At 40.1% G+C, this 288,358-nt stretch overlaps 2 protein-coding genes across 4 annotated transcripts; both read left to right on the top strand.

The window, feature by feature from the left end:
• Positions 1–73,908: 73,908 nt before the first annotated feature.
• Positions 73,909–164,997, top strand: LRP12 (LDL receptor related protein 12). 3 transcript variants are annotated; one of them, XM_006053901.4, is made up of 7 exons: positions 73,909–74,151; positions 114,764–114,820; positions 143,985–144,120; positions 153,562–153,764; positions 155,062–156,166; positions 157,663–157,795; positions 162,710–164,997. In XM_006053901.4, exons 1-7 carry the CDS (start codon positions 74,073–74,075, stop codon positions 163,574–163,576), a joined length of 2,580 nt encoding a protein of 859 aa, XP_006053963.1. In that variant the 5' UTR covers positions 73,909–74,072; the 3' UTR covers positions 163,577–164,997. The 3 variants fall into 3 exon arrangements, with proteins under 3 accessions (XP_006053963.1, XP_006053964.1, XP_025120946.1); XM_025265161.3 differs by lacking the exon at positions 73,909–74,151 and adding an exon at positions 116,884–117,009 and having other exon boundaries at positions 114,804–114,820; XM_006053902.4 differs by lacking the exon at positions 114,764–114,820.
• Positions 164,998–185,628: 20,631 nt separating this feature from the next.
• On the top strand, positions 185,629–286,459 carry DPYS (dihydropyrimidinase). Its single transcript, XM_006053903.4, has 10 exons — positions 185,629–185,944; positions 216,131–216,289; positions 221,821–222,000; positions 223,535–223,724; positions 236,769–236,925; positions 237,737–237,878; positions 240,842–240,984; positions 273,012–273,219; positions 284,247–284,368; positions 286,028–286,459. The coding sequence occupies exons 1-9, from the start codon at positions 185,681–185,683 to the stop codon at positions 284,352–284,354; spliced, it is 1,551 nt and encodes a 516-aa protein (XP_006053965.1). The 5' UTR covers positions 185,629–185,680; the 3' UTR covers positions 284,355–284,368; positions 286,028–286,459.
• Positions 286,460–288,358: the final 1,899 nt, after the last annotated feature.

The raw sequence follows: 288,358 nt of genomic DNA, 5'->3' as shown, positions 1-288,358 counted from the left end.
CTCCAATCCCTCCCAGCATCAGAGTCTTTTCCAATGAGTCAACTCTTCGCATGAGGTGGCCAAAGTACTGGAGTTTCAGCTTTAGCATCATTCCTTCCAAAGAAATCCCAGGGCTGATCTCCTCCAGAATGGACTGGTTGGATCTCCTTGCAGTCCAAGGGACCCTCAAGAGTCTTCTCCAACACCACAGTTCAAAAGCATGAATTCTTTGGCACTCAGCCTTCTTCACAGTCCAACTCTCACATCCATACATGACCACTGGAAAAACCATAGCCTTGACTAGACAGACCTTTGTTGGTAAAGTAATGTCTCTGCTTTTCAATATGCTATCTAGGTTGGTCATAACTTTTCTTCCAAGGAGTAAGCATCTTTTAATTTCATGGCTGCAATCACCATCTGCAGTGATTTTGGAGCCCCCAAAAAATAAAATCTGACACTGTTTCCCCATCTATTTCCCATGAAGTGATGGGACCAGATCCCATGATCTTCATTTTCTGAATGTTGAAATTTAGCCCTAAACTCAACAAAAACAGCTGATTCATAGCCTTTGTAGGCAACATAAAAGATTTCTGATCCATATACAAAAAACAATAAAAGAACACAATCATCTTGTGACTTTGCTTACTCATGGATTTGGTGTTTCTCTAGCATTCACCAGTGATCATGACTATTTCCTGGACAGAACAAAATGCCAATAACTTGGATGCAGCAACTTCACAGGAATGTATGAAAGACATGCAACATGGAAAACTTGTGGAAGAGCCAAGGCCCAGTGAGAACACGTGCTAAAATATGGTAAATATGGAATATGATAAAAACTGAAATCTGTGAATAGTAATAAATCTAGTATTTTTTGACAGCTTACCATTTTCTATCTTCTCAACAATCCTTTAAGTCTTATTATCCTTATTTTATAGACAAGGTAACTGAAAAATAGAGTTTGTGTAACTTTCTTAATATTTTATAGCTAGAAGGAGATGCAGGGCTTCCCAGGTGGCAGAGGTAAAGAATCTGCCCATCGATGCAGGAGATGCAAGAGATGTTAGTTTGGATCCCTGGGTCAAGAAGAGCTCTCGGAGAAGGAAATGACAACCTACTCCAGTATTCTTGCCTGGAAAATTCCATGGACAAGGGGGCTTGTGGGCTGCAGTCCACGGGGTCACAGAGTTGGACACGACTGAGCACATGTGCACACACACTCCCACATTAGTGGATGAAGCTGGGACTTATACCTGCAGCCTGCCTCCAGAAGCCAGGCTCTTAACCATTGTGTTACACTGATGAAGTGAAAGTGAAGTGAAAGTGAAGTCACTCAGTCGTGTCCGACCTTCAGCAACCCCATGGACTGCAGTCTTCCAGGCTCCTCCGTCCATGGGATTTTCCAGGCAGGAGTACAGGAGTAGGGTGCCAAGAGTCTACCCCAAAATGAAGCTGTACGCATGTTGCTTTCCACAGAATTTGATGTTCTCTAATCCAGCTGCCTCAGGTGACCCCCAAAATTCCCTACAAGACTTGAAAATGATTATACTGGTATGACTGGGCTATGTGCGGAAATAATATAATCTTTTAAAAATTCTTTGTTTGTGATATTTCTTGTTGCTTGCCTTTCACCTCTTGCTTTTATCTGGCTTTATTTTTATGAAATACCTGTGCTGGTGGCCTATTTAATTAGTGAAAGAGTGACATGCTTTCATGATTATTGCAGTAGTCATAGTCTCTTTTATGCTGTACAGGTGTGTAATCGATGCACCTTTTAAATTCTGTGGAATGTGGTCCTCCTTCTAATTGCAGTAAATTGGTTGCACTAATCACTTTGAGTTGTTGGCCAACATAGTTATAGATTTCTACCAGGTGTTCTACCGGAAGATAATTGCTTAACAGTACAGAATATTTCAACAGTGCTGAATGTAAAACAAATGCAAGGGTAATCCCAAAAGCTGGCTTCCTAATTCATTCATTCATTTATTCATTCACTCACTTTAGAAAAATGCATTATTGTGCCTTCTGTGTGTGCCAGCCATTGAATTAAAGATCAGGAAAACAAAAGGCATAATATTCACTCCCTTCCCTGCCTTCAAGAATCTCAGAATTTAATGGAAAGTATAATGAAATAAAGTATTGTATGACCCATGAGAAAACAGGGATATGTGAAAATTTCCACAAGAGCCCAAAGGAGTGAATGACGGACTCTGCTTTGGAATTATAAACTCAGAATCAAAAAGGAGACAATGACACTTGAGCTAAGTCTTGAATAACACGCAGGAATTTGCCAGTTGTTTCCGTTGCAGCTCCCGGAAACATCAGTACATTTTATGTGGTTGACACACACAGCGCAGAGCAGGGGAAGGCCTGGAGAGGAGGCTGTGTGGTAGAGTGGATTTATATTGTGAAGGATCTTCTGTCTTAGGAGAAGGAAAACTCTTGTTCTTAGGAACAATGAAGAAACACAAAAAAGTTTTAATGAGATAAAATATGTAGTGCATGGCTTCATAATTTTCTGAGTACAAGTCTGTCTCCCTCAGTAGACTTGTCACAAGAGCCTTCCCATCATAGGTGCTCCATATAGTCAAGTGAATCCTGAATGGTTGGATTAATAAATTGATGGGGATTTTTTAAAAGATAACTTGGTCAGCCATGCAAGACATAGATTTGATTAGGGTCAGAGATAAGCCAAGGAGATCTTTCAGAAAACTCGTGTTTCCGCAGCTGTGACATAATGAGAGACTGAACAAAGCCATGATGATAAGAAACATGCCAAGCCACCATTGTAGTGAAACGGGCCACCAGCCATTCTGATGAATGACCTTGTGATAGCCTATGAACAGGCGTGAGGACACATTTCAGGCCTGGAAAAATATCATGCCAATCACCAAGCTTGGAGGCACTCACTTGTTCTGCCACCACCTCCTTAATATCCCATAGTCTTGTTTGGGGCCAATGCTGGCAAACTCTTCATAAGTAAGTGATGCTAACAGGTCTTCCATGAACTTAAAACTATTTCCCTGGTAACCCACATTTTCAGCAAACACTTTAGGTTATAATCACATTGCTTTAATATGAAGTCTATCTGAGCAGTCAAAATTCAAAGTATGTCTTTTCCTGGTCTAACAACAGCGACTTCCAGCATCAGCAAGATTCTGCAGCATCAGTTGAAACAGTAATACTAAGGCAAAAGGCTTATAAATGAGAGAGGGACTGAGATTTGACAACACATGGAGAATGTGGAGAGAAAATATAGTGAGGGCTTGGTGCACATTTAAGTACTATGCTTTATAGCCAGAGCAGGAACCTTGATGGCCCAAAGAGCTAAGGGATAAACAAAACTATTGCAAAGAAAGTGCTTTGAGAATGTAATAGACCAATATTAAAAACCATTACAGAAGGGAAACTACCCTTTTACTACAATACTATTAGCACTATCTATTTATACAGATGGATAGAAATTGTTCTTCACCTGATTCTTGGAGACACCTTTTGAAACAAAAGCGGTAGAAACATATTTTTAAGCTATGCTACTTTCACTCGATAAAGTTCTTCCTATGGACTCAAATTGTTCTTTTCCTTTCTAAACTCAAGCCAGGAGTACAGGCAACTCCTTTTCCTCATTCCCTGTGTCGCCCACCATCTTCAGAAGCTCGAAGGGCCTCTCAGTTATACCATTACCAGCTAGCTTGCCAGTGACAAGTGAAAATTATGAGTGGAAGAAATCAAATGCTAAGAAGTGAATGTCTTTCCATTTTAGGCACAAACATGATTAATTCTCACATCACATACTCATAAACAAAAGCGCGATCAATATTAGACTGCTATGCTGAGACAGAGGCAAATGACATTTGAAAAACCATCAAACTTTGACTAGAAAGAAGAAACCAAGAGCTTGTCTTAGAGGGATAGGATGAGTTTGGCCTCGGGCAATGCTGCTTTTGAAGGAAGGAAAATACCCACATCTTGGTAAACTGTCTTTCCTCATCCTCTATTTCATTTTAGATAAGAGTTTAACAAAATACAGAATAAAAATTAAAATGCCTTTCTGTTTTCAGTCTGCATTTTAAGAACTTAAATAAGCAAGAGTACTAAAAAATAATTTCATACAAAATGGAGATTTTTATAGAGGACTCTCCTGACAAAAGTTTCCATTTCATCACTTGTTCTTAAGGTCTCTACAGCTTGATATTTCCCTCATCAGAGCCACACTCTTGAAGATTCACAGGAAACAAGACATTTTCATGTTTAAAACCTAAAACTCACCAACCAAAATATACACACCATGACAATTACGACGGCTCCTTAAGTTGATGAATAAAAACAGGACTGTACATCTGTTCTAACTGGCATTTCCATCTCAGCTGACTCATTTCTGGGACCTGACACAGTGTGGTCTGTAGCAGGTTCACATGCCAGGGCTTGAGCCAAGGTGACACCAAGTAACCTTTCTCTCCATGGAATCAGCAGCCCGTTCATTTGAATAGATGTCCAGAAATAGGTTAACAGATTTTCTTGTGAACACCCAGCAGGAAAGCATATTGTTTCCATTTGCTTGTTAGCATCAAACCATAATGATGCCTTTAATTATTTGGGAGAAAAGGGTCACATTCGTGGACTCACATGTTAGCTTATTAGTTTTTTGTTTTACCAATGAATCAGTTGATATGGAGATATTGCTTCATTTGAGCACCTATATGTCAATAAAGTACTTTTAAAAATACCAAATATTCACACAAATCATCTCTCTCTTTGACAAACGCATACAACACACACTTAAATGTTCTGAGTATCTGTTTATTCGTGTGTTTTTTAAAAAAAGATTTATTTTTGACTGAGATGAAGGAGCTATATTCTGATAAAGATGTCAAACAGGTGGTGGGATGTTGGCTCTGCAGTTAAGGAGGGAGGTACAGTATGGGATAGAAAGAAGGCATGGCATTAACAATTGAAGATTGTCAGAGAATAAAATCACAGATGGAAGAAAAAAGTGCCTTTGTGAGTGTCTCTAAATTTTACATTTATTTCATAGAAACAAACTGAGTTACTAATGTAGTGAGCATTCTTTTTTGGTTCTTGGTTCTTTTGGGGAGGGGCGGTTGTTTGTTTTAGTCTTTGCCTGGTCAGCATCCAACCTCACTTAGGGTTCAGTTCAGTTCAGTTCAGTTCATTCGCTCAGTCGTGTCCAACTCTTTGCAACCCCATGAATTGCAGCACGCCAGGCCTCCCTGTCCATCACCATCTCCCGGAGTTCACCCAAACTCACGTCCATCGAGTTGGTGAGGCCATCCAGCCATCTCATCCTCTGTCGTCCCCTTCTCCTCCTGCCCCCAATCCCTCCCAGCATCAGAGTCTTTTCCAATGAGTCAACTCTTCTCATGAAGTGGCCAAAGTACTGGAGTTTCAGCTTTAGCATCATTCCTTCCAAAGAACACCCAGGGCTGATCTCCTTTAGGATGGACCGGTTGGATCTCCTTGCAGTCCAAAGGACTCGCAAGAGTCTTCTCCAACACCACAGTTTCCGGTTAGGTGAGATAATACCTCACTTTTCTGGGTGATCAGATCAGATCAGTCTGGGTGAGGACACCTACAATTAATTGGTGCCAAGAAAAATCAGTCTAAAGACTTCTGTTATCAGGAGAGATGATCCACTTCCAGTTGCTAAGCTAGAAGACCGTGAGCCTGAAGCTGTTATTCAGTCTTATCTTCTCCACCTTCTGGGGAGAGCTAGCCTTGAGATGATGTTAACACAGAAGAAAAACACACGGAGGCAGAGGGATGGCTTCCTGCTATCATCTTTTGGTCTATACGATCAAGGTGTGCCTGAAGCTGAACTGCTGCTGCTGCTGCTGCTAGGTCGCTTCAGTCGTGTCCGACTCTGTGCGATCCCATAGAAGGCAGCCCACCAGGCTCCGCCGTCCCTGGGATTCTCCAGGCAAGAACACTGGAGTGGGTTGCCATTTCCTTCTCCAGTGCATGAAAGTGAAAAGTGAAAGTGAAGTTGCTCAGTCATGTCCGACTCTTCGCGAACCCATGGACTGCAGGCTACCAGGCTCCTCCGTCCTTGGGATTTGCCAGGCAGGAGTATTGGACTGGGGTGCCATTGCCTTCTCCAAAGCTGAACTACTCTGAAGCTATTCATTCTATATATGAAAAAGAAGAATGAAGAATTTGTAACTACTACTGGTTTATGTTACTAAGCCAGAAATAGTCCTAGTTAATATTTTGGTGTTTTTCCTTATCATTTATATATATGCATACATACACCTTGGTGGCTAAGCAGTAAAGAATCTGCTTGTGATACAGGAGACACAGATTCCATCCCTGAGTCAGGAAGATCCCCTGGAGAAAGGGAATGGCTACCCACTCCAGTATTCTTGCCTGGAGAATCCCATGGACAGAGGAGCCTGGCGGGCTACAGTCCATGGAAGTTAGACACAACTTAGTGACTAAACTGCTCTACATACAACTGTATATTTGCTTATATAACATATGGTCTCAAAATTTTATTATGAACATTTTCCATACATTTACAAAATTATTGGAAATATGGTTTTAATAATTACATTAAACTCTATCATGTGAATGCTTCATACTGGATTTAATCTCTTAGCAACAATAACAATCAAAAATATTTATTGAACACATACTATGTACAGGGCACCAGTGCTAAACTCTGGAGGGATAGAGCAGAAGATGTTGTAGATATAGCAGGCATGGAGCTTATAATCTGTTCTTGTTGAACATTTGGACCATTTGCAATGTCTTACTATTTTAAGAAACAATGTGATGGACATCTTTCTACAAAAATCTTTCTAGAAGTTTTATAAATAATTGTTAAATAAGTCAGTAAGAAATATAGGTTTATCACAAATTTACTATCATATGAGTGGCATACACAAATATATATATGCAAAGTAATGAAATAAAAATCTTTAAAAATAATACTGCTTCCCTGGTGGCTCAGATGGTAAAGAATAGGCATGCAGTGCAGGAGACCCAGGTTTGATCCCTGGGTTGGGAAGATCCCCTGGAGAAGGGAACAGCTACCCACTTCAGTATTCTTGCCTGGAGAATTCCATGGACAGGGGAGCCTTGTTGGCTACAGTCTATGGGGCTATAAAGAGTCAGACATGATTGAGTGACTAAGACTTTCACTTTCTTTCACAATCCTAACTATATACAACATATTCTTATTTTTCTATTACAGTCTACTATTTTTAAATTTCTTTCTCCAAATGACTAGTTTTGATCTACCACATTGAGTTATTACCCACTAATGAGTAAAGACTCACAATGAAAACCACTGCCTTAGAGCATGGTAGAGCGCCATGGCTTTCACTAAAGGATCTAATACGAACTCTAGTACTTACTAAGCATCAAATGCAGTTATTGGCTATAGAGGAAGCACAATGTTTTCTAAAAAAGAAAAAGAATCCAGCAAAATCTAAGAAAAGTTGCTGTTAGGGGGATGGTTACAGTCAGACAAAGAAGCCAGGCACCAGAACCAAATGCCATCTCCCAAAGCTGTTATGCAGCTTCCCAGGTGGCTCTAGTGGTAAAGAACCTGCCTGCCAAAGCAGGAGACACAAAAGACATGGGTTCGATCCCTGAGTCAGGAAGATCCCCTGGAGGAGGAAATGGCAACCCACTCCAGTATTCTTGCCCGGAGAATCCCATGGATGGAAGAGCCTGGAGGGCTACAGTCCACAGGGTCGCAAAGAGTTGAACACGACTGAGTGACTGAGCAAAGCTGTTACAGATAATAGGATCTATTAAAGAGAGGAGCCTTAAGGGAGGAGTCCTTGCTAAGATGAGCTTCTTCAGTGAGAGTAGGTGCCAGGAGCTTTCACTAGCAGGATTCTCATTTGCCAAAAGCAGCTGAGGCAACCCTGGCATGATTTGAGGTTAATGGAAATCATCCTTAAAACATGAGACAGGGTGTCTGGATGGAGGAATTTAAATTCCCAGAGATCTTTAGATTCCTTTCTCTTCACAGACCTTGTCATCTTTGAAGTCAGGGCAATTGTTGAGTTTCTCAACACAGTTGTCACCAAGCGGGAAGAATAACAATTTTCTGCCTGGAAATCCAATAGGGTTAGATGCCCAGAAAAACCACAGAGACAAAAGTTGTCTGCCTTTCGATTTCCTGTGGCCCAGGAAGGAGGGCCAATGGGATGCAATTTGTAGTGAGAGCTTCACAGTGAATGCAGTGGTGAGCACAGTTTACTCTTTCAACGAGTAGACGAAGGTAGGGTAGTGATGGGTGAGGATACAGGAGTATATTGAGAGTTAAATATTTTAGGGAGAGCTAAATATTTAAGAATTGAAAGCAGAAAGATAAAGAGTATAGGATTTCTACAGTCAGGCATCTAGAATGACCGGGTTTGCTTGGACTGTCTTGGCTTTAGCACTGAAAGTCCTGCATTCCAGAAGCTCCTTCAGATCAGATCAGTCACTCAGTCGTGTCTGACTCTTTGCGACCCCATGAACTGCAGCATGCCAGGCCTCCCTGTCCATCACCAACTCCCGGAGTTCACCCAGACTCACGTCCATCGAGTCAGTGATGCCATCCAGCCATCTCATCCTCTGTCGTCCCCTCCTCCTCCTGCCCCCAATCCCTCCCAGCATCAGAGTCTTTTCCAACGAGTCAACTCTTCGCATGAGGTGGCCAAAGTACTGGAGTTTCAGCTTTAGCATCATTTCTTCCAAAGAAATCCCAGGGCTGATCTCCTTCAGAATGGACTGGTTGGATCTCCTTGCAGTCCAAGGGACTCTCGAGAGTCTTCTCCAACACCACAGTTCAAAAGCATCAATTCTTCGGTGCTCAGCCTTCTTCACAGTCCAACTCTCACATCCATACATGACCACAGGAAAAACCATAGCCTTGACTAGACGAACCTTTGTTGGCAAAGTAATGTCTCTGCTTTTGAATATGCTATCTAGGTTGGTCATAACTTTCCTTCCAAGGAGTAAGCGTCTTTTAATTTCATGGCTGCAGTCACCATCTGCAGTGATTTTGGAGCCCAGAAAAAGGCCTGAGAAAACTGGGGCAGTTGGTCACCCTGAGTTTGGGTACATTTAGTTTGCAGCTAGCAAGAGGTGTGACCTATTTACTCATTCTCTCTGGGTAATTTACTCAACATCTCTGGGTTTCCGTTTCCTCAGCTGTAAAGGGGATGGTAGTGCTTACCCATCACCAATAAAAGAGTCAAAGTATTTTTTTAGTAGTTCTGTTCCTGCACAGATGCAGGGGCTTGCCTCTTATAATAGCAGTCAAGATAAGAATGCAGACTTCTGATTGAGTGTCTTCAGGTGATGTAGGGTTAGAATTATACTACTTGGTTTCCAGCACCCATGGCAGCTTCTCACACTCCTGAGAGGTTGGAATTAATCTGGGCAGTATGTAAATGTCCTGGAACCCAAGGTTTCCTGAACAAGGGAAAGATCTGTTCAGTTCAGTCACTCAGTCATGTCCAACTCTTTGCGACCCCATGGACTGTAGCACGCCAGGCCTCCCTGTCCATTACCAACTCTCGGAGCCTACTCAAACTCATGTCCATTGAGTCAGTGATGCCATCCAACCATCTCATCCTCTGTCGTCCCCTTCTTCTCCCACATTCAATCTTTTCCAGCATCAGGGTCTTTTCAGATGAGTCAGCTCTTCGCATGAGGTGGCCAAAGTATTGGAGTTCAGCTTCAGCATCAGTCCTTCCAATGAATATTCAGGACTGATTTCCTTTAGGATGGACTGGTCAGATCTCCTTGCAGTCCAAGGGATAGAAGCTTGAAAAAGAAAAGCAAGTTTATTATAATTTTGTACCTGCATCCTGAAATATCTGTGACAAATATGAAAGCTATATAGTTTGTTTTTCCTTATAAAAGAACAAAAATTGAGGATAATTCCATTAGATGTAGCCTGTCAGGTGTAAAGAATATGATCTTACTCCAAGAGAGATTTTACACAAAATTCATATTTTATTGCCTTTACTGTGTCTCTCTCATAATGAAGGTAGCTTCTTGCTTTACTTGGTCTCATGGAGTCAGCCTTTTTTAAAAATCTGAATTCACTCTGAGATTCATATGTTCCAAACAAGTGAATGGCCCTGTTTCTGTTACTGATACAGGTCATGGTTAAGCCACTGCATGTTTGTATTTTTATTTCTTACTGCAAATGTTCCTACACTATGACTATAAAAATGATTCAAAAACAATCCAAACTTCCTAAGGTAATGAGAACATTCTCTCAAGGTTAGCAGAGTGAAATGTAAGCCATTGAACAAAATCTTTGCTTGGGGATGAGGTGTGGAAAGATTCAATGAAGAGAAAAAGTGGATCTTATCAGCTACTATGATGACTAACAGATTTTCCAGAGAAGTGATGCATAAACCTTAGGAAATTAACGAAGGTCTTAAATTGTACCTGAGGCAAGAAATGAATAGGAATAAAATTTTAACATAAATACTGTAAGTAAATGTTAGTTGCTCAGTCACGCCTGAGTCTTTGCGACCCCATGGACTGCAGCCCACCAGGCTCCTCTGTCCATGAGACTTTCCAGGCAAGGATACTGGAGTGGGTTGCCATTTCCTTCTCCAGGGGATCTTCCCAACCCAGGGATTGAACCCGGGTCTCCTGCACTGCAGGCAAAGTCTTTACTGAGCTATAAGGGAAATACTGGGAGAAGATCAAATTTAGGGAGAAACAAAATGTCACAATTAAAAAAAAACTCAATTATAATATAATACTTATAGAAAAGGAACTCAAAGATAAATATAATATGATTTCACTTATATATGGAGTGTAATCAATGAAACAAATGAACAAAGAAAATAAAACTTGTAGCTACAGAAAACAAATTGGTAGTCATCAGAGAGGAACTGGCAGAAATGGGTGAAGGAGATCAATTGTACCATGATCGATGGTTACTAGACTTATTGTGATGATCATTTTGTAGTGTATACAAATACTGAATTATTGTATTATATATATTAAACAAGTATAATGGTGCATACCAGTTTTACCTCAATAAAAGCAGCTTTATTAAAAAAAAAAAATCATGATTTGCACCTCGTCCTATGTGCCAGGCTCTGAATTAGCTCCTCTCTTCGCAAAAAAATTGTGAGGTAGGTATTGGAATCCACACTAAATCTTAAAAGGATAAAAGAAAAAACTACTGAAGATTACAAAGCTACTCAATGGCCGGTAAGCTTAGAACCCAAGTCCATCTGTCTCCAAAGTACATACATAACTCACATTAGTAAAGATGAACTCTTTTCAAAAATTGATTTGCATACGACTTTCATTTTTTTAGGACTTAAATATGGTGATTTAAAATTTGACTTCTTTCTTAACTTCTAAATCACTAATGTTTAGGCGCATCCTCAGACTGAGGATTCATTCCTAGAACATAAGCATACAGCTTTGCTAGAGGTTAGAGGTCACATCAAAATGGAGCCTCAGATTTTTGATAATTAGTATCAACATTGGGAAGAGTCAACCTGGGTTTGCATCCAGTTTCTAATAGTTGTGAAGCCAGAGTAAGTCATGTATTCTCTCCAAGCTAAAAGTGAAGATAATAATAGTATCTTCATCTGAAAAATGAGGATAATAATAGTATCTATTTCTAGTTGTGTCTAAAGATGAAATTAAATGGTATTAAACAATTATTCTAGTGCCTGGTGCCTGGACCAATATATGTAGTCATCTATGGGGATCTAGGCATTAGATCCTTTTTTAAAGCAAGCTACAAATATCCTACACTGAGACAGAAATCCCCAGGATTAGTTCAGGTTGATTTAATGTCCCAGGAGTTATGAGTAACAACTGAGGCTCCTTTGGCGTCATACAAACCAGCAATGCCTGGAGAGACTTAGATAAAGATCATTTCATGTTGGGACTTGGGCACTTGTTTAGACAGACACTAAACACTAATTACACCCACCTTAGCAGGCTTAGCTGTAAGAACAACACAGCAGCTGGCAAAAGAGAATGCTGCTACGAATCTTCCACAATCTGTGACTGGGGCTGCTGGGGCCTTACCCTTGTTAATCCCTCAGTATTTAAGGATCAGAGTCATGCTATTTGGGCTTCCCAGGTAGCTCAGTGGTAAAGAGTTCACCTGCAATGCAGGTGATGCAGATTCATTCCTTTGGTAGGGAAGATCCATTGGAGGAAGGTATGCAACCCACTCCCATTCTTCCCAAGAAAATCCCATGGACAGAGAAGCCGGGTGGGTTTGCAAAGAGTCAGACATGACTGAAGCGACTGAGCATGCATGCAACCATGACATGCTGTTTACCTAAAAGTCTGCATCTTAAAGAATATGCAATAATTCATCCAGGCACTGTTCCAGGGACAAAGGTGAGTAAGACAAATATTCTAAGCAGTTCCTGTTTCAGTTAGAGACATAAATGACTAAAAAATATGATTTTGAATACCAATCAAAGTTATGATGGAAATGAGACAGGACACTGGAATAGAGAATGGTTGGGGGTAGGTCTAGAGTCATCTTAGAAGGCAGATCTGAGGAATAACATCTGAAATGAGACCTTAATACTTTAGAAAGTAAATGGTGATATAGGAAGAAAGGGAAGTGAACATTAGAAGACCGAATTACATAAAAACCACTATAAAAGCCCATGGAATGTCTCAGAAGCATTTATAGGATTGCAAAATTAGTGCATAATGAAGCATCTTCTATCACAGTTGGAAAGTTAACTATAACGATGTGTCCAGTCCTAATGTGTTTTGTCTGGACATGGCATTCTGTCTATCTGCTTCTATTTCCTTCCATCTTTTATAAAAATCAAAATACTGTCCTTAAGTGAAAAAGACTTTTACAGCAACAGGCCTCTGTATTCTCATCCATAAATGGAAATAATAATGCCTTAGAGTTTTTCCATGGACTTGTGGTTAGGACTAAAAGAGAAAACGTGCACGAAATACCTAGGCCAAAATTGATCAACAGTGGTGGCCACCTACAGAGCATATGCTTCCCATCTGCCTGAGAAAAATGACAAATTTGTGTGGCTTTGGATAACATGGGAGAAACTCAGACCCTTGTGATGTTTTTTTAATGTATCCATGTGGGACTTTTTCCATGAAATTTTAAATCTCTAAGATCTTTATAATAACAGAAATATAAGAACCACAAGGCCAAATAAGAAAGAGAAAAACAGATGAGCATGAGTGGGTCAGAAAAGAATGGGGAGAATAAAAAATAGTGACATCAAGGATCCAAAGAAAAAGGGGTGTAGGTCCCAGAAGCATCTTGAGGCTACCTTGCCATCCAGGGAGAGCGCCATGTTCCTGAGTCATAGAATCTCACAAGACTTGTTCCTAAAAGATGTATCCAGGAACCTTACTAGAAAAACGAATAGTCCTGGACTCACGTTTTCCTATACACAACATTACTCTCCATCTCCTTTGAATCAAATTAATGTGTATGTTTTGTGAGCAGAAGCATCACAGCAAAGCATTATGGGGGATAGTTTTCATTGATTCCACAAACCCATTGAGACAGGCGTCATTATCAGTTATCATTACCATTACTATTCTTATTCTGTGTTAGGTCTGATGAAGGGCTCTGAAGCTGGGAGGTTTGGAAGCTTCTCTTCACTCACTCTCACCATGTCAGGGCAATGCCTCCGGGTGTGAGTTCCTGATGGGATAAAATCAGTTTACACAGGGGCTTGTGCACAAGTTCCCAAGTGAATCGTGCATTAAAAGAAATGGAGTACTAAGCCCTTGCTGTTAATAGTGAATTAGCATATTCTCTTTGGAGTGTGAAAAGGAAAGTGAGAAGCCTGGTTAATTCTCAGTGTCCCAAAGGAGCTTCAACAAAACTAGTCAGTTATCTAATGCCTTAACATTTCTCAATGCTGCTTAACATTCAAAAACTGTAAAAGGAAGCCAGCCCTGGCTACTACCTAGTAAAACTAACAAGAGCACTATCAAGAAAGATTTATAGCTTTAGCATCGTCAAAACATGCATTTCCAGCAAAAATAAAAATAAAAATGGAACAAAAGAAATGCTATTTGGAGCTTAGCAAATACTTTGGTATCATCTATAATTCACATTACAAAACCTTTCAAAACACAGAACTTATCAAAAAGCAAAACATCCATTCAGTAGTGAAATCGATATAGTATACACCATTTCAACATGATGCATTACAAATACCTCCGCTTTCTTTCCAATGGTCTTAGAATCTGCATTTTAAATGGTTGTGTTTTCAACCTGAGCTAGCCTTATGCAATTTTTTTTTCAAATTAGTCTTTGGTAAACCTCAGTTTCCCATCATTGCCAGTTGTTTGGTTCAAATAAGTCTAAACTCAGGTAATTACTTAAAAATATACCTTTTGAGGTACAGCAGAGAGACTCTTACATGCACAACATGTTAACAGGAAGTTTCATTCTAGGTTTTAATGAGGGAGTCATATACACAAAAACATAGCAGGTTTATTCATAAGTCACATTCATAGGACTTTAAAACCTTAAAAAAATAAAATTCTATTCATCAAGCACAACAGGAGATTTAAGCATATGGTATTTTACTTAGTCTTTAACAGTGGAGTAGGTACTGTGATTCCCACTTTACAAACTGACAAAACTGACAAGCTGAGTGCTTTAGAAAATTTCCCAGGTCACTTATCTGGAATTCAAATCCATGTCTGCCTGGCTCCAAAAATCTATCTATACTATACAATTTCATGTGGTTTACTCGCTAAGTTGTGTCCGACTCTTTGCGACCCATGGACTGCAACCTGTCAGGTTCCTCTGTCAATGGGATTTTCCAGACAAGAATACTGAAGTGGGTTGCCATTTCCTTCTCCTACTCATATTATCATGACTCCCTTTCAACCTCCCCCACTCAATGACACTATGGAATAAACCAAACCATACCCTATTGTCTACAGAATTTCTCTAGAACTAGGGAGACGCAAGAGATGCAGGTTCGATCCCTGGGTTGAAAGATACCCTGGAAAAGGAAATAGCAACCCACTCCAGTATACTTCCCTGGGGAAATCCCATGGACAGAGGAGCCTCGCAGGCTAGAGTCCATGGGGTCACAAGAGTCAGCCACCACCCCAAGACTGAGTACACACACACAAAGAATTGGGATATTCTCTAGAAATAATCTAATTAGGCATTTGATCTCAGATGAATTTACAGCATTTACCTTCAATGCTCAAAGGTGAGAGTAATACTACCTGCATTTTCAATTACATAGATTTTTTTCTGAAATGTAGAAACCTGTTTATTTCAAAAGCTAAGTTGTTGTTGTTCAGTCGTGTCTGACTTTTTGCGACCCCATGGACTGCAGCTCACCAGGCCTCCCTGTCCTTCACCATTTTCCGGAGTTTGTTAAACTCATGTCCATCAAGTCGGTAATGCCATCCAACCATCTGATCCTGTCGTCCCCTTCTCCTCCTGCCTTCAATCTTTCCCAGCATCAGGGTCTTTCCTAATGAGTCAGCTCTTTGCATCATGTGGCCAAAGTATTGGAGTTTCAGCTTCAGCATCAGTCCTTCCAATAAATATTCAGGACTGATTTCCTTTAGGATTGACTGGTTTGCTATCCTTGCAATCCAAGGGACTCTCAAGAGTCTTTTCCAACAGTACAGTTCAATAGCATCAATTCTTCAGTGCTCAGCCTTCTTTATGGTCCAACTCTCATATCCATACATGACTACTGGAAAAATCATAGCTTTGACTAGATGTTGGCAAAGTAATATCTCTGCTTTTTAATACGCTGTCTAGGTTGGTCATAGCTTTTCTTCCAAGTAGCAAGCTTCTTTTAATTTCATTGCAGTCACCATCTGCAGTGATTTTGGAGCCCAAGAAAATAAAGCCTGTCACTCTTTCCACTGTTTCCCCATCTATTTGCCATGAAGTGATGGGACTGGATGCGATGATCTTCATTTTTTGAATGTTGAGTTTTAAGCCAGCTTTTTCAGTCTCCTCTTTCACTTTCAAGAGGCTCTTTAGATCTTCTTTGCCTTGTGCCATAAGGGTGGTGTCATTTGCATATCTGAGGTTATTGATATTTCTCCCGGCAATCTTGATTCCAGCTTGTGCTTCATCCAGCCTGGCATTTCACATGATGAACTTTGCATATAAATTAAATAAGCAGGGTGACAATATAGAGCCTTGATGTACTTCTTTTCCAGTTTGAAACCATTCTGTTGTTCCATCTCCAGTTCTAACTGTTGCTGCTTGACCTGCATAAAGGTTTCTCAGGAGGCAGATAAGGTGGTCTGGTATTCCCATCTCTTTAAGAATTTTCCAGTTTGTTGTAATCCATGCAGATTCCTTTTCTAAAATGTAGAAATGTATCTATTTCAAAAGCTAAGTGATCACATATAATTAATATGATAATTTTGGAAGAGGATTTTAATAACACATTTTAAAGGAAATATATATGTATACATATGTATATAGACAGACCTATGAGAGAAAGGAAGTATAATAAAAAATACTCTTGAATACAACTTCAGAAACAGTGTTCATTTGTGTGACCATCCCTCCACCACTTCCCAAAGGATAACTCAAGAATACAACGGAAATGGTGCTCTCTAGAGTCAGACAATACAACAGCCCAGGCTTAGCCACTCCAGGCAAAAGGAAAAGAAAGTGAAAGCATGGAGAGGTGATGTAGAGGGGAGGGAAAAATGAAGCTGTACTAGACAGCAAAAATGAACAAGCTTAGATTTTGCTAGCAGATCTCAGTGTGTTTTTCTCCAAAAGAGACGTGACAGATTCACGACACACTCCTATGGGCATACCATAGTTTGATGAAGTCCAACACTATAATAATTCACAATCACCTTTTGGTAATAACTATCAGCTTCCTAGGTGGTTCAGTGGTAAAGAATCCACGTGCCAGTGCAGGAGACTTGGGTTTGATCTTTGAGTCAGGAAGATTTCCTGGAGAAGGAAATGGCAAATGGCCACTGCAGTATTCTTGCCTAGAAAATTCCATGGACAGAGGAGCCTGGCAGGCTACAGTCCATGGGGTCACAAAAGAGTTGGACACAACTTAACAACTAAACAACAAAATAAGCAACAACAACCAGCAGATTAGTAAAGGTAGTTGCTTGCAAAAGACTACAGCCTACCTAAGATTGCCCTCGGATTATAGGTAATTCTGCCAGACTTACTGGTAACACTCAAGAAACCACCTCAGATGCAAGAGAGATTGACAAACTGTGGAGAATCAATCTGCTGATGATTCATATTGAAAACAATGTTTCATAAACTCCTGCACTTTATTATAAGCAACCAATTATATGAGACACACCTAAATGTGACTGCACAGACCTAGTTGATTGCAACACGCCAGGGTGTTGCAACTCCACATTGGACAGCCTTACAGCAAGTAGTAGGGTTCCCAGCAGAGTTGTAAGTGTGTTTGTTAGAAAGGTAATTACATGATGCAATTCATGTTTTAGAAAGTCCTCTTTAACAGTAGTGAAGAGGATAATGTATATCCTGTCTCAGTCCCAGCCTAACACTCTAACCACCATGCACACAGCCATTGACTAATAGACATGAATCATAGATCATCCTAGTCTATTCCTCAAATGATCACTCCCTGACCTACCTCTTCCCAACTCTAAATTCTTCACTCCTCCCCTACTTTGAACCCTATCTTTGGCACTTTGGCCTTGGCACTTTGGCACTTTTGGACCCTCTAACATTTAACTCTCCACATTCCCCAGTGGACTCATATTTCAATGAGCCTATTTACTTCCCGCATTTCTAGGACACCTTTGGCAGGAGAGTTTGTGCTGGTATTGTTTTCTCATACTCAATTCCCACCATTGTCCCTTTGATGGAAATCCCATCTGGGCCAGTACCAGGCCCTTTACAAAGAAGTGGCTAGAAATGATGAGATAAAGAAAGTAGAAACTGGAGGCAAAACAAACAAAAAGCTAATGAGAGCAAAATTACAAGAATTCACATCAGAGACAATGGGGGAATAGGCTGAACTTAGAAATGTAACACTACACAGAAAAGGACTGAGCTGACAATGACTAATTCCTTGCTGAGAAATGAATTGTGAAAAGTGTACTGAAGCGCTAACTTAGGCAAATGTATACTACATACACACAGAGAATAAAAAACATAAAATGAACTTTTGGTATTAACTCTAATCCCCTCACATTTGGGAGCTAACGGAAAAACAACAAAACAAAGAAACCCTTAGCCACACATGCCTTTAAAATATAACATGATTCAGAAATATCCTTATTTTATTTTGCTTTCCTCCTTAAGAAAGAACAATTTCTAATTTCAGGGCTTTCTAGTCATTGTTGAAAATTCTCACTGCATACAATTGCTCAAGTTCAAATTCTAAACACAGAATCTTAGAGGTCACAAATCGACCTCCGTGTGTTATATAGGGTCATTTTTTTCTTTTAGCTCAAATTTTATCTTAAAAGGCATCATAACTTGATGGGTGTTGTGCTTGGTGGCAATAAAGACGCCAATATCTTACTTGCAGCCTGCTTCACGCTTTATAGGATCCTCTTAGTCTCTGTCTACATTTATATTATCTGCTTGGCTCTTGCACACATTTTGGTTTACTATCTCTGATATTATTTTCAGAGCTTTACCTATATATCTTTCCATTTGCTCCTACTGAGATCTAGACATTATGGGGTTTAAAATGGCTTCACGTTCCTTCAATATTTACTCTCCAAAGCTGTCTGCTTCTGCAGCCTTTTATCTAGGCACTCTCTTCCCCTGCCTCCTCTGTCCCTCTCCCTTCATGTGTCCCTCCTTCGTTCATTCCCACACGTTACTCAAGGATTATAAAGAATTTAGACTGAGTACTACCTGAAAAGTACAACAGAGGATGAGATGGTTGGATGGCACTGACGATTCAATGGACGTGAGTTTGAGCAAACTCTGGGAGACAGTGAAAGACAAGGAAGCCTTGCGTGCTGCACTCCATGGGGTCGCAAAGAGTCAGAAAGGACTTAGCAACTGAGCAACAACTACCTGAAAAGTAACCCTCACGGTACCAATCCAAGGGCCCCACCTCTCTTGCTGGGTTACATTATTAGGTACCAGACCTCCAAGAGGGTCCTGGCCAACCCAACCCACCGAGAGACACAATTCAGTAGTTTCATGGCCTTCCATCTATCTACATAGCTTGAATAAAGCTATTTTTCAAAGAGGCAAATTCACTACAGCATTTGAAAAATCTTTCACCCAACTCAGTTCATGTGTAAACCATGGGATTATGCAGTATTAGCCATGTTCGTAATCAAGCATCTAATCTCATCATATCCCACACACACCATCAGCATCACAAATTCTTTATATTATTTATCTTCAGACATAACCTATTTTTTTTAATGTATCTCTCTACTTGGGGGAAAGAAAATGTAGCAGCACTAATAACATTTTTAGTTTGGGTGAGGGTGGAAATGGACACTGCTCACTCTGGCAATTACTCTACTCTCCTGGTAATAAATGCAATCATCATAAAAATCAAAATTAATAAACTGTGGTTGCAAACCTAATAACTAGTCATCAACACATTAATTTCCCTATATGCTAAGCTAACCGTATTGTTTATTTGTCGGTAACTCTGAATGAAATGGGTTGCATTAAGGCGACCATCTGCTCTGTTTGATTTGATAAGTGGAATTAAGACAAGAAGCAGCCAGTTTATAGTCAGTGTGACTTAAACTTACATAACAGAAGGTAAATGGTCTTTCATTTGGAGGGACAGAATAGAATATACTCCAAGGATATAACTTAATGCTTTTTCCACAGCAGTTCAAGCTAGATTTTTTTATGTGTCTCCAGTGGACATAATGAAAGCTGAACACTCACACTTTGAGGACTTGAACATTGGATTGTTGCATTTCATCACTCTTCCATGCTTCATCTGTGATAAGAAGAAGTAAATATTATATAAAGCTTTCTAGTCCAATTAGGTTATTCAATAATTATGTTTATTCTCTGTTCTGTAAAGACTCTTAAAAAAAAAACTTTTTATTTTGTATTAGGGTATAGCCAATCAACAACAATATTGTGATAGTTTCAAGCAATCAGCAAAGGGTCTCAGCCATACATATACATCAATCCATTCTCCCCCAAACACATCTCCCAACCAGGCTGCCACATAACATTGAGCAGAGTTCCCTGTGCTACACAGTAGGTCTTTGTTGGTGATGCATTTTAAATAGAGCAGTGTGTACATGTCCATCCCAAACTCCCTAACTGTCCCTTCCTCTGCTCCCCTGTCCCTGCAACCATAAATTGGCGATCTAAGTCCATGAATCTCTTTGTTTTGTAAATAAATTCATCTGCATTATTTCCTTTTAGATTCCACATATAAGGGGTGTCATACAATGTTTCTCCTTCTCTGTCCGACTTACTTCACTCAGTACGACAATCTCTAGATCCATCCATGCTGCCCTGTGCAGACTCTGGATGGCATCTTGTTTATAGAGCTTCTTGTTGACTATGGATACCATAGGGGATTCTTTTGATTCTTTCATGGCAGGAGTGAGGCTGTTCTCAATTTTGACTACCCTCCTGCAGGATCTTGCTATAGATCATCAGAGTCATTCTGGCAGAGGTAGAACTTAAAAGCAGAAGGAACTTGCTAGAAACAGCTGCTTTGATCAACCAAAGAGAGAGCCATCAGAATCAACAACACTGGACAAGCTGTGCTGTTGTTCACAAGGCATTTTTCCACAAGATCCAAAGAATTCTTAGATGCTTAATGTATGTGCACCCCAATTTTCAGGATTAATAGGGTTTGTTTCTTAACTAGTTATAGTTTTTCTAGAGCTTTAAAAATTATGTCTTTTTCCACTTTTATGGGTAATTCCTTCTTACTGCCTGCAAGAGTAATCAAATTATTTTTATCACTTCTTCCAGGTCATTAAAAAGGACATCCAGTGTAAGTGGCTTCATAATAATAATCCCACTAGCGTTTCCCTAGGCAACCTTTTGCTCTCTCAATTCACAACAGCACCATCTTTCATTATGTTTTATGTGCCTTGCCCCCCCATCCATTCTCCACATGCCAGTTCCCAGCAATCTTTTAAAACATGTCACTCCTCAGCTTAAAATTCTTTATGAGCCTCCCATTATACTTAGGAAAAAGTCCAAAGTCTTTAACCTCTTCTCAAGGGCCCTCCGTGACTTTGCTCCCACCTAACTCTCCAACCTCATTTTATACCAGTTTCTTTCTCATGTAATAGTGTAGGCCCCTTGGCTTCCTTTTATTTTATTAAAACATGCTAAAGTCTACCTCTCCGACTGGTCTTTACATATACATGGGGAATGCCAACCATGTCCTGAAGCTTGAGCTTTATTAGCTTTACATTTATTTCCTCCTTTTCCCTCTGGATTTCTTCATAACATGTGATACAATTTAGTTAGTTATTTGTTGACTGTATCCCCAGTTTTACTGTGAATTCCACAAGCACAGACCTGTGTTCATCCTATTTATGACTATAGCCTTTTGTACACATCACAGGTGGGGCTTCCCAGGTGGCTCGGTGGTAAAGAATCTGCCTGCCAAGCAGAAGAGTGAGTTTCATCCCAGGGTGGGGAAGATCCCTTGAAGAAGGAAATGGCAACCCACTCTGGTATTCTTGCCTGAGAAATTCCATGGACAGAGGAGCTTGGCGGACTCCAGTCCACCGGGTCACAAGGAGTCAGACTGGACTTAGTGACTAAACAGCAACAGCAGCAGCACACATTGTAGGCACTCGATGAATATTTATGTAGCATAAATATTTATGAATTTGCATGGATATTTATGAATATTTATGTGAAAGTCTCTCAGTTGTGTCCTACTCTTTGTGACCCCATGGATTATACAGTCCATGGAGTTCTCCAGGCCAAAATACTGAAGTGGGTAGCCTTTCCCTCTTCCTGAGGATCTTCCCAACCCAGGGATAGAACCCAGGTCTCCTGCATTGCAGGCAGATTCTTTACCAACTGAGCTATTAAGAAAGCCTGAATATTTATGGAATGTATACATTTTTCAAGAATAAGTTTACATCTGAATTATTTAGCATTTTATTGTAATTTTTTTTAAAGATAGAGAAGACATTGTTTGGATTGTTGTAGTACCAAAAGTTTCACTTCAGAAAAACATAGCTCTTTCTCTTTCAGTCATCCCAGGAGAATATACGCAACCCCACAAACTGACGCTATATAGAGAATACATTTGTGACACCAAACCAGGGTGATATTTCCATTATGCTTGAACGTTTTAAGTTTTGATCATATGCTAAGAGGACAGCCTCATTCTCCCTGTCATCTGCCCACACACACAATAGGTTTCATTAGGTCATCTTTCATCTCTCATAGGGTTGCAAAAGATATAATAACTTGTGCAGTCTTTGAGCATAGAAATACTGAGTTAAACAGAACTGCATCTAGTGATAAACTAGTCAGTGTTTAACAGCCAGCTGGGTAGAGAGGGAGAAAAGCTATGACCCAAAGCACTTGCTAGCTTCTGGGATGTAAATACTTCTATCCTGGCTAATTTCAAGCTGTGTTTAATAACCGACTTGCAAGACTCCTGAAAATTTAACAACTGGCTCTTATAAGCCCATACAAGGATCTCTAGCAGAGCACCAGCTTTATCTCTGCAAAATTACCCTTATTTTTTTTCACATACACACACAATTGCATAGGACCCAAAATAAATTTAATTCACTTGCGAAAGATATGCTGTGTGTGATATAACTTGGAAGGTGAAAAAAGAAAAATAACCTGTAGGTACAAAGAATGTATTCTGTCAGTTTACTGTGATAAAGTTTATTTGTAATCATTTGATTTCCCCATCCTATTCCCATCTAGAGTCCACCTCAAAGCAATTTCATAGCTGAGACCTCATGTGTTTCACTTTATTCTGAACTTTTAAGTAGTCAAATTTCAAATGTTAAATATCATCATAACACTCTCCTAGTTACTAGAAACAACAGCTGATTCTTCTCTATTGTGCCCCCACTCACTGTTCACTCTAGTACATTCATCATGGCATAAATGTGTTTGCCATGAGCCATTTGGTGGACTGATGGACTCTGGAGGTTCTGATAGACAAATCCCCAAGGTTCAAGGAGCTCTCAGCCAGATAAGGAGATAGGCAAGAACATTTCCATGCAGGAAGCCCTAGGATAGAGGTAACCACAGGGGCCCAGAGAATACACAGAATGTGTATGTAATGCCACTCAGATTAAAGAAGACAACACTGAAGCGGAACTTCAAGGATGACTAGGAATTGACTATGGAAAAAAGGAGGAGAAAGGCATTCAAAAGAGAAGGAAGAGCAAGGACAAACATATATGCGAGGAGGATGCAGTCATAATGAACATAACTGAAGCGCAGAGTGTAGGAGGAGGGAGGGAAGGATCCTGAGGCTACAGAGACAAGCACAGGTACGGGCTGGGCTTCATGAGGATCCTCGTGTGCCATGCACAGGAGCTTGGCTTTTGTCCTGAAGCCAATGCATCGGGGAGAATTTAAGAATTTTAATAGCTTAGTGGTGGGATTCATGATTTAGAAAGAATATTTGGACAACAATGAGAACACTGGGTGAAGTGAAGTGAGGAGGTGGAGACCGCCTGCTAGAGTCACGCCCTCGCCCAGCAATCAACTCTCCTTCCATCATCGTTTTCCCCTGAGTTCTCTGTTCACCTGAATTCTCTGCAGCTTCCAAGTCACTTCTTTATATGTTGAAAAACGGTGCCATTCTGTTGTCTCCTTTGGTCCCTAACTCTCTTTCAGGCTGACTTCCCCTGAAAACATTACTCAACATGAGTTACCATTTTGCATCGTAAATGTCAGAAAGTAAAAAGGCACAGGCTGCACAAAGTAAAAGATGCCCAGTGCAAATTTAAGTTTTGCCAAGGGAATGTCATGGCTGCCCCAGTTATCTATTGCTAGATCAGATAATAAGCCAAATTTAGTGGTATCAGACTACAACAATCATCAACATCTGTCATAGTTCTGAGGACAGACTGGAAAGTGAAAGTCACTCAGTCATGTAAGACTCTTTGTGACCCCAAGGACTACACAGTCCATGAAATTCTCCAGGCCACAATACTGGAGTGGGTAGCCTTTCCCTCTCCAGGGGATCTTCCCAACCCAGGGATTGAACCCAGGTCTCCTGCATTGTGGACTGATTCTTTACCAGCTGAGCCACAAGGGAAGCCCAAGAATACTGGAGTGGGTAGCCTATCCCTTCTCCAGCGGATCTTGCTGACCCAGGAATCAAACCAGGGTTTCCTGCATTGCAGGTGAATTCTTTACCAGCTGAGCTTCAGTCTTCAAAAGGTGGCTGGAGGCAGAGGCATCTCCAGGGCCTCTTCATTCACATGTCTGGTGGTTGTTGCTGACTTATTGGTTGGGATCTTGATAAACACTGTCAACTAGGCCTATCTACATGATCCAGACTTCCTCAGAGTATGGTGCTGGATTCCTAAGCGAGTGTCTCAAGAGAGAAAATCAGGCCTTTTGCTAGAAACCTGGCTTAGATTTCACATAGAGTCACTTCTGCCACATTCTATTCTTTAGAGGTGAGTCACTATGGCCACTTCATAGGGCAAGAGAATAAGAGTTCACTGCTTGATAGGAAAAGTGTCAATTTACAGACATGTTTTAAAACCATCACAACCATTTTCATGTGTTTGACCAATGAAAGGGATGTCCATTTTCATTTTGGTGCACCAAGTAGAAAGTGGAAAAGTATAAACATAACCAACAATTTCTAGAATACATTGAAATGGATTGAAACTTCCCATATATGCCCTCTGGTAGAGGTTCAAGTCTTAAGAGTCTTGACTAAAAGATAAAGACACAAGCAAAAGATGAGACCAGGTCTTAAGTGTCCCTCTCAAGAAGCAAACATATAAGGGGCAGAAGGAAGACAATCCAAGACTGATCCCTCAGCATGGCAGAAGGGCTATTTCAATTTCCAAAGTGAGAAGATGCTAAAGACTGACAATAGCATCTTTTTACTTTGAGATATATACCTATGTATTTGTTGTTTACTCATTAAGTCATGTCTGACTCTTCTGCAACCCCATAGATTGTAGCCTGCCAGGCTCCTCTGTTGATGGGATTTTCCAGACAAGAATACTGAAGTGGGTTTCCATTTCCCTCTCAAGAGGATTGTCCCAACCCAGGGATCAAACCCCTCATTTCCTGCATTGGAGGCAGATTCTTTACCTCCGAACCACTGGGGAAGCCCATACCTATATATAGCAAGTTGTAAATACTTGTCATTATAGACTATGAGTTGAATAATCCTCCAAAAATTCCCCATATCACCTTCACAAAGGTGATAAATAACATCTCTACTTGTTACATATATAGATACTTGGATCCCAAAGTGAACAAAATGAGGTAAGAAGCTTTCCTAACAGAATTTTCTCTTAACAAGATTTATTTATGCCCAGGTGTGATATACTTTACACATCTAACTTAGGAAATGAAGAATATTTGAAATTCACACAGCTTACAAGTAGGTTAGACTCATGTAATTTACAATACCTATATACCCAACAGTTGTGGTTTAAAAAAAAAAAAAGCTGAATAGAAGAGGAGAAAAGTGATCACACTAATTATAAGTGTAAAAAGAAAGGCTGAAGGTAACTTCCTTCCATTTGGGAGAGAAGAAACACTTCTATTCTTACCCTTTTATAGATTGTCCAGTTTCTCAATCTGTTCTTCAAATAAGGCTGCTGCTGCTGCTGCTGCTAAGTCACTTCAGTCGTGTCCGACTCTGTGCGACCCCATAGGCGGCAGCCCACCAGGCTCCCCCATCCCTGGGATTCTCCAGGCAAGAACACTGGAGTGGGTTGCCATTTCCTTCTCCAATGCATGAAAGTGAAAAGTGAAAGTGAAGTTGCTCAGTCGTGTCCTACTCTTTGTGACCCCATGGACTGCAGCCTACCAGGCTCCTCTGTCCATGGGATTTTCCAGGCAAGAGTACTGGAGTGGGGTGCCATTGCCTTCTCCGTCAAATAAGGCAATTTGGTTTAAAATAATAGAATCAGAGACCATTATCTAAATTCAGCATATCTGGTAGCCCTATATGTACTGATCTAGTAATGATTATTTTGATAAATGATTTTCAAATTTTAAATCTCTTAAGAATCATCTATGGAACTGACTTAATTGACAGATAAATGGATAAAGAAGCTGTGGAGGTATACACAATGGAATATTACTCAGCCATAAAAAGTCACACATTTGAGTCAGTTCTTAGGAGGTGGATGAACCTAGAGCCTATTATACAGCATAAAGTAAGTCAGAAACAGAAATATAAATATCATATACTAATGCATATATATGGAATCTAGAAAGATGGTACTTATGAATTTATTTGCAGGGCAACAGTGGAGAAACAGTCATCGAGAATGGACTTATGGACACAGCCAGTGGGGTGGGGGTGGGGGAGGAGAGGGTGAGATGTATGGAGAGAGTAACATGTAAACTTACATTACCATATATAAAATAGAAAGCCAATGGGAATTGTCTGTATGACTCAGGGAACTCAAACAGGGGCTCTGTAACAACCTAGAGGGGTGGGATGTGGAGGGAGGTGGGAGGGAAGTTCAAGAGGGAGGTGACATATATATATATACCTGTGGCTGATTCATGTCGATATTTGGCAGAAAAGAACAAAATTCGGTAAAGTGATTATCCTTCAATTAAAAAGTAAATTAATTTAAAAAACAAAATTAAAAAATCATCTATCGAATTGACTTAAAATGTAAATATTGGTATTATCACAAAGATTCTGATTCAGCAGTGGGTTTGAGATGAGAATTAAAATTTATTTAAGTACCTTCTATGTGTCAATCAATGTTCTAGGCAGACGGGATATAGCCATGAACTAGAGAAAGTCTCTGCTCTTCTGGAGCTGACATTCAAGACAGGGAGATGATAAATTAATAAATGTATTACATAATTTTAGAAAATGATGTGCTATCATGGAAAAATGAGCATTCTAAGTAGACGAAGAGTAGTGAGTCATACCTTCTTATTCATTTTAAATGGAAGTGTCTTTATTGTTCATTATAAACATTAACACACCTAAAGAAAGAAAGTAAAACACTGTATGTATAAAATAGCAAGTCCTTAAGCAATGATAATTATTAAGTTATGCTCATTTCTCTATCCTGTTTCACGTGAAACATTTGAACATAATTGTGCTGTGATCCTAAGACACATTTGTTCATTTAACAATTATTTATTGGACACCTATTATGTGCCAGCTGCTGTTCTAAGAGCTGAAGACAGGGCAGTGAGGAGGCAAAGACTCTTAGACTGACAGTTTTTCTAGTGGGAGATTGTGATAAGTGTTATAAGAAAAAAATGAAGTCAGGATGGTATTGAAGAAGTGGTAGGGAATAAATGGAACCAAAAATGAAAAGATTTCTTGGCAAATAAAAGCAAGAAATGTTATACCAAAAATAGGATAGAAACAACAAAGAAAGAGTAAGATTAGAGGCATCTTAAAGTGAAGAGAGGGAACCAAGTGCATGCATGTCAGTCAACCTTGGCTTTCTCACTCCAGGAGAAGGTCTTGTCCCAGAGAGCTGATGGAAACTGGAGAGAGACCTGAGGAACCTGGGGTGAAGGTCAGCTTTCAAAAGACTGTGGTGGAAAAGCTGATTAAGAATCAACAAGTTAGGAATCAAGAGATCACTCAAGAGCAGAAAAGCTCTAAAAAGCACCTCCAACCTGAAAAGCTTGGCCCAAGCTCCTGCCATCTTTGCCTGAACCACACCCATCTCATTACCCCACATCCCTTGAAATCTTCAACGTCAGCTCCCGCAGACACTCCATTCCCTTCTCCACCCTGCAACCCGGACCATGTGTCTTAGTTCATGTCTTTTTTTCTCCCATCAGGTTGATTTCTCACTGAGTTCTTCCACGAGTCTAGAAACTCATGGCCTTCAGGCTACAATCCCTGGGGTTGCAAAGAGTCAGACACATTACTGAAGTGACTTAGCACATGTGCACACACAGTGGGAACAAAAGCCTGATTGAATCTGATTGGGGAAAAATGACAAGAGAAAGTACTGAGAGATTTTCAAGGGGAGTTGCTAAAAGGGAAGCAGAGGTGTGGGGAAGTAGCTATGTGGAAACAGCAGTCTAAAGAACAGTTTAGGACTAGAGTTAATAGAACATTTTTCTATATCAAAGGGAATGATCCACTTGACAGAATTTGATGATAGAGAAGATTCAGGGGGATAACTGTGATGACAGTTCTTGGGAAGGTTAAAAGGGATAAAACCGAAACACAAGTGGAAGAGTTACCTTACAGAGAAACAGGCACAGCTCATCCATTGTAACAGCAGGAAAAGCATAAGAATATAGACTTTTCATGACCCTAGGTGATTCTGATGTGGGTGGGCCCCTAGCCACACTTTGAGAAATACTGATGTAGAGAAACACTTCTTATACAAGGAAGAAAATTAGAACCATGTGCCAATGGAAAATAAGGATGGGGCAGGAGATGTGAAAAGAAAAAGTGACTGACATACATCACAGCAGGATCCTCTATGACCCACCTCCCAGAATATTAGAAATAAAAGCAAAAATAAACAAATGGGACCTAATTAACCTTAAAAGCTTCTGCACATCAAAGGAAACTATTAGCAAGGTGAAAAGACAGCCTTCAGAATGGGAGAAGATAATAGCAAATGAAGCAACTGACAAACAACTAATCTCGAGAATATACAAGCAACTCCTACAGCTCAACTCCAGAAAAATAAATGACCCAATCAAAAAATGGGCCAAAGAACTAAATAGACATTTCTCCAAAGAAGACATACAGATGGCTAACAAACACATGAAAAGATGCTCAACATCACTCATTATCAGAGAAATGCAAATCAAAACCACTATGAGGTACCATTTCACACCAGTCAGAATGGTTGCGATCCAAAAGTCTACAAGCAATAAATGCTGGAGATGGTGTGGAGAAAAGGGAACCCTCTTACACTGTTGGTGGGAATGCAAACTAGTACAGCCACTATGGAGAACAGTGTGGAGATTCCTTAAAAAACTGGAAATAGAACTGCCTTATGATCCAGCAATCCCACTGCTGGGCATACACACTGAGGAAACCAGAGGGAAAGAGACACATGTACCCCAATGTTCATTGCAGCACTGTTTATAATAGCCAGGACATGGAAGCAACCTAGATGTCCATCAGCAGATGAATGGGTAAGAAAGCAGTGGTACATATACACAATGGAGTATTACTCAGCCATTAAAAAGAATACATTTGAATCAGTTCTAATGAGGTGGATGAAACTGGAGCCTATTATACAGAGTGAAGTAAGCCAGAAAGAAAAACACCAATACAGTATACTAATGCATATAGATGGAATTTAGAAAGATGGTAACAATAACCCTGTGTACGAGACAGCAAAAGAGACACTGATGTATAGAACAGTCTTATGGACTCTGTGGGAGAGGGAGAGGGTGGGAAGATTTGGGAGAATGGCATTGAAACATGTAAAATATCATGTATGAAACGAGTTGCCAGTCCAGGTTCGATGCACGATATTGGATGCTTGGGGCTGGTGCACTGGGACGACCCAGAGGGATGGTATGGGGAGGGAGGAGGGAGGAGGGTTCAGGATGGGGAACACATGTATACCTGTGGCGGATTCATTTTGATGTTTGGCAAAACTAATACAATTATGTAAAGTTTAAAAATAAAATAAAATTTAAAAAAAAAAAAAGAAAAAAAAGAAAAAGTGACTCTGCAAAGAGCTGTTTCACTTAAGTGCCACCAGGGCTGTCAGCGTCAATCCATAAATGAAGAAGAAGAACCCACCTCAGAAGAAGACGTGGTACCATGAGATTTTGCTCCCACAGCTCAAATTCTATATGGAGTCCACTCCAGCCCTCTGCCCACCACCACCTCCTAGAATGGGGCCATATCCTTTCCCAGTTGCTCCAGACCAGCAATACCTAGCTTTCTTGAGGTCACTGACTGAAATGAAGTTGTAATGAAAGTTTTGAAATTTCTCCCCAGTTAAAAAAAAAAAAAGTTATACACTCACTAGAGTTCCTAAGTTGCACATCCCAGAACCACTTTTGACACAAACAAAAATAATTTATAGAAGCATGTGGGGAATTCAGAGATACAAAGGGGAGGCTGACAAATTGACTAAAAATTAGGAATTACTCAGGCATCTCTGCTAAATCACTCCAAGAGATTTCAGCTTTGTGTTACCTGGTTCACTATTCAAATTAGAAAATGTGATTGTTTAACAAGTTTCATATGCCTAGACCTGGCTGGTAGTGTGGGGCACCTTCATTAATAGTCTACCAGAGTGCTTCCAACAAAGAAGAAGTTATACACCAAAAGAATATAACTCATCAATGAGGTGATGCCGTTACTAAAAGAATGTGGAATGCAGAAGACTGGAATACCCAAAAAATCTGTTTCAATTACACAGAAATAAAAAATTTTACATATAACTCTGAAAAGTTCACAGATCTTCTGAAACCCACACAGTAATCTTCTGGGATTCTGGTACCGACCAGATCAAGAATCCCTAATATAAACATAACGATTGAATATTCTTGGTTATCACTTTGTTGAATGCATGGTTATTCTGAAAAAAAGAAAGTGGTGGCTTTTCTTCCCTATCTTCTCCCACCTCTTCTAGTTGCAAGATCTTAGATTATCCACACTCTCCTGAAGGAGAAAGATGGCATTGAACTCCTGGCAAATCTTTATTGTAGCCCTACAGAGTACAAGAAAAAGACTCAAATTCTGGAACAAGAAGATATGAGTTTGACGCTCATTCCTGCAACCTCAAACCAAGAGAATCTCTTTGAGCTTCAGATTTTTGCCCTTAAATTTCCCTACTTTCCTCAACTTTTATTTTTTGGTTCATGTAATTACCTCAGAATATGTTTTGTATACTGTAAAGTTATGAACAAGTTTTAGATATAATCTCTACACCTATATAAATCAACAGATGATACAGAGCGAGAGAGGGATATAAATAGACAGATAGAGTACTTCAGTGGTTGTCAAGTCTGGTTACTAATAGAAACATCTGAGAGCTGTAGCTCTAGGGTTGGGGATACATGTGAAGACATATATGAAAGCACTTCACATTACTCTGCAATTAGCTAGATTTGAAATCCCACCACATTTCAAATCAGAATTATCCATTGTGACCTGCTGTTTGTTGATGATTCTAAAAAATGCAGTATTACTAGTTGTGAGACTATCTAGATTTTTACTATATAAAGAAATATGCTATTAACTTATTCTACTCCATGAGATATAGCCAACCACACAAAGTAAGGGAATCCAACAGCCCCACTGAGTATGGTGCAGTATAGCAATAACTTGCTCAGAACAAATTCTGCTCTCATTTATATGCTAAGAACCATTAAAGTAAGATTTTACAGCTCATGATCATTTTAAGCACCATCAATTTATGAGCATGACTGTTTCCACCATTTCAAAAACTCTGCAGAGAAGTCTATAGCTTCCTGCAGTCCTTGCATATGGAGATGATGTAATGTATTCTTCAGTTGCGGGAAAATGAGAGAAATTAATAAGAATGTAAAATACAAAATAATGGTGCCAGGCTAAGCCATAACAGCTTTTTTTTTAACATCAGAGGTAGCTTTATAGTTAAGGTATGAGAATTCATTTTTTCCTTTAGTCTTCCTTAGAGGAGAAAGAAATTGCATGAAGTCTTTAGAAATCAAGTCAGAGGAGACCGTCCATAAATACCTTCAGTTTCCTCAAATTTCTCTAGTCCCAGCTTGGCAGTGTTTTATAGTAGATCTTAATAATGTTCCATTCTGTTTTGCATTTTTTAAATGTTAACTCTTATAAGCCATAGATAAGCATGACACAGGCCCTGTCATCTTTCTTGTAGTGGGTATTAAGTTTTCTTCCTGAAGACGAAGCTGAATTCAGTTCTATTTTCCTGAGAGACTAAAGGCAGCATGTTTCCCCTGAGCGTTTGCCTAGGTGGTTGCTTCCAGAGACGAGCACCAATTTCTTCCTTGCTAACAGCTACTAGACAGAGGCCATCTTAGAGATGCCAACATGGAGTCAGAAGTACCATAAATCAGGATCTCAAGTCAATCAATAAAAATGTTTCAAGATTTAACATTTTAAACAAAACAGACTGCAAATGTAAATTGAGAAATGAAAATACTCCCTTGCACACATTAGCTATCTCCCCTTGCACACATTAGATATCTCCCCTTGAAGGTTTAGGTACAAAAGACAGCCCCCAGTGCTGCAACTCTGAGACAACCTCATCACAGATCAGAAAGAGTTCAGTCTCTTCTCCTCCCAGATCCCCCTCTCCAGAATGTTCAAAAAGACCCCCAGACTGCCTTCTGGAATCCAGAGTTCTATCTGATCTAATCTCAAGTCACATTTAGGCCAAACTCCCTTCAGACTGATGGCAGCTCAGCACTCATGAAGGCTGGGTTTCTTTCTCCAGAAGGTAACGCAGTGCTGTTTTGTCATGATCAGATTCACATTGGCCCCTGACATCATCACTAATCGCTGGCGCTGTCACCACTACTGAGAGCGCATAGGCACCCCCTGTAGAGACTGAAAAGGCCATTCCTGGTGGTTCTGACCCTTTTGTTAGATCCTTGAAACTAGAGGATTCTACCACCTCTACTGGAAGCTGTTTGCTCTAGCCGAGTGGTTCTCAACATTTACCAGTGATGAGAGTGATCCAGGATGTGTGCTAAGTCACTTCGGTCATGTCTGACTGTGCGACCCTATGGACTGCAGCCTGCCAGGCTTGTCTGTCCATGGGATTTTCCAGACAAGAATACTGGAAATACCATGGAATACTGGAATACCATGCCCTCCTCCAGGGGATCTTCCCCACCCAGGGATCAAACCTACATATCTTGTGTATCCTGCATTGGCAAGCAGGTGCTTTACCACTAGCACCACCTGGGAAGCCTCCAGGGTGACCTAGAGGACTTGCTAGAACACAAAATGCTGATCCCCACCCTTAGAGATGTTGATGCAGCAGGTCTGGAAAGGAATCTTAAAAATGCATTTCTAACAATTTCCCAGAGTGTGGTTAATGCTGCCACTCCAGGGAACACACTTCCCCAGAATAGCAGCCTCCAAGAAGCCCTTTCCCAAGACTGTTTGAAGCAATTCTCCCTTTGTTTCTGCTGTTGCTTTTCTAAGGGCATAAATTTGGCTGGTCCACCTCTACTCTGGCGGAGATTCCTGGCTAGACCACACCAAGCCTTCTCTGGCCTGGGGTCTTTGCCTTGCAGTTTTAGCAGCTGCTACTCAAGTCTGCCATCTGGACGCAGGTGGCTCAGTGGTAAAGAATCCATCATCCAATGCAGGAGATGTGAGTTCAATCCCTGGCTGGGAAAGATCACCTGGGGTAGGAAATGGCAACCCACTACAATATTCTTGCCTGGAAAATTCCATGGACAGAGCAGCCTGGTGGGCTACAGTCCACAGGGTTGCAAAGAGTCAGACACAACTGAGCAACTAAAACACACACACACACATAGGTTCTAGTGTCTACTGCCTCACTGACTCCAGAAAAAAATCTTTATTCCTTAACCATCTAACTTGTTACGCAAGCCAATTCTGTAGTGAGAATTGGACTGTGAAAAAGGCTGAGCACTGAAGAATTGATGCTTTTGAACTGTGGTGCTAGAGAAGACTCTTGAGAGTCCCTTGGACTGCAAGGAGATCCAACCGGTCCATTCTGAAGGAGATCAGCCCTGGGATTCCTTTGGAAGGAATGATGCTAAAGCTGAAACTCCAGTACTTTGGCCACCTCATGCGAAGAGTTGACTCATTGGAAAAGACTCTGATGCTGGGAGGGATTGGGGGCAGGAGGAGAAGGGGACGACAGAGGATGAGATGGCTGGATGGCATCACTGACTCGATAGATGTGAGTCTGGGTGAACTCCGGGAGCTGGTGATGGACAGGGAGGCCTGGCGTGCTGCGATTCATGGGGTCGCAGAGAGTCGGACACGACTGAGCGACTGATCTGATCTGATCTGACCTTCTGTAGTAATTTTTTCTCATAATTTTGGCAGTGAAGTTTCTACACCTACACCAGCATTGGTCCTTACTCAGGACCAACAAGTCTGCCTCCATAGGTTTTTACAATATAACACTAATTTTTGTGACATCTCAATCCTTTGTGTCCTGGAGGGAACCTGGGTTTCTAATACGATTTAGTTCACCCCTGTCTTAGCAAACTTTGAGCTTGATGTTTGAGATGCTGGAAACAGACTAAGTGTGGCTAAGGGCTGCTGATAGATTTCATCACTTTAGGTGATAATCTGTAATTAACACAGTACATTTTTTGTGGAAACATGTATGCATGTGCCCATACACACACACAGGAAAAAAGAAATTACAGAACAAAGAAAAAACAAGCAAGGTTTATGAGATCGCTATACACCCTGGGAGTCCCATGTGTCACAGTGGGTTAAGCATTAAGTTATTCAGGAACAAATAGTTTTCAGCAACATTATATAACACAATCCAACCCCTAGCACTTAGTAATAACCATTGTGATGTGAGCACAAATATGAGCATCATTACCAAGTAGATAAGTAGACAGTAAATCTTTCTTCTTGATTATTGACTTTTGTTATTTCAGCATGGTGTTTTATTATATACACACCCCTAGTAGGCTTGGATATGAATATTAATAGTAACAAAAACCTTGCATTCTGGCCAACATTTACTTATTTGATATGTATAGAGTTTTAAAAGCTTTATAATGGCAAAATTTGTTCAAGGTTATTCACTACCAATGTTTACGCTGTCAAGTGCCTTAAGGCACTCTCAGCATAAAGGGTACTATATAAAATATTACTTTCTGTTCCTGTCACTAACCTAATAGTTAGAATACCTTCTGGTGTGGTTTAAGGTAAGAATAAATCACTGATCAGCATCTTTCACAGGTAAACAGCAAAGAGGTAGCAAATTTAAAATTAATAAAATATAAGATTTTTTGATAGCATCACTGACTCAATGAACATGAATTTGAGCAAACTCTGGGGATAGTGAAGGACAGGGGAGACTAGCGTGCTGCAGTAAACGGGGTCACAAAGAGTCAGACGTGACTTAGTGCCTGACAACAGATTTTTTCTATTATAGATAAAATCATATTTGTATTTCATAGTTTAAGCATCTTTACTGAAACCTTAAAGTCTTAATATTTTTTAATCTCATATACTTTTAAAAAATATTTTGAATAATTTATGCTTTGATTTCATTTTCATGCTATTGTACAAGTAGTACTCAATTATGCATAGGTTGTGCTTTTTGAATTTTTTCTTCTGCGAAATATAACAAACAGCTATATGCACAAAATAATAATGTGCAGTTCAATGAAACTTATATAACTATAAGCCAAGTCAATGGAGAGTCAGGATAGGGGGATTATTATGCAAGCCAACAGACACTGCCAGCACCCCAAAACCTCCCACCTCTCCACTGCTGAGTACTAACCTCCCTCCTTCAGAGATAACTACTATCCTGACTTACACAGTGATTCAACCACCTGAGCTTGCATTCCCTAAACCCTAGTGTTTAGCTTCGCCTCCTTTTTGAACTTTATATAAATGGGATTACACACCATGTGTTCTTTTGTGTCTGGCATCCTTCATTTATCACTGTGCTTGTGCAATGCATCCATGATGCATATGTAGATGCTATTCATTCGTTTTCATTGATTGAAAGTATTCCATCATATGAAGAAACACAATTCATGTGTGCATTCTAGCATGGGTGGACATTAGAACTGTTCACAGTTTGAGATTGTGAAACACTGTAGGTGTTTGGAGCAATACGTTTTTCAGTAAATCAATAGCAGTCAGAAAAGTTGCACATCTCAATGGCAAACCCTCAGTGCTGAGCTCTAAAGAGGCTAGCATAAATGTGAGCGTCGTTACCAAGTATATAAGTATATATAGACAGGTAGTCCTTGTACATAATTATACAAGACACAAACTTTCTGACATTTCTGTTGAGTATATACCTGAGCAAGGATTTTCTAAGTCATAGGGCATATGTGTGCCTACAACATCCCATAGTTTATACCGAGGTGTTGTATTAATAATACACTTTCCCCAGCATTAAATAAATGTGCCTGTTGCTCTTCATCCAGGTCTCAGCTCAGATTTTATCTCCTTTGAGCATCCTTTCCTGGCCTTTTCTAGTTAGAGTAGCTGTCTGTTAAAGCATCCCACCCCTACCCATTCCCCTTACTCTTTTGTCCGTTACTCTAATTTATTTTCCTCTTGCCTCTTTCTGCTATCTGAAATCATCTTATTTTTTCCCACTCTCCTCCACTGGGTAAGCTCCATGAAAGAGGGACTTTATCTTGCTAGTGTCTGTCACATAATGTCTGGAACATAATCGATTCTTGATAAATATTTGTTGAGTGAATAGTTGAGGGCTTTCTGTATTTAGTAAATATTCTCAATAATGCCAAAAGAAAAAATTTTACAGAATATAAAGTTTGTGATTCTTTTTGAATAAAAGTTTCATGCTTCATGTAATATGTTTAATAGCCAGGGTTCAGGAAAATAATTATTCATTCAAATTTTCCCATAATATGGCCATCACGACATGTGTTGAATAATTTTTCTTTTCTTGTGAACACAGTGACACCAGCATTGCATATCCACTGTGAGAAAACAGATGCCTATAAATCAAGGCTTCTTATTTTTTTGAAGCACAGTCCATAATAATCAATTGACAAGCCTGCTATAAATAATAATGCATGGTTTCTCAAGGAACCTAGCATGTAATTGATTCCCTGGTCTGAAGAAGCTATAGGCCTGTGGATTTTTCTGATATCTATGGAATCCTTCAACCAAGTTTATTGTCTTGTTTTTAGCTAGCTCTTGAAATAAAGGTTCATGAATCTTTATTGTGCATCCAGCCTCTATGGAATAGAGAAGTAGTAGTGTGTGACTCTTGGAATATGTGCAGCCTTATCTTCACATTTCTACTATAAAGCCATGGTGACAAATAATACCCAGTGAGGTAGCCAACCGTGAGCTTCTTTTGTGTCCAGAGCCATCCTCTGCTGCTACTGCTGCTGCTAAGTCGCTTCAGTCATGTCCAACTCTGTGCGACCCCATAGATGGCAGCCCACCAGGCTTCCCCATCCCTGGAATTCTCCAGGCAAGAACACTGGAGTGGGTTGCCATTTCCTTCACCAATGCATGAAAGTGAAAAAAGTGAAAGTCGCTTTAAAGTGAAGTCGCTCAGTCGTGTCCAACTCTTAGCAACCCCATGGACTGCAGCCCACCAGACCCCTCCGTCCATGGGATTTTTCCAGGCAAGAGTACTGGAGTGGGTTGCCACTGCCTTCCTCAGGTAGACCCAAATGCTTGAGGCAAGCAATGATGTATCAGCAAAATGATGTATTTTGGGTATATTTTCTCTCTCTCTCTCTCTCTCTCTCACACACACACACTAAATAGGCTATCCCTAAATCACCAAATACTCAGCTAATGCAGCTATGGATCAGAGAGGGATTTTATGTTCTATGTTCTTGACTGTCCATAGTTTCTATTTTTAAGGAAAGCTGACCCTGTGACCTAACTACTCTGGCTGCAGTGAATTGGAACGAGGATGGGTAATCAAAGGCAAGGCTGGAAAGGGATATGTGAAATGACATGAGATCTCTTCTAACAGAGCTGTTCTTTGTAGGAAAGTCACCAACAAAATAAATCAGGTTATCTCTGTTATAGAATTTAAATGCAGGGCATCTGCAGCCTTAGAGAGAGGTGGGAAAACATGATAGACTATGTGATTTTAATTACATAACTTGGGAAATATAAATCACAGTTGAATCTCCTCTATAATCCTGCAAATATTAAAATTATTCATGAGGATAGAAAATAAAAGCAAATAAAAACTATGAGCATTATCTAGTGCACAGATCTCCTAATCTCTGACTTAAGACTTTGTGCAACTTTCTCCTGGACAATGATAAAATCATCAGTTGAGAAGAAAAGCAGAGCAGACCAAAATTCAGAGAAAAGGCAGGAAGCACAAGCATGAGGCAGTACCAGCTTTAAGGTAGTAGAAACCGTAAGTGAGCAAAAATCAGTAGGTAAAAGTAAGAGAATAGAGAATACCAGCAATAAAGGCTAAAGAGATTAAAAAAAAAAATCAGAGTCACAGTGGTGAGATACCAAGTAACAATACTTCTAATGAAACAAAATCTATCATTAGAATCACACTGACTCACAAAAACTGTAACTGTTTTCTGTAAAGTCTGAAAATGTGGTTACCAATGCACTTATTGGTCTTCCTTTAATTAAAAATTTGGTGCACTCAACAATCCTTTAGGGTGAGAAGTCAAAGTCTACTATCACCAGAAAGAGAAAAACATATATCATATATTAACACTGCTACTGCTACTGCTACTGCTAAGTCACTTCAGTCGTGTCCGACTCTGTGCGACCCCATAGACGGCAGCCCACCAGGCTCCCCTGTCCCTGGGATTCTCCAGGCAAGAACACTGGACTGGGTTGCCATTTCCTTCTCCAATGCATGAAAGTGAAAAGTGAAAGTGAAGTCGCTCAGTTGTGTCCGACTCTTAGCGACCCCATGGACTGTAGCCCACCAGGCTCCTCCATCCATGGGATTTTCCAGGCAAGAGTACTGGAGTGGGGTGCCATTGCCTTCTCTGATATTAACACGTATATATAGAATCTAGAAAAATGGTATAGATGATCTTATTTGCAAAATGGATATAAGAGTTGGACTATAAAGAAAGCTGAGCAACGAAGAATTGATGCTTTTAAACTGTAGTGCTAGAGAAGACTCTTGGGAGTCCCTTGGACTGCAAGGAGATCCAACTAGTCCATCCTAAAGGAGATCAGTCCTGAGTGTTCATTGGAAGGACTGATGTTCAAGCCGAAACTCCAATACTTTGGCAACCTGATGTGAAGAGGTGACTCATTTGAAAAGACCCTGATGCTCGGAAAGATTGAAGGCAGGAGGAGAAGGGGACGAGAGAGGATGGGATGGTTGGATGGCATCACTGACTCAAAGGACATGAGTTTGGGTAAACTCCGGGAGTTGGTGATGGACAGGGAGGCCTGGCATGCTGTGGTCCAAAGGGTCGCAAAGAGTCAGACACAACTGAGAGACTGAACTGAACTGATTTGCAAAGCAGAAATAGAGACACAGACGTAGAGAATAAATTTATGGATACCAAGGGAGGAAGGAAAGTGGGATGGGAAGAATTAGGAGATTGGAATTGGCACATATACATGTAAAAAACTGATAACTAATGAGAACCCGAGAGCCTTTGACTGTGTGGATCACAATAAAATGTGGAAAATTCTTAAAGAGATGGGAATACCAGACCATCTCACTTGCCTCCTGAGAAATATGTATGCGGGTCAAGAAGCAACAGTTAGAACTGGACATGGAACAATGGACTGGTTCCAAATTGGGAAAGGAGTATGTCAAGGCTGTATATTGTCACCCTGCTTATTTAACTTATATGCAGAGGACACCATGAAAAATGCTGGGCTGAATGAAGCACAAGTTGGAATCAAGATTGCCGGAAGAAATATCAATAACCTCAGATATGCAGATGACACCATCCTTATGGCACAAAGCAAAGAGAAACTAAAAAGCCTCTTGATGAAGGTGAAAGAGGAGAGTGAAAAAGCTGGCTTAAAACTCAACATTCAAAAAACAGGCATCCGGTCCCATCACTTCATGGCAAATAGATGGGGAAACAATGAAAACAGTGACAGACTTTTTTTTCTTGGGCTCCAAAATCACTGCAGATGGTGACTGTAGCCATGAAATTAAAAGAAGCTTGCTCCTTGGCGGAAAAGCTATGACCAACCTAGACAGCATATTAAAAAGCAGGGACATTACTTTCCTAACAAAGGTCCATATAGTCAAAGCTGTGGTTTTTCTAGTAGTCATGTATGGATGTGAGAGTTGGACTATACAGAAGGCTGAGCACCAAAGAATTGATGCTTTTAAACTGCAGTGTTGGAGAAGACTCTTGAGAGTCCCTTGGACTGCAAGGAGATCCAACAAGTCAATCCTAAAGGAAATCAATCCTTAATATTCATTGGAAGGACTGATGCTGAAGCTGAAACTCCAATACTTTGGCCTCCTGATGTGAAGAAATTACTCATTGAAAAAGACCCTGATGCTGGGAAAGATTGAAGGCAGGAGGAGAAGGGGATGACAGAGGATGAGATGGTTGGATGGCATCACTGACTTGATAGACATGAGTTTGAGCAAGTTCCAGGAGATGGTGAAGGACAAAGAAGCCTGGCATGTTGCAGTCCATGGGGTTGCAGAGTCTGACACAATTGAGCGACTGAACAACAAAAATGAGAACCAACAACAGTGAAAACAGCAACACAGCAAACTCTACTCAGTGCTCTGTAGTGACTAAATGAGAAGGAAATCCTAAAAAAAGGGATATATGTATAACTGATTCACTGTGCTGTACAGTAAAAACTAACACAATATTGTAAAGCAACTATACTCCAAAAAAATCAATTTTAAAAAGGTGAAATCTACTACCTCCAACCCCTAAAAGCTTCTGATCTAGTACTTCAGGGGCATGACCTAGGAATTGTCATTTTATTTATCTGAGCCTGATATTCCAGTGAATCCTCTCTTAAGAAACATTAATTTAAGATATTCTGAAGTGGTGTATATTCCTTGAAACTGGAAAGAAAAATCTGCCTGAAATAGATCCCATGTATGACTCAAATTTTGCAAACATAACACAGAGTTGAAGCATTTAAAGTATATTGCTGTTTTAATTTTATGATTATTTTCACATTAAATCTTATTGCTAAAAATGGCTACATTTCAAGTGTTTCAAAATAGGGCCCTTCCCATCTCAGTCTCCATGGACAAATCAGACTTGTCTCCCTCTGTCCCCTGAAAGACCTCTGCTTTAGGCAAAGTCATTGATTCCCAATACAGATCAATTTTTTTCATGTCTGAACCCATGCATATTCCCACCTACCCTATCCCCACTTAGAGAACAGTGAGGAAGAAGTTATAGGATTGGCCTGTATGAAATATAGGATAAGGAGAGTGTTGGATCCCATAAGACTGATTATGGGTTGGAATGGAAACCAGAACTTCCTACTAGAGACAGTCCAACAGACCAACAATCAAGACAGTAATCAAGTCAATGTCCATTGGTAAATATTGAGTTTTAAGACTGGAGAGATTAAGTCCAAAACCAACACAGAAGCAGAAATCAAAGCAGGGTCTCGGGGTAGAAGGTAGAACAGGCAGAAAAAGAGCCTGAGTGAAACAGTACTGAGAAATCTAGCCAAATGGCACAGACAGGACTGGTGGTTGCAACTTAAATTTATGGGCTGATGAACACACAGTGAATGGATGATTCAGGCCAGAGTAAAGATCCTTGAATTAATATATTAAGCCATCTCCTAACAACTTACTTAAAATTCTCAGGTCCTTAGGGCATTAAGTTTGCCAAGACAGTCTTTGCTCAGGTAGCAGTACTAATTGTGAGCAGAATTTCTTTGCCATTTGACTGGCAAGTATCATTTGATGTCTTGATATCTTCATTTGTAAAATGGGAATTATATTAGCATCTGATCTATAAATTAGTGAGGATTGAAGGAATTAATACATGAGATTAGACCATTTATCTGTGCCTGTGCCTTGGCAAACACCTAAAAACTGTTGTTCACTGCTGCTACTATTGCTGTTGTTTAATTGTCTTTGCTATAATTAACTCTTCAGAGAAGGCAACGGCACCCCACTCCAGTACTCTTGCCTGGAAAATCCCATGGATGGGGGAGCCTGGTAGGCTGCAGTCCATGGGGCTGCTAAGTCGGACACGACTGAGCGACTTCACTTTCACTTTTCACTTTCATGCATTGGAGAAGGAAATGGCAACCCACTCCAGTGTTCTTGCCTGGAGAATCCCAGGGATGGGGCAGCCTGGTGGGCTGCTGTCTATGGGGTCACACAGAGTCGGATATGACTGAGGTGACTTAGCAGCAGCATAATTAACTCTTACCTATGTGCGGTCAATTATCTTGACATTTTTCTCCTTTCCACTAGATCTCTTGATACTGACTTCTTGCCAAGACTAGGTCACATGTTGTTGGCTCTTTTCCTCCAGATGCTATATTACAGACTGAACTCTTTCCCAGAAATTTCCTGGTGCTTGACCTATACTATGATCTGAATGTCTGTGTTGCCACCAAATTCATATGGTAAAATCCTAAAGACCAATGTGATGGTATTGGAGCTGGGGCCTTTGGGAGGTGTTTAGGTCATGAAGGGGTAGCTCTCATGAATGAGATGAGAACCTTATAAAACAGGCTCGAGAGAGCTTCCTCACCTCCTCCACCAGGTGCAGATATAATGAGAAGTCTGCAACCAGAAGTCTCCAACCATGCTGGCACCCCAATCTCAGAATTTCCAGCCTCTCCAACTGTAAGAAATAAATTTCTCTTGTTATAAGCTATGTAGTAGATGGCATTTTGCGATAACAGCAAAATCTAAGACAATTCACCACCTACTACTTCCTGAGAGTGTTACTTCTCCTACCAGGTAGGAGGTAGCAGGGCATTCCTACTCACGTTCCCAGATAATACAAATTCATTCTCCCTTCCCAGGCATTTTTGAAGGTTTAACTGAACTACTTCCTTTTTCAGAAAGCCTTACATAACCCAAGGTTCTCCCACTCTCTGGAATGCTTACTATATGTAGTCTGAATAATTAATCTGCCAATTAATCACTTACTGCCTTGTGGAATCTTTTCAACAAGTCTCTCAAATTGTTATTTAAATCATGTATTATTAATTAATTTATCACACATTTGTCTTGTGTACCCAAAAAGATAGTACTTTCCTTAATGATAGCAACTATATCTTAATCATCTTTGTATGCCCCACAGCTAAGCACCATGCTTTGCACAGAGCTCAATAAATATATGTGATTTGATTTGAAATGCTTAAGTTAGAATACCATAAAAGACTACTGCTCTTCCACACTCCGAGGAAGTCATTAAGATTTAAAGAGGCCATTAAGGACTAATCCCATAACTGAAAAGGGAGTAAATTGCTTACTTTTAGGCACATGTGCTAACTTTCTAGGCCACTGAGGTTCTATTTAAGCAATTTATTAAAAGTAAATTACTAAATGGATCCAGGTAGCTCAGAAAGGTTACCTGTAACTTCCTCCTAAGAGGAACCTCAGCCAAATCCATCTACTGCTGATAAGATATGGAGAACTATATCTACACAAAGTGACCATTTGGACTGAATGTACGTGGCTGAGCAGAGCAGTTGTGTAAGCTGCCTGATGGCAGCACACGGCTGCCACCCAGTCTCTGCTGGCTGGCTATGATTTGAACATCACTCTTCCTTTCTTACCTCATTTGCTAAAAAGCTCATATGTAACATGGGAGAAAAGGAAAAAGAATTAAATCAATCGCATTCACTGTTAATTGGAACTGCACTCAGGAGTAAGGAAAGACTGAAAACATCATACCTGCTTTGTGGAGCTGGAATGAGGCAACAAAGGATGGGATGGTTGGATGGGATCACCGACTCAATGGACATGAGTTTGAGCAATCTCCGGGAGTTGGTGGTGGACAGGAAAGCCTGGCGTGCTGCAGTCCATGGAGTTGCAAAGAAAGGGATGTGACTGAGTGACTGAACAATAACAACAAAATCCTATTTGAGGGTGAAGAACTGGGAAAAGAGTCAAATAGGAAACATGTAAGCATTTATGTACAGTGTGGCATATCCTATGAGTGACACTTGCAAAGTATTTGGAGAAGCAGAGTGAGGAGTCCTGCCAGCTTTAGGGGAGAAATAGGAGTTGCAGGTACCTGAGCTCTGCCTTAGGGGTTATCAGGAGGTCTCCAAGGGAGTCCAGGGGAGAAAAAACTTTTCAAACAGAGAGAGGTGAACAAAGAAATGGCTTGACTAGGAAATGGCAAGAATCATGGAAATGTCGCCTTAGATATACTTTAATCCAAGCTCTGAATTTTATAGACGGAAAGACAAAAACGAGGTCAAGGCATGTTAGGTGTTGCTAAGTTGCATCAGACTTTTCTCGATCCCATGAACTGCAGCATGCTAGGTTACACATTTAAATAGCAGAAAACCTAATCTTGAACCTGCATCTGCCTGACCTATGTCAAATTTAATGCTTAGTCTACCTTAATAAGCTGCATATTTAATAAAAGTTCAATGCAAAAAGAAGAATTGGTGGGGACTTCCCAGGTGGTCCAGTGGTTAGCAAATCCAAGCTATCATTGCAGGAGGCCCAGATTTGATCCCTGGTCAGGGAACTAGATCCCTCTTGAAGCAACTAAGAGCCTGAATGCCTTAACTAAAGAACCTGCATGCCACCACAAAGACCCGGTGTAGCCAAATAAACAAAATGAAAAACAAAAAGGAGGATTGGTAAATGAATGCTAATCAGTTGGCCATTCCCCACCAGCTGTGTTCATTCATTCATTCGTTCACTCACTTACTTACTTATTCATTGAATACTTCGTGGCATCAGCTAGGTGCCAGATACTGCACTAGGTGACAGGAAGCTAGCACTGTCATAGCGACCAGGACAGGCACAAACTAGCATCTCTCAGAAGTAACAAACCCATAGAGGATTTATACAAGTAACAAATGGGCAGTTAGAATTGGGTTAAGGGTCATGGCAGGGTAGGTAGAGTGTGCTATGAGAGAACAAAGCACTCAGGCTAAAACCAGAAGGTTGAGGAGTAGGCAAGGTGCTCCTGGAAGAGGTAACAGCATGTGTCAAGGCTCAAAGATGAACAAATATTCGAACATGAGAGAGCACAGTGCACTTAAGGAGAACTTGTACTTTATTTTTTTTTAACTTTTTTAAAATGTAGATCATTTTAAAGTCTTTATTGAATTTGTTACCATATTGCGTCTGTCTCATGTTTTGGTTTTTTGGCCACAAGGCATGTGGGATCTTAGTCCCCCACCAGGGACCAGGGATTGAATTTGAACCTGTCGCATTGGAAGGCGAAGTCTTAACCGCTGGCCCACCAGGGAAGTCTGCTGTACTCTAAAGGACATATGAAGTATGGAAGTCTGATTGGCTTCCTTTCTCCCGGCACTGCCCCTCAGCCAACTCTCATTTATCCTTCAAGTTGCAAATAACTTGTTACTGCCTCCCTTCCCTGACACCCTCAAACTCTGGTCCCCTTAGTGCCAGGGGCTTCTCTTCATTGTAGACTTCAGTTGCTGGTTTACTACCTGGTTTTCCCACCCAACCATAAGTTCTTTGAGGGCAGGTACCATATCCTGGGTCTTTGCAGCTGCTCCCATACCTCACACAGGGTCTTGTGTGAATGCATGTGGAGTTAAGGCATGCACATTGTGATAGACAGGAAAGTGTCCCCTAAAGAGATCCTAGTCCATCCCTGGAAGCTTTATATGTTACCTTATAGGGAAAATCTTAGCAGATGTGAATAAGTAAAAATCCGGAAGGGATTATTCTGGGTTATCCAGGTGACAAAGGATGAGATGGTCGGATGGCATCACCAGCTCAATGGACTTGAGTTTGAGCAAGCTCCTGGCAATGGTGAAGGACAGGGAAGCTTGGCGTGCTGCAGTCCATGGTGTCCCAAAGAGTCGGACACGACCGAGTGGCTCAACAACAACAATAATCCAGGTGAGCCCTAACTGCAACGAAGTCTCCTTCTGAGAGAGAGACAGAGGGAGTTTTGACTGCAGACAGAAGAGAAGGAAACCATGTGACCACAGAGGTAGAGATTGCAGTGATGCAGCCACAAGCCAAGGAATCCCAGGGGCCACCAGAAGCTGGAAGAGGCCAGGAATGAGTTTTCCCCTAGAGATTTTGAAGGCAGCACCGCCTTGCTCGCACCTTGATTCCAGCCAAGTGATAAAGATTTGGAACTTCCGGGCTCCAAAACTGTGAGAGAATACATTTCTGTTGTTTAAGCCACCGGGTTTGCTGTAATTTGTTAAAGCAGTCACAAATGCTAATACAAACACTGATACACATCTTTCCGCATAAGGACTGTTTTGATTTTCCTTCTGGCAATGAATTCCTTTGGACAGATCCCAGAAATGAAATTCTGGGTCAAAATATATGACCATTTTTTAGGCTCAGTGAAGATCACTAAATTGATTTTTAAAAACAGCCTATATAGACACCAATGCTGTAAGAGAATGTCTATTCGCCATAGCACCTCTGTCACTCTTTTCATTCATTCTCATGTATGCTATCTATTGATTTGCAGAAATAGCATGCCAATCTTTTAATTTCTATTAATTTGGTTGCTAATGAAGACAAACATTTTGCCATATTTGTTTATCATTTTTATGTTCTGTGTGAATGAAGTTAGTATTTTAGAGAGATTCGTATATATCGTTCCTTTAGTAAAGATATTAAACTTTGTCTCTTAAATTAGATAAAAAATACTTTATTTTACTCTATTGTTTGCCAGCATATTTAGGAATTTGCTTTTAAGAGGCTGTGCACTTAACACGAATAAGACAAAGCTGTTGATCTTTTCCTTGGTGCTTTCTTCTTTTGTTTCTAAGCTTATGTAAGTCCTCCCCCTTCTAGAAACCCAGTAACAAGTAAATTCTATCTTCTTTTAGATTATCCATGAATTGACTTTATATTTAACACTTCTGCCTGAAATTTACTGTTGCGTATGGTGCAGAGTGAGTAACTAAATTGATTGTTTCTTCACAGTATAACAATGCCAATTGTCGCATCATTTATTGACTAATCATTTTGTTCTCTACTTCTTTGTAGAGCCTCTTTTGTTATGCATTAAATGCTTATATATATAATGGCATCTGTTTCTGGTCTACAAGCTATGTTTCTCTGATCTGACTGTCTTATTATTGTATCGGTATCATACATTGTTAAGCATTTTGAAATTTGTTCTCAGACATGGTAGTCTCATCCCTATCCATATTATTAATACTTCTGTTTTCAAAGTATTTCTCTGCATTTTTAATCTTGCACTAACTTTTCAAAGAGCATTCTAAAATAATTTTTTTATTCCTTTGAAACAGATTTACTCTCTAGCTTTATCCACAACAAAAAATAGTCACAGATCCATAATAAGTGCTTAAGAAATACTAGGTGTTATTATTACTGCCAAAAAACAACTGTCATAAACACTCACTTTTGCCTATTTGGTTTCTGAGCTATGTCGAGTAGTTTTTCACCATGTCAGTTAAAAAACAACCAAGGCTAAAAATTATAGCCAATCTTCTTTTAGTGAATGAAACTATTGCTAGCAGCCCTCACACAAACACTCATACACACATATACATACTTGCTAAGTGGTATCTGTTTTAAAAGACTTTAAAACATATGGTTAAGAGAGCAGTTCTTCTCACAGTAGGCTGAACAGACTCAGAATCTTTTATAGGACTCTTACTCTTTCCAAAATTGCTGAACTGTGCTTGCCCTGTGAGCCCTGAAACCACATGTGAAAAAGTGAAAGTGAAAGTCACACAGTTGTGTCTGACTCTTTGTGATCCCATGGACTGTAGCCCACCAGGATCCTCCGTCCATAGAATTCTCCAGGCAAGAGTATGGAGTGGGTTGCCATTTCCTTCTCCAGGGGATCTTCCTGACCCAGGGATCAAACCCGGGTCTCCTGCATTGCAGGCGGATTCTTTACCATCTGAGCTACTAGGGAAGCCCCACATGTGCTCTTTACTAAAAATTAGGTCAATGGTGAAGTTTGACTAGCGTGAGAAACCACTCACTTCTCCATATTACTCAACATCTTGCAATAACTTTAAAACTTTAAGGGCATGCTATTGCTTATTAGAGATAGCTGATCTAGACTCGTCCTTATCATCTCTTGCCATCCAAGAGCAAAGCTAATCCTTAGGGATCACCTGTTTGTGCAGTTAAATGTTAGTCCTTCTACATTTGTTTTTGTTTCCTATGAGCTAAGTGCTGGAATACAAAAATTAATTAGCAAGAGAAGTAGACAAGTCAACAAAGACAATGATACCCTGAGATAAGAGCTCACTTCCTTCAAATGGAGTCAGCCGATGTTTTTATCTTGAGAATAAGACAAGGCGGAAACCACAAGGATCCCTCTCCTAACCATATTTAGTTTTCTTTGAAATAACTACTGCCACATCCCATGATGACAACATGTGTGCTTGCTCAGTCACTTCAGTCATGTCCGACTCTTTGCGACCCCATGGACTATAGCCCGCCAGGCTCCTCTGTCCATGGAATTCTCCAGGCAAGAACAGTCATGTAGTTAACCATTTCCAACATAATAGGATGCAAATTATGACAATGGACTAAGATGATAAGATAATATTTAAACTGGGCCTCAAAGAATAAGCAGGAATTTTTTATTTGATTCTTAAATGTAGAAAAGGATGGGAGGCATTTCAGAAAAATGGAACATGAGAGTGAGAAAGAACATGGAATATTCTGGGAAAAGAAACTACTGCGCTGCTGCTGCTAAGTCACTTCAGTCGTGTCCAACTCTGTGCAACCCCATAGACTGCAGGACAGCAAACGTGTAGAATGTCAGTCATACACACATATGGAAAAGATACGATAATCTAAGGGGGTCAAGTCTTAAAAAGTAAGTTGGAGCTAGGGATTATAAAAATCCTTCAGTGAAAATTTGGTCTTCATACTGTTGTCAATAGAAGTCATATTAGGCTCTGGAGTAAGACAAGTCATCAACCCAGTCCTTCTGGCTTTCGCTGTCTCCATTTTACTCAACTACGACTGTCAAGGACACAAGCAGTTTCCATGCGGCAGACAAGAGCTTTTAAAAGTGTTTTTTAAAAAATAAAGATGGTGGACACATGGAAGGTTGATTAGAGAGGATTAAGACTTGTGGCAGCAGTACCAGTTGGGAGATTTTTGCCACAATGAAAGCAAGAAATGCTGAAGGTCTGAAAGAAGGAATTGGCAATGGTTTACTTATTGTAGAATTATTTATAACATGTAAAACAGAGAGAAATCAGTGACTTGTAAAGGAATAAAGAAAAGAAGGAAGGGAAAAGAAGGACCGGGAGGTAGGAAAGGAGGGGAGGGAGGGGATGAGAGAGGAGGGGAGAGAGGGAGAAAGGGAGAGAGGGAGGGAGGTAAGGAGAGAGACAGACAAGTACAGGCAACCAGAAACTAAGGGTTTGGTTTTCAGGAAAGCATCACAGAAAATTACATAAGGGGAGTAGCTTTAGTTTTTATATTAATAGCTCTTAAGACTATAACGGAAGAACTTCTCTGAGCAGACATTTGGGATTTGCCTTATGACACCAACACTCACACAACAGAGAGAATTCAGGCTGATAATTAAGGCTGGCAATCAGGGTTTTTCAGCTCTTGTGAATTTAACAGCACTTAATTTGCAAACGCTTGTGCCAGAAAGACTGCATCTTCACAAAAATCAAAAACATGAAAACATGACTAATAAACAAGCACCAATATTTGACTAAATATCTGAAGAATAATGAAAACCTCAAGAAACATTCCAATCACTCTATCCTCAGAAAACAGGAAAAGGCAGACTAGAATGCTTTGCAGGATGCTTTAAAGGTTACTTGGAAGAATGGTGGTTGTGCCAAATCTCACCTTCTCTCCCAAATTCTCAAAGAAACAAGTATCCTTCTTCCTTGGTCTGGGCTGACCTCTCCCCCTGGGTTCCTGAATCCATGTCTTCCCATCCCCTCTGGTGGCTAGCTGTGAAAGTATTTCCTCTTTCTCCCGTATTTCAACATTTTGTTCCCTCCTATATTCCTTTCAGAAGGCTAAACCAGCTCAAGTTCCTGTTCGAAAACACTCCATGGCTTTTAATTCCCCATCAATAGTCTCCATCCCCTCTCAGCAAGCTTTGCCAAATAATAGTTTTTCTTTTCTTATTGATTGTGCAGTGAACTGTAGTTAAGACTGTGCCCTTCCTGGCCCCCATGACTCTGTTCTGGCATAGGTCATCTTTGACATCCTAACACACTGATCTCTTTTTATTGGAAGTCTTGACCTCTGTGCATCACTTGACATCTTCCTATCACTTGACATCCTCCTGCATGGAGTAACTCTTCCTTTGCTGCTGCTGCTGCTAAGTCACTTCAGTTGTGTCCGACTCTGTGCGACCCCATAGACGGAAGCCCACCAGGCTCCCCCGTCCCTGGGATTCTCCAGGCAAGAACACTGGAGTGGGTTGCCATTTCCTTCTCCAATGCGTGAAAGTGAACAGTGAAAGGGAAGTCGCTCAGTTGTGTCTGACTCTTCGCGACCCCATGGACTGCAGCCCACCAGGCTCCTCCATCCATGGGATTCTCCAGGCAAGAGTACTGGAGTGGGGTGCCATTGCCTTCTCCGAATTCTTCTTTTGGTCAACTGGAAATAGCTTTCTTGAGTTGCATGCTACTAATCTTACTACCCTTCTTGGTTTATATGACAGATCTGTTTCCTCTCCAGTCTGCTAATGGTAGTAACTGCCAGATACGACTTCTCTGTGGTTTTCCAGTATTAACTTCCTTCCTAGTGATCTTATCAATTCCTGGAGCTACAACAACTTGACACATACACGCTAGTAACACCCAAATCCATGCCTTTAAATCAGACCTCTCTCCTGTGGTCCAGAAATACCTATTTTACTGCCTAGATTACTCACAGACATCTCAAAATCATGTCTAATCTATAGTCTATGTTTGGTCCTCTTCTGAACTTTTCCCCAGGTTAGCGAATGGCTGGTACTTTATCTGGTCATTCAAACCAGGAAACCAGGAATCAGTTTAGATGCCCCCTTGTCCTTTATTCCAGCCCATAGCCAAGTCCTGTTGACTCTATATTTTTAAAATCATTTTTCCAATCTGTCTCCTTCTTTCCATCCTTGTGGATACTGCCTTCTTCAGTCCCACAGGAACAGTACTCTAAGGTTCTCTCTGTCTCCAATATAACACCTTGTTTATTCATCTACCATGTTATGGTCAGAAAGTTTTTTCTCAAAGCGCAGTTCCTCTAAGCCCTATGTCTTTATACTTCTGTGTCTGCTCACCTACATGCCTTGGCCTGGAGTGTCTCAGTCCTTTACCCACAAAGCATTTACTCATTTTTCAGGCATGTTTTGAAGATAACCTTTTCCAGGGGGATTTCTAGCAACCCCATAAAAACTGATGACTCATCTTTATGCTCCCATCATATTCTATGCAGACATCTACCGTGCCACTCCAAACACTTTATTGAAACGTAAAGTGATTCTACAGGATTCTAAGTTTCCCTAACTTTAAGTTCTTTGATGTCAGGATCAGAACTTATTCATCTTTCTGCTCCCAGCACAAACACGCTGACAACAACAGGATAAGCTTGCTGAATGAGTGAATAGCCCTTACATTGTCAGGAGAATAAAACTCTCTCCAAAGACAGCCCTTCTTGTCTAAAAATGGCAATAATACAGCACATTAAAAATTCACTACATCAACACCCATCCCTACTCAAAATTCAGTTCTGCCTTTAAACTATAATCCTAACTATAACCATAATGAAATATTAAATTTTCATTGAATAATATTTTCCAAGGCAGATGGAAAGCGTGGGTTTTTGATGATTGCCTGGAGATTTGCTGAACAATTCAGGAAGGCCCTTCTATTAACTTCAGCCCTCTGCTGCTCCCCCATGTAGGAATACCATGCTGACCTATGAGTGCTCCCTCCAGCCTCAGAGTGCTCCCTCCAGCCTCAGAGTGCTCACTCCAGCCTCTGAGTGCTCCCTCCAGCCACAGTTACACACCTGTGGGCCCTGAGTCACCAAAGCAATGCTGGTGCATAAGAGTGCAGACAGCAAAGAGCAGGAGCAACATGATTTCACATGGGCACTTTCTGCTTTTCAAGGGGTCCTTGGTCTGGAATCAAGTTCACGCTAGGATTCTGCAGAAATGTTACCCAACACTCATGACCTTGCCTCACTTAGCTTTTTCTTCCTCCCTCAGTCTAGTCTGAGGCTCTCACTCATTTCTTGCCCGGACTTTTAATTCATCCTCAGAGTAATTCCAGGAGGACATGCACCACATCCTATATACAAAGGGAGAGAGCAGCTAAGCGAGGAAGAATTCACTGAAATTTGCCAAGAATAACAAACCAGAGCCAGAAATGGGGGTCCCAAGATTAACAAGGAGCTACTTGCAGTAGGGATCATTTTTCAAAGAATAGAAATATCTAATCACAATGCTGGGCACCAGGAACTAACATAGTGTAGGCCAATTACACTTTAACAAACAAGCGAACGAAGTCATAGAAAAAGAGATCAGGATCATGGGTATCAGAAGCAGGGGATATGGGAATTAGATGAAGTTGCTCAAAAGTAGATATAAATTTAGTTACTGGGTGAATAAGTACTAAGGATATAAAGTACAAATGATTAATATAATTAACACTGCTGTATGTTATACATAAAAGTTAAGAGAGTAAACCCTGAGTTCTCATCATAAGGAAAAATTCTTTTGCTTTTCTTTCATATCTACTTGAGAAGATGGATATTCACCATACATACTGTGATAATCATTTCATGATGCATGTAAGTCAAATCATTCTGTTTGTACACCTCAAACTCACATGGTGCTGTATGTCAGTCATATCTCAATAAAACTGGAAGGAAAAAAAAAAGGAGCTACTTGCAGATGCAGTTCACTGTCAGCTACAGTTCCTTGAGAAATAAAAGATTATATGATCCAAGGAGGAATGTTTCAAAAGTAGAAAAAGGGAGAGTAGCTCTATCAGAACCAGCAGAACATTCCAGGAATTGGTCAAACCCCCAGGCTAAGTGTGGAGTCATTACAAGAGCCCTATTGTCAGACTCCCAAGCCTTTGCCTATGGCGCGAGCTCCTGGAAACGGCAAGGATGTTGGGAAAACCAAAGCCAAGGTATCAGACAGTTTGCTCAGCGTCTGGCACATACTAGGTGGTTACTGTTCATACTCCCATTATTATCTCACCCCTGACCCCACTAGGTCATCAGCCACTTTTTTCCTCAGGGATTTGTCTTAACTGGTTCAACAGTTCACCACCTGAAGAAATGTTTCATATGTTTCAAACCCTAAAACTTCATCACGTTCACTTTTCTCACAAATTTTTTAAAGGCGTTAGTACATTACTGTCACTACTTTTTCCTTGGGAATTCCACCGTGAATTTTGCTCTGTGCAGAGAATTTTCTGATATACTCGGTCATTCTTTGGTATATTTAAATAATCTCATTGTGATTTTAAAATATGGTCCTCATTCTTTGGTGACTTCATTTTGTTTTGTTTTAATGATAAGCTCCTGGACTGTTTCCGGATCCACTTTCTTGGTGTCAATGGGCCTCTGTTCCTCCACTTTGACATTTAACCCTTAAAATTCCAACACTGATCCTCCTCACACTCTGAAGAAGTAGGCTATAACATCTTGTCAGAAGCTCAGTAAACTTTTAAAATACCTTTAAATGGCTAAATATGCCAGTTAGTATGCTTTGTTTCCTATACACATACACTAAAGATCACACATAAAACGTGTCTTATTAGCATGTTTGATAAAATGAAGAGATGAATTTACAAGATGAATAATCTTACTAAAAATAAATTGTCCTATCATAAGAACAACATTAAGAACCAAAACAGCCTTTAAATTTTTGTTATACTACCACAAAAACACATATACACATTTTGAAAAAGCTTAGAAGACATCAACAAGACAAACTTTGTTCAGCTTTCTTATGTTTATATTTTTAATTTTGCATAATTGATTCTACAAAGAAGTAAAAAGATCAGTAACATTAAAATACACTCTGTGTCATATACGTTGTCACTCGGTAATACACAATTATAAATTCAGCAACACAGAATCCTTCAGATGAGTAACTGTATTAATATTTTACCAAACTGATAGTCCTTTTAAAAAGAAAATTGATTATGCTATTTGGCAATTTTGAAGACTGAAATCTGAACTCCTGAAAGAGTATTCACTTTTTGTTGTTTGTTTTGTCTGTCTCAACTTTTGCTGTTGTTCCATGTGACATGTGCATGAGTGAGGGTAGAGTTTCTAGCAGCCTGGACCACAGCTATAGGAAATAACACATTACCCAGGTAACCAGGACTCAGATCAAGTGCCTACAGAATAATTCTTTTATTGCTAAAACATACTGTTGATAGTAAATAGTTATACTCCTTCTTAAAAAGAAAAGAGCTAGGAAGAATTTGGAGTCCATAAATGGACACTTTTTTCAGGTTCTTCCAAACTTATAACTTTGGGTCACAAACTTCCTAGCATTGTGTCAATGAAGTCATGATGGCTTACATTTCAAATGTTGAAAAAACTGACCAAAATGATTTATCTATTGAACATGGGGAAAAGGGAATAAGAACAATACAGACTTAAAAGATTATACTTATTTCACAGATTAAAACATGCCTTTGCAATTGCTAGTGACATTTGTTTCCAGAGAGCAACACAATTGATGATTTCGGCACGCTTGGTTGGACTGCCTTTTATTACTGTTTCTCAGCAGTCCGCAGTTACCCTTCATGGTATGAAATGGGTTTTCAGTGTTCTTAATGGGCTTCTTCTGCAGCCCTCACTTGCATTCACTTCCTTTAACTTTTATAGACAGTAGAGTTCTTACCACACAGCTCTCATATCTTTCAAAAACCATTAAGAACTCTACTTTTGAAGAAATAATTTTTCTACTACTGTTAAAACCATGAAACTTGAACCTACAACACCCAATTTTGCCGCTTAACTGGCTTTATAAATATGAACAAATCTTGGTCCAGTCTGAATCTGCTTCTTCATCCATGAAATGGGAATTGTAAAGACATCTCCCTTACTTATCCAACTTCTACCAGGTTGTTTGATTTTGGAGCAATATTTAACCTTGCTGTGTTTCCATTTCCTCTTTTACAAAAAACTAAAGGTAGTATTATAATATTACCTATCTTGTAAAGCTGTTTAAGGATTTAATGAGATACTACATGCGAAATATATGAAAGAGATACATGGTAATTGTTTTTAAAAATGTTAGTTCTTGCCAGTATTGAAAAGATAAAATGAATTAGTGCATGTAGCATGACAGAGTTGAAAGAGAAAGGGGTTCAGAGTTCAACACCATGCCTTCCTATCTCTTGGCTGTGACATCTGACATAAGTGACCCCACCTCTCTGAGCTTTAGTTACCCTAATTGCAAAATTCAAAATTATAAATATTAACAATAGCAGGCATAAAGAGCAGCATGAGTATTTAAGAAAAGATGGTTATTATGAGTAATTATGAAAAACTAACGTGCAAAAACAAATTGTTATTCAAATAGTACTTATAAAAGAGTAGTATTCAGAGATATGTGAAGAGCCTATCTCAAGCCTTAGCAGGAAGAGTAATAAGAAAGCATATCCTAAAGAAACAGGAAAAAAAAACAACAATGACATGGAACAAAATTCTTATCATCACAAAATAATGACTATGCCAGTAAAATTTACAAAATGAAGAGAATGTTCATTGGTCTTATAAGCAAAATCTTCTGCTTGGTAGGTCTGACAAATAATACCTGGTAAGTTATGCATATATTTCTTTCTAAGAAAATCAGACTTAATGAATGACTCTCACTGTAATCCTAACAAACATATTTACTATCCAAAGCTAAAAAGGGAAATATGTATGTAGCATAATGCAATTGAATAAAAGTCAGGGTGGTACCTTCTTTGGGCCTGATCTGACACGCTAGGCTAGAGTGAAGGTTATACAGTGATATACTAGTACTATTTGCTATACTAAAGGTGATAGAAGTAGGATCTCACTTTAGAAATGACACATCTCTCTGTCCGTGATGACATTTATCGTGACATAGGAAAATTGCTCATAATCATTTCCATTGTTGCTATTGTTAAATTCAAAAACCCAGTGTTCATTGCCACAAGACAGCTTCCTAAAGTTATTTTTATATTTTAGAAACAAGAAGTAGGGAAAATACAAAAAATATGCATCTTCGGTGAGAAGAAGCATAGAGGATGCATTTGTTCTATAACATGTGATATACATCTTGTTTAATGTATTATATGTATTATAAGGAAAAATGAGGCAAAGTGTTATAATTATTAGACAAATATATTCAATAAACATGGCTAGAACGTCAATGACCACAGCTATCATGCCCCCTGTGCTCTAACAATTAAAGGCCATGTTATAATTATCTGCTGGGCTAATTTTGCTCCTGATTCTAAACCCAATCTTCATTCCTATATATCAGGACAATAAAATTATGTAGTATTAAGTCAAACTGAATATAGGATGGGTGTTCCTCCTGGCTCCCCACTCAGGCTTCCACAACATTCTTCCTTTCTCCTCCATTTCATTTTCTTCTAACTTTGATTCTCATTTGGTGGCTCAGATGGTAAAGAGTTTGACTGCAATAAAGGAGACCTATGTTCAGTCCCTTAGGGTGTGGATCACAATAAACTGTGGAAAATTCTGAAAGAGATGGAAATACCAGACCACCTGACCTGCCTCTTGAGAAATCTGTATGCAGGTCAGGAAGCAACAGTTAGAACTGGACATGAAACAACAGACTGGTTCCAAATAGGAAAAGGAGTACGTCAAGGCTGTATATTGTCACCCTGCTTATTTAACTTCTATGCAGAGCACATCATGAGAAACGCTGGGCTGGAAGAAGCACAAGCTGGAATCAAGATTGCCAGGAGAAATATCAATAACCTCAGATATGCAGATGACACTACCCTTATGGCAGAAAGTGAAGAGGAACTAAAAAGCCTCTTGATGAAAGTGAAAGAGGAGAGTGAAAAAGTTGGCTTAAAGCTCAACATTCAGAAAACGAAGATCATGGCATCTGGTCCCATCACTTCATGGGAAATAGATGGGGAAACAGTGGAAACAGTGTCAAGACTTTCTTTTTCTGGACTCCAAAATCACTGCAGATTGTGATTGCAGCCATGAAATTAAAAGACACTTACTCCTTGGAAGGAAAGTTATGACCAACCTAGATAGCATATTCAAAAGCAAAGACATTACTTTGCCAACAAAGGTCTGTCTAGTCAAGGCTATGGTTTTTCCAGTAGTCACGTATGGATGTGAGAGTTGGACTGTGAAGAAAGCTGAGCGCCGAAGAATTGATGCTTTTGAACTGTGGTGTTGGAGAAGACTCTTGAGAGTCCCTTGGACGGCAAGGAGATCCAACCAGTCCATTCTGAAGGAGATCAGCCCTGGGATTTCTTTGGAAGGAATGATACTAAAGCTGAAACTCCAATACTTTGGCCACATCATGCAAAGAGTTGACTCATTGGAAAAGACTCTGATGCTGGGAGGGATAGGGGGCAGGAGGAGAAGGGGACGACAGAGGATGAGATGGTTGGATGGCATCACCGACTCGATGGACGTGAGTTTGAGTGAATTCCAGGAGTTGGTGATGGACAGGTAGGCCTGGCGTGCTGCAATTCATGGGGTCACAAAGAGTCCAACACGACTGAGTGACTGAACTAAACTGAACTTATGTTCAGTCCCTGGGTTGGGAAGATCCCTTGGAGAAGGAAATGGCTATCCACTCTAGTATTCTTCCCTTGAGAATTCCAAGGACAGAGGAATCTGGTAGGCTACAGTCCATGGGGTCACAAGAGTTGGACAGGACTGGGTGACTAACACTTTCACTTTCTTCAGGCTGTACCACTGTGATGGTTAATTTAGTAAATATGGTTAATCCATGATGGTCAGTTTGGCTTATCTAGCCTATACCACTGTGATGTGTCAACTTGCCTAGGCTCTGGCACCCAGATAGTTGCTCAACCAGTCTAAATGTTGCTGTGAAGGTATTTTTGAGGTGAGACTAATATTAATATTTAAGGCAGTAGACTTTGAGTAAAGCAGATTACCCTCCATAATGTGGGTGGGTCTCAACCAATCAGTTGAAAGTCTTAAGAGCAATGATAAAGTTTCTCCAGGAAGAAGGAATTCTGCCTCTGGACTACCTTTGAAACTGAAGGTGCTTTCCCAACTCTTCCTGGGTCTCCAACCTGCCAGCCTACCCTGCAGATCTCAGACTTTCAAACATGTCAGGCCCACAGTCACATAAGCATTAGCCAATTTCTTAAAATATAATCTCTCTCTGCCACCCTCTCTCTCTCTTCCTATTGGTAAAATCTCATAAATATTATCTGTTGCCATGGAGAACTTGTGCCCAGCTTGGGGTACCTGATTAGATCACATTTAATGCTGGGAGGGATTGGGGGCAGGAGGAAAAAGGGATGACAGAGGATGAGATGGCTGGATGGCATTACCGACTCGATGGACGTGAGTTTGAGTGAACTCTGGGAGATGGTGATGGACAGGGAGGCCTGGCGTGCTGTGATTCATGGAGTCGCAAAGAGTCGGACACGACTGAGCGACTGAACTTAACTGAACTGAACTGAATTTTGTTTAAGACCAACCACTTCAGATAACCATTTCCATGTATCCCAATAATGCATTTCTTTCAACAGACAGCCTCTTTCCCACTCCCTAGTCACAAGATAAGTTAGAAACTCACCCCACCACTCCACTGAATCTAATCCTTTCAAGGTCACTGAAGTCCTCCATGTTGTAAATCTAACGTTCAAGACTCAGCCCTCATTTTAATTGACTTAGCTAGCAGCTTTTGTAACAGTTAATTGTTCTCTCCAACTTGAAACACTTCCTCTTAGTTTCCAGGATACGGGCATTCTCCTGGTTTTCTTGAGAAGGCGCCTCTTTCTCAATTTTCTTTTGCTGCTTCCTCATCTTCTCTAAAATGAGAAGAATCCCTCTCTTCCTTATCTATTCTCACTCCATTGGTGATGTCGCTCAGTCTCCTGACCCACAAGTTTACAACCCCATCCCTTTCACTCTGGCCTCGTGTATCCACATGGCTCACTCTCTTACCTCTTTTTATTTCCCTACCTTCTCTGTAGGGCTTTCGTTATATGAAACCAAACATTCCCCTCCCCACCCTTCCCTGACTCTGACAGTGTTTATCCCACCCTTCCTTCCTACTTTATTATATTCATTACATCTATCATGATCTCACATACCATGTTTACTTATTTGTTTGTTGTGTGTCCTCCTCCACTAAAATCTACGTTCCATAAGAACAGGGATGAGGTCCTCTTGGTCCACTGTTTTATGTCCAGAACTTAAAGTATTTGACACGTTGCAAGTGCTCAGTATGTTTGTTGACCCGTCTTGTTTAGCTTTGTTTCCTATCATCCCCAAAACTTCCTACAGTCTTCCTACAAATTAGGGTTTTCAAAATCTGTTGATAGACTTCTTTGATTCTGATGCTCCTGCCACCTCCGCTACTTAGTGGCCTGCCATCTGGAGTGCATCAATTATGTATACCTTTTATGCATGACTGGGCTCTTCTGATCATTTTGTTAATGGTACTCATTTCTGTCCTGAAGTCAGAGAGTTACTGGCTTGTTCAAGGAACATCAAGGAGGCCAGTGGAACAGGCTGGAGCAGACTGAGCCAGGAAGACAGTGGAAGGAGATGATGTCAATGTGGTAACCAAAGGGGAAGATGCAGATCAAGTAGCAAGCTGCATAACTCGAAAGGACTTTAGCTTTTTCTTAGGAAGTCTTTGGACATTTTGGATGTAGATGCAACATGTCCAACTTGTTTTTAAAATTTCGCTCTGGCTGCTGGTTGAAAATAAATCACTGTTCAAATTCATTTAATTTTTCTGTACTACATTCGTAAGACCAATAAGTTAGATCATTTTAGGTTACATCAACTTTTAAGAAATCATAAACATATGAGTAAAAAAGGATTTTGTTAAATCCCTAGTTGAATTAAACATTTTGTGCTTGACAACAAACAATAAATCAATTGCTTAACTTGACACTGTTTTTTAATAAATACTTGGCAACAATTAATTCATGATGATCTAGGCTGCTCATCAAAGTGCCCTTCACATCCTTAGACTCTGCTATTTGCCAGGGCCTTACAGATATTTTCACATGTCCCCACTGAAACTTGGCTTGAAGAGCTTCTGAAAGGAAAAATGGCAGAGATTCAGCAAATGCAAAATTTATTGTGACTCAAATTTGGATGAAATTAATCAAATCTTGGCATGAGAAATTGAAAGTACAATGTTTTGAGATGTATTGTTTTCCTGATAACACTTTCCAAAAAATCCAAATGCTATCAGCCTAACCAGACCAAGCTATCAAATTTTGAGATACTGAAGATTTTTCTGAATTTGACTTAGTGTGATAACAGGCTATGTCACGGTTCTCCAGAGAAACAGAACCAGTAGGATGATAGACAGATTGTTGTTATTGTTCAGCTGCTCAGTCATGTCTGACTCTTTGCAACCCAATGGACTGCAGCACACCAGGCCTCCTTGCCCTTCACTATCTCCCAGAGTTTGCTCAAATTCATGTCCATCAAGTTGATGACGCCATCCAACCATCTCATCCTCTGTCAACCCCTTCTCCTGCCTTCCATCCTTCCCAGCATCAGGGTCTTTTCTAATGAGTCGGTTCTTCACATCAGGTAGCCAAATTCCTGGAGCTTCAGCTTCAGCATCAGTTCTTCCAATGAATATTCAAGGCTGATTTCCTTTAGGATTGACTGGTTTGATCTTGCTATCCAAGGGACTTGAAAGAGTCTTCTCCAGCACCACAGTTTGAAAGCATCAATTTTGATAGATAGATAGATACATAAATATTTTAAAGAATTGTCTCAGGTGATTCTGGGAGCCTGATACATTCAAAATTTGTAGAGTTGGCCTGTGGGCTGGAAATTCAGGCAACAGTTGATGTTACAGTCCAAATTCCACAGGGTAGCAAGATTAAAGCTCGGGTAGAATTTCTATGTTGCAGTCTTAAAGAGAATTCCTTCTTCAGGAAATCTCAGTTTCTGCTCCTAAGACCTTTAACTAATGGGACACCGCCCATTCATATTATGGAAGATAATCTGCTTTATGCAAAGTCTACTGATGTAAATACTAATTACATACCAAACATTTCTTCACAGAAGAATCTGGTCTGGCAGACACCAAATTTGGCCCCATAACCTAGACAAGTTGACATATCACGTAAACCATTGTACCATGTTAACCTCCAGTTCAATGATCCTTCACATGGTGGCTAAATGCTGACCTGAATAATATTAATTTTCAACAACATGGATTATCCCACTCTTCTGAAATTTTGCAAGATGTTCTAATTACATTGTTCTTTACTTTTCTCTTTTTGCTAGAAACAAAACAAGAGCCACAATTCAAAGTTCTATTATTAGATGCATGCATGAGAATAATCAGTATTATTAATGAGGAAGGAAAGGACAAATTCTTACAATACAGATGTAAGTTCTACTGAGAATTGCTGGGACTTTGCCAGTAGTCCAGTGATTAAGTCTCCACCTTCCAATGCAGGGGATGAGGGTTCAATCCCTGGTTGGGGGCTAAGGTCCTGCATGACATGGGGTGTGGACAAAAATTAAAATAAACAGAAAACATTCAACTTATTTATAAAAGAAAAAAGAAAACAAGCTGCTCAAGTTAAATCTCTAAATTAGATTCAGTTACTAAATGTGAAAAGTTACGAGATAAAGCAGAAAAGTGTTCTACGTGACATTGGGTCTGCAATGTTAAAAGTTACTAAGTATATTTTCATGGGACTTGAAGCTCTCTTTCCCTCACAGCTGGAACCCCTAGATTCCCACAAACTAGTGGGGTTTTTTTTAGAAAAATCCTTCCTTAAAAGGAATGTAGGGAGTCATACCCTAGCATCCTGTTACACACCATTTGCCTCTTTAGCCTCTATTAGCTCTCACCCTGTGCCCTCTACTAACAACCTCTCTTGCTCTAAAGCTACAAATACACATCTTGAACATTCTGTTAATTCAATGCTGATTATATATTTTTAGCCTAATTGGCATCCCAGTTAGGTATCTTTCTGGGATTGATTGAAGCCCTGTTCTTGCTCTTGTGAAGCTTCTTTCCTTTTTTTTTTTTTTTTTTTGGTTAATTGGAATAGAATTGCTTTAGAATGTTGTGTTGTGTTAGTTTCTGTTGTACAATGAAGTGAATCAGCTACCTGTATACATATATCTGGGGCTTCCCAGGTGGCTCATTGGTAAAGATATCAATGCAGGAGATGCAGGAGACACGGGTTTGATCCCTGAGTCAGGAAGATCCGCTGGAGGAGGAAATGGCAACCCACTCCAGTATTCTTGCAGGGAAAATCCATGGAGAAAGGACCCTGGCAGGCTACGGTCCTTGGGGTTGCAAAGAGCTGGACGTGACAGGGCATGCACACATGCATACATATATCCCATCCCTCCTGGACCTCCCTCCTACCCCACCTTCATCCCATCCCTCTAGGTCATCACAGAGCACCCAGCTGAGCTCCCTGCACCATCCAGCCGGTTACCACTAGCTATCTATTTTACACATGGAAGTTTGAGCCTTCTTTTCTTTCCAGAGATGGGATGCCTGCCTCTGGGTTGAAGATGACTAACTAAGGTGAGAGTTATCTGCTCAGGATTCACTATCTCCTCGGATTTTCCAGTCCCGACTGCTGGCCTCCCAGTACCAGCTATGTGTTCTCCATCTGTTGAAATATTCCTGCTGCCTCAGCCCTTCCAGCTGATGCTACTTTTCCAAGATACGACATTGTTTCTGTTGCTATACCCTTCATATCCCACATCTTTCCCATGAGATTGCACTTCCTTTCTGGAAGCCAATTCCTCTTTTCTCCCCCATCTCCACCGAAGTTTCTCAGTCTAGCTCTGGGTCTCATTACTCCCAGGTTGCCTGTCTTCTAGCAGAATCAGAATTCACAGTGTACTATCACCCTTAAATAAATGAGCCTGGGTTTCTCACCTGTAAAATTAGGAGATTGGACTAGAGATGACCCTTTCAGCTCTGACAGTCTTATGATCCTATAAATGCCTCTTCTATTTAATGGTCCTTGACAGCACCTCAGAGAAAATAAAATCACACCAGGTCCTGAGTGGATTATTTCTATTCCTACATATCCTAACCTAGTTCTTTCTTTTCCTCATGATCAGTTTCTCACCATTCCTTTGAGGTAATGCTTCTATTACTTAGAGAGTCTTCTTCCTTAAATACTCTAGTTACTATCACAACTAAGGAATGTGTTGACGATCTTCCATCTGCTTTTCTTAAGAACAAATGTTGAACTTAAATGGAAAGCATTGTTAATCTACTGTTTCCTGTCCCTCAAGAGGCTTGTGTAAGCTTTCTGGCCTCTGATACTGGGCCTTTGCTGGTGAGATGTATGAACTTGTCCACTTCCTCTTCTTTCTTGGTAAGAGAATACATTTACACAATGCATTTGTTAGAAACCTTGTTACCTGAGGCTTAAATATAAATAGGGGATTAAGAGCACTTAATTAATTGACATGAGATACAAACATACTCATGAAAGCATAACACATTTTAAATGATATACTGAGCAAAAGTTAACATAGTTTTCAGTTATATATCAGAACAAGCAAATTCTCTCATCATATATCTTTACTTTTAGAAACGAAGTTCATAACAATTAAATTTTTCACTCACTCACTCTTTTTTTTTTTTCCTAATCAAACGACTTCAGCAAAAACACTTTCAGGAAACATGGTATCCATATCATATGCACAAACTGAATCTTAAAAATGATTAATGCAGTTGTTTTCCTTTCCTAAACAACTGATTTAAATTAAAAGCATGATCAAGCTACTTGGCTCTACAGAAGTCAGTCATTAATATTGTTGTAAAAAAATTCAGTAGGAAACAGCTGATTCAGTGGACATGGAAATATGGCCCCTGTGGACTTGAACTTGTCTGTCCCAAACCACATTTGACGTTATTCCAATAGCTCGGAGCAAAATAGTGACAGAGTAATTGGCATTAAACAAGACAAAGGATATGTGTGCCTTGGCTATAATGTTAGCAACTAAGTACATTGAAATACTATCAGCCAAAAATATAATTTCCAAAAAGAACATCACTGATATAATAAATGTTTGTGACCTTTCAGTCTTTAAAGGTTTAGTATGGTTCTAGGAGGAAAAAATCAGTCATGCTAGAGCTGCGTATCTTCTACCTTAGGCAGCGGTTGCTTCGAGGTAAGAGGTCACCTTAGAGGGGCATCTGGAAATCCTCCTTGGCCCCAATTCTCTCCACCATCCACTGACATTTCACCCTCAAACATCCACCAAGGATGTTTAACATTTTATCTCCCATCCTTCTGGAAGAGAAACCATGTCTGGCTTCAAAACAGATTTACTTCAAAGGTTCTTACTTGAGAATCATTTCTGATGCCTGCTGCTGCTGCTAAGTCGCTTCAGTCGTGTGCGACTCTGTGCGACCCAATGGACGGCAGCCCACCAGGCTCCCCCGTCCCTGGGATTCTCCAGGCAAGAACACTGGACTGGGTTGCCATTTCCTTCTCCAATGCATGAAAGTGAAAAGGGAAAGTGAAGTCGCTCAGTCATGTCTGATTCTTTGCGACCCCATGGGCTGCAGCCTACCAGGCTCCTCTGTCCATGGGATTTTCCAGGCAAGAGTACTGGAGTGGGGTGCCATTGCCTTCTCCCTCCTTTTTTATTGTCAGTCTCCTACTTATATTTTGCTTCTCAAATCAAATTTTTTTCCATTGTGAGGCCCTGTCTGACTTTCCCTGTGGTTCTGGTATATCTTATGTACATGTACCCCTGCCATGGGAGTCACCATGTTCACTCACTGAGCAGCTCCAACATCTGAAAAAAATTACTGACACATAGTAGGTGCTCAATAAATATTTGTTGAATGAACAAGTGTTGCTTATATTTATTGATGTGTGTTTCTTCACTAGATTACAAATTCCCTTGTATCTGTAATAACTGGTCTGCCAGAGTAAGATCTCTACCTTTAAGTGACTGATTAGGTTATATGAGCTACATTTTACAGTCTTTACATATCTCAAGTATTCAAAAATATAAAGTGAATTCTTACTACAATTTCAACAATATTCTTGTTCATTTTGATAGAATTGATTTTATTTTTCCAAACAATCAACTTAAACAAATATATATAAATGGAGGGAAGGCCATATTGATGATAACAAATGAGAATATTTCAGAATTTGGAAGTTGGAAAGTACTCTTTGTACTTACATTTTAATATGGGAATGACTGATAACCCAGAAATTCAAAATACATTAAACAAATCTTGAATTCATACTGGCTACCTGGGTTTCCTTCTCTGCCCTCTGATCCTGACTTCACATTGGACATTGGTTTCATCACCTCTTAGACTGATGTTAAGGAAAAGTTTAACTTCATAGACAATGGAATTGGAATTTCTCTACACACCCGAAGCAAGGCATTAATTCACAGTCCTCTGAAGGAGAATGCTTTAAAAAGTCTTCTTTTCTAAGGGTTTCTGTTGGTTTAGAGAACAAAGGTCCTGTTTATTTTAATAATCAATAAAATAAATAGTACCCAGCTGAGGCCATAAAAGTCCATTTAACCTATAGTATAATGGAAATATTAAACACTGGAAATAAAATTATAGGAAACTGGCTTCAACACCAGAATATGGTTTTTTACCTCCTCATTAAGGTTTTTAAATTAATAATAAATTTTAATCAATTAATTTATTTATTTTTTTTTGGCTGCGCTGGGTGTTCATTGCCGCAGGCAGGGGCAGGCTTTCTCTAGTTGTGGGGAGTGGGGGCTACTCTTTAGTTTTGGTGGGCAGGCTTCTCATTGCGGTGGCTTCTTTTATTGCAGAACATGGGCTCTAGGGAGCGTGGGCTTCAGTAGTTGTGACACGTGGGCTTAGTTGCCCTGCAGCACGTGGAATCTTCCCGGACGAGGGATCGAACCCGTGTCCCCTTAACCACTGGACCACCAGGGAAGTCCCTCTCACTTCATGAGATTTTTTTTTAAGCCTCATAAAGTAACATCTTGTCTCAGCACACAAGGTGAAATGGGCCTCATCTTCCAAACAAGGTTTATCGGCTTTTCCTAAAAGACCAAGACTTGATGTTTCACTCCATTTTTGCCTGAGCTCCAAAGCAAGCTGCCTTATCCACAGACCACCTAGGCAGCAATGACAGGAAAAGCATGGGCCTTTCTCCTCGATGTTACACTGCCCAACAGTTTTGCCTCTCCTTACCTGCCAGGGATCTGCTTCATTTCTGAACTCCCTATTCTTTCACTCTACGAATGTGTCCTGAGCATCTACTGGGAGACAGGTCCTCTTTGAGATGCTGAAGATGCAGTGAACAAAACTTATAAAAGACCCCATCTCACTGCAGCTTTCTCTTCTTTCCTTTGTCCATCACCCTCGGTGAAGATGGGAGAATCTGAAGATGCTGGTTCTACTCTTTAGATTAGCAAATGCACCAGTCCAGGCGTCACTGATGGGATTAGTGAATTCTCCCATCTTCATAGACTGACCCAGGTCTCCTTTCTGAGTGAATGAGGGGTACACATTAAGTGGTTTGCCAGAAGAGGTCTGAAACCTGTACCAGGAGTCTCCTGAGGGGCTCGGTCAACTGTCCTGATGAGGATGAACAACACAGAGAACAGACTTGTTGGACGACAGCATCCTCCCACATGCCTTGGTCCCTGGAGTCTGATGCTGGGAGTCTGATCCAGAGCAAGCACCGTCAGCACAGCTGCTCTGGGACTGTGTCCTTTTTCACATTCATGGGTCAGCTGAAGTGGCTGCCATGTAACTAGGTCTCTACCTGCCAACTGCCAGTAATTGCCCTTAAATCATACATTGAAAGAGCTAAAGTATTTTATATGATTTTGTACATATGAGTATTTGTAAATTGGAGTTTCCATCTCAGGAGTATCTACACTTAAGCAGAGCTAGCCACAACATGGAAAAAGGTTGTGGTGACTAGAACCAACTGACATAATATTCTGAAGCATTTAACTTTTTTTTTTGTTTCAGTTAATTTGTTTTCTTGAGTATGAGAATAAAACTTTTATATTGAAATGCTTTTTGACACCGTTTCTTTCACATCCCCTGGTGTGCAAGTGAAGCAGTAGACTACAGAAATCGAAAGGATTAGACTGTTCTTTTCCATCACAGCTGGTACATACTCAAAATGCAGACCCGTCTGGGTATTTCCAAGGAGAATATTCTTTTCATGATGAAGCTGGAGTAATCTATTCTTTAGTAGAAATGACCTCTGTTTTCATGGCCCGATAACTGAGCAGTTTCATGTGATTTGATGTATTCTTTGGGATCAGAAAAGTCTGTCATAGATCGTCTCTGAAGATTAGGGCAATAAGCAACCTAAGGTTCTCTGATCTTCAAAGGAAACTATAAATAGTGACTACAAGGTCACCAAAAAAAAAATTTCTTAGTACAAGCAGCAAAAAGCCAGACTTATGTTTCATCTAACTGATGCTTGCTTCATGTTTTCCAAAAACTCAAGGAAATAAAACTTTGAAGGCTTATGTCTAATTTAAACCAAACTCAGAGTAGTATCAGCTACTTCTAGGAAATAAAAGGAAGACAGAAAACTACTATGTATACTGCATTTTAAACAGTAAGAGATTAAAGAATAAAAATTGTTTTGCTTATGTCATTTATGTGTTTAATAACAGTGGTGCCATTTATTGAGCACCTACTAAGTTCCTGGCATTGTCTTAAGTACTTTACATAAAATGTGGTAGAATGATTAAAGTATGTGTTTGAAGTCAGACTGCCTGAGTCTGAACACTGAACAGTTATTATCTGTGTTCTTGAGAAAACTACTGAACCTCTCTCTGCCTGTTTGTTCAGCTGACAAGTGGAGATAATAATAGTATGGACATCACAGGATTGTTTGAGGACTGAATGTGTAGCATGCTGTAAGTACTCAACGTGTGTGTGTGTGCCAAGTTGCTTCAGCCATGTCTGACTTCGTGTGACCCTATGGACTGTAGCCTGCCAGGCTCCTCTATCCATGGGATTCTCCAGGCAAGAATCCTGGAGTGGGTTGCCATGCCCTCCTCCAGGGAAAGTAATTAATACATGTTAGCAATTATTCTTACCTTATTTTAGGCATGCAAATAATCTAATGAGGCCCCCATATGTTCCCATTTCTTGGTAGTAATACGAAGTACAAAAGGTTAGGTTACTTGACCACAGTTAATCGCCTAGGTCAAACTCACCTCTGTTAAACTCTAAAGGCCTATACTTTTAATAACTACAATGTATTAATTCTATATTGCCAAATACATTGGGAACCTCAAATCCTTTTTCCACTTGGGCAGAGTACAGTTAAGTTATATGTGCCTGAAATTAGCAATATAAAATTCCTTGGGTTGTCATCACTATTGCTAAATTCACTTCTGATGGACGCATATAAAGAAGATTCCATCCTACCAGCACTTCTGGTTCATGTTCTCAATCAATAATGGGAAAAACTTTAAAAATACAGTGATGTACAGTTGAAACCTCAGAGTTAAACAGCAAAAACACTCAGAGTATCTGTCTATAAATACCAATGTCTGCAGTCAATTTTCCTTTCCCTCCTTTTTTCTTGGTAGGCGCAACTCTTTCATATGGCTACAAGAGATAGAAGTTATTAGCCCTGTAAATTCATGCATGCTTTGCAATCAGGTTTTACAATTAAGAAGTTGGGCTTCTGAAGGTAAAACTAAATCTGTGTGGACTGGAGATATTTAATTTAGAGCCAGGATTATGTCTTTGACTACTTGGTACAATGCTGGGTCTGCTGTCAGAGCATAGAACACAATAAATAATAAACACAATAAATGTGCTAGGGAACTGGTATAGAAGTTGCCTAGATTGATGGATCTCATTTGCTACCCTCTATTATTCAATTCCAATGGAAATTACAATTTGCTTGTAAAGATCTCTCATTTAACTTCAATCTTTAAAATTCTTTTCTTTCCCTTTTAGTTATTTGTATGTGTTTATCAAGTTTGTTTTTCTTTTGTAAAGATAATATTCCTTTGAGGGGGAGTTAAGAGATTCAGCATTGCCTGGCAGCATGCCAAGTAGAAAAACTACTACCATCAATTTTCTTTCCAATAAAAGATGATGTGCACAGTGGTAGACTTAATTTCCCAGTCTAACCTCACTGGGTGTTGATGAGGTTCTTAAAGGCTACTAAATGAAGCAAGGTCTACACCAAGAAGGAAACAGTTTTTTATTAGGGACAAGAGTAAAAATTAAACCATCATATACGGTGATAGCTAGAAAAGGAGGAAAGAGAAGTACAAAATCAAAACAAAAGGATTATTTACGGGCACATCTCCACAAAGTGGAAAAGCATGGCTCTTTTCAGAATAGTCAAGGGGAAAAGTACATAAGTCCATGTACTTCTCCACTCCCAAATGCATGTCCTCGAGGAGCTTGAGAACCATTTGGAAAAGGATTAAGAAGCAACTCAAGTAGCTGCTTCATTCAATTTTTCTTAAACATTTTTAAAAATGATTGACACAGTCCTTCAAGAAACTGCTGAAAATAACAAATCTTCTGCCTATAAAAATATATGAGCACAAAATTTCATACAATTTCAGGATCCTTGAAACACATCTACGGACTCACGGACCAAGACTAAGAACCACTAAGAGTCTCAGGAGCATGCTTTATGCTTTATAGGGTGTAGATTAGAATGCTGGCCAAGTTAAATCAGTACTCCAACTGCAACAGAACTGTTACCAGTACTGACCAGTTTGTATAGTTTTTATAGATTTCTAAGTGCTTTCTCATATATGGGTTATTTGATGTATTGGTGTGGTCCAAAATTTGTTTGGGTTTTTCCATATTAGCTTAGAAGTAGAAACATCTAGTTTCTCAGCTCAATAGACATGGTGAGAAAAAGGTAATACTGAATACTAGGCCCAGGCCCTGGAGAAGGCAATGGCTCCCCACTCCAGTACTCTTGCCTGGAAAATCCCACGGACGGAGGAGCCTGGTAGGCTGCAGTCCATAGGGTCGCAAAGAGTTGGATACGACTAAGCAACTTCACTTTCACTTTTCACTTTCATGCACTGGAGAAGGAAATGGCAACCCACTCCAGTGTTCTTGCCTGGAGAATCCCAGGGACGGGGGGCCTGTTGGCCTGCCGTCTATGGGGTCGCAGAGAGTCGGACACGACTGAAGTGACTTAGCAGCAGCAGCAGCAGCAGGCCTGGGCCCAGGCTTCCCAAGTGGCTTGGTGGTAAAGAATCCATCAGCTAAGCAGGAGACACAGGTTCAATCCCTGAGTTAAATCAAACCCACTCCAGTATTCTTGCCTGGAGAATGCCAGGGACAGAGGAGCCTGGCGGGCTACAGTCCACGGGGTCACAAAAACTCAGACAAGAGAGCATGAGCCTGAGGCGTGGGCTGGCTGAGAAACACAGGTCTGATGATCAATTGGGATTAGATATGGTAGAAATAAAATGTTCCCTCTTGAAACATAAATACGCTTAGTTGATGAACAGTTAAGTGCTCAGCTGCTAATACCCTTAGAATGAATATTTATTGTATTTTTTCCAATCAGAACCAAAATACTTAGATTTTCGAATGTAGTAAGTTAGATACCTAGATCAACAGTTTTCAAATGGTCCTCTCTTCGCCAATCACATATCTGTGTGAATCTGGATTTTCCTCATACACTTTAACCAAAGGAACATCTTGCAACAGACTGGATTCAGAAACAGATATGAAAATGAGATTTATAAAGATGGAAACAATGACACACTTTTTACTAAAGATTTTGTTCTGGAAAAGAGTTAACCTGTAACATACTTTTTAAGTGAATTTATACATATTTTAAAATGGTTTTAATTTTGAAATGGTAAATATCATATTTAACTTATATGCAAAGGACATCATGAAAACGCTGGGCTGGATGAAGCACAAGCTGGAATCAAGACTGCCGGGAGAAATACCAGTAACCTGAGATATGCAGATGACACCACCCTTATGGCACAAAGCGAAGAACTAAAGAGCCTCTTGATGAAAGTGAAAGAGGAGAGTGAAAAAGTTGGCTTAAAACTCAACATTCAGAAAACTAAGATCATGGCATCTGGTCCCATCACTTCACAGCAAATAGATGGTGAAACAGTGGAAACAGTGGCTGACTTTATTTTTTGGGGCTCCAAAATCACTGCACATGGTGATTGCAGCCATGAAATTAAAAGACACTTACTCCTTGGAAGAAAAGTTATGACCAACCTAGACAACATATTAAAAAGCAGAGACATTACTTTGCCAACAAAGGTTTATCTAGTCAAAGCTATGGTTTTTCCAGTAATCATGTATGAATGTGAAAGTTGGACTTATATAAAGAAAGCTGAGTGCCAAAGAATTGATGTTTTTGAACTGTGGTGTTCGAGAAGACTCTTGAGAGTCCCTTGGACTGCAAGGAAATCCAACCAGTCCATCCTAAAGGAAATCAGTCCTGAATATTCACTGGAAGGACTGATACTGAAGCTGAAACTCCCAACACTTTGGCCACCTGATGCGAAGAACTGACTCACTGGAAAAGACCCTGATGCTGGGAAAGATTGAAGGCAGGAGAAGAAGGGGACTACAGAGGATGAGATGGCATCACCAACTCAATGGACATGAGTTTGAGTAAGCTCTGGGAGTTGGCGATGGACAGGGAGGCTTGGCGTGCTGCCGTCCATGAGGTTGCCAAAGAGTCAGACACAACTGAGCGACTGAACTGAACTGAAATATCAGTAGATGTGACCCACCTAAACAAAAGCTCTTTGGAGTTTTCAGCAAATTTGAAGTGTTTTTAAAGGGGCCCTGGGGCTTCCCTGGTGGATCAGATGGTAAAGAATCCACCTGCAGTGCAGGAGACACAGGTTCAATCCCTGGATCAGGATGATCCCCTTGAGAAAAAAAATGGCAACCCACTCCAGTATTCCTGTCTGGAGAATTCTATAGGCAGAGTAGCCTGGCAGAATACAGTCCATGGGGTTGCAAAGAATGGGACATGACTGAGCAACTCACACATACACACACAAAAGGGGCCCTGAGACCAAAAGGTTTGAGAACTTAGTACCTGTCAGAAGACAGGTCTGGGGGGTGGGGGGTGGGGGGCTGAGAAAGTGCAAAGGTGAGAAGGGGTGAAGGAAGAGTTAAGGAGGAGAGCATTGTGAGTCTTGTCTGGGAGATAGGATTCCTTGACTGGGAGGAAAAGGGCAGAGAGGCAGTACCATGCAGTCTCTTCATTTTGTTTGTGACCTGTTCTAAACACAGCGGTCTGCATCACAATTTCTGGAAGGAGATCTCAAGAATCAAGCCAGTAGAGTCTCCACTCCTAAAACTAGGAAAGACAATCGCTGGTTGTTAAATGAGGAACACTGAAGCTGCTCCTTTTTTCTCCAACAAGAGTGCGAGAAACATTTTTTGAGATCTAGATTGTGTTTGCTTTGCCAGATAATACAAGATTTGTTATTACTGGGTTTTGCATTGTTAATAAATTTTCTCACCGTTTGGAATACCATTTCCAGGAAAAAAAATCTAAAAGGGGTCAAAACGGTAGGGGATAGAAAGACTAAATATCCCTTCAAAGAAATTCATCTTAAATCTTAATATTTACCTGCTATGCACTAAGCATTGTGCTACAGAGTACGTTGCAGCAGAGAGGAAGCAGCCTTGAATTAGGGATGAGAAATACTGTTTCAAACCATTCGTTTGTTACACTCTTTTGGATAATTTAACCTGAGTCGCGTTTTCTTATCTATAAAATATGTATAATAAAACTTATCTTACAAGGTTGTTAGGGATTAAAAAGAGATAATCAATGTCAATTGGACAGCACGGAGCATGGTAGGTCTTCCTTCAACAGCCCGGAGAGTGCGTGTAAAGGCCAGTGATAATCTACTAAGGGAGATAAGACGTGTAGATAAACACTTGAAAAATACAAGGCGGGAGGTCTGACGTGCCAGAGTCACAACAAATGTATGTGGAAAGTGCTACGGTGATGCAGTCACACTTGTTGGGATGGGGGAAGATGCTCAGGGAAATGACAGATTGCCTAGTGAACCCCTCTCCCACTTGCCGGCCCCCAAGGTCGGCTCAGGCTGAGCATCCCAGGCCCAGCTCCAACTCCCCCGCGGGATGGTCACACCGCTTCCACACCAGTCTGGAAGTGCTCGGTACTCCAGCCTTGCCCAGCTCATTCCCAGGCACCTTGAGCGTGGGCGTCCGGCCCCAAGTCCCCGGCAGCATCCACAACGACCCGGCGGCCCGGGTCCCCGCACTAACCTTCACCCACCTACTCCGGGCTCCGCGCCGGTATTAAGTGGAGGTAGGGAGGGGTAGGGAAGAGCAACTCGCAAGTTCTCAGCTTCTGGGACACCCACTCTCCTCGCTCAGGCGGCTACCCCCCGCCTCCCAGCTCGCCCTCACACCACCCCGCGTGAAGCTGCCCGGAGGCCTCAGGCGGCGGCGGAGCTCCGAAGCCGGCCCCCCCGCAACCCCACCACCTCAGCCCCACTCCTTCCCCCCAGCCGGGGGAACCCGGCGGCCGGCGTTCTCGCGCTCACTCATCGATTGGCGCTGCCTTGCTCCTCCGGCTCCCGTCGCGGGGAACGCGGCCCTGGAGACGGAGAAAGTCCGGCGGGGGGAGAGGGGCGGGGACCAAGGCAGGCGGGCCAGGGGATCGCCGATCGCACGGATGGGCGCGGGTGCCGGCTCGCGCTGTCTGGCGGGTGGCGGCGGGCGCGGGCCAGCCTGTGCGGCGTGAGGCGAGGCCGGAGTCGCGCGTCTGCCGCCCGCTCGCCTCGCCTCGCCTCGCCTCGCTCCGGTGCCGGCTACCCCTGCCCCCGGGAGGGCTGTCCCGCGGAGGCGGAGGGCTCTCGCGCGGACCCCGGGAAGGTGGGGCGGGGGGAGCCGGCGAGCTGCTGAGGAGGGGGCCGGAGGGAGGGAGCGAGCGCGGGCGGCGGCGGCCCGGCCCCTCCCCCTCCCGCCGCCGCGGAGAGCGCAGGGAGCCGCCGGGGGCTCGGCGGCGGTGGCGGCGGCGGCGGCTTCTGGCCCCGGCTCCTCCTCCTCCTCCTCCTCCTCCTCGCTCCCTCCATCTGCCGTGGTTATGGCCCGTCGCTGGAACACAAAAGAGTCTCCGCGGTGGAGGTCTGCGCTGGTCTTGCTTTTCCTCGCCGGGGTGTACGGTAAGTGTCCGCGTTTCCGCTCCCCCCTCAACCCCTCTGACAAAAAAAAAGCTAGGGCGACCCGGAGCCCCGAGGCCTCCAGGACAGGGGCTCTCCGAGGAGCCGGCTAGAGAACCCGGCTGCCGACGGGACAAAAGACCCGGCGAGGGGTGGATGCAGCGGGAGAGGTGTCCCCCCCCCCGACACGGAGATGCTGTGGGTCGGCTCGTCCGCCTCCAGACCCTCGGGGGTGTTGCAGAGCGGCTTGCGCGTCCCCGGAGCTGGGGGGAGCCCCCCAACCCCCCGAGAAGCTCGAGGGTGGCGGGCAGACTTCCCGATCCGGGCTGGAGGGCCCCGGCGGCCGGCTCCTTGGGAACTCGTCGCCCCTTGCACACTCTACACACGACAAAGATGTACGGTGTGGGGTAGAGAGAAAGGGAGGTCGCCCCCCGCCGCCGGCCGGGACGGTCCAGCCCCCCTCGACCCTCCCGGGGCCAGGAAGTTCTGTCCGCAGTGCAATTCCCACCGCACCGACTCCCCGCCTTCCCTAACTCGCTGGTGAAGCAGCCCGCTATTTTCTTCCCATCCCTGCACCTCGGGGGCCGAGGCTCTGCTGATCCCCGGGCATGCAAGATCCTGCCCCTTACTCTGGAGCAACGCGCGGGAGAAGGCCAGAAAATAGTTTCCATCCAGCTCTTCCTCAGTCTCTCCTTCTTGGGGCGTACATGTCTGTGCTGACTCCCGGTTCGTTTGTCGTCTCATCTATCGTTGTCCGCTAATGTTGTCACTGTTGCTTTATTCCAGTCGGTGGGTTATTATTACGTATATATGCCTTTGAGGTTAAGAGAAGGCTGAGGCTATGAGCGAGGACCAAGCTTTATGTATTACACAAGGGTCAGAACTAGAGCTACATGGAATTCACTGGAAAGAACATTCATTGCTTAATAGACTTTGAGTTCCACTTCTGACTTGACTGTTCTTAGTTCCTTCAGTTAAAAAACACCGAATCGTTGTTTCAGAGAACACCGTTAACCTTTACTTTGGGCAGTTGTGGTTTGATTTCTTCAGAGGGAAATAATTGAAAGTTGCCATTCTTAGATAAATTTTACTTCTAAAAATTGCCACAAACGTTTAATTCCACCCATGTAATTTACAAGGGAGCATTATCTCTTTTGAAAGCACTTATCTATAGGATTGAATGTGACCGTAACTTTTAAAAACCTGAGAAATTACAGGAAATGAAGAATTTAGTGAACTGAAATGGACCTTTACTAACAACCAAGAAATTGTAGTTTTCCTGTACGGTTCACAATGCATTGCTGCTCCCTGAGCTGATTAATATATTATTATTTTTGTTTGGGGGGAATTGGTCCACATTTGATGTGGTCATTGCCAATGGTGTGCTTATTTGTGACCAGAAAACCCAGTGCAAAACTTTTGATTGTTAGTTGCATCAAGTGGCTGTGATCCCTACTTGCCTGGTGACTTGTGGGTTTGGGTCTACACCAGAGATCAATAAGCTATTATGTGTTTCTTCTAGCCTGAAGGTGGGTGTAGTTCTGCACTAGGTTTGGTGTAATGGTCCAGGAGAGAGAAGAAAGAGAGAGGCATCGTTAATGTGATTAAGAGTGTCCAGCTTTGTCCTCTACTGTAATCAGAATTGAGGCAGTGTTGTCTGATCAAAATGGATAAACAAACAGGTTCTCTTAGCTCTGCTTTCATTAAAAGCTATGCCATTAGTATTTGAACTAAAAGTCTTTTGGCCTCTAGGGATAAGAGGCTGTGAACCCCATAATTTTGTCTTGGTGCACAAGAATGACTTTATAGTAGGTGCTTATCAGATATTTATGTTTGGGGAATTTGTGTTTAGTGAGAAATTGTTAGTAGGCAAAGACTGAAGCTCCTTTTTCCAACAATGTGGCATCAGATTATAAAACTAGCGAGTGATTATGCGAAGGGTTGATATACCAAGCTACACAGCAAGTTTCAAAGTATAAAGAAAAAGGAGGTAGTGAGCCAGGCGGAACATTAAACTATGAGCAGAGATTAAAGGAGCCCTTCACTCCTTCATTGCAGTTGGGGAAAATCTCTTTATTGCTACACTTTTTGTCCTCTTCTGTCTCTTCAGTCCCCTGTGGATTTGTATTAGAGGAAAAAAGCTGAAACAGTAGCGTGGGAGGGGGTGTGCGTTCATATAGTAGTGAGGTTTTATTTGTGTGTCCAGTCATTGTGACGAGTAGTGGATGCATCCTGAGAAGTACCTGTTCTGAGCCTATGGAACAAATACACCCTGTAGTTTATGGAGCTGTCCCTTGTCTACATCAAAACATGTGTTTTCCAAAAAGTGGCTTCAAAAATAATGAGAAATCTCTGTTAATGCAACTGAATATTTGGAGTAACGCTTAACTTAGACCCAGTGTGTTGGGAGGGGCGGGGGTGGAATACAGGTGGATTGGCTATTGGGGCAGTTCCAATACTAGCTCTTCACAGAGTGACTCTTTCTTGTCTATTAAAATGTAGTCGTAAATGGCTCCAGGTTGTGCCATGAATCTTTGAAACATTTCAAATGCCTTAAAAAATTATCTGTATTTTGGTGTTTAGTCTCTTCACATGACCAATTTCATGGACCCTGTAACTATTAAATGTGACTGTTTTAGTGGAATAGTATATGACTGTCTCCCTTCCAAGTTACTTTTCTGAATGCCCACACCTCATTTGAAACTCTTGATTATGATATGGAATACAGTTAATGTTTTATAGGAGTAGTTGTTCAAAGACCGATAATTATCTTCACGAGCTGCTATATCTTAACTGCACTGAATGTTCCTGGCAGGAGAAGGTAAAGGTTGACCTCTGCCGTTGGAAGTTTGTAGGAATAAGAACAGTTAATGAGGGCAGCTGTGAGCTTTGCTGGGCACTGTGTTGTTCAGTCGCTCAGTCGTGTCCAACTCTTTGCAGCCCCACGGACTGCAGCATCCCAGGCTTCCCTGTCCTTTACTATCTCCCAGATTTGCTCAAACTCATGTGCATTGAATTGGTATGCCATCCAACCGTCTAATCCTCTGTCTCCCTCTTCTTCTGCTTTCTATCTTTCCCAGCTTCAGTCTTTTCCAGTGAGTCGGCTTTTTACTCTGTTAGGCTGCCTGTAAGGGGAGAAGGTGTTTTCTCCATATCTCACATGGGGACATCTGACTGTTAGAATGCATGGAGGTTTCTCTGACTGTCTCCTGGTCAATACAATCTAGCCATAATTTGGTAACTGTGGCAGTTCCATTACTTTCCTTTTCCACTTCTCTTTGTCTCCCAGATCAATTTTTTCTAATCTTTTTTTCCCCCTACTCAAACCTAAAATAAAAATAAAACCATAAAATACCTAAAATATTGCATTTTTTTATTACTCCCAGAACAAAACAAAGTGCGTGAAATAATACTTGTTGGTACCACCTGAGATTCTCGCTGATGTTTTCTAGTCTATTCCACCTCCCTTCTGTCCTGCTTCCTTTCCTCATTTACTGGCTTGGACCCACTTATAGAATACAATTCTTAGTTTGTAAAATTCTGCCCTATGAGAAGCCTTAAAATGTAACTTAAAGTGTTTGTTGTATTTGTATATCATTTTACGGTAGCCTTGAAGAGTTGTAGGTGGTTAAGTCTTCAGTTACTTGCTCCTAGAACCTTTGAGAGCAGTGAGAACTCTTCCTGACGTATACTGACTGACTTGTGACAAAACGTTATCTTTAAACTGATTTTCAGCTCATTGTAGTCAAAAGTTCTTTCTGTACGCACTGCTGTTCTAGATGTTGTGGGAACATAACATATCTTGCAGTTTATGTCCAATGGGTGAGTCTTTCCCAGTGAATTTTATGAAACTTTCTGCAGCATTTTATAAATTTCCAGTTTAAGGATAGATGAGAAGTTCCAATTTTAGAAAGATTGTAGAAATAACTAGAATATAATAAAAAAAATCTAAACTGGATTCCAGTTACTTCTAAGAAAGTCAAGCTTGATTACATAAAATGTTGACTAAAACTAAATTAATTGCTTAATACTGTTTTTGTTTCTCTGAAGCATTTTTATATTTGGGGTTTCTTTGTTGTTTATTCTTTTGTCATATCAGTGAAATTACAGTTAAAAGAATGAAAGGTAAAAAGGAAATGAAAGGTAAAGATACATTTAATATAGACAAGATTTATGTAGATTTAGATAGAAAATGTTTTATTTTAGAATGAGTTCTAATCCTGTTCCAGCTGCAGGTCTTTATAGGTAATTGAAGGTTGTTCTAAGCTTAGGAGTTGAGGTTGAATCAATAATTTCCAATTTCTCAGATTACTTTTCCTTCCAGTTTCTTAATTTCTCTTCATTTTCTCCTCACCCCACCCTGCCCTTTGTGACAGGGGTGAGTAAGATGTATCCCACTTAATCCTCATTTTCTAAGGCGCAAGACTAGATCCTACAAATACAAGTTACCGGTCTGTCTGTTCAAATGCATGTCATTAGTCTTTTTAAGTAGGTGCAACGGTAGATGTATATGTAGATCGATTGTCTGTCTGTCTGTCTCTTTAGTTTCAATACAGAATTAGCTTAGGGAGTTCTTATTCTCTAAACTATAGAAGGAAGGGAAGGAAACTAACATCTACTAAATTAAGTTCAGATACTGTGCTTGGTCTTCATTCAATGCCCGTTAATCTTCCTTAGGTCTCATTTAGAAATCCTACAAGGTATTATTTCTTTTTTTTTTAGTAGAATCTCAGAGAAGTTGTGCCTTGTCTAAGCTCATACGACTAGGAAACAATAGGTCCGAGACTGAAGCTTAATCCTGTCTGTCTCTTCACTCATTCATTTAGCAAATATTCGTGGAGTACTTACTTGCAGTAGGTAAGACATGACAACCTGGTGAACGTCGTTTCTGCCCTCGTGGAGCTTATAGTCTAGTGAATAACTTGTGTGCTCTTCAACAAAAGCAAACAGGGGTCAGAGACAGTGAATAACAGACACAGAGCAGTTAGAGGAAGGCTTCATTGTAGAGAACAGGAGACATGAAGGATAGCTAACCATGTTATGATTGGGATAGGAGAGCTTTGCACAGGGAAACAACCCATGAAAGATCCAGACCTGGAAAAGAGCTGATGTGGAAGAGCTGTGCAAGAGCTGGTGTGTTTCAGGTAAAGAAACAAAATCAGTAGCTGGAACACGGTGGTCGTAAGAGTGATGAGGTGAGTCTAGATTCTCAGGCCAGAGCTCAGGGTGTTGGAAACCAACATAGAGAGTTTGGGCTTGTTTTAAGTGTAACTTATTGACACAGTTTAAGTGACATAATGTGATTTATGTTTTGAAGCAGTTGCTTTTGCCACTGTGTGAATTGTTGAGAAGTAGGCAAGGGCAGAGGAAGGATGATAGGTTTTGGCTGAGAGACACAGGAGCTTGGACTGAGGTGGTAGCGGTGGATAGAAGGAAGAGTATGGATTGCCTTTTGATAGGGAAGAAAGGGGTACTTTCTCTCTTGCCGAAAGAGGGAAGAGGTCCATAGGTTTGGAGGTAGGATGATGGAGAATTAACAGAATATGAAATCATCCGGTGAGAGTGAAAAAAAGAGCTGAGAGGTTGAGGGTCATTTCTGTTTCCATAATTCAGTAAATCAGTGTAGACCGTAGGAAGTTAAGTTTCTGTTTTTTAATCTAGAAAAGAGAAGGCTAAAAACATCCACTGCAAGAAGGTATATTGTGAATAGTTGTGCAACACAGACCCTGGGAGTGGGCTTAGATTAAAGTTAAGGGGAGAGGCTTAAGAAGTCTTCTCTGGAGAACTCAGTTCTAAGGAGTGTCACTTTTGTTGATGAAGTAAGTACAGAACAAAACTTCCTACAGTGTTTTAAAAGTGTTTCAGGCAGAAAATAAAGGGCAGAACAAATGTTAGATTTCAAGGTCTTTTTGCCCAAGTTTAACGCTTTCTACTAAGTGATCAATTAAAGATTGTTGTTCATCTTAGGAGAGTCAAGAATACATTGGTGGATCAGATAACTTAAGAGTTTTTGGAAAAATAAAATTACCTTTTACCTTCCCCTCCCTAGACTGAATAGTTTATTTACAGAAGATATAACTTTAGAAGGTTCCACAGCTTCAAAATAAATGAAACCTACTGAATAGTTTGTTAGTTCTTGAATATTTGATAACTGAGACCAAATAGTTTTCTTCTTCTTGAATATTTGATAACTCATTTCCCTGCTAGTATTACTTTGGTAAAGACATGATATTGTTGTGCATTCATGTTTTCACCACTGCGTAAAAGTAACTTGATACTTACCTTGAATACACTTCCATTTCAGTTTTTAGAGCTGGGAAGTGGTGCTAATCTTTTCATGTTAAATGGAGCACAGTGGGATGTGTCATAGTTGGAATGTACCATTCAAATGTAATTAGCTGACTTAATTCATTGATTGTTAAGCTATCTTTTAGGTTTTAGTAAGTTGGAGAAGACATGAATCTTTTTGTCTGGCATATTCTGAAATAGAATTCAGGTTCTTGGATTTATTGCCTGTTCCAATGACACCAAAACCTTTTACAGAGAGTTAGAATACAGAAGTCCTTTGCAAAAAGATGCCTCGTTTAAATACTCAAAATAACTCTGAGGTGGGTATGATTAGAAGAAACTGAAGCTTTGAGAACAGTGATTTTGCCTAAGGTTCACATCTCTTTACTGCTGTTCTCTTCACATAGAGACCCGTTATCCTTTAATCTCCGTTATTGTAACAGTCCCAGCTAGTCTTGAGTCTTATCCTGATTCACTCATATCACACAGAGCAGCCACTGCAAGAAGGTATATTGTGAATAGTTGTGCTATTCACAAAAAGAGGGACTCTTCTAAAGTGAGGATATGATTACATAACTTTCTTGCTTAAAACCTACTAGTAGTTCCCTTTTCTTAAAATAGGAGCATCACTAGGCCCTTCAGAACCCAGCAGATTCTCCCTTTGTTGTCTCCTGTCGCTTCCTCCACCATGCCCCTCCCCACCACGGTGTTGCTGCTGCGCTATACTAAGCACTCACTGAACGCAGGTCTCTGTCTCCTGGCCTTTGCACACACTGCTCTTTGCCTGGTTTTATCCGCCTTCCTCCACCACTTTCTTCTCTACACGGACTACTGCTATCCTTCGGCTTGCTTTTTGGTGTTATCTCCTTTGGGAGATCTCTCCTGGTTGCTCCAAACTAGGTGCCCGTTACCTAAGCTTCTCAGATTGTTCTTAATATATGCAAATTTGGTATTTTCCTGTTTTACTTCTCTGTATTTCCCCCTGGAGCAGCACTGCCTAACAGATGTATCATGTGAGCTTCAAGTGTAAGTCATACACATGGTTTTAAACTTTCTAGTATCAACATTAAAAAAAAAAAAGGAGATCAATGTTAATAATTTATTTAATAGATCTAAAATATTTTGATGTGTAATTGATATAAAATTATTAATGAGATATTCTGCATTATGTTTTTCATACTAAGTCTTTACAATCTAGTGTAAATTTTATTCTTATAGTTCATCTCAATTAGATTAACCACATTCAAATGCTTAATAGCCACTTTGAAAACAGTATCTATTATAAACAAGCCCTGTGATCCAGCAGTTCTGCTCCTGATATAAACTCAGATTCAAGGATGTCACGTGCATCAGAAGACATGTTCGAGGATATTCATAGCATCCTTACTTGTTTTAATTCCAGACTAGAAACAGCCCATATGTCCATCAGCAATAGAATGGATGAATAAATTATGGTATGCAGAATATTCACATAAGGGAAAACTGTACACCAGCAGTTTCAACTTTTCGGACTTGGGGCTCCACAATTATTTTATTTTTTAACATGGGGTGGGCAGGGGAGATGTCCCTGCTGCTGCTGCTCTTGGCTCCCACTCCCACCTGTAAGTAAAGTCGCTCAGTCGTGTCCGACTCTTTGCGACCCAACGGACTATAGCTTACCAGGCTCCCATCCGTGGGATTTTCCAGGCAAGAATACTGGAGTAGATTGCCATTTCCTTCTCCAGAGTATCTTCCCAACCCAGGGATCGAACCCAGATCTCCCACATTGTAGGCAGACATTTTACCGTCTGCGCCACCAGGGAAGTTCTCCATCCCACCTGAGGGCTCCACAATTACTGAGGACTCAAAGAATATTTTTATATGACAGAAATAGATGTTTTTAAATAATATGATAAAGTTGAAAAAGAAACCCCATTACGTGTGACCTTAAGTGGCATACAATTTAAAAATATGTAAAATGACAACTAAAATTTCCCCTAAAAAAGTTAAATAAGAAGAATGGCGTTGCTATACATTTTTGCAAATCACTGTAATGTCTGGCTTAATAGAAGACAGCTGATTTCTCATGTCTGCCTCTGCAGTCAGTCTGTTGTGACATGTTTTGCTTGAGGTATAGAAAGAATAGCTGGCTTCACATAGATAACTGTGTGAGAAGAATTTTAGTAGCTTTTTCAGATAAATGTGAATATTCTTTGATGCTGCACCAAGACTTGAGAAGTAGTAGCTTTTTAAAGTTTAGTTGCAATGTGGAATCTGAAATCAAATTAGTGAACTCTCTGTGTTCTGTTAAACTCTGAAAGGGTCTTGAAAATTTCCAAGAGTCCACTGACTGCACTTTGAGAACAGCTTGCTCTCATTACAAGAACAAGTAGAAAAAAACAAAGTTTTAAAAAGAAGGAAAAGAACCAAATCACTGCTGCAGGTAGGGTGGGTTAATTTCACATGTTGATTAAAAGAAGGTAAACACACGATTATGGCTCCTGTATGATTGCAATGTTAGAAGTTAGACTAATGTAGGAGAGTAGTTGCCTCTTGGAGTTGGGCAGAGGTGGGTAGTGATTGAGATGGGTACCAAGGAAGCTTCTGGGGTGCTGCCTAAATTTATTTCTTGACCTATATGGTGGTTTACACAGATGCAGGTTTTTTAGATCATAACTCATGGAACTATAAACTTGCAGTTAGTACATTTTTGTATGTATATTTCAAATAAAAGTTATTAATATCTTAAAAAATAGAGTAATGCTATATAATAATATCCATAGAAGATTTTCTGGTAAGGTAGATTCTCTTTAGTGTTTGCATTTAGTTTTTGTTTGATTTTTCCCCCATTGTGTTTGATAATTAAAAACAATTTTGAAACTCTGAAAAATTTCATATGTATTCAAAAGTAGAGCACTAGTATAATTAACCTGATATACCCAACATCCAGCTTCAACAAATGATCATTATATGGCCAGTCTTGTTTTATGCCCTCCTCCACCTACTCCCTAAACCCAAATGATTTCGAAGCAGATCCCAAATATCTAGTCTTAATAATATTTCAGTATGTATCTAAGATGTGGAGGCTCCCAAAAACAAAATTCAGTGAAAATCTTAGGCCCAATACTACTAACTAATTAAAAAGTTCACAGTTCCTGTCAGTACATGTCTAGCGATATGGTCTTCCCAGGTGGTGCTAGTGGTAAAGAACCTGCCTGACAGTTTAGGAGTCATAAGAGACTTGGTTTGATCCCTGGGTTGGGAGGATCCCCTGGAGGAGGTAATAGCAACCCACTCCAGTATTCTTGCCTGGAGAATCTTCATGGACAGAGGAGCCTAGCAGGATATAGTCCATAGTGTCACAAAGAGTCAGACATGACTGAAGCAATTGAGCATGCACACACATGTCTAGCCATATATGTAGATTGCTCTAGTTATAATATAAACATAAAGTTTCAGAAACCGTTTGAATCAGGATGCAAAGAAGATCCTTACTCTGTGGTTGAGATCTGTTCAGTCTTTAGTGTTAATGGTTCCCATCCCCCACCTTTTTTCCAAAACGTTAAGTGTGATGTTTGCTATAGGTTTTTGATAAACTCTTAATCAACTTGGAGCTACTACATGAGTTCCTATATAAAATAAGTTTCTGGGAATAGACATTTAATTTTGGCACTTAAGAGTTGTTATTTCTGAAATGATCTTAAGTTATTTATAAGGACCAGAAATTATACCTAACAATACAGGACAGTACTTGTTGAATAAATGAATTTGTTTATCCATGAATGGAGTAAATTACATTCATGTGAACTACTGAGGTTCAAGTAGTTCAATGTTGAACTCCTTTTGCATTTATGAGATAGACCAGGACAAGTTGGTAATGGTATATTATCTTTTAATCTGCTGGAATACATTTACTAATTTTTTAAGGCTTTGTGTTTTTATCTATGAACTCAGTTTATAGTTACTGCCAACTTTCTAACTCCCTCCACCCCTTTTCTTTCTCCTGTAAGCTGACTTTCTCTCTCCTCTGGCCATTTTTCATTTTTTCACATCTGTTAATCTATTCTTTTAGACCCACTTATAACAGAGTACACCTTTTAAAATTGATTTCAGCTGTCAGGAACAGTGTGGTGTTTCAGTTGCAATTAGGAAGGAAGAGTAAGAGTTTACGACCTGTATAGCTACAGTTACAATAAGAAAGCAAAAATGAACAACCGTGTTCTGCTGACAGGAGAAATGTTTTCATTCCTAGTGCAGATAGACTTTTGTTTCACTAAGCGAGATAATAGAGATGAGCCTGTGAGAGGTCAGCCCCTTCTTATGAATGAGCCTTATGACCAAAGAAGCAAGTAAGATACTTCGGTGGAGATGGACTGGTTCCACAAAAAGAAGAATTCCACCTGAAGGTGGGGGTCTGTGGAGTAAAATGGAGATGCTGAATGAAGACTGAGCTCAAATCCAGGGATAGGACCACTGTGTTCTGCCAGAGGGGCACTTCTAGTCTGTTGGGGATGATTATACTTTAAGACCAGACTTATTTGCTCAAAAGGTAATAGCCAAAGAACTGTGTAAGCCATGACCTTGTGTCCCTCACATGTTTATAAGAGTATCCACGCTGGTACCGAGGGTGGAAGATGGAATGAGAGCCTACTGTTTGTGCTGCTCTAGTAGAATCACCGCACAAACTTTAGGTTCTAATGTCAGTGAGTAAGTCTAAAGTGCAGGTCTTTTAAAACTCCCTGAAATCATCTTCAGGTATACTATACATGTTTTACAATATTCGGTGCTGAATAGCATACTTTCCTTAAGTGCAAAACATCCAGTTTTCTCTCTGGCACTGGTAAAGAAGTTTTTTGAGCACCAGATGAAATGGTTGTATTTAGAGGCCATGTGAAAAATGTGAGTGAGTGTAGGTAAAATTGCATAAATTCAGTCTGAAGTGGATTCAGCTCCACATTACTTTTCCCACTGCGTTACAACAAGGAACCGAGTGCTTGATTTGATTGAAGTATGTGGGTATGTTACAGAGAATTCAAAATAAGATACATAATTTATTCCCACTTTTTATTTATTTTGTTTACTTTTTAAAAAAATTAGTCTTTTGTTTCCCTGACCTAAGTAGGGGGCTAGCTACAACAGAATTTTAAATAATAGAAGTTATTTTTTTTTTATAAGTTCTTTTTAGAACTGTACTCTGCAACTATAAGGGCATGGTACTTCTGGAGAATATATTTTTTCAGTTTCTACCTCTTTAAGTCAATTTTGTTAAAAATACTAGGTCATATTTTCCTAGAATATTATAATTTCAACTCTATTTCCATATTTGCCTTAAAGTTATAAGTAATGTGCTCTCAAAAATATTTTCTGTGTGTGTCCTGGCTTTCTTTTTTGTCCTTTAGTTTTTTATCTTTGTCTTTTTATTCTAGAATTTAAAGATTCTTCAATTTAGTCTTCTCACTTGTAACTTTCTACAGTATAGTTGTTTATAATATAGAAATGTCTAATTCCTCAGCTTAGTCTTAAAAGTTATAATTGTCTGGTCATACGTATGTAAAATAGTTGCCTTTACAAATCATCTTTCCTGTTTATAATATGATGGGTTTTTTTTCAGTTAGCTGTGAAACTGATTTTTGTCTTTTCCACTCTCCCACAAAAGGTAGAGACTTTCTACTGTCTACCTTTCCCCTTCTCCTGCTTGCACCCCTGCTCCTGAGAAGATGGTAAGAACTGTACGTAGGTCCTTTTCTTAGAAACTAATCCACATATGCATATTCATAGAAAATGTCGTATGTGATATTATGTGATTCCAGAACTCCTTAAAGCTTGTTCATGACCCCCAATAGCATTGTTCTTGAACCAGCTGCATTGGTACCATCTAAGAGGCTTATTATAAATGCAGAATCTCAGGCCCTGCCCTAGATACTGAATTAGACTCTCCATTTTAACAAGATCCCCAGGTAATTTCTTTCATATTCAGGTTTGAGAAGCACTGTTGCAGGAGATTAGATTCTTCTGTAGTGTTGTGATGTGATCTATACTGATGGTTTTATTCTTGATATCTGTGAGCTTGGAAATACACACATGCACACACACACATATGTATCTAGATTCCACTTACGAGAGATATCATATGGTATTTGTCTTTGTCTGACCTCTTTCACTTAACATGATGCCGCCCATGTTTCATTAAAGGCAATATTTCATTTTTTCTTGCTGAATAATATTCTGTCATATATATCACAATTTCTTTATCCATTTATTTATTGATAGATATTTAGATGTTTCCATAGCTTGAATATTGTAGATACTGCAGTGAACATAGTAAGTAGTTCATATATATTTTAGAGTTAGTGTTTTCACTTTTTTCAGATAAATGCCCAGAAATGGAATTGAATAGATCATATGGTAGTTCTAATTTTAACTTTTTGAGGAACCTCCATACTGTTTTCCATAGTGTGCACTAAATTACATTTCTACCAACACCACACTAGAGATTCCTTTCTCCACTTTCTCACCTACATGTGTTATTTCTAGTCTTTTTGATAATAATAATGCTGATGGGTATGCAGTATATCTCAATGTTTTTTATTTGCATTTCTCTGATGATTAATGAGGTTAAGTATCTTGTCATGTACCTCTTGGCCATCTGTATAAAATAGCTACTCAAATTCTTTGCCCATTTTGTAATCTGAGTGTTTGGAGTTGTTGTTGTTGTTGTTGAGTTGTTTGAGCTTTTTATATATTTTGGATATTGGCACCTTATCAAATATGTCGGAGAAGGCAATGGCACCCCACTCCAGAACTCTTGCTTGGAAAATCCCATGGATGGAGGAGCCTGTTAGGCTGCAATCCATGGGGTCGCTAAGAGTCGGACACGACTGAGTGACTTCACTTTCACTTTTCACTTTCATGCATTGGAGAAGGAAATGGCAGCCCACTCCAGTGTTCTTGCCTGGAGAATCCCAGGGACGGGGGAGCCTGGTGGGCTGCCGTCTATGGGGTCGCACAGAGTCGGAAACGACTGAAGTGACTTAGCATATCAAATATGTATTTGCAAATATTTTCTCCCATTCAGTAGGTTCCTTTTTCATTTTATTGATGATTTCTTTTGCTGTGCAGAAGCTTTTTATTTGATATAGTCCTACTTCTTTATTTTTGCTTTTGTTACTTTTCCTTTTGGTGCCAGATTAAAAAAATTGTCACCAAGATGTGTCAAGGAGCTTAGTGCCTGTATTTTCTTCTAGGAGTTTTATGGTTTCAGGTCTTATCTTCAAATCTTTAATTCATTTTGAATTAATTTTTGCATATAGTGTAAGGATAGAGGTCCATTTTCATTTTTTTGCATGTGACTGTTCAGTTTTCCCAACACCTTGATTGAAGAGACTGTCCTTTTCCCATTGTATATTCTTGGCTCTTTTGTTGCAAATTAATTGATTGTACATGCATGGGTTTATTTCTGGGCTCTATTTCATTCCATTGATCCATGTGTCTGTTTTAATTAATATATCTTTGTAATATAGTTTGAAATCAGGGAATGTGATGCCTCCAGCTTTGTTCTTTCTGAAAATTAGAGTTTTCTTTTAGATATTGTGTCTGGCATGTCATCAGAAGTATTTTAAAAAGAATTGTATCTTGATTAACTAAATTGTACATAGCTAGTTAAAGTAGGAGTATGTTGAAAAAGTCACAAAACAATACAATATTTGAATAGCAAGCTCTGCTATATGAACTAGTAGGAGACAAGGAGGGAAAGATTTATAAACTCGGTATATATTTGTAACAATAGCAAACATATAGCAGTTACTGCATACCAGGCAATATTCTAAACACTGTGTTTGTATATGTATTCACATACACTCACTCACTTCTCATAACAACCCTGTCAGCTTAGATGCTATTATTTTTTGCATTTCACATATAAGGAACCAGAGACACAGAGAAGTATTTCAGCAAGATCACATAATTAATAAGTAGAAGAGCTTGGATTTGAACCCAGGTAGTATGGCTCAAGAGTTGGTGCTCTTAACCTTTACACTGTGCTGCTGCTTTGGAGTTCTACTCTGAGACTTCCCTAAATTCAATGCAGTTTGTATACAAACTGATTAATTCCTGATATATTTCCTTTTTTAAATTTATTACTAGAACTCATCTGTTTATGATGCTTATAGATGAGCCACAGATGCCAGATCGTTAGTGTTTTCTGAATTAATTTAAGTTTGCTATTAATTGAGATCTCTAAATGGCAAGATGTTGGATTATTGGATTTTATGCTGTATACCCTCAAGGTTTGTTGTGAGCATATTAAATAACTTATGCAAATACTTTCTATATACAATATTAATTTTATTTCTTCCTCAGTAGATGGACAAGAGATAATTTATAGAAATAGTAATTGGATGGCTATTAAAATTAGAAACAAAAATTAACTTCACAGAGAAGTACAAATAAATACCACATGCTAATTTAGTAAATATGTAAAATTCAGAGTGTTCTGTTAAGTGTTCAAAATGTTCAATCATAAGTGTTTAAATGTTCAAGACATAAAAATCAAAATGTGTTTAGGGTGCAAGGAAATCAGCATTCATACTTGACTAGCAGAAATGGTATCTTTGGCTGATGAGTTTATTGGTATTACTTGACATATATCATGGGCTTTTCCATATCACTTTTTCTTCATAGACTATTTCCCTAATGTTGAATGTTAGATTGTTTACAGTTTTGTTCACATTTATAAATACTGTAATTGACATGCTTTAAATTATTTTCTTAATGGTTAAGCCATAAAACTAGAATTATTGGGTCAAAGGTTGTAGTATTTTCAAAGTTCTCATTAAAAATAGTACCTGATTGTTACTGAGTTTTTACCATATGCTAACCATGGCTGAACCATGGCTGAGCACTGAAGAATTGATGCTTTTGAACTGTGCTGTTGGAGAAGACTCTTGAGAGACCCTTGGACTGCAAGGAGATCCAACCAGTCTATCCTAAAGGAAATCAGTCCTGAATATTCATTGGAAGGACTGATGTTGAAGCTGAAACTCCAATACTTTGGCCGCCTGATGCGAAGAGCTGACTCATTGAAAAGACCCTGATGCTGGGAAAGATTGAAGGCAGGAGGAGAAGGGGATGACAGAGGATGAGATGGTTGGATGGCATCACTGACTCTATGGGCATGAGTTTGAGTAAACTCTGGGAGTTGGTGATGGACAGGGAGGCCTGGCATGCTGCAGTCCACGGGGTCGCAAAGAATTGGACACGACTGAGCAACTGAACTGACTGACTGACTGAACCATGGCTTTTAATGCCATAGATGTAAAATTATTTAATCTTTATACTAATACTATAAGATGGACCCTATTTTAACTCCATTTTATAGAAAACTCAGCCATAGAGGAATTAAATAATTTCTTAAAGTCAACCAATTAGAGATAGGGTTTGTTTTCCCAGAAAGAGTATACTACTTTAAGCTTCTGCCCATGAATTCAAGATTGTATTTTTTTATTATCAGTGAAACATTGTAATAACAGCAGAGTAGCATTGACCACGACTAGAACTCTATCATGGTAAATAATTCCTAACTGAAAGGATCCAGGGATTATGGAAGAGTGGCTGATTTCATTCTGGGGCAGAAAATGCCAAGAGATGAGCCTGGGACGTTCTGTATATCAAAAAAGCAAGAAAACTCTCAAAGACTAGTTAGTGGTTCATGCCAAAAGGACACAGGGACCAATGTAAAGATACTCCACTGACCAAAGATGAGAGAACTTAAGTATCAAAAAGAGTAATAAAGACAGCTGATTGAATATAGAAAACTCCTTGGTTCATAACAACAGACTCGTAATAAGACACACACCAGTACAAGTTACCAGATACCAGAGGTAACAAATAGGGCATTAACTCCATACTCTGAAAATAAGCAATTATAAGCAAAGAATTAAGCGTTCGTCCTCCCTTTTTTTCTGTATGAACTGTGTTTCAGGGTAAGCAAATAACATTCGTTGAGGGAAAGTTCTTTATAAAAATTGAGCCAATGAATGTGTGAAGAATGGCAGGATTAGAAAATCATTTTTTCACCCTAATGAAATAATATATTCAGGCTGTGACCATCAGTAAATGCAACTATTAGACAAACATCATGTGGGAACGTTACAGTGGAAGCATCAGGCTGCCCTACCTGGACCTGTTGATTAATCTCAGACTGATGAGAAGTCTGTAGGCAGACAGTGTGCTGCAGGGGTACATATAAAACAAACAGCACACTCTCTGAAGGAGAATTCCAGCCAAAAATGTTGAACCTGCGTGAAATCAGGTTTCTGCAGCAGGGGTTAGCAAATTATGGCCTTTGAGCCAAATCCAGGCCACTGCATGTTTTTTGTTTTTGTTTTTTTCATAATGTTTTATTGAAATACAGCCACTCTGATGCGTTTAAGTCTTGTCTTCGGCTCCTTTCCTGCTGTAGTGACAGAGTTGAGTAGTTGTGACAGAAACTGTATGGCCACAGAGCCTAAAAATATTCATCTCGCCTTCCTTACAGAAAAAGTTGTCTGGCGCTTGAGGTAGATGAACAAAGTTAAGTGACACCAAAAGGAAGTGACACCACAGAATATGAGCCTGTAGCAGGACAACTGATCCGGTTTCTGTAACAAGTCAGTGGCATGGAAAGTAAGGGAGTATCACTGTGGGTTAAGAGACTGAAACACACTCACAAATGAAATGTGGAGATGTTTGGATCCTGCTCGAAATAAGCCAGCATTAAGAATACATTTATGAGACAGCCAGGGAAACCGGATTATGACCTGGCTGTATTCAGTGATACCAAGAATTATTATTAATTTTGTTAAAATAAGAGCATGGTAGTTGGTAAGAGACTGTTTATATTTTTAGAAATGCATATTGATGTATCAGATCAGATCAGTTGCTCAGTCGTATCCGACTCTTTGCGACCCCATGAATCGCAGCACGCCAGGCCTCCCTGTCCATCACCAACTCCCGGAGTTCACTGAGACTCACGTCCATCGAGTCAGTGATGCCATCCAGCCATCTCATCCTCTGTCGTCCCCTTCTCCTCCTGCCCCCAATCCCTCCCAGCATCAGAGTCTTTTCCAATGAGTCAACTCTTCGCACGAGGTGGCCAAAGTACTGGAGTTTCAGCTTTAGCATCATTCCTTCCAAAGAAATCCTAGGGCTGATCTCCTTCAGAATGGACTGGTTGGATCTCCTTGCAGTCCAAGGGACTCTCAAGAGTCTTCTCCAACACCACAGTTCAAAAGCATCAATTCTTCGGCACTCAGCCTTCTTCACAGTAGAAGTGAAATGATATATGGAATATATTTCAACATACTTCCCAAAAAGAAGAAAGGAAGTACCAAAAGCAAATTCAAACTCAAGACTCTTTCATATCAAGACTCATATACTTTTCTACCATATCATCATGCTATAATATACTTTCTATAATAGATTTTAGTATATGGTCTTCTGGGTTGCTTTTAACGACTACTGACCTGTCTTTTTCTAAATTCCCTCATCTCTTGGAATCCTTATCAATATTAGTGCAACTTGATTTTCTCCTATTCCATTATATCTATAGACATCAGTAACCAAGGAACAAGAATAGATATATTTACATTGCATAATTGTTTAAAGATACGTTAAAAAGAATAATCTTCCAATTCATATAGGATACGTCTATGGGAAAATGCCTAGTTGACAGGATAAACTGCAAGTTACTATTTTAAGATTCTGTGAAAGAATAGATAAGTTATGAGATGAGCTCTGGTAGATGTGGGTGAGAAGCTAGCCACTTGCTCAGAGGAAAAAAGAGAATTCTTTAAATATATCTATTAGATTGATGGTCTCTAAGCTGTTAAGAACTCAGGAGTCATTGGAGATCAAAAATGGTAAAAGCATCATGCTTTTGACTTGATGTCCTCTCTTGCCGACCTGCAAGTTGCTAATGCTAATAGAGTCCCTTACAATCTGAAGACAGAAGCTGCTCAAGAGCTTTGAGTAGTCATTTGCTAATATTTTCCATTTTGAAGTACAGTTATAAGAAAAAGCTTTCTAAAGCCTGTTGTCCAAGTGGACAGTTACATCCAAAATCTCTCTTTCCTTTCATCTCTTTTTAACTTCATTCACAATGAAAAAAAAAAATGCCTGTCTTCTGCTATATTTCTTCGTCCTTTTCCTTCTTTACTCTTACTCTCTGAGCAAACTACAACATGAAAACCAAATGGCTATTTGTACAAGGGGTGTTCCATGCTTAATTTCAAAATCTGGAATTTTGATTCTTTAAATGAATAGCTACTGAAATTTCACTCTGTCAGAAACTAAGAGATAGGTTTTGGGGAATAGAAAGGCAGGGAGAAAAGAGAGTGAAAAAGAAAGAAAAAGAAGAAAGAAAGGAGGGATAAGACTTTCTTCGCCTCAGGACACTCAAAATTTTGGGTGTAAGATGTGCTCATAGTTCAATATCAAGATGATGTCCTGTGAAAACATCAAGAAGGACTCCTAACTCACCTGAGATGGATTGAGTTCTGTTTGCAGAATGGAGTTGAAGGAGTCTATAATACTTTTGGAAAAGGCATATCTGATATGAATCTTCAGTGAAACTGTTGATGTGTGCTGGTGGTAGTGTGCTGGACTGTTGGGCAGAGACTGCATCATGTTCAAAAACATCAGTTTGCGAAACTGTATATATTTAACCTGTGTTGAAACCAGAATTTATATGTATGAAGTAAAAGCAGACCAAGAGTATTAAAAGTTAAGGGTGAAGAGATACAGAAAAGCCAGATGATAGTGGGCCTCAGAGGCTGCTTAATACATACAAGGAGTTGAACCAGTTACAGATTTATAAGCTGAAGATTCATGTTAGATATGCCTTTTCCAAAGATCTCTAGTAGCACTATGAAGAATGGATCAGAGGCTGCAAGACTGGAAGTACAAAGCTTGCAAACTAATTCATTTATTCATACATTCAGCAAATATTTATCAAATGTCTGCTGTGAGCCAGGCATTATCCTGCACTTCTGTCCTTGTGGAGCTTAGGTTTAATGCAGTGAAACTAGAAAGAAGTATCAGTGACAGAAAGGAAGGAATCATGAGAACTGACTATATAGGGCAAAGGGAAAGACAGATTTGGTGAAGAAGAAATCTGGACTGACTTCCAGGTTTCTCTGGACAAGTGGAAGATGTTGTCATTCACCCAGGTAAGGAATACCAGAGAAGAAGATTGAAGGCAGATAAAAAAGAGTTCCATCTCAGACATAGTGAGTTTGAGATAGCTAGGTAATATTAAGGTAGTACTGAATTCCTGTTTAGTGGGAAGTTAAAAGACAACTTTTAGGATGGAAATAATAATAGCCGCTCCTTCATAGGGTGGTTATGAAGATTAAATGTGCTGAAGCGTGGAAATTGCTTAGACCATCATCTGGCACATATTCCAAACTCATTAGTTGCTGCTGTTTTTATTTTAAGAGTAAGGCCTTTGAGCTAGACAAATCTGCCTAAATCCTGGCAGTGCTACTAACCAGTTGTGTGGCTTTGAGCAAGTCTTTTAACCTCTTTTGAATCCAGATTTCTCTGCATGTAACATGGCATAGTATCTATTTTACATTGATGCTGTAAAGATCAGTAATAATACATGAAAAGCAACAACTGCAGTGACTGGCAGTAAGTGTCCAGTGAATGTTGGGGGAGGTTGGTGTCAAGAATTTGCACCTCAAGAAAATGATTCTTATTATGGGTAAAATTTTGAGAGAGAGCAGTGTGGAGGACTCAAACCTTTAAACGTACATGCTGAAGAGTTTCTAGAAAAGGAAAGGATACTATGTCAAAAGATCTCTGAGGGATTAGGGAGATAATTTACTAAGAGTATTTATTGGTCAAGGAAGTTGTTTGAAGGCTCAGAAAGAATAAAGGACTAATGTAGTTTTTGAGCGAATTAGAGATAGAGCTCAATGAAGCTTTTTTATAAAGTTATACTCCAGTAATAAATATCCAGTTAAGATGAAACCATGACTATATTGTGACATAATTCCTTGTGATTACATGATTTTCTCCAGTATCAGGAAACTGGGTCCAGTGCTGATGTTTTTGAGGATTGTGTTTAATTATGAAAGGTAGATCTTTCGTAATCTTTGCCACATGAGTTTCAGACATGCACTGAGGGTAAAAACTAGCAGGTTCAGGAGCAAATGATGGGTATGGAAGCTCCATTAAAGTAGACTGTTTCAAAGAGTTTTTGACTGAGAAAGTAAAGACCAGGATAGGAAAGAAGAAACAAGAAGATGTACTGGCAAAAAAAGTTTTTCTTTTATGGATGAGAATAAATCAAGAGGAAACAAATGAACCAGCGAGCAGGATCTTAAGGGGAAGGAAAGAAATGGGGCTAATGAGATTGCAGGATCCACTATCTGCTTTTAGACTAACTGTTCCTTTGGGTTCTTTGGATCCCATGATAGAGCCTCTGATAAACTTGAGAACAATCTTCCCTCCCAGTGAAATGTTCTCTGGCTTTAGACATTGCTAGGAGAAACAAATCACATGCCATCTCATCCTTCATAGATAATTGTTCTTTAGTCGCCAAATCATGTCCAACTCTGCGACCCTATGGTTGTAGCTGTCCGCGAGATTTCCCAGACAGGAATACTGGAGTAGGTTGCCATTTCCTTCTCCAGGGGATCTTCCTGACCCAGGGATTGAACCCATGTCTCCTGCATTGGCAGGCGGATTCTTTACCACTGAGCCACTAGGGAGGTCCCTCATAAATAATAAAGATAGGAAAAAGAACAGTGTGGTCATTTGATGTGGAAAAACAAAAAACAAAAAAACAGCTGGTGAATGTCAAGAAAAACCTAAGTCTACAAATAGTATCCCCAATGATTTTAACAATTTAGTGATTTAAATGTTGTTAAAAGTATACTTTAAAAATTTAGATGGTTACTGGTTTTAAAATTCTGCTTCCTGTATAATTTTCCTTTAAAAGGCTCTTTTCCTACAGTCTGATACAAATACATTAAGAATCATTTATCTTTGTTATTATTGCAGAAGCAACGCTGTTTCTATTTGTGTGCTTTAGTCTGTGCTTAAATGCCATAGTGCTGTTAGTGACATCAGCAAGAATAAGAAAAGTTGCAGCCACATATCCATCTTCTCATTACTGAATCTCATATATAAGAACATTTTTCAAAGTGACCTGTTGCTATGGAAGAGAACAATGAATATGTTTCAGGTAGTTCTTGTACTGTTTTGTCAATAATATTAAGAAAAAAGATACCATCTGTAATTGTTTTTAATTATTTTTATGAAGAAAAAACTTGAAACCATAGCTGTAGAATTTTATGTTGTAATTTTTTTCAGAAGGTAACATTTTAGTTCATAGTATCAATACACATGAGTTAAAATACAAAAGTAATATATGCTTTAATAAGTCAAACATTGTAGAAATGTATCAAGAATGAAAGCCAATTATCTCTGTCCCCCCTTCTTTCTACTTTGGGGCTACAGTTAAGGGAGTAAAGTAATCATTGTTAGTAGGTTTTCTTTGTATCTTAACATACATTTTTCTAGGCATATAACTTGGACTCACAAAATGCACCAGAGGTCACAATTTCAAGTGTTGACAAAGACCAAGAAAGTAACACAAGTTAACTTAGATGGTGTAGGATCAATGCCAGATGGCAATAGAAAGTAATGGGGCTGTTGGGTATCTTAAAAAAAAAAAATGCATACTTCTACTGAAGGAAACAAGCTCAGTAGATTTGTATGCATGAATATTTGTAGACGGTTACAACTTTTTTTTCAAGGGAAGTCAAGAAATTCAGTATTTTTTAATTAAAACTCTATTTTTAACATTGGAATTAGGTAGTCCTGGCTGTGAGTCTCTTTCTACCATCTACTGGTTTAAAGAAACTTGCACAGTTTACCTGAGCTGAGTCAGTTTCCTCATCCTTAATATGGGGATAACAGTATCCTTAAAGTTTTAGGAGGAAGGTTACATAGTGTATTGGGTTCAGTGCAATGCCTAATACTTACAAATGATGACCTTATAAATGCCTGTGACCATACATTGTCTGGGTGTAGAGTGTAGAAAAGGGATTCACCAGAGAGCCTATTGGGGTAATGGAGATGTGTGTCTTGATCGTGGTAGTGATTGCAGTACCATATATGCTTGTTAGAACTCATCAAACTATATACTTTGTAATTAGTGAATCTTTTGTGTGTAAATTATGCTCAACAAAGTTGCTTTTAAAAATATAACTGCCTTTCCCTTCTGTCTATACTTCAACTTCATCAACTATTAAAATAGAGTTGACATCAAAAATCCAACATTTTTATCAATATTTTATTTTATATTTGTCCCTTCCCAACTCCATTCATAGGCCATCCCCACATTGCAAAAGATTTTTCCTGTTGGAAAATCAGGAAGAAAGAAAAAAAAAACACCTTTATTTGTTGCACTTTACTCCTGTACTAAGGTGACCATGTACTGGATTTATCTGTCTGGGTACTGTGCCTGATACATCATTTGAGTAAAACAAACCACTAGGCACTTTGCAGAAGCATTATAATGTAATCAACAAACTACATAGTTCAGTAATAAAATATGAAGTTTAGTAAAGCAAGAAGAAAAATTAGAAGCAAAAGCAATATACTTGTTTCCTTAAATGCAAGTAAAATACATAAGTAGGAGCACACAGTGTGTATGTGAATGTATATATATCCTTTAAAAACTCATCCCAAGTCATTCTTTGAGGCCAGTACTTCCTTGATACCAGAAAAAGGAAACTACAGACCAACTTGCCTTACTTATGTAGATGCAAAAGTCTTCTTAACAAAGTGCTCGTGAACCAAATCCAGTAATGTATAAATAGAATTGTAAACTGTTACCAAATGAATTCTTCCCAGGAATGTGAGGTTCAACATAGGACGATCCATGTAATATACCATGTTGATAGAATAAAGGACAAAAATCACAGAGTCATCTCAGTAGACACAAGCAATTGACACTAACCATATCATTTTATAATAAAAATACTAAGAAAAATTAGAAATGAAAAGGAACTTCCTCAGCCTGAAAAACAGCGTTTATGAAAAACCCACAGCTAACATCATACTTAACAGTAAAAGACTGAAATATTCTCTCTAAGACCAGGAGCAAGACAAAGATGTTCATCTTCTCTCACTACTTCTGTTCATCGTCGTATTGGAGGTTCTAGGCAGGAGAAATAGGCAAGGGAAAAAGGCATCTTAATTAGAAGGGAAGAAGTAAAGCTATCTCTGTCTATAGATATGACATACTTGTGTATAAAAATCCTAAGGAATTCATAAATGCCCATGAGAGCTAATAAATTCAGCAAGATTGCAGAATATAAGAAAATGATTCTTACACACTAGCAATGAACAACTGAAAATCAACTTAAGAAAATTTGATTAGCAATAGCATGAACAAGAATAAAATACTTCAGAATAAATGTAACAAAATGTAAAACTAATACCCAGAAACTACCAAATATTGTGGGAAAAATAAAAGAATATCTAGTAAATGGAGAAGATCACTTTTCATTCCAGTCCCAAGGAAGGGGAATGCCAGAGAATGTTCAAACTACTGCATAATTGGACTCATTTCACATGCTAGCAAACTAATGCTCAAAATTCTCTAAGCTAGGCTTCAAGAGTACGTGAACCAAGAACAGCCAGATGTTCAAGCTGAATTTAGAAAAGGCAGAGGAGCCAGAGATCAAAGTGCCAACATACTTTGGATCATAGAAAAAGCAAGAGAATTCCAGAAGAATATCTACTTCTGCTCCACTGACAGTGTAAAGCCTTTGACTGTGTGGATCACAGCAAACTGGAAAATTCTTAAAGAGGTGGGAATGCCACACCACCTTACCTGCCTCCTGAGAAATCTGTATGCAGATCAAGAAGCAACAGTTAGAAGTGGACATGGAACAATGGACGGGTTCAAAATGGGGAAAACAGTATGTAAAGGCTGTATATTGTCACCCTGCTTATTTAACTTATATACAGAGTTCATCATGTGAAATGCTGGGCTGGATAAAGCACAAGCTGGAACCAAAATTACCGGGAAAAATATCAATAACCTCAGATATGCAGATGACACCACCCTTATGGCAGAAAGCAAAGAGGAACTAAAGAGCCTTTTGATGAAAATGAAAGAGGAGAGTGAAAAAGCTGGCTTCCAATTCAACATTCAAAAGATGAAGATCATGGGATCTGGTCCCATCACTTCATGGCAAATAGATGGGGAAACAATGGGAACACTGACAGACTTTATTTTCTTGGGCTCCAAAATCATGTGGACAGTGACTGTAGCTGTGAAATTAAAAGGTGCTTGCTCCTTGGATGAAATGACAAACCTAGACAGCATATTAAAAAGCAGAAACATCAGTTTGCTGACCAAGGTCCGTATAGTCAAAGGTATGGTTTTTCCAGTAGTCATGTATGGATGTGAGAGTTGAACCATAAAGAAGGCTGAATGCCCAAGAATTGATGCTTTTGAACTATGGTATTAAAGAAGACTCTTGAGAGCCCCTTGGACTGCAAGGAGATCCAACCAGTCCATCCTAAAGGAAATCAATCCTGAGTATTCACTGGAAGGACTGATGCTGAAGCTGAAGCTCCAAAACCACCTGATGTGAAGAGCCAACTCATTGGAAATGACCCTTTTGCTGAGAAAGATTGAAGACAGGAGGAGAAGGGGATGACAGAGGATGAGATAGTTGCCTGGCATCCCCGACTCAATGACTTGAGTTTGAGCAAACTCCAGGGGATGGTGAAGGACTGGGAAGCCTGGCGTGTTGCAGTCCATGGGGTCACAAAGAATTGGATGCGACTGAGTGATTGAACAACAAGTGCATGGAAAGATGTCCATCATATTTATGTATCTGAAGAATTAATATTGTTAGGAATTAGTATTCTTTATCCTCCCCAAGTTGATCTACAGATTCAACACAATCTATATTAAAATTTCAACTGTCTTTACAGAATTGACAAGCTGATTTTAAAATTCATTTAGAGGAAATTGTCTGTTGGTCCATTGGTCGGGACTCTGTACTTTCATTGCTGAGGGCTGGGTTCAATCCCTGGTTGGGGAACTAAGATTCTACAAACTGTATGTCATGGCCAAATAAATTAATTAAATTATTGATAAATTGATTTAGATATTCAAGTGATTCAGAATAGCCAAAATAATCTCAAAAAAGAACAAAATTGGAATACTCATACTTCCCAATTTCAGAAGCTACAGTATCAATACAGTAATGAAGCTACAGTAATGAAAAGTGTGTGGTACTAGCATAAGGATATATATTTTAGATATTTTAGATCAATGGTACAGAATTGAAAATCCAGCAGTAAATAATTTATAGCCAACTGACGTTTAACACAAGTGCCAGGATAATTCACTGGGGAAAAATAATATTTTCATCCAGTTGTGAGACAGCTGGTTATCCACATGCAAAAGAACGAATGTGACCCTTTTTTTACACTGTACACAACAGTTAACTCAAAATATACCAGAGACCAAATATAAGTGCTAAAACTGTGACATGCTTAGAAATAAACAGAATTAAATCTATGTGATCTTGAATTACAAAATGGATCCTTGGATAGGACTCCAGAACACTAGCAACAACAACAAAAATAGACTAATTGGATTGTCTCAAAATCAGAAAATACCTATACTTCAAACACTTATTTCAACATCAAAAAACATCTTTACATCAGGAAAGTGGAAAATTAAACTACAGAATGGGAGAAAATATTTGTGAATCACATATCTGATCAGGGATTAATATGCACAATATGTAAAAACTCTCACAACTCAACAAAAACAAAAAGACAATTCAGCTAATTGAGAAATGGGCAAAGGATTTGAATAGATGTTTTTCCAAAGAATATATTCACATCCCCAATAAACACATGAAAAGAACCTCAACATCATTACTCATTAGGGAAATGTAAGTGAAACCACAGTGAGATACCACTTCACACCCACCAGAATTAACTGTAATAAAAAGACAATAAAAAAGTATTGTTGAGGATATGGGGAAATTGGGACCGTTACACATGGCTGTTGGGAATGTAAAATTGAACAGCTATTTGGAAAAAAGTTCAGCATTTGCTCAGAAAGATAAGCATAGAGTTTTCCAAAAGACCCAGCAATTCCACTCGATGAATATACTCAGGAGAATTGAAAACATTTCTGCACACAAGCTTGTATATATATCCATAGCAAAATTCACAAAAAGTAGATGTCTACCAGCTGATGAATGGATTAGCCCAATGTGATTTATCCATATAATGGAATACTATTGGGCCACAAAAAAGAATGAACTACTGATTTGTGGCACAACATGGATTACCCATGAAAACGTTATGCATGATGAAAGGAACCAGACACATAAGATGACATATTATACGGTTCCATTTATATGAAATGTTTGGAATAGGAAAACCCCATAGAGACAAAAACTAGATTAGTTGATGTAGCGGCTAGAAGAAAACAAAAAGAGAAATAACTGTTAATAGGTACACATTTTCTTTGAGGTTGATGGAAACATTCAGGTATGAGATAGTGATGGTTGCACAACTTTTTGAATATAATTTTAAAAACCATGGATGGTACACTTTAAACGATAAATTACATGTTGTGTGAACTATATGTCAGTAAATCTCATTGGAAATACAGGTTCTTGTTTTTCCTGGATTTCTGAGTCCATTCAAACCTTCATATTTACTCTTGTGAAACACCGAAGTCACAGGTAGAAGTCACAGGTAGGAACCTTTGAACCCATATAATCTTTAACTGAGTCCCTTTCTAGTTTGTTTTGTGAGTTCTTACATCAATGCTTCAAGCTGTTTTACAATAAAGATTATTTCCATCTGCATGAACATGGTCACTGAGGTACTCAGCAGTGGGATTCATAACTGTCTTGCATGTTCTTTCAGGGATATGAGTCATCCTCTGAATATAGGTAACTTGTTGTTCTTTGACTAATAGTTCATCATGCCCTTATTTGAAGATATTTCCAGCGTAAAATCTTACTAACATAATATAGGAAGCCTAAACAGTGAATTCCCAAATGTCTTTTAATGTGCTTTGAAAATTAGAATGTTTATTTCCATAAAAAATAATGTTGTAAATGATCATTATTATTATTTTAAGTAGCAGGTAGGTTCAGGCCAGTTCATAAAAGTCTATTAAATCCATAATGAATGCCTACAATTAAAAAGCTATAGAAATAATAGTTTTAGAATACCAGTAATTAAATAAAGCAGGAAAATAAGCTCTGTCTCCAAGGGATTTCTTAACCTTTTTTTGCACAAAACATCTCATTATAGATATTCGTTACACACTATGGAGCCTGTTTTCAAAAGAATGTTCTGAATTTTTTATACACTTCTAAGGCATTCACAAACATCTTTGTTTAGCCATGACCTGGGAAAAGTGTGTTTATTAGTCTGCTTGGACTGCCTTATCAAAATACCAGAGACTGGGTAGCTTAAACAACACAAATTTATTTTCTTACAGTTCTGGACACTAGAAATCCAAGGTCAAGGTGCTGTCAGGGTTGGTTTCTGATGAGGTTCCTGTTCCTGGCTTGCAGTGTCCATCTCACTGTGTCCTCACATGGTCTGTTCTCTTTGCACAAATAAAGAGATATCTGATATCTCTTCTTAAAGAAACAGTCTTATCAGATTAGGTCCCCACCCTTGTGACTTCCTTTAACCTTAATTATCCCCCTCAAGGCCATATCTCCAAATATAGTCACATTGGGCATTTGGGCTTCAACATACTAATTTTGAGGGGCACATTTCAGTCTGTAACAGTGTACTTTCTCTATACCTTATTTGACCAGGTAGAAATGACTATTAAAATCACTTTAAAAAAAAAAAAAATGAGATTGGGAGACTTCCCTGGTGGTCCAATGGTTGTGAATCCACCTGCCAGTGCAGGGGACATGGATTTAACCCCTGGTCTGGGAAGCTCTCACATGCCATGAGGCAGCTAAGCCCATGTACCACCACTGCTGAGCCTGCGCCCTAGAGCCCACACATCCTGGAGCCCACGCTCTGCAGTAAGAGAAGCCACCGCAGTGAGAAGCCCACACACCAGAACAAAGAGTAGCCCCCCACTCACCACTAGAGAAAGCCCACATGCAGCAATGAAGGCCCAGGGCAGCCATAAATAAATAATATTTTAAAAAAATTAGATTAGGCAGAATCAGAGCTTAAGACCTAAATACTCTAAAGTAATTTAGACCAAAAAAAGTGCCTCCACAACATGAAAATCTGGAAAGAAAGTCTGGGGAGATTATTAAGATCTCAAAAATTTCTGGTTATTGAAATCACAAACTCCCAAAAAGGAATGAATGGTAGAAAAAACTGAGGAAATTAAGTGATTCCTCAATGACTTGACTAATTAAGAACATGTTCCCAAGATAAAAAGGATATTTAATAACCAAAAGTAAAAGCATTATTATTAGTAATATAGAGAAAACACAGATTGAGTTCAGCAAAAATACCAAGGACAACAAAGCAGCCTTTTAAACATTTCTTTGTAGAATAAAGAATAACAGAATATAAGTCTGTTACTTTGACAGATGGTGTAATACTGGTGATGTTTATGTCCTCTCTGTCAAATATACTACTCTTCACACTGAAAGGGTAAGAGTAATTGTATCTGAGAGTCTTCTTGAAGGACACAGGTACAAAGATTATAGGAGTTCATCCAGAGACTCTAAATGACTTAACGAGTTCTGACTTAGGTGGTAAAATACTTACAGGGAATGAGAGAAGGAAAGAAAGATCTGATGATTGGAAAACAGAACTGCAGTTCTGATTTTCCAAAATGGGGTAAGAAGGATGAGAGTTCCGTAAACCAGCAGTTACTGATAATGGCTTTAGGGAAGATCATAGAAAATATAAGAATACCTGGGAAAAGAAATCTACAAGCCATATGAATTTGGTTAGAACAGTGTTACCAGTACCTTATTTTCTTTACAGATTGGTAGTAGAAATGTCAGAGGCAAGTTTATTCACGTCTACAAGGGCATAACAAATTCTCTTATACCCTTTGCACAATTTAGGAAAATTTCATCTGGGTACGAGAACAACATCTAATACAATAATCATCCTATCTAGAAACAACTACTTCTTTTAAATTCTTCATGGTTGGCTTTTTGCATCTTTTATGAATAACACACACAAAAAAGGAATTTGAAAAGGAGTGAAGATAGTTTAAGAGACTTATGGACAGCATCAAGCAGACTGATATATACATTATTAAATTGTGAAAAGAGAAAGAGAGAATCTTAAAAGCAGCAAGACAAAACTTGTTACATGCAAGCAAATCCTCATAAGACTATTAGCAGAAACTTTGCAGGCCAAAAGGGAGTAGCATGCTATATTCAGAGTGCTGAAAGAAAAAAAAAAAGCAACTGCCAACCACGAATAGTTTACCTTGCAAAGTTGTTCTTCAGAATTAAAGGAGGGATAAAGAGTTTTCCAGAGAAACAAAAGCTGAAGGACTTCACCACTCTACCACCTCACAAGAAATGTTAAAAGGAACTTCTCCAAGTTGAACTGAAAGGATGCTAATTAGAAACAAGAAAAGATAATAGTATAAATCTCACTGGTAAAGGTAAATATATAGTTAAATTCAGAATACTCAAATGTTGTATTGGTGATTAGTAAATCACTTATAACTCTAGTATGAAGGTTTAAAAGCAAAAGTATTAAAAGTAACTGTGACTAAAATAATTTATCATGAATACTCAGGGTGAATAGATATAAATTGTGACATCAAAAATATAAAATGGGGGGAGTAAAAATGTAGAGCTTTGGTGTGCATTGAAAGTTAACGGCTTAAAATAGACTGTTATAAGATAGTTAAGCCTCATAAGAACCACAAAGCAAAAACCTATGGTAGCTACACAAAAGAGAGAAAGCTTATCAGACCACCACGGAAGATCATCAGATCACAAAGAAGAAAGTAAGAGAAGAAAAAAGGAAAAAAGGAATTATTGAAAAAACTAGAAAACAGTTAACAAAATGGTATTAGTAAGTCCACTTTGGATTTCTTGCTCTTTTTGTTGGTTAGAACTGCCTATTGTCTCATGTCTGAACTTTTGTTATTTTTTTTCCAACTTTTTCAGACATGGGACAGCAGGCAATATAAAACTGATCTCTGAGAAATAAAGATCTCTGGGAAACAAAAAGAGTTCTTGTATTGCATTAGCTTTCTACCTGGAGAAAGCTGGTCCATTATCCGTTGCTTCATCAGGACCAGCAGCAGGAGTTGCTGTGTTTGAGGTTTTAAAAATCTTTCTTTGTTGCTATTAAAAATTGTATCTTCTCTATCTTCTGACTGGCTGTTGCTTGTTTCTATAAAGATGTTTTATTTTTGTATGCTTATTTTATATCTTCCTACTTTGCTAATTTATCATATTTTTTATAATTTTGCTCTTGACTGTCTTGGGTTTTTCAAGTACATATACAATCATATCAGATACAGATAGATGTCATTTTACTTCTTCTTTTCCAGTCCTTATGCCTATAATTGTCTTTTTGTGTGTAATTGCACTGGGTTAATATCATGGCTAATATTGTGGGTACTCCTATCTTCCATTCCCATTTTTAGTAGAAAAGCCTCCAGAGCTTCCTACCTGAGTAGGAAGCTTGCTAATTTTATTTTGGTTTTATATTGTTTGCTTCTGTTTCATATATTTTAAATTATTTTCTCAATAGATAATTAACTCTGGTGGTAAAGACTATGCCTTTTACTTACATATCATCAACCTACTGTTCATTCGTTTATTTGATCAGATTTGGACCAAGTATCTCCTATTGTGTGTTGGGTTCTGTGCTAGTCACTGGGTTACAAAACAGAACAAACCCAGCTATGTCCCAGCACCCACCCACCTTCCCCCACCTAGATTAAGGTCACACATTAGACACTGCACAGATAATACAAGTGTGATAAGTTTTCAGAAAGTGACAGTACTATGCTGCTGCTGCTAAGTCGCTTCAGTCGTGTCCGACTGTGCAACCCCATAGACGCCAGCTCCCCTGTCCCTGGGATTCTCCAGGCAAGAACACTGGAGTGGGTTGCCATTTCCTTCTCCAGTGCATGAAAGTGAAAAGTGAAAGTAAAGTCGCTCAGTCGTGTCTGACTCTTCGAGACCCCATGGACTGCAGCCTACCAGGCTCCTCCGTCCATGGGATTTTCCAGGCAACAGTACTGGAGTGGGGTGCCATTGCCTCTCCAGACAGTACTATGGGAGCCTGTTAACAGAATGACCTACCTAGTATGAGGGAATCAGGAGATACCTTCCTAAAAAAATAATATGTTAAAGTCCAAAGGCAAAAGACACAACTGACTCTTTTCTAAGTGAAATCTAATATTTCTGGAAAGAAGAGATAGAGTGGAAAAGTGAATCATAAGAGAGGAAACTTTTGGAGTAGTTGGGAAGGCTCATACTTTGGAGAGTTTGGTAAGCCCTATTTACAATTTTGAAATTTTTCTTTAAGTAGAATAGAAATGATGTTTGCTTTGGATGTATATATAAATATGTATGTACATATTTTCATGTTTCATACTTCTTCTCACTGCACAGTGAAAACAAGATTGTAGGATGCTGATCATATAAGTGACTTGTAACTGCTACTCATTAACTTTTAAACCAGTGATCTTCCATACAAATTGGAGTAGCTGTGGCAGGTGGGTTTTAATTCTGAAAGTTAAGAAATTAAGTACTGTTTCTTTTGCAAGTAGGTATATTCACGCCCGCATTCTTTTTGTTTTTTAAGTAAGGAGCACAAACTTTTTAATGACTTTGAATTTGAATTTTTAATCCATCTAATTACTTGCTATAAGCTGGTTTTCTTGCCTTAAAGTGAACTGCTTTTTTTAAGGATAAGTTGAGGGAAGCCTTGTGAGGCCCTTAAGGTGTCTGACATGTATCTATCACATCTTAGCAGTATTTATTAGCTATTTTTTTTTTAAGAACTTTAGTTCCTAATAGAATAAGAATAAACAGGAAGAAAGATACAAAGCAACAAGGATGGAAAGACCATAAATTAAGACATTCTCTAAATGATAATATTCTGTTTATGCAGGTGAGTAAATCTTAGGAGAAATTGTGTAATTAAGGTTCATGAATAAAATAAATAGTAAAGCTAAGGTTTGATTCCACAGAGTCTGATTCCAGAGCTCAAATTCATCACCCTGTGGTCTCTTTTCATAAAACAGTACATATCTCTTTTAGAAGATTCTCTCTCGTATTTCAGAAATTACAGAACCATATTTTACCTTGGTAAGAAGAATTATAAGTGGGACCAATTGTCTTTGGAATTTGGTCAATCAGATCAGATCAGTCGCTCAGTTGTGTCCGACTCTTTGCTACCCCATGAATCGCAGCACGCCAGGCCTCCCTGTCCATCACCAACTCCCGGAGTTCACTCAGACTCACGTCCATTGAGTCAGTGATGCCATCCAGCCATCTCATCCTCTGTCGTCCCCTTCTCCTCTTGCCCCCAATCCCTCCCAGCATCAGAATCTTTTCCAATGAATCAGCTCTTCGCATGAGGTGGCCAAAGTAATGAAGTTTCAGCTTTAGCATCATTCCTTCCAAAGAAATCCCAGGGCTGATCTCCTTCAGAATGGACTGGTTGGATCTCCTTGCAGTCCAAGGGACTCTCAAGAGTCTTCTCCAACACCACAGTTCAAAAGCATCAGTTCTTCGGCACTCAGCCTTCTTCACAGTCCAACTCTCACAATCCATACATGACCACTGGAAAAACCATAGCCTTGACTAGATGAAGCTTTGTTGGCAAAGTACTGTCTCTGCTTTTGAATATGCTATCTAGGTTGGTCATAACTTTCCTTCCAAGGAGTGAGCGCCTTTTAATTTCATGGCTGCAGTCACCATCTGTAATGATTTTGGAGCCCAGAAAAATAAAGTCTGACACTGTTTCCACTGTTTCCCCATCTATTTCCCAGGAAGTGATGGGACCGTATGCAGTGATCTTCGTTTTCTGAATGTTGAGCTTTAAGCCAACTTTTTCACTCTCCACTTTCATTTTCATCAAGAGGGTTTTGAGTTCCTCTTCCCTTTCTGCCATAAGGGTGGTGTCATCTGCATATCTGAGGTTATTGATATTTCTCCCGGCAGTCTTGATTCCAGCTTGTGTTTCTTCCAGTCCAGTGTTTCTCATGATGTACTCTGCATATAAGTTAAATAAACAGGGTGACAATATACAGCCTTGATGAACTCCTTTTCCTATTTGGAACCAGTCTGTTGTTCCATGTCCAGTTCTAACTGTTGCTTCCTGACCTGCATACAAATTTCTCAAGAGGCAGATTGGGTGGTCTGGTATTCCCTTGTCTTTCAGAATTTTCCACAGTTTATTGTGATCCACACAGTCAAAGGCTTGGCATAGTCAATAAAGCAGAAATAGATGCCTTTCTGGAACTCTCTTGCTTTTTCCATGATCCATCGGATGTTGGCAATTTGATCTCTGGTTCCTCTGCCTTTTCTAAAACCAGCTTGAATATCAGGAAGTTCACGGTTCACATAGGAATGAAAAAAAAATTAAGTCTTAAAAATTATTTCCTTAAGTGATAATAAAACTTTTTCTTGTTTTCTAGAAGTTCTAGCTAATTAGCTGGTCCACTAACTAATTAGTCAGTTGCTAGGTGGCCCAGTAATAAAGAATCCACCTGCCAATGCAGGAGGTGCAAGAGACACCAGTTCAATCAGTGGGTCAGGAATAGCCCCTGGAGGAGGAAATGGCAACCCACTCCAGTATTCTTCTCTGGAAAATTCCATGGACAGAGGAGCCTGGCGGGCTACAGTCCATGGGATGGCACAGAGTTGGACATGACAGAGCATGTGCACACATACGCATACAATGTATGGCTATAGAAGTAATGGTTTACCAGACTGTGTATTATTGCAGTATATAGCAACTTTAAAGGGTGACTTATGTGAGAATATCTTGCATGGTTGCACTGTAGTTGCAATGAGGAGGTAGTGTGTGTTCAACCTCATACGTATGGGGTTTTCTTCTCTTGGGTGTTGGGGGCTGGGCATTAGGGGAAATATAATGAACTTTGTACTAACAAAGCAATTTGGGTCAGTGCTCTCAGCTTATAACGTGTGTTTTGTAAGTGGCATTTTTGTAAAAATGGCAAGTATACCTCAATTAAGCAGCCCACTTATTTCATGTGATACTTAGAGTAGGAAATATCTAGTATAATGTAATCCTCAAAAAAGGGACAGTTATTTGATGTTACCAGAAATTATCATCTTTTTTTAGCTTTTAAATAGGATTGTTTTTAAAATTAGAGTAAATTTATAGGAAGTTGGTAGTATCATATTTTATGACTTAAAAGTATTGTTATGTTGGTTTTGAAAATCAATAATACTTCTGAAATTATAATATTTCATACAATATTTATAAGATTTGTTTATTTAGAATGGTGGGAAATGAACTATATGTATTCTCTTCTATTTTTTTGATAATATGAATAAGTTTTTTTAAAAGGAATCTGTGCCTGTTGTAGTAAATTCGGTCAATGCTGAAGTACACAAAGCAGGTCTTCCTCTTTAATTTCAGTTTGTGTACCCTTAGACACACACACATACATATGTATGTGTGTATATATATATACACACACACATGCATTCATATATCTTATGCTTATATAAACATATGCATTAACTATATAAAAATTAAAATTAGATCATATTCTAATGTTATTCTGAAGCATATTTAACTTAGTGGGTGTATCGTTTCATGTGAGTACATAGAATTAGGCTTCCCTTGTAGCTCAGTTGGTTAAGAATCTGCCTGCAATGCAGGAGACCCAGGTTTGATTTCTGGTTTTGAAGATCCCCTGGAGAAGGAAATGGCAACCCGCTTCAATATTCTTGCCTGGAGAATCCCATGGACAGAGGAGCCTGGCAGGCTACTGTCCATGGAGTCGCAAGAGTTGGACATGACTTAGCGACTAAACCACCACCACATATAGAGTTAATTTGGTTTATTGAATATTTTATTGTAAGGCTGTTTTTAATTTGTTCATTTACATGCTAATGGGGGTATAGATTAAATTCTGTTTTTTTCTACTAAAAGAATTCTCCTAAACCCTGTAAGATAGGTATTATCTAGTCTGTTTTAAAGATGAAATTAAGACACAAAGAGGTTACATAACTTGCCCTAAATTGCACAGCAAGTAAATATTGGAACTGGTGTTAGAATCCTGGCAATCTAGTCCAGAACCCACAGTCTTGAATACTACATTGTTACTGTTTTCTTTCTGCTTGTCTTTATTCTGTTTACTGAATTAGAATAAAAATTTAATGTATAAAATATATCTAATATTAAAACTCTTCTGAAGATAATGTAATATGTTACTTTAAGGGTATTTGAATCTTAGGGTCATAGATTACACAGCTTTAATTTGGAGTTGTAGCTACTTTAGAAGTAGAAGGTTTAAACCCTACCTCTCAAATGTTAATGTGCGTTCAAATCAATGGAGCAGGGGAATGATCTTGTTAAAATGTAAATTCTCATTCAGTAATCTGGGGTAGGGCCTGAGACTCTGCCTTTCTAATAAGTTCCCTGTAATGGGAGTACTGCTGATCTTCTTGTAAATAGCAAAGATTTAGGCAATTTATACTGACCTTTAGCAAATGTAGTTAGTTGTTTATTGAATCTATTTCTTATTTACTGTTTTGTTTATGCTACCAATTTTCGTAAGTTGTACACATTAAAGAAATAATGTAGGAGCTTTCTAGTAGTTTCATTTCTGTGTCTGTATCATTTAATATTGCTGGGAAAAATGTGGCTTCTGTGGTACTAATGTTCAATACTTATATAAATAACTGATCCGATTTATTTGTGTACTAAATACAACTTACACACCTATGCCACCATTTCTACTGGATCATTTTTAATGGAGGGAAATATAATATCTCTTTTCATTTTGGAGGCTGTAGTTGAACTAAGGTTGTTTTATCACTATTATTCTTCAGTAATAATTAAAATATATTATACATAGCTATAAAAATGAATTTCTGTTCAGTGCTATGTGTCTGGCACTGTTATTGTTCATTTGCTAAATCACGTCTCACTCTTTGCAACCCCGTGGAGTGTAGCATAACAGGCTCCTCTGTCCTCACTATCTCCTGGAGTTTGCTCAAGCTCACATCCGTTGAGTTGGTGATGCCATTTAACCATCTAATTATCTGCTCCCCCTTCTCTTTTTGCCTTCAGTCTTTCCCAGCATCAGGGTCTTTTCCATTGAGTCAGCTCTTGGCATCAAATGGCCAAAGTATTGGGCCTTTAGCATCAGTCCTTCCAGTGAATATTCAGGGTTGATTTCCTTTAGAATTGACTGGTTTGATCTCCTTGCAGTCCACGGGACTCTCAAGAGTCTTCTCCAGCACCACAGTTCAAAGGCATCAGTTCTTCGGCACTCAGCCTTCTTTATGGTCCAGTTCTCATATCCATACATGACTACTGAAAAACCATAGCTTTGACTATTTGGACCTTTGTTAGCAAAATGATGTCTGTGCTTTTTAATATGCTGTCTAGGTTTGTCATGCCTTTCCTTCCAAGGAGAAAACATCTTTTAATTTCATGATTATAGTCACCATCTGCAGTGAGGGAGCCCAAGAAAAATCTGTCACTGCTTCCACTTTTTCCCCTTCTATTTGCCATGAAATGATAGAATTGGATGCCATGATCTTAGTTTTTTGAGTGTTGAGTGTTAAGCCAGCTTTTTCAGTCTCACCTTCATTAAGAGACTTTATTTTGTCTGCACTTTCTGTCATTAGAGTAGTGTCATCTGCATATCTGAGATTGTTGATATTTCTCCCAACAGTCTTGATTCCAGCTTGTGATTTGTCTAGCCCAGCAAATCATATGATATACTCTGCATATAAATTAAATAACAGGGTGACAATATACAGCCTCGATGTACTCCTTTCCCAATTTGGAACCAGTCCGTTGTTCCATGTCTGGTTCTAACTTGCTTCTTGACCTGCATACAGATTTCTCAGGAGGCAGGTAAGGTGGTCTGTTACTCCCAACTCTTTAAGAATTCTCCACAGTTTGTTGTGATCCACACAGTCAAAGGATTTAGTGTAGTCAATGAAGAAGAAGTGATGTTTTTCTGGAAACTCCGTTGCTTTCTCCATGATCCAACAAATGTTGGCAATTTGATCTCTGGTTCTTCTGCCTCTTTGAAACCTAGCTTGTACATCTGAAAGTTCTCAGTTCATGTACTGCTGAGGCCTAGCTTGAAGATTTTTAGTTTAACCTTACTAGCATGTGAAATGAGTGCAGTGGTAGTGTGAACATTCTTTGGCATTGCCCTTCTTTGGGCTTGGAATGAAAACTGACCTTTTCCAGTCCTGTGTATCAGGTGCTTAATTAGCATGATTTCATCTCATTGTCTTGGCCCTCCCATGGCCTCCCTTCATTCATTAGCTCTTTGAGCACCTGCTCTGTTCTGGCAACTGTGCATACAGTGGTGAGGCAGGCAAACACAGGTTCTGTCATCCTTAGTGCCTTCAGTTCAGTCCCTCAGTCATGTCCGACTCTGCGACCCCATGAACCGCAGCACGCCGGGCCTCCCTGTCCATCACCAACTTCCAGAATCCACCCAAACCCATGTCCATTGAGTCAGTGATGCCATCCAACCATCTCATCCTGTCTCGTCCCCTTCTCCTCCTGCCCCCAGTCTTTCCCAGTATCAGGGTCTTTTCAAATGAGTCAGCTCTTCTCATCAGGTAGTCAAAGTATTGGAGTTTCACCTTCAAAATCAGTCCTACCAGTGAACACCCAGGACTGATCTCCTTTAGGATGGACTGGTTAGATTTCCTTGCAGTCCAAGGGACTCTCAAGAGTCTTCTCCAACGCCACAGTTCAAAAGTATCAATTCTTCGGTGCTCAGCTTTCTTTATAGTCCAACTCTCACATCCATACATGACCACTGGAAAAACCATAGCCTTGACTAGACAGACCTTCGTTGACAAAGTAATGTCTCTGCTCTTGAATATGCCATCTAGGTTGGTCATAACTTTCCTTCCAAGGAGTAAGCGTCTTTTAATTTCATAGCTGCAATCACCATCTGCCGTGATTTTGGAGCCCAAAAAAATAAAGTCTCTCACTGTTTCCCCGTCTATTTGCCATGAAGTGATGGGACCGGATGCCATGATCTTGGTTTTCTGAATGCTGAGTTCTAAGCCAACTTTTTCACTTTCCTCTTTCACATTCATCAAGAGGCTCTTTAGTTCTTCTTCACTTTCTGCCATAAGGGTGGTGTCATCTGCATATCTGAGGTTATTGATATTTCTCCCAGAAATCTTGATTCCAGCTTGTGCTGCCTCCAGCCCAGCATTTCTCATGATGTACTCTGCATATAAGTTAAATAAGCAGGGTGACAATATACAGCCTTGACATACTCCTATTACTATTTGGAGCCAGTCTGTTGTTCCATGTCCAGTTCGAACTGTTGCTTCCTGACCTGCATACAGGTTTCTCAAGAGGCAGGTCAGGTGGTCTGGTATTCCCATCTCTTTCAGAATTTTCCACAGTTTGTTGTCATTCACACAGTCAAAGGCTTTGGCATAGTCAGTAAAGCAGAAGTAGATGTTTTTCTGAAACTGTCTTGCTTTTTCAATGATCCAGTGGTTGTTGGCAATTTGATCTCTGGTTCCTCTGCCTTTTCTAAAACTAGCTTGAATATCTGGAAGTTCACAGTTCATGTATAGTTGAAGCCTGGTTTGGAGAATTTTGAGCATAACTTGTGCAGTAGTTTAAGCATTCTTTGGCATTGCCTTTCCTTGGGATTGGAATGAAAACTGACCTTTTCCAGTCCTGTGGCCGTTGCTGAGTTTTCTAAATTTGCTGGCATATTGAGTTTAGCACTTTCACAGCATCATCTTCCAGGATTTGAAATAACTCAACTGGAATTCTATCACCTCCACTAGCTTTGTTTATAGTGATGCTTTCTAAGGCCCACTTGACTTCACATTCCAGGATGTCTGGCCCTAGGTGAGTGATCACAACATCGTGATTATCTGGGTCGTGAAGATCCCTCTTAGTGCCTTGGGGGATGCTAAACAGTAATCAAGCAACCACAGAAATGTGGTGGTTTAAAAGATAAACTATTAATTATAATATTTGCTATTATCTTCACTCTTTGAACCCGCAAAGAGAATTCTGCTTTTGCCATTGAAGTTTCTCCCACCTAGCTTCCTCTGAACGTGCTCTGCATTAGGGAGAATGCTTTATCAGCTGGAAATTGACCTAATGCATAGACAAAGACAAAACTTTGGAACTAAACATGAGCAACTTGTACAAGAAAAGTAGAGGTTGATGGAAATCTTTCATAATACAGCTAATTAAATTTTTAAGAATAATACCTGAGGGACACTGTTTACTCATTTAAAGTAGTAAATAGTTTCTACTTTAAAAGGAGTCTTTTTTAAACACTATTTTTCTAGCTGACACTTGGTAACTAATTTCAGTTATTTGAATGCTTCCATGTGCCCACTTTGTGGTAGGAGGTATAGAAAATCAGGGGCTACCAAAATAGGATAATATTATGTCTCTACTCTAAAGACGATTGATTGATTGAAAGTTGCTCAGTCTTGTCCAACTCTTTGTGACCCCATGGATTATACAGTCCATGGAATTCTCCAGGCCAGAATATTGGAGTGGGTACCCTTTCCCTTGTCCAGGGGATCTTCCCAACCCAGGGATAGAACCCAGGTCTCCTGCATTGCAGGCGGATTCTTTACCATTTGAGCCACAGGGGAAGCCCCTAAAGACAGTTAGAGTTGTTGATAAGAAAATGTTGACAGATTTAGAAGACAGTGCAATGCAAGACCTTTTTTTTTAAGTACCAACATGTATGACTGTAGCAATGAGCACATTGTGAACTGATTAAGCATGCTTTTAGAGAAATGCTGTTCTAAAAACTTTATGATTGTCCCTTTTCTAGTAATAGTACTAAGTTTTCTTTCGACTGTTCACTTGATAGAAAATTCTTTCTGGTATTAATCACATCTATATATTTGGCCTTTATATTACACTACCTTGTGATTTCCAAAACATTTTGTTGTTCTTACTAAGATTATGATTTGGGGCTTTATAGTATTGTTTTGAAGATTATTATGAGACTTTAATTTAGTTTCTGAATATTATAAGTAGCTCTAAGTAGCTGTTTTTCTGTTAGAGGGAGAATCTGAAAAATTTTTTTTAATTTTATCTTGGAAATTAGTTTATTCATTATGTTTAATTTTAGGAAATGGTGCTCTTGCAGAACATTCTGAAAATGTGCATATTTCAGGAGTGTCAACTGGTAAGTCATTTTTTGTAATGTTTAAATTTCATGCATGACTTATATGGTAAATATTGAAGGCCACCTGGTATCTTATGAAGTGATATTTGGCTATAAAAATTATTACTGCTTTTTGCAGCATGTAATAAGGAAAGAACTGGAACATGGAGAAATTCTCACAGATAAAATTGATACTTGCATGCCTGTGGATTGATTATACTTTTCCAGACGGACTGCATAATTATTTTTCTGTACAAACATTGAACCAAGAGAAAAGTTAGCTCAAGTTGAATTTGTGTTTTCTTTCCATACAAAGTTATATGAAATGAAATTTATTAAAATGTAATTTTGAATGCTGTTCATAGCATTGGAGCCTTAGAAATTAGCATTTTTGCCTGATGTTTTAGATGAAATGCTACTATACATGAAACTGTAGTACTTGAATGCACAATTTATATGTTACTAAAAAGCACCCCAACAACATTTTTGCATCTATGAGATTCAGAAACTTGCTAAGGTAAATGCATTTTCCCACTCATTTAAATGCTTTTATTAATAATTACTTAAGGGTCCATAACTATTAAAATGTTCATTCTTAATATACAAATAAATAATAAGGGCAAAGAACTATATTCAATATCTTTTAATAAACTAATAGAAAATAATCTATCACCTAAAATTAACACAGCATTGTAAATCAACTGTAATTCAATTAATTTTTTTTTTTCATTCTTAGGTGAGTTCTACAACTTTGATACCATTTTTACCTTATCAAGTACAGTTACTTGGAGAGCAAAATCTTTGATTTTCACATAAACTGAAATAGAGTTTACTATTATTCCCTATATTCTTAATGAGTTTTGTGTAGTTAAAAAAATTGCACTTGGTGTGTTTGTCAGTTTACTTCTTGATTTCTTCATGTTTTCTTACAATTTTGTGGTTTTCTCATTAAGCAAAACTGAAGGTTTCCTCTTTTGTTTTAGATCTGATTTTATATTTAAAAAGTTAATAGACTTAAGAAGTCGTCAAGGAGTTAGCCTGTGACAGGCCAAACAGATCGACAGGTCTGGTTTCCTGAAAGTGAAAAACAGGTGCCTTTGCAGCCTATGTTAATTATTTTACAGTGTGTTTCCCCATTTTCATATGCTTTCAAATATTATACAGTTGTGTATATCAAGTTAAAAAAGATTTATTTAGGGTTGACCTTAATTTTCTCCCTTTTTCTACTTTGGATATCTACTGAGAATTGTGATGACTTTTCCAAGTTGTCACTATGAAGTAAGAAATTGTTTACAAATGTTTAATTTACACAGCCAAATGATTATTACCTAATTCAGTGATTTTCAAATTTTTTGGTCTCAGGACCCCTTGTAAACTTTTAACAATATCAGGGATTGTATGTATTAGTCTACTCAGGCAGCTACCATAACAAAATACCATAGGCTGAGTGGCTTAAATAATAGATACTTAGTTTCTCACAGTCTAGAGGCTAGAAGTCCAAGGTCAGGGGCTGGTGGTGTAGTTTTCTGATAAGACCTTTCTTCCTGACTTGCCGGTGGTGCCTTCTCACTGTGTCCTCACATGACATTTCCTGTGTGTGCTCTCGGAGCAAGTGAGGTGGTACTCTGGTGTCTCTTCCTCTTCTTTATAAGGACCCTAGTCCTATGGGATTAGGGTCCCATCCTTATGAGTTACAGCCTGGCTTCCAAATACAGTCACATTTGAGGGTTAGGACTTCAGCAAATGAGTTTGGAAAGGATGCAATTCATCCCGTAACAAGGACTTCAAAGAGCTTATGTTTATATAGGCTATAGCTACTGATATTTACTGTATTGGAAATTAAAACTGAGAAATTGTTTAAAAACTTCTTCATTTACTTGCATATGAAAGTAGTAAATCCATGGCATCTTTACATCAATAACATTTTACTAAAAATGCATTTTCCAAAACAAGAACATCAGAAGAATGGTATTGCTTTACAGTTTTGCAAACTTTTTAAAGATTGGCTTATAAAGGAGTACCTGGATTCTGACATCTGTGCACTCAGCCTTTTGTAACGTTTTGCTTTGTTTGACAATATGAAGACAATCCAGCAGTACACCAATGTGTAATTTGAAAAGAGAGGAGTATTTCCAGAACTTTTTTCGGATAATTGTGAAGATTCTTCTTTGATATAATGCCAGAACTCAACAAGTGGTGGTTTCTTAAAGGTTAGTTGCAAATGGGATCTGAAACTGCATCAGTGAACTTCTGTTCCCTGTTTTACAAAAATCCAGTGACCATTCTTTCCCTTTAAAGGGGTTTTTTTCCACCATGCATGATTTTGTAATATGAATTAGATATTTGAAAATATTGGTTGGCTGAGTTATGTGGATTTATAACATAGGTTTATTTTCTCTAAAAATCTAAAATTAAGGTGTTAGCAGAGTTGGTTTCTTCTGAGGCCCCTTTCTTTGGTTTGTAGATGGCTGTCTTCTATCTGTATCTTCTCATGGTCCTCACTCTGTGTATCTGTGTCCTGATCTCTCCTTATTGGAACACCCATCACATTAGATAGGGCCCACCCATGAGACTTCATTTTAATTTAGTTGCCTCTTTAAAGATCTTGTCTCGAAATTCAGCCACATTCTGAGGTACTGGCAGTTCAGACTTTAACATAGGAGTCTTAGGGGTAACACAGTTCAGTCTGTAACAAAATGAGTGTTTGAATTAAATGTATTTATATATCAATAAATTAATTTCAGAGTCCAGTGAAACCTTATTAATGGCTTATTGTTTTTCCTGAAAGTTTGTCTTATAAAGTCTTTCTTTTGTGGAAAGAGAAGATTAAGATGAAGTGTATCCCAATCATATCATTAAAAATATAAATGGATGCTCTCTCAAAACGTGATTTTGGATGTACAGATTTATTGCAGTTTTTCTTTAGTCAGTATGGAGCTATAGAAGGTGTAATGCTTGGTATAGTATAAGCCTTCTGAATTCCTTGTATACCTAGTTGAAATGAGAGCCCTTTCATTGCTCTTATAAATGGGAAATTAGCTTTTGGAAGAATCTCTAAATGTAGGATTTGCTCTTTCTTGGGACCAGCAAGCAGCAAAAGTGATGAGGTGGCTCAGTGTTCTATGGAGCTGCGTGCCTCTGCTCTTCACCTGCTCTTTTCACCTCTGCTGCTTTATTCGACAGTGCTTAGCACCTTAGCTCGTTCATTCTTTACTTTCCGGAAATTTTAATGACATTTTTTAAGAATTTTAACTTATGTGCTATAGTATTTTAAGGTAATTTATTACCCAGATCAGGACACTTTGAAAGCAAAAGGGTACACTGTTTTCAATATGCTGATACCACAAGCAAACCAGAACTATCCTAGACAATTTGGAATATACAGTCACCCTAACTGTAATGAATTAAATTCATTCAGCTTGTATTAAACACCTGATATGTACCTTGTGCCAAGAAGGATAGGAGTAAGTAAAAATATTCCTTCCCAACTGAGCAGGCTCATGTGCTGCTCAAGCCAAGGCCTCCTCTGCCCACTCTTGCAGGTTCCAGGGTCCTGAGCGCCACCACCACCAAAGTCTCCTTTGACCACACTTGGGGCCCATGTGGCCCGTCCATGCCAAAGCCTCCTCCAGAATCTACCCTGGGCACCCCAGCATGAGAGCAGAAGCTGCCAATGCTGGTGCGGCCAAATGCTAAAACATGGGGTTAGGAAAGTGACTCTAGGGAGAGGACTGCTGTTGGCTCTGCAGAGACAACATGAAGCGATGGGAAAATCTGAACAGACGAATCACAAGTAGGGGCTTCCCAGGTGATGATACTGGTAAAGAATCCGCCTGCCAATTCAAGAGACATAAGAGACCCGGATTCGATCCCTGGGTCAGGAAGATTCCCCTGGAGGAGAAAATGGCAACCTGGTCCTGTATTCTTGCCTGAAAAATCCCATGGACAGAAGAGCCCTGTGGGCTACAGTCCATGGGGTCACAAAGGCTCTACATAACAGAGCACACACATAGGCATAAGCAGTCACAAGTAATGGAATTGAAACTGTGATTAAAAATCTTCCAGGAAACAAAAGTTCAGAACCAGATGGCTTTATAGGTGAAATCTGTCAAACATGTAGAGACGAGCTAACACCTATCCTTCTCAAACAATTCCAAAAAATTGCAGAGGGATAAATACTCCCAACCTCATTGTACGAGGCCACCATCACCCTGATACCAAAACCAGACAAAGATACCACAAAAAAAGAAAATTACAGGGCAATATCACTGATAAACATAGATGCAAAAATCCTTAACAAAATACTAGCAAACCAAACCTAACAACATGTTAAAAGGATCATAATAATGATCAAGTGGGATTTATCCCAGGAGTACAAGGATTATTCAGTGTATGCAAACGAATCAGTGTGATACACCATATTAACAAATTGAATAAAAAACATATATTCTTCTCAGTAGATGCAGAAAAAGCTTTTGACAGAATTCATCATCCATTTATGATAAAAAAAAAAAAAAAACTCTCCAGAAAGTGAGCATATAGGGAACCTACTTCAGTATAATAAAGGGCATATATGACAAAACCACAGCAGACATTCTCAGTGGTTAAAAACTGAAAGCATTTCCTCTAAGATCAGGAACAAGACAAGTATATCCAGTCTCACTACTTTCATTCAACATAGTTGTGGAATTTGTAGCAACAGCAATCAGAGAAGAAAAATAAAAGGAATCCAGGTTGGAAAAGAAGAAGTAAAACTCTCACTTTTTGCAGATGGCCTGATACTATACATAAAAAGTCCTAAGGATGCCAATAGAAGACTGAGCGACTTCACTTTCACTTTTCACTTTCATGCATTGTAGAAGGAAATGGCAACCCAATCCAGTGTTCTTGCCTGGAGAATCCCAGGGACAGAGGAGCCTGGTCGGCTGCCATCTATGGGGTCGCACAGAGTCGGACACGACTGAAGCGACTTAGCAGCAGCAGCAGAGCTCATCAATGAATTTGGTAAAGTTGTAGGATACAAAATTAATACTCAGAAATCTCTTACATCCTTATACACTAACAATGAAAGATCAGAAAGAGAAATTAAGGAAACTATACCATTTACCATGCAACAAAAAAAAAGAATAAAATACCTAGGAGTAAACCTACCTAAGGAGGCAAAAGAGCTATCTTCAAAGAGTTGGACATGACTGAACAACTTTCACTTTCAAGACTAAGTTACTCATGAAAGAAATCAAAGATGACACAAGCAGATGGAGAAAAATACCATGTTCTTGGATTGGAAGAATTGGATTGTGAAATTGACTATACTACCCAAAGCAATCTGCAGATTGAGTGTTATGCCTGTCAAATTACCAAGGACGTTTTTCACAGAATTAGGACCAAAAATTTTACAATTTGTATAGAAACACAAAAGACCTCAAATAGCCAATGCAGTCCTTTTTTTAAAAAAGATTTATTTTATATTTTGGCTGTGGTGGGTCCTTGTTGCTGCACTCGGACTTTCTCTAGTTGCTTCCAGCGGGAACTGTTTGTGGCAGTGCTTGGGCTTCTCACTGTGGTGGCCTTGCTTGTTGTGGAGCGCAGGCTCTAGGCACACAGGTTCAGTAGTTGCAGTACACAGGTTCAGTAGTTGTGGCAGATGGGCTCAGTTGCACAGCAGCATGTGGGATCTTCCTGGATCAGGGACCAAACTGGTGGTATTCGTTTCATTGCAAGGTGGATTCTTAACCACTGGACCATCAGGGAAGCCCGGCCGAAGCACTCTTGAGAAAGTAAAACAGAGCTGGAGCAATCAGGCTCCCTGACGTTACACTATACTACAAAGCTACAGTAATCAAGGCTGCATGATACTAGCACAAAAACAGAAATATAGATGAGTGGAACAAGATAGAAAGCTCAGAAATAACCCACGCATCTATGGTCACCTAATCTGTGACAAAGGAGGCAAGAATATGCAATGGAGAAAAGACAGTCTCTTCAATAAGTGGTGCTGGGAAACTGGACAGGTACATATAAAAGAATGCAATTAGAACATTCTCTAACACCATACACAAAAATAAGTTCAAAAATGGATTAAAGATCTATATGTAAGGCTAGATAACTAAAAATTTCTTTGAAGAAAACATAGGCAGAACACGCTATGAGATAAATCACAGCAAGATCTTTTTTGACCCACCTCCTAGAGTAATAAAACAAAGAGAAACAATTCGGATTTAATGAAACTTAGAAGCCTTTGCACAGCAAGATAAACCATAAACAAAATGAAAAGACAACCCTCAGAACTGGAGAAAATATTTGCAGATGAAGCAACAAACAAAGGATTACTCTAACAGCTCATGCAGCTTGATATCAAAAACACAACCCAATCAAAAATGAGAAGACCTAAATAGATACTTCTTCAAAGAAGACATACAGATGGCCAACAAACACATGAAAAGGTGTTCAGCATCACCAATTATTAGAGAAATGTAAATCAAAACTACAGTGAGGTGTCACCTCACACCATTTGGAATGACCACCATCAAAAAATTCACAAACGGTAAATGCTGGAGATGATGTAGAGGAAAGGGAACCCTCTTACACTGTTGGTGGGAATGTAAATTGATACAGCCACTATGGAGAGAAGTATGGAGGGTCCTTAAACTATTTTAGTAGTTTAGTTTAGTAGAACTACCATGTGACCCAGCAATCCCACTCCTAGGCATATACCTGGAGAAAACCATAATTCCAAAAGATGCATGCACCTTAGTGTTCATGGCAGCACTGTTTACAATAGCCAAGACATGGAAACCACCTAAATGTCCATCCACAGAAGAATGTATAAAGATGTGGCACATATATACTACTGAATATTACTCAGCCATAAAAGGAATGAAATGATGCAATTTACAGAGATGTGGAGAGACTTAGAGACTGTCATATAGAGTGAAGTAAATCAGAACAGGAACAACAATTATCGTATAATACTGTTTATATGTGGAATATAGAAAAATGATACAGGTGAACTTATTTGTAAAGCAGAAATAGAGATGCAGAAGTAGAAAATGGATATATGGATACATATGGACATATGGACAGGAAAGGAGGGGTAGGGTGAATTAGGAAAATGGGATTGACATATACACTAAATATGTATAAATCAGATAACTAATGGGAACCTACTGTATAGCACATGGAACTCTACTCAATGCTCTGTGGTAAATAGGAAGGAAATCCAAAAAAGAGGGGAGATACATATATATATCAGCTATACATTTATATATAGCTGATTCACTTTGCTATACAGCAGAAAGTAACACAACACTGTACAACTATACTCTAATAAAATTAATTTTAAAAATATTCCTGTCTCAAAGAACTGAGAAGATAGACATGCGATAAGTGCACCTGTAGTATGTTCTTAATGTAGTAAGTCCTGTGGTAAATAATGACCACGTTAAGGTTGATCATGAATTTATAAAAAGCCTAGTTACAATGTCTGGTGAGAGGTAAATGATTTAATATTTTTCTTTACTTAGTTGTGAGTAGTACTAAGTACTTAGTTTTGTTTATTCATATGAATTTTTATGGGAATTAGTAATTTATGATTAATAATATAGCTTGGGTTCTTAGGCCTCAGATAATTTATTTCTATTTCTAGCATTCTGGTCATTTTCATCTTCCTTTTCCTCAAATCTTTGCTAAGAGATATGTTTTTATCCTTTTGCTGGTTCTTATGCTATAGGAATTGTCACGAGAAAATGGGAGTTAGCAAAAAGTATACATCTAACGGTTGTATAATGGAAAAGAATGATTGGATAAAGTGTTATTTTTTGTATGCTTGCTTTCTTTAGAATTTTTTACATAATTTCATACATAAATCATGAAATTTTATCATAGAAATTGTAAGTAATTTAATTGTATATAAGAAAGTAGGAAGGCTGTTTTAATATTCTTTTTTTAAAATGCCTAAGTTAAATGCCTCCTGTTCTCTTTTAAATGTCTAAGTTTGTAAAATGGCTAATTTATTGTTCATCTCCTACATAGAATGAAACATTTTTTAGATCAGATTGATTTATACATATTAAATATATTTGATTTTTAATATGTATCTGCTTTGAATTTTACTATATAATCTATATGTATTTGAATCAGAATAATTCTAGGTGCACTCACCTATAATGGAAAAGAATTTAGAAAAGAATATATATATATATATTTATATATACACACACACATATATACATATATAACTGAATCATTTTGCTGGACACCTGAAACTTAACATCATAAATCAACTGTACTTCAATTTTTTAAAAAAAGAATATTTCTAGATGTAATTTGATTATGTCCTCATTGCTTTTAATTACTTCCAAATCATTTTTTTGTTTTCACAAATTCTGTTAATACATTATATAAATTACATTAAATATTTATAAAAATTGGAAAAAGAGCAAAAAGATTACAAAAATCACCCACTAACCTTGTATTCTTAGTAACTAATAATATTATAATTTATTTCATTTGTACTCTGTGTATACCTTTAAAAATAATTGTATTTGCATTTGGATTATAAGTAATTGTGTGTCCTGCCTTTTCTATTTAACATTGTATAGAATACATTTTTTTCATAGTTATTATTTTAATACCTATATAGTAAAGTTTCCATCCTCTGGCTATATTGTAATGTTCTTAAACATATCATTGGGCTTTTTCCCAGTGGGTTCTCCCTAGTCTGGATTATGTTGCAAGGAACAATTTAATATATATTTAGCCCTTTTTTAAATTTCTGAGATTATTTCTTTGGCATAGATTTCTAGAATTGGAATTACTCTATCAAAGGTCATAAAGAATTTAATGACTCTGAAAACCTTTTGACAGATTGCTTTCAGAAAGGATTGTACTAATTTACAGAGCTACCCCCAAGAAACGAGAGCACTTAAACCGCATATAATCATGCCTTTCCTGTTTAACTTGTTTCCTACCTTGTTTCTATTAAAGTCCCAACCTTTTATTTTCCCCAGACTGTTCAGAAATGTAACTGTTTACTTCTTTTCAGATTCATGGCTCAGAGTTTTGACATTGCAAAGAATAAAAGAATGAGATTGGCTTTCTTTAATGGTTAAGCAGAAACTACCCTGAAATTTAAGACTTTCTGGTTGCTAATAGGTGCAGATGTTGAACAAGTGCTTTCTGAGCTAGAAAGTTTTTATTTATGAAATTTAATAAGTTATTCCCAGTTCACCAATGATACAGCTGCTGAATGTTCCTACCTTATAACATCTGTAGCTAAAAGCTCTCAGGTTAGCCCAGTCTTGAATCTTCTTTATATTTGACTTCAAATCTTTTTCAGGCAAGGCTGACGTTTCAGAAAGCAGAGAAAGAGAGTTATCTACTTAGGAAGTTTCTTTCCTAATACGTATTCATATTAATTGAATTACCAGAGTATAGAAAATAGTAGCTGTTACCTGTTATTCTTCCTATATTCTGTCAGAATTTTTATTTTATTAAAATCATCACCCTTTCTTGTTTTTGTGTTTTTCATTTTATAGTTCCTATTCTTGTCCTCAATGGCCTAGCATGCTACTGATCCTATAAGTCTTTTAAAACTAATAATTTAGTTGTGGGCCTTTTAAAGTAGGAGATATTTTCCTTTTTTTTTTAAATTTTTTTAAAAAATTAAAATGTGGACCATTTTTAAAGTCTATTGAATCTGTTACATATTGCTTATGTTTTGATTTTTTGGTTGCGAGGCATTTGGAATCTTAGCTCTCTGACCAGGGATTGATGCCCCCTGTCTTGGAAGGGGAAATCTTAATCACTGGACTGCCAGGAAAGTCCCTAGGAGATATTATTTCTAAGTTGCAATCATTTGCTTACAAATTATTGAGCAACATTTTACACTAGCATGAAGCACTGTAGTAAAATAGCTTTAGTTTTATCCAGTTTTAGGTTGAATACTACAATATGGTATATTGAAGTTACCCTGGAAGAACATCTTGGTTTAGTAATACTTTTATTGTCCTAGAATTTTCAGATCTTACCCAAAAAAAGTCTGAAAGGAAATGAAGCTTAAACTATAGTTATTTGATAGCAGTTCACAGTTGTTTTTTAAATATAGAAAAGTTGCATGAATAAAACAACAGGTACAAGTGGTTCTTTGTACCTTTCTTGTTATTTTAATGTTATTTTTAATTATTCAGTTAAATACCTGGACCTCTTGCTAAACTTATGAAAAAGAATTTCACCAGTTCTTTTGAGTAATACAGTATCTTTTATTCATGTTGCAAATGTCAGGGGGAAGGAAAGTTTATGAATTTTATAGTTTTTAGGATTTCAAAATATAAAAACACAACTTTGTGTGAACCCAAGGAACTGTCCTTCGAAGAAAGTGAGTGGAGAATACAAGACAGTACATTAAACAAAAAAAAAATTAGTTCAGGAAACAACACCACATTAGTTTTTAGGATTTCAGAATATAAAAACAGAACTTAGTATGAACACAAGGAACTGTGCTTCACATGAAGAAAGTGAGTGGAGAATACAAAACAGAGTACATTTCAAAAACAAAAAAATACCACTTTAGTTTATAAACAATGACTATACAAACATTGCCTGCCTTCAGAGAGTTTATTTTTGAAACACTTGAGCTTTTGGAGTAGAGCATTCCCTGTTAATTTTAGCAAAGATATAATGGTAGTATTATAATGTTTATATAATATACTTTTATATGTAATATTATATGCTGCATAATTAAATCTACTATAACTTTTTATACAATAATATATTTTATGTGAAGCGTTTACCTAATCATAACATTTCATGTGTTATAAATATCAGATGTTTACTGAACAATTATGTTTATAGCAAGATTATTATATCTTATAATTGTATGTTCTTAATAAATAAAGTCAACAGCAGAACATTAAATGTAGCAGTACCATAGACAGAACAGGGTGTAATGTGACAGAGTATGCAGTGTGTAGATGGCAGACATGATCATCTGCTCAAGTAAGCAGGCAGGCCAGCTCTGCTGAAGGTAAAAAACAAGTTGCATTCAAACATTTGACATTTTCTTTTCTACTCCGTTAACTTTGAGAATAATTTTTTTAAACTTTGACAGTAATTATTCAGTGTGTTGTTCATTAAGTCATGTCTGATTCTTTGTGACCTCTTGGACTGCTGCACTCCAGGCTTCCCTGTCCACTACTCTCTCCCAGAGTTTGCTCAGATTCATGTCCATTGAGTTAGTGTTGCTGTCTAACCATCACATCATTTGGCTCCTTCTCCTTTTGCCTTCAATCTTTCCCAGTATCAGGGTCTTTTCCAGTGAGTCAGCTCTTTGTATCAGGTGGCCAGAGTATTGGAGCTTCAGCATCAGTCCTTCCAATGAATATTCAGGGTTGATTTCCTATAAGATTGACTGATTTGATCTCCTGTGGTCTGAGGAACTCTCAAGAGTCTTCTTCAGCACCACAATTTGAAAGCATCAGTTCTTTGGCTCTCAGCCTTCTTTATTGTCCAACTCTTGCATCCTTACTTGAATACTGGAAAAGCCATAGCTTTGACTATACAAACCTTTGTCAGCAAAGTGATGTCTCTACTTTTTAATAAGCTCTCTAGGTTTGTCATGGCTTTCCTTCCAAAGAGCAAGCCTCTTTTAATTTTATGGGTGCAGTCACCATCCTCAGGGATTTTGGAGACCTGAAATCATGTTAATTATTTGTACTTTTGCTAAGGCATGGATTTGAAGATACTGTGCATCTGTTGTGCAAAAGCCAGTCACTTAGCAGATGAGCAGCGTTAATTAACAGACCCATATGGGACTTCCCTGATAGCACAGTGGTAAAGAATCCACTGCCAATAAAAGAGACACAGTTTTGATCCCTGGGTCGGGAAGAGAAAAAAATGGCAACCCACTCCAGTATTCTTGCCTGGGAAATCCCATGGACAAAGGAGCCTGGCTGGCTGCAGTTCATGGGGTCGCAAGAGTCGGATATGATTTAGCAACTAAACAACAACAAACAGATTGAAACAAGTTGGGTGATTTAATTTTAAGCTGCAGTGATAGAAATATAATACCCAGAACATATAATATCGTCAAACTCTTTATTCCTCCCTTAAACATAATCTGAATATTAGGTTTATTTCAGGATGTCACCCTTGACAGAGGACACCAAGACTGGAATACTCTCAGAAGATGTGTTATACTAAAAACTGTATCAAGGCTGATAGCAATGACTTATAAAATGGTGAACTTCAGGGCCAGTTTATCTTTTCTCTGGTGCTAATTCCTGCATTTCTTCTATGTTTCCAGCAAGAATCACAGTAAACTTCAAAAATTAGTAGTTTTTCCCATTCTGGAAATACAAGTAGTAGCTTGCTTAGCATTTTATTCATCTAGAGTGCTTAAATTTAGAAAATGTGAGTAACGTATCAATCGTTTTTATACCCTTCCAGGAAAAAATTGCCCTTTTACGGCCTTTTTAAAAAGGTATAAAAGGTTGAATCTTCTGTATTCATTTTATCTTATGCTTTGCCAGCAAAATTCAAAATTATTCTTGCCCTTAGAAATTTTAGGATAAAAATAGTTAGGTAGTTCCATTAAGAGTACTCTGCTGATCTTATATTCATATTGTGCTGTAACCCTCTTAGAACTAAGAAGACTGTATTTTCTTTTTAATTTTCCTTCTATATTTTCCCACATTTTGTACCTATTTTAACTCTTTAAAATGTATTTTACTGCCATGTAACCCCTGATTATTATTTGTTTGTTCTGGACATTGTTGTCACTATTGTTTAGTCGCTAAGTCTTTTGCGATGCCATGGACTATAGTCTGCCAGGCTCCTCTGTCCATGAGATTTCCCAGGCAAGAAGACTGGAGTGGGTTGCCATTCCCTTCAGGGGATCTTCCCAACCCAGGGATCAAACCTGGGTCTCCCATATTGCAGGCAGATTCTTTATCACTGAGTCACCTGGGAAGCCCTGGACAGTAGTGACCTTTAAGAAGCCAAGAAGTTAATGCCTTGAATAGAGCTAAAGACCAAGTGAATATTTTGGTCCTTGAAAAAATCATTAAGAATTATAGGAATAAGTTTATTGCTGTATCCATTCTTAAGTATCTGCTCTAATGTAGAGGAATGAATATCCAGTTATTATTCATTCTGGATATAGGATATCCTGGGTATAGGAGTTCCTGCTTTCAAAGGTATGTGTGATTCCCAAGTCTAAGAGTAATGAGAGAGTATCCTAAGTGTGAGTGATAGATTAATATAAAGGTTTCTGCTTATACTGATTCTTACATTTTAAATAATTAAAAAGCTTTCCCATGTTAGACTAGTAAACATTGCTATTAGAGTGCTAGTAATTATTTCCCTAAAGGGAAAAGGTTAGTTTGCTGACCTCTCGAAAAAATTAGAATGAAATGCAAAGTAATTCTAAGGGGTACTACTTATATCCAACCTGTCTCCTTCCAGCTCAGTCCATCCTCAGAATGTTGACTCTTCTGAGTTTCATCATGACAGAGCTCAGGTATTAAAGGAGTCTGGACAACAAAGGTCAAAAAATCAAGATGCTAAGTGTGAGCAACAAACCCTGTCAAGTTGCAGAAGTGGACTTTCAAACTGAGTTTCTTCCTGACCAGGGCTTCTGTGTTCCCTATTGAGTTGCAAAGCTGAGCTGTGTCCTTCCAGGGGGCATCCTGCCAAAGGGCCATCTTGTACTTACATGTCATTCATCTTGCAGATTCTGACACTCAACGGGTTACTTGCCCTGTGTTCTCAGCAATCCATGGTCTTCATGCTCGACATGCTTGCTTTCTAAACTCTGCCTATTTGTCCAATATGAAGAATCTATAAGAACACAACCACTTTCCATTAGTTGTCCAGCCTTCTCTGGTTTCCTCTTCTCTACTTCTCTTTCCTTTGAAATACCTCCCTCAGCATTCACTGCCTACCCTTACTGCTTCTATTCTGCCCCATATCCTAATCAGCTTACCTGGAGTTAATGTATATATGTACGTACTATTATTAAAAGAACTTCTAGAATCCTGTTTAATTCCAAAGAGACTGGAGTTTTGTTCTGCCTGCAGTCCCTGTATAGATTTGTAGCTGATAGGAATCAGTCTTTAGAAACTTTAAGTATACCCTCTTTATCTGTGCTATCATAGATTCTGTACCTTTTTCTCCATGTAAATATAGGACCAAGACATATTTTTTTACCAAATGAGACCACTTTTATCTTTATTGAAATTCTATTGAGGCCTCTTCCCCCCCATCCCCTGGTAATATTTCCAGGTGGCAGAGGGAGCTCCCTAGTGGGCAGTAGTATGTCCTGGCAACCAAAAATTCCACATGCTGCTACTAATGTAATACCTGGTGCAGCAAAATAAATAAATATTTAAAAAGTAAAGAGTGCCACTCTATAGCCTACTGCCTGGACATTTAATTTTTTGTGACTTTAGGAAAATTACTTAATTTCTCTGTACCTCCATTTTATAGTCATTGGTTAAATAGAGCTAATAATAGTAAAAATTAAATGTGAAAAGACATGAGAAGAAGAAGTACCTGATGGGCAGTAACATTATCATTAGCCAGGGGACCTACAGACCTGACCACACACTCCGCACTTTGAGTATATTCACAGATCTTGAATTTATGAACCATAAGCTTCTGATGAGTGACAAAAATCTCATCTTTAGCACTTTTCACCATACTGTAATTTTTCAAATTGGTGCCCTTCTTTTAAATTAACAGTGGACCACTTGGCATTTGGTTTCCAGGCTAATCATCTAACTATACACTTTAATTTTCCATGTCTGCCATGTTTTGCATGATTCACTTATTAACCTCAGGATCATTCATAGGTTCATCACACATGACCATTCAACAGTCACCATTTGCTTGTGAATTTTTTTACTTTGGAGATGGTATTTTTTTAAGTTCATTTGTTTCCATTGGAATCAAACCCTTTTTATTTGTATTTTCAACATGTGGAATTGCTTTTGTATTCAACAGCCATAATGAAGTTAATATTTATGGAGCACTCTATGCACTGAAAAAATGAGATGGCCAAATGATAGTGAGCACCGTTGACTATAAATACTTTGAAATAGAGTGAGCGTGCTTTTGTTTTATACTGAAACTTGATCAAGTAAAATTTTACAAGAGTTTCTGTACTTGCTTTTTAGCTGATCTCTTTGCTGTACCAGTTTGCCTTCCCACAGGTTGTATACAGCAAGGTAATGTTACACAGTATTTGTATCATATCACTTCTTGTAGCAGTAGCATACCTTGCCTTAGCTAGTATCTATAGAATTCACTGAATTCTTTTAATTTGGAATGTGCTCTTTATTCTGATTGTTCTCACTTCTATTCAGTGAAACCCTTTGTTAACAGACAAACTTGACTTATACATAAGGCCCAAAAGTGGGCCTTTGTTTCTGTTTAATAATACCCTATGCCTTATGACACATTGTTTATAAATACACACTATGTCATGTGGGACTATATTGTCTTGTATGCAAGGTCTTCCCAGGTGGCTCAGTGGTAAAGAATCCGCCTGCCAATGCAGGAAAAGTGGGTTCGATCCCTGGGTTGAGAAGATCCCCTGGAGAAGGAAATGGCAATGTACTCCAGTGTTCTTGCCTGGGAAATCCCATGGACAGAGGAGCCTGGCAGGCTACAGTTCATGGGGTCTCAAAGAGTTGAACAGGCTGAGCAACTGAATAGAAATACGTCTTGTATGCTCTCATAACTATTTATGTGTTTCTTGAGTTCAGTTAATAATCATAATTCATTTTTACAAAGCTTCAGTGTTCATGAGAACATTAATTTTCATTTTCTTTTGTGTTTTTCATATGTATCTCATGTACTTAAGGTGGCAGTAAGCACAGCTGATTTTTACTTGAATTTCAGCTTTGTAATTTGTTAAAACAAAAGGCACAAAGATTTCATATCACCTTTAGTCACAAAGCGCCAAAAACCCTTGTCAGTTTTGAAAAGAAACCCCATTCTTCATCTGTGGAACAGGAAATTGTACTTTTTCCCTTACAAGTAGAACTGTAAATTTCTTTCCGTGTCTCTCTTTTTCGGGTCTTAAAAACCATAAAATGTTTTGAAATCGTCCTCTTCTCTCCCATGTGGCCTCTAAAATAGTGGTTGTTTGCACAGTTTCTATTCTATAAATGGTTACTTTAAAGATAATAGGTATGGTATACAAATCTAATTTTAAAATCATAGTTACCTGCTTTTTCTGTGGGATTATTGAACTAGTATCAGAATAAGCATGAAGAAGTCTTGAGTGTTTCTCAGTTAGTTTTGCCCTGTTTTCTCAATTCTACAGTGAGATCTTTGTATTTTAAACCTAGAAATTATCAAAATTTTATTAAGAATGCCATCAAAGAATCTCTACCTATTCACTTTTCAGTTAATTCTCCTTCTCTTAATTGAAAACATATGCCATCAATTAAAAAGTGTATTCTTTAATTTAGCCTTTAATGCCTTTTAACCACTAGCATTGTGATAATGCTGTTTTCTTTTTTCATTCCAAATGTCCAAATGAAATAGGCTTTAGGGGAACTAATCAGATAACCAGAGGCTTCCCTGGCGGCTCGGATGATAAGAGTCTACCTGTGGTGCAGGACCTGGGTTCAATCCCTGGAGAAGAAAATGGCAACTCACTCCAGTATTCTTGCCTGGAAAATCCCATGAACAGGGGACCCTGGCGGGCTACATACAGTCCATGGGATCACAAAGAGTTGGACACGAATGAGTGACTAACACTTACTCTAATCACTGCATTCTATGAAGAAGATGCTCTGGGAGTTGAAAGTTGCTAACTTTTTTGAATGAACATTTGGAACTCTTAATTTGGGAGCTTCTATTTTGAGTTATGGGAAATCTGTCAAAACAAGAGATATATATTATCATCACCCAAAATACTTGAATACTTGTTTATATCTGAAGATACTGACTAAAGTAAATTAAACAAATTTTTTTTAAGGTATTTCTCTTCTGAGAACAAAAACTTGACACTGATTATTCAGTTCAGTTCAGTTGCTCAGTCGCGTCTGACTCTTTGCGACCCCATGAATCGCAGCAGGCCAGGCCTCCCTGTCCATCACCAACTCCCGGAGTTCATTCAGACTCATGTCTGTCGAGTCGGTGATGCCATCCAGCCATCTCATCCTCTGTCGTCCCCTTCTCCTCCTGCCCCCAATCCCTCCCAGCATCAGGGTCTTTTCAAATGAGTCAGTTTTACACATCAGGTGGCCAAAGTACTGGAGTTTCAGCTTCAGCATAAGTCCTTCCAATGAACACCCAGGACTGATTTCCTTTAGGATGGACAGGTTGGATCTCCTTACAGTCCAAGGGACTCTCAAGAGTCTTCTCCAACACCCCAGTTCACAAGCATCAATTCTTTGGCTCTCAGCTTTCTTCACATCCAATCTCACATCCATACATGACCACTGGAAAAACCATAGCCTTGACTAGACGGACTTTTGTTGGCAAAGTAATGTCTCTGCTTTTCAATATTCTAGGTTGAATATTCAATATTCTACGTTGGTCATAACTTTCCTTCCAAGGAGCAAGCGTCTTTTAATTTCATAGCTGCAGTCACCATCTGCAGTGATTTTGGAGCCCCCAAAAATAAAGTCTCTCACTGTTTCCACTGTTTCCCCATCTATTTGCCATGAAGTGATGGGACCAGATGCCATGATCTTAGCTTTCTGAATGTTGAACTTTAAGCCAACTTTTTCACTCTCCTCTTTCACTTTCATCAAGAGGCTTTTTAGTTCCTCTTCACTTTCTGCCATAAGGGTGGTATCATCTGCATATCTGAGGTTATTGATATTTCTCCTGGCAATATTAATTCCAGCTTGTGTTTCTTCCAGCCCAGCGTTTCTCATAATGTACTCTGGATATAAGTTAAATAAGCAGGGTGACAATATGCAGCCTTGACGTACTCCTTTTCCTATTTGGAACCAGTCTGTTGTTCCATGTCCAGTTCTAACTGTTGCTTCCTGACCTGCATACAGATTTCTCAAGAGGCAGGTCAGGTGGTCTAGTATTCCCATCTCTTTCAGAATTTCCCACAGTTTATTGTGATCTGCACAGTCAAAGGCTTTGGCATAGTCAATAAAGCAGAAATAGATGTTTTTCTGGAATTCTCTTGCTTTTTCTATGATCCAGCGGATGTTGGCAGTTTGATCTCTGGTTCCTCTGCCTTTTCTAAAACCAGCTTGAACATCTGGAAGTTCACGGTTCACGTATTGCTAAAGCCTGGCTTGGAGAATTTTCAGCATTACTTTCCTAGCATGTGAGATGAGTGCAATTGTGCGGTAGTTTGAGCATTCTCTGGCATTACCTTTCTTTGGGATTGGAATGAAAACTGACCTTTTTCACTCCTGTGGCCACTGCTGAGTTTTCCAAATTTGCTGGCATATTGAGTGCAGCACTTTCACAGCATCATCTTTCAGGATTTGAAACAGCTCAACTGGAATACCATCACCTCCACTAGCTTTGTACATAGTGATACTTTCTAAGGCCCACTTGACTTCACATTGCAGGCTGTCTGGCTCTAGGTGAGTGATCACACCATCGTGATTATCTGGGTCATGAAGATCTCTTTTGTACAGTTCTTCTGTGTATTCTTGCCACCTCTTCTTAATATCTTCTGCTTCTGTTAGGTCCATACCATTTCTGTCCTTTATTGTGCCCATCTTTGCATGAAATGTTCCCTTGGTATCTCTGATTTTCTTGAAGAGATCTCTAATCTTTCCCATTCTGTTGTTTGCCTCTACTTCTTGGCATTGATCTCTGAGTAAGGCTTTCTTATCTCTCCTTGCTATTCTTTGGAACTCTGCATTCAGATGCTTATATCTTTCCTTTCCTCCTTTGCTTTTCGCTTCTCTTCTTTTCACAGCTATTTGTAAGGCCTCCTCAGACAGACATATCGCTTTTTTGCATTTCTTTTCCATGGGGATGGTCTTAATCCCTGTCTCCTGTACAATGTCACGAACCTCAGTCCATAGTTCATCAGCACTCTGTCTATCAGGTCTAGTCTCTTAAATCTATTTCTCACTTCCACTGTATAATCATAAGGGATTTGATTTAGGTCATACCTGAATGGTCTAGCGGTTTTCCCTACTTTCTTCAATTTAAGTCTGAATTTGGCAATAAGGAGTTCATGATCTGAGCCACAGTCAGCTCCTGGTCTTGTTTTTGCTGACTGTATAGAGCTTCTCCATCTTTGGCTGCAAAGAATATAATCAGTCTGATATCGGTGTTGACCATCTGGTGATGTCCATGCGTAGTCTTCTTTTGTGTTGTTGGAAGAGGGTGTTTGCTATGACCAGTGCGTTCTCTTGGCAAAACTCTATTAGCCTTTGCTCTTCTTCATTCTGTACTCCAAGGCCAAATTTGCCTGTTACTCCAGGTGTTTCTTGACTTCCTATTTTTGCATTCCAGTCCCCTCTAATGAAAAGGACATCTTTTGGGGGTGTTAGTTCTAAAACATCTTGTAGGTCTTCATAGAACCGTTCGACTTCAGCTTCTTCAGCGTTACTGGTTGGGGCATAGGCTTGGAGTACCGTGATGTTGAATGGTTTGCCTTGGAACAAACAGAGATCATTGTGTCGTTTTTGAGATTGCATCCAGGTACTGCATTTTGGACTCTTCTGTTGTATTAAGAGATATATTAAGAAAGCAAAATGAACAAAGGCTAAAATATAGTCATTCTTGGCCCAAATGCCATGTGTCTGCTGCTGGAAAATCTCATATTCTGCAAAACTGAACACTAACAGGGCTTATGAGAAACATAGTTTTGGTACAGATTGCTTACAACTACATAACTCTGTAAGTACAGCCCTAACAAATAAAATGTTGCTCCAAATGCCAGGACAAATATCTCCTGACAGTTACACCTAGACTCAGTCCATACTTTGCAGCCACATACTCTGAAGTTCAGACTTCCTCCTTGAAGATACATGCTTCTTCTAATGGACACCAGTTTAATCAAAACTAAAAACATAATTCAGAGATACCCTTCATCAATTAAGGTGTTCTGTTTTATTTTGATAGTGGGGAAAGGTGTTCACATCTCCATCTATACTTGCTGCCTCCCAAGATGTCTTAATACAGAGGAAAGTCTAGCAGTTCTTTTTTTTTTTTTATTTTAATTGGAGGCTAATTACTTTACAATATTGTATTGGTTTTTCCATACATCAACATGACTCCGCCACGGGTGTACACGTGTTCCTCATCCTGAACCCCCCTCACACCTCCCTCCCCATACCATCCCTCTGGGTCATCCCAGTGCACCAGCCCCAAGCATCCTGTATCCTGCATCGAACCTGGACTGGTGATTCGTTTCTTACATGATATTATACATGTTTCAATGCCATTCTCCCAAATCATCCCACCTTTCCCTCTCCCATAGAGTCTAAAAGACTGTTCTATACATTTGTGTCTTTTTTGCTGTCTCGCATACAGGGTTATCGTTTCCATCTTTCTAAATTCCATATATATGCTTTAGTATACTGTATTGGTGTTTCTTTCTGGCTTACTTCACTCTGTATAGTTCTTTAAAACAGTAAAAGTAAGCACTTCTTGCAATAAAAGAAGTTACTTGCTAGGGGTTTTCTCCTGCTCCTGGTTACTTGACATCATTCACATGCTGGGAATAAGATCTTTCACAACTTTGCATTATACTGATGAGATTTCTCTGTTTGCCAGTTATATATATACTAACTCTATTGAAGAAATAATCAGATATTAGCTAAAATAACTGTGTAAGCAATAGAGATGATATGGGTAGAAAAAATGGAAGTAAAAGAAGATTAGGTTGGGTACATTGTAGATTGGAGTATAGTCAAAAATCTAGAAAGACGTTTAAACTAGCAGAACTATATGCAAATTTTGTTTAAAACAAACAAACAAAAATTCATTCCCTAAAGCAACATTTTGTGAGTCTATATCCCAACTCATGTCAGATATCCAGTCAGTTATGGCATAATTTTACATTCTTTCCAGAACATGATAGTGCCCAGCATACATTAAATGAACAATCACTGCCCTCTTTCACATTTAGCCTGGCCACTGCCTTAATAATCATCTCAGTATGACATTCCAGGCATCACTGCCAACCAGTCTGCTTTGGTCTATCATGTGATGTTATGTATCAGCAGGTTGCTGTAATCCAAACAGTGGGCTAATCTCCTTACCAAAATAGTTGTATTTATTTCTTGCAGCACTGTTATGTGGTAGGTAGTGTTTTAATCCCCATTTACAAGTGAGGAAGTAGATGCTAAAGTACTGTCAAATTCATTGCGATAGTAAGTCACCTCAAATCTTTTATGTAAAAGGGTAAAATATAAAATGAACAATAGTATAAATATAGCAAAATAAGAAAACAATGAGATTACAGTTGATGGTAGATACTTAAACTGACGTGTTAATGATAAGTTGGGAATGAGAAGTCATTATAAGATACTGAAAAATAATGGAAAAGTAGAAGACTCTGAAAGCCGGTTGGAAGATTGGGACAGACATATAGGAGACAGAGCAGGCCTTTTAAGAGGTGAAGAAGGCAGCCTCAGGTTGTGACTTTGAGATTTCTAGTTTTAGTTGCTGTGAGTTTTATTTCCTACACTTAAGAAGTCAGTGAGATTGCCTGTGATATTCTTAAAGTAAGTCTACTTTTTACTTGAATTAGGTGAAATGACTATTGTTTTTCCCAAATATCTACGATATCTATGATAATAACAATTCAGAATTTAAAATAAAGAGAAGGATTTGAGAAACGCACAGTTCTGATGATATTGAATTTGTGATGTCCAGTGGACCTTTGATTATGCAGAGTCTCTGGGTTAGAGATTTTTTAACTTGTCAACTGTAGATCGTAAGTGGAGATGTAGGCATGAATGAGATCTCCCATAGAGAGAGAGAAGAGCATAAAACTTTGGAATGAACCATGACATCAGTATATCAGGAGCTGGCTGAGTCAGAAGGATCCAGTCTGAGAACAGTCCCAGAAGAGTCTGAATTAGGAGAACTAAAAGAGTGATGTCAGCAAAGTCAAGGTAGTACGGGACCAAGAAGAAAAAGATCACTGTCAGGTGGCCTAAAGAGATCAAGTACCATGGAGAGTGAGGGGACGTTTGATTTGGTGGTGGCCTTTGCTTGCTAACACAGTTTTGATGGGGTTAAGGTAAGAATATGAAAATGTGATCTCAGTGGGTCAAAGAGACAATGCAAAGTGATGCAACAAAAAAATTTACCAATGCATCCTGATAAGTATCAGAAATATAGTAGAAATATATTATGATGATGAAAGAGGGGCATGATTTAGGGCTGAAATAGGCCTTAGAGATTATTCAAACAGCAACTGCTTATTTTAACACATGAGGAAACCAAGTCTTTAAAAGGTTTAGTCATTTATACCATGGCAAAGCCCATAGTGGCAGATAGAACGGAGGGCACCTTAGTCTTCTGATTCCAAACCTACTGGTATATATAGGCAAACTCTAAGCTCAAAAGGGAGGGGAATTTTCTTTTGATTTCTAATGTTTGTCGTATTCTTTGAGCATTTAAATGTGTTCTTCCTCATATATAGAAAGGGATAAATTGTGGTTGTGCTAGAGTATATTAATCTGCATGTCCAGTGTATTATATGTATAAAGATGTTGGTAAAAAGCCACTGGCTGAATCTAAAACAAAATGCCAGACTCAGTCATGTTGCAAAATTTAATCAAAATATATATTCATAGCCAATTAAGAGAGAAAATTTAATTTGTGATCAGGTAGAAATATTAAATAATGTTATAGAAGTATTAAGTGAATTAGAATGTTAAATACTTAATATTAAAATAACTGCTCTTATTTATGAATGTTGTGTCTATCCTTTGTCAGTTGTATGAAAATAAAATATTCACAACAGTATTTTTGAGCATCCATGCCAGATCATAATTTCTTTAGTTTTTGGTATAAGAGCACCACCTATGGGTTTCTCAGGTATTTGAGGGAAAACTTTTTAAGCGTAATCTAATAAAACAAAAATGTAATAAAATTCTTTCCTGTTTTGCTCTACAACTAGTCTCTCCAGCTCAGTTTATTTAAAGGTTAGGAGTTATTTGCTTTATCATAGGTTATTCCCACCTGGTTTTTGGATGTGTCCCAGAACTGTTAGATCAGCTGAAAAGTATTTGAGTACTTACATGCCATTACAGTGTTAGTTTAACATAAAATTGTATTATTCTCTTTAATGTAAATGAATCTTTTCATGAAAATGAACAGTTTACAATATCCTGGGGGAGACATGATAATAGTTTTTGCTAGTTTATTTGTATGTTTGTATCTTCATGAACTTAAGAATTTCTTCAATATACTGCTACAAAATGCTTTGGCAAGAGAGTGAAGAAAGGAAAAAGGGCTTATAAATGACTTAGAGCATCTTTTCATTAATTGCTGAGATGATAACTCATTAGAACAAGGATGGAAACAAAATTCTGGCACTTCAGTATTCAGTCAGTTCAGTTCAGTTGCTCAGTCGTGTCCAACTCTTTGTGACCCCATGGACTGCAGCACGCCAGACTTTGCTGTCCATCACTAACTCCCAGAACTTGCTCACACTCAACGTCCATTGAATCGGTGATGCATTCCAGCCATATCTCATTCTCTGTCGTCCCCTTCTCCTACCGCCTTCAATCTTACCCAGCATCAGGGTCTTTTCCAAGGAGTCACTTCTTCACATCAAGTAGCCAAACTATTGGAGTTTCAGAATCAGTCTTTCCAATGAATATTTTGGACTGATTTCCTTTAGGATGGACTGGTTGGATCTCCTTGCAATCCAAGGGACTCTCAAGAGTCCTGTCCAACACCACAGTTAAAAAGCATCAATTCTTGGGTGCTCAGCTTTCTTTATAGTCCAACTCTCACAATCCATTCATGACTACTGGAAAAACCATAACTTTGACTAGACGGACCTTTGTTGGCAAAGTAATATCTCTGCTTTTTAATGTGCCGTCTAGGTTGGTCATAACTTTCCTTTCAAGGAGTAAGCATCTTTTAATTTCATGGCTGCAGTCATCATCTGTGGTGATTTGGGAGCCTCCAAAAATAAAGTCTGTCACTGTTTCCATTTTTTCCCCATCTGTTTGCCATGAAGTGATTGGACCAGATGCCATGATCTTAGTTTTCTGAATGTTGAGTTTAAAGCCTGCTTTTTCACTCTCTTCTTTCACTTTCATCAAGAGGCTCTTTAGTTCGTCTTCACTTTCTGTCATTAGGGTGATGTCATCTGCACGTCTGAGGTTATTGATATTTCTCCAGGCAAACTTGATTCCAGCTTGTGCTTCCTCCAGCCCAGCATTTCTCATGATGTGCTCTGCATATAAGTTAAATAAGTAGGGTGACAATACACAGCCTTGATGTACTCCTTTTCCTATTTGGAACCAGTCTGTTGTTCCATGTCCAGTTCTAACTGTTGCTTCTTGACCTGCACACAGATTTCTCAGGAGATAGGCAGGTGGTCTGGTATTGCCATCTCTTTCAGAATTTTCCACAGTTTATTGTGATCCACACAGTCAAAGGCTTTGGCATAGTCAATAAAGCAGAAGTAGATGTTTTTCTGGAACTCTCTTGCTTTTTTGATGATCCAGTGGATGTTGGCAATTTGATCTCTGGTTCCTCTGGCTTTTCTAAAACCAACTTGAACATCTGGAAGTTCACGGTTCCCATACTGTTGAAGCCTGGCTTGGAGAATTTTGAGCATTACTTTGCTCGCATGTGAGATGAGTGCAGTTGTGCAATAGTTTGAGCATTCTTTGGCATTGCCTTCTTTGGATTGGAATGAAAACTGACCTTTTCCAGTCCTGTGGCCACTGCTGAGTTTTCCAAATTTGCTGGCATATTGAGTGCAGCACTTTCACAGCATCATCTTTGAGGATTTGAAATAGCTCAACTGGAATTCCATCACCTCCACTAGCTTTGTTCTCAGTGATGCTTCCTAAAGCCCACTTGACTTCACATTCAAGGATGTCTGGCTCTAGATGAGTGATCACACGATCATGATTATCTAGGTCATGAAGATCTTTTCTGTATAGTTCTGACTATTCTTACCACCTTTTAATATCTTCTGCTTCTGTTAGGTCCATACCATTTCTGTCGTTTATTGTGTCCATCTTTGCATAAAATGTTCCCTTCAGTTCAGTTCAGTTCAGTTGCTCAGTCGTGTCCGACTCTTTGCAACCCCATGAATTGCAGCACACCAGGTCTCCCTGTCCATCACCAACTCTTGGAGTTCACTCAAACTCACATCCATCGAGTTGGTGATGCCATCCAGCCATCTCATGCTCTGTTGTCCCCTTCTCCTCCTGCCCCCAATCCCTCCCAGCATCAGAGTCTTTTCCAATGAGTCAACTCTTCGCATGAGGTGACCAAAGTACTGGAGTTTCAGCTTTAGCATCATTCCTTCCAAAGAAATCCCAGGGCTGATCTCCTTCAGAATGGACTGGTTGGATCTGCTTGCAGTCCAAGGGACTCTCAAGAGTCTTCTCTAGCACCACAGTTCAAAAGCATCAATTCTTTGGCACTCAGCTTTCTTCACAGTCCAACTCTCATATCCATACATGACTACTGGAAAAACCATAGCCTTGACTAGACGAACCTTTGTTGGCAAAGTAATGTCTCTGCTTGGTATCTTTAATTTTCTTGAAGAGATCAGTAGTCTTTTCCATTCTGTTGTTTTCCTCTGTTTCATTGCACTGATCACTGAGGAAGACTTTCTTATCTTTCCTCGCTCTTCTTTGGAACTCTGCATTCAAATGGGTATACCTTTCCTTTTTGCCTTTGCCTTTCACTTCTCTTCTTTTCTCAGCTGTTTGTAAGGCCTCCTCAGACAACTATTTTGCCTTTTTGCGTTTCTTTTTCTTGGGGATGATCTTGATCATTGCCTCTTATACAGTGTCACAAACCTCCATCCATAGTTCTTCAGGCACTCTATCAAATCTAATCCTTTAAATCTATTTCTCACTTCCAGTGTATAATCATAAGGGATTTGATTTAGGTCATACCTGAATGGTCTAGTGGTTTTCCCTGCTGCTGCTGCTAAGTCACTTCAGTCGTGTCCAACTGTGACCCCATAGGCGACAGCCCACCAGGCTCCTCCATCCCTGGGATTCTCCAGGCAAGAATACTGGAGTGGGTTGCCATTTCTTCCTCCAATGCATGAAAGTGAAAAGTGAAAGTGAAGTCACTCAGTCGTGTCCGATTCGGAGCGACCCCATGGACCTGCAGCCTACCAGGCTCCTCCGTCCATGGGATTTTCCAGGCAAGAGTACTGGAATGGGGTGGGTGCCATTCAATTTAGTCTGAATTTGGGCAATAAAGAGTTCATGATCTGAGCCAGAATCAGCTCCCAGTTTTGTTTTTGCCGACTGTGTAGAGCTTCTCCATCTTTGGCTGCAAAGAATATAATCAGTCTGATTTTGGTATTGACTATCTTGTGATGTCCATGTTTAGAATCTTCTCTTGTTGTTGGAAGGTGTTTGCTATGACCAGTGCGTTCTCTTGGCAAAACTCTGTTATAGCCTTTGCCCCGCTTCATTTTGTACTCCAAGGCCAAATTTGCCTGTTACTCCAGATATCTCTTGACTTCTTGATTTTGCATTCTAGTCCCCTGTAATGAAAAGGACATCTTTTTTGGGTGTTAGTTCTAGAAGGTCTTGTAGGTCTTCATAGAACCATTCAGCTTCTTCAGCATTACTAGTTGGGGAATAGACTTGGATTACTGTGATATTGAATGGTTTGCCTTGCTTTATTAATACTTCAGTTTTAATAAGCCCCAAATATAATCGCATTTGGATAAATACAGTCTATTTGTAAAATACCAAAGTATTTTTTTGGTAAGGGGAAAGCAAAAACAAGTGGAAACTTTGTGTGTGGGCAATAAGATGTATGCTAGATTATTATATATATTATTATATATATATTAATTAATATATATATATCAATGTATTGTATACCTGTATTTTCATGCCATGAATCTCTGTGTTCGAAAAGTGATTAAAAACAAGATCCCTTTGGCAGTATACCCTAATTTCAAACTAGATGCATATTAGGCATGAACCTGCAGAGGTTTAAAACCTTGATTGCATGTTTTCTGCAGGGAATGGCTAATTCTATTGAAATAAGTATTGACTCTCTGAGCAATATAGTTTGCCATATGTTGACCATTATGGATAAAAACTTTGTAAAATTACTCCTTAGCAAGCATACTTAACCTAAATTGAACAGACCATAACCTCTATTACATAGACACACCAAAAAAATGGTCATTTTGGCAGCTACTTTCCCCACTTGTAATTTGCTCCTTTTTGTCTGGTCTTACTTTAAAAATTAGATAGTCTGGTCTGTCAGAGTTGTATCAAATAAGAGATTCCAAGATTTTAAATTTTATTGAAGGTTTAAACTTCATTGCATTTTTCTTTTTTTTAGCCTGTGACTCTTGAGGGAGACTAAATTCTGGGATTATTAGCTGAATTCTGGATTGTTAAAATGTGAACTGTGAGCATTGAAGATAATGAAGGGAGAATCAGTTCAGTTCAGTTGCTCAGTCGTGTCCAGTACTTTGTGATCCCATAGACTGCAGCACGTCAGGCTTCCCTTGTCCATCATCAACTCCTGGAGCTTGCTCAAACTCATGTCCTTCACGTCAGTGATGCCATCCAACCATCTCATCCCCTGTCGTCCCCTTCTCTCCTGCCTTCAATCTTTCCCAGCATCAGGGTCTTTTCCAGGGAGTCAGTTCTTCACATCATGTGGCCAAAGTATTGGAGTTTCAACTTCAGCATCAGTCCTTCCAATGAATATTTGGCTGATTTCCTTTAGGATAGACTGGTTGGATATCCTTGCAGTCCAAGGGACTCTCAAGAGTCTTCTCCAACACCATAGTTCAAAAGCATCAATTCTTCGGCCTTCAGCTTTCTTCACGGTCCAACTCTCACAATCCATACATGGCTACTGGAAAAACCATAGCTTTGACTAGACGGACCTTTGTTGTCAAAGTAATGTCTCTGCTTTTTAATATGCTATCTAGGTTGGTCAAAACTTTTCTTCCCAGGAGGAAGCATCTTTCAATTTCACGGCTGCAGTCACCATCTGCAGTGATTTTGGAGCCCCCCAAAATAAAATCTATCACTGTTTCCATTGTTTCCCCATCTATTTGTCATGAAGTGATGAGACTTTATGCCATGATCTTCGTTTTCCGAATGTTGAGTTTTAAGCCAACTTTTTCACTCTCCTCTTTCACTTTGATCAAGAGGCTCTCTAGTTCTTCTTCGTTTTCTTCCGTAAGTGTGGTGTTATCTGCCTATCTGTGGTTATTGATATTTCTCCAGGCAATCTTGATTCCAGCTTGTTTTTCATCCAGCCCGGCATTTTGTATGATGTACTCTGTATATAAGTTAAATAAGCAGGGTGACAATATCATGCAGGCAAAGTGCTGGTAGTAGTTTGAATTTATTCTCCGTTTCTTCTAAGATATTTAGATACCTAACCACATAATGATAACTTTAATCACTGACTGTTTCAAGCCTTTATTTTTAAAATAATTTAGGAATCATTTATGACTTTGTAATAAAGTTTGGAAGTATTCCTGGAATGAATTAAAGAACTACTTTGAAGTAATGTTTTGCTGCTTCTTTTCTAATCATCTACCCACTTTAACAACTCAGCATCTTACTGTTGTGTTTATATGTGCTTTCCTTTAATTATTTTGTTCAGAAGACTATATTTATATGATTTTTTTAAGTATCCAAAAAGTAGTTCAGTAAAGCTGATTTTTAGGTAGTTATAATAAATAAATTTAAAAGGTGAATCTTGGGAAAAAGATAGATGGATGGATGTACCAGTTGATCTCCATGGCTAAAGCTAGCAGTCTTGACTCTTAAATTGTGTGCAGAGATCCAAATTGAAAAGTTCCACACCTCCACAAGACTTTATACTTAATTAGGATAAGATAATTTGACTAAAAGGAAAGAAAACAATCTAATTAGAATAATGAAAGTTTTTAAGGTTGGCCATACCGTATTTATTGTATATGATTTGACATCTGATATGTTTCTTTTTAATAAATGCTGATTTACTTAATGCTTTATTTAAAATACAACAGTTTTCTAAGATTGCTTTGATTATCTTCCAGCCTGTGGAGAAACTCCAGAACAGATTCGAGCACCGAGTGGGATAATCACGAGCCCAGGCTGGCCTTCCGAATATCCTGCCAGAATCAACTGTAGCTGGTTCATAAGGGCAAACCCAGGGGAAATCATTACTATAAGGTAATTTTGATACCTCCTTGTATTATTGTTTGATGTTTTATTACAGAATATAAATTCACTTTCCAAGTATCATCATTCAACATGCAGTAGTATAAAAAGATGATTTTTAGAAAATAAATTGTATTTATCATTACCGTCTTGAGGGGAAGAATAACGGCCCGTTCTTCCCCTTCTATTAGGGCATGTGTTTAGAATATTTTCTAATGGTGATAATGAATTTGTGCTGAGCCATCCATATTCTTCTAGGCAATTTTTTAACAAAAGCTACATATCTGCAGAATAGTTAATTAGAATAAAGAATGTAATCTTTGGCAATGAGACAAATAAACAGACTTACTAATTCACTTGGATATCTAGCCCATAATCTTGGTCTTGAAAGTAGAGTCCTCTACCTTAATGAATTAAAACATAGTTGTAGACTATGCCTCTGTATATGTTATGTGTGTATAAAACTTGACGTAAGCTAATGATGGATAAATACTGTGTCTAGAAAAAGCTCATTTTTCATAGCAGTGAGACAATAGATCATTTGTTAAGAATACAAAATGAAATATAATCCTAGGGAAAATAACCGTAAATTTAAAATCCTAAGAATAAATAACATATAAATAAGGAAGATTAAGAGTATTTTAAAGACATTTAAAATTGTAGAGAAAAACTGTGGGAATAAGATACTAAGGAGGAAATACCCAGTAGAAGCAGTTATTGCTTGCTTAAGGAAATTATATTGGGGTTATTAGAGGAAAAAATTTGCCTGAAAGGGAGAAAAAAAGTGTACCTAAACAGACAACTATAACACAATTAAGAATGCCATTTCTATCACAGAAGTACTACAAAGGCATCTTGGACAGTCTTTCATTATTTACATTTTTATGGATGAGAATCATGGAACGTTAGATTTAAAAGAGACCTCATAGATCATAGACACATATCCCTTCATTTTTACATTTTCAAAAAAGTGGGATTCTAAATTAAGCCTATGTTTGACCGTTTCTGTCTTCCTTTTTTATATTTATTAACTAATGAGGACCAGTCACTTGAGGAACACAGTTGTTGTCTGTCCCCTTTTTTCTGTGGAAGCCATAAAACAGCAACATATGGTATGTTTTCCTTTGGTTCCTCTCTGCCCTGAGCCATATCTTCTGGAACACTGAAGCTGAGCATCGGTGGAAGCAGTAACACTCCTCTGTGAGAAGTACGATTCCCTTGCCTGATGCATGGGTGGAATGTGCCATGAAAGTTACCCTTCTGCAACTGTACCAACACTGGAATCGGAACAATATGTCTGTTTTCTGCTACTTACAGTATGACTTAAGTACAAATGTGTTTCCAAAGTAACATTTTACCATAGGGGTTCCAAATATTTTTTAAACATGAAACTAGCATTTTTAGAGATTTTTCTTCTTTTAACCTAAAATTTCAACTGCAGATTAAATATGCAGCCTACCAGCTCAGTTATGTAAAACTTGGCAATTCTTGCCAGCACAGAGGAGATGACATGGAGTACTGCCGTCTGGTTCTGATCATGTGTTGGATCCTTGAGATGTCACAAAGCTACACTAAAAATCAAGCACAATATTGAAATGCAGAGTATTAGAGGTGAGCCCAACACACCTAAAGGAAGATTTCCTAAATTCTGAACTGAGTTCACAAATTTGCATTTACACAGCCAGTCTCATAAAATAAGAAAGTAATTTTAGTAATTGTCCTAGTTCTTACTGAAACCATTATCATGGTAATAACAAACTTTTAAAAGATAACATATTGACATAATATGCAAAGAAAGTCAAGTTTCACTTGTGAATATTGGTGTAATATCTTAAAAAACAGTTCAAAAGAAATTTATACCATGATCAAATGAAGTTCATTTAAACACACAATTTAGTCAATATTAGGAAACATTAAATTCATTTACCATATTAAGTCAGAGAAAAGGTGTATGATTATCTAGACACAGGTTTTAAAACTTTTTGGTAAAATGAAAATCAACATGCATACCTGAGTTTAAATAACTAAAATATAGATAAAAGAAACTAAAATTACATGCTATAAACAAATAATACTTAGAGCTCTCCTTGTAAAACTGGTTAAACTATTTAACCAGTTTATAAGCATTTTTATCCTTTCCCCGGAAGTTTGCTAGAATTCACAAAGGCCACCTTATCCTCTGTCTACCTTATCTACAGAGGATTGGATTCTGGTTCCCTGCTTGAAGCCAAGGACTAGGGTCAGGATATTTTGCTTAAGAAAGGAGGCTGAAGAAGACTTCTACTAACCACTGCTTGAACTCTCATGGAGCTGAGAGCTTAGAAAGATAGGATGACATACCATAATAAATGGGAATTTTACTAAGTCCCTTACTGATTCTGTGACACGATTGTAATACTGCTCTGAACTGCCACGTTAGGGCTGGTTTTAGAAAGGAGACCTAAACAGGAAGTTACAGAGCAGATGCTGTGGGGGAATATAGGGGGAAAAAAATTAAAAACAGCACCAAAAATCATCCTCAGAAGTTTGCAACCCCAAAATTTCTAGAATGTATGAAAAAATTTAATATTAATCAAAACAGCCAACAAAATCAAACTGTTAGTCACTCAATTGTGTCCGACTCTTTGTGACCCTATGGACTATAGCCCACCAGGCTCCTCTGTCCATGGAATTCTCCAGGCAAGAATACTGGAGTGGGTAGCCATTCCCTTCTCACAGGGATTGAACCTGCATCTCCCGCATTGCCGGCAGATTCTTTGCCATCTCAGCCACCAGGGAAGCAACTTGGAACACAGATTTACTATAGACGTTTTACACTTTAATATACTGGAGTTTTTTTTCCTTAACCTTCTTTATGCTATGAGCACTTTGGTAGTTTGGTGAAACCTATAAATCCATTCCCAGAATATTTTTAAATGTATAGAATAAAACACATAGCATTACAAAAGAAACCAGTTATTCCTGAAACACAGCTATCAGATATTTTTGCAAATACATATATGTTTATTAACAATTAGTGAGCAAGCCATGCTTTTAACAGTTACTATAATTTCAAAGTGGTTTTGAGTGTAAGTAGTTACTCTAGATATCTACTAAAACTGAAATGTAATATGAAATTTTCTATGATTTCTACTGGTGACAGTGTGAGAAGCATTATAAAAACTATTCGTAGTATGTTTATTTTCATAAGTGAAGCAATGTTAATGAAATGTTAAATTTCAGTTACAAATGGGTGAAAATAAAATTGTCGATTTTTCTACAGAATTTGAGAATTTGAAAGGGGATTAGAAACACTGAATACTTGTAGTTGGACTTAATTAGACCAAAGCGTCCCTGGTGGCTCAGTGGTAAAGAATCCACCTACCAATGCAGGAGACGTGGGTTTCATCCCTGGATCGGAAAGATCCTCTGGAGAAGGGACTAGCAACCTGTTCCAGTATTCTTGCCTGGGAAATCCCATGGACAGAGAAGCCTGGCAGACTATAGTCCATGGAGTTGTAAAAGAATGGGACATGACATAGCAGCTAAACAACAACAACAAAGACCAAAGCAGAGGGAAAGAAACTTTTTTTAAAAACCTATTAATATAGGAGAATATAGGAAAAGGAAAATGAGAAAACCCTATCCCCACCCCAAATAGAATTAAAAAAAACAAATCTCGCTTAACATTTAGAAGATAGACTATCCAGTCAGGTTTATTGGTCGGTTAACTGGTATGATCCTTCTCTAATGGGCTTTAGGAACATACCTAAAAGAGTACCAATACAGAAAATCTAAGTAATGAAGACAGGAAAAGATAAGCTACGAAATACTGATCAGAAGAGAGCTAGTGTAGGAGGGTTAATCAGTTGTAATTGACTTCAAAACAAAATATTAATAACAAGTGGAAGATAGAACCATGGTTAGATGTTCTGTACCTAATAATGCAGCCTGAAACCAAGCAAAAGCAAACTATAGGGAATTACCAAGCAAATCTGACCAAGTTTTCCTAGTCCACAATTACAGTGGAAGTTTGTAAACATATTTATCTGAATTTAAACAGGAAAACTGTAAGTAAAAATAGAGAAAATTTGATACTGATCCAGTAGACACATATATCATGTATGTGTGTGATTTTTATATCTATCTCAGTGGATAGAGAATGCACATTCCTTTTAATGACATGTGCAACATTTATTTAAAAATTGATTATACATTAAATAACAAAGGAATTCTCAATGTATTTCCAGACTACATCATTCAGATTGTGTTCTCTGACCATAACACAATTATATTGGAAAACAACAATTAAAAAGCCCATATGTTCAGAAACATATTCCTAAATAACAACTGCACCAAAGATGGAAGGCACAGTGGAACTCAAAATATTTTTAAATAGCCGTAATGAAAATATTAGATATTAAAACTGTTGAACTACAATGAAACAGCAGTTAGTGAAAAATTTACAACTTTAATGCATTGAATTAAAAATAAATGCATGGAGAGTAAAGTGGAAAATATATTAGCTCAGCATTTTCTCAAGAGTTCAGAATAAAAACTACAGGGTAATCTTTATTGACCAGAAAATAATTAAACAGAAAAAAATGAATTAAAATTAAACAGAAAAAAAATCTGTATTTATCAGAAGATAATTAAACAGAAAAAACAAAAACTGGTTTTCTGAAAAACTCAGTAAAATAAACAAAGACAGATCTCAAGGCAAGACTGAAGGAAAAAAAAAGATACAAAAACAACAAAAATGCCTATAGTTATAAATACAATAATAGAGATTTTAAGTCACAAAGGAATATCGTGAATGGTTTATATTGATACTTTTATAAATTAGATGAAATGAATCATTTTCTGAAAGTGTGTTACCAAATTGATTCAAGAAGAATTAGAAAACTAACTAATGTAATAGTCATTAAAGAAATTAAATCAACAGTCAAAATAAGATTCCACACCCAGATAATTTTACAATACCAAATAAACAGAGAAAGAAATTTTCTTAACTTGCTAAAAGGTATCTGTTCAAAAATTTTAAAAATCAAACTTTTAATGTTGAAGTTAATTTAACACAAAGGACCAAAACAAGGTTACATACTTTCACTGCTTGTACTTGAACCCTCAATCAATACAACACTCCAACAAATAGAGATTAGTGATATAAAAAAAATGAAAAGGAAGACGTAAAACTCTTATTTGCCAGTATTACACTTACCTACAAAGAAAACCCAAACAAATTTAAAGACCATAGATAGGAAAATTTAAACAGTTGTTTGAAAGTACTATGTGAAGCTTTGCCGTGAAAAATTTTACTTTCAAGGGCAAATGACTTCTAAGAAAATTTAAATTATCAAAATTGACTAATTCAAAGTTTAGGAAAAGCTGATTAAACCAAAAAGCATGAAGAAATTGAAAATCTCTACCCTAAGTCGTCTGTACTGTGAAGAAGCACAAGGCACAGATTTGTAAACAATCTGTTATATAAACTATTACAAAGCATAAAAAAAGAAAAACTGAAAACTGTTTCTCCTTATAAATGTATTTTAAGCACCCTAAATGAATACTGGAAAACCAAATCCTCATAGTGTATACGTGAAGAGACAACTACTGATTATTTCTTTTGTTCTAGGTCAGGTCCCTGATTTCATGAATCTTAAACATTTTAGTTGATTAAAAGTTGGGAGTTCCCTGGTGGCTTAGTGGTTAGAATTCCAGGCTTTCCCTGCCATGACCCAGGTTCAATCCCTGGTCAAGGAACTGAGATTCCACAAGCCACCATAAACATTAGGGGTATATATATCTTTTCTAATTAATGTTTTGTTTTCTTCCATAAATATCTAGGAGTGAAATTGCTAGATTGTATGGTAGGTCTATTTTTAGTTTTTTGAGGAACCTCCATAATGTTTTCCATGTGGTTCCACCAACAGTGCACAAAGGTGGTTCCCTTTTTTCCACATCTTGAACAACACGGCTTTGACAATAACCACTTTGACAGATGTGAGGTGGTATTTCATTGTGGTTTTGTGTTGCATTTCCCTGATGATTAGAAATGTTGAGCATCTTTTCATAATGCCTGTTGGCCATCTGTATGTCTCCTTTGGAAAAATGTCTGTTCAAATCCTCTGCCCATACTTTAATTGGGTTGTTTTTTTGATATTGAGTTGTATGAGTTCTTTGTGTAGTTTGGATAATTAACCCCTTATTGGACATGTCATTTGCAAATATCTTCTCCCATTCAGCACAGCCACTGTGGAAAACAGCACGTAAGTTCTTCAAAAAATGAAAAACAGAACTACCACACAACCCTGCAGTTCCACTCTTCTTACCCAAAGAAAATGAAAAAAATAATTTGAAAAGATAAATGCATCCCAGTGTTCATAGCAACATTATTTATAGTAGCCAAGACATGAAATACAGATAAATAGATAAAAATGATGTGGGGGTGTGTGTATGGTGGTGGAATATTTCTCAGCCATAAAAAAGAATGAAATTTTGCTATTTCCAACAGTGTGGATAGACCTACAGGATATTATGCTTAGTGAAATAAGTCAGACAGAGAAAGACACATACTGTATATTTTTAGTTTATGTGGAATCTGAAAAATAAAACACATTAGTGAATATAACAAAACAGAAACATTCTCACAAATACAGAGAACAAACTAGTGGTTACCAGTGGAGAGGGATAAGATAAGTGGAGGACTATTGAGGTACAAACTACTATATATAAAATTAAAAAGTTACAAGGATGTAATGTACAGCACAGAAGAATATAGCCAATATGTAATAATAATTTTATATGGAGTATAGGGCTAGTCAAGGCTATGGTTTTTCCTGTGGTCATATATGGATGTGAGAGTTGGACTGTGAAGAAGTCTGAGCGCCAAAGAATAGATGCTTTTGAACTGTGGTGTTGGAGAAGACTCTTGTGAGTCCCTCGGACTGCAAGGAGATCCAACCAGTCCATTCTGAAGGAGATCAGCCCTGGGATTTCTTTAGAAGGAATGATGCTAAAGCTGAAACTCCAATACTTTGGCCACCTCATGTGAAGAGTTGACTCATTGGAAAAGACTCTGATGCTGGGAGGGATTGGGGGCAAGAGAAGAAGGGGAGGACAGAGGATGAGATGTCTGGATGGCATCACTGACTCGATGGACGTGAGTCTCAGTGAACTCCGGGAGTTGGTGATGGACAGGGAGGCCTGGTGTGCTGCGATTCATGGGGTCGCAAAGAGTCGGACACAACTGAGCGACTGATCTGATCTGATCTGATCTGATCTGATAAGCTATAAAAATATCAAGTTACTGTGTTGTATCCCTGAAACTAATATAATGTTGTAAGTCAACCATACTTCAAAAAAAACCTGTCTAAGTAACAGATACCATTAAGAAAGTGAAAGCAATCCATGGATAGAGAAAATATTAGCAATATACATATCTAATAAAGTACTTGGATCCAGAATGTACAAAGAATTTTTATAGCTCAAATTTTTTTAAAAGGACAAGAGACTTGAACAGACACTTCAAAGAAGATATAAGAATGTCCAATAAGCACATGAAAAGATGTTCAACATCATTGGTCTTTCAGGAAATGCACATAAAACAACCATGAGAGATGCCATTTCATGCCCAGTAATGGCTGAAATTCAAAATACTTTTAGCACCAACTAAATTTAGCATCAAATTCAGCACCACAGGTAGCACCGACTACTGGGGAGAATGTGGGTGTGAGTGGTTGTACATATATATCTTGTGTAACCTACATGCCTCAAAAAGATACATTTAAAAGTGAAAGTGATAGTTGATCAGTTATGTCCAATTCTTCATGACGCCATGGACTGTAGCCCACCAGGCTCCTCCATCCATGGAATTCTCCAGGTAAGAATACTAGAGTGAGTAGCCATTACCTTCTCTAGGGAATCTTCCCAACCCAAGGATCGAAACTGAGTCTCCTGCATTGCAGGCAGATTGTTTACCGTCCAAGCCACCAGGGAAGCCCCACATGTTTATAAAGAGTTCTTGAATAAGAATACATTTCACTGTACAAAGGGTATAACAGTGTGATTCACAGGAAAAGAAATAGAAATATCTAATAAACATAGGAAAAGTGTTTCAATCTCAGTAAATAAGGAAATGGAGACTAGAACAATGCTAAATTTATTTTATGCACCTAATTGGAAACAAATCTTTGGAAATAAAATGTTTCCTTTTGCCAGAGTTGTAGGGTATAAGGTATTTTTTCACACACATTCAGTGGAATTGTGAGTTGGTATAAACATTTTCTCAATGCCACCATCAACTTTAAAGTGGAATTGTATGCTTGGCTCTAACAATTCTACTTCTAGAAAAAGCTATCCTACAGAAATACTTGCTTATGTGTGTATGGAGAGAACATGTATGAGAATTCCTTAAAACATTGTTCATAATAGTGAAAAACTGGAAGCAGTCAAAGTGTCAGCCTTTGTTCTAGTTACACAGAATATTTAAAGAGGAAATAGCCTGGTGTAATAATCCTCGGATAATTAACTTTATCATCACTTGGCTTAAGGCAGAGGCAAGGAATCTCACTTTTTGGCTAATTTTTTATGTGCTTCTTATTTGTTCTGTCCTTTGCGTACATGCTCGGTTCCTCAGCCATGTCTGACTTTTTGTGACCACGTGGACTACAGCCCATCAGGCTCCTCTGTCCGTTCTTCCCAGCCAAGCATAGTGGAGTGGGTTGCCATTTCCTCCTCCAGGGGATCTTCTCAACCCAGGAGTCAAACCCACGTCTCTAGCATCTCCAGCATTGGCAGGTGGATTCTTTACCACAGAGCCACTTGGGAAGCCCCTTTCTGTCCTTTATTTGTGCCCGTGTTTTACAAACTATAAGATAACATTTGGCTATAAATCATTTATGTAGAAAAGTATTCCCAAACTCAGGGACTTGTCACTGAAGTTTTTTCTTTGTTCATTTTTAACTTCTTTACTTGGCTCAGGTTGGTGCTATTTGCTCTCCTGAAAATGTGACCTATAAACTTTTCATTATGCAAGCAGATTAACCAGTCTTAAGGGAAGGCTGACTTCCTCTGTGTCCTTCAGTTCATTGAATTATGGAGTGGTGTTCCTGGTCCAAACAGAGAACAATTTAGAGTATTAGAAATTAGAAGTGGTCCTTCTTAAAGACATACAGGGAGAAGAAAAAGGTGCCGTGCCAACTATCTCCTGTTTTTTTAGCATTATTTTGGAACTTTGTGTTACTTATGAAGAAGTATTATTCTGGAATCTGGGAAAGAGATATAAATATTAGGAACACAGAAGTATTATTGTTATTATTTTTTGATGATACAGTTGTGTACTAAGAAGAGCCAGGAGAATCAGTGGATATTTAGAGGCTTATAATAAAGTTCTCGGTTATTTTGATTTTTTTTTTAATGAAATTTTTTTCCAAAATTTCCTTTCAACAGCCTTTTCTGACTTTTTATTTGTAGTTTTCAGGATTTTGATATTCAAGGCTCCAGAAGATGCAGTTTGGACTGGTTGACAATAGAAACATACAAGAATATTGAAAGCTACAGAGCCTGTGGTTCCACAATCCCACCGCCGTACATTTCTTCCCAAGACCACGTCTGGATCAGGTTCCATTCCGATGACAGTATCTCTAGGAAGGGTTTCAGGCTGGCATACTTTTCAGGTGTGTTTTTATATAAGAAGAAAGGTTTGGAACAGAATTCTATCAAATTAACTCCTCAATCACTTCAGGACTTGCCTTCGCCTTCTAAACAACGTCCATTTTATTGTGACTAAATACCAAGACAGCTGAGATTGCAGAATTCGAGGCAAATTCTAGGTGCCCTAGAGTTAGGTCTCCAAAAGGCATTTTGTATAATCCTAATAGAATGGTTAATTTTATACACTAAAGTCAGTCTTTTTAAATATTTTGAATATATTTATTTTAAAAGGAACTTTTTTCCCCTCAAGTGTTCACCCGTATCCTGCATGTTATTTCAGAATGTATTTTTGTGTGTTACCATTATCTTTACACCTTCAAAGAAAAGACACAATCAATTTTACTTTCATAGTTTGTAGTATCAGAAGTCTTCTTTTGCTAGTTCTTAAACTTTATCTGAATAGTGTGACCAGATCATAAAAATACGAAGAACTCAGAGCATTAGAGTCCCGTAGATTTTTGCTGTAAATAACTTTATATTTTTCTGAAATTAACATGGTCACCTTTAGCAACATATGCTACTTTTTCTCTTTTTTATTAAAAGCACATCTTTGTAATAATTACTTTGTTCTGAAGCATTTTCTGTCACCTATTTGCCAGTAAATAAGTTGTTGATGGAGAGGAAAGCCTTGGGCTGACATCATCAGTGTGGACTGTAGGATGCTAATGTTTAGTTTTCTTTCCCTATCTCATTCTTGATATATATTTAGGATAGTCTACTAAACAATTAGAATTCTATGAACATTTCAGTTCTTTTCTCTCTCCTTTCCCATACTCTTGAGTCTAGATTAATGGACTTGCAAGATATTGCGTATATGTACATAAATATATATAAATAAATAGAAAAGAATATTAAAATGGATTTGAAAAGGTGATTATTATGGAGGAGTTTTTCTTAATTTCAAAATGTTTATTCAGTAGGGTATTTAAAATTCTTAGGCAATATATACTACTGGCGCATATATCTTACATCACTTTACTAAATGTTCTGTAGCAAAGCAGCTTCTGCAAAAACAGAATCAGTCCTTTATCTTTAGGTCAGCTGCAGAGATCTTCATGGAACAAATCATAAGTATTATTTAATTAAAATTTTGAGTAATCAGTAAGCCAGTATTAATTAAATTTTTTGCTTAAGCCCAGCTATCACCTGAGCTAATTAACATTTACGATAAAAATACCACTTGCTGTTACATATCCTTTAAAGAATATGTTTTTTTTCCCTCCTTACCTCTCCATCTCCCTCCTCTCACTGACCTCCCAGGGAAATCTGAAGAACCAAACTGTGCTTGTGACCAGTTTCGCTGTGGAAATGGAAAGTGTATACCAGCAGCCTGGAAATGCAACAACATGGATGAATGTGGAGACAGTTCTGATGAAGAGATCTGTGCCAGAGAAGCGAATCCTCCAACATCTGCCTCCTTCCAGCCCTGTGCTTACAACCAGTTCCAGTGTCTGTCTCGGTTTACCAAAGTCTACACCTGCCTTCCCGAGTCTTTAAAATGCGATGGCAACATTGACTGCCTTGACCTCGGAGATGAGATCGACTGTGATGTGCCCACTTGTGGGCAGTGGTTAAAATATTTTTATGGTACTTTTAATTCTCCCAATTATCCAGACTTTTATCCTCCCGGAAGCAATTGCACCTGGTTAATAGACACTGGTGATCACCGCAAAGTCATCTTACGCTTCACAGACTTTAAACTTGATGGTACTGGTTATGGTGATTATGTCAAAATATACGATGGATTAGAGGAGAATCCGCACAAGCTTCTGCGTGTGTTGACCGCTTTTGATTCTCACGCGCCTCTCACTGTAGTGTCTTCTTCTGGACAGATAAGGGTCCATTTCTGCGCCGATAAAGTCAACGCGGCCAGGGGCTTTAATGCTACTTACCAGGTAGATGGCTTCTGTCTGCCGTGGGAGATCCCCTGCGGAGGGAACTGGGGCTGCTACACCGAGCAGCAGCGCTGTGATGGCTACTGGCATTGCCCAAACGGGCGGGACGAGATCAACTGTACCGTGTGCCAGAAGGAGGAGTTCCCGTGTTCCCGGAATGGCGTCTGCTACCCTCGCTCCGATCGCTGCAACTACCAGAACCACTGCCCAAATGGCTCCGATGAAAAAAACTGCTTCTTTTGCCAGCCAGGAAATTTTCATTGTAAAAACAACCGGTGTGTGTTTGAAAGCTGGGTGTGTGACTCTCAGGACGACTGCGGCGACGGCAGCGACGAGGAGAACTGCCCGGTGATCGTGCCAACCCGGGTCATCACCGCCGCCGTCATCGGGAGCCTCATCTGCGGCCTGCTGCTGGTCATTGCCTTGGGGTGCACCTGTAAGCTTTATTCTCTGAGAATGTTTGAACGAAGGTCAGTATCAAGACAGAGCTATGGTGTTGCGTGCTCTGTACAGTAAAAACATGGCCCAGATATTTACAACACATTTTTTAAGGAGATGAGCAATATATTTTTGTTACACTATTGGAGACAGAGCTACCTATTGTCTGTGATTTATAAAATTACTATGAAAAGCATATGACTCAAAAGGTTAATAAGCACATTAAAAAAACAAACACTTAAGAGTTAATGAGGTGAGAAAAGGCAGACTGTAGTGTTTTCAGATTAACGTGTTTTATAGGAATTTTGCAAGCTGTAATTCTTGGTCGTGGTGCTTTAACCTGAGTTTTTATAAATATTAATTCAACAATTCCAGACATTTGAGAGCCTTCTATGTTCAAAGCAGTATATGGGTGAATAGAGCAATGAGTAGGAGTAATCTCACAGGCAGTTTACAGTTAGAAGGAAGGAACTGGTGGGTAGAATTAAATGACAAAACATATAAATGCTGTAAGAGCTATAAAATAAAGTGGTATAAAAGTCAGAGGACCTCAGTTAAGTAAGAAGTGGTTCAGCGTGAAAGGGTGGCCCTCAGGGAGAGCCGTCTTCCACGTGGCAGAGGAGAGACCTGGAGAAGTTGATGGCAGAGAGGTCTTCTAGAAAGCTCCTGTGGAGACCATGACCATCAGCCCCAGAAGAGTTGCAAGTAATACATACAACAAAGAAGTCACATACCAGACAGCCAAGAACAGATGCACAGTATCAAAACAACCATATGCTTCTTACTTGGCATAAGTGGCCAGAAATGTTTTACTACATTGCAACATAAAACCAAGTAAGCAACATAAAGAGTGGTAAAGAACCCACCTGCAGTGCAGGACATGTCAGAGACCTGGGTTTGATCCCTGGGTAGGGAAGATCCCCTGGAGGAGGGCATGGCAGCCCACTCCAGTATTCTTGCCTGGAGAAGCCCCATGGACTGAGGAGTGTGGAGGATTACAGTCCATAGAGTCGCAAAGAGTCGGACACGACTGAAAGGACTTAGCGCGCGCACACACACACACAAGAGCACAGTGAAGACCGGAGGTCTTGAGTTTAAGAACAGGTTATTCCAGAATGGGTTTTGGCAACTCATTTCACTGTTTTCCTTACCTGAAAAGTAAATGTGTTGGACTTGACGAATAAAGTATCTTCTAAGAATATTCAAATACTTTCACCTCAAGCCCCTCTGATCTCAGAAGGGTAAAGATCTAGTAGTTTTATCTTTTACAGGGATATTTAATTTATTAAAACTTAGTGATCCAGACCCCTAGTGTAAAACCACATGAGGCTGGACTGTCCGCTTCATCTCTGTGTTCTCAGTGTAGGGTAGTATAGATACTCACCAAATGTTGACTGATTCTGCTTTACAAATGAACAAATATATTAAAATTCAGATTGTTTTAATTGTTGATAATTAAAGAATTACTGTTTTGGCGTGCCCTTTTTTTTTTTTTTAAACTCCTTTCATCCGTCTATTTCTCTCAAAGATCATTTGAAACACAGTTGTCCAGAGTGGAAGCAGAATTGTTAAGAAGAGAAGCTCCTCCCTCTTATGGACAATTGATTGCTCAGGGTTTAATTCCACCAGTTGAAGATTTTCCTGTTTGTTCACCTAATCAGGTATGTTACACTTTGTGATTTCTGTTTCAGTACCTCTTAAAATGAAGTCTATACTTACATGTAATGGTGAAGGACCCTCGATTGTGTCAGAATTTTTGCAGTTGAGTCAAGAATTAAATAAATGGAAGATTTGAAATTATACGGTTGACTCCTGAACAGTGTGAGGGTTAGGGGCGTCAGTGCTCCATGCAGGTGAAAATTCACATGTAACTTTATAGTTGAGCTTCCCAGGTGGCCCAATGGTAAAGAATCCACCTGCCAATGCAGGAGATGCAGATTCGATCCCTGGGTTGGGAAGATCCCCTGGAGAAGGAAATGGCAACCCACTCCAGTATTCTTGCCTGAGAAATCCCATGGACAGAGGAGCCTGGTGGGCTACAATCCATGGGGTCACAAAAGAACTGGACATAACTGAGCAACTAAACAACTCTATAGTCAGCCTTCTGTCTAGAGTTCAGTGTCCACAAATTCAACCAACCATAGATGGTGTGGTGCTGTAGTATTTGCCATTGACAAAAAATCCGTAAATAAGTGCAGCTGGGTAAGCCCATGTTTTTCATGGGTTTACTCTAGTTGTTTCCTTATATTTTAACAAATTCAAAAGTAAAGTTTTCATTCTTTACTTCTTATTTGGTTACGTGATTCTTAAGCATTTTAATGTTTGCTGCTGCTGCTAAGTCACTTCAGTTGTGTCCGACTCTGTGCGACCCCATAGACGGCAGCCCACCAGGCTCCCCTGTCCCTGGGATTCTCCAGGCAAGAACACTGGAGTGGGTTGCCATTTCTTTCTCCAATGCATGAAAGTGAAAAGTGAAAGTGAAGTCGCTCAGTCGTGCCTGACCCTCAGCGACCCCATGGACTGCAGCCTTCCAGGCTCCTCTGTCAGTGGGATTTTCCAGGCAAGAGTACTGGAGTGGGGTGCCATTGCCTTCTCCGATTTTAATGTTTAGGATGTGCTTAGTCACTCAGTCTTGTCTGACTCTTTGCGACCCCATAGTCTGTAACCCACCAGGCTTCTCTGTCCATGGGGTTCTCCATGCAAGAATATTGGAGAGGGTTGCCATACCCTTCTCCAGGAGATCTTCCCCACCCAGGAATCGAACCCATGTCTCTCATATTTCCTGTATTGCCAAGTGGGTTCTTTACCACTAGCGCCACCTGGGAAGCCCTAATGTTTAAAATAATTTAGTACACTGAAATTCAAAAGTAAAGTCTGACAACTTATTTTTTACTTGAACTATTTCAAAGATTTAAGAATAAATACTAAAGTTGATATGCTTAGAAATACGTTAGTAACGTGCAAGATTAAAATAAGTCATTGAAATGAAGTTAATATCTCTACCTGCCTTGAGAGAAAACCTCTTCACAGCTGAATTTTACAGTGCTTAAAAATCCATATCATTTTCTTTAAATAGTGACTCATTCTTTTTTAAATTTTTTTAGTTTATTTGGAGTATACCCAGTTAACAATGTTATGAAAGTTTCAGGTGGACGGCAGAGGGATTCAACCATATATATTTATGTATCCATTCTCCCCCAAACTCCCCTCCCATATAGTCATTCTTTATTAATGTTGCTGAATTCTTTAAATTTTTGTTAGCAATTTTTTATTGAAGTGTAGTTTATTTACAGTGTTGTCTTAGTTTCCAGTATACAGCAAAGTGATTCAGTTATATACATAGTTATATACATTCTTTTTCATATTTTTTTCCGTAATAGGTTATTACAAGATGTTGAATGTAGTTCCTGGCAATTGCTTTTTAAATTTCTTTTTCAATTCTTAAAGTTGTGCCAGGGTTCATAAGGCCATAAAGGTTTATACATTTAAAATGTAAATTCATCATGAAATAATTCTAAAAATTGTTCCCAGTATCAGAATTAAGAAAAATTGTTAGACATTGTTTTCCCAGTGATTGAAAGTGAAAGTCGCTCAGTCGTGTCTGACTCTTCGCAGCTCCATGGATAATCCATGGAATTCTCCAGGCCAGAATACTTGAGTGGGTAGCTGTTTCCTTCTCCAGGGGATCTTCCCAACCTAGGGATTGAACCCAGATCTCCTGCTTTGCAGGTGGCTTCTTTCCCAGCTGAGCCACCAGGAAAGCCCAGTGATTAATTCCATTCAAAATGAAAGCCCATTTCCTTTTTGATAAATGAGATTTCTGATTGCAATCTGTCACCTTATTTGAGTCTTTTTAGGAAATCTTTGTGAGAATTTATAGTTTTAAAACATTTCTCTGGATATAATTTGCTAAGTAAATAATTCAGAATTTCCACTGGTTAAAATTCTGTGTGCAACATAGGAAGAACCTACATTGTGGCTTTTTCATAATATATTGTTGGTTCTGCCATGGGGAAGGGTTCTTTTTAGGTAGGAATTCAGAGAATGGTTAATTCCACGCATGCCCCTCTACCATCTGTCACCCACCACCAGTATACCTTGAGGGTACCTTCAAGAGTTTAGTCAACTGTGAGTTACAAGGAGCATAGTCCACATATGATAGCCCTCACTTCTAACACCAATTATAATAATTGTAAGTTCAGGGGCCCCGAAAACCATCCTCAGGTTGATAATTCACTAGAAAGCCTCAGAGCTCATTGAAAGCTGTTACATACCATGGTGTAACTTTTATTGCTGGGAAAGGACCCAGATTAAATCAGCCTCAGGAGAATACCAAGCATAACCCTTCCAATCATCTTTTCCCCGTAATGTCGGGACAGTGTAAGTCTCTCAACACCAGTGAATGGCAGTATGCATGAAACATTGCCATCCAGGGAAGCTCACCCAAACCTGGTGTCCAAGGATTTTATAGGAGCTCCATCACATAGGCACAGTTCATCGCACACGTGACTGATCCTGGTCTCTAGCCCTTCAGAGATTGACTGATTCTGCTGATTGAAAGCCCTCACCTGCATCACGTTTGTGTGGCTCAGAGCCTCCACCTGAAACACACTGTTACTCTCTGGCTGGCCCAAGGCTCCACACAATGACACTTCCATCAAAGATGACATTGCAGGGATTGAGATCTCTTCCCAGAAGTAAAGGGCAAAGGTCAGACTTCACTTTGGGTAAAGTTTCATTAACTCCCTATAACAGCTTTCCTCTTGGGTTATAATTTACCCTGAGAACTTTGATTCAAAAAAGTTTTAAAATAAAACATGTTTGTAAACTAGATTTTATTTAGTTAATGAAATTAAATTCTCAAGTTTAAAACTTTTGTTAATAAAATATCAAGTATCTATATTAGTTCTTAAAAAGAATTATTTTCTGAATTACCATCTCATTCAAAATAGCAATCCTTTCTGAGGCATGCTTTCTTTTCTTCTTCTTCATAAACTGAAGAAGTATATGAAATTATTCCTAAAACAATCATGAGATCCCCTTGTAGAACTGAATGGGCAGTCATTTAATTAAACAGACTTTGAAATGAGTAGAGAACTTCATCTCACTGTGGCAGACTGTACTGTTAAAGTCGGCTTTGAAGTGTGCTGAAGGCGTTGTGGATCTCAGCTGCCTAAGAGGGGAGGATAGCTGAAGAGCCTGTATTCCTTGCTGGATTTAATGACAGTGCTCACACAAAGCCTTAGAACTTGAGCCAGATGAGGAGAACCAGATCTGTGGAGTTCATAGGGATGTGAACCACTTTTGGTTTATATTCATAATTGGTGAAAAATCTTACTGGCATACTAAATTTATATATGCTGATATTCAGATTTCTTATTGACAATCTGTTCTTTATTAAGGCCAGACTATGAGATATTCCTATGATAGTAGCTTCTTAGCTTTCTGTGAATTATATTTCAGGAATTATGTTCAAAAAGTCTATATGGAAATCACAAATAAATGCAGTACCAGTCACAGAGAGAGATGGAGAACATTCTATCACATTTTCTTATTCTCTTCCCTTCTTTTCTTCTGTGAGGAGGAGGGGCAAGAGTCATTCATTTTGGCAGATAGAAGCTGTATCTTCATTTGAAAGGGAGTATATCAACTTACCATTGTTTCTTGGATATACTGTGTTTTAAAAATACTAAATGCCAGATTGATGAAAGCTGTGTTTGTTCCAAGTTTGATTACTCCTTTTTATAACCACTAGATGGAGCTTAAAGACTATTTTTATAACAGTAGCTTGTTGGGTTTTTGTGTTTTTTTTAATAATTCTGATAGTCATTCATCTACAAAAAAAGTTTTTCTTTCAGTTGAGCAATATGGTCACCTCCCAAATGCACTAGTTAAAAATCATCAGTTTTCAAAGAATAGTTTATAATTTATGTTTAACATGACAATAAGACTTAAATCTTTTAAGACTGAGAAGAAACCTAAATGTCTCAGATACCATTGACTAGTGCTATAAACAAATTATTTTCTTTGACTTTCTGTTTTCTGTGCTGCATTACAAATATAATAATTCCTCTGTTTATGGTAATATAAATAAACTCTCAGTATCTATCTACTCATCCAACAAATCCTTGGTTTTGACCTTGTAAATCAAGTCTGATTTGTTCTCTTCTAAACAAACAGATAAACAGCCTGGTTTTCACACTCCTGTAAGTCATTTAAAGAATTATGGTAGAGATTATTCTATGCTTCTAGCTAAAGAAGTATCAAATAATTTCATTTTCATCTTTGGTACATTTCTAGGATTGGATTACTGTGTGAAGTTTTAAAACAAAATTGCTGTTGTGATTGACATTATCATTTTAAAGTTCATATATAAAGTATCAAGAAAATCTTAAACACAGTGAACAGTGGTTCCAGTTATAGGTTAGTTTCTGGAGTGGGATGAACCTGTATTAATGAGAGAATTTAATTTATCTTTCATAGACCCTAACAATGAGTAATAGAATTTTTACCCACAACACAGTTTTAATACCTTGTTTTCAGCTGTCTTAAGATTTTTTTTTTTTTTTTGGCAGGCATCTGTTTTGGAAAACCTGAGGCTGGCTGTACGGTCTCAGCTTGGATTTACTTCCATCAGACTCCCTATGGCAGGCAGATCCAGCAACATCTGGAATCGTATTTTTAATTTTGCAAGGTCACGCCATTCAGGGTCATTGGCTCTGGTCTCAGCAGATGGAGATGAGGTTGTCCCTAGCCAGAGTACCAGCAGAGAACCTGAAAGAAATCATACTCACAGAAGTCTGTTTTCCGTGGAGTCTGACGACACAGACACAGAAAATGAGAGAAGAGATATGGCAGGAGCATCGGGTGGGGTTGCAGCTCCTTTGCCCCAAAAAGTCCCTCCCACGACAGCTGTAGAAGCAACGGTGGGAGCAAGTGGAAGTTCCTCCACTCAGAGCACCAGAGGGGGTCACACAGAGACCGGACGGGATGTGACCAGCGTGGAACCCCCCAGTGTGAGTCCAGCACGGCACCAGCTCACAAGTGCGCTAAGTCGAATGACTCAGGGGCTACGCTGGGTACGTTTTACATTAGGGCGATCAAGCTCTGCGAATCAGAACCAGAGCCCTTTGAGACAGCTTGATAATGGGGTAAATGGAAGAGAAGAAGATGATGATGTCGAAATGCTAATTCCAGTTTCTGAAGGAGCTTCAGACTTTGATGTGAATGACTGCTCCAGACCGCTTCTTGATCTTGCCTCCGATCAAGGGCAAGGGTTCAGACAACCATATAGTGGAACAAATCCTGGAGTGAGGCCAAGTAGTCGTGATGGCCCTTGTGAGCGCTGTGGTATCGTCCACACTGCCCAGATCCCGGACTCTTGCTTAGAAGCAACGCTGAAAACTGAAACGAGTGATGATGAAGCTTTGTTACTTTGTTAGGTACGGATCCCATCAGGGAGCTTGGGTACAAGTTGGAGCAATATCCATTCATTGTTTTGTAACTTTACAATTAAACTAGTTTTCATTTAAAAAGAAAAAAAAAGATGCAGGGTGATTTCTTATTATCATATGTTAGCCTGCATGGTTAAATTAAACAACTGTAACTCTATGAACTTTAGAGTTTACTATTTTAGCAGCTAAAAATGCATTATGTATTCAGATTGTTCAGTAATGTTTTTCCATTTGTTTCTAATTGTTTTCATTCTGGTACTGTGGTTAGCAGTAGAGATATGGCTGCTGAAACTCATTTGACTGTCAGTTTATCTATCCTATGTTAAAATATTTCTTTGTTCAGAATAATACCTTCTTTTAATTAAACCCTTTATGCTTTTGCCAACACATCTTGTAAGTTAATATACTAGATGTTAAGATTGTTGATATAAAAAGTAAAAATTCCTTATACTCATCTATTTTTATTTATATAACGTTTGTCTAAGCATTATTGTACTTCATCATAACATGAGCTTGTCAAAGGGAAAAAAAAACTTTGTCTAAAATTTTTTCTCATGTTTGACATGCAATGATGTGAAATTTAGATAGTTAGATAAATTAATGGCAAAAAACAAAACTCTTTTATAGGTTTTCTAATGTTGACTTTAATATTCTAATATGGTACAGACCAAATGGTAAAAATCCCAAGTCATTTTTTTTTCATCTCTATTTAAGGACAAATTAAGCAGATGAAGATATTCTACTATGCATTAAATCTTGAACTTTATGTGTACAAAAACTGTACAAGATAAGTTCCAACTGGTAATGTCTTTCCCTGATACAGGGTTATGCTTGTATTGGACCCTAGGGATTTGCACTAAAAATCATATTAAGGTCTCAGATGAGTTTAGTGCAGAAGCACTATCACTTTAAATACTATTATTTGCTATCATGATGACTATATTTCCATAGCTTTTTGGGGGGTTGAGGGGGCATTTTTATTACAACTTGAGGTTGCTTTGCTGGTTTCATATTTATTTGTTGTATTTAAAGACTGCATTCTTGTAAGACAGTGATTCTTTTCAATATATTTTATTCATGAGGGGAGGATCATGCTACATGAAAAGCAAATTAAGAAGTCATTCAGATCACCTCCCTTTTTAAAGTAAAGTGAATTGCAAAACCCCGCATATTTTTTTATTGTCAGTTCCCATTTATTTATTTTTTAGCTGTCTGTTTTAGTAGCTTAATGATTGAGTATGAAAAATGTATTTGTGTGTGATTATTGCTATTTATTAAATTTTAAATACTTTGCTGAATGTCATTTTAAAGCATGTTTGCGGTCTTGTGTATTTGTCGTGTTATGCTGTCAGGAAGAACTGACTGAAATGTTTTAATATGTATCAAAAATTAAAATTACTTTTTTTGTATTGCCTTGAGGTACTTTTTAACTTGAAGTTGCTGTTTATTTTTATTTGGTGTGTATACAAATTCAGGCCATGAAATATGCAGTATGTCTAGAAGAAAAATTAAAGGGAGATAGTCTTTCTTAACTCCCTTATCATAAAGTAGTAGCTTATACCAGTTCCCAAGGGTAAAAATCCCTAAGGATCTGAATATTATTTTGCCTTTGAAAAAATTGACGTATCTTAGAAGATTCAGTAACTCTAGCAGTTCTCTTTTTATATTATTTTCAGACATTTAAAATTCCTATGCAGTATTTTACTGTCAGAATTTGGGTTACCAAATTAACCTTGTTTGGGTCCTACTAATTATATACTATTATGTATAGGTTTTTTGTTTTTGTTTTCTGGCATGTGTTTTTAATTTCTTTGTTTAAATTAACTAATACATCTTCTTGGTTTAAATATTAAAGAAATCAAGTCTGTCTCCTACTCCTGACACTCATCTTTTAGTTCCCTTTCAAAGAAAAAGGTACAAACACTACATTCTTGTATACCCCCCAGAAATACCATATACATACATAAATGTATCCATGTTTATAAATGCTATATGATATAATACAAATTGTAACATACTATGCATTCTCTTCTGCACTTATTTTCAAAGGCAAGGTATATCTACTACTGTTTGAAGGTTAAAAGTAAAGTTGGGTATTTCTGTTTTTTGACTTTTCACGTTTAAACACTTGATCTGTCCTGAATTTAAGGCTCCACTTTTTTTTTCCTAGGTAACTACCTAATTACTGCAAGACTGTTTATTAAATCTATCCTTTCCTCACTTTTGCAAATGACCCTTTTATCATATTACAGATTTTCATATTGTGTGGATATGTTTCTAGACTCCCATTCCATTCTCTTCAACTGACCTGCCTTTCTTTTTTTGTACCAGTCTTCCACTGTTTTAATAACTGTAATTTTTAAGTATTCCAATATTCTTGCTTATTCTTCCAGTTGAACTTTAGAACCAACCCTTGTGTTCCACCAAACAAACCCATAGGACTTTTTTTTTTTTGACAGTTTTATAGATCAGCTTGGGGAAATTTGACATCATTATCATGTTAAAAATTCTGTCTAAACCATCCAAAAATGGCTCCCATTTGTTCAAGTCTTTTTGTTGTTTCCTTTGAAGATGCTTCACGTTTTACTTTACTGAGATCTTGAAATGTTCAAGAGGTCTAAGAAATTTTATTATTTTTGTTACCATTATTAAGGAAGTCCTTTTGATTTATAATTTAGTCTTATTTTAGTATTAAAAAAGGTAAAATGTTTTCTACTCAGCTACCAGACTCTGATTTTCTTATGGTTTCTAATAGTACTTCACTTAATATTTTTGTGTTTTCCAGTTATACAGTCATGTCTTCCAGTTTGTATACCTCTTTTTATGTCTTGCTTGCATTGTCTAGTATTTCTAGAATAATGTTAAAATATATTGGCTACAATGAACTGGGTTGAGATATATACATTTAGTTAATCATATTAAGGAGTATCTGTTGACCCCTGTTTTTTAAAAAAATTAGTCAAGGTTGCATGTTGAATTTTATCACATGCCTTTTCATTTTCTGTGGAGATGATCATATGATTTTTCTCCTTTGACCTTTTAATATGAATTTTATTAATATATTTTGTACCATCCTTAAATTCCTGAAATAAACTCTACTTGACCATATGTATTACTCTTTCAATGTATTTCCAGATTATTCCATATTTTATTTAGATTTGCATCTGTATTCATCAGTGCAATTAGTCATGTGTGTGTGTGTATGCACCTTTGAGCACAACCTTTAAGAAGCTTTGTTATTGATTTTATGCTGGTAAATTGGAAATATTTTTCTTTCTCCTGAGTTCTGGAACAGTTTGCATAACATTGGAATTTTCCTTAAGATTTCAGTGAAATTACCTGGTGCTGGTCAATGTTTGGCAAATAGCTCTTTAACAGCTCTTTTGGTATTTATGGTAACTGGTGTGTGTAGTTTCTGTGTCTTAGCTAGGACCATCAACCATCCATACTGTCCAGGTTTTCAAGTTCATTTCCCAGTGGTGAGCAGAGTTACCCCTTCCTCTTTTGTGTGTGTGGCTCTTTCCCCTGAGTATGTATTATGCTTGCTCCCTTATTTTCTTAATTAAGATAGCTAGTAGTTGGCCTAATTTGCTGTTTTTGTTTGCTTGTTTCACCCCAAGTGGCATGCTTTGAGTGTCTCTTTTATTATTTTTCTGTTTTCCAATTAATTGATTTCCTTAAATAAATGTCCTACTTTTTGCTTTCCTTATTTTGTTGCTGTTTTTTTAACTCCTTGTTAGCATTCAATTTAATCATTTTTATATTTTCTTAATTATTAATATGAGATTTAATTCTGTTCAATTCAGTCACTCAGTCGTGTCCAACTCTTTGCGACCCCATGAACTGCAGCACGCCAGGCCTCCCTGTCCATCACGAACTACCAGAGTTTACCCAAACTCATGTCCATTAAGTCGATGATGCCATCCAGCCATCTCATCCTCTGTTGTCCCCTTTTCCTCCTGCCCTCAATCTTTCCCAGCATCAGGGTCTTTTCAGATGATTCAGCTCTTCGCATGAGGTGGCCAAAGTATTGGAGTTTCAGCTTCAGCATCAGTCCTTCCAGTGAACACCCAGGACTGATCTCCTTTAGGATGATGGATTGGTTGGATCTCCTTGCAGTCCAAGGGACTCTCAAGAGTCTTCTCCAACACCACAGTTCAAAAGCATCAATTCTTCTGCACTCAGCCTTCTTTATAGTCCAATTCTCACATCCATACATGACTACTGGAAAATCCATAGCCCTGACTAGATGGACCTTTGTTGACAAAGTAATGTCTGCTTTTTAATATGCTGTCTAGGTTGGTCATAACTTAATTCTGAGCACTGCTTAAACAGGCCAAAACACTTAGGTGTATTAGTGTTGTCATTACTTTTATATTCCAGGTGTTCTGTTTTTATTTCCTCCTTAATATAAAAGGAGGAAATATATAAAGGAAGCCTTTTTTCCTTTTTTTGCTATGTATTGTTTTTTGTTTCACCAAATAATAGCAGATTCGGTGTGGGTATTGGTACTGTTTTCTGATTGCTTTATTCTCTTTTTTTTTTTTTTTTTTGGCATCAGAATCAGAGAATGTTATGTGTATTATATTTACTGTGGGGAGTTTATTATCTTTCCTTAACTTTCAATATCCAGGATCATTTTTTTTGATGTATATTCCCTGTTTACAGGATGTAGATTTTATTAGATATTACTCAGTATATCATGTACCATTTAGATCTTCTCCCCTGTACTCTGTCTTATCAGTCTGTCCATCAGAGCTCCAGTGTTGTTGGTATGAAGGAAGAGGGGCAACCACAGGGCTGTGTCACACAGGCTCAGAGGTCGCAGCCCCGCCTGAGCTCATGTCACTCACTAGGACTGAGAACATAAGCGCGTGATGAGGGGAGTCTTCCAGCAAGACGTTGGGGTTTCAGCTGCTACTACTGCTTACCACTGTCATCCACTGTTAAGCTGGAAATAAGTGCATACGACATTTAGAATAAAGGGAAAAAGAGCAGAGTGAATTCACTAGGTGTTCATTGAGTCTCTACCACAGACCCAGCAATACTGTGGTGACCTGCCTGCTGCTCGCCACTCAAGTTGCTTGGCCATTCCCTCACCCTTCCTCCTGAATTCCAGGGAGAAAAGGACCGCAACTTGACCCATTTTACTCAAGTGGGCCCCTGTGTAAGAACTGATGGACATGTCTGCACAAGCTTCTTAGGACCTACTCTCAGAAGGGCCAAAGTAACACTTCTACCGTATTCTGTTGGTCAAACAAACCACTAAAACCAACACAGATTCCACAGAAAGACAAATAGACTCCACTCCATAGTAGACATAGCCAAGAATTTGTGACATCTGTAATCCATCTCAGGAGAGTACCTGATGCGTAAGAAACACCAAATTGCCAGAATTAATATCTTAAGCAGAAAAACAGTGCTACAGTCCCAGTAAGGGTCACTTGTGAACTTCCCTGGTGGTCCAGTGGTTGGGAGTCTGCCAATGCCAGGGACATGCTTCTGATCCCTGGTCCAGGAAGATCCCACATGCTGCAGGGCAACTAAGCCCACTCACCACAACTGCTGAGCCCACACACCACCACTACTGAATCCAGTGCTCCAAAATAAGCCACTGCAGTGAGTGAGAAGGCCACACTCCGACACCCAGAGTAGCCTCTGCTCACTGCAACTAGAGAAAGCCCATGTGCAGCACAGAATACCCAGGGCAGCCAAGAATAAATAATGTTTTTAAAAAAATTTGCTAAAAGGATATCACATTAACTCAGCTCCTCTGTTGTATGTCAAGTACATTAATCGTGCATGTCTTGGTTATTAGAAATACAACAATTAGCCTTAGTATATTTGGATGAGAAATCACAGCACTGATGCAAATTTAGATAAGCATATTTAGGCAGTATGAATGTTAATGCTATTAATATTTTTCAACTAAGTTTATATGTTATTATAACCTATGGCTTCCTTCATAGCTCAGTCAGTAAAGATTCCACCTGCAATGCAGGAGACCCGGGTTCAGTTCCTGGGTTGGGAAGATCCCCTGGAGAAGGAAATGGCAACCCACCCCAGTATTCTTGCCTGGAGAATTCCATAAACAGAGGAGCCTGGCGGGCTACAGTCCATGGACTCGCAAGAGTCTATAACATATTTTTTTATTTTTAGAGGCAATGTTGTGGATAAAAACAGCCACATTGCCTGCCCTACTCCTTCCTATCATGCAATCTTCAGTAAGTCCCTTAATCACTCTGCACTTTAGATCTTCATCTATCAATGGGGATGATGGGCCTCTTGGAATATTACTGTATGTAAAGCTCTTGAAGCAGTGCCTGGCTCATCGTAAGGACTACATCTTTGCTATTACTGTCATTGAATGTTAAACAGAAAACATCTCTGAAGCTTGAATTAGATGAGATCTTGTATGTGAAAAGTCCAGAAATATTCATGGTTTCTGAAGATCATGAAGATGTGCTTCCTGGGTGCTTCTGAGGGCAACCACTTCCCCCAGGATTATGAACGTGAACCAGCAACCCAGAATAAACATCAGAATGGAAGCAAAAAAAGGGGAAAAGAAACCGTAGCAGCCCACTTGTGATGAGTTCAAGGGAGTTCCAAGACCCAAGAGACAGGACTGTGCTGAGCCTGGGATCTGAGGAAATTGCCATAGTGACTGAATCTGGAGAAGGGTCTTCACGGGTCTCCTAGAACAGCAGTAATTTTTAGATCACTTAGTCGCCTGTAGAAAGGATCATTAGTGGCTTCCCTGATGGCTCAGGTGGTAGAGAATCTGCAATGCAGGAGTCCCAGGTTTGATCCCTGGGTCCCTCCTCCCTGGAGACGGGCATGGCAACCCACTTCAGTATTCTTGCCTGGAGAATCCCATGGACAGAGGAGCATGGCGGGCTACAGTCCATGGGGGTCGCAGAGAATCAGACACGACTAAGCAACTAACTCTTTCACTTCACTTTCAGTCCCCTCACTGGAGCAAATGTGTGTACTCAACATCCAGAAGGAGAGAAGCCACCTTCTGAGGGTTTGGGGAAAGAATAAAACAGGCCACTTGTCTCTGAGCAACTGCACCAGCCTTGGCCTGACTCCTTTGACTTCCTGTTCATGAAGCAAGTGTGGTAGGAGTCTCACTCACTCATGGAGAATGACATTCCTAACTCCTCCACAGGTTCTTAAGTTGAGAATAACAACTGGTTGGGAAGGATTAAGTGAGACAATATATGTAAAAGCCAGTTAGAATAGTGACTGTGAAGGGCAGTGTGAGTGCTCCATAAACAATAAAGGAGGCTACATGATCATGTCTTCCAGCACCAACTGTTTATATCTTGGACTTTCCTATAAGCTTTTGTTTGAAAAAAGTGGCTTGAGAATTAATAAACTTTGGAAACCAGTGCTAGAACATGACAAGACTAAGTTGCCCTAATTTAGGGCATGCATGGTTTGTTGTTATCGTTCAGTCACTAAGTCACACCCAACTCTTTGCAACCCCATGGACTACAGCACACCAGGCTTCCCTATCCTTCACTGTCTCCCAGAGTTTGCTCAGATTCATATCCACTGAGTCGCTGAGATATCTAACACATCATCCTCTGCCACCCCCTTCTCCTTTTGCCTTCAATCTTTGCAGCATCAAGGTCTTTTCCAGTGAGTTGGCTCTTTACATCAGGTGGCCAAAGTCTCGGAACTTCAGCTTCAGCATCAGTCCTTCCAGTGAATATTCAGGGTTGATTTCCTTTAGGATTGTCTCGTTTGATCTGCTTGCTGTCCAGGGGAATCTCAAGAGTCTTCTCCAACATCACAATTTGAAAGCATCAGTTCTTTGGCACTCAGCCTTCTTTGTGGTCCAACTCTCACATCTGTACACGACTACTAGAAAAACCACAGTTTTGACTGTAAGGAAAAGTAATGTTTCTGCTTTTTAATACGCTGTCTAGGTTTGTCATTGGTTTTCTTCCAAGAAGCAAGTGTCTTTTAACTTCATGACTGCAGTCACCATCCACAGTGATACTGGAGTCCAAGAAAAGAAAGTCTGTCGCTGCTTCCAATTTTTCTCCATCTATTTGCCATGAATTGATAGGACCAGATGCCATGATCTTAGGTTTTGAATGTTGAGTTTCAAGCCAGCTTTTTCACTCTTCTCTTTCCCTTTCATCAAGAGACTCTTTAGTTCCTCTTTGCTTTCTGCCATTAGGGTGGTGTCATCTGCATATCTGAGGTTATTGATATTTCTCCTGGCAATCTTGATTCCAGCTTGTGCTTCATCCAGCCCAGCGTTTCTCATGATGTACTCTGCATATAAGTTAAATAAGCAGGGTGACAATATACAGCCTTGATGTACTCCTTTCCCAATTTTGAACCAGTCCATTGTTGTATGTTCAGTCCTGCCTGTTGCTTCTTAACCTGCATATGTGCCTTGGAAGGAATATTCCCATGTGCTCAAGAGAGACTAAAACCCAAAGAAGCTTAATATCCTCCCAGAAAGGAACATGTAAGCTTTACTAAGGGAAAATAATAGAGTGTAATGGGAAAGCATGGGCTTTGGAGTCAGACACATTACAGTTTGAATCCTGGTTCTGCTACTTTAGATGTTTTAGAACTGAATGAATCACTTGATCTCACTAAATCTTATTGTATCATCTGGAAAGTGGGATAACATACATGCTTAAGGATTAAATGAAAGAAATAAGAGGTTGAAATAAATTTTAATTGTCATTATTACAGACTCATTATCCAAATTAAAATGATCTTTTTTCCCAAACTCCCCTCCACTGAGTATTATGCATTTTGTATATTAGTAGAGTTTTAAGAGCATATTTCATATAGTAAGAAATATGTCCTGTTTTTCTTGATTACATGGCTGTATCTCAATGAAAGGTAGATTCACTAAACAAAAGAGTGACATTTTAGCATAGACCTCTTTATTTTATTATAAAAAAGGCCAAAATTACGAACTTCCATTGAACCCAGACCAAGCAATATATGGTTACACGCTATGGACTTAGAACATGTGTTGAGCAAGTATAAATAAAAGAAATACAAAGAAGCTATTTCTATTCAAAAATTATGGTAGCATATTAAGCAATTTTCAAAAATTTTTCTCCATTTCACTACAGTACCAAATTTTATTTGAATATTTATATTTCTCTCATAGCACCTGTATACCTAGGTCAGGAAGATCCCCTGGAGGAGGGCATGGCAACCCACTCCAATATTCTTGCCAGGAGAATCCCATGGACAGAAGAGCCTGGCGGGCTACAGTCCATAGGGTCACAATGAGTCAGACTTAGCTGAAGCGACTTAGCACTCACAAGCTATTACTCTACAAATAATCTTCCTTATTTTTCAGAAAAGTAGTTTTTTTATTAAATTAGAGACAAAATGTATCATCTTCATCTACTTAGCAGTATAATGAAGTGGTTGGGGGTACCATTGGCTTTGAGATTGGAGTAACTAACTATATTACTTTGGCAATGAATCTCTCCGAGCCATAGTTTTTACATCTGTAAAACAGCAGTAGTATTTCCTACCTCCTGGAGTTCTGTAGAGATGAGGTGTCGTATACAAGGGCCTTGCCTAGCCCCATGCCCAGTGTGTTAAAGTTCAACAAATAGTCCATAAATATTCATGGAGAGAGTATTGTACACTCAGTAATCATGCTCAAGCTATACGCTCTTTAAATCATAATGTGAAAACTTGGTTTAATGTGAAGACTATATTTGATAACTCTAGAAAGTCATCATTTCGTAATATGAAATTGTACATTACAGATGTCCACCAAGGATGCATTAGTCATATTCAAGAGAACAAAGTAACAAGCTGTTTGCCTTTCCAACTTTAAAGGATAACAGCTGTCCATCACAGAGATAAAAGGTCACCAGGAATGGCTTGAAAGAAGTGAAAGTGTTAGGCACTCAGTGGTGTCCGACTCTTTGTGACCCCATGGACTGTAGACCACCAGTCTCCTCTGTCCATGAATTCTCCAGGCAGGAATATGGGTTGCCATTCCCATCTCTAGGACATCTTCCCAACCCAGGGATTGAACACAGATCTCCCACATTGCAGGTGTATTCTTTCTCGTCTGAGTCACCTGGGAAGGAGTGGCTTACTGTTTATTTATAGCAAATTGCTGAGCAGAGCAAAGAAATAGTTGGGCTTTACAAGAAACCACCTTAGTGGTTTATTTCAGCATTACAGTTATTTATTTTTCAACAGATAATTGAATACTTGCTTTCATAACACTCAAATGAACTTTGAATTCTTATTGACACAAACCAAGTACTAAAAAGCCCTGCATAGAGTCTTGCATGTGATGTTGACAAGGTGAAAATGAAGTTAGTGAACTCCTTATGCACCGCTGTGGTCTGTGATAGGTCTTGGAATACAAAGATAAATACCATGCAGTTTTCATTTTCCAGAAACTCACAGATTAGTGCCCTTAGGTACACAGTTATGCAACAGATGGGTAGTTGGTATTATCCTTGACCTTAAACCACATTTTCACTGTTTGTGTTGTCTATTGCTCAATATCTCTCACAGAAAAACTGTAACTTTTCTCCTGAGATGTCTTTAAGATGAATAAAAGTTTTAATAGAAGGGAGATTTCACCATACAACATAATTTCCCTTCCAGTTACATCAGAGAAATAAAGTATAAAACAAGATGGCACAGACAGGACAGACACAGAAAGGTTCTATTTGAGAGGGCGCGGGCCTGGGCGGGACTGCCGTTGTTGTTCAGTCACTAAGTCATGTCCGACTCTTTGCGACCGCATGGACTGCAGCACACCAGGCTCCCCTGTCTTTCACCATCTCCTGGAGTTGGCTCAAACCCATGTCCATTGAGTCAGTGATACCATCCACCCATCCCACCCTCTGTCGCCCCTTCTCCTGGGTGGGACATGTGCGGGTAAAAGGAGCTGCCCCTTGACTATTGTCTCTCTATATCTCATGCTCTTCCTTGAACCCTGATTCCTTCAACATCCAGAGCGTCAGTCCATCTACATAACTGGAGACAGTGTCCTGAGGACTCCAGAACAGAACCTACTATCCCTGCTTCAGCTGCAACTGAGGTCACGCCCAGGACCCCCCAGGATTCCTCAGAAAGTTGAGGTAAATGCTAGTAAGGGTCGCCTTGAATTTCTTTAGCTTTAGACCTTGACAGCATCAAGAGCAGGGCATAGGAATAGTTTTATACTAAGTTGCAGAACCAAAGACGGTAAACTTTCCTGAAGATACCCTGCAGCTTACTTTGTTTTCAAGTCTCAAGTCAACAAAATACAAAGAACTGAAAGCAGATCCTTGTTGCCAGGGGCCAAGGCTGGTGAGAGGACTCACCAGCAAAGAAGCCGCTGGAAACTTTTTGGGGTGATGGAAATATTTTCTATCTTGATTGTGGTGCATGGTCACATGAGTGCCTGTCTCGCTCAGAATTCATAGCACTGTACACTTTAAAAGATGGATTTTACTCTCTATGCTGTATTGTTTGTTAAGAAAATAAATATATGAAGTGCAACATTCAAACCCTATATGGTCTATGTAGCAAAGTCCAAATACCTTTTAAAAATTATTTCCTCTTGCTTCTTAAAAAGACTTTGTCAAAATGAAATTTCAAAGACAGTGATTTCTACACCCTCGTATTCATTGCAGCATTGTTTATAATAGTCAAGACACAGAAGTCAAGACATCAACACACGAATGGATAGAACAGTTTGGCATATACTTGTCATCGTTGTTCAGCTGCTAAGTCTGACTCTTTGTAACCCATGTGTATGTGTGTGTGTGTCATATACTAAGTCTGACTCTTTGTGACCTCTTATGTGCGTGTGTGTGGCATATATATACTCAATGTATAAAAAATGAATAAGCAGTAACGTCAATCAAATAGAGTTGGGAAACCAGAGAGGGAGCTCTCACATCCTGCGCTGATAGCAGAGCCTGGGGCAGTAAAGACTCCTCTCCTTTCCTGTCAAGAACTCAGCCAGCGAAAAGCCATGGACTCTTGGTTTACTGAATCCAACTTCCTTTTCTTCTCTACAAAAGCAATCTCCTTCCCTTACCCTGTGAGACTTGCTTGTGGCTCACCATGGTTGGAGACTCAAATTGCAATCCTTTTTGATCCCAAATAAACCCGTCTCTGGTAGAGAAACATCTGGCAGCCTATTTGTTACAGGACAACAAATGGAATTTTTTTTTTTTTAAGTCTCTCAGTCATGTCCAACTCTTCTGTCCATGAAATTCTCCAGGCAAGAATACTGGCATGGGTTGCCATTCTCCTCTCCAGGGGATCTTCCCAACCCAGAGCTTGAACTCAGGTCTCCCACATTGCAGGCAGATTCTTCACTGTCTGAGCCACCAGGGAAGCGGCAACAAATGGAACTGTATTCAGACATGAAAAAGAAGGAAATCCTGCCATTTGCAACACAATGAATGGACTGTGAGGATATTATGCTAAGTAAAACAGGTCAGAGAAAGACAAACACTGCATGATATCATTCATAGGTAGAATCTAACGAAGCATCTCACAGAAACAGAAAACAGATGGGTGGCTGCCATGAGCAGGGCTGCAAATGCGTGAAGACAGTCAAAAGGTACAAACTTCCAGTTATAAGATGAATAGGTTCTGGGGACAATGTACATTAACTATAGCACGGTGACCATGGTTAACAATACTGTACTGTGCACTTGAAAGTTGCTAAGAGAGTTCATTTTAAATGTTCTCACCATATACACATACACAAAGCTGTAATGGGGAGGTGACTGATGCGTTAACTCACTTTATTGTGGTAAACATTCTGCAACATGTACATACATCAAATCATTCTGTGTAGCCCTTAAACTTATACAATGGTTATATGTCAATTATATTTCAATACAGCTGGAAAAAATTCTCCTCAAGATCAGTATTGTGGATCTCACATTTTAAAAAGCAAAACTATGGGGCTTCTCTGGTGGTCTAGTGGTAAAGAATACACATCGAAATTCAGGGGACATGGGTTTGATCCCTGGTCTGGGAAGATCCCACATGTTGAGGGGCAACTAAGCCCATGTGCCACAACGACTGAGCTCACGCCCCACAATTACTGAAACCTGCACCCTGAGAGCCTGTGTTCTACAACAAGAGAAGCCACCTAAATGAGAAGCCTCAGCATCGCAAGGAACAGTAGCCCCCTCTCGCCACAACCAGAGAAAGCCAGAGCAGCAGTGGAGACCCAGCACAATCAAAAATAAATAAATAAACCTTTTTTAAAGTGAAACTATTAATAAGAAGAAAATGCTAGAATAGAAATGAAACCATTGGTTAAAAATAACATCTGACAAGCACAATGCTACAGACTTTACATGAACTACCTAATTTAAAGTATACAGCCCTTATGGGTTGCTACCACTATTCAAAAAAAAAAAAAAAATCAAGAGGCATAGAATTAAGAAGGTTAACCAAGAATCCACAGATGACAGATGATAAAGCCAGAACTCAAATCTAGAGCAGTCTGGCTCCAAAGTACAAGGTTTTTAACCTTACTTTATTATATTCTTTCCTGGTGGCTCAGACGGTAAAGAATCTTCCTGCAATGCAGGAGACCCAGCTTTAATCCCTGGGTCAGGAAGATCCTCTGGAGAAGGAAATGGGAACCCACTCCAGTGTTCTTGCCTGGAGAATCCCATGGACAGAGGAGCCTGACAGGGTACAATCCATGGGGTCACAAAGAGTCAGACACGACTGAGCAACTAACACACACTCATATTCTTTCTAATCAAGGGGGCACTTCCTTTATTTCCTTAAGTATTATTATATTGCTGAAAAATATTTTGCTAAGAAAGCTCAAAATAACTTGGAAGCCATAGCACTGTATGAGTGAGTCCAAAGGGCAGGAGTTTCTATATGTACATATTAGTGTTGCTGGCAAAAGGGCAGAAGAAACCTCTGAGCTGTGGCATCTTTTTGTTCAAGGGGGACAATGATAAGCACTGTCATTGGCTGAATTATGGGCCCCAGAGATACCTAGATGTCCTTCTAGTCCCTGGAATGTTGCTTTCTATGGTAAAAGGGACTTTGCAGAGGTGGCCAAGTGAAGGATTTACTGAAATGGAAAGATTACCCTGGATTATCTTAGTGGGACATCCTGCAAGTTTCCCCCCAGGGCAGGTCAATATTGGTGTGTTGGACCTGGAACCCCCAAGTTTCTTAACTTTTAGAGGAAGGAGCTTTTTATTCAAGCTCATGCTATTAGCTATCTGAGGAAACACAGATGACTCCCCAGTATTTAGCTAACAGTCTGAATGAGCTTTGTAGCCCCCAGTCAGAAGTGCTAGAGGTGTAAAGAGTGATGGATGTAGGAATTTTGTGATTGTAGGAGTCAATGCCCATCTATTTGTGTAACCTGAAGCCCAAGTGTGGCCAGGATTTGAACTTGGCATTCGAGTTTGGTCTCACATGAGTAAATGGTGTGTGCGTTTGGTTGCTCAGTCGTGTCTGACTCTTTGAGACCCCCTGGACTGTACCCTGCCAGGCTCCTCCATCCGTGGGATTCTCCAGGCAAGAGTACTAGAGTGGGTTGCCATTTCCTTCTCCAGGGGGATGTTCCCAACCCAGGGATCAAACCTGGGTCTCCCTCATTGTAGGCAGATGCTTTACCGTCTGAGCCACCAAAACCCCACTATTTACCATTAAAAATTATGACTCTCCTTGAATGGAATGATCAACATTTAAATCACTGTGCTAAATGATAAAAGTGAACACTCCTCTCTGAAATGAAAATCTTTTACAAAGCAATTCCAAAAGTATGAGACAAATTCCAGTTACTACCAAAGGCTGAAAGAATAAGTCACCACTGGATTAAAGTACACATGCTGAAGACACGAACACTATCGGTTGAAGTATAGTCTTAAATATACATGCAAAAACCTGACTGATGTCCATACAATGTTGAAAAAGGGCTTTTGACATCGCCTTATTTTAAGACATGGGTTTTGTAAATATGGTTATTATTGAGGTCTCTGTCTCTTTGGGAAATAAAAGATCAACATGCTTTTTAGAAAGAACAAATACGTATATCACAATAATAAAACTATAATATTATTCATTTATAACTATGGCTTCCTTGAACCTTTAAAACAATTTTTCCTGAAAAAATTAATCTGAAACACACTGAACTACATGTTTTCAACATATACTGATCTTTATCATGAATTAAATCCTTCCATTGTAACTGTACTTCTAAGGCAGACATTTCAGGAATGGTATGCAAAAATCCTATTAGAAATAAAGATGATATTCAATGAATAATAAGCTATTATCACTAAGACCTGATTAATTTTTAGTGCCTTTTTTATCCTGACATTTTTCACTGGGAGTTCAGTAGCAAATTCTAGAGCATACGGATGTCCATAAAGACTGAACTTGTTTGTTGATCTTGGTTAGCTATTCCATAAATTCCTACAGGCTTTAAACATCATCAAATATTCTGCTGCGAGACATAGAGAGGTATCATCCACCAGGCTGATATCTGAAAGGTGGATAAAGAAATGATCTTCCTGATTCAGATTCAAGAGGGTCATCAGTGAACATTTCTGTATTAAAAATAAAGCAGCCCCAAATCTAGAAGGCAAGTGGTCCTTGGTCTGCGATTCACTTACCTCGACCTGAGAAGAGTTGAACTCAGACCTATCCCTGGCACTCTCTGGATGGGCGACTTGTCCCTGTTTGCAGAATCACAGGACTGTAACAGTACATGTAGTAGTAGTGAAAGTTGCTCAGTCATGTCCGATTCTTTGTGACCCCAAGGACTGTAACCCACCAGGCTACTCTGTCCATGGGATTTCTCAGGCAAGAATAATAGAGTGGGTAGCCATTCCCTTCTCCAGGGATCGTCCCAACCCAGAGATTGAAGCTGGGTCTCCTGCTTTGCAGGCAGATTCTTTACTGTCTGAGTCACCAGGGAAGCCTTACAAGCTCTTGTCAACCTAGCTCCTCATTTTTCAGTTGAGGAGCCTGAGTGACTTGCCCAGACTCACACCAGAAGCTGGCATCAGAGCTGGACTAGACTCCTGATTCCCTTCCAGGCCACCTACCCGCCTCTCTATCGCTGATTCAGGTTTAACCTCATTCCTCTGCCAGGGACTTTGATACCAGTGAGGGTCAGGTGACCAAGGCTGCCCACAGCTCCCAGCGGGGGCATACTGGAGACGCCCAGCTCTGCCCCACTCTCCCCTTGTTCACTCTGGCTCACACACACTCATCGTCTCCTCTTTCTGCCCCATGGACAACTTTTCCTCGAACTGGAAACAACGCCCTGAAACCCCCTCATAGCCACAGGGGCCTGGAGCAGGAGTGAGGATGGCTCAGGAGAACAGGGAAAGCAAACTCAGGTCCTCCAGGGTTGTGGAGGACCTAAATATGCCTGGACCTGGAGGGTTTGTTTCCCCCAAAACCTGAGCTGCTCAGAGAAGGGAGTCACTCTTTGCTGCTCAGCCTTTCTGTCCCTTGGAGAGTTTGTTTCCCCCAAAACCTGAGCTGCTCAGAGAAGGGAGTCACTCTTTGCTGCTCAGCCTTTCTGTCCCTTGGGACCATCAGTCAGAGCTGGGAAGGCCTTCCTTTCCGACTGCTCTCACCTACACACTGGAGAAGATCCTGATGTTGGAAAGACTGAGGGCAAGAGAAGAAGGAGACAACAGAGGATGAGATGGCTGGATGGCATCACCGACTCAATGGACCTGAACTTGCACAAACTCCGGGCGAAGCTGAGGGACAGGGAGGCCTGGCCTGCTGCCATCCATGGGGTCGCAAAGAGTCGGACACGTCTGAGCGACTGAATAACAACGTGTTTCTCTGGGTTAAGCATCCACAATCCTTGTAACCCTCCTTTAAAGTTAGTCCTCTGAGGAGTAATGGTTCCTCAGACACACTTTGGTATGTTAGTCAGTCAAACTGACTCTCCAGCAAGAAGAAGCCAAAACAGCAGGAATCTTGCTTCCTGCCGTCCTCCAGTGACAACGCCATCAAGTCTGGGGTTGCTGTTTCCTGTCCACTGTGGGCCCGCAGGTCTGGGTGCGGAAGTGGCTGAGTAGGGCAGAGAAAAGGGAGGTAAGGGGTCTCTGAGGACAAGCTTCCCTTCTGAGAACACAGGCTCAGACTCAGCCTCCACCAGGCAAGATGGCGGATACGGTCCGGTCCGGCATCTGGACAGCAGTGAGCAGAAGTGGGCAAGACCCCTGCTGCGAGCTGGCTTTTCTCCTTAAACTCACCCTCCCTTCTGTGCGGTCAGTGGCTCTCTATGAGCTATTTCCTCCTGCTTCAGTGACATTCTACAAACCCCCTTTTCTGATACAAGTTTGAGTTAATTAAATGTGGAGCGTTTGCCTTGGGTTGTGTTACAGGGCACTTTGTGATATCAAGTGTCTGAGATAAAGAAACCTTTGAAATCATTCATCTGAGTAGTTTCATAAAGGATGTCACAACCACCCTGACACCAACCAATCTTATCTTCCTAGAGTGTTGTTACGTCGGTAGCTTGATGGAGTTTCATTACATTTATAATCATTCTTTTCACCTTGCCACAATGGCCTTTTGATAAAAATTGCATTACCTTCTTGGGTTTCTTGTTCCTGGCTTGACTGCCAAAATCTATGGAACTTTATTGATGTTTCCTAATTTTTAATCATTTTGAGGTTTGTGTAATCTGAGACCTGAGGTAATCTTGCATTCCATTATTAAAAATGCCATCTCCGAGGTCACATGTGACTACTTAGTCCCCAAACTTGAAGGGTCTTCCCGCTCTCTGTCAGCTCATGGTTGAAAATGATAAAAGATCCAAAGGAAACCCGCTGAAGCAAACACTGGAGAGTCTGAAAGAGGGGTCATCAGACACGGTTGGTTTCAGGAGTGCCAGCATGTCATGAGAACGCAGCCCCTCTCCATCTCTCCTTCCTGTTGTCTGTGCTGGCTTTGTTCGTGGGACTACTTCCTGTTGTAGTTGACTCCCTCCAGGATTCAAGTCCAGCAGGAAAGAAAAAGCTTCCCCTCTGCTCAGCAAAAACAAGTTAGGATCTGCTCTCACTGAGCAGATTAGTTAAGTTAGTCTTCTTGGGACCCACGTCATCTCTGAGCACATCACTATGGCTGCGATGACTTCCTGCCGTGATTGGGAGCACTGAGGTAAGTAGATCAGTCCCAGAGCCTGAGGGGCCATCAGTTCCACCAAGACAAGTGTTCCGAGAATGCACGTGGAGGACTTCCTGCCAAAGAAACTCCACTGACTACCAGCAGAAGGAGGATGAGAATAGACGGCGGAACAGCGCGCATCCACCACTCTTCACCACTTCCTTTACAAGGGCACTTGATCTTGGTGCCCTTGAAAAATCCCACATTGCTGTCTTTCCTCACACAGGGCTCCTTGAACTCCCTTCTCTCTGACTGTCCCTCTTTGGTCCCCTCTTCCTGCTCCTCCCCTGAGAAGAAAGGGCTGGTCCACGATTGTCCAACCCTAACCCCTCAGCTTAACCACATGGGGGTCAGACTCAGCTTGCCATCATCTCCTCTGTGCCTTTACCTAACTTGTTCCTTCACCTAGAAAGCCACCCCTCTCCCCACTCCTCCTCTCTCCATTCATGTCCTCTATGCTAGAGTTCAGGCTTCCCTGGTAGCTCATCTGGTAAAGAGTCTGCTTGCAATGTATGGTCCCCAGTTCAATTCCTTGGTCAGGAAGATCCCCTAGAGAAGGAATAGGCTACCCACTCTAGTATTCTTGGGCTTCCCTGGTGGCTCAGATGGTAAAGAATCCGCCTGCAACACGGGAGACCTGGTTTTGATCCCTGGGTTGGGAAGAGCCCCTGGAGGAGGGCATGGCAACCCACTCTAGTATTCTTAACTGGAGAATCCCCATGGACAGAGGAACCTGGTGGGCTACAGCCCATGGAGTCACAAAGAGTCAGACATGACTGAGCGACTAAGCACAGCACAGCACATGCCTGAAGTCAAATACTCTTTGTGAATCTTCCATCTCTAATTTTCAAGGCAGAAATAAACTCTCCCTTTCCTCTAAACTCATATATTTACCCTCTCTCAAAAGTAGAAACTTCTGGTTTATGTAGTTATAAATTGAAATATGTATGTGTGTTACTGTTGTCTCTTAGTTCCCTGAGGGTGAGGATGTCATTTATCGTTGTTATTCATATAATTAAGAATATTTAAAACGAAATCCAGATCAAGTGGCTCTTCCGGGCACGGGTATTTTCACTGTTGCAGAGATGTCTGTGTGTTTCCCTTCCTCCCTCCTTCTGCCTCTGTCTGTGTTTTGTTACAGACACATTTTTCATAAAGAGAAGAGATGAGGTGAATTTCTTTCCCCAAAGTGCCTTTTCTTATAAAGGAAAACAAATATCCCTCACTTTTAAAACTACCTCCATGAAAAGGAAACCCTCCTACACTCCATGAAAAGGAAACCCTCCTTACATTCCTACACTCAGTAGGAATGTAAACTGGTACAGTCACTATGGGGAACAGTATGGAGGTTCCTTGAAAAACTAAAAATATAGCTACCATATGATCCAGCAATCCCACTCCTGGGCATACAGCCAGAGAAAACCATAATTCAAAAAGATAGATGTACCCCAATTCATTGCAACACTATTTACATCAGCCAGGGCATGGAAGCCACCTAAATGTCCACCACAGAAGAATGGATAAAGAAGATGTGGTATATACATATATACAGTGGAATATTACTCAGCCATAAAAAAGAATGCAGCAATATGGATGGATCTAGAGATTGTCATACTGAGTGAAGTCAGAGAAAGACAAACATATGATATCACTAATATGTGGAATCTAAAAAAAATGATACAAATAAACTCATTCAGTTCAGTTCAGTCGCTCAGTCGTGTCCGACTCTCTGCGACCCCATGAATTGCAGCACGCCAGGCCTCCCTGTCCAACACCAACTCCCGGAGTTCACTCAAACTCATGTCCATCGAGTCAGTGATGCCATCCAGCCATCTCATCCTCTGTCATCCCCTTCTTCTCCTGTCCCCAATCCCTCCCAGCATCAGGGTCTTTTCCAATGAGTCAGCTCTTCGTGTGAGGTGGCCAAAGTAATGGAGTTTCAGCTTTAGCATCAGTCCTTCCAATGAACACCCAGGACTGATCTCCTTTAGAATAGGACTGGTTGGATCTCCTTGCAGTCCAAAGGATTCTCAAGAGTCTTCTCCAACACCACAGTTCAAAACCATCAATTCTTTGGCACTCAGCTTTCTTCACAGTCCAACTCTCACATCCATATATGACCACTGGAAAAACCATAGCCTTGACTAGATGGACCTTTGTTGGCAAAGTAATGTCTCTGCTTCTTAATATGCCATCTAGGTTGGTCATAACTTTCCTCCAAGGAGTAAGTGTCTTTTAATTTCATGGCTGCAATCACCATCTGCAGTGATTTTGGAGCCCTCAAAAATAAAGTCTGACACTGTTTCCACTGTTTTCCCATCTATTTCCTATGAAGTGATGGTGGGAATACTAGACCACCTGACCTGCCTCTTGAGAAACCTAAATGCAGGTCAGAAAGCAACAGTTAGAACTGGACATGGAACAACAGACTGGTTCCAAATAGGAAAAGGAGTACATCAAGGCTATATATTGTCACCTTGCTTATTTAACTTATATGCAGAGTACATCATGAGAAATGCTGGTCTGGAAGAAGCACAAGCTGGAATCAAGATTGCTGGGAGAAATATCAATAACCTCAGATATGCAGATGACACCACCCTTATGGCAGAAAGTGAAGAGGAACTAAAAAGCCTCTTGATGAAAGTGAAAGAGGAGAGTAAAAAAGTTGGCTTAAAGCTCAACATTCAGAAAACTAAGATCATGGCATCTGGTCCCATCACTTCATGGCAAATAGATGGGGAACAGTGGAAACAGTGTCAGACTTTATTTTTGGGGGCTCCAGAATCACTGCAGATGGTGATTGCAGCCATGAACTTATTAACAAAACAGAAAGGGACTCACAGAAAGTAACAGAGTTACCAAAGTGGGAAGGGAGGATCAGGAGACTGGGATTAACATATACACACTATTATATATAAAACAGACAACCAAGAAGAACCTATTGTACCGCACAGGGAACTCTACTCAGTACTGTGTAATAACCTATATGGGAACAGAATCTAAAAGCGTGGATACATGTATAACACTCACTTCACTGTAGACCAGAAACTAACACAACATTGTAAATATCTTACATTCCAATAAAAGTTCATATAAATATCAGTTCAGTTCAGTCGCTCAGTCGTGTCCAACTCTTTGCAACCCCATGAATCGCAGCACGCCAGGCCTCCTTGTCCATCACCAACTCCCGGAGTTCACTCAGACTCACATCCATCGAGTCAGTGATGCCATCCAGTCATCTCATCCTCTGTCGTCCCCTTCTCCTCCTGCCCCCAATCCCTCCCAGCATCAGGGTCTTTTCCAATGAGTCAACTCTTCGCATGAGGTGGCCAAAGTACTGGAGTTTCAGCTTTAGCATCATTCCTTCCAAAGAACACCCAGGGCTGATCTCCTTCAGAATGGACTGGTTGGATCTCCTTGCAGTCCAAGGGACTCTCAAGAGTCTTCTCCAACACCACAGTTCAAACGCATCAATTCTTCGGCGCTCAGCCTTCTTCACAGTCCAACTCTCACATCCATACATGACCACAGGAAAAACCATAGCCAGACTATGACTATGACTAGACGGGCCTTTGCTGGCAAAGTAATGTTTATATGAGTTAATATAAATAACTTGTATATTAAAAGAAGTACCCAATAAAAATTCATATTAATAAACTTTTAAAAATAAATTAATAAAACTGTCCTCAAGGTGTTTCCCTTCTAATGACCAAGACCAACACATACACCAGGATTCAGAGCCCAGAGTGTGAGTTGCACTGACTTTTGGTTGCAACCCCATCCTTTGGGCGCAGGCCCGGCCCAGGGTTGGCGTGGTTGGAGATGGATACGCCCCTTCTCCCCGCCCCACCCCGCCCCGCGGCCGAGTTGATAAACCTGGACGCGGGACCCTGGGGCTGTCCCCAGTCACCGAGGAGGAGCGCGCCCCTCGCCATGGCTGCGCGGTCTCTCCTCCTGATCCGTGGGGGGTGCGTCGTCAACGACGACTCCTCGCAGGAGGCCGACGTGCTGGTGGAGGACGGCGTGGTGCGGGCGGTGGGGCGCCACGTGCTGCCGCCCGGGGACGCGCCAGCCGGGCTGCGGGTCCTCGACGCAGCCGGCAAGCTGGTCCTGCCCGGCGGCATCGACACGCACACACACATGCAGTTCCCCTTCATGGGCTCGCGCTCCGTGGACGACTTCCATCTGGGCACCAAGGTACCCGGCCCCCGCGCTCCCTTACACCCTGGACGTCCGCCCAGCTCTCGGCTGCCTCTCCGGCGGTCCCCGGACCCGGAGGAGCGCGCCGGGGCGACCCCGCAGGATGTCGGCCCCCAAGCTGAGCTCCCTTCTTCTGGGTGGTCCTTCTCGGGTCGAGGTGGGGGGTGGGGGGAATCAGCTCAGCTTCGGCCGAGCCAGACACCCCCCTGATCCTCTCTTTGGGTAATCTGATTCGTTTAAAGCAACCTATTCCCTCACCCTTGTTTCTCTACTCCCCTCCCCCGAACCCCTCCTTTTCGCTGGGTGTTCTGTGAAACTCCGAAATCCCTCCTTAATATCTTAGACTCTTTGTAGTCGACGCTCTCAGCCAAAACCAAATGAAAAATCCATTCACCCAGTGGTTACCGCCTTGACTCAAAAGTTAGCAGCGCATGGCAGGTGATGGTGATGAGCCCACGACATTCACAATTTTTACTGCCACCCGCCAGCCAGCAGAAAAAGTATTCATGCAAGGCCGACGAGGGTTTCCAAGAACGCTGTTGTAGAAACGGTCTCCCAGCGCTAGCTCTCCACCTGAGCCCATCCCTTCTCCGACCTGCTTGCCTGGGGACACCAAATTCAGACCCTGATTCTTGCTGACTGAGCACCTGCGGCTTTCACAGCAGGGTCGAAGGATCAGATTATAGATCTCCCCAGGTGAGGGAGGCCTGGGTTTCTCTAGACACAAAGGCCTAAAGACTCAGCCTATGAAAAGAACTAAAACGAATCTCCAAAGCTCCCGGAAGGAAAAAAAAAAAAAAAAAAAGAAGATGAACAGGGCAGCTTACAGGAACCTGAAGTTAAAACTGCACGCAGCTACTTTGGCTGGAGCCTGACCTGCACCCTTCTCGAGGCTCCCGTTGGGGCTGTGGTGGGAGAGCTGGCTCCTTGGAAAATGCAAGTAGTGATATCCTGAAGGTCTGAGCTCTCTGTAGGGGTTCTTTCTCGTCGACCGTGCTGTGATGTGTATGAAGCAAATCCGGCCGTTAGTCCAAATACAGGCTGTGCAGTTTCAAAGCAGTTATGAGGATTTATTCATTACCCTACCGATTTCTAACAGCTTTACTCTCTCTACACCTCTCTTCCTCTACGTTCCCAATCGTCCATGATTGACCAAAATGTTTAAGAAAAAAAGAACTATCTGACCCAGGTCTGGGGCAGGCTGCTGACGCCAACATTTGCAAAGCTTCCTCCTAGTTACTAATTATCAGGACAATGGTCAAGGTCTTTTATAGGAAAGATCAGTATCTGTTGAAGAGTATTCACTTCTCTTTTGCTAAAATGTGAAATGTGCTAAACTTCAACAACTTTATGTTGACATGTAAAATACATTTTCTTCAGATATCCAAGCAATTCACGATTGTAGAAAGTTGGGGGGAAAAAAATGGAAAGTAGAGAGAGGAACAGTATTACCCATAATCTCTCACTCAGTGACAATGTTTTGGTTTAATGTCTTTATGGTTTTCATATGCTTTATTTTACATAACTGAGGTGGTGGTGTGCATGTGTGTATAAGTGTGTGTACCTGTATATAGAAATCATGCACCCTGTTGTATTCAGTTATCGTACACGCACTTTCTGTTGTCACGGACTCACCATTCACTCGGTGCATTGCTGATGGCAGGGCGTTTCATTGACACCTCCGTTTATCAAATAGGGAGCTGCTGTTGCTGATCATCAGTCAGTCACCAGGCCCACTAGCATCATTCCCCTTCATTATTTCCCTTTCTCTCATCCCAGATGAAGCAGCCAAGAAGGGTTAGGATGCTGTGGGAAAGGGACGGTCCTTCTCTCTCAAGATGATTGGTGCATGCCCGAAGATCCAGGGAGGTAGTTCTCAGTTTTCTACATGTTCTTGTCCATTCTGGGATTCCAGTTTGGAGAGGTTTACAATTCCATTACGGTAAAGAATCCGCCTGCAATGTGGGAGACCTCGGTTCGAAAGATCCCCTGAAGAAGGGAAAGGCTACCCACTCCAGTATTCTGGCCCTGAGAATTGCATGGACTATATAGTCCATGGGGTCGCAAAGAGTCGGACACGACTGAGCGACTTGCACTTTCACTTCACTTCATGCTTCCACACTTAGAAGACAGCTTTTTGTAGCATACTATTTAAAGAACTTACTGGTTGATTCTTTAGGTGTTTCTCACTTATAGTGTATAGTGAAGTTGCTCAGTCATGTCCGACTCTTTGCGACCCCGTGGACTGTAGCCTACCAGGCTTCTCCGTCCATGGGATTCTCCAGGCAAGAATACTGGAGTGGGTTACCATTTCCTTCTCCAGGAGATCTTCCCGACCCAGGGATCAAACCTGGGTTTCCCGCATTGGAGGCAGACGCTTTAACCTCTGAGCCACCAGGGAAAAACATTAAAGGAAAACATGTTTTTCATGAGCTTAGAATTGCAGCAGAAAATGATATGGTCAGAGATAAGGTCAAAGATTGAGCAAAGACTAAATGCATGTTGAACATTAAACAGTACTCACAAAAGGGCAACGTTGCAAAAGTTTACTTTGAAATCGGTTGGTTGGATCCCAGGAAATACCCACCGTCCCACCCCCACTCCCTAAACAGATGAGACTTCGTAACAGGGAACCAGACAGGTAAATAGAGATAAACATGAGCATTTAAATATTGGCCTGAGTTCTGAAAGAAGGCCATTATGAAGTTATTTTGTCCTCTTTTCTAGAGTCTTCACGATAATTCCCAACGCAGGGTTGGTGGTTTTGAGTTTGGGGAAATAGGGACAAAGAAGTCTTTTGTAAATGCTGGTCATATTTTATACTAAACTTGAAAGACATGAGTACTGTTGAGCAGCCTTTGCTTCATCGATCTGTGCTATGTTTTAGGCACCTTGCTAAGCTGTGCTTTGTCTTCCAACAATCCCAGGTGCCACTGTCTACCCTTTGCAATTAACGAAGCTGAAATGTAAGTCACCTGGCCATGGTTGCACACCTAGTAAGTGGCAGAGTGGTTCTTCAAATTCAGGACCGCCTGCTTTACCTATATAAGGAAGGGGTATGTTACTGTGAGATGTCTTTTGTCAAAGACAGAGCAAAGTCAACCTTAAGATATACAGTAGCCCTTCACCTTCCCAGTGCTGCAGGCAGTTAAGGTTGTCAAAATAAATACACACCACAGGGAGTGGGTTTGTGAGACGTTTGTACCTGCATTTATAGCCACATCATCTCTAAGGGTACAGAAACGGGTACCTTAAGTACAGAAAGCCATAAAGTAAGAATGATATATCATGCTTTCAGGAGATGGGCCCCAAAAGGTTAGACCAAAGTGTGCTTCCTGCAAGCACCAGGCTGATCATTTATAATATCTGACAAACAGAAGGGATACTGTTTGTGGTGTTCTATGTATTGATCACTAGGTTGTGATGGAGCCAAATTTAAAAACTGAAATATAGGTCAACCAAAGGTTACATATGTTGGAAATCTAATTCATGTCAGAGGTAGGTTTAAAGCTTATAATTGATTTACTTAATTACAGGTAAAAGCCTTCCATCCAATATAACTAATGATAATGGCATTCTGCTTTAAAGAAATCACATTTCATTTTGTTATTCTATACTAGATATACAGTAGTCTTCCAATAATTTCTGTTGTGAAAGACAATGGATTCTTTATTCAAATGGGTATTGTAAATTAGATAAACTTGAAGGAATTATGATTGCTTTTACAACATCCTGTGATAAGAAAGTGAATTAAAAGAACTCAGTCAGTTTTCAAATATATATATATTTGTATTCAGACACAGACACAGCTTGGAGTGGGTGGACTCACATTAAAAACCTGGCAGCATCAGTGGCTGGCAAAAATATCATTTTTTTTTTAATTGAGAGAATGCAGAATACCTTTTATGTGAAGGACAAAAAGTCCTCAAAATGATCAAGAGAGAAAATTATATTTTGCTCTGGAACTTATTGGTAAAATGCCATGACGGTGATTACTTATAATAAGGGAGTGGAAGGTATATGATTAAGCACACATTTATGGCTGCATTTATAGAGTGTCCTCACCTTGTAGAAGAGCTGTGATTCAGAGAGTTTGGTTGCAAACCAAACCTCTTTTTCTGTTGCCTCTCTTTTGGAGCTCCAGGATGGGTTTCAGAAGCTGTGCGGGCAAGTCAGTTCCTCTCTTGGTGTTGTCAATGCTTCCTTATCTGTAAAACAAGGCAATAATAGCGAGAACATCTTCGATTAAAAAAAATTTTTAAGTAATGAAAAATATATATTCATCATTCAGGAAAAGGCTGGAAATTATAGTCGCTTAATAAATATGAGTTGAATGAAGAAACTGCTCTTTTTAAAAAAAAATAAAAGGAAAATACAGAAGAGTATAAAGAAAAATAATAGCTAGATCGCCTACAGTTTCAACATTTTCCTTTCAGATTTTTCTTTTCTGGGAGGGACAGATGAACTTTTTTCCTTGTACTAAATTGTGCCTTTGAAATCAGCCTTATTCATGAAACCTTTCCCCAGGATCTTCACTGTTGTCAGAGAATATGATTTCTGTGTCCTGTTGTCTTGTCCAAGACTGAGTCCCAGATCTTTCTCTCTGGTCTTATATCTCTTCTGCATCAGGCTTCCATTTCTGCCAGTCTGAATATGTCCCATAAGCACCTCAGACTTCAAGTCCTCAAATTTATCCTTCTCTTCTAGTGCTTGACCCATTTTTCTTCCTATCTTTCCCCTACTGTTAACAACTCCACTCTCACCTTGTTCGTGTTGGACATTTTGGTGGTATCCAGCTTTTTTTGGCTTGTGTATAACAATGTAACGTAATTCATTGCTCAGATGCTTGATAATTGACGTGGAAATCACCCCACAGGGTGAAATGCCTGGGCCAGCATTGGATCCATCTTAAAAGAGTCTAACACAGACATCCAGATTGCCTTTCAGTTTATGCCCCAGTCCCCACCCACCTCTGCAGCAATACTCATTTCATTGCATCCTAGCTAATTGTGGATGTTGACTTTTAAAAAATTGATGCTAATTTAATAGGAAAAGCATAAAATTTCTTACTGTTTTTAAACAAGCATTTCTTTAATTGCTGGTAGCATTGGCACCCCACTCCAGTACTCTTTCCTGGAAAATCCATGGACAGAGGAGCCTGGTAGGCTGCAGTCCATGGGGTTGCTAAGAGTTGGAAACGAGTGAGCGACTTCACTTTCACTTTTCACTTTTCACTTTCATGCATTGGAGAAGGAAATGGCAACCCACTCCAGTGTTCTTGCCTGGAGAATCCCAGGGATGGTGAAGCCTGGTGGGCTGCCGTCTCTGGGGTCGCACAGAGTCGGACACAACTGAAGCGACTTAGCAGCAGGAGCAAGGATGAGCTTTGAACATTCTTGTGTTAATAGCTTCCATGTTCCAGCTGTAAAAGTGTGTAATTCTATGATTTCCATCAGTGGCTATTTACTGATTACAAATTTAATCTTTTTACTAATCAGAAAACAAAAATAAAACCATCTCAAAGATTAATTTGAAGCCACTCAGTATGAAGTAGGGCTTTGGCTCTATTGAGGGTGTTGTGTGTTAGGAAGCCTTTCACTGAATTTTATAGACTCTGGGACTTGCCTTCTTTCAGTTTTCATATTTGTGTTTTGCATGCTTTTCACTTCCACTTGTTTTCTCCTTCATTTATCTGGACCGCATGTCTTCAGGGTCTGACAGAGGTAGTCAGGAATCATGGTTTCCTTGATACTGCTATCAGGAAGGAAAAGTTTTCCTCTAACCACTTATGTTTAGTTTGGTGGGTAGCTCAGTCAGTAAAGAATCTGCCAGCAGTACAGGAGACCCAAGTTTGATCCCTGGGTTGGGATGATCCCCTGGAGAAGGAAACCAAGGCAAACCACTCCAGTATTTCTGCCTGGAAAATCCCACAGACAGTGGAGCCTGGTGGGCTGCAGTCCATGGAATCGCAAGAGTCGGACATGACTTAGTGACTAAAACCACCCCCTCAAAATAAACTGACAAAAGATAGATTTGAAAGAGAAAAGATAGATTTTTAAAATTCATGTACATTCAGGCCAAGTTCACAGAAAAATGTGATTCAAGAAGGCAAGTTAGAATTAGGGGCTTCCATATCACCCTGGGGCTTCCCCATGGCTTAGTGGTAAAGAATCCATCTGCCAGTGCAGGAGACACAGGAGATGCAGTTTCGATCCCTGGGTTGGAAAGACCACCGGGAGGAGGAAGTGGCAACCCACTCGTATTCCAGCCTGAAAACCTCCATGGACAGAGGGGCATGGCCCGCTAGAGTCCAAAAGGTCACAAAGAGTCAGAAATGACTGAGCACAGGCACGCCTATCACCTTAACATGGGAAGGGCACCTATGAGAAAACAAATGGCTTTTAGGAGAGACTGACAGGCTCTTAGGAGAATAGATGGAGATACGATATTTCATGACAAGATCTATTTAGTGTGGTGCAAGCTTCTAGTCTCAGGTAGTAAGAGTCATCTTCCTGGAAGGGGATTTATGACAATTCAATTCTTTTTTGAAAGGCTCTGCTTTCAGGCAGATAAAGGAGTTCAGGGAGAAAAAAAAAAGGCATCTATTCTCAGATGCCTTCAGCTCAAAATGATTTTTATGCCACAATGGCATATTCTGGACCTCATCACTGCCATTTAATATGGAATAACCTTAAGTGATGGATTTTTAAAGTTCATAATTAGGTTCCATGAATTCAGGCAACAAATAGTTCTTAGAAACCCCCTAAGTGCCAGGCATTGTGGTTGGGGTTATAGAGATGAAACCATGATCTTTGTTCTTAATGGCAGACAGACTGGAGGTATATGGAGCTCTAATTTTTCCTGGCTGTGGTAATAAATTATATGCAGTGAACTTTTGGATGTGTAGGCTTAACTTGATTTTTGTGTGACTGTTTTTGAGTGAACACTTGCAATCTGGCATTTTCCCTTGTGCTTAGTAACCAGTCATAATTGCTGACATCACTGGGCTACATTTCTGATAAGTGAGCTTCAGCACCTGCCCAGAGCCTTCCTCTCAACACTGCTTTGTCCTCTTCTTTGCAGATGTCAAGTAGCAATTGAGGAAGGACACCTCACTTTTTCTGTTACATTTCATTGCCTCCAATAGAAAAATTGTGTGTTACAGTGATAGTAGTCATGAGTTCTGAGTCCTGAGGATCTGTTTACCCATAAATGCTTAAAATAAAATAAAGCAAATCATAATCTTAAAAAAAAAAAAACAGGAAATTATTGGAGGCATAGATATAAAAATAGACTGTAACTCTGTTTTGTTAAAAGTCCTATTTAATACTGATTAAGTAACTCAGCAGTGGCCACAGGACTGGAAAAGGTCAGTTTTCATTCCAATCCCAAAGCAAGGCAATGCCAAAGAATGCTCAAACTACCGCACAATTGCACTCATCTCACACGCTAGTAAAGTAATGCTGAAAATTCTCCAAGCCAGGCTTCAGCAATATGTGAAACATGAACTTCCTGATGTTCAAGCTGGTTTTAGAAAAGGCAGAGGAACCAGAGATCAAATTGCCAACATCTGCTGGATCATGGAAAAAGCAAGAGAGTTCCAGAAAAACATCTATTTGTGCTTTATTGACTATGCCAAAGCCTTTGACTGTGTGGACCACAATAAACTGTGGAATATTCTTCAAGAGATGGGAATACCAGACCACCTGATCTGCCTCTTGAGAAATTTGTATGCAGGTCAGGAAGCAACAGTTAGAACTGGACATGGAACAACAGACTGGTTCCAAAAAAGAAAAGGAGTCCATCAAGGCTGTATATTGTCACCCTGCTTATTTAACTTCTATGCAGAGTACATCATGAGAAACACTGGGCTGGAAGAAACACAAGCTGGAATCAAGATTGCTGGGAGAAATATCAATAACCTCAGATATGCAGATGACACCACCCTTATGGCAGAAAGTGAAGAGGAACTAAAAAGCCTCTTGATGAAAGGGAAAGTGGAGAGTGAAAAAGTTGGCTTAAAGCTCAACATTCAGAAAACGAAGATCATGGCATCCAGTCCCATCACTTCATGGGAAATAGATGGGGAAACAGTGGAAACAGTGTCAGACTTTATTTTTCTGGGCTCCAAAATCTCTACAGATGGTGACTGCAGCCATGAAATTAAAAGACGCTTACTCCCTGGAAGAAAGGTTATGACCAACCTAGATAGCATATTCAAAAGCAGAGACATTACTTTGCCAACAAAGGTTCGTCTAGTCAAGGCTATGGTTTTTCCTGTGGTCATGTATGGATGTGAGAGTTGGACTGTGAAGAAGGCTGAGCGCCGAAGAATTGATGCTTTTGAACTGTGGTGTTGGAGAAGACTCTTGAGAGTCCCTTGGACTGCAAGGAGATCCAACCAGTCCATCCTGAAGATCAGCCCTGGGATTTCTTTGGAAGGAATGATGCTAAAGCTGAAACTCCAGTACTTTGGCCACCTCATGCAAAGAGTTGACTCATTGGAAAAGACTCTGATGCTGGGAGGGATTGGGGGCAGGAGGAGAAGGGGACGACAGAGGATGAGATGGCTGGATGGCATCACTGACTCGATGGACGTGAGTCTGGGTGAACTCCGGGAGTTGGTGATGGACAGGGAGGCCTGGCGTGCTGCTATTCATGGGGTCGCAAAGATTCGGACATGACTGAGCGACTGATCTGATCTGATCTGAAGTAATAGGCTTGGGACAAAACTGAGCATTCAGCTTTCAAATGTGCTTAGAGTCTACATTCCATGTTAACATTTCATAGAAGGATCTTGAAAACAACACAGCCAGGGCTAGTAATTTTTTTGAGAAATGGAATTGTGCATGAATATGCAATCTGCACAGCTTTCCCACTTTGCTATTGGAGAAGTGAGTCATCCTAATTATTCTACCTCATAATTTCTGGGAGAAATTCATTGGTCTCTCTTCCTTTCTCCCTTAAACATTTAAAGAATATTTATGTACTATAACACGCATGAGGCATATGGTGATGAAACTACATCAACTAAATAAAAAAAATCTCTGGAGGATGGGATAAAAGTTCCCTAAAGCAGGCCAGTAGGCAGCCAGGGCTAAGAGTCACGGAACTGGGGACTTCCCTGACAATCCAGTGGTTAAGACTTCATCTTTCAATGCAGGGGGTGCAGGTTTGATCCCTAATCAGGGAGCTAAGATTCCACATGCCTCACAGTCAAAAAACCAAAACATAAAACAGAAGCAATATTGTAACAAATTCAGTAAAGACTTTAAAAATGGTCCACATTAAAAAAAAAAAAAGTTCTTAAGAAAAAAAGTCACTGGATTAGAGAAGGGACAAGGAGAAAAGAATGTGGGTGACTTGACTCTCTGATATGGAAAGGAACTCAGATCATGCAGAGCTTTATGAAGCTGTGTGATAACTGTTTTCCTTCATCCTAACAGCACAGGGAAGTCAATAAAAGATGGAAAGGGGCTAGCATGACTGGGGACAAGGTGACAGTACAGAGACTAACTGCTCTGGTCTGGTCAGGAGATGCAGGTAGCACTCTGAGCAGGGCTGGAAGTATGGTGACTCAGGGTGTATGTCGGGGAGGGGATACGTTTGCTGATGGATTGGACTTGGTGATACCAGGGAAGAAGAGAGGTAGACATCAAGGGTGCCTCTTGAGTCTGTGGTTTGCCCAGTTGGATGGGTGATGGTGTGATTAATATTTCACACTTGGGGAGGCAAGGAGTATGGCAAGGTACTGTGGGACATTTGTTTTAAAGTATTTTTATTTATTTTTAATTTCATTTATTTATGTTTTATTTTTGGCCTTGCTGGATCATCATTGCTTCGTTCGGGCTTTCTCTAGTTGTGGTGCGTGGGTTCTCACTATGGTGGCTTCTCTTATTGCGGAGCACCAGCTCTAGAGTGCATGGACTCTGTTGCCCCTCAGCATGAGGGATCTTCCAGGACCAGGGGTCAAACCCATGTAACCCATACTGGCAGGTGGACTCCCACCCACTGGACCACCAGGGAAGTCCCTGTGGAGGACATCTTTTTACAAAGCTGGTTATGCTTCTGAAGTTAGAATATAAACTGGAATCATGAAATTTGCTTTCCTAAGTCTTAGTGACTATGAGAAAGTTGAAAATTCAGCCAAGTGTTTGTCTCCGTAAGGCTCAAATGTCCTGTTGGATTTCTTTTTGATTCATTTGGGTTGAGCAAGTCCTGTGATAAATTTTAATGAAACAAAGTCACTTGTTCCAAGATGAGCTTAGAAATGAAAATTCAGCAAGCCCATAAAAGAAAACACTTGAGATGCTTTCAATAATTATTTATAGTCTAATACAGTCTAAAGTAAAATCTTGTGTTAGGTAATATTATAACCCTACTCTTGGTTAGAGTTTATCCCAATTTATGTTCAGTCACAGAAAGGAGATCAAACCAGTCAATCCTAAAGGAAATCAACCCTGAATATTCATTGGAAGGACTGATGCTGAAGCTGAAGCTCCAATACTTTGGCTAGCTAATGTGAATAGCCAACTCTTTGGAAAAGACCCTGATGCTGGGAAAGACTGAATGCAAAAGGAGAAGAGAGAGGCAGAGGATGAGATAGGTAGTATCGCTAACTCAATGAGATAGTATCACTAACTCAATGGCTATGAATCTGAGCAAACTCCAGGAGATGGTGAAGGACAGAGGAGTCTGGTGTGCTGCAGTCCATGGGGTCTCAAAGCGTCAGACACGACTTAGAGACTGAACAATAAGGTTTGCACATAAGATAGCAAGTACATGCTCTTCTCTCCCTAAGAGAAGGTCTTAGACAAATTAGAAGGTTTTCAAGGGAGAACAGCCAAAGTAATTAGGAGCTGAAAGAACTGATTTATGAGCCAAGATTAGAAGAGGTAAATGCATTTTGTTTGGCTAACTGACAAATAAAGGTGAAGTCAATCATCATAAGTACAAAGGAAACAATTAGGTTTTGTATGAAAATATGAAAGGAATTTTCTCTCTTTCCTGGTTTTCCCTCCCCTAAACTCTCTTTATTCTTCAAATGTTGATTCTGGCGAACATGTTGTGAAATGAATGTAAAGCAACTGATGTTAAAAGTAATTCAGTGAATACTGAAAATCTACAAAATGAGCTAGGAATGCAATGTTCTGATGAGTTGATTTGCTGGATAAAGTTAATTATCCCGTGAATAGTAGCTGTGTGGAAGCAAAAAGCATCAAGATAGAGCTTTTCCTTGTAACTCTTTCAGGAGCACATTATTTCAGTGACATTTCTCAAAATGATGAACATGACATGAGCTTAATAAAATTTCATTTCCTTTGTGAATTTACAATTCATAGTTCAATGAGATTTGTTTTGTTTTGGTATGGTCATGGGTTTCCTAAATGGTTGATTTATTTTACCAACCTATGCATTTCTCCAAGTAAAGATTCACTGATGAACTGGGACAATAGGCTGGAAACCATCATACTAAATTGAAGACTGGGTAAGGGGACAAGGCCTGCATGGGGTTGAGGCACAGAGTAGGCAGAATGTAAGACCTCCTGGACAAAGCTGCAGCCTCCTCCGTGTTCCCAATGAGAATTGCCAACTGTGTGACCCTGGAGAGCCATTTGACATCTCTGAGCCTCAATATCCTCAACTGTAAAATAAGAAAAGCAATTTCTATCTCTCAGGACTGTAGCAAGGCATCATTCAATGAGTTAATGTACATAAGATGCTTAACGCACACAGAACAAGATGGCGGAGGAGTAGGTGAACATGGAGTACATCTCTCTGCACGGATACATCAGGGATATGCCTTCAGACACAGAAGTGCATGCAGAACATCAGCTGAGAGCAGGCAGGAGTACCTGACCAGCGGAAAAGAAGATATAGGACCACGCAAAACTCAGTAGGACGAAGGAACTAGGGGGGGTAAACAGGAGTATTAGCAGGACTGGACCTGCCCTCAGCGGATGGGGGAACTGAAGCAGGGGTCCTAGCCCCACAGCAGGGCAATTGTCTGAGTCAGAGGAGAAACATTTAAGGCTGAGAGTGAAATAGCTGATCTATGGCAGCCTAAATGGAATGAGAATCAGACAGCTCCTGCCACAGCCATACATACCCCAGACAGGAACACTGGTCTCCCGGAAGGTGCAGCAGCTAGGAGCTGGAGGGATTGTGGAGCAATCCCAGGGTGAGGGCTGCTGTTAACTGCAGAGAGACAGGTTGAGGGGATGTGAGGGAGGAGACCGTGATGGGAAATGCCAGTGGAGGAAAGCCAGGCAGGGGTGGAGCCACCACCATAGCCTCTCTCTTCTCACATGCCAGCATCAGCAGCTGAACAATAGGGAGGCTGGCCCATCAAATGCCTGACACACTGAGCTACAGAGAAGGACCCCACCCAGGATGCCCCTTTAAGTGCCTTAAGAGCTGATCTACAGAGTAGGACCCCAGCCAGGGAGGGGTCCCTGTATGTGCCTGACACGCCAAACAACAGAGAAGGACCCCAGACCAGTTCAATTCAGTTCAGTTGCTCAGTTGTGTCCAACTCCTTGCGACCCCATGAACTGCAGCACGCCAGGCTTCCCTGTCCATCACCAACTCCCAGAACTTGCTCAAACTCATGTCCATTGAGTGAGTGATGCCATCCAACCATCTCATCTTCTCTTGTCCCCTTCTACTCCCACCTTCAATCTTTCCCAGCATCAGGGTCTTTCCTAGTGAGTCAGTTCTTCGAATCAGGTGGCCAAAGTATTGGAGCTTCAGCTTCAGCATCAGTCCTTCCAATGAATATTCAGGGTTGATTTCCTTTAGGATAGACTGGTTGGATCTCCTTGCAGTCCAAGGGACTCTCAAGAGTCTTCTCCAACACCATAGTTCACCAGCATCAATTCTTCGGCGCTCAGCCTTCTTTATAGTCCAACTCTCACATCCATACATGACTACTGGAAAAATCATAGCTTTGACTAGATGAACCTTTGTTGGCAAAGTAATGTCTCTGCTTTTTAATATGCTATCTAGGTTGATCATAGCTTTCCTTCCAAGGAGCAAGCATCTTTTAATTTCATGGCTGCAGTCACCATCTGCAGTGATTTTGGAGCCCCCCAAAATAAAGTCTTTCACGGTTTCCATTGATTTCCCCATCTATTTGCCATGAACTGATGGGACCAGATGCCATGATCTTAGTTTTCTAAATGTTGAGTTTTAAGCCAGCTTTATCACTTTCCTCTTTCACTTTCATCAAGAGGCTCTTTAGTTCTTCTTTGCTTTCTGCCATAAGGGTGGTGTCATCTGCATATCTGAGGTTATTGATATTTCTCCTGGCAATATTAATTCCAGCTTGTGCTTCATCCAGCCTGGCATTTCTCATGATGTACTCTGCATATAAGTTAAATAAGCAGGGTGACAATATACAGCCTTGACGTACTCCTTTCCTGATTTGGAACCAGTCTGTTGTTCCATGTCCAGTTCTAACTATTGCTTCTTGACCTGCACACAGATTTCTCAAGAGGCAGGTCAGGTGGTCTGGTATTCCCGTCTCTTGAAGAATTTTCCAAAGTTTGTTTTGATCCACACAGTCAAAGGCTTTGGCATAGTCAATAAAGCGGAAGTAGGTGGTTTTCTGGAACTCTCTTGCTTTTTTGATAATCCAACAGATGCTGGCAATTTTATCTCTCGTTCCTCTGCCTTTTCCAAATCCAGCTCGAATATCTGTAAGTTCACGGTTCATGTACTGTTGAAGCGTGGCTTGGAGAATTTTGAGCATTACTTTGCGAGTGTGTGAGATAAGTGCAATTATGCGGTAGTTTGAGCATTCTTTGGCATTGCCTTTCTTTGGGATTGGAATGAAAACTGACCTTTTCCAGTCCTGTGGCCACTGCTGGGTTTTCCAAATTTGCTGACATATTGAGTGCAGCACTTTCACAGCATCATCTTTTAGGATTTGAAATAGCTCAACTGGAATTCCATCACCTCCTCTAGCTTTGTTCGTGGTAAAGTTTCCTAAGGCCCACTTGACTTTGCATTCCAGGATGTCTGGCTCTAGGTGGGTGATCACACCATCATGGTTATCTGGGTCATGAAGATCTTTTTTGTACAGTTCTTCTGTGTATTCTTGCCACCTCTTGTTAATATCTTCTGCTTCTGTTAGGTCCATACCATTTCTGTCCTTTATTGTGCCCATCTTTGCATGAAATATTCCCTTGGAATCTCTAATTTTCTTGAAGAGATCTCTAGTCTTTCCCATTCTCTTGTTTTCCTCTATTTCTTTGCATTGATCACTGAGGAAGTCTTTCTTATCTCTCCTTGTTACTCTTTGAACTCCGCATTCAAATGGGTATATCTTTCCCTTTCTCCTTTGCCTTTAGCTTCTTTTCTTTTCTCAGTAAGGCCTCTTCAGACCACCATTTTGCCTTTTTGCATTTCTTTTTATTGGGAATGGTGTTGATCACTGCCTCCTGTACAATGTCATGAACTTCCATTCATAGTTCTTCAGACACTATCTGTCAAATCTAATCCTTTGAATCTATTTCTCACTTCCACTGTATAATCATAAGGGATTTGATTTAAGTCATACCTGAGTAATCTGGTAGTTTTCCCTACTTCCTTCAATTTAAGTCTGAATTTTGCAATAAGGAGTTCTTGATCTGAGCCACAGTCAGCTCCCTGTCTTGTTTTTGCTGACTGTATAGAGTTTCTCCATCTTTGGCTGCAAAGAATATAATCAATCTGATTTTGGTATTGACCATCTGGTGATGTCCATGTGTAGAGTGTTTTCTCATTTTGTTGGAAGAAGGTGTTTGCTACGACCAGTGCATTCTCTGGCAAAACTCTGTTAGCCTTTGCCCTGCTTCATTTTGTACTCCAAGGCCAAATTTGCCTGTTACTCGAGGTATCTCTTGACTTTCTACTTTTGCATTCCAGTCCTCTATAATGAAAAAGACACCTTTATTGCGTGTTAATTCTAAAAAGTCTTGTAGGTCTTCATAGAACCATTTGATTTCAGCTTCTTCAGCACTCCCCAGGAAAGAGAGCCCTCTAAGTGCCCTCTAAGTGAACAGGTGGAGCTACAGAGAAAAACTGACCAAAGAGGCCTTCTGATCGCCAACTACAAGAGACTCGAAAAAAGACTCTGATAGGGCAGAGGCAGTCTCTGTCCCTACACACTTGATGCTGCCAGGGTCCCTGCAAGCCAAGTAGCTGCACCATCTTAATGTTCAACTCTCACTGGGGCAGAGCTGCCACAGGCAAAAAATAAGTCTTGCGTCTATGCTCACAGGGTCGCTTCGGTCGTGTCTGACTCTGTGACCCTGTAGACTGTGGCCTGCCAGGATTCTCTGTCAGAGAGGGGGGTCTCCAGGCAAGAATACTGGAGCATATTGGCCAATACTGGTTGCCATTCCCTTCTAGAGCACTATATTTCCTGCTATCCTAGCCACCAACCCCCTCAGTGCCTGGTGCTGCCAGAACCCCTGCGACACGAGCAGCTGCACCACCTCCACACCTTGCCCTCACAGGGGCAAACCCAAGCCCTCCAGGGCAGCCTCAGGAGCTAAACCCCAGGGGACGACCCACATGTAGAGGTGGAAATAGAACCTCAATTGAAACCCAGAGGTAGAAATAAAACCACAATTGAAACCCAGGGGCAGTGTGTCTAAGGAAAAAGATCCAAAATCTTCCCACCAGCTATACAAGCTGCAAATTAAGTCCACATAATCAACTAAGCAGACTCTGTGTCTATGGAATATATAAAAGGCCATTGAGAGCTCCCACAAAAGAAAATGCACTAACTCTGATAGCTGTGGACATTGGAGGCAAGAACACACAGGAGTAGAACCAGATTAGAATCTGTCCCACAGCAGATCCAGAGATCAGCACAGTGTTGGAGGACATCCTAGGGAGAGATCAAGCCCTGAGCATTTGGAGTCAGAGCACTGACTCCAAGACCCTAGACTAGCAAAAGACTACCCATCATGAGTATCAAATAGTGGGAGCTGACACAAAGGAAACCACTTGAATACAAGACCTGGCATCACCCAACCATGAGTAGCACCCTGTGCAGGATGCCTCATCTAAACAACAAACAAAACAAAGATACAATCCCAATCATCAGCAGACAGGATTACCACCTCACTCAGCCTTGCCCATCAGAGGAAAAACAAACAAACAAACAAAAACCCAGCACAAATCTTATTCTATACAAAGCTCACGCAAACCACTGGACCAACCATAGGAGAGCAGAAATCAAAAGGAAGAAAGAACTCAACTTTCTTCAAGGAAAGAATTCAACTTTCCTTGAAGCCTCAGAAAAGAGGAGACCTCAAACACAATAGCTTAAAAAAAATAATGAAAAGACAGAGAAATACTGCACAAATGAAGTAACAAACTAGAAACACAGAAGTCCAAATAAATGAAGACTAAATAAGCAAACTACCTGAAAAAGAATTCAGAATAATGATAGTAAAGATGATTGAAACCTTGAAAACAAAATGGAGAAAATGTAAGAATCAATTTAAAAAGACCTAGAAGAATTAAAGAATAAACATACAAAGACAAACTACACAATTACCGATATTAAAAATACTCTAGAAGGAATCAATAGCAGAATATCTGAAGCAGAAAAATGAATTAGTGAGATGGAAAATAAAATGGTGGAAATAACTTCTGAAGAGCAGAATAAAGTAAAAAGAATGAAAAGAGTTGAGGATAGTCTCAGAGACCTCTGGGACCATATCAAACACATCAACATTCAAATTATAGGGGTTGCAGAAGAAGAAGAGAAAAAGAAAGGGTATGAGAAAATTTTTGAAGAGATTATAGTTGAAAATTTTCCCACATGGAAAAGGAAATAGTCAATCAGGTCCAAGGGACACAAAGAGTCCCATACAGGATAAACCCAAGGAGAAACATGCCAAGACACATACTAATCAAACTAACAAAGACTAAACACAAAGAAAGAATACTAAAAGCAGCAAGGGAGAAGCAACAAGTAACATACAAGGGAAACTCCATACACTTAACAGCTTATCTTTCAGCAGAAACTCTGCAGGCCAGAAGGGAATGGCAGGATATATTTACAGTACTGAAGGGGAAAAATCTACCACCAAGATTTCTGTACCCGGCAAGGATCTCATTCAAAATTGATGAAGAAATAAAAAGCTTTTCAGACAAACAAAAGTTAAGAGAATTCAGTACCACCAAACCAGCTTTACAACAAATGTTAAAGGGACTTATATAGTCAAGAAATACAACAGAAGAAAAAAAGATCTACAAAATCAAACCCAAACAATTAAGAAAGTGGCAATAGGAACATATATACCAATAGTTACTTTAAATGTAAATGGATTAAATGCTTCAACCAAAAGACACAGACTGGATGCTGCTGCTGCTGCTGCTAAGTCGCTTCAGTTGTGTCCGACTCTGTGTGACCCCATGGACTGCAGCCCACCAGGCTCCCCCGTCCCTGGGATTTTCCAGGCAAGAACACTGGAGTGGGTTGCCATTTCCTTCTCCAACAGACTGGCTGAAGGGATACAAAAACAAGACCCATATATATGCTGTCTACAAGAAACCCACTTCAGACCTCAAGACACATATAGACTGAAAGTGAGAGGATGGAAAAATATATTCTATGCAAATGGGAAGCAAAAGAAAGCTGGAGTAACAATTTTCATATCAGACAAAATAGACCTTAAAACAGAAGATTACAAGAGATAAGGAAGGACACTACATAATGATCAAGGGATCAATCCAAGAGGAAGACATAACAATTGTAAATATCTATGCACCCAATGGGAGAAGGCAATGGTATTCCAGTACTCTTGCCTGGAAAATCCCATGGACGGTGGAGCCTGGTGGGCTGCAGTCCATGGGGTCGCTAAGAGTCAGACACAACTGAGCGACTTCACTTTCACTTTTCACTTTCATGCATTGGAGAAGGAAATGGCAACCCACTCCAGTGTTCTTGCCTGGAGAATCCCAGGGATGGGGGAGCCTGGTGGGCTGCCGTCTCTGGGGTCGCACAGTGTTGGACACGACTGAAGCGACTTAGCAGCAGCAGCATGCACCCAATGTAGGAACACCTCCATACATAAGACAAACACTAACAGGCATAAAAGGAGAAACTGACAGTAACACAATAATAGTAGGAGACTTTAACACACCACTCACACCAATGGACCAATCATCAAAACAGAAAATTAATATGGAAACACAAGCCTTAAATGATACCTTAGATGAGATGGATCTCACTGATATCTTCAGGACATTCCATCCAAATGCAGAAGAATACACCTTCTTCTCAAGTGCACATGCAAAATTCTCCAGAATAGACCACATCTTGGGTCACAAATCAAACCTCAGTAAATTTAAGAAAATTGAAATCGTATCAAGCATCTTCTTGACCAGAATACTATGAGACAAGATATCAATTACAAGAAAAAAACTGTAAGAAGCACAAACACATGGAGATTAAACAACACATTTCTAAATAAAAAACAGGTTACTGAGGAAATCAAAAGGGATATCAAAAAATTTCTAGAAATAATGACAATGAGAACACAACTCAAAACCTATGGGATGCAGCAAAAGCAGTTCTAAGAGGAAAGTTTATAGCAATACAATCCTACCTCAAGAAGCAAGAAAAGCGCCAAATAGACAACCTAACTTTACACCTAAAACAACTGGAAAAAGAAGAAGAAGAACAACAACAAAACCCCCAAAATTAGTAGAAGGAAAGAAATCATAAAGATCCAAGCAGAAATAAATGAAAAAGAAGTGAAAGAAACAATGGTAAAGATTAATAAAACTAAAAGTTAGTTCTTTGAGATGATAAACAAAATTGACAAACCTTTAGCCAGACTCAACAAGAAAAAAAGAGAGAAGAATCAAATCAACAAAATTAGAAATGAAAAAGGAGAGGTTACAACAGACAATGCAAAAATACAAAGGATTATAAGAGACTATTATGATCAATTATATGGCAATAAAATAGATAACCTGGAAGATATGGACAGATTCTTAGAAAAGTTCAATCTTCCAAGAGTGAACTAGGAAGAAATAGAAATTATGAACAACCCAATTACAAGCACTGAAATTGAAGCTGTGATCAAAAATCTCCCAAAAAACAAAAGCCAGGACCAGATGGCTTCACAAGAGAATTCTACCAAACATTTAGAGAAGCGCTAATGCCTATCCTTCTAAAACTCTTTCAAAAAATTGCAGAGGAAGGAACACTTTCAAACTCATTCTATAAGGCCACCATCTAGTTTTGATACCAAAACAAGACAAAGACAACACACAAAAAGAAAACTACAGGCCAATATCACTGATGAACATAGATGCAAAAATCCTCAACAAAATTTTAGCAAACAGAATTCAGCAACACATCAAGAAGCTCATACACCATGATCAAGTTGGGTTTATTCCAGGGATGCAAGAATTCTTCAATATACACAAATCAGTGTGATACACCATATTAACAAATTGAAAGATAAAAGCCATATGATAATCTCAATAGATGCATAAAAAGCCTTTAACAAAATTCAGCACTCATTTATGATTAAAACTCGTCAAAAAATGGGCATAGAAGGAACCTACCTCAACATAGTAAAGTCCATATATGATAAGCCTACAGCAAACATTATTCTCAATGGTGACAACTGAAAGAATCCCCCCTAACATCAGGAACAAAACAAGGGTGTCCACTTTTGCCACTATTATTCAACATAGTTCTGGGAGTCCTAGCTGTAGCAATCAGAGAAGAAAAAGAAATAAAAGGAATCTAGACTGGAAGAGAAGAAACAAAGCTCTCACTGTTTGCAGATGACATGATCCTGTACATTGAAAACTCTAAGGATAGTATCAGAAAATTACTAGAGCTAACCAGTGAATTTAGCAAAGTTGCAGGATACAAAATCAATACAGAGAAATCACTTGCATTTGTATGTACTAACAATGAAAAATCAGAAAGAGAAATTAAGAAATGAGTGCCATTCACCACTGCAACAAAAGAATTAAATATCTAGGAATAAACTTACCTAAGGAGACAAAAGAACTGTACTCAGAAAATTATAAGATAATGAAAGCAATCAAAGACGACATAAACAGATGGAGAGATATTCCATGTTCCTGGATAGGAACAATCAACATTGTGAAAATGAATATACTATCAAACACAATCTACAGATTTAATGTGATCCCTATCAAATTACCAATGGCATTTTTCACAGAACTAGAACAAAAAAATTCACACTTCATATGGAAACACAAAAGACCCTGAGTAGCCAAGGCAATCTTGAGAAAGAAGAATGGAGCTGGAGGAATCAACCTTCCTGACTTCAGATTATACTACAAAGCTACAGTCATCAAGACTGTATGGTACTGGCACAAAAACAGAAATATAGACCAATGAAACAAGTTGGAAAGCCCAGAAATAAGCTCATGCACCCATGGGTACCTTATTTTTGACAAAAGAGGAAAGAATATACAATGGGGGAAAACAGCCTCTTCAATAAATGGTGCTGGGAAAACTGGACAGCTACATGTGAAAGAATGAAATTAGAACACTTCCTAACATCATACACAAAGATAAACTCAAAATGGATTAAAGACCTAAATGTAAGATCAGAAACTATACAACTCTTAGAGGAAAACATAGGCCGAACACTCGATGACATAAATCAAAGCAAGATAATCAAAGAAAATAATAGCAAATGAAACAACTGACAAAGGATTAATTTCAAAAAATATACAAGTGGTTCATACAGCTCAATACCAGAAAAACAAACAACCCAATCAAAAAGTGGGAAAAGACCTAAACAGACATTTCCCTAAGGAAGACATACAGATGGCTAACAAACACATGAAAAGATGCTCAATATCACTCATTATTAGAGAATGCAAATCAAAACTACAATGAGATATTACCTCACACCGGTCAGAATGGCCCTCATCAAAAAGTCTACAAACAATAAATGCTGCAGAGGGTGTGAAGAAAAGGGAACAGTCTTGCATTGTTGGTGGGAATGTAAATTGATACAGTCACTATGGAAGATGGTATGGAGATTCCTTAAAAAACTAGGAATAAAACCACCATATGGCCCAGCAATCCCACTCCTAGGTATCTACCCTGAGGAAACCAAAATTGAAAGAGACATATGTATCCCATTGTTCATTGCAGCACCATTTACAATAGCTAGAACATGGAAGCAACCTGGATATCCATTGACAAATGAATGGATAAAGAAATTGTGGTACATATACACAATGGAATACTATTCAACCATAAAAAGGAATGCATTTGAGTCAGTTTTAATGAGGTGGATGAACCTAGAGCCTATTGTACAGAGTGAAGTGAGTCAGAAAATACCATATTCTAATGCATATACACAGAATCTATAAAAATGGTACTGAAGAATTTATTTACAGGGCAGCAATGGACAAACAGACATAGAGAATAGACTTATGGATGTGGGGAGAGGGAAGGAGAGGATGAGATGTATAGAAAGACTAACATGGAAACTTACATTACCATGTGTAAAATAGCCAATGGGAATTTGCTGTATGGCTCAAGAAACTCAAACAGGGGCTTTGTATCAACCTAGAGGGGAGGGATGGGGAGGGAGATGGGAAAGAGGTTCAAAAGGGAGGGGATATATGTATACCTATGGCTGATTCATGTCGAGGTTTGACAGAAAACAGCAAAATTCTGTAAAGCAATTATCCTTCAATAAAAAATAAATTAAAAAATAAATAAATAAAAGGGATTTCAGTTCAGTTCAGTTCAGTTCAGTCACTCAGTCGTGTCTGACTCTTTGCAACCCCATGAACCGCAGCACACCAGGCCTCCCTGTCCAACACCAACTCCCAGAGTCCACCCAAACCCATGTCCATCGAGTCGGTGATGCCATCCAACCATCTAATCCTCTGTCGTCCCCTTCTCCTCCTGCCCCCAATCCCTCCCAGCATCAGGGTCTTTTCAGATGATTCAGCTCTTCGCATGAGGTGGCCAAAGTACTGGAGTTTCAGCTTCAGCATCAGTCCTTCCAGTGAACACCCAGGACTGATCTCCTTTAGAATGGACTGGTTGGATCTCCTTGCAGTCCAAGGGACTCTCAAGAGTCTTCTCCAACACCACAGTTCAAAAGCAGCAATTCTTCGGCGCTCAGCCTTCTTCACAGTCCAACTCTCACATCCATACATGACCACTGGAAAAAACATAGCCTTGACTAGATGGACCTTTGTGGGCAAAGTAATGTCTCTGCTTTTTAATATGCTGTCTAGGTTGGTAATAACTTTCCTTCCAAGGAGTAAGCGTCTTTTAATTTCATGGCTGCAGTCACCATCTGCAGTGATTTTGGAGCCCCCAAAAATAAAGTCTGACACTGTTTCCACTGTTTCCCCATCTATTTGCCATGAAGTGATGGGACCGGATTTCTAAAAGGGATTTAGAAGACAAAAAAAAAAAAAAATTGCTTAACACAGGACTGAGTGTTTGAACAAGCTCTTCCTTGAGAGGCAAATACTTAGTAGGAGGTACAGGTCTCCTTCCTACGTCTGAGTGTCCCCTTTAATTGAGATTACAGAATTGCCGCTGTGACACATGGCTCCCTGGACCCTGTGGAAAGAAGGGAGTATTTCAGCTCCTGAAATCGTGTTCAGGGATTTGAGATAACTTTGGGCTGCCAAAGGACCCTGGGTGACTAGAGAGACCAAAAGAGGCTCGAGGGACACAGGGAGGAACGCTGATGGTGCCCGACCACTGTTGGCCAGGTCCCAGGGTAGCAGCTAGGATCCTTGTGGCAGATGGATGGATGATGCCCTAGTGGTTTGGGAAAAGACAGATTCCGTTTTCCATCCATTGCCCACTCTGGCCCCGGACTCTGGCCCAGGCTGTCCTCTCCCAGGCACTTTGTTCCCATTTTGAGATTTGAAGAAATGGAGGAAAGTGGGAAAGAGAAACAGAACAAGAAGAAATGAAAAAAGACAAATGTCTGCTCCTTTTCAGTTCATTAGGGATGTGAAGCATTTGTGATAAATATGTATTCATGATTAAATTATAGCTAGTCCCAGGAATTTTAATTTGCTGTAGTTTTAATAAAAGTGGCTGTTTGACCATCACATCTTCAGTTTCATAAGAGACTCATCATTACTTAGTGTATATGGCATATATGCATATATGAGTTTGTATCATATTATGTAAAACCTATATTTAATATAATACACCAGGCTTCCCTGGTGGCTCAGATGGTAAAGAATCCTCCTGCAATGTGGGAGACCTGGGTTCAGTCCCTGGGTTAGGAAGATCCCCTGCAGAAGGGAACGGCTACCCACTCCAGTATTCTGGCCTGGAGAATTCCATGGACAGAGGAGCCTGGTGGGCTATAGTCCATGGAATCACAAAGAGTCGGACACGACTGAACACTTTGACTCACACTAAAACCATGTAAAATCTATTTTTTCATCTTTCAAAAGTTAGGCTTTTTTGTAGAAAATATAGCAACTATGGAAAATAAAAGTTAACTAGAGGGAAATGAAGACCCGTAAGCATACCATCCAGAAACAGCCACTGAAAACGTTTCGACCTGACTTCGTCCAATTTTATTCTCTTGCTAAAGGCTGGTATGTTCTGGAGCGTGTTGCTGTGGCTTCTCTCTCTCTCTGGTTACTTCCACCAACCTCAGGACCCCTTGCGCATCCTCTCCAAGGTCACTGCCACATCTTTCTCCTTTCTTCCTCATGAGTGTCGTTCAGTCTCAGGGCTGCGTCTTTCTCTGTCCACAAACAGAGTGGACATGTGCCCGAGCACCTCACATGCAGGCTGCTCTCCATGGAACCCATGCTCTCTCCCAGATGGGCTTCCCTCCTCTGTCCCTCATCCACGCCTCAGTCACCCCAGACCCCCATCACGCTTGCAGCCTCCACCGCCCTGCCTTCCTCTGGGAATCATTGCTTCACACGTCTTGGTCATCTTTTCAAGTGTATTTATTTTTATCTGGAGGATAATTGCTTTACAATACTGTGTTGGTTTCTGTCATACATCAACGTGAATCAGTCATCCGTGTACATATGTTCCTTCCCTCCTGAACCTCCCTCCCACCTCCCCCTGCTTTTGAAGTACACTTAGTTGATTTACAGTGTTATGTCAGTTACAGGTGTACAGCATAGTGAGTCAATGCTTCTGCAGATTACACTCCATTATAGGTTATCACAAGGTAATGGCTGTAATTTTCCATACTGTACAGTATATCCTTGTTGCTGCTCTATACATAGTGTTTGTATCTCTCAGCCCTAACTGTCCCTCCCTGGTTCCTGCTCTCCTTAAATAACCACTAGTTTGTGTTCTCTGTGAGTCAGTTTCTGTTTTGAGATACATTCTGCCCTTTACCACCTCTCTGCTGATTCTTCCTCGCAGACCCTTTTCTCAGAACTTCTGCCTGCTCTTGGCTGTTCCCGAGAGCACAGGCTCTGGAACCCAATGCCCTGGGTCCAGTCTAGCCTTTGTTATTCTCTAGCTGTGAGAACTAGGCAGTTATTTCATGGTGCTGGTCTCGGTTTCCTCAACTCTAAAACGGGGTTATTTGATATGATATATGGCATATATGATATGCCCTGCTGCAGAGCTGCTGAGTTGGTTTAAACACTTAGAATATCAGAATAGTTCCTGGAACATAATAAGTAGTCTCTACCAGTTAGATTTTATTACCATTAGTGGCAGCTTCGAGTGTATGTCCTGATACTAATTCAAATCCCAGCCTCCTCTGATTGTTTCCCTTGGGATTTTCCAGCGGTCTTTTCCCTCTACCTTGTCTAGTATGCATACTAAGTCATTTCAGTTGTGTCCAACTCTTTGCGACTCCGTGGACTGTAGCCCACCAGGCTCCTCTGTCCATGGGATTCTCCAGGCAAGACTAGTGGGTTGCCATGCCCTCCTCTAGGGAAATCTTCCCAAGCCAGGGGTTGAACCCGTGTCTCTTATGTCTCTTACATTGGCAGGTGGGTTCTTTACCACTTGACACCACCTGGGAAGCCCATCTTTTCTAGGAGCTTAGCAACGTTAGCTTCCTTTTCACAATCCCTATACTGTGCTGGATCATGGAAAAAGCAAGAGAGTTCCAGCTTTATTGACTATGCCAAAGCCTTTGACTGTGTGGATCACAATAAACTGTGGAAAATTCTGAAAGAGATGGGAATACCAGACCACCTGATCTGTCTTTTGAGAAATTTGTATGCAGGTCAGGAAGCAACAGTTAGAACTGGACATGAAACAACAGACTGGTTCCAAATAGGAAAAGGAGTTCGTCAAGGCTGTATATTGTCACCCTGTTTATTTAACTTATATGCAGAGTACATCATGAGAAATGCTGGGCTGGAAGAAGCACAAGCTGGAATCAAGATTGCTGGGAGAAATATCAATAACCTCAGATATGCAGATGACACCACCCTGATGGCAGAAAGTGAAGAGGAACTAAAAAGCCTCTTGATGAAAGTGAAAGAGGAGAGTGAAAAAGTTGGCTTAAAGCTCAACATTCAGAAAACGAAGATCATGGCATACGGTCCTGTCACTTCATGGGAAATAGACGGGGAAACAGTGGAAACAGTGTCAGACTTTATTTTTCTGGGCTCCAAAATCTCTACAGATGGTGACTGCAGCCATGAAATTAAAAGACGCTTACTCTTTGGAAGGAAAGTTATGACCAACCTAGATAGCATATTCAAAAGCAGAGACATTACTTTGCCAACAAAGGTTCGTCTAGTCAAGGCTATGGTTTTTCCTGTGGTCATGTATGGTTGTGAGAGTTGGACTGTGAAGAAGGCTGAGCGCCGAAGAATTGCTGCTTTTGAACTGTGGTGTTGGAGAAGACTCTTGAGAGTCCCTTGGACTGCAAGGAGATCCAACCAGTCCATTCTGAAGGAGATCAGTCCTGGGTGTTCTTTGCAAGGAAACTGAAACTCCAGTACTTTGGCCACTTCATTTGAAGAGTTGACTCATTGGAAAAGACTCTGATGCTGGGAGGGATTGGGGGCAGGAGGAGAAGGGGACGACAAAGGATGAGATGGCTGGATGGCATCACTGACTCAATGGACGTGAGTCTGGGTGAACTTCGGGAATTGGTGATGGACAGGGAGGCCTGGCGTGCTGCGATTCATGGGGTCACAAGAAGTCAGACACGACTGAGCGACTGATCTGATCCGATACTGTGCTTACTATGAAAGTGTACTTGCTACCTGTTATTACCATCTGATTATTTTTAAATTGTTTGTTCGTATTTCTGTCTCCTCCTCTAGACTGTTTGACTATTCATGTGTCTGATCATTTGTGTATCACATGGGGGAGTGACCAGGTGAGCCACTAGGGGTCTAGTTTCTTCCATTTAATTGCTTAGTCCTTGCTCTGTGTAAGATCAAGGAATGGGCAATGTCTAAACACAAGAAACTGGTGATGTGCGTTGCTTCCTGGAAGTCAGAATTGGAGGGAAGATTTTTCATTGCATTGTGCGTAACCACCCCTTTCACTCCATGAAATACCTTACATAGGGTAGACTTCTGGGGGGTAACAATTTTATTAAAATATAATTCATATATAATGATATTTACTCATTTGGAATGTGCAGTTTAATGTTTTTTAGTACATTCACAGAGCTGTGCAAACATCACCACAATTTTAGAACATTTTTATCTCCCTCAAAAGAAGCCCAGTACCCTTTAGCTCTCCTCCCAACTTTCCCCAACCCCCTTAACCCCAAGAAACCACTGGTCTTCCTACTGTGATTTATCCCTTTTGGACATTTCATGTAAATGGGATCATAGGCTATGTAACCTTTTGTGACTGGCTTCTTTCACTTAGCATCATGTTTTCAAGGTTCATCCGAGCTGTAGCAGAAGTATCAGAATCTCATTCCTTTTTATGGCCAAATAATATTTCACTGTATGAACACACCACCTTTTGTTTATTCATTCAATAGTAGATGGGCATTTGGGTGGTTTCCACTTTTTGATTATTATGAATAATGCTGCTCTGATTATCTGCGTACAAGTTTTTGTGTGGACGTGTTTTCATTTCTCTAGGGTATATACCTAGAAGTGAAATTGCTAAATCGTATGATAACTCTATGAGAAACTGCCAAACTATTGTCCAGAGTGGCTGCATCATTTTATTTATATTCCCACCATCACTGTATTTAGTTTCCCACATCCTGCATGTGATGAGACTTTAAATATGGAAAGAATTGTTCTTTAAGCTTGATTTTCTAGTTCAATAGACACGAAAAAGGTATTTTCTTTCAACACTTTAATTAACAGCACTTTCTATTAGAAAAATGCCCTTCATCCTCCAGGGATATCAGTGAGAAGACATTTTAGAAGGAAGAAGGTGAGAAGATTAATCTGCATTCAAATAAAAATACAGAGCCTAAGGAATTTTTTCTGGTACTCTCATTATACCCATAGGGGTTTCTTAAGAAATGCAAATATGTATTGTTTCACCATGCATAAAGCAATCGTTATCTAAAGATAGAGATAAAAGTACAGAATCCTGTATAAATAGTGAGATTTTTGAGAGCAGAAAGAGTTGGAGTGGGACCAAATGACTTAAGGAAAAAATAAAAATCCACTGAAGTAAGCACGAAAAAAGAGATGGAACCTGGAACCTGGGAGCACTCCTGGGAGCACTCTGTGTCTGGGGAGGAAGGCTGTGGGGTGGGGGGTAGGGGAAGGTGACATGTGGGCATACCTGGGAGAGAAGCTGGTGGCACTCCCTTCTGTGTTGTAACATGACAACACGTAACTTTGTTTCCTGGTGATGAGATCAACTGACATATGAAAAGTGGGAAAATGCCTAATTCACAAAGGCTCATTGTGAGTTGAAGCTTATGAAGCACTTACCATGAACCAAACACCATACTAAGCACTTTATATACATCACCTCAATTTAATCTTCCCAGTGACTCTATGGTTTAGGTACAATCCTCACTTCACAGGTTAGGAATCAGAGGCACCCGGAGGTTAAGAAGCTGCTGTCTACTTTCCCCTGTTCATTGCAGGATTATTCACAAGTCAAGATATAAATAAATTTACGTGTCCATCTATGAATGAGTGGATAAAGGAAACCTGTGTATATACAATGGAATATCATTTAGAAAGAGGGAAATCCTGCCATTTGTGACAACAGAGACGGACCTTGAGGACATTGTGCTGAGTGAAATAATATGAACTCGCTTATATGTGGAATCTAAAAAAACCAAACTCAGAGAACCCAAGAGTAGAACAGTGGCTGCCAGGGGCTGAGAAGAGGGTGCGGCGGGGAAATAGGAGCTGTTGATCAAAAGACACAGACTTCAGTTACAAGATGTCTAAGTTCTGAGGACCTGATATACAGAGCAATACTGTACAAGGAAGGAGGTACAAATGAACTAACAAAGGAAAGAGAACTTCCCTACTGGTCCAGTGGTAAAGACTCCACCTGCCGATACAGGGAATACAGGTTTGATCCTTGGTCTGGGAAGAGGCCACATGCTGAGAGGCCACTAAGCCCACGAGCCACCAACTACTGAAGCCCACGCACACCTAGAGCCTGGGCTTTGCAGGGAGAGAAGCCATCTCAATGAGAGGCCTGTGCATCACAGCTAGGGAGCAGCCGCCGCTCTCCAAAACTAGAGAAAGCCCGCCTGCAGCAATGAAGCCCCAGACAGCCAAAAATAAATAATAAATAAATTTAATTTTAAAAAGGAAGGAAGGAAGGAGTGAGGGAGTGAAGGAATTACTCGGAGTGTAATGTTGAAGGTGAGCTGTACCCTGGAACCAGTAAACCTGTGTGGTCAGTGCCCTTAACCCACGCACTAGCATATCTCTGCCTGTGTGTTTTTCTTCACCTGCATCATTTGAACTGTGGTTGTTGTTCACTTGCCCAGTCGTGTCTGATTCTTTGCAACCCCATGGACTGCAGCATGCCAGGTCTCCCTGTCCCTCACCATTTCCCGGAGTTTGCCCAAGTTCATGTTCATTGCATCGGTGATGCTGTCCAGCCGTCTCATCCTCTGATGCCTTCTTCTTCTGCCCTTGATCTTTCCCAGCATCAGGGACTTTTCCAATGAGTCATCTGTTCGAATCAGATGACCAAAATTCTGGAGCTTCAGCATCAGTCCTTCCAGTGAATATTCAGGGTTGATCTCCCTTAAGATTGACTGGTTTGATCTCCTTGCTGTCCAAGGGACTTTCAGGAGTCTTTTCCAGCACCACAGTTCGAAGGCATCATTTCTTTGGCATTCTGCCTTCCTTACGGTCCAGCTCTTACAACTGTATGTGAGTATTCAACCATTGTTTAAATGCAACAGTTAAAAACATACTTAACCATCTTGTAATAAAATCAGTGTCAATAATTAGTCAAAGACATTTGATTTAATAACTTAATAGTTTTTAATCCAGTCATATTGTAACGTAGTATATGCCAAAGAGACTAGAAGTCTCAAGGCAGATCATTCAGGGCCTTGCAGACCACATGAAGGTTAAAGGCTATCCCAGGGGCAGTGAGAAGCATTCAGTTTTAAGTCTTGGAGTCAAGAGGTCACACTTGTGCTTTGAAATTTCCTTCTAATTGCAATAAAGGGGGTTGTATTGGAGGAAGTAATAGCAAAACTGGGGGTGTAAGGAGCAAGCCGAGGGGAGACACTAAGGCCAGAGCACTGGAGATGGATTAGAGGGGACAGCTGAGGATTAAGGAATGATTCAGGAGTTGCCCGAACAAAGACCAGCTGGGAATCACGTGAGTCTTCTGAGAGTCTGTATGGAACCCAGTGTTGTTAGAGATACAGTTCCCGAGGCTGATTCTAATGAAGTGGATTTTACAGTGATGAATATAGTTCTCTTGAGAAGAAAAATGTTTAAATCATCTCCATTTTTCCATTTTGGCTTTTCTTTACAGCCTCCACTCTGTTTTCTTTGGATCAAAGCCATTTTCATTTCACCAGACGTGTCATTCTTTTTGCAGAAGCCATTCCAGCTCTTTTAATGCTTCAGACTTTACTTTATGGAACATCTATTCATGTCTCTCTAGATCTTTTACACAGGCAGCATCTTTGTGCAAATACCTGGACCCGTCAAATTTGCCCAAGTGCTTATAAATGCATGCTGTTCAAGGAGATAAATGACTCAACTAGAAAACTGATGGCTAACCTGTTGAAACTCTCTTTGTGATTTCAGGCTGCCCTGGCAGGAGGCACCACCATGATCATGGATTTTGCTATTCCACACAAAGGCCACTCCCTCATTGAGGCCTTTGACACCTGGCGAAGCTGGGCTGACCCCAAAGTCTGCTGCGACTACAGCCTACATGTGGCGGTGACGTGGTGGAGTGACCAGGTGAACCATGCAGGGGTCCAATTTCTTCTAGTTAGTCCTTTAATCATTGCTCCGTGCAAAGATCAAGGAACGGGCAACGTCAAAACATAAGAAACCAGTGATGTTGGTTGCTTCCGGGAACTCACAATTGGAGGGAAGACTTTTCATTGCACACTCTTTTGTACCATTTGAGTTTTGAATCCTGTGAAGTATTATCAATTGAGAAAACTAAAAAAAAAAAAAAAAAGCATATGAAGATAATAGGATAAATCCCTTATACTGATTCACAATAGTCTTTCCTAATATTTAAGTCATGAATTGTAAATACTTTAAATGCAATTTTTTAAAGTACTTGACTTTTCAACTTCAACATCTCCGGGCACTTTTAAGCAGTCTTTTCCCACAGATTAGACTTCAGTTAGATAAATGTTTTTAATATCTGGAAAGAAACCAAGGAAGGGACAGACCAGGAATGTGTTCCAGGCCTTCTCCCAGCTGTGCACTAAGCTGGTACTCTGTTAATATCAAGTCCTGGTCAGATAATTTCAAAATTGAACTTCCACAGTCTTCTGTATCTGCTCATTATTTAGACCATGGCAGAAATGATAACATGACTCAGATAGAAAAGAAAGTTTTGTGAGATGTTAAAATATGCTTATTTTCCCCATGAAAACATGTATGTGTACTTTGGAAGAAACCTTTATTTGTGATTTAAATCAATAGCATGTTTTCCACATTGGACTTAATTCAGAAATCTTTTTGCTAGAAAGGGCTCATGGGGTGACTTTATTTGAAGTCACCATGTAACTTATGTCCCTACTTCCTCCCAAAATTTGGGTTGTAGACACTAAGTTAATATAAAACAAGTAACCAGATAGTTCAGCAAACATAGTAGCAAGGTTTAGAGTCCAGAGAAAAAGTTAATTTTTTTCCAGAAACGGCATTCTGAGTGAGGCCTCTGACCTCCGTTGTGTGTTTAAGATCTTCCTGCCTTCCTTCTTCTCTCCGGCCCCTCCTTCCTTCCCTTCTCCCTTCCTCCTTTCCTCTCACTCTTGTTTTATAAGATAGCGCAAAGGTGAAGATGCTTGCTCGTACCAGTGTTTCTCACATTTTAATATGTAAATGATTCACCTGGTGAATCCTGTTAAAGTGCAGATTATGTTCAGTGAGTGTATTAGTTTGCTAGGACTGCTTTAACCAAGAATTACAAGCTGGGTGGCTGCAACAACTGTCTCACAGTTCAGGAGCCTCACAGCCTGAGATCAAGGTGTTGGTGCGGCTGGTCCCTTCTGAGAGCGCTCAGGAATAATGTCTTTCAAGCCTCTCACCAACTTCTGGTGGTTTGCTGGCAATCTCTGGTTATCCTTTGATTTGTAGGAACATCACCTGAATCTCTGCCTTTGTCTTCCCATGATGTTCTGTGTGTGTGTGTGTGTGGCTAAATTACCCCTTTTTATAAAAACACCAATCATACTGAATTATGGTCCACCCTAGTGACCTCATCTTAATTGATTACTTTGGTAAATGCCCTATTTCCAAATGTTGACCTGAAACAAGGAGACTGCCTGATATTTCTCCAGCAAAGATGGGCATATTTGAGATCAGCAGAAGAATTGCAGTTCAGGGTCTACCAACACGTTGAGCCACGTGCAAGTCCCCACAGGGCAAGGGAAGGCGCAGGCTTTCCTAGAGGGGAGGGGGAAGCTGGGAGGGCTCCAGTAAACAGAGTCCATGACTTTCATTGTTCTGGTCCTTGCCAAGAAAGAGGACCCTTCTGCGCTGACATGCAGGTATGAGAGCTCCCCCTTCTGGTCTCTTGACTCTACTTAATTGAATGAGTGAAAATCACTCAGCTGTGTCCGACTTTTTGCAACCCCATGGACTGCCAGAGTCCTTTGTCCAGGGAATTCTCCAGGCCAGAATACTGGAGTGGGTAGCCGTTCCCTTCTCCAGGGGATCTTCCTAACCCAGTCGAACCCAGGTCTTCCGCACTGCAGGCGGATTCTTCACCATCTGAGCCACTTTCTATTTATTAATTTTTTTATTCAAGTCCGAGGTGGTGCTGGGCTTCCCAGGTAGTACTAGTGGTAAAGAACTTGCCTGCCAAGGTAGATGACATAAGAGATCCCTGAGTCGGGAAGACTCCCAGGAGAGGGGCATGGCAAGACACTCTAGTATCCTTGTCTGGAGAATCCCATGGACAGAGAAGTCCATAGGGTCCCAAAGAATTGGATGTGACTGAAGTGACTTAGCATGCATGCACAAGGTCACATTTGGTACCAGGGGCTAGGATTTCAACCTATAAATTTAGGGGGACACAGTCAGCCCATAGCAGTAGGTCTGGGGCAGAGCCTGAGATTCTGCATTTCTAGTAAGCTCCCAGGTGATGTTGCTGTTGCTGTTCAGGTACCACACTTTTGGAATAGCAAGGCTTAAACTGCTATGCCTGACCGTCGTATAGTGGGACTTACCCACAGATATGGATATGGGTGACAGGGATGTTTAACAAGGTCATCTGCAGAAAGGCTCTTCTACTCTGGGAGTCATGGGTATTTCACTTGAGCTATGTGGGTTGTAATTGGGAAGCCCGTAGTTTGAATTTTCTAACAGTCTAAAGCGGTTTTTCCCCCACTATAAAAATAATAGACTCATGGTAGAAAATTAGAACTTATAAAAAAGTTTTTTAAAATGAGGCATATTATACCAAGTTCTACCCTTGCTGTTGTCACTTAATGCATCTTGAAACTCATTCCATCATTTCAGTGATGTTCACTCTCAACATTTTGGTGTTTTCTGCTCCTTTTCATTCATTATTCATCCAACAGAAAGTTTTTGAGTGGCCACTATGGGCCAGGCACTGTTCTAGGATATAGCAACAGATAAACTATACAAGCTTAGCTTACATGCATGCTCAGTCATGTCCGACTCATAGCAACCCCATGGACTGTAGCTTGCCAGGCTCCTCTGTCCACGGGATTTTCCAGGCAAGAGTACTGGAGTGGGTTGCCATTGCCTTCTCCAGGGGATCTTCCCCACCCTGGGATTGAACCCACGTCTCATGTGTCTCCTGCTGGGGTAAAGACAGATTCTCTACCCCAGAGCCACCTGGGAAGCCCAAACTGTACAAAGCTGCTCCTCATATGGGGTGGAATTCTAGAGGAGGAGGCAGGTCGTCAACAGGTAAATATATTATATGCCAGCTGATAAAGTGCCATGGAGAAAAGTGAGAAAAATTAGTAAAAGAGTAAACAGTGATGGAAGTGAGTAGCTTAACATGTGATATTGTCATTTTTAAAACTTTGCTGATATAGAAGGAAAAGATTGCTTTGTTTTATTTTGCACATTTTAATGAGTAGGAAGGTTAACATTTTTTCCATGTTTATTAGTCATTTGAATTTACTGTTTGAACTGTAAATAACATTTTTCATCTAGAATGTTAGGATTTTTCAAGTAGAAGCAGCAATAACTCTAACATTTTTTTTAACTAAGCAATAATTCTATCCTTGTTACATATTTTTTATGTTTTATTATATATTTTTGTTTTATGTTATATTTATATGTGTATATTTTTTATGTGTATGTGTGTATTTTTCAACTTGTAGAAATTGAAGCAGTTTTATTTGGTCAAATCTTCTGACTTTTCCTTTGAAGTTATTCGTCATTGTTGAGACTAGAAATGGACCTGCAAAGGCAATTACTAAACTAGTTTTGATCCTATCTTGTCTCTTATCATTGGTATGATATTATGGCTTATAAGAAGAAATTCACATCTGGTCTTTGTCCCCATTTCTGGCACAGAGCTCCTAAAACGCTTGGAATTTCCTACATGATGAGGGCAATGAAAAGGTCTATTATGTTAAGTGAAGTGAAAGTCGCTCAGTCGTGTCTGACTCTTTTTGACCCCATGGACTATACAGTCCATGGAATTCTCCAGGCCAGAATACTGGAGTGGGTAGCCTTTCCCTTCTCCAGGGAATCTTCCCAACTCAGGGATCGAACCCAGGTCTTCCGCATTGCAGGCGTATTCTTTACCATCTGAGCTACAAGGAATTAAAGAGGTGATTTTTAGACACCACCTAAGGACAGAGGCGGAGAAGGCAATGGCACCCCACTCCAGTACTCTTGCCTGGAAAATCCCATGGACGGAGGAGCCTGGTGGGCTGCAGTCCATGAGGTCGCTAAGAGTCGGACATGACTAAGTGACTTCCCTTTCACTTTTCACTTTCATGCATTGGAGAAGGAAATGGCAACCCACTCCAGTGTTCTTGCCTGGAGAATCCCAGGGACGGGGGAGCCTGGTAGGAGGCCGTCGATGGGGTCGCACGGAGTCGAACACAACTGAAGCGACTTAGCAGCAGCAGCAGCAAGGACAGGGGCTGATTGACCCAGGAGCTAACTGTGTGATTAGATGGTTGAAAATTTCAGTCCCCCCCAACTGACCTGTGAGGCGGGGAGAGGGGCTGGAGGTTGGGTTAGTTGCCTGTGGCTAATGCTTTCATCAGTCATGCCCATGTAATGAAGCCTCCACGAAACCTAAAAGGATAGGATTTGGAGAGCTTCAAGGATGTGACCGAGTGGAGGTTTGGGAAGAGCGGTGCTCTCAGAGGACACACAAGCCCCATGCCCTTCCCCCATTCCTTCACCTTTGAAGGACCTCTTCCATCTGATCTTCGTTTGTATCCTTTATCATGTCCTTTTATAGTAAACTGGTGATCCAGTAAGTACAATGTTTCTCTGAGCTCTGTGAACCACTCCAGCAGATTGATTGAACCTGAGGAGGATGCTTTGGGAACCCCCGATTTATAGCTGGTTGGTCAGAAGTGCAGGTGACAACCTGGATACCCCATAAGACTGAACTCTTAACCTGTGGACCATGAGGCAGTCTCCAGGTAGTGTTAAAATTGAGTTGAGTTGTAAGATACCTTCTAGCTGATGTCTGGAGAACTGCTTGGTGGTATGAAGGAACCCCCAATCTCCCCACTCACACACTGGAATTGGTGATCAGGACGTTTGAGTTGGCAACCCAGAAGGCTCCTGGGGCTTCCCACTGGTTCAGAATCTTTCACCTCCAGGAGCTGCCAGTGGGTCAGTGCACATCTTCCACCGCCTCTGTCTTCTAACTCATCCTGTGGGGTTCAGATGTGACCCCAAACCTTACTTCACATTAGCTCTGTTTCCTTCCAGAGACATGACTGCTTCTGTTGCTGCCAAATGGTTGTCTTTTCATGTTCTAGAATAATTTCTTCCCATCTCAGTACCTGTTTCTCTAGATAACGAGAATTTCATATCTACGTGTAAAAGTGAGGTATTTGGGGGGGGAGTACTATTAACTCTTTCATGATTTAAAAGCATCATAGCCACAGCAGTTCATCAGATGATGAAGTCTGAGACAAAGTCTGACTTAGGGGAACGATCGAGGCCTTAATTACATTTTTCTGGAGTTCAACTGAGGTCCTCATTTTGCTTTATTTTCTTCTGAATGCAGCATTTTGGAGAATGCTGGTATCATCTTTAAAGGGTGACACTTTGCTATGATTGTGGTCCCCTTTTAGGTTAAAGAAGAAATGAAAATCCTCACCCAGGATAAGGGTGTGAACTCCTTCAAGATGTTTATGGCTTATAAAGATGTGTACATGGTGAGGGATGTGGAGCTGTACGAGGCCTTCTCTCGGTGCAAGGAGATCGGAGCCATCGCTCAAGTTCATGCCGAAAACGGAGACCTAATTGCAGAGGTAGGTAATTACCGTTCAGAGCTTCCACAGAAGGGAAACTGCCCATGAGTTAAGGGGAAGATGACTGGCCGCAAGTAGGTAAATTCATTCAAAGGACTGGAAGAAAGGAAATCCAGGAACTAATTTTCTGTGACTTGGAAACACTTGACTCCATTTACTTGCTGTCCTTGCTGAGTTTTTTGCAGGTGGTATATGCGCTGGAAGGAGGAGTTCCCTTTTTCAGAGCAGCCATTAGATCTCAAACAAGGTTCATTCTAAAAGCACAGATATTTTTCTTTGTGTCCCCAGCACTTTTTTTTTTTATTTAAATTATGCTCAAGCTGCTGGTTCAGAATGCCAAAGTGTGGGCATCAGTGTAATCTGATGACTTAGGCAGAGCATTAGGTAGCTGTTTTAAGCCCCACTCTTTTCAGAAATTGGGTATTAAAATGTGCTCTGGAGGAATCTAGATGGTATTTATTTCTCATATTAGCTCCATCATTAATGCCTGAAGGGTACACCATCTGTAAGATTTAAAGAGCTGTCTCTTATCCTTTCTATTGGTTGATCTTTCTCTCTCCCTGGGCTCAGTTCCCATTAAAGTCTGTGAGAGGGCGGTCACATGGCCAGAAGGTGGGGGGAATGATACGAGGAAAGCATGAGCTGTAAGCTCAAACAGACCGGGGTGTAAACTGGACTCTTCCACGTCCTAGCTGTATGACACCGGGCACATAGTTTGGACACTCTGTCTTGACTTCCTGCCTTTCTTGTAAGGAGAAAATAACACTTTTGGAGAGGAGAAATACTGATCTAATATCATTCTGTGGGTTAGAGGAGAAGGCAGTGAAGAGTATGAATTGGTAAAGAACAGAACTAACTACATAATAGCATGAGTCATTTCATCAAGAATCTAATATGGGGAACTGGAATACTTTGTTTTGTTTGTTCTGAACCAATGTCTTAAATACGGACACTACTTCTTTTCAAAGGGGCTTCGCTGGTAGCTCAGCTGGTAAAGAATCCACCTGGAATGCAGGAGACCCCTGTTCGATTCCTGGGTCTTTTCCAAGACTGTGATTAGAACAGACCTCATATCTTCTTCACCTTTCCAATCAAAATAATTTAATTGTGAAATATGTATATGAAAAGTTAACAACATGCTATCAGAGTACTGGGGTTCCCAGATGGCTCAGTAAAGAGCCCACTTGCCAAGCAGGAAACGTGTGTTCTATCCCTTGGTCGGGAAGATCCCCTGGAGAAGGAAATGGCAACCCACTTTAGCATTCTTGCCTGGGAAATCTCATGAACAGAGGAGCCTGGCGGGCTACAGTCCATGGGGTCACAAAGAGTCAGACACAACTTAGCGACTAAACAGTAACAAATCAGAGTCGTAGATTATTTTTTACCAAAAACACACACTGTATACACACACGTTCACACACACTTATGCCAAACAGATCTAAAATAAAAAGCTGGCAGTGTATTTATTTCACATAACGATGGAATTTGTCATTAGCAAAGCTTTCTCCCATGTATGTTCCTGCTGCCTTTTCAGGGAGCAAAGAAGATGTTGGCATTGGGGATAACAGGTCCCGAGGGCCATGAGCTGAGCCGTCCAGAAGCGGTGGAGGCAGAAGCCACGCTGAGGGCCATCACCATAGCCAGCGCCGTGAACTGCCCTCTCTACGTCGTGCACGTGATGAGCAAGTCTGCGGCAAAGGTGGTGGCGGATGCCCGGAGAGATGGTAATTCCTGAACTGTACCCTCCTTACGACTCAATACTATTAGCTGAAGAGTAAGGTGAAACAATGGCAACCCCTATGAGAAAGCTGTCCTTGCATTTCCATAATTTTTCTTCCTGCCTTTTTATTAGCATCCTTTCTGTTTTCTCCCAGTCTTGCACAGGTCTGTCTGTTTTTGCCCTCCTTCAGTCACAAGCTCCAACCTTCACACCACTAACCACCAGTTCTCTAGGGCTTTCCAGGTGGCGCTAGTGCTAAAGAACCCACCTGCCAATGCAGGAGACATAAGAGATGTGGGTGCCATCACTGGGCTGGGAAGATCCCCTGGAGGAGGACATGGCCACCCGATCCAGTATTCTTGCCTGGAGAATCCCATGGACAGAGGAGCCTGGTGGGCTACAGCTTATAGGGTTGCAGAGAGTCAGAGCAGTTCTCTAGTGAACTTCAAAGAAGCTTTCCTGTCTCTTAGGCACCTCCATTAACACTTCCAATACCTGAATCAGGGTCATGCAAGGCACATAGTAGGTGCTCAACACATTTCTTTTGAACCAAATTAATCTGTCTCATAGCAACTTGGGCATTGGCACAATGGAAATAATCATCCAGATAGTGTTTTTATGATAATTATTTTAAGATTTTTAATACAAAGGTATTTTTACTCCCAATTGTTTAATTGCCTCACTTCTATAATTTAATATGTGGTGGTGGTGGTTTAGTTGTAATCGTGTCCAACTCTTGTGGTCCCGTGGACTGTAGCCGTTCAGGCTCCTCTGTCCATGGGATTCTCCAGGCAAGAATACTGGAGTGGGTAGCCATTTCCTTCTCTAGAGGATCTTCCCGACCCAGGAATCAAACCCAGGTCTTATGTAATCATTAATCTGCTTTTGGTAAGACTTAAGGAAGGAAATAATTTCATTCATTGGCCAGTACCGGGAAAGGAAGGATGAAAAACAAATAAGATATATTTTATTCAACACTTTAGACACTCCTGGGAGATGGTTGTGGTTTCTCTCACTTTTAGGAAACCAGATAACCAGAAAGAATTGTATAACTCATCCTGGCTGCATGTTTATAATATAGATTTTTAAAACCATGAAAATAGACTTGGCATATCCATAATTGACACTAGGATAAATTTTGCCAACATTACTTCTTGCTGCTTGAATTTCACTAAGAATTTTGGGCAAGCTAAATGCACTTTTAAATGCAATATATCAAATTAAGAGTAACCTCAGTTTCACACAGGAGCTGATAAGATCTGACTACCAGCTCTGTCTTCTCTGCACTGGGAGCAGCTCTCCTGAAACAGCCCTTCATTCCCTGAAAATGTACACTTGTGCCAAGTTTGTCTCCACTCTCTCCCTGATCAGCTTCCCAGGTAGCACCAGTGGTAAAGAACCCACTTGCTAGTGCAGGAGACACAGGAGACAGGGGTTCAATCCCTGGGTCGGGAAGATTCCCTGGAGGAGGAAATGGCAACCCGCTCCAGGATTCTTACCTGGAGAATCCCGTGGATGTGGAGAGAGGAGCCTTGTGGCTACAGTCCATAAGCTTGCAAAGAGTCGGACACAACTAAAGCGACTTGTCACGCAGGCATGCCCTCCTTGATCAGGAGAACCTCTTCACTATTGAGCCGGTCACTGTCTGCAGGGGTGCTAAAAAGACTGGCGACACTGACAGCTGAAGGCCACAGTAGCTCGGCAGCCCCATGTTCCCGGACCACTTCACTTATTCCTAGCCACAGTTCCAGACCAGTGCCATTTCAAGGGACATTGACACAGTGGTCAAGTTCATTGCAGCTGGGGCTGCCACAGTAGGGGTGGCTGGCTCCAGGACTGGAATTAGGACTGTGTTTGGGAGTCTCAGGCTTCCCTGGGGGGCTCAGATGGTAAAGAATCTGCTTGTAATGCAGGAGACCCTGGTTCGATCCCTAGGTCAGGAAGATCCCCTGGAGAAGGGAATAGGAACCCACTCCAGTATTCTTGCCTGGAGAATTCTATGGATAGAGGAGCCCAGTGGGCTGCAGTCCATAGGGTTGCAAAGAGTCGGACACAACTGAGCAACTAACACTTTCTACTTTCCTTTGGGGGCCTCATCATTGGTTATGGGAGGAACACTTCTCTAGAGCAGCAGCTCTTCTACGCCATTCTGGGCTTTGCCCTGAGGCCATGGGGCTCTTTTTGCCTGATGGGGGCCTCTGTCATCCTCTTCGCCATGTGAAGGAGCCATTTCCACCTCCCATAGTTCTTTCTCCCGTGTCTCCTTTTCCTGTACTTCTCCAGGCAGCCTGGGGAAGATGGTTGGCTCAGGGCTTGAAAGAAGGAAGACAAAATAAATACTGTATTCATAAGAAAAGAAGATCTTAGTACCAGCCATTTCTGGTTGCTTTTTTCTGCCATATGTAATTTCAGTATTAAAGAACACAGCACTTCAAAAAGAACCTTTACTTCAATGTTATTAATCGTTATAGCTTTAGATTTTGCCACCAGGTGGCGCTGTTGCTAGCGCTATGAAATTGGTTTTCTCTATTTTCTGGTAAGTGATGTACCAGGTCCTATAGCTTGTCAGTGAGGTCTGTAATGTAAGAATATGATTTAAGAAACAGCAAAATCAGCAGAAATGGTCAATCTTCACCCACAAGCAATCTATGATTTTGACTGTTCTGTCAGGAAACGGTTTCTGGATCCTGAGTATTTTGATTTGGGATAGAATTCCATGAGCCGCAGAATAAGTCTAGGAAAGATTTTAGAATGTAAATCATAGGTAGAAAATTATTAAAATTAATTATGAATATCTTAATATTACTTTAAATATAATTTTATATTTTGAATGTGTAAAACATTTACCTGGTCCAAAAGTCAAAGTGATACATTAAAAGATGTAGTCTCAGAGATGCCTTGCTTCCTTCCTAGCTGCTTCATCCCACATCCCATAGTTAATTATTTCATTAATTTATTTCTGGGCTACCCTTGCAGTGGTTTTTTTTTTTTTTTCTAAAGAACATATGTTTCTTATTTTTCTTTCTCTCCTACTTGAAAGGTAAAATAACACAGTGTTCCCTAACATCCCATAGTTATTTCATTAATCTATTTCTGGGCTACCCTTGCAGTGTTTTTTTTTTTTTTTTTTTAAGAACATATGTGTCTTATTTTTCTTTCTCTCCTACTTGAAAGGTAAAATACACAGTGTTCTCTATCTTATTTTTTCCTGTTTGAAAATATGTCCTAAAGGTCAGCTCATGTTAGATATGGAGAGCTTCTTCATTCTTTTTTACAGGTGCAAAGCATGCCACTATATTTTTCAACTAGTCTCTAATGATGGATATTTGAGTTGTTTCCGATTTTCAGCTGTTACAGATAAATCCACAGTGATGGCCTTATGCATATGTTATTTCTATATGTGGAAGGAATAGTAGTCTTCTGTTACTGCTGTAACACATAATAGCAAGTGTAATAGCTTACAATGGTATAAATTTATTGTCATATAGTTCTGGAGGGTGGAAGTCTGAAATAGGTAACACTGGGCTGAAACCAAGGTGTCAGAGGGCTGTGTTCCTTCTGGAGGCTCCAGGGGGATGCCCTTCCTTCTCTAGCTTCTAGAGACCCCCTACATTTCTTGGTTCCTATCTCCCTTCCTCTTCTTCACAGCCAGCTGTGGTGGGTGGAGAACATTCCTTTGTTCTGATCTCTCTTTAAGGATCCTTGGATTATATTGAATCCACCTGTTTAATCCAGGATACTCTCCCTATCTGAAGATCTTTAAGATCTTTGAAGTCTCTCTGCCATGTACGTAACATACTCACAGGCGGTAGAGATTAGGTCACGGACATCTTTGGGGCATCATTATTCTATCTTCCACCACAGGGTAGCCTCACTAGAAACGAGACTGCTAGTTCAAATGCTTTTTGGACATTGCTAAATCCCTTTGCAAGGTGGTTATAAGTATGAAATACTTAAAATCTCAACCCAAATGCTCTAGTTGAGTCAGACGTACTGTAATAACACTTGTGAAGGTATTCCAACGTGCAATTGTTAGGGGCAGCAGAGGTCCAGAATAAACTAGCATGAGAGATTATTCCATCGCTGGCATGTAACCTCTCACAGGTGACCAAGCAGTGTCACGCCATTCACATGGTGACCGCGTCAGCCAATCCGAGGGCAGGTCCATGGGGAGTACAGAGTGACAAGAGCTGGTGGGCACAGTGGCCTTTTTCAGTAGATTCATTTACTCCGTCCTCATTATCTCACATAATTTCTGAATGTAAAAGGGCAATACACATCTATTCATCATTGTCTTGCTTAAAAAAGGAATGATTCAGCCTTACAGATTTGTAATATGAAGATTTCCTATCAGTAAATCCTTTTGCCAGCCCATTCTGTCATCCAGGGCCTTGCCACTCAGGGTGTGGTCCCTGGAACACAGCATTGACATCCCCTGAGAGCTCGTTAGAGATGCAGATCCTTGGACCTCGTGCCAGATGCACTGAGTTGGAATGTGCCCTTATAACTAGAACCCCAGGTGATTCATATGCATATTAAATGTGAGAATCATTGCTCCCGGAGGCACAAAAGAGATCCAGTTATTAATCGTGTCTATTGTAGTTGCCTAGAAATACAACACTCTCATTATGTTGGATTTTATTGTTATGTTGCCAGCTATATACCCAGAAGATAGCAACCTGAGGGTGAACGATTATAACAACCAACTTTGTTTGTTGAGCGCTTAATATGCACTTGGCACATATTTCAATATATCTTGTTTCAAGTTTTAGTATATGTTATCTCATTAATACACTCTAACATACGTTATCTTTTCAAATTGTCATAACAATGCTTCAGGCAAAATTTTTTCACTGTTTTGTGATTGATGAAATTGAGGATTGGGAAAGTTTGGTAAATTAAGCCCAAGTTCACTTTACTAGTAAGTGCTAAAGCTGGGATTCAAGTCTGTTCAACCCTAAGTCCACATTTTTAATTACTCTTTACTCTGTTCAAGAAGAAATTGGGTTACAGTGTTGGGAAATGCAGATGTCAAGTTTATATTTGATTGGTTTTGCTTATTGGCCTTACATTTTTTAGAAACATATTTAAAATGTTACTATCATTCTGTTATTTATCATTGTTAAAAGAAAAAAAAAATGCCAGAAATAGAAATGATGAAGACTGTATTAAGTAAGAAGTAAGCATTCTCTCTCTCAGCTCAGTCTTGAAACTAGAATTTTTTAACCATATCTATTTTTTGTTGTTTTTGGTTTCCTCCAAAATCCTAAGCCCTAAGTTTGTAAGTAGTGACTTAATTTTTGACAGTATAACTTGATTCTAAGTGGTGAAAAAAGAGCAGTCTAACTTACATAAATCTAACCCTCCTGAGTTTTGTTAGTAGTAAATGTCACTTCAAATACTGTTACTTAAATTTATGTGTTTTGGCTAATTTTTTGTGTGGGATCTCCTTATTATCTAGTAGGTTGAAAAGAAACTGAGAGTCCCAGTATTACCCTCTCTGTCTCCTCCTGACTTTTGTCAGTTCCGTTATTATCTTTACGTGGACGGGAGTTCCAGCGTTTGTAGTTGGCTCTATAACTGGGCTTCCCAGGTGGCGCTAGTGGTAAAGGAGCCACCTGCCAGGGCTGGAGACGTGAGAGACGTGGGTTCGATCCCTGGGTCGGAAAGGGCCCCGGAGAAGGGCATGGCAACCCACTCCAGTATTCTTGCCTAGAGAATCCCATGGACAGAGGAGCCTGGCGGGCTACAGGTCATGGAGTCACTAAGAGCTGGACAAGACTGAGCACTTAACACTTTTTCCTGGATTATCTCTGTTTCTTACTGAGTCAATTTTTCAGTGTGTGTGTGTGGTATTTTTTTAAACATCTTGGCCCATCTTTTTATGTTGTTTGTTTTTTCAAGTGTCTGGTGATCCTGGGCTGTCCGTGCTATGACCGGACGCTGCAGGTGGTTGAGCAGGGAGCTGGTGTGGACTTCCTCCACTGTTGGGCAAACTCTGCCCCCAGTTGAGAGCACCGGCAATGAGACTATGGGCTTAGTGAGTGTAAATGGGGCATGGTCACTGGTGAGCTTCGGTTTCAGGTGTTGGGGCTTCACTCTGTAGCATCAGCACCACCTCAGGAAGCTTAGTTCCCTGGGCAGAGGTGGGGTCGGGGGCCAACTGCCCCATCTCATCCCCTTCCCCAAGCTCACTGCCCTCCCCACCCCAGGAAGAATGTTCGTCATGACCCTTCTGCCCCTTTGAGCTCAGGCTGTTGCTGCCACTACTTCCCGTTATAAGCACTGCAATCCGTCTGCTTTCTGTCATCCTACAGTCTGTCATAACCTCTGGTGAGCCATGGTCCCTCTTTTGTTCTCAGCACAGCCCTGTATTTTGTTCATCTGTTGTACATCTTCACCAGCGTTTGATGTGAGCTGGAAAGGAAGAGAGGGGAATACATGTTCAGTGAATCAACTTTCATTCAAAGCCTGCCGTTTCCCTTTGTTCATACCTTGATATTTCCTTTTAGGGTTCAGCACCTGCAATAAAACGTGAAAAGCAGGTTATAGGAAAAAGAATAAAGCTTCCCCATGCACGCCATTGAAAGCTTGAGTTGCCTTTGACAGTTTGCAAGGAATTTCAATTTCGTGTTTATTTCAAATCTCAGTTAATCCAAGTTGAGCAACTAGATCTAGGCTAGTTCCCATCCACTCGTGCAAAAATGAGGCAAGGGGGTCAGAAGGCTGCCCCTAGAGTGTGTTTCTTCCAGAAGTAGAATTCCCCCTCCATTGTTCCATACCTCCAGTAAAAAGTTGGGTGAACCAGCTGAAATCGTACCTCGTCTAGGAGTTCCCATCTGCCTACTCTCAGATCTCTTTCACTCACTGTTCACTCTTTATCTAAATGGTACGTGCGTCTGTGTATGTCATGTGCTTCAGTGACAGAGGTACTTTTTACGTTGGTTTAAGTAGCTTTGGTTATCCATGTTCCTTTTTTTTGCCACATATTGACAAATGGGATTATTAATAGTATTTAAAAATTATTGCTCACCTCTCCTTCCCACCTACCAGTAGAACATGGATGCACATGAATTCAGGATTTTTCTGGTGCTTTGCTTAGAATGCCAGTGATTTCTCTCTGCAACTTACTTGATGCTTTCTTTGGTGTATATCTGTTATAATTTGTTTACCAATTAAAGACTGAAATTTTTAATACTAATTTCTCTATATAACTTGTTTCAATTTGTCTTAATAAAGCATAATTCTGTTTTACATCCATATTCATGTCTTTCAGGTATAAATATGACTCTCACTTGAACTTTTTAATAAAAGGTTTTGTTTATACTTCATAAAAAATGAAGTTATTGGATGCCTAATATATGCTTGACACTGCTCTTGGCATTGAATTTGCAAAGATGATTAAGATAATTTTGATTCTCAAGCAGCTTACAATGAACTGGGCTACATTATGGTTGAGGTTTTTTTGTTGTTCGTTTGATTTGATTTTGGTGTGACATTTGTAGAAAGCTTTATTTTTCAGGCTTATTGCTGTAAAATACAAACTTCTCTTCCAGGAAGGTTTAGATGTCTTATTTTCCATTTTATTTAAACTCTACCTTCCTTTCCTCACGTAGTCCTCTTGTGTTGGGGACTAAGGGGGAGAAAGGGCCACACAGAGACCTCTCTGTGCCTGTGTGTTCATGCTGCCCCCTGCTTTTTGGTGCTGAGTAGAGTAAACCACCGGAGAAGGCAATGGCAGCCCACTCCAGTACTCTTGCCTGGAAAAACCCGTGGGCGGAGAAGCCTGGTGGGCTGCAGTCCATGGGATCGCTAAGAGTCGGACACGACTGAGCAACTTCACTTTCGCTTTTCACTTTCATGCATTGGAGAAGGAAATGGCAACCCACTCCAGTATTCTTGCCTGGAGAATCCCAAGGACAGGGGAGCATGGTGGGCAGCCATCTATGGGGTCGCATAGAGTCGGACACAACTGAAGCGACTTAGCAGCAGCAGCAGCAGAGTGAACCAAATCTTACTTACACAAGTACAATGAGCTGATGCTTGGTAACTGGTGCTTTTCCTAAGAAAAGATGGATGTATGCCTGAGTCAAGATGGATTTGAATCTCAGACTTCATTTCCTGAGCATGAACATCTGAACCCTCCTTGTCCTTTAAATTTAGAACATGGTGATTTACCTTATGTCTAATTGCAAACCAATTCAAGACTGCCCAGTTTAAAACACTAAAAAAAAAAAAAAAAAAAGGAGAGAGAGAATTGACCATAAGAAAACTAATGTTTGCTGCTGCAATAAAGTGCCACAGACTGAGTGGCTTAAACAACAGAAATTAATTTCCTTACCATTCTGGGGGCTAGAAGTTTAAGACCTGTGGCTTGGCGATGTCAGTGCTTTCTGCGGCCACTGAAGGAAGGACGTTCTAGACCTCTCTCCTCGGCTTGTAATGCTTGCCTCTTCCCTGTGTCTTCACGTTGGGTTCCCTCAGTGTGTGTCTGTGTCCATATTTCCTCTTCTCACAAAAACCCCAGTCTTATTAAATGAGTGCTCGCTTCTAATGACCTCATTTTAACCTAATTAGCTCTTTAAAGCATCGTTATCTCCAAATACAGTCACATTCTGAGATACTGGGGGTTAGGACTCTAACATGTGGATTTTGACAAGGGACACAGTTCAGCTCATAACATGAAGTGATTCCAGGATCCCAGGAAGATGCCAAGTACTTTCGTATATGTTAATTTATTTGATCCTCACCAAACTGCCACACTAAAGGGACACTACAATCCCATTTTGCAGATGAGCAAAACTGAGACCAAGAGCAATGACTCATCTTGCACAAGGTCACCAACTAAAATGAAGAAAATCAGAATTTGAATCTAAATCTGTGTGATCTACTTTATTATGCCCCTTCTATGTATTATCCTTCTCAATTATTTTTTTTTCTTTATAAGTGTAATGTTTTGAATCTGAAGTCCAGTAAGGTTCTACTCTGTCTTTCAAGCTGGGACAAATTTTTTTCATGAAAGTGTTTGGTCTTCTGTTTGGTAACCAATGCTTCTGCTCTTGGGCACCTATGCCAGCTTTTCTGCATCTTTCAACCTTTTCTAAAAGATGCCGTGACTTGATTAAATGCAGCTCCCAAATGTAGACAAGATGTTAACATCTGCTTTCTCACTTGCATTTAATAAACAGTGATTTTATTAGTGTTGTCTGGCCAGGGATGGGGGCAGTTTGGGTTGATCTGACATGTTTCATTATTTAGAAATCCTAAGAATCTCTCAGAGTGCAGAACTCCTTCAACTGGAAGATTGCATCATAAGTGCAGATTCTTTGTTGGTTTTGAGCCAAAGGATGGAGAAAGGAGGAGAGAACATGCATGGGGGGACAGGGTACAACATACTGTGAAGCTTGCTGAGGCAGTGGGAGGACATTAGTGATGGAGATGTACTATCTCCCAAGGGTTGTTGAAACCATCTGGTCTCGAATATAATCAAGAGAGAACAGATCTAAGACTTTTCATTACCAACCTGTTAAGTATAGTAAATCAAACCAGTAAGTGAAATTGGAAAATTGTTTAACCAAGTCCACAGATCTTATGGTTGACTTTTGAAAATATATGCTCTTTACCAAGAAATGAAAAATAATACTTCTCCCTACTAACATAGTGCCTGCGTGTGGTATGTTATTAGTGTACTAGGGTTCTATAATTCTCATGTACCACTTACTCCTGTGTCATGGATGAATTAGTCTTATTGGGGGTCAATTTTTTTTTTCTTTCAATTTTTATGTGGTCTATTTTTAAAGTCTTTATTAAATTTGTTACAATATTACTTCTGCTTTATGTTTTGGGTTTTTGGCCATGACTCATATGGGATCTTAACTTCCTGACCAAGGATCGAACCTGTACCCCCTGCATTGGAAAGCAAAGCCTTAACCACTGGGCAGCCAGCGAAGTCCTGAATGTGTTTCTTTATCTGTCAAACCAGTGTTTGGGTTTCCATGAAGGTCAAATAAGGTCTATGATCTTCAGTCTACATCTGCAAACTCCAGAGAGCTATACATAAGTTATATTTTTTATTACTACTTTATTTTTGGCCCCCAAATAACAGAACCCAACATTATGCTGAATTATCTAGTGTAATTTTTCACTTTATAGATTACCTAGGCCCCTTGTTTTCTTTTCACTGCTTTCCTGCTGTTTAGCCTTTTGAAAGTGTCTTAGAACCATTGTGAAATACAGGGAAGAGTAATTAGGAATTTTTACTTTTTTTAAGTATTTAAAGATACTTAATGGGGAGTCAGTTGAAAATAGCCCTATTAATGGAGAGTTTGTTAAGTGGCATATCACATTTTAAAGGTGCTAAGCCCTTCCAAGGAAATGGCCTGTCATCTGGTTTCAAAACAACCCTGGCAGACTCCTGGTAGATGCTGACACTTTTAATTTTTCCAGAGAGCTATTAAAATTGTAGAACTTTTGGAACTATATTCCCATACCACCTTGATGGGCCAAATGATTGAACAGAACATGTGATAAGAATCTTTCCTCTGTGATGAAGCACCATGAAAAATCCTGAGTTGGCAACTTGTAAAGTTATTGCAGATCAAGTATCTGAGTTTCTCATTGTCTAAACTATGCGTTAAGAGTTCTCTTGGACTAGGAAGTTCTCTTTGTACCTGCAAATAAAATACCCTGTCTGTCCTGTTATCTCTCCAATAAATACTGCATTACCTCTTAGTTTGGGGCTTTCCTACTGGCTCAGCAGTAAAGAATCTGCCTGCAGTGCAGTACAGGAGACACTGGAGATTTGAGTTTGATCCCTGGTTCAGGAAGATCCCCTGGAGAAGGGAATGGCAACCCACTCCAGTATTTTTGCCTGGAGAATTCCATGTACAGAGGAGCCTGGCAGGCTATAGTCCATGGAGTTGCAAAAGAGTCAGACATGACCTAGTGACTAAACAACAGAAAGTTCTCCGAGGATAAATTTCATTGACCGTGGTCTGATACTGGGTTAGTTAAGACGCAAAGTTGGTTAGGCTTCAAGCAGCTTTGTTTTCAGGGTTTTTCAAATTCCTAGGCTCACTGGAGGAAGATGGCTTTTTTGGGGGAGAAATGATCTGTGTGATAATAGTATGCTACGTTCCAATTCAGCACGACTTGGGCATCTGGTGGCCATCCACTGTCAGGACTCTCTGAGTACATCAGTTGATTTCAGTTATATATCAGGATTTTAACTAAGGTCTGGCATCTGGTTAACCAGAGTGAAGTAACTGGGACGCCAGCCTCTCTCTTCTGTGTATTCTCCTTCAAGACAGCTTGGATGTGATCAGGTGGATGCCAGAGAATCTATTATAGTGCTGACAAACGCTAATCAGAGATAGGCTCCTGATTTTAAATTTAAATTCACTCTGCGCTATTAACTTTTCTAACATTGTGTGCTTTTGATAGTCTCATTTGCATGATTTTATAAATATGCATTTCTGGCTACAATTTTATTATCTGAGTGTTCTTTTATTTAACGTTAAGCTTTTAGAGGAGGTTTTTTTACCTTAAGAGTGAGGAAAGATGATCAATCTATTTGTGGCTGGGCTCTACGTTGTCATTATCATCAGAGTAGTATAGTGCAGAGATTAGGATTGATGGAATGAAAATGCCTGGATTCAGATCCTACTTCCTCCCCCAACTTGTGTTGAGTTGTAGTTTAACTGTACAGAGGTTGTTTAACCCTACAAGCCTTAGCCTTGCCTTTTAAAACTTATTTATTTATTGAAATATAGTTGATTTACAATGTTGTGTTAGTTTCAAGTGTACAGCAAAGTAATTTAGTCATACATACATATATATAGTATGTATGTATATTCTTTTTCAGATTCTTTTCCCTTCTAGGTTATTTTAAAATATTAAATATAGTTCCCTGTGTTATACAGTAGGTCCCTGGTGATTATGTAATTTTTATATATACTGGATTGGCCAAAAGGTTCATTCGGGTTTTTTCATAAGCTGTTAGGAAAAACCTGAATGAATCTTTTGGCTAACCCAATGGGAGTGTGCATTTGTTAATCCTAAACTCCTAATGTATCCCTCCTTTGGTAACCCATAAGTTTTCTATGTCTGTGTATCTATTTCTGTTTTGTAAATAAGTTCATTTGTATCTTTTTTCTTAAGAGTCTGCACAGAAGCAATATCATATGGTATTTGTCGTTCTCTGTCTGGTTTACTTCACTTAGTATGATCATCTCTAGGTCCATCCGTGTTGCTACAAATGGTGTAATTTCATTCTTTTCTATGGCTGAGTAATGTTCCATTGTATGTATGTACCACATCTTCTTTCTTCTTTCGTTTGCCGGTGGACACTTATACTGCTGCTATGCTTTGGCTGTCCTTAATGTCGCTGCAGTGAACACTGGGAATACATGTATCCTTCTGAATTCTAGTTTTCTCTAAATATATGCCCAAGACTCTTCCTTTAATGGAGATAATAATAGCATTTTCCAGATAGGGTTTTTGAGAAGATTACATTAAAATGGCATATATATCAGCCAGATTTTGCTAGGTTATGCTCCCGTAACAAATTAACCTAAAATATCAATAGCTCACAGCAGCAGAGATCTGTTTTTCATTCATCCATCATCAGTTGGCTCTGCCTCTGCTCCATATTCTCTTCATTCTGAGACACACCTGAAGAAGCAGCTCCCACTGGTCTCATGACAAGACTCATTGTGGCTTTAATAGCTCCTGCCCAGAAGCAGCACGTGGCACTTCTGTTCATATTTAATTGGCCAAAGGAAGTCATGAGGCCAAGCCTAGTATCGGTGAGTGGGTGCAATCATCTACCACAGGCTGCAATGCACATTTAACATAGTAAAGGTTTTACTGACCATAGTAAAGGCTCAGTAAATAGGAGATTTTAGTTTTCAATCTAGAGCCGCTGGAGAGGTGAAAGACAAAGGCACATGATGGTTTAGCTAGGACAGAGAGACTGATATTAGGTGTTTGTCAATCAGCTCTCTTAAGAGCAAATGGGGGTGCTGATCACTTCCTTTGAACTTTCCAGGGAAGGTGGTGTACGGAGAACCCATCGCAGCAGGTCTCGGCACAGATGGCACCCACCACTGGGATAGAGAATGGCTCCATGCCGCCCATCATGTTATGGGTCCACCCCTGCGACCAGACCCTTCAACTCCTGACTTCCTCATGAATCTGTTGGCTAAGTAATCAATTAGCAGATGACTGTGAAGTGTTTTGCCAAATTAAGATGTTTTTCAAGTCTTAAAATGTGAAGGATTTGAGTATAGGAGGTTGTGTGATACCAACTTGACCTTCCATTGACCTCCCAGTCTTCTGTTCTACTTGACCTGACAGGCCCTGGGGAGTCCTGCACTTGGGGACCAAAAAGTATTGGCTTCATTACGTTATGATGTGGTGTCAAAATCTCTCCCGACCACAGTGAAATCAGATCATTTTTCCTGAAGTTTTCCTCTGCTTTGATTTTTTTTGTTGTCTTTTCTATCTCTTGTTGCTTAGGGCCGGGTCTCTTCCGTATGCCCTATTTTTATCAGACAGAATATTCTTGAGTATTTCCCATGCTGATATAACCCAGGAACTGGATATGCCTGTGGTAGAGATACAAAAGATGATGATCTAGGGAAGAGCCACAGGTAAAAGACAAAATCCTGCCCTCAGAGCAGGTTATCCCCATGAAAGACCATTCAGACCATTTACAGATGCTTTTTGGCATGGGGGGTGCATTATGATCATTTTTGTTGATGAATACACCATTCGTGGATAATTTGACATTCCCCATTCACAGGTACTCAGATCTGAGTTAACAGAGAGCTTTTTGCAATAGACCGTACAAGAGTTCACTTGCCACTTCCTTCCAACCTTGAAAAGCTGCTCATTCTCCATTGTGGTTTTCTGAGTTTCAGTTGAGAATGGGGTCAGGGGACCAGAGAAAGGTATGGTAGTTTCCTCCTGGCATTTTCTATCTCCTCACCCTGCTCTCATGTGTATCTTTTACAGCGATGACCTAACCACCACAGGGTCTGACAACTGTACTTTCAACAGCTGCCAGAAAGCTCTTGGGAAGGATGATTTTACTAAGATTCCCAATGGAGTGAATGGTGTTGAGGACCGGATGTCGATAATATGGGAAAAAGGCGTGGTGAGTGTCACGGAATTCAGTTTGTTTTGCTGAATTCTTCAGTGAGGATCTGGTCTATTTTAGGACCAAAGTTCCAGAAGCCTTCATGAGAAGCTTCTGGATTGTTTTCGCAGAAGTGGCCACTGGGAATACTGCCGCATCACCACCACCATGCCATCTCCCCAGATAATAAGAAAAAATACTTTTCTTCTCTGCATAGTTTAGCAGATGCTTTGCGCCATGGTGCAGACATCAGAGTATAAGTTTAGATCGGGTACCAAGAGGATTGTTTTTGAAGACTTTGAAATGTAATAGCCCTTCTATCTGATTTCCATGTTTGTGAATCCAAGTTCCTCATGTGTCACTGATATAAACACTTGGAATGATTGAAAAGACATGAAGGGTCTTTATTACATTTGCACCCCTTTTTCATATAAAAATATAAATGTCCCTTTTAAAGAACTTTTGAATATTATGGTTAAAAAGCTACTGTATGAGGTCACATAAATCATAAATCCAAAGCACAGACATTTTCTTTTAATTTCACAGTTTAAAAGTTTCTACCTGAGGATGAAGAATAATCAAATGGCTAAATGTTCATACATGAGCCTATCCAGGCGGCTGATGAGCGTAGTTGTAACGATCAGCAGTGAAGACTTGATGGGTAGGACCTGAGGTCCCCAATGTCATGCCATCCTCATCCGTCTCTCAGAACCCCTCCCTTCAATGATGTAGTAATCACATCTCTGGACTTCCTTGGTGATCTAGTTGTTAAGACTCCGAGCTTCTGATATAGGGGGTATGGGTTCAATCCCTGGTCAGGGAACAAAGATTCCACATGCAGTATGATACAGCCAAAAAAATTAAAAAAAAAAAGAAAAGAAAAGGAATAATCACATCTACACCCAGAATCCCTTGCATATACCACTCACTGCCAGCTCTAATTTTTTTTTTTAAAACCAGGTCTTGTCAATTTTATTTCCAAATGCCTCCTTATTTCCACCTTCATCTCTACCATTCTACTTGGAGTCCCACATCTTGTTTGGACCATTGTGGTAGTCTCACAGCTGGTGTCCCTGCCTCCACTCTCTGGCTTGCTACAATCTATCCCATACTCTAGGACCACCACTGAGTTTCAAACACCAGGGTATACTCATGCTACTTTCTTCCCTAAAACCCTTTCATTTCCTGCATTACTTCTTGGATGATATTTGAACAATTCATTCACATGTAAGGATCTTCAAAGCATCTCCACGGCCCTGTCTTCTGCCCTTTGTCCTCTCCACCCCCTTTTACCTCTCCCTTAACTCTAATCATCCCAGATGGCTTTCCTTCTCTTTCTCTTTGCTTAGACCTTCTTGATAATAACAGCCTAACCTTTCATTTTGAACTTGTGTTAGCTACAATGAGTAACTTCATTACAGCAGATTTTCATAATATATAAAGCATATTAGTTAGTTAGTTAGTTCAGTCACTCAGTTATGTCCAACTCTTTGCAACCCCATGAACCGCAGCATGCCAGGCCTCCCTGTCCATCACCAACTCCCAGAGTCCACCCAAACCCATGTCCATCGAGTCAGTGATGCCATCCAGCCATCTCATCCTCTGTCATCCCCTTCTCCTGCCTTCAGTCTTTCCCAGCATCAGGGTCTTTTCAAATGAGTTCGCATCAGGTGGCCAAAGTATTGGAGTTTGAGCTTCAACATCAGTCCTTCCAATGAACACCCAGGACTGATCTCCTTTAGGATGGACTGGTCGGATCTTCTTGCAGTCTAAGGGACTCTCCAGAGTCTTCTCCAACACCACAGTTCAAAAGCATAAGTTCTTCGGCACTCAGCTTTCTTTATAGTCCAACTCTCACATCCATACATGACTACTGGAAAAACCATAGCCTTGACTAGATGGACCTTTGTTGACAAAGTAATGTCTGTGCTTTTTAATATGCTGTCTAGGTTGGTCATAACTTTCTTTCCAAGGAGTAAGCGTCTTTTAATTTCATGGCTACAATCACCATCTGCAGTGATTTTAGAGCCCCCCAAAATAAAGTCTCTCACTGTTTCTACTGTTTCCCCATTTATTTACCATGAAGTGATGGGACCAGATGCCATGATCTTAAGGTGTATAAGTGGATCTAAAGTGATTGGAGATTTCTTCATAACATACAGGAATCTATGTTATTTTCTGAAATTTTAGGATGATTTATTTATGGGAATGTTACTTTCAGGATGCGTTTCCTAAAGTTTTTATTTTTATTTTTATTTTTTTTTGAGGCAAAGACCCTTTGATAATTAAATAGACCTTAAGGATGCTCTTGCCATATAAGTGTGTATAGGGATAAACTCTCAACATTTAAAAAAAAATCATTTTCGAAGGATCACATCCCACTGAAGTTCATCCATATTAAAATCTCTTGCAGCAGACTGTCCATGACTGTTGGTTCATGTAAATTTTAGTAGAGTAAAAACTGAACCTCTTGGTTGATTTTTCTTTTTTTAAAAGTGTTGTCACCTGATTTATAGGCCTATCTTATTTTAATTCTATAGTATTCTATATAATATCTACATGATTATCTTATAAATCTTATCTATAAATCTTAGGTCTGCAGTAAATAATCCAGATCATAAATGTAGTAGGTAGTGGAAGTAAAAAGAATCGGAAGTACTGTTACCAACATTTAGCTCTTTTCTCTGTGATTCTGGGAAGAATGGGAAAAATTTGTGCAGATGTTTTGTTAAGCTGATAGGTTTTTGAAAAGTTACTTTCAGGCTTCCATATTTAACCCCATTCATCCCCATCATTATCACAATGATTGTTTAAGATTTATCAGTATTCGCAGATGTGTTTGGCCTCACTATACAAAATTAGGTGTGGTTCTATTTGGTTCTAAGAGATACAAGTCTCCTACTTTTATTGATAAGAGATTTTTAGTGTTTTATGATTTATCAGAAAAAGAAATGTATTTTCTTCCTTGAATTGTTTTACAGCACAGTGGCAAAATGGATGAAAACCGGTTTGTGGCAGTTACCAGCACAAATGCAGCGAAAATCTTTAACCTCTATCCAAGAAAAGGAAGAATAGCTGTGGGCTCAGATGCTGACATTGTGATTTGGGACCCAAAAGCCACAAGGTAAGCCTAAGTTTTTGTATTACTTGGCTTCTCCATGGAGAAAAAGCACTAACTTGCAAAGAAATTATTCATTGGCCTTAATAAGCCATTTCTTCTTAGGTGATTTATTTAGGCAGGCTCAGGTATTATAAGCACAGGGTACAGATTTGACTGTACCAACATTCTTTTGTTCTCTTTGGCATAGAAGATGCAAAAGTTGTGTTGCTTACCTTCTGTGGAAATGCATATGTGTATAAAACCAATATGAATTTCCCAATTCAGTGCTTGGCAAGCGCCTGAGTTCACAGGGAGGAAAGGTACAGAGCAATGAAGAAAAGGAAAGGCTTAGTTTAAAAAGGATTGCATTGAAAACTCGAAATAATTATAGCCTTTTTCAAGCTTTCAGATAGAAAAATTCCAGCACAAAGGATGTCACTTTTAGTTACCCACATTTTCCAGCTCAGTTCATCTTGAGCCTGTCGTTCCCAGTAGACTCTGGCTTTTTGTTTCCAATTTCCATAATTCTATGTTAGTATTGCAGGTTTGGCCAATTCTACCAACTCAGAAAAGCATTTGGTGGAGACTGAAGCTTTGTTAATTTCTCCTGATAGGATGTTGATGCAGACAACATCTGCATCCTGGTCGTGTTTTTCATAAACTCTGCAGCTGTTCATAGAGAAAACCCCACATACTTTAACATTGCACGTGTGTGTGCACAAGTGCGTGTTGATGCACATGTGTATGTGTAAATGGGGATAGGTAAGACCGTCTACTATTACCAAAGAGACATTTGTTTAAAGGTTTTATGTGGTGGTAAACAAAAGTCTATGCAAACAGACCCTGTTTTATCGGACTTCAGACACCCTGTTTTAACTGAGGGATTGTGGCAAACCTGCTTGGAGCAAGTCTGTTGGCTCCATTTTCCCAACAGTATTTGCTCAGTTTGTGTCTCTGCTTCGTATTTTGGTAATTCTTGCAATATTTCAAACTCTTTCATTATTATTGTATCAGTTATGGTGATCAGTGATCTTTGATGTTGCTGTTGTAATTGTTTGGGGATGAACTGAGCCCGTGTAAGACAATGAACTTGACACATACTGTGTGTGCTCTCACTACTCTACTCGATGGCCATTCGCTAGTATCTCCCCTGCTTCTTGCACCTCCCATTCCCTGTAACACAACGGCACTGAAATTAAGCCAGTTAATAACCCTATAGCAGCCTCTAAGTGTTCAAGTAAAGGGAACAGTTTCGTGTCTCTCACTTTGAATCAGAAGCTCAAAATGATTAAGCTTAGTGAGGAAGGCACGCTGAAAGCTGAGATAGGCTGAAAGATAGGCCTCATGCATCAAACAGCTAGCCAAATGGTGAATGCAAAGAATAAGTTCCTGAAGGAAATTAAGAGTGCTCCTCCAGTGAACACATGAATGATGAGAAAGTGAAACAGCTTTGTTGCTGATATGAAGAAAGTTTTAGTGGTCTGGATAGATGATCAGACCAGCCATAACAGTCCCTTAAACCAAAGCCTAATCCAGAGCTTTACCTCTCTTCAATTCTGTGAAGTCTGAGAGATGTGAGGAAACTGCAGAAGACTATTCATAGTTTGAAGTTAGCAACGATTTGTTCATGAGGTTTCAGAAAAGAAGTTGTCTCCATCACATGAAAGTGCAAGGTGAGGCAGCACGTGCTGACGTAGAAACTGCAGCAAGTTATCCAGAGAATCTAGCAAAAATATTTCGTGAAGGTGGTTACACCCCACAACAGATTGTCAGTGTAAATGAAAACGCATTATATATTCCTAATATCAGAAGAAGATACCGCCTAGGACTTTCATAGCTAGTGGGAAGGCAATGCCTGACTTCAAAGCTACAAAGCACAGGCTGACTCTCTTATTAGGGGCTAATGCAGCTGGTGACTTTAAGTAGAAGCCAGTGCTCGTTTACCTTCTGAAAATCCTAGGGCCCTTAAAAATTATGTTAAACCTACTCTGCTTCTACTCTATAAATGGACCAACAAAGTCTGGATGACAGTACATCTGTTTGCTGAGTATTTTAAGTCCACTCATGAGACCTGCTTCTCAGAAAAAAAAAAAAAAAATTCCTTTTCAAATATGACTGCACCTGGTGACCCAAAAGCTCTGATGGAGACTCATGCTGTTTTCATGCCTGCTAATCCAACATCCATTCTGCAGTCCATGGATCAGGAATAATTCCAACTTTCAAGTCTTACTGTTTAAGCAATACATTTGGTGAGACTATAGTTACCCTAGATAGTGATTCCTCTGATGGATCCCGGAAGTCAGTTGAAAACCTTTTGGAAAGGATTCACCATTCTAGATGCTGTTAAGAACATTTGTGATTCATGGGATGTGGTCAAAATATCAACATTCACAGGAGTTGGGAAGAAGTTGATTCCAACCCTCATGGATGACTTTGAGGGACTCAAGACTTCAGAGGAGAAAGTAACTGTACATGTGGTGGAAATAGCAAGAGAACTAGAATTAGAAGCCTGAGGTTATGAATTAATTGCTGCAATCTCATGATAAAATTTCATGGATGGAAAGTAGTTTCTCATGAGCAAGCAAAGAGAGTGGTTTCTTGAGATGAAGTTACTATGAAGGTGTTGAGATGACAACAAAGGATTTAGAATATTCTGTAAGCTTAGTTGATAAAGCAGAGGCCGGGTTTGAGAGGATCAACTCCAATTTTGAAAAAAGTTGTGCTGTAAGTAAAATGCAATCAAACAGTCTTGCATGATGCTGCAGAGACATTTTTTTTCTAATGAAAGGAAGAGCCAATCATTGCAGCAAACTTTATTGTTGCCTTATTTTAAGACAATTTCCAGACTTCTCTTGTGGTCCAGTGGTTAAGAATCTAACGCAGGGGACACGGGTTCCATACCTGGTCAGGGAAGATTCCACAAGCTGTGGGACAGCTACTGAAGCCTGCATGCCCTAGAGCCCATGTTGTGCAACAAGAGAAGCCACCACAAGAAGAAGCTTGTTTGCCTAGAGAAAGTCCTCACAGAGCAGTGAAGATCCAACACAACCAAAAAGAAATAAATAATAATAAAAAAGAAGTTGCCACAGCCACCAAAGCCTTCAGCAACCACCGTCCTAATCAGCCTGCAGCCATCAACATCCAAGCAAGACCCTCCATCAGCCAAAAGATTAGGACTTTGCTGAAGGCTCAGATGATGGTTAGCCTTTTTTAACAATAAAATAATTTTTCATTAAGGTATGCATACTGTTTCTTTAGACGTACTGCTATTGCACACTTAGTAGACTACAATATGATCATGACTTTTATTTGCCCTGGGAAACCAAAAAAATTCATGTGACTTGCTTCATTGTGATAATCGCTTTATTCCAGTGCTCTGGAACCAAACCTGCCCTCTCTCCAAGGTATGCCTGTATTCTTCCAGATTCATTATTCATGGAGTCTCCTCTTCAACCACCTATTCGACCCCATTTCTCACATTCTGCAGTTTTCACATTGAAAAAGATGAATAATGATAGTGCAAAAAATTCTGACTGTGGATTAGAGAAAATTCTTAAAGGGTTGGAGAAGTAAGATATAAGTCAAAGAAATCCAAAGAGAGCTAGATCATTTCAGTACATCCTGCCAAGTAAAGATAACATTTCTCTGTGTTTCAAAAGGACATTAAAATAAGAAAAGTTTTTTGTTTTTTTTTTAAGATTCTGAGAGTCAGAGAAATAGAACCCAATAGTTCATCTGCCTCCCTGATCACCACAGGCAAAATAGCTGAGAACACCTAAAAATAAAAAAGTATTGCAAAGAATGACACCAGCCAAACTAGATAAATGTAAAATAACCATAGTAATACATATCTTATTTTGGTGTAACACTTTCTTAGGTTATAGAACGTTTTCGCATTTCTTATGTGATTCTAAAAAAAACCATCTGAAGTAGGCATAATAATTATTATCAATATCTCATTACAGATGAGACAGTGGACATTCAGAGACCTTAAATGATATGCCTGGGTCCTGCAGCTTAGCATTGATGACCTAGGACCAGACCTACACAGCAGGCTCTCAGGCTGTGCTGGTTTTCATTATGCTTAGCCTTTAGTTATATACAGTAAGCAGACATCAAGAGAGAAGACTCAGAACTAGTAATCAAAGGCCAATATATAACCTTTCCCCAAAAGATACATATATAAAAATGTAAATATTTAATTTTCTGTTATCATTACTGTTATAAAGTGAAGGACAGGTATTATATAAGAAATATGAGAGAACTGATGAAAAAAGTGGTAGAGAGAAACTTAAAAGCACAGAGGCTTTTTGGCTTGACCTTAAGTTAGTTATTTTAGGCTAGAAATTAAGGAAATTAAGCAAGTAATATATAGATCTTTAAAAAGAATAAGAACTTAACATCTGGATCATTATAGGCTATTATTCTGAAACAAGTGAATAGGAAAGGAAGGACAAAGAATGTTATAGAAATCGGTAGCTAACACTGGTGAGAGAATGGTCTAAATTTATATAGTCCAAAAACATGACTCAAAGAGACATAATCACAGCCTATAAATATCTTCCAAGCAACAATATATGTGTAAGTAAAGGAAGCGAATTATTCACAACCTGGAGTTCAGGTCGTTTTTCTTTGTCCACTTGTCTAAGGAAGACAGTGCTTTACACCTGAGCTGGTGTCGTTCTCAGACATTATAAGAACCAAGGAGACTCCTAAGGCTGGTACCACGGGAGATAGATATCCAGGAGAAGGGTTAAAGAGAAGATCCACAGGGACTGGCCTGCGTATGGCTGTCCACATGGCTAGGAATTAGGACAGTCAACACGCAGAGTGTTTTCATTCCTCTCTTGTCTTTGAGGGGCTTCCCTGGTGGCTAGACGGTAAACAATCTGCCTGCAATTTAGGAGACCCCAATTGATCCCAGGGTTGGTGAGGAAAATGGGAAAGATTTTCTTCAGCAAAGATTAAAATAAGAGGAAAAGTGAGGAGAACATTATTTCCTCACACTTTTAACTTACTGCAAGTTATCAATAAATAATTGTTGAAAGAATGAATGAACGGAGATGAATAAAGGATAAAGGATTTTCTGAGCAAAGGAGGAAGAACTGGTTTACAGGTCTCCTTTTCCTTGTGTCCCCTTTATTTTGAGGTTGGGAAGCAATTAGCTTTTTAAGCAACTCATAATAGGAAAAGAAAATTAAGTTAACAGAGAGCTATCTTCCTGGTTCATGCACGCATTCACTCAGCAAGGAGCGGCGCTGAGAGACAGGCATGAGGGTCAAAGTTATATACAAGAGCCAGGCCCTGCCTTCGGGAAGCTGACAGTCTAGGAATGTGTTAAGAATATCGCATGCTAGGCAAAAACAAGGCACCACCGAAGTTCAGAGAAAGAAAGATCCTTCTTGTATTAGTGCAGTCATTGGCAAAAGACCTACAGGCCCACCATCAAGAGGGGAGAGAAAACGAGACATCTAATCCTGAGTGTGTGTCAGTCGCTCAGTCGTGTCCAACTCTTTGTGATCCCATGGACTGTAGCCTGCCAGACTTCCTCTGTCCATGGAATTCTCCAGGCAAGAATACTGGAGTGGATTGCCATTTCCTTTTCGACCTGATCTTCCTGACCCAGGGATCAAACTCTAGTCTCCCGTGTGGCAGGCAGATTCTTTACCATCTGAGCCACCAGGGAAGCCCCTGACCTGAAAGTCGGACTAAACATGGAGGTCAGATAAACCGAGGCATGGATAGGAGGGTCTGTCTGGGTGGAGGCAGTTAAGGTTTGGGGTTACAAGGCAGAAAGAACAGGTTCAAGATGTGGAAGGGAGCAGAAGGATGAGAAGGCCGTGGGCTGCCTCTCTTCCAGTTTTAATTTTGTTTATTACAGATAGAGGCAGTTTTAAATAGAGCTCATCTAGTGGGGAAACATTATTTAATTAAATGAACAAATAGATGTATCTATAGGTTCTTTTCAACATATCCCTTTTTATTTTACATGATTTTATTATTATCTGAAGGCTGGTGATGTGAAAGCTTTCTGTCTAACCACACCATTAGAGATTGGACAGAATTTTCCTTCTAAATTTCCCAAAAGGTTTTAGCAAAAGCAATTGCCCGACTATGTCAAATGAGAGCAATGTGCATTTCTCCCAAGAGCCTGAAGGGGGAGCGCACAGCCCGCCCTGAGCTAGGGGCCCCAACGAGGACAATCTAGCTGCTGGTTATGCAAGAACAAGCCAGCCCCTGGAGGATGGATGCACTTGCTAATGATTTTTGGCTTCATGGTACATAGATGTTTTCCTTTCTTTTTTTTTTTTTTTAATTCTCATTACTTTTTAATGGCATGTGAGGTAAGTATGCTTGCAACACAATCTGTAACCTTAAAAATGGGTTGCGTTAAAGTGACTGAGGGAGATGAGAAAGAAAAGCAGTACACTAAGCTTTTTTTTTCCTTTTAAACTTGTAAAAAGCCAGATGATTCCAGAGTGAGGAATCTGACATGTGATGATGGATGTTGAGACAGGATTGGCAGTGGGAGTCTATAGAGACGGTTTGGACATCCTGATGAAAGATTACCTAAGATGTTGCTAGCCTGTAAAAATTTCTGCAAAAATCAAGTGCAATAGCTCTTCTGTGTCATTGCACAATCAAAACAAACTGCATTTCGTGCATATAGAGCATTCACCTTTTTTGGAAGTGAAAAAGAGTCTGCTGTATGCAGCGTGACGGCCCACGGAGCCAGGGTCTATTGCTTGTGACAGAGGTATGTGTCCTAACACGTCACAACTTGAGTCAGAGCTTCAAATTTAAGGACACATTGCCAATCTAAATGTTTGGCCCATTTCTGCAGGATATCTTTGGAACTTAGAATCAGGAGGACGAGATCCAGAGTGATTTTCATGTGATGTCAAGACAAAATCTTTCAGTATTACGTGGTGAAGACAGAAACCAGTCAAATTGGCCAACTTGTTAAAAACCTTATTAGTGAAGATGGCATGAAAGTTACTTGCAAGCCCATAGCAGCAGCAGTAACTCACATTCTGACAATTTAAGACTATCCTATGAGCTTCTGTTCTTCTGTATTCATTAAATAGCACTTAGTTACTATGGCAACTGTCCCTTTTCAGTATTTATGAGCTGCAGGGTATCTCACAGAATCTCAAGCACACAAACACACAGCTAACCCATTGTGTACACTGGAACATTTCATGAAGACTCCTAGGCTGGACTGTGTTTTGCAAAGCAGGCATACTTTGCTCACAGTTATTTGTGTGTATTATTTTTTAAACTAATTATTGCAGGTTTTGACCTTGAATATGCCATTCTTGAAGGCATTGTGCTGTCTTTCCTGCTTAATTTCCTTCCCTTTCTCATTGAAGATAGAGATAAATGAATTTAACTATATTCAGAGAAGAGTAATGACTTGCAGCTTATGAAAGTGCCCTCCTAGATCTAGAGAGGGCCTTGTGTGTGAAAGCAAGCAGGATAAGAATGATGGTTTCATCCTTGGGCAGTGGAGATTGTGGGACTCAGGGAAAAACAAGAAATAGGGAGTAAGGTGCCCTTTGGTAAAGGGTGGTGACTGGTTGATTATTACAGCTGTGTCATCAGTGACTATTTAATGGAAGCTACTGGGCATTTCCCCTTGAAGTTGGACATTGTGTACCATTTAACTAATTTGTACACTGTGTTCTTCCTTCTCAAAAGGAGTGTCAGCACGCCCACATACTAGCACACATTCACAGACACACAAACACAGCTACCACGTCTCTGCTTGTAAATGCTGGTCAGCCTGAAGGCTTTGCTTTTAATGCCTGTTTCTAAGACTGTTTATAACTCACGCCTCCTCTAGTCCCCAAACCCACACTATCACAGCACACATCCTGTGGGTGGAGGGAAGAGGGCCAACCCTTGTACCAGATGGGCGATGGGAAACGAGGATGATTTACGCCATGATTTTTCACCGGGTTGCCTTGCAGACGTTCCCGGGGGCAGCCTGGCATCCGGTGAAGGTCGCTCAGCCTCTGCTTTTGCACAGCTATCCAAGCACCCACCACATAGTAGATCTACCATAGATTTATAGAGCAATTATGACAGTTCTCTGGCAAATGGTAGCAAAGTATCTTGAGGAATAAATGACTTTTGCTAGTCCACACAAAATCTAGCCTACCTGCTGGGGCAGGAGCAGAACAAGGTTGTAAAGAGAAAGCCTTGGCGGTTCGTTCCTTCTCTGTCTGCCACATACTGGGTATGACCTTGGGAATGTTATTTAGTTTTTCTGAATTTCAGTCTCTTTATTTGTAAAATAGGGATGATGATGATGTCTAATCTCATAGCATTGCTGTGTTTAAGATAGTGTACATAAAATGCTTGGTATAATAAACCAAATAAAAAACAAACTATTTGAAATGCTCTGTACATAATTAATGTTCATAATTAAATGCTCCGTAGATAATTAATGTAGTGCCTGGCATGCAGGAGGTGCTCAGTAGTTGTAGGTAGTCAGTGGCAGTAGATGGTCAATTGATTAAATAAGTGGGAGCTAGTGTTAACTATAATTGTGATTCAAAAGCAGACTAAACAGTACTAAAATTATATGAGATCATATACCATACAGTACTAATATTACATGAAATTATGCTAAAATCATGTGAAAGCTCAATCTCTTGTGTTTCTTACACACCTGCAACTTGCAGCAAAAAGGACTAAAATGAAGATGCTTAGATGGATTATTTTGGCTAAGATAACCTGATTAAATCAGAACTCATGTGCCCCTACAGCTGACTCCTTTAAGAGATTATTTGCAGTGAAACAGTTTCAACAAACCACTAAGATCCACCCTGTGACCTTCAGAAGATATTTGCTTTTAAAAAAGTTTTGGACTATGCGTGAGAAAAGCTAGCTTGCTGATTACATATGGATAAAATTTTCTCTACTATTTATTCCAGTTTGTTTATTTAAACATGTTCTTATGCAACTGAACCTTTCAAGTGAACTAGAAATGATTTCCAAGGACTTCACTACTAATAACTGCATTTTTTTTTCAAATTATAAAATAAAAGCAGCTTAGAAACAGATCACAGTAACCCATTCTATCACTGATGGTTTGCCCTTGCCAGAGTAAGCACAGTTTATTTTAAGCATTAGGATTTGGGCAAAAAATAAGCACCAAGGGGAGGTGGTTGTATGAAAGGCGTAGTCTTTTCTAACTAAGCACCTGCTATATTTTTCTTCCTACCACACATGTATCATACATTTTTCTGTCTTTGGCATTTGCCTGTCTTATTTACAGCTATATCCCTAGGTACCAAAACAGTGCCAGGAATACATAGAAGTTCAGTAGTTATTTGCTGAGTGACTAAACCAGATATTAATTGTCTTGGGCCAGTGAATAAATGTGACTTTAAATTTTTGGTTGGGCCTTGTTTATCTGTTCCTGAAACAAGTTCAAGATCCAGGTTTTACATTTTCCCATCTGAGTTGGAAAAAAAGAAAGATCCTTGGCACTTCTGTCTTCTCCTTCCCCAAGGCAGTGCTTGACAAGGATACATTCCAGAGTCAGGGGCCAGTAGCATTGCCAGACCTAGCCTGGCCATGAATGTGGCTTAAGCCAGATTGGATTCTTTTATGGGTTAAATGATTCTGTGTTTTGGTCACAGACTCACCCCTAATTCTGGTTAGTTATCTTAAAAACATGGGCCCTTGGTTATGGAGGGGTCAGGAGACAGAGTGAAAATGGATGGAAGGAAATTTATTATCAGTACCTGCAAAGAATCCCAGGGGTCCTTGTGTTCTTAAAGCACAGCAAAGAGCCATAGCTTCCTACAAAAACCTTTAGAGAAAACATCAGTAACAATGTATTGTTCTCTGTGGAAGATGATCACAGTGGAAGTCTATTTGGAGGCAGTGAGTCATTTAGGAAGGCAGTCTTTTTTAATGACCTGAGCAAAACTCAACCCCCCTCCCCGCCACACACACAAACCTTAATGTAAGCTGATGTACCTTTTTTTTTTTTTTTTTTAATCTGGGGTCCTCAAAGTGTGGTCCCTGGACCAGCAGCATCAGAATCATCCGGGAATTTACTAGAAATGCAGATTCTCAGGTACCTCCTGGGCCTACTGTCTCAGAAACTGTGTGTGGAGCCCAGCAACCTGTGTTTTCACAAGCCCTCCAGGGATTTCTGATGCTTAGGTTTGAGCAGCACAGTTTCTCATCGTGTATGAGAAGACTTTGGAACTCAAAATCCAGTTAACTCCCCAGAGTTCTTTATAGCCCCATTTGATTATTACTCATTTTAGGGAACTTACTACCTAACCAAACAACTTAGTCTTTCCTGGGATGGTTTTAATTGTTAGGATGTTCTTACCTTGGTTGCATTAAAAAGTACCTCCTTCCAGCTCCTAACATGTTTGGCCTCTGAAGCTACAAGGAATGTGTCTACAGTCTCAGATAATAGTCCATTCATTCATTTAATCAAACACTTGAAGAAAGACATTGGCCCCAATAAGTCATACCATCACCAGATAAGCATCCTCAGATCCCTCAGTGGATCCTGAGGACCATAATTAGCAGAATCCCAATGTCCTGGGCACACCTCTGCTCACCCTTCTCTTGACAGACACCTGTCCATATCCTACAAAGATGCAAGTCCCAGAACTGGATCTGACTCTGCTTGTAATACCACCAGAGCAGGAACTTGTGAAGATGACTGGTTTTATAACTAAGTAAAGAACTCTTCTGGAGAAAGAAATGACACCCCACTCCAGTACTCTTGCCTGGAAAATCCCATGGATGGAGGAGCCTGGTAGGCTGCAGTCCATGGGGTCGCTAGGAGTCAGACACGACTGAGCGACTTCCCTTTCACTTTTCACTTTCATGCATTGCAGAAGGAAATGGCAACCCACTCCAGTGTTCTTACCTAGAGAATCCCAGGGACAGGGGAGCCTGGTGGGCTGCCGTCTATGGGGTCGCACAGAGTTGGACACGACTGAAGCAACTTAGCAGCAAAGAACTCTTCATTACCTTCATGACATTTTTCTAGGATATATTGCAGTGGCCAAAAGGTTCATTCGATTTTTTCCATAACATTCTACAGTAAAAGCCAAACTAATCTTTTGGCTGACCCAATACCTTATGAAATTGCCATTTGTAGATTAAAAATATGAAATATGAGCAATTGTATGGAGTTTTAATATCTTGTCACATTTATTCAGTCAATAATATAGAAACTTGTGTAGGGCCTTCTCTGGTATTAATATTTATGTTAAGATGATAGGATTATACTGAATGGTTGTTTTTGGTATCACATTCTTAAGTCCACTTGAGCAGATAGTAATTTACAGTGTCCATAATCCTTCAAAGACACAATATTTAACATAAACAAAAGGTACAAAGAACAATGCAATGAGCACTTGCATATTAACCTTCCCAAAGCCATCTCTCCCCTCCCCCAGTAAACACCTTGAATCCTGGATTTAATGTTTATTGCTTCCATGCATTTCTTTCTATTTGTGCAATACATAAGTGCATCCCCAAACACAGTATATACCCAATATATGTATTCTGTGTACTTTTGGCTTTATATGAATTGTACCACATATGTACAATGTATTATGTCTATGGCACTCATCTGTGTTGAAATGTGTAGGTGCTTCACGCATTTCCACTGCTGTATCATATTCTATTTTATGAGTATAGCGTGATTGATTATATATGTGCCAATGCTGGAGGATGTTTAGGTTGTTTCCAGTCTTTCACTATTTCAGACACTGTATCCATCTTTGGTACACTGGGAGAGTTTTTATAGGACATCCATTTGTTTTATATCAAATGCTGTCAGATTTTTGCCAGTAGAAATATATAAAATTGCATGATTCTTTGTAAGTAAACACAGAACTTTCCATTACACAGAACTTTCCATTTGTCTATAGTGCATTTTATCTTGTCCCACAATCATTTACTCAGTCATTAAGAATGGTATATTGGACCCCTTTGTTGTTCAGTCGCTAAGTCCTGTCTGACTCCTTGCGACCCCATAGACTGCAGCATGCCAGGCTTCCCTGTCCTTCACTGTTTCCCAGAGTTTGCTCAAACTCATGTCCATTGAGTTGGTGATGCCACCCAACCATCTCATCCTCTGCCGCTTCCTTCCCCTCCTGCCCTCAATCTTTCCCCAGCATCAGGGTCTTTTCCAGTGAGTCATGTGTCAAAGACCACAATAGGCAGCTGAAGACAAAAGTAAGACACAATCCCACTCTTTACTTGGGGGTAGGGGGAGCAGGGGCAAGGCTAGTGGAGAGGTGGTGGCTTTTGCTTTTTTGCTGCAGTTATTGTTTTCTGAACTGCAAGTGTGACATTCCAGGGATCAGCCCTCACCAGCAGAGTGGGACAGAATGTGGAGCTGGGGTGTGGGTGGGAGGAAGTGGAGTTAGACAACTTGCACTCAGGATCATTTCCTGTCCCTTCAGATGACGCACAAATATCCACCTTTAGACCTGGCCCTGTACCTATTTTGTTATTCTAACTTCATCCCTCATCCTCTTAGCATTGACCCAGGACACATGCACACAGACACATAACTGTTTCCTATTCATCAGGGACTCTGGTTACAGCCTCACATACTTTATGCAAACGTACATGTTGGTCCTGATTTCCCCACTCTCATCACGTATAAACTGAGATTAAATTTGTATTCATATATGTACACACATGTATATGTGTAGGTTCATGAAGAGCAGGCCGCCCCAGACTTCAAGATCACAGCTTCTTCGCTGGGCTGGAGAGAAGCAGATTGCATGTAATGTCCTCAGTGACAAGTGTGCGCTTGGCCAGCGAGTGACATAGGTCCCTGCAAATCTGCCAGTGCTCTGGGATCACACTTCCCAGCACATCCTGGTGGCTGGGGGATTCTCTGAACACCAGAGGATAGTTGACATTTTCCATTTAAAAGGTTTCCTGCGCCTGCAGAAACTCTGCGCTCTCCCAGAAGAGTGGCCAGAGCAAAGCAGAGCGCGCTGGGTAAGGAGAGTCAGGGTGCATTAGGTTTATTTTGCAGCTGCAGTTGGGGTCACATTAAACCTACTGCCTAATTTCCTTTGTCTAACTTGATTTCTCTTTGGCTGGAAGGCAAATGGATCAATATTGTTTTTTATGCCGAGATTATGTTGCCTGAAGGAAATTTTCCATCAGTTCCCTGTGCCTGCCTTGGGTCCTGTAATTGGGGCTGCATGCTGATCAGGCATCTGGGCACCCCCGGGCATGGACACAAGTCCCATCATCTGCATGGTGCCCACCGAGGGCAGCCTTCTGGAGGGGGTCACAGGAGCGGGGCCTCCAGGCAGAGCTTGCTGTTTGTGCCAGGCCTCTCTGCACATTCTCTGGCCATACGCTAACACAAACAGCTAATTTTATTTTTTCTTTTCTGTGAAGCCCTTTTCCCCTCTACCTTTTCTCTCTTTTCCTATATTTCGAGTCCTCTTCACCTCTCCAACATTTCTTAAAGGTTGTTTCTTTACATTTCTGTGATAATATTTTCTTCCTGTCTTCCTTCCCAACCCCGCCTCCAATATGATTCTGTCCTTTTTTTTTGGTCACCAGGGAAGGAAATGTTTATACTACGCTCTTGGTTCTATTCTCCTACGAGGCATTTAAGAAAAGCTAAGAGTCTGGAGGCATAAAAATGAGAAGGCAGTTTAGCCTCACACACAAAATTGGAGCATTCATCTGTGTAGAAGGGTTGCTGAATTCTTTATGCAGTGGAGGTGGGAGAGAAAGACAGTATTGACCAGTTATCTATAAACATGCATGTATTATATGCTCACTCAGTATAAGAAATGGCATTTATAAACACTGTGGGGGACATAAATATAAGGTGTAACACCTGCCATCTAAAGCTGCATTCTGGTTGGATAGACAAGATATAAACCTAGGAAAGGATAAGGGAGCTCTTGGAAGGGGAAAGTTATAACCTGTCAGCACAGTTCCAGAAGAGGGCAGGGTCTCGTGCACTTGATTCCTACCAATGGATGGTTCAAATAATTGTCCTGAGTTGAGCACAGAAGATTGAGATGGGCTTGGGAAAGGGCATAGAACTAACTGAATCCTTGCGGGGAGGATCTGGACGAGTAGACAGGGGGCAGTAAAGCCCTCCAGATGAAGAAGTCTGGGCAAAATGAGGGAAAATGGAAAAGATAATTCAATAGGCAATCAAGAGACAGAAGAGGCTGGGCAGAGAGGGGTCAAGAGGGCAAGCAGCTGGAGACAAGATTAGTCCTGAAAAGTGCCAAGGGCTTTGAGTGGTGGTTTAAGTCCAGAAGATTTTCTCTTAGGCAGCACGAGCTATTGAATGTCTTTGTGTGAGGATCTGAATTGATCTAAATCTGTGCCTCCCTATTTTTACATGGCATAAGTAGAAAATGGTTATTTGTAGAGTACATGGCAGTAAAGAGAAGGGGATCTGGAGACTGGAAGGAGAATATAGCAAAGTCAACTTGTCCTGGTTTGCCCGGAACCGTGCCAGTTTTCCAGTAACGCTGAAAGTCTCACATCCAGACAAAATCCTAAGCCTGAGCCTACACTAGGACTGCTTGTCACTTGGGAGGATGCTTTTGGTCAAAGGTGACTAGCTTAGGAGCTCTGCCCACACTTGGTCACCCTGGGATCTCAGAGTTTCAATCTTGCATCTGGGCTCATCAGTTGTAAAACCTTGATTAAATAGCATTTTAGGGTCATGAGTGTACAGGTGGGGTTGGAGTCTGGGAGAACAGTCAGAAGGCTATTGGTGGAGTCTGGCTTGAGTGAATAAGGCCTCAAACAAGGTAATGGCAAAGAAAAGGAATGGAGGAAAGGGAATTGATTTAAGATATTTTTCCCTGGGGGACATAAAAGTCTCCTGACAACTTGGAGAAAGACTGAAAATTGAATGAAGTAGAAATGACTTCAAAACAACCGCAGCTTTTTTCATTTATGACCCAAGCATTTATTGAGTGCCATCTGGGTGCAAGACATCATACTCAAAGTTGAGGGAGAAATGTGTTCCCCATATGAGCTTAGAACCTAATTGGACAGATTGAAACAAATCTCTTCATATTTACTATAAAGTAAAAGGTAAGGGTGTGTGGCACAGTAGTTAAGGGTCATGAGATTCAGAGCAAAACTGGGTCACTAGATTCAAATCTCAGATACTAGCTACATGACCTTAGATGAGTTACTCACCTCTTCAGGTCTCAGTTTCCTCTCAAACACAATAATGTAGATATGCAAATCATAGTACCAAGCTCTGGGGCTTGTTGGGGGAGGAGATAATACCTTTCACGTGATGTGTGAAAACTTGAAGCATGTTAATAGCTTTATGGGGCTTCCTTGGTAGCGCAGATGGTAAAGAATCTGCCTGCAATGCGGGAGACCTGGATTCAGTCCCTGGGTTGGGGAGATCCCCTGGAGGAGGGCATGGCAATCCACTCCAGTATTCTTACCTAGAGAATCCTCAGGGACAGAGGAGCCTGGTGGCGACAGTCTATGGAGTCACAAAGAGTTGGACACGACTGAGAAATTTAAGCACAACACAGCAATAGCTTTATCATTATCACATACAAAGTGATAAGAGATTTCTCAACTAGCAAAGAAGTATCAAAAGTAAATGACTTTTATGATTTTAAAACCTATGGGAAATTAAAAAAAAGCTTAGAAGAATCAACAACAGTTTCAGAATTCCAGTTTGTTTTGTCAATCATAGTTTCAATCCTGCTTACAAATCCTCTTCTGCACACTTAGTTTGTGATTGGCGTGTCACTGGGGTGCAGTTGTTCCTGTGGTTTTCACAAAAAAACCCCTTAGATGTCACATTGCAAAGCAGTAGTAAGCAGCTATGGCTGTCTGACCATATGGGGCAGTGTCTCCAGAGAAGGCTGTCTGTATAATTTCTTTATGTTAGTTATAACTTGGAATAGTTTTACAGTTTTTAAGTCTTTCTCTCTCTCTTTTTTTTTTTTTTTTTGGTTTTAAATCCAAATTTCTGATTATTTCTTTTGACTGAATTACTAACAGCAGAATCACTACATCAAAGAATATATGAATTTAAGGGTTCTCTGCCTATGTGGTTACCTCCTCACTGTTCCTGACCAACTCTGAGCACAATCTTTTATTTTCTTTGATTTTTGCTACTTTTTTGGGTAAAAATTCTTACCTTTCAGCTACAAATTGCATATGTTTGAGCACTAAGGAAGTTGAATATTTTTTCATGTTTGTTAGCCATTGGGCTTTTTTTTTCCTTGTAAAGAAATATCCGTTCATGTGCTTTGTATATTTTTCATTTGGTAACATATTATTGTTTGTCTCTTCATTTAAATGGTCTGTCTTATTTTTTGAAAACTCTCCAAGTTTTCTTTTGAGAAATAAAACCTATAGTTACATGAAAGTGCTTTGCATAAACTGTAAAGCCCTATATGCACATTATTATTATTGAAAGCTTGGCCTTGTTCATATGTTAGAGTCATACTTACAATAAAGAGGTCCTTGCAAATTCAGAAATAGGCTTGAGTAGAGTGTGAGCTTTATTCAGGTTGGAATTTTTGTCTGTTTTATTCGCTGCTGTATCCCCAGTGCCTAAAACAGTCCATGACATGGAGTAGTGATCAATAAATATATGTTAAATGAATGAGTATGAGATAAACACATAGATGGATAGAGATTTTCTACAATGTTCCACCAAGATGACTTCATTTTCTTTTTCGCCTCAAGCTGGAAGGAAGCAAATGGAGTTGTGGATAGCTGGCAGGTCAGAACTGTGAAATAGTATTCTTATCATTCTGGACTTAGGAAACTCATTTCTTAGAACCTAACTTTCTTTATGGTAACATTGTAAGCCTAATTAGTAATTCTACCTCATTTATTTAAGTGATAAACCAGAGACAAGAAGAGTTTAATGACCCAAGCATGGCTTTCAGCAATATGATAAAAGACTCAAGTTGTTGCTTTGTTTTTATATAAGAGCATTTCTAATTCCTAAATATATGGCAAGCCTCCTAGTCTTCCCATGCCTCACTTGTTGTTTTCTGGCAATAATGAGAATAAACTGTTCACAAGGTCTAAAAGAAAACATGACAGAATGCCTTAGAATTGATTCATTCTTTGGTCGCCTAGTTTGGGGGAAAGGTTTTGCACAGAAATTTATGCTAATGAGTTTAATCTCCTGTATAGACCTAAATTCAACTACCCACAGGTGCCTGGGACCATCTTCTTTTCTAAAGTTTCTCTGTTCTGTTTTTATCTCTAATTATCCTACCTCAAATTAGTTTTCCTTTTAAGGTGCTTTAGTGTTTCTGGAAGAACATGGGGTAAAATGTGCATTTTGCTCCAGACTTGTTTCCTGGATGGATCACTTACAGTGGGAGGCAGTACATGGTGGTTAAGTGCTTTGTGTTTGAGGCACATAGACTCTTATTTATGATCTTAGGTGAGTCACTCAGCTTCCCTGAGCCTCAGTTTATTCATTTACAAGATAAGTATTTTAAAAACCCTGCTCCCATTGGATTGTGAGGATTAAATAAAATAATGCATGTAAAGATGCTGGCATAGGGTTTGACAAATAAGCAAGCAGTAAATAGAAGCTGCAACGGAATGTTATTTATCATTGTCATGTTCATCATACATGGCTTGACCATGGCTCCTAAGCCACTGAGGTGCTATAAGTGACTGTAAGAAAATCAAGTGAAAATGTCAAAGCAAAAGACAAGTGAGAGAGAGCCCTGTAAGAAAAGATCCCAGAAGTAGTCCATCTAGGATATATCAGTCAGGGTTCAAACAGAGAAATGGAACCACCTGAAAATATAGATATAGATACAGATGTATACACACATGCATGTATACATGTGTATGAGCAATAGATATGTGCTCACATGTATATATACATACATGGACTTCCCTAGTGGCTCAGTGGTAAAGAAGCTGCCTGCAATGGAGGCGATAAGCATTCGATCCCTGGGTTGGGAAGATTCCCTGGAAAGGGATGTGGCAACCCACTTGAGTATTCTTGCCTGGAAAATCTTGTGGACAGAGGAGCCTGGAGTCAGAGTAGCTGATGGAGGCTGATGAAGACAGAGCAGGAGAATCCAGGGGGGCTTCTCACCCCTGGAGATGAGGTGGTAGATCATTTGACCTGCAAACTGGTTGCTGCTTCACTTCCACCCTCTAAAGCCTAGATGCCATGATCACTGCGGGTGTCTGTTTTAAGATAAAAACACTGAGAGGTTCAGAGATGTTATTCATTAGCTTCAGACACACGGCTGAAAAGGGCAGAGCTGGGATTCAGAGCAGACCTGGTTGGCTTGTGTCTCATCGCTTTGACACTGCAAAGTGACAGCCTCCCTAGAGGGCAGGGAAGGAAGGCGCGCCTGCAGCATAGAAGTTAAGACGTGGTCTCTGGATTCAGACCTCCCTGCACTCAGACCTCTCAGGTTTATAATTTGGCTTCTCCACTTACAGATGGTGAAACCTGGGGTGCGTTACTTAACCTTGGTTTGCTTCAATTTCCTCGTCGCCAAATGGGCCTGATTATCAATCCCCTAGTCAAAGATTATATGTGGAGTCAGGGCATTAATACAGGTGCATTCTCCGCAACAGTTCCCGGGGCTGTAAGCACCCTGTTGGCAGTTGTTACCCCAGTTTGCTCAAGTCAGCGGGTTTCTGCCCGTCTCTCTGCAGTGGCAGAGCGCTTGTCCGGCCGCCGCTGCCTTCGCTGCTTCATTATGGGTGAGCTGCCCTGAGGCGGCTCGGTGGCGGGCTCAAGCGCTGTCAGTTTCTCCCACAGCACTTTGCGCAGCTTTTCAGCATCACCACCTTGGATTCTGAGCCTCGCCTGCTCGAGGAGGACAGAGGTGATGCTGCCGTGACCACGATTAGCCCCGGCGCCTGCTCCTTTGACCCGACAGTGCTCCCTTGAAGCAGCTGCCTTTTAGGTCCGGTCAAGTGGAAACTAGACTACTGTATTGCTAATTGGGACTTTGGGGTTGTGCTCATTCCTCCAAAATGCTCTATTTTTGGAGGGGCAATGAAAAGCTCCGGTGCACCCGGACGGAAATAGATGATTAACTGTCACCAACGTTCTTGCCCAGATGGAAGGTAGATACTCACTGTTCAAAGTCCAAGTGTTCTAGTAACTTTGTCAATGAGTGAAGATTGTGATGCTCTCATCCTTGGGGCAGGGGGTGCTCATGGATGGTGGGGTGTGATGATGGAGGGTGGAGAAGGAGAGGGGTCAGTTTGCCGGTGTTTATTTCCTGCCCTGCCATATGTACTTCCTGTGTGACTCAAGCAAGTTTCTCAACCTCTCTCAGTCTCGGTGTTCTCAACTGTTCAACAGAGATAATAATCTGGGCTGTTGCGAAATGAGATAAGGCAGTGCACATGGAGGAAACTGGAATATAGTTTAATGGACACTGATCACACCTGGAATTTGCTGGATGGTCACAGTTGAGTCCCCTTCTGCCCACAAGTATTTTGTCCTCCTTTGCACTTTTAAAATTATTATTATTATTATTTTCTTTACCCCTTTTCTTTCCACTCTCTCTTTCTCCCCTGTCCTTCCAATTTTTCTTTCTGCATCTCTATCCCTTGTCCAGATTTTAGGTCTTTTTTATTTGTTTGTTTGTTTCTTTTTGCTACTGGATGCATTTAGAGCTGGAGAAGGAAATGGCAACCCACTCCAGTACTCTTGCCTGGAAAATCCCAAGGACGGAGGAACCTGGTAGGCTACAGTCCATGGGGTCGTGAAGAGTCCAACACGACTGAGCAACTTCACTTTCACTTTTCACTTTCATGCATTGGAGAAGGAAATGACAACCCACTCCAGTGTTCTTGCCTGGAGACTCCCAGGGACGGAGGAGCCTGGTGGGCTGCCATCTATGGGGTTGCACAGAGTCGGACACGACTGAAGCGACTTAACATCAGCAGCAGCAGCATTTAGAGCAGAGGTCAGTGAACTCTCCTTTTGTAAAGGGCCAGAGAAAAAATATTTTAGGTTTTATGGGCCATAAAACCTGCTGTTTTATGGTTGCTACTATTGTTGCTACGTCTGTTGCTACCATTCAACTCTGCCATTGTGATACAAAAGCAGCCACAAGTAATATATAACTGAGTGAACATGGCTATGTGCTGCTGCTGCTGCTAAGTCGCTTCAGTCGTGTCCGACTCTGTGCGACCCCATAGACGGCAGCCCACCAGGCTCCCGCGTCCCTGGGATTCTCCAGGCAAGAACACTGGAGTGGGTTGCCATTTCCTTCTCCAATGCAAGAAAGTGAAAAGTGAAAGTGAAGTTGCTCAGTCGTGTCCGACTCTTAGCGACTCCATGGACTGCAGCCTACCAGGCTGCTCCATCCATGGGATTTTCCAGACAAGAGTACTGGAGTGGGGTGCCATTGCCTTCTCCAGGCTATGTGCTAGTAAACGTTATTTACAAACACAGGTTGTGGGCCTGATCTGGCCTGCAACCTCTGATAGTTTTCCAAGCCCTGATTTAGGGTTTTGGGAGATTACAAACTCTTCTTAAACATCCAAGGTCAGCACCTTCTCTGGACACCTGGGACTCTGGTTCACACCACGACACCGGGGAAGCCTCTGGTATCTGAGTGGCTCTTGTGGGGTATTATTCCACAGCACAGCCTTTAGATAGAATCAAAAAAGTGATAGGGAAATGTTACTTTGTTATTCACAATTCATGTCTAAAAAATTTTAAGGAAATTCCCTTTAGATACTTGGATCATCAGTGACTCCATCCATTCAAAGCTGATTGATGGTGTTTGAGCAGTCAGCATGAGGGAAGACTTGCTAGCCATGGCAGACATACATAAGCATAGCACTTTGCATAGTTAACGACCGATAGTCTCAGGCTACTTCTGAAAGAATGTGTAGAACCTGCATTGCCATTAAATCAAGCTGCTTTTCATCATTACATGGAAGCCTTTTTACTTCACAGACTGAAGTTCAAGGTCTAGCTTTGCCACATGCTAGCTGTGTCCTGGAGAATTTAACCTCTTTTGACCTCAGTTTTCTCATCCGTAAAATGGGCATAATGATAATATATCAATATCATAGGCTTACTGCAAGGATTAAATGAGATAATGCTTTCAATGCCTATGACAGAGTAAATCCTAAGTATTTTGGTTATGGTTATTATAAGCAGATGACAGTTTTGGAGTTTCTGAGGGCCCCTGTTTGAAGGGACTTGGAAATGGAATCATGCAACATTCTATTTGCCTCAGGAATGCTGGCGGCCAGGGGTCCATTCTTAGGTTTGTGGAGCTGGAAATTCCCTCTGGCTTCTTCACACAGTTCACTGGCAGCCACGTCCATGGATCTCTTTCCTGGCTGTAGACTTTGCTCTTCTTCACTAACACATCTCACTCCTGGTTGTCAAGAAGTTATCTTCCAGTGTCATACCACATTCCATCTGCCAGCATTTCTGCTTACTACCTCTTTTTATTAGCTTCAGCAGGGATGGAGGGAAAATAAGTCATCTTTTTCCTTCCAAAAAAAATGTTGCGAAGTCCCTCTGACATTTCTGTTATCCAGCGTTCTCTTTTTCCATCCCTTTATTAAGAACCCTACTGTCTTCCCTTTATATTCCAGTAAACCTTTTTTTATTCCTAAAATATGTTATTAGAGCTGAACATAATCTTAAGGACCTAGCCTATTCTGATTTTCAGGAAGGATATTATGTGAATTTGACCTAGAGTATTGCTGTGTGGAAAACCTACACAGCTTCCCCAGTGACTCAGCTATAAAGAATCCACCCATAATGCAGGAGATGCAGGTTTGATCCCTGGGTGGGGACAATCCCCTGGAGGAGAGCATGACAACCTACTCCGGTACTCTTGCTTAGAGAATCCCATGGACTGAGGAGCCTGGAAGGCTATAGTCCATAGGGTCACAAACAGTCGGACATGGCTGTAGTGACTGAGAGAGCATGAATTTCTGTGTAGAAAAACCACGTCTTTTTCTGTCCAAGTTGCCCCCATAGTTAGGGTATCAGTGTCATCTTGCCAGGAGCAAGGCAGCTTCCCAGGAAAGGTAACAATGTAATTACAAGGCCAAGTCCACCCCCCCACCCCAGAAAGTTATTTCTAACTCAGAACCAATATGTTGAGCCCACAGCCAAGCCTTCTGAAAGCTAACAATCAAACCTCAGCAATAAGCACTTACCTGTTTACCATTCATGGGACATGCATCCTAGAATCATGCTAAACTTTTGCTGATTCACATTCAACTCCTCTTTCTTTGAGACACTAAATTATTTTTAGTTCCCCATTTTCTGAAAACTACTATATAAAACATGAAATATTTATGTTAAGTAGTAATGTCAAAATTAGCTAATAACTTATTTTCAGATAAACAAATATGTATGCAAAGTGCCTTCTGTTTGCTCAGTGCTGTGTGAGGCACAGGGGGTGAAAGATGTGGTACCTCCTTCCAAGGTCAACTTGTTGTTGTATTTATTAGTCACTCAGTTGTGTCTGACTCTTTGCGACACCATGGACTGTAACCCACCAGGCTCCTCTGTCCATGGGATTCTCCAGGCAAGAATACTGGAGTGGGTTGCCATTTCCTTCTCCAGGGGAATCTTCCCAGCCCAGTGATCAAACCCAGATCTCTCCCGAATTGTAGGCAGACTCTTTACCATTTGAGCCACCAAGGAAGCCCAAGGTCAACTTTCTAGAGTCTAAATCCAGTGTATCTAACTGCAGTCTTTACCACTATCCATGACCTGTAGAATATAACTCCAAGGACGAAATAGCTGGCTTACCTGATCAGTTTATTTCTGTAAGTCAATGTTTAGGCAGCATTTTTATGATTCTGCATTGAATGTTTTGTCATCCATGGAGCACCAATAGAGTTCCAAGTGATTGTCCAATTTAGATTTAATAACGTGGCTGAAGCAATTCCCACTTTCTCTTCTGTGGGAGGCGGTGCAGAAGTCTGCAGAGAGGATGGAAGATTGATGGGTGCAGTGAGCAGCAACTTTGCTTAATAATGAGAATGCACTTGAAGCAGCACCATTTAGCATTTCCAGAGAAGTGACTGCTTTGCTCCCCATTTATATAACTTGTCACATCTAAGAAATTGATAGAGAAGTAGTTTGAAATGGACAGTTGGAACACACATTAAAAAAAAAAAATCTTCCACTGTGATCAGCTGGAGAATGACCAATCTCAGTTTAAGGAATAGCATCCTAAACCTCTTGTGGCTAAACAGAAAACAGACTTAAGAAACACCAGAAAGTATGGGACAAGCTGCTTCCCATTTGTTTCCTGGTGGAGGAAGAATGTTTTCACTGATTGCATGCTTTGCAAGTAACTTCTCATAGAGCTTTCAAGGGGCTACATTTCTAGTGGTTAAGAATCCAGCTTCTTATCTCATGTGAGCTACATGAACTTACAAGCTGTGTAACAGAGCGTGAGTTATTCACCTTTTTGTGTCATCATCCTTGTCTATTGCATGGGAGAAAAAATAGTATCTACCTCATAGTGTTGTTCAGTCAGTCAGTTTAGTCGCTCAGTCGTGTCCGACTGTTTGCGACCCCATGGACTGCAGCATGCCAGGCTTCCCTGTCCTTCACCAACTCCCAGAGCTTACTCAAACTCATGCCCATTGCGTCGGTGATGCCATCCAACCATCTCATCCTCTGTCGTCCCCTTCTCCTCCCACCTTCAATCTTTCCCAGCATCAGGGTCTTTTCAAATGAGTCAGCTCTTCGCATGAGGTGGCCAAAGTATTGGAGTTTCAGCTTCAGCATCAGTCCTTCTAATGAATATTCAGAACTGATTTCCTTTAGGATGGACTCCTTGCAGTCCAAGGGACTCTCAAGAGTCTTCTCCAACACCACAGTTCAAAAGCATCAATTCTTCGGCACTCAGCCCTCTTTATAGTCCAACTCGCACATCCATACATGACTACTGGAAAAACCATAGCTTTGACTAGATAGATGGACCTTTGTTGGCAAAGTAATGTCTCTGCCTTTTAATATGCTGTCTAGGTTGGTCATAACTTTTCTTCCAGGGAGCAAGCATCGTTTAATTTCATGGCTACAGTCACCATCTGCAGTGATTTTAGAGCCCAAAAAAATAAAGTCTGCCACTGTTCCCACTGTTTCCCCATCTATTTGCCATGAAGTGATGGGGACAAGATGCCATGATCTTCGTTTTCTGAATGTTGAGTTTTAAGCCAACTTTTTCACTCTCCTCTTTGACTTTCATCAAGAGGCTCTTTGGTTCTTCTTGGGAAGCTTTAAATGGTTAATATCCCTTCATGTTCAATATAGAAGGTGTCAGAACAGTGTAGACAGATGAGCTATATATTTTTTTTTAATTAATTTTTATTGGAGTATAGTTGATTACAATGTTGTGTTCGTTTCTACTGCACAGCAAAATGAATCAGCCGTACATGTATGAATATCATCTCCCTTTTGGATTTCCTTCCCATTCAGGTCACCGCAGTACATTGAGTAGAGTTCCCTATGCTATCCAGCACGTTCTCATTCGTTATCTATATTGTCCATAGTGTCAATAGTATATATATATATATATATATGTCAATCCCAAACTCCCAATTCCTCCCACCCCCTCCCTTTTTTTGAAATAAGCTATATTTTTGAAGAAGCCACTAATAGACCTGAGACGATTCTTTTAACTTACTTTTGGTTCTCATGGTAAGAATCTGTTCATGCCATGGACGAAGTAGCTCAGTTGGAGAAACTATAAGAAAACACCTACACAAGTGACTTCTCTGGGGTCAGGAAGACCCACAGTTATTCTCAGGAATTCTTGTCCTCTCCCCAGTGCTCTCTGAAAGCACATGGACAGTGTTGCCATCTCCCACAGGCTTTGCTTCAGTGATTTTCTCATCTGTAGGAGCACGCAGCTCTCTGATAGGAAGCTATTTGCAAAGGGACAGAATGTTTTTCTGTGGCTGTGATGTCAGTGGTATCAAAGTTATTGACTCAGTTGAAAAACAGCTTAATGTTATCTTCAGGGCTTCTGCTTTCCTGTCAGCTCAAGCCTTGGAGATGTGTATAATTGGGACTCGCTAAGACAACCTTGACACCCCTCTGCAGAGAGACGTGCCTGTTTGATACAGGCTGAAAGCTCGTTTGACAGAGAGCAGCTTTTCCCTTGGGGCAGGGTTACCATGGAGAATCTGCTAATGAAGAGTCGATGGTCCAGGAACCCAGCCTCACTTCCCAGATGAGAAGGCTTTAATCATTCTTATCTTTCCTGTCACCACCCGGACAGACCAAGAGCCTAGCCATCCAATTGATAATCAAAAAGAAGGTATTTCTTATAATTATTCCTCTCCTGAGCTGGCTTACATATCATTAAGTTGAAAAAATGTTTGATGATGAATTTCACAGCTCTTTGGTTTGACTTATGAATGGAATCAGAGCATCACCGCACATTCACATCTATTCTGTGGACAGATTTGGTGGAAAGTAGCTTCTGATTTCTTTTTGAGTAATAGACCTTTTGAACTGTGCCTCAGACATCGTGGGCTTTTCATTACAGGAATTACTCCCCAAAGGCCAAAGTCTTTATCAGTCAGGGTCTTTGGCTGCAAAAACCAGAGTAAGTAACTTACACTCAGGTGAGTAAAAATGGTCTATGGTAAGGTCATGGGGAGCTCATAAATCAAAGGAATAGTCTATGGGCCAGGCTTTGAAAGAGCAGAGCCCAGAACAACTATGGACAGACTGTAGCAGAAGTTGATCTGTGTTCGGGGATGTACCCTCCAATCACTTTTATTTATTTGTTTATTTTGTCATCCTGCCAAAGATTCAAATTCTCGGGAAACATTGAGTTTTCCCATCTCTTAGCCACGGAAGAATAGGGCACCATGTGTAGCCATCTTGCCAGATTAACTCCAATGGGGGAGAGACGTTTCTTTTTTTTCTTTTTCCTTTGGCCACAGCATGCAGAATCTTAGTTCTCTGACCAGGGATTGAACCCACCACCCCTGCAGTGGACACACTTGGAGTCCTAACCACTGAACCACCAGGGAATTCCTGAGAGAGTTTTCTTAAAGAAAAGTTGGGGGTGGCTGAAACCAGAGGAAGGGAGAGTGAATGTCAAGGGTCAGAACTACAGTGCTTGCTACACTGCATCTCTCGGAATAGGACCACGTGCGGCTGAAATACGCTGCAGAGCTCCCATTCGTCACCTGCTGCAGTTTGTCTCCCAGTGTTGCTGAACCTTAGGATGATGACGTGTTAGCCCAAAGACTGAATCCCTTTTAGTCAGAGCCCGGGCATGTTGTTCTTGTTTTCTTCTAAGATGGCTAAAAGAAAAAAGTGTATCAGGCAGGGTTCTTCAGCTGCAAGCAAAAGAACTCTAAGCGAGGTGGTTAAACAAAAGAGGAACGTGTTAAAAAAACTGGTGGCTCAAAGAATCTCCAGGAGGGCCAGAAGACCAGGCTGAGAGGATGCGTAGCTGGGACCCATGCCGCAGGTCTCCCACAGGATAGTGGAGAGCCCCAGGGCTGTCCCTGGGCTCAGTTACCATGGATGGTTTGACTGAAGCAGGGCTTGAACCCTAGTGCTAAACCTCTGTCACAACTGGCCTGAAAAACAGGATTGATCCATCTCTACCTTCACCAACATGGATTCTGAGGCACCTGCTTCCTGAGCCACCAGCTTGCCATGCAAAGACTGGTGCGGGGGCACCATTTTGGAGGAGGCCAGGTCACATGACGGGGTCAGCTGCAAAGGCATCTGAGAAGTGTGTTGTGGCTTCTGCCTTAGAGCAGAAGGCCTCTGCCTTGGAGGAAGCATGTTCAAAGGGACAAGCGTCCTTACAAAAGCAATTGTGTGACTTTGAACTTGTGCTTATTCCATCAGTGGACCACATCTTTCATGGTGGTAGTTTAGTTGCTAAGTTGTGTCCGACTCTTGTGACCCCATGAACTGTAGACCGCCAGGCTCCTCTGTCCTTGGAATTCTCCAGTCAAGAATACTGGAGTGGGTTGTCAAGAATACTGGAGTGGGTTGCCATTTCCTTCTCCAAGGGATCTTTCCAACTCAGGAATCGAACATGGATGTCCTGCACTGCAGGCAGATTCTTTACCAACTGAGCTATGAGGGAAGCATCTCCCATACTGCACTGGTAATAAGTAGATTTTAAATACATTTTGTAATAATTTTATAAACCTTGTGATGATACTGTGCTGTATTTTTTTGTTTAAAACAAATATTGAAAATGTACCACAAGTTTTAAAATCTTCTTATGATGGGGTTACAGATATACCAGTTTACTCAAAAAGAGGCAGTGATTCCAACCTCTCAGAGGTTGCCTCAATATCAAACTGGGCAAGCTCTTGCTGCTGCTGCTGCTAAGTTGCTTCAGTCGTATCTGACTCTGTGCAACCCCATAGACGGCAGCCCACCAAGCTCCCCATCCCTGGGATTCTCAAGGCAAGAACACTGGAGTGGGTTGGGCAAGCTCTTACACAGCTGTATTTCAGCCTTGTTATCCAGGACATGGATACTTATCTATGGACTTGATCATGTTGACAATGTTGGTATTGCCAAGTATTGTTAGGTATTGATAAACAAATGTTTCACATAACTGGATACAATACAACTAAGAATGATAATTATAACAATGTTTACTTATTTATTACTAATGAGCTGGTACAGTTCAGAAATGTTAAGTACACAACAGAACTGTAGGACTGGATGTTTACATTCCATTTAAGTCAGCATTCTATTTCCAAAACATACAAAACATAGTAACTGATTTAGATAATGCTAAACCACAGAGGAAAATGCCAAGTTTCACCCTGGGTCATCAGGGTTAGCTTCTAGAGGGACCAGTATTCTTTTTTCTTTCCTTTCCTTTTCTTTCCTTTCCTTTTGTTTCTTTTCATTTCATTTCTCTTCTTTTCTTTTTCAGCTTTTTTGAGATATAACTGACATGGGACCAGGATTTTTGAGCAGAATCTAGTTAGTGGAAGGTAAAAGAAGTTGGCATGGCAGGGGCAGGGAGAGGGCAGATGTGAGCAGTGAGAAGGGCACCCAGGGAAAGAGAAGATTCAGAAGTGTGAAAGCACAGAAGGAACTGGAGACTCGCAGCTCAGCGGGAAGGAAAAGTGGGGTGAGGAATGACACCCTGTCAGACACCTTCCAATGTGAGAGTGGAAGCACAGAGTTTTGCTGCTGGTGATAATGCCAAGAATTTACATTTTGTGTTAATTGGACCTCATTTACATAATGCCTTATAGAGCATCACTTAGATGTTGCCTAATTGCCCTCTTTCTCTTGCTAACCCCAACACCGAGAAAGTCAAAACCATGACCTTTATTTTGGCTGAGGCAGAGAAATCTGATTTGATATTTTGCTGCCACAGATCTTTTGCTTTCATATTTACTTGTTTTTTGCATATTTGTTTTTCCTAGGCCACACAAGCACTTTGCCTTGTATATTTCCTTTGCATTTGTCCACATGCATATGTGTTCACCCATGCTTTCTGGGAAGTTAGGAAAACCCAACTTTTTCCATTTAAATTATATAATTTAAATGATAATTATATAATTATCATTTTCTTTTCTTTCCCAGTGTATTCTTAATTCTAGTCTTTCATTGATATGCCATATTCCACTGAGTAATCATTGGAAAATTGTTATGCTTCAGTTTTTCAATAGTTTAGATATTGTAATGGCAATTTTTGTGTATAGAACTTATTTCTTCTGTTGGATTATTTTCCTAACAGCATCTGTAACTCTTAACTTTCTGCTTAGAGAAAAAAAGTTTTATAACTTAGGGTTTTCTCTTTCTTGCCTCCCAATCTTGTATGTAAATAACCATTTCAGTATGAATTACTATGCATTTTATTTTCTCTATACAGCAGCCTTACTAATGCATCAGTCTAGACATGCTTATGTAACATACTACAATATAAGCCCAAGAGCTTCTGCCATCAGCGTAACTGTGAAAAGCAGGAACCCAGTACCAGACTATGGCTCTATCAGAGAGACTGTGATGGTCATAAAAAAGTCACTGTAGCCTGAAGGTCTAAATCTCCTTTATATTGTTTCCTAGATTTATTTTCTTTAAGTCTGTGTCTTTTATCACCAACTCATAACTTATTCATAACTCATTCTATATCTACTAACCCTTTAACTATTTTGTTCATTTCCTTACGTTAATGACATCACTTGCTATTTGACCAGTACTCTTCCCCGCTCCTTAGTGTTTGAAATTATTGTTGTTGTATTTGTACCCACCTGCCAATCATTAGTGATCTTTTAATATTTCTCTATATGAGTAAGTTGATTCCTAAGGATACTGAAAGCTGTTTTTTGGCGGTATACACTGGCCATATGACCCAGCAATGCCAATCATGGGAACATATAGTAGAGATGAGTTCACAACAAATATGTACATGAATCTTTATAACATCTGTATTCATAATCATCAAAAGTTGGAAACAACCAAAATGACCTTCAGAAGGTGAATGGACAAACACTCGGTAGTGCATCTGTACAATGGAATGCGTGCATGCATGTGTGCATGCTAAGTTGCTTCAGTCGTGTCTGACTCTTTGCTACCCTATGGACCATAGTCTGCCAGGCTCCTCTGTCCATGGGATTCTCCAGGCAAGAATACTGGAGTGCGTTGCCATGCCCTCTTCCAGGGAATCTTCCTGACCCAGGGATCAAACCCACATTTCTTCAGTCTCCTGCATTCGGAGGGGTTTCTTTACCACTAGTGCCACCTGGGAAGCCCATGCAAAGGAATACTGCATAGCAATTAAAAAGAAATGAACTCCTGATTCACGCAACAACTTGGGTAAATCTCAAAATAGTTATGCCAAATGAAAGAAGTCAGATTCAAAAGGTTACCTACTCAATGATTCCATTTATATGCCATTCTTGAAAAGAGACAGCTACAGTAACAGAGAATAGATCAGGGTTTTCCAAGAGTTATGGGGGAGGGGAAGTTGTGACTACACAGGAATGGTGTGAGTTATGGGAGGTGATGGGACTGTTTTGTGTCCAGAGTGTTGTGAAGATAAAACTTCTATCCAGGTGTCAAAATTCACAGAACTACCACTAAAAAAGTAAATTTATTGTAGTTAATTTTAAAAATATAAAAAGGTTGCAGTTTCATCAAAGTAGTCATAGGTCTTTTGACAAGTTATATAATCTCTCTAAATCTCAATTTATTTACTTGTCAAGTGTAGAAAATACTCTATCTTGAAGCAGTGCTATAAAGATGAAATAGGATGTCATAAAGTATCCACCTGGCATAAGGAAGCTCCTCTTTTTCTTTTCCATGCTGATATTTCTCATTGGGAGCAGATTCTTTTTTGGGGTTATTATCATCTGGGCTTTTTAAAGAGTTATTTGGCTTTTGGGGAACAGACTGGAGCTAGTGAGGGTTTCAAGCAGAAATGTGACCTGATCTGATACTCAATAAAAAAAAAATCATTTGAGCAGCTTTGTGGGGAGTGGTGAGGAGTGCAGAAGGGTAAGAGTTGAAACATGGAGGGAGCTCTCTGGTGGCCTAGTGGTTAGGATTTGGTGGTTTCGCTGCAGATGCCCTGGATTCTATCCCTGGTCAGGGAACCATCCCACATGCAGCATGCTGCTGCTGCTAAGTCGCTTCAGTCATATCTGACTCTGTGCGACCCCATAGATGGCAGCCCATCAGGCTCCCCATCCCTGAGATTCTCCAGGCAAGAACACTGGAGTGGGTTGCCATTTCCTTCTCCAGACATGCAGCATAGTACAGACAAAATGCTAAAAAAAAAATAGAGTGGAAACATGAAGAGGGGTTGAGGTTGTCCAGATGAGAGATGGTCGTGGTGTCACTGACATGACTCAGTGGGACAACAGAGTGGGAGAGAAGTGGGCAGGTTTGAGATTTTTGGGGGAAGAGGTGGAATCAATAGGCTTGATGATGGTTAAGGATTGAGGAAACATGGTTGGAGGTAGTGTTTATTGAGATGAGAAATTCAAGACAGGAGCAAATTCAAGTGTGTGGACTGTAGTCATCATGGAAAATCAAGAATTTGTTTGGATGTGTTAAGGAGTAGAAACCCAACAAGTAGTTGGGTACGGGGTTCTGGAACCCAAGACCAGGCCAGTGTTGTCCCATTCATTTCCACTGGAGGTGGCTCTGTGAAGCTTCCCAGCTCTCACCCTCCAGATTAGGACTGCAGGGGAGCTGTAAACTGCTATTCCTTCGACCTAACCTTGGGATTTTTTTAAACGAATCACTTCTTTAATCCATTCCTGAGAGCAAGCACTTGTAGAAACTTCAGGTTATGCTTGTATGGTCCACTGCTGCCAGATTTTCTTTTTCATTTTCCATTTAATGTGATTTAGGGAAAGGAGACACCCAGCATTTCCAAATATCCAGCCTGGAAGTCATATTGTATATGATTGAGAAGTATTAATAAACTGCTGAGACAGCTGATGAATATGCAAACACGTGACAAAATATGCTAAGGGATTATATATGTTAACATATTTTGTTATTTATATTGTGCTCAAATTTCCAGTTTTGCCACAGACAAGGGAAAGAAATTCAAGATATGATTTTCCTTGAAAGCTACCCATTAACTATTGCCTCTGGGAATGGAATGGAATTTGGGGAGAGGTATTGAGGAAGCCTCAACTGTGTCTGCAAAAAGTTAAAATTCTGTAGAGTTGGGTATTGGGTCAGCGTGTTCATCAGACTCATCTATTTGAAATATTTTATAATTAATATTTTGTTCTTTAAACATATACATAAAAATAACTTAAAATCATAAACATGAGAGACAATGCCCTTCTTCCACCCACTCCACCTCTTTAATCACCATAAAGAGTGATCTACTGGGCTTTTCTCTCAGAAAATGTAATTACTTTGTAATGAAATATTAATGCTATGCTCTATTCTTAAAGTCACTTGTTCCAGTAATAAAGCTATGGCTTAATAGAGTTGCTAAATTTTCTTCTAAGCCATTCTTTTAATATTTCATACTTGTCAAGTGAGCCAGGCATGATCAGGAGAATCTTTGTTTTTACATCAGGACCATTTCGGCAAAAACTCATCATCAGGCTGTCAACTTCAACATCTTCGAGGGCATGGTTTGCCATGGGGTGCCCGTGGTGACTATTTCAAGAGGCAAAGTGGTATACGAAGCTGGAGTTTTCAGTGTCTCTGCAGGAGATGGGAAGTTTATTCCTCGTAAACCGTTTGCTGAATATATTTACAAACGGATCAAGCAACGAGACCAGGTGAGTTTGGGCCTGCAGAGGCTGTTACCACGGGCTGGACTGTCACATGCTCCTGGATGTTGGTGCTGGTATTAATCACATACAGTGGGGTAACATATTCCTGGGATGTCAGAAAAAGTTAAGGATAAATAGAGCTTTCAAAGAAAAAATCATTACTGGATGGATGCATTTTCCTTTGCAGATTAGTGCCTATTCAGGGTTTCCTAATGGACCAAGTCGGGTTTTCCTAGACAAATTCAGGGCCGCTATGGGCCTTTTGGCAATTGCTGTTAGTCAGGCTCGTCTCACAAGTAGCCATCCAGAAAGATAAAAGTGCCACCGTTTTACACCTGAGAGAAAAATGGGAGGGAAAGTGGGAAAGACTGTGGAGAGCCATCAGACTGCAACTCAAGCCCAGCCCCAAGGAATGAGAGAGGGAGAAAAAATAGCGTGAGAAGCATCCTAGAATACCATCTCATGCAGACTAACAAAGGTTGAGCAACCTACAGACAGCCCGTGAGCCTGTTCCTGTGTCCAGCTACGTGGCGTGCTGTCATTGGCTGGGAGCAGCAGTGGGAGGCGTGGCCTCCCCTACGAACAAAAACATGAAGTTCAAGCTCAACAACTGCCCCTTGAGAAACTGCGTTCCCTGTAGTTGAAGGTCTGCAAGGTGCATCCTGGCTTCCCCGATAGCTCAGTTGGTAAAGAATCAGGCTGCGATGCAGGAGACCCTGGTTCGATTTCTGGGTCAGGAAGATCTGCTGGAGAGGGGATAGGCTACTAACGCCAGTATTCTTGGGCTTCCCTTGTGGCTAAGCTGGTAAAGAATCCACCCGCAATGCGGGAGACCTGGGTTCGATCCCTGGGTTGGGAAGATCCCCTGGCGAAGGGAAAGGCTACCCACCCCAGTATTCTGGCCTGGAGAATTCCATGGACTGTATAGTCCATGGGGTCAAAGAGTCGCACACGACTGAGCGACTTTCACTTTCACGTTCAAGGTGCATTCACGGCAGGGTTTGGGGTCAAGTAAATATGAATTCTACCTTGACTTCACATTTCCTCGCTGTGTGGCCAAGCTTCTCTGTTGTCCCTGGGCTGCTTCCTCATCTCGAAAACGAGGATAGTGTTTTCTCCCCAGGAGACTGTAAGAGTCAAGTGAGAATTTAAAATATAAGGCACTAGTGGGAGGTCTATAAATATCAGTTCTGTCTGTTTTCCTCCTTTGATGACTGAATTTATAATAAAGTCTTTGTAATAATCCTGTTGTTATAAGAGAGGTATTAAAAGGTATGTTCTTTTACTATGTCTTGCATTTTCACGTCTGTTTATTTAGGTCATGCAGTGTTTTCAACAATTTTAAAAATTCATTTCACTAAAGACACTAACATAGCAAAAATTTCAGATTAAAATCATCTAAATGGCTGGTTTGGAAGTGATGGAAGGCAACCAGTGCCCTCAATCTCACAGGGTAAGAATAGGCTAGAGCAGGGTGATGGAGCCCTGCAGAGGCAGCCTTTATGACTTTCATCTGCAGGCTTCACTCATTAATGTTCCCAGCCTGACCACATAACCATTACAGTTTATAACCCTTGGATTAGTTCTAAGGCTTCCTTGTCTTTTTACATTTTAAAATATATTTCTCTTTTTCCAAAGTTCTCTAGCTGTTTTCTGATTCATTTCGTTTGGATCTTGTAGTCTCTTTGATTTCTTCCCTAATGTCTTGTGAAATGTTTTTGCTTGTGGATTCTCAGACTTTGTTATAAATAAGATTCATCCTTTCTTCTCCTTTTTTAAAAATCACTTCCTAAAGCTTTGATTTAGTAAACAAGTACTCTGGAATGCTGTAAATTCTCAGAATGTTACAATTCTTCATCTACTGTATTCCAGTCAAAATATTTAAGGTTGCCATTTATTTTGTTAATTTGTAAATGTTGACACTGACAGGTGACAGGTAGGTAGAAACTATAAGGTTTCCATATATTTCTAAATATCATATGGTAAATTACAGCAATACTAACATTTACTGAGCTCTTACTGAGGCAAAGCACAGTGCTAGGGGATCTTGTCACTGTAACAACCCTGTGAGTGAGGGAGTATTTATTATTTTCCCCACTTTAAATATTAGGAAACTGAAGCTTCAGGAAATAAAGTTTGTAATGTCATACAGGTCATATATGGCGGGACCAAAACATAAACTCTGGTTGTCTGACTCCAAAAGCTATATGCTTAAGCAATAAACCACATACTGTAAAACATAAAGGTTGACTTAAGTGAGTTAAGTAAGTAAGTGTTAGTCGCTCAGTCATGCCCGACTTTTTGCGACCCCATGGACTGTAGCCCATCAGGCTCCTCTGTCCTTGAGATTTTCCAGGCAAGGATACTGGTGTGGGTTGCCATTTCCTTCTCCAGGGGATCTTCCCAACCCAGGGATCAAACCCGGGTCTCCTGCACTGCAGGCAGATTCTTTACGTACTGAGCTACAAGGGAAGCCCTTAAAGTGAGTTCAGTTCAGTTCAGTTCAGTCGCTCAGTCGTGTCTGACTCTGCGACCCCATGAATGGCAGCACGCCAGGCCTCCCTGTCCATCACCAACTCCCGGAGTTCACTCAGACTCATGTCCATCGAGTCAGTGATGCCATCCAACCATCTCATCCTCTGTTGTCCCCTTCTCCTCCTGCCCCCAATCCCTCCCAGCATCAGAGTCTTTTCCAATGAGTCAAGTCTTCACATGAGGTGGCCAAAGTTAATGGGAGGTAAATTATTCTGTACTAGGTTTGGGAAAAAATAATTAGAGACATTGAGGGAAGCTAGTCCATTCATGACACTTGTAGAAGTAATACAAGGAATAAACAGAAAGACGTAGACTTAGAAGTGGTAGATCCAACACAAAAAGTGAAAGGCTTAGTCTCTCAGTCACGTTGGACTCTTTGCGACCCCATGGACTGTAGCCTGCCAGGCTCCTCTGTCCATGGAATTTTCCAGGCAAGAATACTAGAGTGGGTAGCCATTCCCCTCTCCAGGGGATCTTCCCAACCCAGCGATCAAACCCAGGTCTCCTATATTGCAGGTGGATTCTTTACCGTCTGAGCCACATTTGGTGGTAAGTTATGTAACACCGTAATACAGGGTGAAGCAGCTCCTGGCTGTCAGTACCTGCTGCTCACCAGCAAGGATTCTAGACTAACTGAGAACACCTCATATTAGTCTCTCCCTGTCATGTCGGACTCTTTGTGACCCCATGGACTGTAGTTCACCAGGCTCCTCTGTCTGTGGAATGTTCCAGGCAAGAATATTGGAGTGGGTTGCCATTTCCTTCTCCAGGGAATCTTTCTGACCCAGAGATTGAACCCAGGTTTCCTGATAGACTGTATTTAAAAGACTGACTTTGCCTAAGTCTTCCTCCTGTTGGGAAAATGTTTGAGGCAGCCAAGATCACCACATGATTGGCTTTATCAGTTCTCTATTTCAATTGTTGGGTGTTTTGTTGGCAAAATTAATGTCAGCGTCATTTTATTCAGAGTTCACTATCAGTTTTGTGAGTTAGTTTCTTAATATTTTCTTCTGATCTAAACTTTGAAGGTATTTTAGTCCATGATTGCTTTTACAATAAGTAATAGTTGTCATTATATGTTGTTCTGAGTACTTATGATCTGTCAGGCACTGTACTTGGTGTAATTAATAGTTTTTATTTTACTTAATCTGCACAGCAAGCCATGTGAGAGATAGTATCATCCCTGTTTTACAGAGTAGAAAACTGACTCTTAGCAAAATTAGGTAAAATTTCCCTGGGCTAAGCAGTGAGGAATCATAAGAGCCAGGGTTTGTGGTAATGCCTTCCAGATTCTCACTATACCATGGGATTTCAATAGAACAAGAAAAAAGAACATAATTGTGAAACCCAAATCATGGGGAATCCATTATTTTTAAAAGTGTTAATGTGGAGAAAGTATCAAATAAAGTGGAGAAAAAGAGGTTTGAAGATTGTGCGGAGATGTTTCAGATCTTTTTTTAAAATCTCCATTAGGCAAAGATAATTTTATAGAAGAAACATCATACTGAAGGCAAGAAAAAGAGCCGTTAAGAATCCTAGATTTTATATTCACATGAGATAATGAGAGCTCTTCCCTTGGTTTTCATTTAAAATGTTCAGACTTCTTTGTGAGTGAGGATAAGAGTTTGAAGGCAAACAGGAAGTGCGCACACCACTTCTCCTGCTCACCTGTTATCCTTCCCAAGAACATTAATCACTCGCCACTCTGGACCCCAAAGCACAGCTTGTAGAGAAATGCCAGGGTTTCTCAGTCCCAGAACTCAGCTGGTCTCCTGGCTAGAATGTTAGTTCTTTGAAGAACTTACTTTGTTTATGCCCAATACTTGCTATCTAGTAGGTGTGTGATAAATAGACGAATTGCAAATGGAAGGAACAAGGACTATAGTTTCAGAGGCTATGGACAGGAATTTAGACTAATTTGCACAGAAGATTGTCCATGCCTTGTCCCAAAGAGTGGGGTTATCTGTAAACGTGATTCCTATCGATGATTTTATGACTTAATAAAAAACTTAGTATCACGCTGTGCAGCTGTCACTGTTAACAGATATTCTGAGGAAGTCCAAAGGAGAGAAACGACATTTTAATGTAGTTTGACAGCTTCAGGAAATTGTTACTTTAACATTTAAACAGTGGATCCTTAAGGGAAAAAAATTAGATCAGGAGATGAAATATCAAATTTGATTTGATAAACATAATAATAAAATATATATTTCAATTCAATATATAAAGTCACATATGGAAGAGTACTGGGGGATTCAGGAAAACAAAAATAAAAAAGGAAGAAAAAAAGTACATCGTTCCCTGGTATCTGTAGGGGTTTTGTTCTCAGAATCGGCAGATACCAAAATCCACAGATGTTCTAGTCCCTTATACTGTTGTCCCTTTCTATCTGTGCATTCAACCAATGATGCATATGGAGACCACTGTAACAGCAACTGAGATGTTCAAGAACATTTTGAAAGAACAAAATCAATTTACATGTGATTCATTCTTCGCCCCCTCCTCCAAAAGCTAGCTCTGTAGACTCAAATGATTTATTATTTCTAGACTTTTTGTGTGTTTAGAGTGTTACATTTTTTTACCAAAACTTGGAAGTATAGACATTCTTCTGATCATCCCCTTTTCTCTTTTCTCAGTAGTAAGCAACCCAATCTCTTTTGTAAAATAAGAGTCATGTTGCATTTTCTGAAGAAGCAGGAATAGCTGCATGGAGTCATGCATGGTTTCAGAATACTGCTGCCCAAGCTTTTAAACTGGCTGTACCTTTGCATCTATACACATAATTTGCCATTTAGATACGATAAAATTGAGTGAATGGCTGATCTAATCTTTGAAATGGGTGTCCTCCATTTCTTAAATGAAAGTTTTTCAATGTCTTTCTCAATGTGGTAGCTCAAGGAAAATATTAGTAATTGAAGTCATCATCAACTGCCATATAATTCTAATTTTCCCAGATGAATGGCTAGTAATGAATAAAGTAAGTAGATCTCTTCTTACTTACACTTACAAAAGGTGAGCTGTATATTGGAGCCACATGTATGTATCCCATCCCAGCTCCTTATTCAGTGATGTTAGTTTGGTAGCTTGAAATCAGCCATGGTGGGAGCATTTACAGGACAGAAAGAGGCATGTGCATTAAGTCAGGGCTTTAGGAGTGACAAGAGAAAGGGAAGGTGGGTTGTCAACATTTACCAGCACATCACTGTATACAGCGACTTTCTAAATGCTTTCTTTTCATATTTCATCTAACCATTCAACACTCAGTAAATATTTGCTGAAAACCAATTCGGTGTTCATGTTGTTCTGGAGAAATAGCTCACAGAGTATTTTGAACATTAAATAGAAACATTTGGTGGATTATAAAGCATTATCAAAATGCGAATTTTCATTGTTATAGATCACCTCTATTGAGTCTAGTGATTCACCATCCCTTGGCAAGCTCAGTTCCATAAGGACCTCTGAGAGCCTCGGCATTCACAAGGTACTGAGTACCTATCTAAATTCACCAGCCAGGCGTGGATTTTATCCTCAGTCACTGTTCCAAAGGAACAAAGGAACTGCTTGGTGTTAGGTCAGCGTCTGCTTTTGGTATTTGAAATTTCTGTTGTCTTTATTACTATTTTAATATCTTAGCCTCCATGATCAGCATTATCTTAGGAACTCCATGGAATTCAAGATTCTTTTCTATGGTCTTGCTCGTCAGAAAATCTAGCATCTTAGCATTCCACTCTCTGCAGACAATACAGTTAAATTTTCTATCAACTTTAAGTTTCCTCTTTCCCCTGATCAGCTAACCAAAATGCAGTTATGCAGGTATAATGAGTACAATTAATATTTATTCTAGCACTGCATATTGTGATATAATTCTTTTCTGTATTTCTATTAACTCATCATAGTAACAATCATCATCAAATACTGTGAACCCAAACTGAACTCTCATCTATGTGAGTAAACCACCAGCACCCTGCTGGGTGAGGTGCCATCTGTGTTTCCTGTATTACTTAGGATAGCCTTTCACACTGTTTTACTATCAAGCCCTTCTATTTGGTTGTGAACACATCAAGACAGGAAGAACTGCTGGCCTGGGCTGATCATCTAATTTTGACCAGCCTGTACTAGGGGGGAAAGATGCCACCACCCAGGTCAGTCTCCCAAAGGTGTACGTTCAGAACCCTAATCTCTTGAGGTGCTCCTTGAGAAAGCTGTCAAATGATCGTAGATAATGCTACCCTCAAGTGATTCTATCACCCAATATCATCTACAAAGTTCTAAAAAAAAGTCCTGCAGTCAAGAAATCTTTCACTTAACAAATGTTTATTAAGCCCCAGGCGTTATTTCATCTTCCATCTGCTGGGGATACAGGTGCAACTGAGATAGTAGTTCCTGGGCTCAAAGAACTGTAATCCAACTTGAGTTTCAGCTATAGTTTGTTGCTGCTTAAGTTCTCATTCTATTTGAGACACTAGTTACGCCTCCCTGTGAGGAGGTCATTAGCCATTTGGATAAAGGAGTCTGGGATTTGGGACAGATTGGGGCTGGACATAAGATTCAGAAATCCTGGCATACATAAGATTTAACACCACAAGTCTGAGGCCACCAGAGAAGAAAGCGACCTTGAGAAAGAGCTCTGGGGCTGTCAACCTTCAGAAGTTGAGGAGAGGAGGGTAAGAGCCAGCAAGAGAGCTGAAGAAAGCTGACGGGTGAGGCTGGAAGAAAGCCAAGAGAACACAAGAAGAGAAGAGAAGAGACCTACTTCCTTTATTCAACCCAGAAGCCTCTGATGCTTCATCCTGGCCTTTCTGTGAGCTTTATGCTGCATTAACATCCTCTAAGTAATAGGTGTGCCCTTAGTTGGGAGACTTGGGATGGAGTCCCTGTCTTACTGTACTCATCCTGGATACCTGGGAAAGAAACCCACTTGATTTTGATTCCCACTCCTAGGACAGCCTCTGAAATTATGCCAGATGCTGGTGCCCCTAGGACAGTCTCCAGGACACCCCTAGGACAGCCTCTGAGGGCATGCCAGATGCCAGTGCCCATGTCCAGGCTGAGATGGAGATTTGCCATTTGTCACCAGAGATAAGCCACATGACTGCTTTTCCTGAGACCTGCAGTCTACTTAGAAAACAAATGGGCAACTGAACTCTGGAATAACGCAGGGGCAGCTTCACATTCTGCAGCACCAGCACCGTCACCTTTCCATTTCATCACAGTGAACATCACTGAGGTTCTAAAGTGTACACAGAGTACAGTGCCCCGGGCGATAAACAGTACAAAGATGAACAAGACCTGGGTCTAGCATTAAAAGAGATTATGTAACCATGTCTGAGGATAAGAAAAGATGAAAAGGTTGAAAGGACTTCAAGGCTTGAGATCAGAACTTGCCTTTGATTCCTGTCCACTTGTCTATAAAGGGAAAGGCTGTGAAGTGTGGGGTGGCAGAAAACTCCCCAAAGAGGGTCAGTCTGTGCCCAAGGTGCCCGTTGGCCATGGCCATTCTGGTGGGAAACCGGTCCCTGCCCATCCTGAGCCTCAACGGCAGATGCAGAGGGAAGCTATGTGCAAATGACACCTGGCCAGTCGGGTCAGAGCTGTTGGATGGTCACTGTGATCAGAGTGACCACCCAGGCTGAGAGGGGCCTCGTGGCATTGCTAGTACAGTGACTGAGCAGCTGGAAAACGGTCTTAAGACAAGTGCAAAGGGCAAGTGCAACCTGGGGAGCAGCTCAATGGTGAAGCAGAACAAAAGAAGATGAGGGAAACTGAGTCAGCCCTGGCCAGGGCAACAGATGCAAAGAAGAGAGAAGTTCAGATGAGGGATCTCTTCCCACCAACACCCTCCACCCTCGGTAGGGACTTGTCAACTATTTACTGAGAACTCATTATGGAGAAACAGAGCAATACACTGTCCCTGAGTCTGCCGGAGGAGGCAGACTATTACACAAAAACAGAAAGTGGTAGGCAAGATACTCTGATGTGGCAGGGAGAGTTAAAGCTTCCTGGGCTGACGATTGTCTGGGCTGAGTTACTGAAGGGCCATTGCAGATATTTAGGTAAAAAAGAGGGTGGGCATGCCACAGTGGGAGAAGACATGTTCCTGGCAGAAAGATGTTAGGAAGGATGCTGATTCACCTGGTTTGAGTCATCCCTGAGCCTGCAGTTAGGTCCAGGGAAAGGATCTTTCAAGGGACCAGCCAGCTTGTGGAACAAGCCCTCTCCTGAATGAGGATGGTAGGCCCCAGGCTTGACAGCCCCATTTAAATCACCAGTGTTGTCCCTAAGGAGTCCAGGAGAGACCAAAAAGTACAGATGAAAACCACAGACAGAAAGGTTTCAAAGGAACTGTTGTGGGAACAGGGAGGTGGGAGGGGGAGCTGATGAGGAATACACAGCACAAAGGCAGGTGACACGGATTATCTGCCCACCGATGTCATTTTCTTCAAGGGCTGTGAAAAAGCTGATGATTGAACTGAAATATGCCACGGGTTTTGCCAAGTGCGAATAACGACTAGAAAAGAGAAAGACGTGAGACTTTAGATTGTCGGTAAGAGAAAGGTTGAAGGAAGGTGGAAACAAATCCTGGTTTGCTTGGATGGTCCTGGATTATGCCTGTTCATTATGTTTAGTACCCTTTACGCGCTCAGAATGTCCCAGTTTAGATGGTAAATTTATGGTCACTTTAGTTTCAAGTGTGCTTCCCCAGTGACTCAGGGGTAAAGCACCTGCCTGCAATGCAGAAGACACAGGACTCTCAAGTTCAATCCCTAGGTTGGGAAGATCCCCTGGAGAAGGAAATGGCAGCCCATTCCTGTACTCTTGCCTGGAAAATCCCATGCAGAGAGGAGCCAAGGGTCGGACAGGAGTGAGCACACGCATGTTGCAGGTTGCGCTGCATGTCTTAGGTTTTTATACATACTGCTGGGCTTGGAAAGTCAACAGGAGAAGGAAAAACCTGGAGACTTAAGACCTGAAAGGGAGATTGTGATCAGAGAGTGGGGAATTACGTGAATGTAAAGTTTCAGGTGTTGATGGGCTCCAAGTAACCACGATGTCCAGGGGCTGGGTGGCAGCCATGAGAGGTTGATGTTTCATTTCTCCATGTCGATGTTCAAGGTGATGACAGGATCCAGGGTGAAGGAAGGGACTTAGCTGACGGTGAGCCGAAATGGAGGTTCAGCAAAGCATCCCATCGGACACAGGAAATGGACAGAGGCATGGACTTGTGTGCAGAGGGCAGGGGTCTTCCTATTCACTGAGTGATCAGCTTGCTTCAAATTCTGCAGCAGTAGGGATGGTCTCCATCTTGTTCTCTACTTTATCCTCTGTGCCTGGGGCTCGTGTGTGCTCAATAAATATCTACTGAATGAATGAAGAAAAAGCTTTGTATCTGGGAAATCTCATGTGCCTGGGACGTGGGTTTTATTCCCTCCATTTCATAGGTGAGTAAGTAGGCTCAGAGGGGCTTATTAACTTGCTAGTTTCCTGTAGCCAGTAAATGGCAAAGCTATTATTCAGACTTAGACCTGCCTTTCTCTAAAGCCCACACTGTTGATCACTATCAGATATTAGTTTTGATGGTAAAAATAAGACAAACGTACACACATACATACACACATACGTATTTATTTGTTAAGAGCTTATTATACACTTGGCATTATTCTAAATGCTTTATTTACATATATTTAATCCTCTCAACATGTAATTCTCATAACCAACTTATAAATTAAGTGCTGTTACCATCCTCAGTTTACAGCTGAAGCACAGTGTTGAGTAACGTGCCCAGGCAAGCTGGCTCCAGAGCCCCTGCCCTTAATGATGGTGGTTTACAATTCACCTGACCTGTCAGGGAATTTGTTTCCACACTGATGAAGAATATAATTTACTTCTTATGAATCCCTTTGTTTAGATAGTCCTGATTTCAAAACTCTGGTCAAACACTGAAGTAACTCTGGCTGAATCCAGGGTCCTGCTACCCAGTTGGCCAGCAGAGAGGTGTAGATCCAGATGGGAAATTCTGTGGAAGGCCCGTTACAAGCAGAGACGATCAGGAAAATGAGGAAACGTACACACAGATTGCTAGAATCTGCAGCAAAATGCTGAAAGTCTTAAGGCATGTACAACAAAGAACCCTGGGGACACAGACACCTGGGATTGAAGCCACGGGAAAAGATAGAACGTTTGATAAGCCTGTACGGTGGTTATAGAACCCAGCGTGGGAGGGTATGGTAGAGGTCCCAGAGAAAGTTGCGGTGGAAAGAATGGTGTTAGCAAGTGTTCCCTGGGCCTTTGTCTGATGCAGTTTAATCCCATCCAGAGAAAGTGGGGTGATACAGGTACCTGTGATCGCTGGGAATTTCTGTGAAAGGGTAAAGAGTACGAGGCACATGATAAATTCACTGCCTCGTTTTTGATCTCACAGTTCATTTAGATAGCAGAACTTAGCTTTGAATTCAAAAAGTCAATAAACCGCAAGAGAAAAATGAAATGCTCTCTTTCAGACTTGCACACCTACCCCCGTGAAGCGTGAACCCTATAAAGGAGAAGTCATCACATTGACATCCAGAGAAGACTCCACACATGGGACCAGGAAGCAGGCCCAGCCCTGAGCCACGTGCTGTGGGTAAGGGACGGTGGGCACAGCAAGGTTTCCTGCAGCACAACATATGACCTTGCTGCTGCTAAGTCACTTCAGTCGTGTCTAACTCTGTGTGACCCCATAGACGGCAGCCCATCAGGCTCCCCCGTCCCTGGGATTCTCTAGGCAAGAACACTGGAGTGGGTTGCCATTTCCTTCTCCAGTGCATGAAAGTGAAAAGTGAAAGTGAAGTCGCTCAGTCGTGTCCAACTCTTAGCGACCCCATGGACTGCAGCCTACCAGGCTCCTCCGTCCATGGGATTTTCCAGGCAAGAGTACTGGAGTGGGATGCCATTGCCTTCTCCAACATATGACCTTAGCCTATCTTTTTTTTCCTGAATGGTTGAAGAGTCCAAGATCAAGGTCAAAGACTTCCAAGTGACTTAAGATTCAAGGATAGTTTGGCCAAAGGACAGACTGAAAAAAGACCTCGACACAGAACACCTGGGTGAGCCTCCCAAGTTGAAGAAGGCCTTGAGCTAGCTGGAGATTTATTCTCTGAGGTGTTAGGGAACATTGTACAGAGGCTTGGAAAACCAGATATAAGCAAGAGGCTGGTAACACAGAGGGCCCTGCTGTTGAGGAAGGTTGCTACTACTTAATACCAAGAGTGCAAGTTTATAGTCAAAATGTATAAACTGATTAGGACTTTATCTGGAAGTAATGAATCTTCGTATTGTAAAGGCAACCATTTCTAGAAGCTAGAATGAGTGAAAAATGAATCGAATGTTGCTTTAGGTGTAATTTTTCAGGAAAATTATTTGATAGTATATGATAAGCTTTATTTCACACTTAGTTTTAGAATAATATTACAGATATGGTCATTAAAAAAAAAAACATTTGAGTGCTTCATCAGTTTTCTCTTTTTGCATTCAAATCTGTCCTCTTCAAGCACCTATGATCATCATATTTGTCAATTTTCTTTTTCTTGTTTTTTTTTTAATTATTATTATTTTTTCAGTTGTTTTCTGGTCCTGCTCTGCCAGGTACCTATTTGGTTGGGCTTTGCTGTGATTTAAACATTTCTCTAACATCATTTCTATTGACTTCATGAAATCTACATGTTTTGTTTTGCAACTTCACTAGCCTCCATGTTTTTTTTTCTTTTTATTGTGTAATATATTTTCAGATTTGCAACACGTCACATCAGCAAAAAATTACAGAAGAGGTTGACATGATGGACAGGGAGAAATGTTTGTGTTAATTAGGGACACTGTCTGTCAAAGGATTCATTTTACATACAAATCCAGTTAGGCATTGCTGGTTTGCACATTATGCTAACCTGTGCTTCCTGACATAAACCCTGAGACTGTGATGGGGTGCTGTGTACTCCCAGCCATGTTCTCTTTCATTTGAATGTTGTTAAGTCTTTAATAATGCTGTGCAGCCAACAGTTCCAGCTTTGTTGTCATTTCCTGATGATTGGAATTATTCTTCCAATCCAAGAAAATTGTGTTAAAAGTTCAGAGGAAGATTAGCAAGAGGAAGACATTCTGTTGAATGGTGTAACATGCTATTACCAGCATTTGTAGGAGCAAGATTGGTGTTTACTTTGATTATAACATTTCTTGGGGGTTAGGCTTCGGTTCTGCATCTCTTTGTGAGGGAGAATGTTACACTCATTTCCTTTTATTCTGTTCAAAGGTAAAATCAGAGAAAAGGATGCTGCTGTTCCCATCCCAGTTAAATGCTGTCAGCCCGTGGAGAAGCAAGCCTCATTTCAACTCCCTAAGATCCTTTTGAAAAAATAATCTCTCTAGGCTTCTTTGATTTCCTTTCAGAAGCAATTGCTGTCTTTCTTACTGTGACTTTGTTGCTGTGTAAGATTGAAGATATAAATGAATGTTATTGTGAGATAAAAAGTCAGTGTGAAAATTCATTGACGATACTTTAAAATGTCATCTTTGCTTGTACCAGATTTCTTTCTTTGAATTTTTAAAAATCACTTTCCTGTTTAAAGTTTTATAATGACTACATTTATTTGAAAATAGCTAACTCTGTGATTTTACATTCTATTGTAATTCACAAGCATTTAGATCTTTAGTATAATTAATAAACATTTAGATCTTCATTTTATATCCTGTTATCCAGTCATGTGTATCTTCTTCTAACTAATGGGATTGGGAGTCTGGGAGGTTGGTTTTGATTCAAAAGCATAATTTCTTGAGAGACATCTGCTTCTAAACTCTTGGAAATCAGATCTCTCAGCAAACCCCATGTAATCAAATAGAATACTCAACCTTAGAATACCTCCAACGCAAATTATCCAATCACACCAATGAACACAGGATTTGAGGGCATTAAATGGAATCGGTGTGGCTGAAAGATGCTACAATGAAACCTTCCCTCCCCATGCTTCCTGGTCTATGCTGTGATCCTTCATGTATGCAGAGAAGCTGAGCTTATATTTCTTCCCCTGGGTAAATAGGCCAAGAGGGATTTTAAAATCATGTCGTAAAATCCAGGCACTTATGTTCTCACGGCAGGCAAATCTGCCCCAACTTACTCACTTAGATGTGGGATGTATTCACACTTTTGAGAAAGGGTGGTAGAAATCCAGTTTTGTGCTGTTGTTCAGTTGCTGAGTCATGTGCAATTCTTTGGAACCCCATGGACTACAGCACACCAGGCTCCTCTGTCCTTCTCTATCTCCCAGAGTTTGCTCAAATTTGTGTCCATTGAGTTGGTGATGCTATCTAACCCAGAGAACCATCTCAACCTCTGCTGCCCCTTGTCCTTTTGCCTTCAATTTTCCCCAGCATCAGTTCAGTTCAGGTCAGTTCAGTCGCTCAGTTGTGTCCGACTCTTTGCGACCCCATGAATAGCAGCACGCCAGGTTTCCCTGTCCATCACCAACTCCCGGAGTTCACTCAGACTCACATCCATCAAGTCAGTGATGCCATCCAGCCATCTCATCCTCTGTCATCCCCTTCTCCTCCTGACCCCAATCCCTCCCAGCATCAGAGTCTTTTCCAATGAGTCAACTCTTCGCATGAGGTGGCCAAAGTACTGGAGTTTCAGCTTTAGCATCATTCCTTCCAAAGAAATCCCAGGGCTGATCTCCTTCAGAACGGACTGGTTGGATCTCCTTGCAGTCCAAGGGACTCTCAAGAGTCTTCTCCAACACCACAGTTCAAAAGCATCAATTCTTCAGCACTCAGCTTTCTTCGTAGTCCAACTCTCACATCCATACATGACCACAGGAAAAACCATAGCCTTGACTAGACGAACCTTTGTTGGCAAAGTAATGTCTCTGCTTTTGAATATGCTGTCTAGGTTGGTCATAATTTTTCTTCCAAGGAGTAAGCATCATTTAATTTCATGGCTGCAGTCACCATCTGCAGTGATTTTGGAGCCCAAAAAAATAAAGTCTGACACTGTTTCCACTGTTTCCCCATCTATTTCCCATGAAGTGATGGGACCAGATGCCATGATCTTCGTTTTCTGAATGTTGAATTTTAAGCCAACTTTTTCACTCTCCTCTTTCACCTTCATCAAGAGGCTTTTTAGTTCCTCTTCACTTTCTGCCATAAGGGTGGTGTCATCTGCATATCTGAGGTTATTGATATTTCTCCCGGCAATCTTGATTCCAGCTTGTGCTTCTTCCAGCCCAGCATTTCTCATGATGTACTCTGCATATAAGTTAAATAAGCTGGGTGACAATATACAGCCTTCTTTTCAAATGAGTCAGCTCTTTGCATCAGGTGGCCAAAGTACTGGAGCTTCAGCTTCAGCATCAGTCCTTCCAATGAATATTCAGGATTGATTTCCTTTAGGATTGACTGGTTTGATCTTGCAGTCCAAGAGACTCTCAAGAGTCTTCTCCAGCACCACAATCCGAAAGCATCAATTCTTCAGTGCTCAGCCTTCTTTATGGTCCAACTCTCACATCTGTACATGACTACTGGGAAAACACAGCTTTGATAATATGGATCTTTGTCGGCAAAGTAGTACTTCTGCTTTTTAATATGTTGT

This window comes from Bubalus bubalis, chromosome 15 (genome assembly GCF_019923935.1).
Source record: "Bubalus bubalis isolate 160015118507 breed Murrah chromosome 15, NDDB_SH_1, whole genome shotgun sequence".
In the NCBI taxonomy this organism is placed as follows: Eukaryota; Metazoa; Chordata; class Mammalia; order Artiodactyla; family Bovidae; genus Bubalus; species Bubalus bubalis.
Note: the sequence above shows the minus strand (reverse complement) of the source record. Positions and strands in the feature narration are given on the sequence as shown.

Bases quoted from the DNA above. Each gene is read 5' to 3' on its own strand.
- LRP12 (XM_006053901.4), top strand. From the start codon at position 74,073: ATGGCCCGTCGCTGGAACACAAAAGAGTCTCCGCGGTGGAGGTCTGCG. The intron at 114,821-143,984 runs GTAAGTCATTTT...ATTATCTTCCAG, and splicing joins TATTTCAGGAGTGTCAACTG to CCTGTGGAGAAACTCCAGAA. The intron at 153,765-155,061 runs GTGTGTTTTTAT...CTGACCTCCCAG, and splicing joins CAGGCTGGCATACTTTTCAG to GGAAATCTGAAGAACCAAAC.
- DPYS (XM_006053903.4), top strand. From the start codon at position 185,681: ATGGCTGCGCGGTCTCTCCTCCTGATCCGTGGGGGGTGCGTCGTCAAC. The intron at 216,290-221,820 runs GTGAACCATGCA...GTCCCCTTTTAG, and splicing joins TGACGTGGTGGAGTGACCAG to GTTAAAGAAGAAATGAAAAT. The intron at 237,879-240,841 runs GTGAGTGTCACG...ATTGTTTTACAG, and splicing joins TAATATGGGAAAAAGGCGTG to CACAGTGGCAAAATGGATGA.